Source organism: Sarcophilus harrisii, chromosome 5 (assembly GCF_902635505.1).
Source record: "Sarcophilus harrisii chromosome 5, mSarHar1.11, whole genome shotgun sequence".
Lineage (NCBI taxonomy): Eukaryota > Metazoa > Chordata > Mammalia > Dasyuromorphia > Dasyuridae > Sarcophilus > Sarcophilus harrisii.
Window position 1 is genome coordinate 231159878 of NC_045430.1, and position 288358 is coordinate 231448235.

The following is a 288358-nucleotide window of genomic DNA, read 5'->3' on the forward strand; positions in this document are numbered from 1 at the left end:
ATTCAAGTGAAATAAAGATCATCAAGGATTTCATTTTCCTTTTGGCAATTATAATTTGCTGATTGAAGAAATGAGGATCATGTATCCTTGAAAAGAGTACCCAGACATATCAATGGGAGTAAATTGACACACTTTAATAATTAGTTTGCCTTGATAGTGAAATATTTTGCAGCATGACCTCAATTTAAATTACTCAAATATGATGAGGCTTTGAAGACAGTATGAAAACAGGAATGAAATCTGATAGCTTCCTATCCACATCTGCCACAAGTAGACAAGTTCCACTTGCTTCTCTTATGCTAAACTGGAGGTGATTCTAAATAACTAGGAAATCCTCCATAGCTTATAATTGCTTCAGAAATCTGATTGCAAAGTTTGAAAATTGTGATGTTAATGTTAATCCTTCAGCTACATTCTTTTAAGAATGAAAAATGTTCTGATAGGAGTTTGGGAGAGCTTGAAGAGCAGTGAATGAATAAAATGTGGTAGCCTGGAGAACCTCTGGTCCCTCTCTTTTCCTATCCTGTTTTCTTCATGAAGATCAAGTCCAATATCTTCAATCCACTCTTGTGCTCTTCTGTTTCTCTCTCCTAGGAGTATTTGTCGATACAGCTGCATGCCTCGGGGACTATGCAATTACTTGTTTTTAACAGTAAAGTGCTGTTACAAAGTGCTTGGACTTGCAAGAGAGTTGTTTGTACTTTGGACCAAATCATGCTGAGTCAAATACATGATTATACATCCCATATGGCTCTCTCATTTGACTGCTTTTATGGTTACTCTTTTTTCTCTTTCACCAGTCTCAGCTGCACAGTAAGGTTCTCTCCTAACTCTAAATCATATGAAACAATGTACACAGTAAAAAAAAAAACCAACCCTCAAGCTTCAGAAGTGGTCACATGAATGATGTTGCTAAATTGTCCCCTCTTCTTGAAAGAAACCATAAAAAAAATATGTTCCTTTGAGAAGGCAATCCCAATTATCATATTCTTGTCATCAGAAAAAGAAAAAAAAAACATAGTTTTAAGAAATGACGGGGAAAACATTAAAAGACCTAGATAAGAAGTATGAAAAGATTCCTAGAAAGTTTGTTGTAATTTTCATGCGTTTGCCTAATGTCTGCTTTAGTAGAAGAAAGTGTCTCCAGATTGAGCAAAGAATAGCCAGTAATGATTCAGCCATTAATGTAAACAGTAATTAGAGAGATTTACTCTTCACTGATGAATGATGCTGGAACACATGGAATCAAGTTTAAGTTAGGAAGTAAAGATAAAGGTGAAGGAAGAAGGAAAGGATATAAGCAGATGCAAAGGAGGAAGACATGTTGACCAGGACTCCTCTGTCTTTGACTTTCAGACATTGAGGGTTCTCCTGCCCTCCTTTTACCTAATGCTAGAGACCCATCTGGAGCACAGTCAGAGCCAAGGAGCAGAGTGATGGTAGTTTTCACTTCTTTGTTACTGCTGGTGAAGTCATAGCCCAGAGTTAAATGATGCCCAGAGCATCATTTAAGCCATGAATCAAGCCTAGTGAATCTTGCTTCAAATTATAGGGAAATGGAAGACATTTTAAGTCAACTCCATGATTTCCTCTTCATCAACATACTAGAGATTAAATAGAGGGGCTGGACTTTCACCAGGATAAAGGCAATTGGGGTTTACTGTTGTTTCTATTACTTGCCTGCTGGTCTTGTTTTTACTAATTAAATTGCTTTATTTTTTCTTACTATGTGAGGTTAAAGTGTTTGGCTAACAATAGCTAATATGTAAGAGAAAGGCATGAATGTTGAATAGTTGGGAGTAAAGGCATGGTTGCCCATAAACCACACGGAATTGTTATATTTAAATTTTTTCTATGATAGAAATCTAGTTTAGATTTCCATATTTTAATGTCTTCAATGCTTCTGTGATCCTATCAATTTGGGTATTGGCTCTATTGGTAAAGATTGCAACTACCTGCTTTCTCATTCCATGTGCCCATGTTCAATTCTATTCAACCAACACCTAATAAGTCTCTCTCATTTGTATGGAATTGTATCAGATGCTGAAGATACAAAAAAATAAATCAAGAGCTCTTGCAATCAGGGGGTTTACATTCTACTGGGTAGGAGGGAGAGATATAACATATTCTCAGATAAATAAATACTTTGTCACTTGATATGGGAGATTGAAGTAATAGCTAGGTAGGAGAAGGTGGGACTTGTGAGAAGGTAAAGATTCTAAGAGGTGGAAATGAGGATGTAGTATGTATGCATTCTGAACGTTTTATAGTGCAAAGAAGTGTGAGATGGATTTTTCAATTAATCAAACAGCTAGTAGTCCATCTTAACTGGAGGGTAGAATGTCTGAAGATGATAGTAGTCAATTTTACTTCCATGCCCTTTTTTACATAATATGTCCCTTATTCTCTATCTAGAGAGTGACTGCCAAGACAAAGTCAGGAACTATATGAATGCAATTACAAAAGTTTTTTCTCACTTATAAAGTTAGATCTAAACAACTGGAAGAATATCAAGTGCTCATGCATAGACTGAGCTAATATAATAAAAATGAAATTTCTACCTGAATTAATCTGACCACCCCATTTCAGGCACTCATTATCTCTCACTTGGATTACTGCAGCAGTTTCCCAGCTTTTCTCCTTAAATTTAACCTCTTCCTTCCATCAATGCATCCTTCACAGAGCTGCCATATTGATATTCTTAAAGCACAGATCTAAACATTCAGCAGCTTTCTATTGACTCAAGGATAAAGTATAAATTGCTCTGTTTGGCATTGAGAACTCTACATAATGTAACTTCAGCCTATTTTTTTAGGCTGATAATAGACATTTGCCATCACTCACACACACTGTATTCCAAACAAATTGAATTCTTGTTGCTCCTCATGCACAACATTCCACTGTGTCTTTTTGCCTTTACTCAGAATTAAATGCCTTTTTTTTCTTCTACTTCATGTAATCTGTTCTTCCCTTTATTCTACTTCCTAAAAGAGACCTTTCTGATTCTGAACTCCATACCAAATCATTTTCGGATATATTTTGTTTTTTCTTTTTTGTTTATATATCATTTTACCTCCGCTCTTATTTCATTTTTAATAGTTCCTTTTTTGTCAAATAAGATAATGATTATAAAACACTTAGCACAGTAAGCATCATATAAATATTAGCTATTATTATATAGTATATCCTTAATAAATAAGTATTTAATGAAAGGGAATTGAGTAATATCTTTAAAAATTATCAATAGCTTTTTATTTTTCAAAATACATGCAAAAATTGTTTTCAACACTTACCCTTGCAAAATTCTGTGTTCCAAATTCCTCTTCCTCCCTTCTTCTCACCTCCCTCCCCTAGGCAGCAAGTAATCCAATATAGTGTAAAACACGTGCAGGAATTGAGTAATATCAATGAAACCTGGAAAGATACATCATCCATAGAATTTCTATTTTATCTGTTGGAGGCTTTCTTAAATTTGGTGCTAACCAGTGCAGTATTTGAGCTGTCAAACCATTAGGTCTTACTCTTGTCCCTTTGGACCCCTTTAGGATTAGTTGAACAGAGCTCCAGGTCTGCCTGTAAAAAGATGTACTCAAGATGATTAGGAGAATAAAAAAATCTCTATTCTCTTCTGGGATAATGAGAACAAGTAATAATGAAAATCTTGTTTTCCTGCTCCTGTCTTAAGCCAATAAATCAATCATCTAGTGAGCATTATAATAGAGAATTTAGAAGCAGTCCTTGCCTTCAAGGGGAGAATGATCTCTGGGGGATTGGAAGGGTGGTGATGATGTAACAAGGGGAAATAAATAATGACAACTGTCAATGTGTGAGTTAAATAAATGTCTCAATATCAATTAACTTTTGATGGTATGACCTGGCTTTAGTGGGAAATTCTGGGCATTTTACAAGTACTAAATCTAATGTAATTATAAATCATGGTGAAAATGTAAAATACATCCTGCCTTCTCTCATGTAATTGACTCACATCAGAATACTTTTCATTCATGTATTCCTGTGTGTGTGCGTATGTGTGTGTTTGTAACATTATGTCTCTTTCTGAGTTTTTCTTTCTCTCTTGTGACAGAGATGCCAAATTTATATGAAAAAATGAAAGAAAACAGTCACCAGGTAGATGTTCTTCACTACTTCAGCTTCCTGGCCTCTGGCTAATGAAGAGATCTGTCCTTTCTTCTGGACTCATTTTTTACCTTAGTCCTCAGCTAGATTTTTCAGATCTAAGAAATGCTTTTTGGTCTCTGTAGAAAATAGAAATAGAATTTTATAGCTATACCTATAACATGCCAATATAGTAACCAAGAACTAAAAGAAATCAGATGGCAGATATAAATGAAATTTAATGAAAATGGGTTCACTTTTCTTGCTTTTCCTTTGGGGTCTATTAGAAATTTGTATCAGTGGGTAAATAATGCATTTGGAGAAGGTGACCGTTATCAGGAGGGAAAGGGTTTTGCAGAGATAAATGCCAGGCAGAGATATTAAAGTTATTGTGAAAAGGGAAAATTTTTTTCTAAAATTTTTTAGAAGTTAAATTTTTTTTAACTAAACAGAACTGAAGTATGATTCAGGTAATAATAAGCTTGTGAATCAATTCTGTTCTTTCTTGATTCTGATGAAGCATCTTGGAGCATGCTGAGTTAGTTTCCTTTTTATTAACTTCTTAGTCAATATTATTGGCAAGTTTTATGCTGCATTTTGGCAAGACCCTTTATTGCTTTAGATGAGTAAGAAAAAACAGGTAAGGAAAGAGTCCTGATCTTTCCAGATCAAGAGTTCATTTTATTAGCCTGCATAATAATCTTCAAGGGAATAGAAAGTCAACCTACATTTTATTAAGCCTTTACTATATGCTAGACTATGTGATAAACATTGGGAGTACAAATGCAAATAAAAAGAAAGATAACCTCTGCCCTCTCTTCCTCTCTTCCCCCTTTCCCCTTCTTTCCTCATTTTTCCTCCAACTCTCTCTTCTCTCTCTCCCTCTCCTACTTCCTCTCTCTCTCCTCCGCTTCTCTCTCCCTCTCCTTCTTTTCCTTTTTTTCCCCTTCCTTCTTCTTCCTTCTTCCCTCTCCATTTCCCTCCTTCCCCTTTCCTTTCTCTCCCCCAAATCCCATTAGTTTGCTTACCATCTCTATTCTGTATTTATAGTAAACTTGTTGAAAATAGAACTCTTTTCCCCCTAAGACTATCCTCCCTTCAAACGTCCCTCTTTTTGTTGAGATTATCATCATCTTTCTAGTCATTACAATTTATAGCCTTGTAATCTTCTTTGACTCTTGTCCTTGAATTTGCAAATCTAATCAGTTGTTATATCTTGCAATCCACCTTCACAGAATCTTTTCTATTGATCTTCAGGTCCTTATTGCTTTTCATTTTAACTAAATTTCTTTCCCTGCTTCCATTCTCTCCCCTTTATAATCTTTCTCCCACATGACTGCCAAACTGATTGTTCTAAAATACAGATCTGACCATTCTACTCAAAAATTCTTTAGTGACTTCCTAAAGGATAAAATATCAAATCCTTATAGCAATTCAAAGATCTGATTCTAAATTAAGTTTATTATGAACACGACTCTTTCCAACAATGAGATGACTGATGCTAGCTCCAATGATGTGACGAAGAGAGAGAGCCATCTACAACCAGGACTGTGGGAACTGAGTGTGGATCACAACATAGCATTCTCACTCTTTTTGTTGTTGTTCGCTTGCATAACGACTGTCATAATTAAAGAAGTTATCTTATAAAGATATATAGATTCAAATAGAAGTAGTATATTATTGGTCATACTTACTAAATCATGTTGCTGATACTCAATTCCATGAACCAATTATGCAAAATTTTTGTTGAAATTCAGCTAGTAGATTTCCATTTCTCCTAATGTCAATTAGTTGTTCCTGCAAAGAAAAACAAACAAACAAAAATCAGGTATTTCATTTTTATGATTTAACAGATGAGTTCAAAGCCCATTGAATTTCTTCATTTGGAGATAAATATAGAAAATTATTTTTCCAAGTTCTTTAAAGTATAAAGGTATAAGGTTTTTTGTTTGTTTTTTAAAGGAAACACATTTTTGCCCCCAGCAAATTAGATATAAGAGAGTATTTCAGGAGTGAAAATGATCAACTGTTCCAGTGCTTTAGAGAAGTCAAGAAAGATGGCGATTGAAAAAAAAGATGGTAAGATATGGCAGTTAAGAGATCACTGGTCACTTTGAAGAAGGAAGCTTTGAGTTCAAGGATAACTGGGAATAATTGGGAAATGAGGCCGAAAACAGGGATACATTTATTTTTTGCATCCACAATGCATCTCATTCATATCCAATTTTCTCCTATCAAAATATGAAAATTTTTCTTGTAGAGTTCTTATTCAATGAACTCTGCCTCAGGCACTAAGCCCATCTGAGAATCATTGAAGCAACTGGAAGCTCTGTGATGATAGGGAGCAGACATGAGGTGCTGGAGGTGGGCCAGGCAAGAAATTTGCCTAAACAACTTCAGTACCTGAATCAAGTAAGGTAAGCTTATGATGGCCTACCAATACCAGGGAAGACCAGTGAGAGGAATAGCCTGTAATGGCTGATATGTGTCAGACGTGGGATTTTTAACTTACATCTTCCTAATCCCCAGCCTCCCAGGGGTCCTCAAACTTTTTAAATAGGGGGCCCGTTCACTGTCCCTCAGACCGTTGGAGGGCCAGACTATAGTAAAAACAAAAACTTTGTTTTGTGGGCCTTTAAATAAAGAAACTTCATAGCCCTGGGTGAGGGGGATAAACGTCCTCAGCTGCCGCATCTGGCCTGCGGGCTGTAGTTTGAGGACCCCTGCAGTCCCTACAAATACATCCTGTTCTTTGTCTGTACTTCGTATTTACTTATACATATATACATACAGCTTCTTCTAAATAAAATACAGGCTTCTGAAAAAATAGGATTTATTGATCTTTATCTTTGAATTCCCAGCAATTACTATTCTTCTTTACATTTAACAAATACTTTACAAAGATATATCCAATTTAACCAATAAGTGAATTGTAACAATTCACTTATAAAACGTCTATCAGGCTTAACAAAATTTTTCTAAAAGAAGGAATTAAAAAATCAAAGGGAGAACAGAGTCACACCTACTCTGATTTTTCAAAAGGAATAACCCCAAACAGAAAAACCCTAATAGACTATCATTTGATTTAGATGTCAGATATGTATGTACTTTGGAAGAATGTTTCAGCTGTTCCAGCTGGTATGATTAATGACTACTGAAAGTGTAGATTCCATTTGTTTACCAGCTGTTCTTGGGGGAAATGAAATGCGACTTTCTCAAGATAACCCAAAAATCTGATTCTCTACAGAGTGATGAGGACTGATTCCTATGAATTGGCTCATAGAACTTTATACTTTTACTTCATTTTTCAAATCCAGAATCAGTAACTACTATTGGATTTGAAGTTTCATTAATTGTTGGGTGGGATTAACAGCTTCTAGCTGGGGTTTGAACATTGTAATGCAAACATCCACCACCTCCTGTTTCTTGAAAAAAAAAAAAAAAACAAACTAGGCAAGCTTCAAAAAAAACATCATTTCTCCCCATTTCCAACCTTACCCTTATTACCCCAATAAATTCCTAAGTACTGGAGTTAGGTTCAACCAATAAAAAAATCAAATGTGCCCATTTTTCTTTATTAATAGTAACATAGGTACATATGGTTATACACACATTTACACTCTCTCTACATATATGAGTTATATAAATTATAATAAAAGTTAATAATGCAAGAAAAGCAAAAGGAACACTGAATAAATAGTAGTCTTAAACTACAAAACCATAATATTATATAGAAAGAAAGAGATTGAGAATAAGCTGTAATATGGCTGGAGAAAGTGGAATGAAAGTCAACAGTCTTTTAGAATTCTCTGGCCAGCTAGACTGGAACTATTTTGCATAGAACAGAGGGGTTCCTGGGGTTAAAAACAGTTTCTTTACCTTAGTGTCTCTTGATCCCCTTTCCCTTTCAGCAAATAGAACTTTAGGAAGATTACCTTATTCACGGGGTATAAGTCCTAAAAATTAAAATAGATTTCAGAATTTGAATTATGTGACAGTTGGATTGAGATGATGGTTCAGTTTAAAAGTTCAGTTCAGTTTAGATGAAAAGAAGCAGTTAGTAGGACAGTTCTAAAAAGTAGTCAAAGGGTGAGAGGGTTTTGCCCAAGCTTCCTGGGGCAGTCTGGTCAGCAAGGAACTTCCTTAGCTATTGGAGGCGAGAGTTGATTGGGAAATCTTTGGAAATCTTCATAGCTATTGGCCAAGAAACCTTGCTAGGACAGCCAGTTAAGAAGGTTGGAAGGAAACCTTCTAGAAAACAGCTGAGAAGTTTAACCATGATTGGCTAAAAAATAATTGTTAGCTTAACCTAGATAAAGGTTTACTAAACAGACAACTTCTAGGTCAGAGTTTCAAGTGGCACAGAAAATAGCAATTCTTTGGAGAACTTAGCTCAGACAGAGGAAAAAAATGGAAAGAACATTTGAGCCACTTGAAACATCCTTGGGCTGCCATCTACAGAGAGAGGCTTATTAGCCATAGCATTTCCCACTGGATAGTGAAGGTTAAAAGAACTAATACAAGTGTAGCCACAGCATCCCCAGTTTTTTTTTTTTCTCAGTGTGTGGATAAATGCTAAAGATAAATGGAGTCAACAAATAGCTAGATTAGAGGACAACACCTGATGACAAAGGAACATGGAGCAGTAGCTGGTGGTGATGAGGAGAAAGCAGGAGATATCTGGTGGAGGAAAACAAAGATCAATAAAAGGCATGAAATGCAGCTTTGCGGTGTCAGAGGTATGTGTTGTCTCTTCATGCATGTACCTTATAATGCTCCCTCTGTATGCATACCCTTATGTCTGGATCTCCATTTTTGGTTATTACATGTATAATATCTGTAAAGATACTTTTCTTATTGAGTATATGCATTCATAAGTGGTACAGTAGGTAGAGCTCTGGGCTTGGAGTCAGGAAAACCTGAGTTCATTCAAATCCAGCCTTAGACATTTACTAGCTGTGTGACCCTGGGTAAATTACTTAATCCTATTTGCCTCAATTTCTTCATCTGTAATGAGCTGGATAAGGAAATAGCAAATCATTCCAATGACTTTGCTAAGAAAACCTCATATTGGGGTCCCAAAGAGTTGGATATAACTCAAATGACAAAACAACAACAAATATATACATTCATAGAAAGGCCTCACATGTGAGAATATTCTTATATTACCTTCTTTACATTGCTATTTAAAATGCTTTTGTTATAAGCTAATAAATCTATTTTTAAAGACCATTGTCTTTGATGACTGGTTAAAAAAAAGTAAAACAAATTGTTGGGGACTTATGAAATTTTTTCAGGACAGGAGTCTAACCCATAAAATATCTATAATCTAGAGAAAAGAGCTATAACTAAAGAAGAAGAAAGCATCCACAGACTACATCCTAAAAATCCATTATGGATTTCCATTTTGGATGCTGTGTGCATTTCAGGATCTATTGGAGGAATTTTCATTTGGCACTTCCATTTTGGATGTCCTAGTTATATATGGCTCGATTGGAGAAAATTATTTTTTGGTTTTCAGGCTGGGATTAGATGGCTGGGTTTCCTGATATGTTTTTATAAGCCAGACAAACTATTTGCTTAACTCTCATATTGTTTCATACACAAATTCAATTGAAATATTTCTTATTTATATGGTAATCAAGTAGTGGATTAAAAACAAAACAACAAAAACCTCCAGATGGATATTAAGCTTCTGAAGTACTGATGTGTAGCAATCCATGTAGATACATCCAGAGAACTGTTAGAGTGTCTCATGGCTTAAGAGACAAGAATATTGAAAGTTCTGTGAGAGTGTGATAGATTCTTTAGGAAAATGAGAAGTACTTTCTAAACACTATAGAGACAGATCAGATTCCATTTGTTTTGGGGAAATTACCTAAGTAAACTATTTTCAAATTCTTGGTGAGCTAAAAATATTTGATTATACATGGAAACTGATCACTTGAGTCTGTCCTCTTGCCTAGAGAGCTTGAAGTCTTACTGAGGTAGTCTTTGACAAAAATAAGAACATGGGACTGAGCACAGAAATCACTCCATACCCTATGATTGACTTCATTATCAATCATGCATGGGTTTTTGACATCAATAAATATGAACTTTGCTGCACTGAAATAATCTTCCTTGCTTCTGTTGTCCTTGAATGCGTGGCAGTGGGGAAAAAGTAAAACAAAAACATAAAACCAAAAATGGTCTAGCTTCTTGTAAATAAAGATTCTTTTTTTTGGCGGGGGGGGGGGGAGAGGTATTTATTTTTTTATAGCTTTTCATTTACAAGATACATGCATGGGTAATTTTTCAGCATTGACAGTTGCACAACCTTTTGTTCCAGTTTTTCCTCTCCTTCCCCCCATCCCCACCCCAGATGGCAGGTAGACCAATACATGTTAAATATGTTAAAATATATGTTAAATACAATATATGTATACATGTCCACACAGTTATTTTGTTGCACAAGAAGAATTGGACTTTGAAATAATGTACAATTAACCTGTGAAGGAAATCAAAAATGCAAGTAGACAAAAACAAATTGGGATTGGGAATTTCTATGTAGTGATTCACACTCATCTCCCAGAGTTCTTTTGCTGGGTGTAACTGGTTCTATTCATTGTTGGACAAATGGAACTGATTTGGTTCATCTCATTGCTGGAGATGGCCACATTGATCAGGACTGATCATTATATGGTATTTTTGTTGAAGTATATAATGATCTCCTGGTCCTGCTCATTTCACTCAGCATCAGTTTATGCAAGTCTCTCTAAGCCTTTCTGAAATGATCAAGCTGGTCATTTCTTACAGAACAATAATATTCCATAATATTCATATACCGCAATTTATTCAGCCATTCTCCAATTGAGGGGCATCCACTCAGTTTCCAATTTCTGGCCACTACAAAGAGAGCTGCCACAAACATTCTTGCACATACAGGTTCCTTTCTCTTCTTTAAGATCTCTTTGGGATAGAAACCCATAGAAACACTGCTGGATCAAAGGGTATGCATAGTTTGATAACTTTTTGAGCATAGTTCCAAATCAATCTCCAGAATGGCTGGAAGTGTTCACAGTTCCACCAACAATGTATCAGTGTCCCAGTTTTCCCACATGGGGAGGGGGTATTTGTGACAGAGTCTATCACAGTAGCTGATACATAGTAGGTGCTTAATAAGTACTTGATTGATGATAGAGAATGAAGAAAGGTATAAAAGCTGAGAAACATGGACCTGATCCTAGGGTATTCAAGTTTTATTTTTGAGAAGGTCCTTTTCTGTTGAGAGAGCTTCAGAGATTAAAGATATATAATAAAATTACATATATATATATATATATATATATATATATATATATAGGACTATTACTAATCCCATATATTGGAAGAAGCTCAAGTTCATCATCAGCAAGAGAATAAAACTTTTTCCACTAAGAAATATTGGAATGCAAGAAAAGAGACTATTGAAAACTCTCCATGAAAATTTTTTTTTAAAGTTGGGAAACTTTCTGGTTGATAAAGTAGTCCCACAGGTTGGTTGCACTCCCACAAAGGTAGTACAGTGAAACTATTATCCATTAACATAAGATGATGTAGCCCCACAAAGAGTGCAACCCTTTTTCAAATACTTAATTTTTTCCCAATCAAAAGGAGTGTATCTTCTCCTTTTTTGACCTGAAGAGTCAAGCTCTTCAGACACAGGGTATGCATTTATTAAATCAGATACATCCTGTCCTTCATTTTTTGCCTTAACCAATGCTTTTGTAATCTTGTCAGAGGCTGCTTAATAGGTGGTTCTGTTTGTGTCACTGCCTCTCCCCCTCCTCCTCCCTCCACCCATGAAGGGTTAATTGAGGGAAATAGGTCAGGAGATGTGGAATGGCCTAATTTCTCCTGCTGTGAAGTATCACACCTAAAATTGTACTTAACTCCATTCTTATCTGATTCTTCATCCTTTTCACCTAATTTAGTTGGCTCTTCCTACTCCTGCTCTTTCATCTTTTTCTTTATTGTATAACTTATATAATTTCTTAAAGCCAGTTGTATTAAATTGCATGTATAAAGTGTATTTTTGGAAATTGAGTTTGGATTGGAATTGCAGTATTCACTTAGTTCCTCTCCAACTAATTTCCACTCTTCTGGATTCAATTCTTTTTCCTTAGAGAACCAAGGAGATGTGTACTGTACAGTTTCTAAAAGTTCAGTGATCTGCTCCCAAATTATAATCAAACCTTGGCTTTTCATAAGTCTGACAATGCTCTCTGCACATTTTCCTTGAATTGGAAAAGAAGGCTGTTTTATAAACATCTGTCCTATTTTAGCTGAACAACTAGTTTAGTCCTTTAACAAAGTTTCCTTGTCTGTTTTTGTACTCACCCTAATTTCTGGGTCAAGGAGACTTTTCCACTGAAATCAGGATCAGAGATTTTTCTACTGAAATGAATAGATTGTATCTGTCCCACATTCGGGCGCCAAAACGTAATATTCTTCTCTAAAATATAATGTTCTCTAGGAGCAGGTTTCTTGGGGAGCGTCTGGAGGTAGCCTTAGTTTCAGTTCAGAGTAATAATCACCTCAAATTCAGCCAGGAGTTAATGTCCAAATTCTTTATTGTATCCTCCAAAATCTTATCTCCTTCACTTGGGGCTCAGCTAGTGTTCTGGAGGCCTTCTGGATCTTGGTTTCAGTGTTCTCCACAGGACAGCCTGCCACCCCTTCTCTGTATTCCTTTGTTCTGCCTGACTGCTGTCTCTGGTTTGTGAATCATCTTGACTCAATCCTGGCTTGTGAATCTTCCAGAGTCAATCCTGGTTGAGGCTCCCAACTTATATATGCTCTCTTAAAGGTGTGAATCTTGTGGAACTGTAGTGAGGACTAAGTACATCTAGAGAACTGTTAAGCACCCTGATAAACAACCATTATCTCTATCAATTCCACTGACTTAGCACCTTGTAAGAATTCTAACACTAGGTAATCCTAGGTTCTAGGATTTTAGGGCAGTTTTCTTTAATAGTTTCTTGAAACATGGTGGCTAGGCTTTTTCTGTGATCGTGATTTTCAAGTAGTCTAATAATGCTTAAATTTTCTTTATCTTTTTTCCATTTTAGTTGATTTTTTTCTGATGAGATATTTCACATTTTATTTTTTCATTCTTTTGAGTTTTTGTATTGTTTCGTCAATCTTAGGGAGTTGTCCAATTCTCATTTTAAAGAAATTATTTTCTTTGGTAATATGTGTAATTGCTTTTCCATTTGACGTATTATAATTTTTAAGGAGTTCTTTTCTTCACTGAATTTTTGTGCCTCTTTTACTTTTAGTCTAGTCTTTTTTTTTTTTTTTTTCTGAGACAATTGGGGTTAAGTGACTTGCCCAGGGTCACACAGGAAGTGTTAAGTGTCTGAGACCAGATTTGAATTGAGTCCTCCTGACTTCAGGCCTGATGCTCTATCCACTGAGCCACCTAGCTGCCTCTCTAGTCAATTTTTTTTAAAAGATATTTTCTTCAGGATTTTTTGTGCCTCTTTTACTAAGCCTCATTCTCTTTTCATAAATTTCTTGCATGGCTCTCATTTCTTTTCTCATTTTTCCTCTGCCACTTTTATTCCTTTCTTTAACTCTTCCAGGAATTCTTGTTGAAGTTGTGTCCAATTAGTATTTTTCTTTGAGGCTATTTTGTAGATCTTTTCACATTACTGTCTTCTTTTGAGTTTCTTGATCTTCCCTGCCACTGTACGAGCTTTTTATGGTGAGTTCTTTTTATTGTTGTTTGTTTGTTTTCCTAAGTTCTTTTTATTGTTGTTTGTTTGTTTTCCTGTCTGTTTCTTGACTTTTAACTTTATGTTAAGTTAGGCTCTACTCATGTAGGGGTGGGAAGGCACACCCCAAACCTATTTTCCTTTTCATAATTTTATTATTATTATTATAACTTCTTATTTACAAGATATATACATGGGTAATTTTTCAGCATTGACAATTGCAAAACCTTTTGTTCCAATTTTTCCCCTCCTTTCCCTTACCCCCCTCCCCCAGATGACAGGTAGACCAATACATGTATGTTAAATATGTTAAAATGTATGTTAAATTCAATACATATATATAATATATGTGTGTATATGTGTATACACACACACATATCCATATAGTTATTTTGCTGCACAATTAAGAATCAGACTTTGAAATAATGTACAATTTACCTGTGAAGGAAATCAAAAATGCAAGCGGACAAAACCAGAGGGATTGGAAATGCTATGTAGTGGTTCACACTCATCTCCCAGAGTTCTTTCGTTGGGTGTAGCTGGTTCTATTCATTATTGCACAAATGGAACTGATTTGGTTCATCTCACTGTTGAAGAGGGCCACGGCCATCAGAATTGATCATCATCATAGTATTGTTGTTGAAGTATATAATGATCTCCTGGTCCTGCTCGTTTCACTCAGCATCAGTTCATATAAATCTCTCCAGGCCTTTCTGAAATCATCCTGCTGATCATTTCTTATAAAACGATAATATTCCATAATATTCACATACCACAATTTATTCAGCCATTCTCCAATTGATGGGCATCCACTCAGTTTCCAGTTTCTGACCACTACAAACAGGGCTGCCACAAATATTCGTGCACATACAGGTCCCTTTCTCTTCTTTAAGATCTCTTTGGGATATAAGCCCAGTAGTAACACTGCTGGATCAAAAGGTATGCACAGTTTGATAACTTTTTGAGCATAGTTCCAAATTGCTCTCCAGAATGGCTGGATGTATTCACAATTCCATCAACAATGTATCAGGGTCCCTGTTTTCCCACATCCCCTCCAACATGCTGCATTATCTTTCCCTGTCATTCTAGCCAGTCTGACAGGTATGTAGTGGTATCTCAGAGTTGTCTTAATTTGGTTTTCTCTGATTAATAATGACTTGGAGCATCTTTTCATATGGCTAGAAATAGTTTCAATTTCTTTGTCTGAGAATTGTCTGTCCATATCCTCAGTCATTGCCATTTTCCTAAAACAGAGTAGCTACTGGAGCAACATTAAAAGTTTCTTTGTAACATATCTCCATTCCTTTTCCTTTTAGGAAATCGAACCCCGAGATTTGTCTTACCCAGAGATATGTATTAAATCTGAAGAGTAGAAGAGATTTATGACCATTAGGTTACAGTTGAACTAAAAGATTGGTGGGCAGGAATAGTGGTGACATATTAGAGAACAGTTCAGTTAAAAAGAATTCAGTTCATTTCAGAGTTCAGAAGAACAGGGAAAAAGTGGGGAGGTATGGAAATAAAAATATTGTAAAAGTAAATGTTGAAAACTAAAAACAATTTTTTAAAAGAATGTTAAATAAATGAGGAATTGAGGGCCTCGGAAGTTGTGACTTCCTTCACGTCACCCAGTAGTAAGCAGCAAAATCTGGATCAGAACTCAGGTGTCCTAATTATAAACCTTTTTGAGGCAGACAGGAAGTGTAATCCAGATCCAACGTGTTCATCTAATTTCCTTGTTTTACAGATAAGTAAATCAAGGCAAATGAATGCTCTTTTTGGGTGTTTAAAGTTCTTCATTATCAGACCTATTCCTACTTTCCTAGCTGTCTTACATCTTATTCCCTTCTCCATATCTCCAGGGACCTTGGGCTTCTTACTACTCAGTCTCCTGATTCAACATTTTCACTTGCTGTTTCTCATGCCTGGAATTTCCTCCCTCTTCACCTCCATTTCCAGGTTTACTTAAAGCCCCAGAAAAAATTTCACTCTCTACAAGAGACCTTTCCCAGTCTTAACTTCAGTGCCTTCCTTCAATTTGTCATATATATATATATATATATATATATATATATATATATATATATCTTGAGTGTACATAGTTGTTTGTAGTTGCATATGTTGTTTTCCTTCTTAGACTATTATAAGCTTCTTGAAAGCATGAACTGTTTTGCTTTTCTTTGTATCCTCAGTTTGGCACAGAGTAGGATAGGAGCGTAATAAATGCTTGTTGACTTAACTAAAGGGTAGCTAGATGTCGATATAAAATGCATAAAGTGCTGGAGTTGTTAGGAGGATTGATCTTGAATTCAAATAAGGCCTCAGAGACTTTTTAGCTGTTGTGACTCTAGTCAAGTCACTTAACCCTGTTTGCCTCAGTTTGCTCATCTGGAAAAATGAGCTGGTTAAGGAAATGGCAAACTGCTCCAGTATCTTTGCCAATACCACCCCAAATGGGTGGTCAGAAAGAATTGTATCTAACTAACTGGAATGAATCAATAACATCAGCAAATGACTTAAATGACTTTTTCAGAGTTACATAGCTCACAAATAGTAGAATTGGAATTGCAAACCAGGTCTTCTAACTATACATTAAGTGCCCCAAATTTTCACTATATCCAGTCTATATTTAGATTTTTAAAATAAGGAACTTGGGTAATTTTTTTTCAAACATAGAAAAAAGTAGACTAGATGATAGACTAGGTGGATCCACATTTAATAGTGCTTTTCTAAAAACTGGTTGCCAGGACCCAAAGAGTAGTCATCGATGAATGGATCTGTATTGGCTAGGAAAACTCTAGTAGTGTGTTCTCATTCTTTTTAAAGTTTGTATTAATTACTTAGGTGAAATGTAGGTATAAACATATCATCCCCTATTGAATAAAAACTAGTAACTTCCTAACAAACACTTTCAGAATTTAACATGAAATCTTCACTTTGGAGTTGTTTAAACTTGGGCACTTTCTTAACCTTTCCAGTCTTTTAAAACCTTATTAACCCCCTCCCCAAATACACCAGTATCTAGTACTACAGATTTCCTTACTGCTCCTTACAGAAGACACTCCATCTCTAGACTTGGAACATTCTCGTTACTGCCCTTCTGTTCCATGCCACGTATTTTCTTTCTCACTGTCTCCACATCCTGATTTCTCCAATTTTAAAGGCTATGCTAAAATCTCACCTTCTGGAAGACTTTCCTGATTCCTTTAATTCTTGTGCCTTGTGAAATTGGCTCCATTTTTTCTTAGGGTATATCATTTGTATATGGTTGTTTGTATGACATCTCTCCCATGAGACTGGGAACTCCTTGGTACCAGGTCTGTTTTGTCTTTCTTTTCATCTCTAGAGCTCAGCACGGTGACATATAAAAGGTGCTGAATAATAAAAGTCCATGAAACTATGAGGAATTGTTAATGAACTTGTACTATGGAATCTGGAGCCAAAAATACCTAATGATTTTCTGAATCCAGTAAGGTAAAATGTGATAGGGATCTACAGTAGGCTTCAAAAACTCTTAAGTTCACAAGTAGAAGATGACATGAGGCTAGGTGGTAACAATTTAGATGAAACATAAATAAAACATGGGTTTATATTAATAAAAGTATCGTGTCTTAATGAAGGTAGGATGCACAATTACTTTGGGCCAAAATTTCAAGAACGACAATTCTGAAAAAGGATTTAGATTGGTCTCCAAGGCACAAAATTTGTTCACTTATTTTTTTGTTTGTTTTTGCTACATATCAATGTAAGATATGTATCCTGTATAACTATGCTTTGGTTTTTCATAGAACATGACAAAATGATAGTGGTTTGGTTTCTTTGGAAAAGAAAATTACAATTTGAGCCTTAATTTATGATATTAATTATCTAATCTACATCTACAGAAATAATTTTTTATTCTGAAACACTTATATCTTGGAGCTGGTCACATTGCTATTGAATATGTGGGATTACATTCTGACTAATCATTTAAAAAGTATAATTGCATCTTAATTTTCCATTTAAACTAACAATATACATTCTATTATATTCCTATTTCTCAATGAAAACTTAGAAATTTAGTAACTAAATATGTTTTTATCAGTGTTAAAATAAATCAGAAAATTGCTTTTGTGATCAAAGAAAATTTTATTTCTAAGCTAATACAGTTAAAACAACAAAAACTTATTTTCTAGAAACAAACAACAGTTGTAGTACCTTGAATAACTTTCAACCATGGTCATAGTAGGTAGCCTCTCAAAATGATTTTTTTTTCTTGAAAAGGAAACATCACAAAATATACCTACAAGATAAAACTATAGTGAAATTCTCAATGGTAGTGAGCCAAAGACTATTAAAAAACAACTAGACTGATTTAATCCAAAGTGTTTGTGAGGCATTCTGGGTATAAAATAGTAACAATATTAAGGATGCTTAATGAGGCATTATTATCACACTTGATACAATGGCTGAGATCATTTGGACTTGAATACAGAATGACAGATACTTTTCTGGGGGAGGGGGAATAAACCAGAGAACTAGCTTAAGTGATAACAAAATATGTAATTTAGAGGAGAAAAAAACATAAAACAACACAAAGTTTATGAACTTGTAACTAATGGTCTATAATCAGAAGTGCAAAATAAAAGTTGAATTAGGTTCCTTAACATTCTGAGACTAGAGAAAAATTCTGTTGCTTTAATGAAACAAAGGAAAACTATATGTTTCACAGGGAATATGTGTCAAACATTATGACAATTTGGATTAAAGAAATTTGTAGAACTCCGCCTCTTGACTTCTTGTCTTCAACAGAGCACCAGGCTCAAACATTAGATCAATAATAAATTCTTCAGGACGAGGTAGCAATCCAGTCACGCCTTTATATGATTCTTCAACTAATTTAACTTCGTTCCAAGCTCTGTTGTATTCTCCTCGGACTAAAGTGGCACCGATCCCAATTTTGTCAGCTAAAGCCTATGAAAGAAAACAGCCATAAAATAAGAGGATGTATTGGAGAGGGGGAGGTGGTAGAATTGGGAGCAGAGACCATTAGTTGTTTAAAAAACAACTCAGCATACTGAATTGATACTGGCAAACTAGTTTGTCCACGGCATTGGTGAAGGAGAAGAGCTAACTTGCCATAATGTAGGAACAAGTTAATTTTGATAATTTTTTGAAAATTTCTATATGACACAAATACCTTTGCTGGAATGTTTTTAAAAAATTAATTTCATAGAGAAGACTGGAAAGATGATGGAAAGGAGTGTGAGGATGCTTTAAATTCTAAAGCGAAGGTTTTAAATTTGATTCTGAAGGTTATAGGGAGTCAATGAATTTTATTAAAAGGTGTGACAGTGAGACTGTTTTAAGATGATTGATTCTTGGATAATTCTCTGATCAATATATATATATATAGATTAAGTCACATTGGTTATGAGTGTCATAAGGTTATATTTGAACTCAGGTCCTCCTGACTTCAGGGCTGGTAATCTATCCACTGCGCCACTTAGATGCCCCTAATTCTTTGATCTAAACATTCTGTGCCCTTGAACATCTTACTGAAGCTCCTGGGAAACTACCTCAAAATTATCCTCCTTTGGCTAATTCTGACCTAAGGAGTCTTGGAAGATCATTAACTCTAGAATGTTAAGGTTTTTTTTCCAAGCCCATATATTTCTCATATGTTTATATCTAGACTTGAACTGGAAAATTTAAGGCAGAGACGTTTCTAAACAGGAGTTCTAAGAAATAGAAATCGCTCCAAGTTTTAATGGCAATTTCTTTGATTCCTCACAACATTTAAAAAGTGGTAAATTATTGTTAATGTTTAGATACTATAATTTTTTGGATTTGCTAAAATTTTTAATGTCTCAAAAGTAGTTACATTTTCTGCTATTGGAATCTCAACAAATATTATTAGCAAAATAGTGGCTTAATACATATAGCATGAGAAAGATGGTAGATTTTTACCACCATGGTATAGTGAACATACCACTAGTTACTTAGCCAAGGAGGTCTGGGTTCAATTTTCCTCTCGACTCATATTGGTTTGGGATCCTGAGCAAGTCCTTGAATTCTAGGGAGTTCTATCTAGGCAATTCTTCAGAAAAGTTCCCTTTTATTAATGCAGCTACTGGAGTAGTCCCTATCCCTATCCTATATGAAGGCTCTATCATGTGTGTCTTCCTCATGTATTTTTCTCCCTTAAAGAATTTTGAGAAAAAAAATCAACAACAATTCTTCTACTACGGCTGTGTTCTTTAAAACCAATACTGTTAACAAAAATATCAATGAACACAATCTGCTTTCTCTTTGATAGGAAGAACAAAGTTAAAAACTGCTTTCCAAGACCAAGAGATTGGTAGTTCTGATTTGCTCCTGTCCAACTGCTTCTTTTCCTCCCTCTCTCCCTCTCTCATTCCTATAAGATTCAACCTTGGGAGATCATAGGATCATAGATCTCAAATTGGAAGGGCCCTTAAAATTTGTTTAGTCTCACTCTTTCATCTCATAAAAGAGAAACTGAGGTTATAAGTGATTTTCTTATGACATGGTTGTAAATGGCAGGGTCTCTGATTCCTGACCTACCCTTTCCCCTGAATCATGCTGCAACAATTCTTTCCTTTTGAGTGGAAAAACATGGTGGTTCTGGAGATTTGAGGCTGAATGTGTGATCATGGGCAAACCAAAGGACCTTATACCATTGTACCATCCAGGTGGATGGTAGGGTTTTCATAGGCAACTGGTGGTACAATAAATAAAGCACTAGGGCCAGAGTTAGAAAGACCTGAGTGCAGATTCAGCCTTTTGTCACTAGCTGTGTGACCCTGGGTAATTGTCTCTGCTTGCAACAGTAAAATGAGACTAACACTACCCTTGTCTCTTTGTAGGGCTATTGTGAGGATTAAATGAAATATTTGTTAAAAGCACCTGGTACACACACACATTGCAATAAGCATTGCCTACAGTTAAAGCCCAAGGTCACAGGGAGTAAGGATGATTCCAATAAGCTTTCAACTGAGACAGGCTTTCCAATTACTGCTTTGGTGGTGGTTCTGTGTGTTTGAGGACAACCAAAATAGCATCACTATGTTCAAGTCAAGTTCCAGTGTGCCCAACTGTGGCTAATCAGACCAGCTTGAGTTTGGGATGCTCTGCCACAGGTTGGACACGAGTATTGCATGCTTGGATGAACCACTTATTTTTTCCTTAGTTTCCTTCTCTGTAAAATAAGAAGGTTGGGCAAGATCATTTCTAGGACTCCTCCCAATTGTCAATCCTTATCTATAGATCCCTAAGCATGACCTTTCAATTACTTGCTGATCATCCCACCCCTCATCCCTTTCATTGTCTTTTTATCCCCCCCCCCCAGTATTTCAATTAAAAGCAGAAAGTAGAAATTGACAAAAGGGAGAAATTATAAGAAGCTTTATTAATTGCAGTAACTCTGGATAAAGTGCTGCTCTTCAATAAACAAGGAAGGTGCAGAGAGCAATTGGGGACCAGGATCCAGATGATCCCATAATTCCCCAATGCATCCATATGTTAGAGTGAAATGTCAAGAAGCAACATAAAGGCAACAACTAATGAGAGTAAACAAGATAATTAGATCCTTTCTTAGAAAAAGTGAGCTATGCTTTTTCATTTATCTTTTTAAGAAGGTATTAAACAAGTATACAGACATTCATCTTTAGCTTGGAAGAAAATGCCTTTTGTGAGTAAATTATTAATGCATATTTCCTTTTAAAAAATGAAATTGGGCTCCGAGATGACATGAATCAGTTTCAGAAATTTTCACCAAAAAAACTTTCCCCCCCCCCCCCCTCACATAGCAATTCTATAGCTACAGGTCCTCACAGCAACAATTACCAGGGCTGTTTTGAAGGGGAAAAAACCACCCTCTTTGTCTTAATTAACTTGCTAACTGAAGCAAAGGCTGATTTTACTGCCTGAATTATCCAGATAATTGCCAGACCCTTCACCTCAGTTTGTGCTGACTAGCTGAGACCATAAAATGAGTAAGATTAAATGACTTTGTTGGGGGAGAGGGGAAGCTAGAGAAAGTGCCAGGCTACCTCTGATGTAGTGGGAATGCTCTCTTTTTTCAGGGATTAAGGAGATAGAGGTTTGAGCCACAGATGGGGAACCACATGGAATGGCTTAAAGACAACCAAGAACTAACTACCCAGGTTGAAAGGAGATATCCAGGCCACTTGTGCAAAGGCCTGTAGTTCAGGCCACAAGCAACAGGAATGAAAGGAAGTATGTTTGCTTCCTGTTGTATGGTGTGAAAGATTTCAGCACCCAACATTATGATGTCATTTGGCTTGGCTTGGGTGACACAAATTACTACATGATGAATCCAAAGCAACTGTGCTCTAAAGTTTGCCATGACTTCATTCTTTTTTCTCAGTGATTCCAATGATATTTATGAGTTAGACATCTCAACAAACCTTGAAAAGCAGAGCTCGATGGTAGAAGGTTCCTTTCTTGATATATCCTATAGGTACAATATTGGATCTTAGTTGAAATTTTACTTCGCTTATGTGAAGTTCCCACTTGAATTCATGCAGCAACTTTTTTGAAATTGGACCACCCATTTTTTCGGCCACAAACCTTTCAAGTTGAGAGAAAATAAATCAGTTTTAGAGATCTTACTGATGATCTTTTATAGCATAATTATATGTATACAAATAGAAATGACATTTTACATAAAAAACTCCCTATGATTTTTAAAAATTGTTTAATGACTGATTTAATTTAACATTAAATCAATTAATTAATTAATGAATTAAGTAGAATTTTGCCATGTCTGAATGGTCTGCAAGGTCCATTGTTGTATTAATTAATTCATTAAATGTGAAAAAAGCATTTTGAAAATTAATGATAATTTCTCAATTGTTAGAAACCCAGACAAAAATCAGTTCCACATGATCACATATAAAATTCAAAATGAATTCAAGAACATGTAAAGATCTGTAAAATGATGATAATATTATGTTTGATATTATATTACATGATACAGTATGATAACATTAATTTTTAAAACATTTGAGTGATTTAAGCTGTAATCCTGCACCTAATTCATAGCTTGTTCTTTCAAGGAACTTGAGACAAGATAGAAGTATTTTTCTAGAAGTATCTATACACACACACACACACACACACACACACACAAACACACACACACACACACTGGCCCACATCTCTGAGCTCACATGGACAGGATTCAATTATGCAGAATTCTCAATAATGGCTTGTTTTTTACCCCCACCCAGGGAAAACGGGGAATATCTGAATTTGGTTCACAGCTATCTCTTTGGTATTAGGATCTTTCTTTTGGGGCCTTTCAAGTTCCCATTCCAGGAAAGTCAGGATTATAAGAATATTAAGTCAAACACAATTTGTTAAAAGGCACATGAAGGATGGAGGACTAATATTGAAGTCTGGTTAGCAAAAGAATAGTTATAGGCCAATTAGCACTGTCTTATTCACTGTTATTAGGGTTCAGGGAATGGTCCAGTGTCAACTGACTTCTTCCATTTTTCTATCATTTGTATGTTCACTCAGTTCACTCCCTTGCTCCAGTTCCAAAGTTCTGAGATGTTTCTCTAATTTTGTTTATATAGCAAAGGGGTTAATTATTTTTTGGATATATGATAGAAAAAATTAAAAGTCCATCTTTTTCCTGCCCCAAAATTAAAAGTCCATCTTTTTCCTGCTCAAAAATTACAAGTCCATCTTTTTCCTGCCCTTCCCCTTTTTCCTAGTTAGTTTATGGTTTGCTCAAACAAGAATTTATTAAATACAAACTATATTACTGGCACTAGCTGGGTACTAGGAAAACAAATTAAGCAGTAAGATAGGGAAACAAATTAAGCAGTAAGACAATCTCAATTCTCAAGGAACTTATATCATATCATATCATATCATATTATATTATATTATATGACCGAGTAGATTTTATTTCCTTTTATATATTTTATATTACTTATATTTTTATTTTCCCTTAATTTAATGTTAATGCTTTAAAGAGAAAAAAATTGGTAATACCAATATTTGGCATGTATTAGACAGCTAATAAGTCTTTGCATTGATTGGTTGTCATCAAGAATAACTGGTACAAATAGGATGCTACTAAATGATGGAGAAGGTTGGAGCCTTTCTTAGTAGCCACCAATAGTAGCCACCAAGAATTCAGGGACACCAGCTAGTCTGTTCATCCCATTTCTCAAATGAGGGCTCTACAGACCCTAAGTACAGCATACTGCTTGCTCTATGTACAATCCTAGTTACGGTTCTGCTGCATTCCACATCCCAAAAAGTATACCATCATATTGGGAAATGCTACCTCTTTTTGACCTATCATGTCTCTTTCATACAAAATATACCTTTGTAGAACCATGCTCTAGTTAGTGGTCTCAGCCTCAGTGACCCACAATTGCTCTTTTCTATAGAGAGTATTAATTTTATACAATTTCCAATTCAAATTTTTTAAACTCCCCATTAGTAGAATCAAATCAAGACTTCTAATGAAGTCATTGAAGTAGATTTAACTATGGTTAACAAAAATGCAAATCACTTTAAATAAGGAATAAATTAAGTTCACTTAGGTCCAAAGTTAAATAGGAGTTTCCTAGTGAGAAATACTTCTGTATGGGCAGAAATGATCCATGTAAGGGAATACATACAGTAAGCTTAACATATTTGTACAATTGTTTCTCCCAAACAATTGTACAAACATTAAAGTTTTTAAAAAACCACTTACTTTGCAAGTGTCTCAATCTGTGTCTTGAGATCAGTTATAGGCAGAATTGTTCTGGATATCTCAGTAATATAATTGCAAAACTCATTGTCACTAGGAGGACACCATTCTTTGTCAGTGCTGGATTCTACAATTTTGGCTAAAGCTGCCACTTCCTCTTCCTCCTTGTTTTTTTCTTCTTCTTTCTTTCCTTTTCCCTTTCTTTGGGGAAAAAATGAATTAAATTAAATTCAGCAAATACTCACTTAATGCTTATTATGCATGTGTGGCAGTGTGGATAAAATATAAGAAATTATTTGATCCCTGCCCACAGGAAACTTACAGGTTAGTAATAGAAGTAAAATAAAATCAGATCTCCCCAAAATTTAGAAGAAAAAAACCCAAATTCAAGAAACGGTACCGAGTAAAGCCTTAATAGTAAAATAAAATATTTCAAAGCTCAGCTCAGAATTATAAAAAAACTATAATCATGTATAATTGTATGTGTCTGCCTCTTTTTTGATAGTGCTTTTGAGCATCTAGACCAGTAACAAGTTAGATTAAATTACAAAAGGTGCAATTCCAGGTATGTATTAAAGAAGGTCAGGAAGACTTCTCCAACTCCTTCCAACACCTATGTGTCACAGATGCCAACACCTTTTGTAATTCACATAGTAATGCATGTTCCTCTGCTGAAATACAAACATCATGAGGGTAACACACAAAATCTTATTTATTGCTTTCATGTTAATGTAAATTAGTTTCTCAAATCCTTCCAGGTAGAATCTGGGCTAGTCAAGGATGCCTTGAGACATGATTTCAGTGAGGTGTTAAGAGGAATATTGGGAAGAAAGGAGGGAAAGACAGATGGAGAAAAATTTCAACTACTCTCTAGTTTTCACCGCAGCCAGAATTGATTCTTAGCTTTGAAAACTGTACCTTTGCTTACTTAGGCTTCTGACTATAATAATATAAGTATAAGAAAACATAAAAGATTAGATTAGTTAAATAATAACTAATGATAACAAGATACAAATATGTTCTTCAAAATTATTAATAAATATTTCCCCCATCAATAATTAACTTTGTAGTTGGGTCCTAGTCTTACTAGTTCATTGTGTGACCTTATTCCATCTTTCTCAGCTTCAGGTTTCTGTGGGTGCTAAATGATTTATAATGTATCTTTCCAGCTCTAAAATTCTATGATTCTTTGTCGACATTTTTTTAATTGAATCTCAAATAACAGTTCTTAATCCTTTGGCTTTAAGTAGATCTTTACCCCAAGTTCTCTGTCAGTCATTTTAATAATGGCTAAACAAGTGCAATCAAAGAGATCATATTTAAAGAAATCTGAAGTCAATAGTTTTGTAAAGCAAAAATAAGTTAAAAGTGCAAATTTAAATTATTTTACAAACTATATACAAATTAATTAATTTAAATTAATTAAATATAAGCTATGTTTTCTTTTGTATTTACATTTCTCTAAATATATGTATACATATTCATAAAATGAACTATAATATTTAAATTGCTTTTATTGTAGAGCAGAGGCTTGGAAAATCTTGTGAAGCCTATGGATGGATACCTTCTTAGGATAATGTTTTTTAGTTAGAGAAGTAAAAAAAAGATTTAATTTTTTCCCCTCTCAGTTCACAGACTACCCTGAAATTTATCCATAGGCCTCTTGGATATCCATGGACCCAGGGCTAAGAGCTTCCATTCTGGAGCAACAAAAAAAGTTAATGATTATCTTTAACTATGTGCCATAAAGATTAAGAAAATAGTTTTTGTTAGGCCTAGAGAGGCAGAGATTTTCTAAGATCTGGGTCTGCCTCACTTCTACATGGAATAAATTTGGGTATTTTTAGTTGATGAGCTAACTTAAAATGCCAAAAAATTCTCCAAATAATAAAGGTGACTGACATTCTATCCCTGTCTCCTTTTCTTACCTGCTCTCTTCTCAATTCCCTTAATGTAGATGTTACTCAAAAGTCATTCTTTGATGATCTTTTCTCTCATTACTCTTTCCTTTGGCAATCTCATTTATTCCTTTAATGTTAACCATCATGTCTATGAAAATGACTCTCAGATCTGTTTTTCAAATTCCAAACCTACCTTTCCATTTGTTTACAAGACATTTCCACCTGTTTATTTTATCGACATTACAGGCTCCACGTTTAGCATACTGATCTTTTTCACTAAAACTCTTCTTCATGAAGGTCATTTCTGCTGGTGGTACCAATATCTGCTCTACCTAACTCAATAATAATAATAGCATTTCTAGAGTGCTTTAAAGGTTTCCAAAGCACTTTTTTATGCATTAGCTCATTTGGATCTCAAATTCCTCATCTGTAACTGAGACTGGAAGAAGTGAAAAGTATCTGTGTGACACTGATTATTTAAACCCAGATGTTCCTGATTCCATGTATATGACTTTATCTACAAGATCACCTACCTACAAGATCACCTACCGTGGCTTTGTCTTTGACTCTTCTCTTTCTCATCACTTCTCCATATTCAATGAATTGAAAAATTCTGTTAATTCTTCTAAAATACCTTTTGGATTCATACTTTTCCCTCTTTATTTCCACTCCCAGACCCACATTACCATCTGCCTGTATTGCCACAACAGCTTCCTAATCTGACTTGTTACTTCCAATCTCTTTCCCTTCCAATCTACCTTTCATATAGTTCCCAGAATAAACACATATATACAAACACACAAAAACACGCTCACACAAGTGAATTTTTCATCTCCCTGCTCAAGAAGGCTCATTCGCTCCTGTCTCATTTAGATTATTTTGCCAACCATTAAAGCACAATCCAGGCTATCCCATCTTGCCAGCCTGAACTCCTGTTACTTTCTCAACATTTTACATGATCTACATTCCAGTCAAATACATTTACTCATTACCTGAATATGCTCTGTGTTCTCCTACTTGTGAGCCTTTGCTCCTGATGGTCTCTATGTTTGGAAATGAAAGGAAAACCACAAGTTAGGGCATCAGATGAGAAAGGTATGGGGAAACCCAATGTGTGTCTTTGCAAGACAGAGAAGAAAGGATCACGTGGTTCCTATCAGAAATATGCAGCCTTACTTTGGTCTTAGGGTGTTCTCAATTCTGGGGGTTAGTGATTTGAGTCTGATGCAGAACTGAGAATCAAATGTGGATTTATAGTCTTCCAAATACGATCATAATAATTTTTGTATTCTGTACATAGCTTTTCAAGCTATATGTGACCTTAGAGTTTAGCCAAAATTGCAAGTTCCTAGCCATATCTCTTGTTTTTCAAGTAAATTTAATCATTAGTTGGAGAAAAGAACAGTTAGAAAGGAGAAACTCATTGGTAGAAACTCTTGATGCTCAGTTTTATCATCCACGAGAAACCAATGTTTAATCTCACATTATCTCATTTACTGCTTCCCATTACAATTTCACACTCAACTATATGTGCCCAAACATGTTTCAATTATGAAAAAAAATCGTACTAGTTGCCAAACCCTTATTGAGGTTGGTGCAGTGCACGGAGCACTGGGCTTGGAATCAGGGAGACTCATCTTCCAGAGTTTAAATCTGGCCTCTGACACTTACTGGCTTATGAGCCTGGGCAAGGCACTTCATTCTGTCTCAGTTTCTTCATCTATAAAATGAGCTGGAGAAAGAAATGGCAAACTGCTCTAGCATCTTTGCCAAGAGAACAAGAGTAAGACATGACTGAACAACAATAGTAAGAAGGACTGAAGTGGTGTGATTGAGATGTTTTATTTTCTTTATTTTAGTATTTTATTTTCAACAGTTACATGTAAAAATAATCTTCCCTCATTGAGAAGGCAATTCAATTTATAGGTTCAATTTATAGGTTAAACATGTATAGTCATGCAAAACATTTTCATAATAATCATGTTGTGAAAGAAAACATAAGACCAAATGAAGAAAGTAAAAAACAAAGTATGTTTCAATATGCATTCAGACCTCATTAGTTTTTTTTTTCTCTAGGTATAGATAGCATTTTTTCGTATCAAAAAGTCCTTCAGAGTTATCTTGGATCCATTGTAGCTGTTCACAGTTAATTATGTTGCATTACTGTTGTTATTTTGTATCCAGTACATTTAGCTTTGGAATTACCTCATGGAAATCTTTCCAGGTTTTTCTGAGAGCATCTTCATCATTCTTATAGCACAATAGTATATTCCATCATAATTACATTCCCCACTTTATCCAGCCATTTCCAGTTGATGGATATCTTCACAATTTCCAATTCTTTGCCACCAGAAAAGAGCTGCTATAAACATTTTCTTTTTATTTATTTTTATCGCTAGATCAAATGGTATGATTTTTAAGCCCTTTGTGCTCTATAGAATGGTTAAATCAGTTAATAGCTTCATCAACAGTGCATTAATGTCTCATTAATTAATAAATCTCATTTTCCTTTTATGTTCTATTCGCCAGTCTAATAGGTATGTAGTAGTACTTCAGGATTGTTTTAATTTGTGTTTCTCCAATCAATATTAAATCAGAGTATTTTTCATATAGCTATAATTAGCTATGAATACTTCATTTGAAAACAATTCTTTTAATCATTTATAAATTGGGGAATGGCATTTGAGGAATGGTTCTTATTTTTATAAATTTGATTTGGAAGTTTCTCTGATTAAGGTTCAAAAATGAGACCTTAATCAGAGAAACTTCCTTCAAATTTTTTTGAAATACAAAACTGTATTTCCCCCCATTTATTTTATTCTCTCCTATCCTCCCCCAACATGCCCTCCCTTTTATCTCCTTCCCCTCCTACTATTCTATAGGACAAGATAAGATTTCTATACCCAATTCACTGATTCCATTTTTAAGCCAGTTCTGATGACAGTAAGGTTCACTCATTCTCCCTTACCTCCCTCTTTTACCCCTCCTCTATGAAAAGCCTTTTCTTGTATCTTATTTGAGATAATTTACTCCATTCTACTTCTTCCTTTTCTACCTTCCCCTCACCCCCGTTAGTACATTCTTCTTTTTTTTATATTATCCCCTCACATTCAACACACACCTGTGCCTTCTGACTATATATGAACAAGTTCTAATGAGGTACAAGTATCTTCTCAGATAGGAATGTTTAACCTTAAGTCCCTTGTGATTTTTTTTTTCTTTAATGCTTCTCTTCATTATTGTTTTTAAAATTTTTTTTAGCTTTGGTATTTTCATCATGAATGCTTGAAAGTTATATTATTTCACTGAATATCCATTTTCTCCCTGAAGGATTTTATTGAGTTTTGATGGGTAGGTGATTCTTAGTTGTGATTCTATCTTCTTTACCCTCCAGAATACATATCCCAAGCCCCTCTTTTAATGAAGTTTAGCAAGTTTAGCTAAGTTTAGCAAGAAACTGCTAAATCTTATATTATTCTGACTGTGACCCCACAATCTTTGAATTTTTTTTTCTGGCTACTTCCAAAATTTTCTTGTTAACCTGGTTAAGTTCTGTAATTTGGCTATAACATTACCGAGAATTTTCTCTTTCAGGTGGTGATTGATGGATTATTTTCAATTTCTATATTATCCTCTGATTCTAGAACACCAGGACAGTTTTCCTTGACAATTTCTTGAAAGATGTCACTTTTTTGTGGCTTTCAGGTGATAGATCCAGGAGAGATAATTTTAAAATTATCACCTAATCTATTTTCCAGGTCAGTTTTCTCTACTCTCACCCAAGAGCAACAAATCTTTCCAGCCATTCTCAGAGCTGTCCTCGGTGTCTATGCTGAGAAATGTGGAAATCATCTTTACTGCCACTGATTTAGTCACCCAGAGGTCCACTCTTGGATTCCTGGTGCCTGGTCTGTGCTGGCACAGCCCCACATGACTGGGATCTACTCTCATCCTGGTGACATAGGCCTTCCATGTTGTCCTGGGATAGAAATTTGTTTTACTCTTTCTGTGTAAAATTTGTTTAGAAATCATTGTTTAAAGGTATCTGGATGGGTTTGGGGAGGAGCTTGGATGACTCATTGCCTTTACCATCTTCGCTCTGCCCCCCCCCCCATTTACTCTTTTAGATTTCCTATGATCTGAGATGTCTCTCAATTAGAACAGATAATGGATTATTGAGGATGTCTATCAACATTGTTCAGAACTAATGGAACTCTTGTGCTATAGGGTAAAGGGCAATGGTTTAATACTCAGGAGACCTGGAGTCCAACTTTGAGGTCTTATTAAGTTTGTTCTTTTATCTTGACAGTTTCTTAATATCCTTCCCAATGCAAATAGCCTATAAATTTACAAGGGATATGAAATATCCTTGGGAGATGTGAGCCATAGTCTCCTTTGTCTTGATTTACCTCCAAAAAATCTTTTACTTCTAGGTGCCTGAACACTGTCATCTGGTAAAGCATCAATTATCCCTTATCTACCAGTGTGTACAAGTATATTTACACTAAGCTCTGAACCTGGGGGTTTTTTTGTCTATATTTTCTCCTAGATTCTATATTCAGCCTTTGTCTCCTGAGTTGTGATCCCATCATCAACTATCAATTAAGATATTTTACATTGGATGACTGGTAGGCATCAAACTTCACAATTCCAAAATAGAATTCATTTGTTTCTCATACATATTACTTCTTAGCTTCCTACTATTGCTTGGAACACCATGAGCCTTCTGGTCATCTAGGTGCACAGCCTCACAATGGTGTCATCTTAAAACTCTCACTCTTACTGTATCCAGTTTGTTGTCAAATTTTGATATTTCTATCTCCATAGCATCTCTCACACATGTCCCCTTTTGTTCTCTCATATAGTCAGCATAGGGCTGTTATATGTCTCACGTGGATTATTGCAATAGCCTCCTAAGTGGTTATTCTGGCTCAACTTTGTCCTCACTTCAATTTATCTCCCATAGAGATTTTCCTACCATGTAAGTCTGTGGCTATGTCACAGACCTCCTTCCTACTCCTCTCTCAGGATTAAATATAAAGTCATTTGCTTGACATTTAAAGACAACTTCATTACTTGATATCTTATTTTCCAGTCTTATACGGGTATCAGATACATGCCTACCAATCTCTCCCTCTACACTTTTGTCTCTTGGAATCTCTGAACTTGAAGGGATGTCCATCAATGGGGAATGGCTGAATAAATAGTGGTATATCATTATGGTACAATATTGTTGTTTTATAAAAAATGACAAGCAGGATACTATCAGAAAAACCTGGAAAGTCCTCCACAAGCTCAAGCAAAGTAAAATGTACTGTGTATATAACAATAGCAAAGTAATAGGATAATCAGCTGTGAATGACTTTGCTATTCTTAGCAATACAATGATCTAAGACTATTCTGAAGGACTTAAGATGAAAAATACTATCCATACCCAGAAAAAGAATTGATTATGTCTGAATACAGACATACCTTAAAAAAGGTACCTAAAGTATACCTTAAATTTTTTTTCTTGAGGTTTTTTTTATTGTTGTTGGAGATCTGTATTTTCTTTTGCAACATAAATTTTATGGCAATGTTTTGTAAAACTTCATATGTGCCTTCTTAATGGGAGGAAAGAAAAGAATCTGGAACTCAAAGTTTTAAAAACAAATGTAAAAACATTTATATGTAACTGGAGAAAACAAAAATATTAAAACATTAAAAAAAATAATCCCTGGCAGGACATCTTTGCCTTGTCCCCTCTCCCTACTGGTTCCTTTATCTTGTATTCATGTTGTATCCCCTGTTAGACTGTAAGATCCTTGAGGACAGGAACTGCTGCATTTAGCATAGGGCTGAGGCATAAATATTTAGTAAATGCTTGTGACTGGTTTTTGTTCTTGTACCTGCCACTGTCCATATATATTTGTTGTAAGTGTGTATATGTGTGCATGTATATTTGTATGTGTGAATGTGTTTGTTTATTACGATTTTTTTTATTATAGTAAAATGACCAGATAAAAAATGAAAAAAAATCTGTTGAAACTAGTTGTTTCATATTTCATTTTTTCCTGAATTCTTTTCAAAGCAGTTGGTGTATGTATGTTAGTCATCGTGCCAAGTTATGTCACATAAAAACTATTTGCCAGTGTGTAACAGAATGAAATAGGAAATCATGATTACACGATCTGTTGTTTATATTATTGGGAGGCTAGGCTAGTCTTGGCTGTGGCTTTCTAAAACAGTCTGCCCTCGGGAGCAGGACACGGGTTCAACTTATTCCCTTTGTGTCCTTGACCAAGGCACTTTCTGTCTATACACCTCATTGTGAATGGACCCTGCCTAAGTGCATTGTAAAGGGCAGATAATTCTCCGAGAGCCTCCACACCTGTGAATATCTGAAGGCGTTGCAAAGCAGTCTTTACTGACACAAGTGTTGCTTATGAACTGGGAAAATAAAGTGGAGGCAGAGGGAAGAGGAGAGATGTCAGACAACCCAATAGCCTCTCAGTGAGGAGGTCAGAGAACAGCAACTGCCTCTCAGTCTCCTTGAATAACTATCATCCTCTCACGAGAAGAGGTCTACCAAAGGTAAAGCAAAGTTACATATTGTGTTTCCAACAAGAACCATTCTTTCATGTTTTGCCCTTCCATGAAATCTTTGATTTCCTGGCTGGTAATGACTTTACACTTGGGTCTTAGCTTATTTGTCCTATTCCCAATGCACAAACTTTTCATGTAATATTAGGCATCATGGTTATATAACTTGCATATATCTTATCCACATACTAGATTATAATTACACAGATGCAAAGACTATATTGTCACTTAAACTTTATACTTTTCTCTTCATTTGATTTAGTCCTTTTCCATGCTTACTAATATTTATAGACAATAATTTCTTCTTGTCTTTCATGACATTTCCATGAATAGAGATAGCAAGATTTGGTGGAATATCTTTCTTGATATTCAAGACAAGTCTGTCTTGAGATAAACAGGAATGAAATCTATGACTCAATCCCCAACTATGTACAAAATAGACATTTAAATAAATATCAGCTGAATCAATCAAAATGAGTCCTGTATTGGGGATGAGGAAGTTTTATTTCACTGGAAGCCTGACCCACAAAAAAGTCAAGTCAAACGTTATATATAAGTCAACAATATTTTGAAAAAAAATTGAACTAGAAAAATATGGGTTATATCCCTCTTTTAAAAATAAAATAAATTATTTAATTTTAAAAGTTCAATTCTGCAAATCACATTATACAGCTTGTAAAGGGTTAGTATACCAAATTTCTAGGGTGACCAGATAGATAGCTTTTAAGGAAAATTAAAAAGGCTAATTTATATAATTGACTTATAGACACATATAACATAAGTGGGAACAAATCTCACTGAATTCATTGCATGTGGAAATAGAAAAGGATTATGAGGCTCAAAGATCTCTAGTTCAGAGAAATGTGAATCCTTTTGAGGCAATATTTTATTATCTCATGAAAAGAAAGATAATTTTTCATAATTCATAATTCATAAATTCATAAATTCATAAACTGTTTCCTACAGTTATAAATAAAATTATTACTATTGGGTTAGGTTCCAAAGCAAGCCATCCAATTATATTAATAATGACTTCAAAACTAAAAATAGCTATCACTTAAAATGTTTAAAATCTTATCTTTTAAATTAATTTCTCAGGAAGAAATCAATCTATGATTAAAGAACACTATCCCTTTGCCCGCCAGTAAAGATACCTGAGTATGTAAGGAAGATTTAAATTTAGAAATATAATGGCTCAAAGAAATTACTTTTCATTTATCAGGATCCAAACTATAATTATAACAATTTTGATCTATTGCTTTCTTTAATTAACAGCAGCCAATATTTACTGAGTGTCTACTATGGACAAGACACTATGGAGAACATAAAAATATATATCAAAACAAAAGGTAGCCACACAAGGAAGTATATGATATCAAAAGGGTGGTACTGGCAAGTGCTCTAAGAGTGTAGCTGAAGGGGAGATCATTTCTAATAAATCTTCTCAAAAAAAGATCAATTGAAGAGATGAGATCTGAAGTGAACCTCAGAGATAGTCATATGTAAATAGGCATATAGAAAAACCCAAGAACTATTATTTCAGGAGGACATTTGCTGGAATGGAGGGTGGATATACGACTATATATTAGGCATTAACTGAAAGGTAGGTTGGAAGGATTGAATGGCATTGAAAGCTATGTATAGTCCCAGGGTTCTAAACCTGGCCGTAATGGACTTAATTTTAAAAATAAATTACTGTTTTTCAGCATAATTGGTTTCCTTTGTAATTCTATGCATTTTATTTTATACACTTAAAATATCTAAATAGCTGCCAAAGGGAGGCATGCACAAAAAAAGAGGCAAGAATCCCTGCTTAAGTCAGTGAGAAATCTTTGAAGGTTTTGAGTAAGCAAGTGACATAATTTATATATTATATTTTATTTATAGTTTTTCAGTAAGATTAATTTGGCAGAGCAGATTGGTGGAAGCAGAGTGTTAGCTACACGTTGGGTCAGGGGCCTGCTTGCTACATGTCCGGTCAGGGGCCTGCTTAAATAATTTAGGCTTGAGGGTAAGAAGGGCTTGAGTGATGCCGGTAGCAGTGGGCACAGAAAGTATTGGGGGGATTCTGGAGATACTATAAAAGAAAAGTGTAAAGGAAAAGTATGAATGATCTGGTGGTTTGTCACCTATAAAAGGCAAGGGAGAAAGGAAGATTACATTTTGGGTAAGTGAATAGCATTAATAAAAAGAGGGAGGCCAGGAGGGAAAGTGGTTTTGTTTATTTCTGTTTCAGGTATGTTGAATTTGAGTCAGCTAAACAACAGGAAATGGCCACAAAGAAACATGGAGATGAAGCTTGTGAGAGAAGGCACTACTGGAGATAGAAAACTGGAGGTTTTCTAAGTAAAGATGGTAGATGAAATCATATTAGTAAAGATCCTTTATAGAGAATATGTACAAAAATACCAGCAAGGACAGAGTTTGACAAATCCACATTGCCTCCATTAGAAGAGAGGTATAAACTGCCAACAATAATTCAGAACTGTTATCAAGAGTAATCAGTGGCTTTCACCAGAAGCTAAAGAAAGAATGTGTAAACACTTAAAGCTGAAAAAAATTCAAACTGTTCTAGTGGCATTATGAATATGTGAATCAAGGTAAAAATAAATAGAGATTATGTTGTTATTTTGTTGTTGCTGTTCATTTGTTTCACTCTTGTCTCCATTTGGGGTTTTCTTGGCTCTTGCCCAGAGTCACACAGCTTTATTAAGTATTGAAGCTTGATTTGAACTCATAAAGAGAAAACTTCCTGATTCCAAGTCTAGTGCTCTATCCACTTGCACTATCCAGCTATTATGTTGTTACAGCAGAATATTAAATCTTCGCTATACTGATAGAAGGGCAGCTAGGGAAGACAGTAGACAGATCTGGAGTCCAGAAGACCTGAATTCAAATTTGGCCTCAGACACTTACTATCTGTAAGAACCTGAAGCCACTTACTTCTGTTTGTCTCAGTTCACTTTCCAAGAAAACCCCAAGTAGTATTATTTCGTGATTGAAATGACTGAACAACAAAAGGACTGAATAACAAAAGTGCTGGAAAAGGATATGGATAAAAATTTCTTAATGAAGGTCAAAAAGAAGACAGCAAGAACCAAAGCAAGATATAGTGACAAATTTACTATACTTAAACTATCTTACCATCTGCAACAGGGAAACCCCAATTTAAGAGGGAAACAGGCTATAGTGTATTAATAACAGTATTACAAAATTATATTGGTCAAGGCATCTTTATGTGGAGTAAGTTATGCTGAACTCTATGTAATGCTGAGTCATCTACATTAGAATTTTGCATATCGGTACATTCAGGTTCTTGCTGTCAAACCCAATAAATAATTAAATAGCGAAGAAACTGTATTTATTCATTTTTATCTTGTTTTCTCTTATCAATAGAACAAAAATCTATTTTATTTAATTAATCATGTAATTAAAACCAAAAATGTGAATATAGTCCAAAGCCTTAAATGGATATTTCATGTAATTCTCACATTTTCTGATATCTATTGTCATATAAAGTTGTGGGAGAAATATTTGAATTGTCAAAACAGTATTTTAGAATTGAGAGACTTTAAATATTAATTTGTTCAAAATACCTCTTCTCACATTTAAAGTAGCTGATGGCCCAGGGGGATAGCCCAAGGTCACAGAGCTAGTTAGCAGAAGAGCCAGGATTAGAACTCAAGAATTCTGGCTTTAGATCAGTGTTCCTTTTGCTAAATCATCCTGCCACTTCACTATGTGTTTTTAAAAATGTTTTATGACCTCTCAACAAGTATGTGATAGGAATGGAATTACCATGACAAACTTACAAAATCTCTCCTGGGTAGAAAATTGTATTTCTGGGTAGAAAATTGAATTATTCAGTGGCCTAGGTTAAGAGTGTATTTCATACTTCTTAGAATTGAAGGTTAAGACTTTCAAAGAAAAATAAGGCTATGGAACATTGATATATTTGCTTCCATAGTGGGTGAGGAAGAACAGAATTTGGTTTCTTAAAAGTAGTCATTCCTGGTTATAAATAGACTATTTCTCATGAGTGGAATCTATTTGGCTAGAGACTATTTCTCATGAGTGGACTCTATTTGGCTAGAGAATTGTCAATATAATCAAGAAAGACTTAAGCTCAAAAAATACACTTAAACAATATAACCAAATACTAAGGAAGGTACTAGATTGATAACATAAAAGGAGTAATAAGTAATTCACAGGAAAAAATAACCAGGAAGAGAATAAGGTATAATATTTATAGCATTAAAAACTATATAATAAATTAACAGAATATATTTATTACAAGATAATAACCTTGTGCTTTAAATATAATATATAAAATGCAAAGCACTTTATGGCTATTAGATACATTATCTAACAGATTAAAAAGTATAACTTCATAGATGTCACTGAGACTTTGTGATTAAATTATTCATGGCTATAGCAATGACAGGTATGTCATTATTCAAAATATCTTTTACAATACTAGTTGATAACATGGTGGAGATACTTAGCTGATGATAAAAAAAGAAATAAATTTGTGATATCTATAGACCACCTGAAAAGATGGAGGGTACAGATGATATTTTTCTTAGACAGATCATAAAGTTAGTGCAGATATAAGCTGTAGTAAATAATAGGGATATTTCAGTTATCTAAATCACATCTGAAAGGATTCTCAACCATCTAAAAGCGTATCAGCTATTTTTTTTTTTTTTTTTTTGGCTTCTCTTGTAGACAGTTCTCAGAAAGTAATGAATTACGTCACTACTCTGAACATAATACCCAACAATGGAAGATTTATGGGTGAAGTAGAATAAGACTTCAGGGAGAAAGGGACTATCATCCTATGACTCTTACCCAAGTGGGACAGACCTTTCCTACTGTGTCACCCTGTCCTTTTTTTGGTTATCCCCTTCCAAAGGCATTATTTCAAAGTTGTTTTGAGGGAATTTGGGAGAACTCAGGTGAGTCTTTGCTTTTACTCTGCCATCTTGGCTCCAATGTCTGTAAGTATTAACTAAAATGTTGAATGAATTAATTACAGAATCAAGCTCCTTAGGCTGAAACAACAGGTCTAATCTAATGAAGTTTCTTCCACAAAGTCCTCCTTTTTGTGGCCTGGAGGTGACCTTGTGTTCTGGAATGCTATACCCATGAAACATATACTCTGGCATGAGACCAATTCTGCTGTCTGAGGGATAGCCTAGTTGAATTAAATACAGCATCAGGAGATAAGCCACTAGGTGATGAATTATTTGGTCTCTTAATCTATAAAAGAGAAAAATAAAAATTGACCTTCAGTCCTATATAGGGCCTCCTTCTGATTTAGTAGTGTGATTTTGGTAAAAATGGCAGAAAAGAGGAAAAGATGTTAAACACTTAAAAATTTGAATTAATCTATAAAACTTGGTATTAGATGCTATATCCAAGCAAAGTACTAACGAAATGACAAACCAATAGAAGAATTAAACCACATCACTATTGTCTGAAGAACAGAAGACTTATGTGAGACACTATATATAGCTTTTTTTAGGTATTTGATAGCTTTCTTTAGGTATTTGAATGAAGTGAAAAAAGACTAGCTAGCTTCGTTTTGTATGGCCACAAAGGGAGGAACCAGAAGCAATGACTGGGAGTTATAAAGATATAAATTTAGGCTTCATATAAGGAAAAATTTCCAACAGTTAGAGCTATCCCAGAATATAATGAGCTGCTTTGGGAAGTCATGGTTTTTGGGTTTCCCCTCATTTTGGGATGTTGGAACAGAGGAAGGATGACTATTTATAGGGTATGTTGCAATGTGATCCTTTTCCTTGGATATGCATTGGACTTTAAACCTGTCACAATCTTACAATGTGTGAAGAAAAAAGACAAAAGGAAATTGCAAATAAATGAAAAGATGGTTCTAGGAGAATCAAACAAGGTGTCATGTTCTATTCCAAATGTCAATTTCATAAGACATTTAGTCATCTCAGTTGGAATTGTCCTACAACTCACACAATCAAAAAATCATAAAGTTATATCTTATGGACTAACAGCTGTTGCAAAGGATGAAAAGGTACAGAACTCTCCAGTCATGTAATCCAAACCAGAATATCAGGAGGCAGGGTGATATAGTGGAAGGAACACTGACTTTCACACCAGAAGATCTTGGTTCAAATTATGCTTCTGCTCCATACTACTTGCATCATCTTGGGTTAGTTAGTTAACCTTCTTAAAGCTTAGTCTCTTCATTTGTGAAGATCTTTGATCTATGATAATCCTTCAATCTCTAAATTTGGAATCTTATGCTATATCTGGACAATTTTATTGAGTGAGTGTAAGGAAGAATGAACAAGAATGTTGGAAAATATAGTTCAGGTTGGAAAATTAAATACACAATGTCTTTTTCCCTAAGGCAACTGGAAGATTCTGAATATTGTTAGTTCCAAACAAATTTATAAGAATCATTGTTAGTTCCAAACAAATTTATAAAAAGACAAAATGGATTGTATCTGAACAGAAACAATCTGGAATTTTTTTTGTTATTAATGTGGATGTTAAATAAGCATGAGTGATTTACATGACATTCAGAGTCAAACTCAAATTAGAGGAAAAAAAGAGAAGAAAATGACTAGAATAACTGTATAGCTCCAACATAACTTATTGAACAACTGATTCTGAAAATTGGGGAATGAAATAAAAAAGAAATCTATTGACCTTGATTATCAACAAAGCACTCTAGCAAATGTGTGATCTCCTTATCAAGTAGAGAAAGATGGCAAACAAGAGCAGACCTAAAGGTTTAGAATGTAAACTGATTTGCAAAGCACCGTGGAGAGGGAGGAGGTTACAAACACAGTATCACAGTGGAAGACAAAAGTAGTCTAAAACATGAAACCCAAATGAGCCACATCTTCCTTTCCAGGAGAATTTAATAGATAAAGTTGGTAGAAAACAATTAAATGTTAAGTAAAAGAAGGAAAATAATGAAAAGGAATATTCAGTCTTTCTCAAATGATTCTCTATAATGGACCACATCTTCATAAAACACAACTGATTGCAAAGAACAGGGAAATCAAGATCTGGTTGTAATTATGTTTGTTGATTGCACACAATGCACAAAAACTCCATTTGGTTTCTTAGAGTAAAATGTCTTAAAAAATTCTTTAAGACAACAACAAAAGGCACCAACACGATGTCTCTTATTTATAAGTTAAATACATAGAGATTCTTTCATAGAAGTAACCACAGAGATTGACAATAATGAAAGGATCATTGAATAGTTAAACAAGGAAAAAACAAAACTTGCCAACTGTGTTCATCCCTGTCATGGAGAGCATGGTGGACAAGGTTCAAATGAAAAGAGGGATCGCTAATAGGGAGGTCCTCTAGATGTTTCTGTTTGTAGATCATGATATTGTGCCAATTACACCAAGCTCTAGAATATTACAAGGCCTCTCTAGTGAGACTAGTGAGGTTGAAAAATGACTTCAGGGTTAATCATTTGACAGCTGGATGATCATCCATTACAACAAGCAGAACATAAACAACTAACACATAGTGTTTTTAAGGTTTGCAAAATTCTTTACAGATAATGTCTTTTTTGATTCTTATAATGACCACATGAAATAGATGTTATCCTAATTCCCATTTTACTAATAAGGAAACCAAGGCTGAGAGATGTTAAATGATTTGTTCAGGGGAAATATATAGTGTTTGAGATTTGTATTTGGGACTACTGACAATGCTTATCATACTATACCACGTTGTATATCAGGGATGGGAAACATCTGGCCCACAGTCTGTATAAGGCAGGTGAAATCATTTGCTAAGGCAACCACAGGTAGTGAAGGAGCTGCTGAAAATTAGGTGCAACAACCTCCCATTGCTTGAATTCTAAAAGCTGATAATTTTCTATGATTATTAATGATATTATAAATATCCAAATGGCCCTTTGCAGAAAAAAGATTCCCCACCTCTGTTGTATGGGACAGACCATGAGTAGGGACTCAGAAATGAAAAGAAGATGTAATACTTTACAAGGAAAGCAGATTGCATTAAGAAAAAAGTATATAGTACTTTCTTTTTCATCTTTGTCTTTAAAAACATTTTTTGGGTTACATTTTGAGTTCCAAGCTGTCCCCCATCCTTCCTCCCAAACCTGCACTCTAGAAAAGGGCATGATTTGACACATATCACATGTGAAACCCATATAATACAAACTTCTAAAAATGAGTTCCTTCTCTGGAGGTGGAGAGTATTTCTTCATAAATCCTTTGCAGTTGATTTAAATATTCTAGTTCAGTTCTTCACGGTTACTCTTGAAACAACATTGCTATCACTATATACAAAATTCTCTGCTGCTCATTTCTCTGTGTATTCTCATGCATGTCTTTCTAAATGTTTTTTCTAAAATCAACCTGCCCATAATCTCTAACAGTCTGCTAATGCAAGTTTGGAATTCAGTAGAAAAAATATTATTTATATATCAGTGATCTTCACTTGCCAGACTACATTTGGAAAGCTGTCATCATAAAAGGGAAATTGACAAACTGAAGCAAATTCACAACAAAATGACCAGGAAGGCACAAAGCCTTGAAATCATGATTGCTAAGGAATGGTAGAATGAGCTGTGGATATTTAATAGGGGTAAGACTTGAGGTTGGATGCTCTAGATCTTATTAAGATCTTATTAAATGTTGTTCAATGCTTGGCCTCAATTATCCATATGAGAAAACCTTTCAGACATCAAATTTCACCTAGACTTTTGATTTAAAATTTCCCTTTTCTTTATGAAAAATTTTATACTTGCAAACTATCTTCATTTTTCTTTTACCACAAATCATGGTTAAGGTAACAGTGTAAGGATACAAGCATCAGACTAAGAGATCTAAGTCTCATTTTAACTCAATTACTCATTAGCTCCACGGCCTTGGGTAAATGTCTTAATTTCTTTTGGCCTTAGTTTCTTTATTTAGAAAAATGAGAAATTCTAACCATACCCCAGACTCTCCCTACTTCACAGAGTTATTGTGAGACCAAACACATTTTCCTGGATATTTGGTATTTGGTGACCCTGTGGAAAAGGAATTGTCTGGCTACCAGTATTTTTAAAAGATCCAGCCTTTTGGTGTGGAAGTTAAGATGTGGAGATAGGAGGAACAAATAGTAACAAAAGCAAAGCATAGAAAATGTGTGCAGACAAGATCAAAAGCAGTTTGAGAAGCATCAAGGTCTACAAAAGCACAGTAGAAATACTGACAGATCTGATTAGTAGCAAACACAAAATCTGGAGACAAAAATTAGTGACAGACAGGAGGAAAAACGATTTGGCAATCTGGAAGCCAGAGCAGCAGCCACATAGATAAGAGTTCAGGAGCCTTAGGAGGCTCTTTGAGTATATAGGGAGTGTGCATGGTGATTACAAGAAGTAGAGGAGCCTTGGAAGGTACAATCTAGAATATATTTATATCAGTACATTGAATTTGCAGAGAAGACAAAAAAGCCCTTAAAGCTGTTGAATGACAAGATTGAATCCTTATTCCCAATGTCCTTGTCAAAAATGACCCATTTCCCCCAAATGCTTGATAAACATTTAGTATAATTTGATTAGGAAAGTAAGTATTATATATTCATATGGAAAGTAAGTATTATATATTCATACCTTGATGCTCTCTCTTTAAGGAAAGTTTTGCTACCAGTGGCAGTAGCTAAACCAGGAACATCTGCTTTTTCATCTGTAGGAGATCCTATCCCAGCACTAGAATGATAGATTTTTTTTTATTTATTTATAGAAAAGTACAGCCAGTTTTACTTCACATATACTTATTTCAATTCATATACATATACATAATTACATAAAACACATTTCAAATAATATATATTCATTGACATCAAACAAGGTGTTAATTAATATATACTCATTGACATCAAACAAGGTGTTAAAGAGGGAGATGTATGTTCATCAAAGATATTTGCCAGTGTCATGGAAGATGTCCTGCAACAAACTTGTGATAAACATACAGAAAAAAAGTTCAAAAGGGAGTACAGAAACAAGAAAATTGTTACCTTATTGAATTGGTGAGTGCATTAAGAAACAGATTATAAATAACAAAGATTTATGATTACATGCAGTGTTACATACAATCACATTTCCTCTTTGTTTTTCTTTATGTATTTGTTGATGGAAGATGAATAAATTTTCCTTTTAAGGAGATGTCTGTCATGAAATACACACAAAAAGATGATCTTTCTACTGATGGCAAAGTTCTCATTAAGTAAGATACTACACTACAAAATCCATGACAAAATAGAGAATGGTCAAACTATCCACTGGAAAAACAAAGTGGATGAAAAGCATATTATTTATGCTTTGAAATGCATTTGTTCTACCAGACTGCTGAATTAATCCTTGTCTATGTGTTATTATACACATATACGCATGCACATTTATATACAAATATATTTATGTATAAATCCATGTTATTTATATATAAATATATATACATATGTTTGTATTACATCATCTATCCATCCATCCATTCATTCATCCATCCATCATCTATCCATCCATCTGTCTATCTATCTTAGCTTGTAGAAACATTACCAATGGATGATGAGTAGGCCTGGAATGAATAAGAAAATGGATTAGACTTACTGCTTTAAAAAATTGATTGCAAAGGTGCATCTATTTAATACAAATAGTATTCATGGGGATAATAATAAAAAATTCCTGTGGTAATTTCCATGTAAGAAATGATACAAAAAATTATTGAGGAGACATATATGACTAGGAAAGGATATAGATCAGTCACATGAGAAGGAAAGACAGCAGACAAACAAGCTCATGCACAAACAGATGGCTACCCTATCACAAATTAACAAAGCAAAGTCTCCAAAACATAGGGTAGAAGTTTTGGGAAGGACTTCAGAGAAAACATGGAGGAGAAAAGCCCCAGGTATGAAAACACAGAGGGGTTGTGATAGTAGTTGGTGAAGGTAAATTGAAGTTGGTGAATTCATTTCCACAGATGCAATAATGGATGCCTTAAAGTATATATGGCAACTTTAGGATCAATCATCATGTGGAAGATTATCAAAATATGAGATTGTTTTTAATAAATTCTGTACTCCAGAATGTTGAAGGAAAGTGCTGGAACACAAAATACTTCTTCCTACCTGGTTCTCCCCCTTCTTTGTAAAGAAGAAGATCGTCCAGAAACAGAGTCTGAGAACTTCTCTTCTGTAGTATAAGTTGGATAACTGAAATTTCACACATTTAAAATTATATACAAGCAAGGTCATTGATTTTACAATATTGGCTTTGGTCTCACGAAACATACAAAAGTTTCTTCAAAGAGGAAAGAAAGCCCTGTTGTTTATCCTGAGTTTAACAGTGATGTGCTACAAACAATTTCATGAAGCTTTGTAAGACTAAGATGAAACACAACAACAAATGTGAAAGACCTTAGTACCTAGCCATATTGAAATTGTTTAGAAAATAATTTTTGCTAAAAATTATAGATGAAGTTACTTAAATTTTTTCTCAAGACTTCTAATTTTTTTAAATTAAATTTTAAAAATTAGATCTTAGTTGCATTTTAGCATATGATTTTGGAACTCTGTAGATATGATTATTGATGACTAAATAATCCAAGATTAATAAATTTAAAGCTAATAGAAATTAAAGGAGAAGATTCTCATAAAGGTGTTCTGGAATGTCGACATTGTGTTTTCTACAAATGTTGTTCTTGATATTATTCAAAATGCATATGCTTCTTGGTTATCTCTTTGTCGTTAAAGGAATTTAATCATTAAAGTAGTGATTCTAAGAAATAAAGATACATTAACCTCTTAAACCTATTTGTCATTCTCAAATTAGCATAATTATTATTTAATAATAATATATGAGTTATTATCAATATGACAATGCTCTAAGCCATGATGGCTAACAATTCTATAGTAAGTTTTAATGATCATGAGACCTACAGACATTTGCCCCAAGAATTTGAATTGACCAAACGTTGTCTTCTTTTAACCATTTATGTCTTGGTTTACTGCATAACTGTAGGATAAGAGAATATCAGCACTTATGAAAAAAACATTTAGAATTCATTGATAAAGACATTCTCATTAAAACTAACCAACAAAATTTGGAAAGGGAAATGTGCACAGTATTTCTTACATTCCCATTGTCTTATTTCCTCTAAGTCATGAATTTGATCCATATTCATTTTCTTAGGTGTGCTAACCAATGAACCTGGAAAATCTCTCCATCAGGAGTCAGAGTTACAAGTCAGGTACAGCAAAACTAACATTTTCCTGAGGGAGCTCTGGAAAAAATAAAAGTAGCACAAAAAGTTGGTTTCCCCCAATCAAGAGCTTAATTGAGAAATCACATTTATATATTCACAATGGATGAAAAACTAAACCAGAATAAACAATTCTTGAACTCTTAAGAGTGACTCACGCAGAATAAGGTTTACTATTAATTAAGATTATTGCACGCCGATCATTTGGTTCTTGTAAGGCCAATTCTTTCAGACTCAGAAGTTTTTTGCCGGGGTTTATCTGCAAAATAAGTCAAAGGTGAGAGACATATAGATCTCATTTTAAAAAAGCACAAATACCTAGAAGAAAAGATGTTTTTAAATAGAAATGTTTATGTTCAATAGTAAAATTCTTCAAAAACTATGGCTAAATAGAATGCTATAGTCATTTTTTTTATAATAAGTGTAATTAAGCATTTTATCAAACAGTGAAGGAAACTAGATAGCAGAGTTTGTTTTAAACAAACAGATAAGCATTCAAATTGGGCAGTTTAATCTTCCTGAAGGGATTGTCCTGAATCAAATGGTCTTCTAAGAGCCTTATCAAAGTTTAAATATGGTGGAATGTATTTCATTTTTTATTTACTTAATTATTTTTTAAATCCATTACTCACAAGTATCTGATCTACACAAAATATCAAACCTAAACTTCAGGAACAAGCTTATGTATTTTAAAGCCTTAATTTTTAATTGCCTCAAGTTTTCAATATGGAATACCATTATTAGAGGTTTTCCTATTATCTATCATACAGATTGCAGCATATACTTTCTGCCACCAAAATCTTTCCTATGTTACCCATAAATGGGGGAGGAAGAAGAGGAATTGGAATTGTTCAATGTCTCAGGAGACTTCTTTATTTTCTCTTGACATTATAAATATACCAGTGGAACACTTGGGTTGTCCAGCAGTGATTACTCATTCTCAGAAAATAACTAACCTATCATATATTTTTCCATACATTTTGTAATTCGGGTCCTAAAGTCCATTAATTTGGGTTGTTAGATGTTGGAATCTTTACAAACTGTTAAGCCATTGGAGTTGATTTGATCTTAGAAAGAGATATTTTGGGCCAGAACTTGAAACAAAGTACTAAATACAACTGATGGAAACAATTCTTGTGTTCATACCTTTAGAGAGCTCATAAGTATCTAAGTACTCAATGGAGTTCACACATTTGGGAGAATTCAGGGCTGGCTTAGTCTGAATTCACAAACCCGCTAATCTGATTTGAGTTTCTATTTCCTTTGGTATTTTCATCTCCCTTCCTGAGATGTCAGGGAAGGCGTGATCACCTTTTTGGAGTTCTCACCTCCTTAAGAAGTTAAGCCTATGTTCTGAATCAAAAGAAAAGGGGAGATGTTGAAATCTTTACAAACTGTTAAGTCATTGGAGTTGATTTGATCTTAGAAAGAGATATTTTGGGCCAGAACTTGAAACAAAGTACTAAGTACAACTGATGGAAACAATGCTTGTGTTCATACCATTAGAGAGCTCAGAAGTATCTAAGTACTCAATGGAGTTCACACATTTGGGAGAATTCAGATTCACAGTTAGAGATGAACATCTTAGGCCTTCATGAGGCACAGAAAAGAATTTATGAGAGGCTATGTTCCCCTTCAAGACCTTGTGGAGAACTTATTAAACCTTAATATTTTTTCTTGATTCTTCAAGCATTGAGTTACTTCAGACCCTCCTGTTTTCCATCTTTGAGAAGAAAAATGGAATAGATCAACCTCATTTCAGATGCTGAAGGAAAAGACCCTGAGAAGATGTGGGAGGAGCAAATAGACTCCATCATACCTCTATATTCACTCTGCTACTTTAGAGATTTCAGGAATTGTCCCCTTGGGTGAGATGAGGGACATTCTCCCTTTGTTGAGCTGAATTGAGAGAGGTCTCTTCATGGTGTATATTCTCCTTGTCATAGCTATTTAGATGTTCAGGTGATTCAAAGGACCTTATCATGCCAATTATGTCTATGTGGTTTTCTTGGCAAAGATACTGGATGATTCTTTTGATTTGCCTATTTATGGCAATTGATTTGATTGATTCAATTTTTCTATTTAAATATATGTTCATACATCTGTTCATATCCTATATTCTTGCATCATTTACTTGCTTTAAAAGGCCAGAATAGATGTTTTAGTTGCGAGCCCTATCTTTTCTAATGTGTTTATTTTTTTTTAATCAGATTAATTGGTAGTTTTGAATGTTTAAGAATGACTTTAGGTTTAGGAATGACTCACATCAGGAATACATAATTTCCTGTTCAATGAAATCAAATTTAATATTTTTATCAGGTTTATTCAATACTTGACATCTCCCATATCTTCTTATTCACTTCTCAAATAAAGCATTCCTTATGTTTAGCTGAATGGGTTTTGTATACTCTACAAGTTATGGGCCTCATTCCTTATTGTGGTTCAATATTTTCTGATATATTTCTCACTGTTCTTATCAAACACCCCCTTTTTCATGCCACAAGTTTCAAATTATGTGTATATAATTTGAAGGGTTCTACAGACTTCTATATAGAGCTTTTTAAGCTCTTCACATATAACAAATATCAGTGTATAAGCTAGAATAATTTTCATAATGTTCTTTCTGAAAATATTCCACAAAATGATGTTTCTTACTGCCTTCCAGTCCAAATAAAAAGGTACTCCATAAATTCAGTAATTTTCTTATCTCAGGAGAACCTGCGAGCCATTTTTTCTCTTAGCTGCAACTTTCTTCTGTCTTCTGTTTTAATTTATGTTGAGAATAACAAGACTAATGTGATTCAGGTTCCTCTAGTGGATAGTCACTGATCACTAGAAAATGATCTCATAGAGCATCATCAGCCAAGTTAAAGTTCTTAGTCTGAAAATCGATATGTTTCTTAGTATCCTCTGTTCCCTTTCCCACCATTGACACCCTCACTATAGAAGTAGAAATGGGCTGCACAAAACTACTCATTTCTAAATCAACAATGTATTAAGTATTATTACATATCCTATGGAAAATTTATTGAATTAAAAATGTTTTCTATTGTAGTTAACTTGCCTCTAAAAAATTTAGTACAACATCTCTTTTAAATTTGAAAATGATCACAAGTTCTAATTCTAATTCTTTTTCTAAAGTTGACACTAAATTCTACAATTATCCCCAGTTTTATCCTTAATCTGGTTTAGTCAAATAATCCAAGAATATGACAATAAGTGATCAAATTTACATTAAAATTATAAAAGATGGGCTATCATGGCCTGACAGAGTTAAAATGAGAAGCATTTTGTACAGGTTTGTAAAATGTAAAAAAAAGATTATCATCATTATGTAATTGCAGGATAATAGCATAATACCAACTTGCAGCATCATTATTTAAGAAAAAAGTAATAAAATTAATTTATGTTAAAAAATAGTACTGACACTTACCCGACCAGCATCATAGAATCCATCAGGAATCATATTACTAGATGATAAATAACCAGTCTGACAATACTTCAGGGAAAGATTGTTATTAAGCAATCTATTATAAGCTGCCTCACTGAAATTATTTTTTCGCCTCATCGATTGATTAATTTCTTCAAGGACGTCCAAAACCCTGTCAACAAAATAAAAAAAAAAAAAAGCTTTATTCATTCAACATAAATACTTCACCATTAAAGTCAATTATTTGTTTAATATCCTAAATGACAAATTTGGGGCAGAGGAGCAATAACAACCTCTTTCTTATTCATTGGGCCAGTAACTGGTGATAACAACTTTTCCAACCCTGGACTAGTTATTAAATTGGACTAGGCAGTTCGAGGTGAGAAACTTTCTCTAGGAATGCAAATCCATACTATCTCTGCAAGTTATATAGTCTTGCTTCTGATCACTACCTCCCTCAGTCTTCCTTCTCTTTTTTTCCAACCCTCCTCCTTTCTAGCCCTTTTCCCTTCTACTTCTGCCCTTCCTTCTATTAACTTTTCCCTTTCCTTCTCCCTTTCCCCTTTTACTTCCCTATGGGGTGAGATAAATTTCTATATCAAACTAAGAATGTATGTTATTCCCTCTTGAAGCCAAGTCTGATGAAATTAAGGTTCAAATAATGCTCGTTCTCTTTTCTTCTTTCCTTCAACTGTACTAGATCTTTTTGTTTGTTTGTTTCTTCAGGAGACATAATTTACCTCATTTTACCTCCCCTTTCCTCTTCTCCCAGGACAATCTCTTTTCCACCTCTAATTATTTTTTTATGTCTTCACATTAAAGTCAACTTATACTCTCTATGTATACTCCCTCTAACTACCTTGACAAAGATACAATTCTCAAAGCATCATCTTCCCATATGAGTATATAAACATTGTAATCTTTGAAAGACCATAGTTATTTTCCTTCTGTTTACCTTTTTTATGTTTTGGGTTTGGTTCTTGACTTGCACACAGGTTCCTTTTATGTAAGAACTCCTAGGTTCCTTAGGAGATAAGTAAGATGATCTGACAATCTCAACTAGGAGATAAGTAAGATGATCTGACAATCTCAACTCTTTGAGAACTTGCTACATCTATTGTAATCCATACAGTCAAAGGCTTAAGGTAGCTGATAAGGCAGAAGTAGAAGTTTTTTCCCCTGGAACACCCTTGCTCAATTTTCTGTAATTCAACCAATGTTGACAATTTGGTTCTAGTTTCTCTACCATTTTGAAAACCAGTCAGCATTTCTGGAAATTATCAGCTCATATAATGCTGAAGCCTAACTTACGGAATTTTAAGAATAACCTTACTGGCATATAAAATGAGCACAATTGTTCAATGATTTCAATATTCTTTTGGTTTGCCGTTTAGGATTGAGATGTAAATTGATCTTTTTTAACTCAGTGGCCACTGTTAAGTTTTCCAAATTTGCTAACAGCAGCATCTTTTAGAATTTTAAATAGCTCAGCTAGAATTCCATCATCTTCACTAGCCTTATGCTAGCAGTGCTTCCTAAAGTTCACTTGACTTCATTCTTCAAGATGTCTGGCTCTAGATCAGTAATCACACCATCACAGTTATTGGAAATATTAAGATCTTTCTTATATAGTTTTTCTACTATCATTTTTTCTCTTTTACTGTAATGTTCTAGTTAGCTTTCTGGAGGTCTTTGGACCAGGCTTCGTTTCAGCAGAATAATCACCATGAGAACAGCCAGAGATAAAGTCCAGAAGTCTTTATTGTCTCCTTCCCAGTCTGTCCCCTTGCCTGGGGCTTGGCTAACTTTCTGGAGGCCCTTCAGATGGGCCTTGGTCTCAATGTAGGAAATGCAGGAGGCTATGCCAGTCACCACAATGAGATGGAATGAATGTCTCACCGAGTCCGGTCCTTGTTGGCTCTTATCTACTCTATTATAATTAAATCATCGTAGGTGTCAATCTTGTCAAACTATATTCTAAGTACATGTACTGAAGTAGAGAACTATTAATCACCATACTAAACTAGCTAACCATTGTCTTACCAATTCCTCTGAGTTAACACCTTGTTTCAAGTATGCTTCTCCAGAGTTCTGGTCCTCTACATTTTACCACATACAGTTTTACATGATACTTCCCTTGATATAATTTTCTTGAAGATATTTTTTGTCTTTCCCATTATATTGAATTGCTCATTTAAGAAAACTCTATCTCTCCTTGTTATTTTCTGGAATTCTACTTTCAATATATCTTTCATTTTCTCCTTTATTTTTTACTTTCCTTCTTTCCTAAATTATTTGTAATAATTCATAAGCCATTTTGTTTCTTAATTTGTTTTATTCTTTAGAGTGTTTTTGATGCTGCTCTCTCCTATTTAATTTTGTGAACCTCTGTCTATATTCAGGCATTCTATGTGACAGATCTGATACCTAAAATCTGTGTCATTTCTATTTCATATTCATCAAGGATGTTATTATAGTCTGATGATTTTTACCTACTTTCTTCAATTTATATCTAAATATTGCAATAAGAACCTCATGATCTGATCCACAGTCAGCTCCATTTTGTTTTTAATTAACTACAGAGCTTCTCCATCTTTGTCTGCAAAATATATACTCAACCTGATTTCAGTACTGACTGTTGGGTGATCTCCTTGCGGAGAGTTGCCTTACGGGTTGTAGAAAAAAGAATGTTTATTCTGACCATTGAGTTATCTTTACAAAACCCTTATTAAATCTCTGACTTGCTTTATTTTGTACTTCAAGGCCAAATTTGCCTTTTATTCCAATTATCTTTTGACTTCCTACATTAGCCTTCCAATCCTCTATGATGAATGTGGCATCTTTTTTGTTTGTTTTAGTGTCATTTCTACAAGATGCTGTGTGTCTTCACAGAACTGATTAACATTAGTCTCTTTGGGAACTGTAGTTGGAGCTTGTCTAGGATTTGAACATATATCATTTGGTCATTTTTAGGTGCTTTTCTTACCCTTTTATGCTGATTATGAGGGGCTACTCCATTTCTTAGTAGTGATTTAAATTTACCCAGGACTATCTATTTAAGCTCAATGATACTCAAGCTTTTACAGGATAATCCTTCTACCTCCTGTTTGATCACATCCAGTTTACTTTAATTCACAGCTGTTATATTCCAATTTCCTGTGCAATATTGATCTTTATAGCATTGAACTTTGCTTTTGTCACCAGGCACATCACATCTCAGTTTCCTTTTGGCTTTGACGCTGCCATTTTATTAGTATTAGAACTACTTCAAATTATCTTCTGCTCTTCTCCAATAGCACATTGGACCTTTTGACCTAAGGGGCCCATCTCCCAAAATAATATTTTTTATTATTTTAATTCGGTCCATGGGCATTGTCATTGGATTGGCTTGTCATTTCCTTCTCCAGTGACTCACTTTTTTTCCCCAGGACTCTCTGATCTGTCCTATCTTTGGTAGCACTCCATGGCATAGCTCATAGTTTCATTGAGTTGCTCAAACCCCTCCACCATGACTAGGCAGTGGGAAAAGATACTATATTGGCTTGTCATTTCCTTCTTCTGTTTTTTCTCTAATCTAGGCCCTCCTACTCTATTGTAACAGCCTCCAAATTGGTCTTTTCCCTACTCTTTTTGCCCTTTCAATCTATTTTTTATTCTTTTCCCAAAATATCTTCTCCATATGGCAGTTTGATAATGTTATGCTCATAACTGTTTTTTAAAAAAACACTTTAGTAGTTCCCAAATATTTAATGAATAAAATAGAAAATTCCTTTGTCACTGCTAGCACTTTACCTCTCTCAACTTCAGTCATATTACTATTTTGTCCAAACTGGACTATTTATCACCCTTCTTCTTTATACTCTCTTTCCTCAACATTTGTTCATGTTCTTTCTTTTGATTGGAATGTCTCCCCCCCTCTTAATGTTATTCTCAAATCATATCTTTTACATTGGTAGCAAACATGTGGAAACAAATATGATATAGAAAAATTTCCCTCTCTAATATACCCAGGATTATTATGTTATTATTATGTATTTGTCATACATTAAACTCTTAGTCTATAAGTTCCATGAGGGAAAAGGGGGTAGCTAATTAAACTTTGCATATCTCCCAGTGTCTGTCTAGCATACCATTCTGCACATAACAGTGTTAAATAAATCAAGCCAGCAAGTAATTACCATTTATTAAGGAATTATACTATGTACCAAGCATTTTGCAATTCAAATGATTAAAAACAGAATTTGTGGAGAATTAGATAGAGATAAAAAGCAGAAAGCACATTTGGGATAAGCCTTAAAATTATTAGAAGCCTCTTAGAAAATTAGACAGGAGTTTGGTGTTTGGCAAAAGTAGCAGAAATTTTGTTTGTTATACTTTAAGATGTGTGTGTATGTGTGTGTGCCTACAAATATCAAAAGCATAAAGGAACGAGCCAGTGAAAAGTGAGTGGTCAAAGTTAACAGAGAGGCTGGCCAGGGAGGTAGTTATTGTTAGGTAACAAGTGGAAAAATCCCCAGCAAAGTTGGAGTAGTCAGTTTTTGAGAAAATGAGGGAAATATTTCCCTGTGAGTAAACTCTTAGGAACTGTTACTTCCTTACCAATAGAATATTGATGCTGCATAGATATTCTCCTATTTAAAGATAGAAACTTAAAGTATATGGAAGAGTGGTCCTTTTCCTTGGGGAGAGAGAATGAGTTTGTTTCTTAATATTTATCTTTAAAGTATTTGTTCCCATAAGTTTAAATTTATGCATCTTACCACTTATTTAAGTAAATTTCTATTCATACAAATTGTCACAAATGACCTAAACAATGCTATGCTTAGAAAAGCCCATGACTGTAAACCATTATACCTGTTTAATCTACTTTTTATTCATTTGGACAAATTTCATCTTGTTCTTCATCTACCATTTATGTCACTATGTAAACAGTGAAATCTTGAACCACTTTAGAAGTAAATACAATTTTTGAAGTTTTATAAATCTGTAATTTGAGAATAATATTCTTGACATTTGGGTAAGTACATAACTAAACATCTCTATTAAAATGACAAAAAAGAAACAACTCCTTACCCTATTTTGCATAATTCAATAGATGTTGCCTCATCACTTGCACAAACCATCACAGCCCAACTAGCATGTCTTCTGACTTCATCATTATTTGAGTGTAGCAATTCCACAAGTGGTTCAAGTCCACCTGCATGTCTTAACTAAAAATGGGGGATTAGGGAGAGAAGTCAAGTATTTATTAATCTTTTAAAATAATCCTGCTTTCTTCAAGAGACATCCAATAACTGAAAACAAATTGTAAAAAAAATTCACCAATAAAAAAATGAAACTATTTCAATATTTTCATACTTAAAGGAATCATGCTTGAATCAAAATATTAGCTCTAGTAAAATATATGAAATCTTTCCTTGCTTTAGTAGATTTATTATCTTTTCCCCAAAACTCTCCTCCTTTCTTCTAACTTTCTAACTCTATTGAGGGTATTATCATTCTTCTAATCAAAGATCCATATATCAAATCAATTGAAGCAGACAAAGCCTTCAGCAAAATGCAGTAGTCAATTTATGTTAAAAATAATAAAACTCATAGGAATAAAGTTACCTTTCCTTCCTTTTATCAGAACAATTTCTTTCAAATTAAGAACCAGCAAAATTTTAAATGGATATATACCAGAAACTACCTCAATAAAATCAAAAGTCTCCACTGATATCCCATATAATATTATAAATACTAGCTATAGAAATAATTCAAGAAAAAAGGAATCAAGTGATTAAGCATAAGTAAAAATATATTTACAAACATATAATATTTCTTAAATAATTAACAAGAAACAATACTTTTAGCAAAATAGAATACAAAACATGTCTTTAAAATATCAATTAGAGTCAGTGACTATTTTGGGGACTCAATTCCAGAGTTAGCTTGTTCCCTTCCTATTCAATTATGGTTCTAGTCTAATTTCTATCTTGTGAGAAAATTTTATTCAGTTGTGAGAAGTTGTGAGAAAACATTTTTGTATGTTTGAATCTAGCTCTTCATGGCTGAGAAACTGGAGCCACTTGAGCTGCTGTTAGGTTATGCTGACCCACTCACATCTGAAGATTGATAAGTAGTTTTCTCACAATTATGTATCTCAAGTACCTTATGTGTCTTATCTGAAAACTGACATCACACTCAGTTATTATTTCCATTTTCCTCTGATTGAATAGAGAAACTCTGAAGCATGGGATACCACTTTTTCTGATTTCAGGGAACTGTACCTGTTCATCCTTCCTCTCCCAACTTAGAAAGGACTTAATCTTTCCTCCAATTAGAAATCAGATTACCTATTTTTTCCCTAGTTGATTGTCTTCTTTTAATTAATTGATTATTTGATTGTTTTTAATGCATAAAAATTCATCTCCCCCTGAATTTGGGATCCTGGTGACAGTTTGTTATGTAATTGATATGTATTGCTTAATAAATCAATATTCAGGAAACTTGAACCTTTATTTCCTCAGTTGTTTCATCTTTCACTTGCCACATTAAAAATGTTCAAGAAAACAATGTGGAATTAAATAAGAAAAATAACTGATATTTTTATCCTGTGACATACAATCACCCCGTTACTATATTTTTGCCTTAGGGAAGTTAAGGAAAACAAGAAAAGGGCAGATATTTACGAGGGACAAATAATACAGGGAAAAAGCTGCAAACAAAATATTTGCCCAACAATTCAAGAATGGCTGGACAAACTGACAAAAAACAAATATGATGCAATAACATTAGACCATAATGAAATTATGAAAATTTCAGAGAAATATGGAAAGACTTGTATGAAGTAATCCAAGAATGCAGAGCCAAAAGAATCATATACACAGTAACTACAGCAACAAATTAAGTGAAGAAATAACAAAGGGCAACAAAACTCAGCTTAAGGAATAGCTGAGATTAATATAATAGAATGCTTTTAGGTTTTTAAGCATAGTTTTATATTTTCTTATTTAATTCACCTGACAACCAGGTGAAATGATCCTGCAGATAAGACTCACTTCCATTGTAGTGGTGAGGGAAATAAGCTACAAAGACAAAGTGATTTACCTCTGGAAGCACAACTAATATGTATCAGAAGCTCACAGGATTCGAACCCAGGTTCCTCCTGACTCCAAATCCAGTGTATCAGACAGTACTCCTCCCTCCCTCCAAAGTTACAAAGACAACGGGAACAAAAGCTGTGTGCTTTCATTGTGATAAACAAATGTTAAACTATAAAAGACAGTGTTGCTTACTCTTGTAGGCAATAGGGTGTAATGGGGAGAGTAGTGTATTCAGGGTTACAAAGATCAAGGTTCAAATCCTGAGTCAGAAACTTATGATCACATGCATGACCCTCAACATTCTCAGGCTCGATTTCCTTATCTCTAAGTTCTTTACAAGGTTTTTGTGAGGATCAAGTGAGATAATATACGTGAAGGTCTCTGCAAAACTTAAAAAGTGCTATATAAATGTCAGCTAATAGTGTAATTACTGCATAAAGTGTTTTTGCTCTGCAAAACTTAAAAAGTGCTATATAAATGTCAGCTAATAGTGTAATTACTGCATAAAGTGTTTTTGCTTAACTATATTGGGGGAAATTAATTTATGGTAGAAGTGTCTGGGATGAGGCAAAATATATTGATGCATCATAATAATTTCATAATAACTACTCACATGTACACAATGTTTTCCTTATATACTTTGAGGTAAGTAGAGCAAGTATTATTTCCCATATTTTATAGATGGTGGTGCAATTAGTATCACTTCTTGTAGAGATGTTTTCCATAGAAACGATGGCAGAAATGATGGAGAAATGATGGCTAGGTTCCCTCAAAAAAGTTCATTTAGCCAATAATATAGAGCAATACATAATACATTCATGAGAAAGAACAGAAATGCAAATTTATCAGTTAAATGAAGAAAGCAATATAATTGAGGGTTTTTTCAGTCTTGAAGTAAAATTTAAATAGTAAGAGCGATATTTTCCCAATCAAGAAAGAAGATGGATAAGGTGAAAGACAGTATATGCATGAGAATGTATATGTATTCTTATGCATATGCACAAAGAGAATGTGCGTTTACATATATATGAAAGGAAAGTATGATTGTATAAATATGCACGTGGCTGTAATGTTCATGTGTGTACAAACACTCGTACACACATATACAAACTAGGTGAAGTGAACTTAATTGGCCAGAGGAAAAGTAAAGCTCATGAAATGTGCATACTCCCATTAAAGGGAAAGAAAGGTGATGAAGATATACTGGTCCTGACAATTCATCCTTTCTCTCATTGTGGCTAAGTGGGAAAGGGAGAGAGAAGAGACAGAAGAGGAGAAGCTTGAGTGGTTGTTGTCAATGTTTTCAATTTGTCATTCTGGAATTTACGAAATACTTCTTTAAAATCTGCAAAACCCTTGCCTGAATGACCTCATTTTAGATCTGCTCATAACCAAAATATTCACAGCCCAAGTAGTGCCTGCATGTGAAATAGTGAAATCATTTAAAGTCTAAGAAGAATCCAATAAGATTTATTTAACAAGATGAAATCCCAAGGGTATTTAAGGAAAGGCTCCACAAACGTAGCAGCAAATATTAAAAAACAAGCAATAACAAAAACCAGACTGAAGAATGATCAAGAAGTCCAAGGAGAAACTACAATAAGTGCAATTTGCTAATTTAGTGCAAAGAAAGAGCCAAAAGTCTGTGGGCACAGGGAAAAGGTTCCAGCTAGAAAAGTATGGCCCGGGAGGAAGCCAGAGTGTTCCTGCCGCTCTCTTTGGGGTTGGGAGATGGGATTTGAGACCAAGTCCTACCAGGGGTCCTCAAACTTTTTAAATAGGGGGCCAGTTCACTGTCCCTCAGATTGTTGGAGGGCCGGACTATAGTAAAAACAAAAACTTTGCTTTGTGGGCCTTTAAATAAACTTCATAGCCCTGGGTGAGGGGGATAAGCATCCTCAGCTGCCGCATCTGGCCCGCGGCCGTAGTTTGAGCACTAGGATCTCCCATGTTGTACAATCAATTCTAAAACTCTGGGGGCAGCTAGGGGGTGTCACAGTGCATAGAGAGCTGGACCTGAAAGGAGGATGCTTCAACTTCTCAAGTTCAAATCCAGCCTCAGACACGTACCAGCTGTGTGACCCAAACAAATTACTTAACCTCTTAACCTGATTTACCTCAGTTTCTTCTTTTGTAAAATGAGCTGGAGAAGGAAATAGCACAGTCCTAGTATCTATACCAAGAAAACCCCAGATAAAGTCACAAAGGGTAGGACATGACTGACAATGACCGAACAACAAAAGTGGCCTTATCGGGGTATCGGGGAGATACGCTTGATCTTGCCATCATCACCTGTAAGTATTCTGCTTCTATGAACTCTGAAATTCCTTTATGTGATCTCAATCTAGGGTCGTTGATTAATCAGACACATGCATCTCACAGCAGTCCAGCTATCTCCCCTCTTCCAAACCAATCAATTCAATTCAATAAACATTTATTTAGTGTCTACCATGTGCCAGGTATTGGACTAAGCACCAGGCTACTAGAACAGGTGAAAATAGTCCCTGCCCTCCAAGAATTTACAAGCTAATAGAAAACATTCAAATAATATATATGAAGCAAGTTCTATACAGGGAATGAGGAATAAAATGGGAAATAAATAAAAGGGGGAAATACTGGAATTAAGAGGGGTTAGGGAAAGCGAGATTTCATTTGGGACTTAAAGGAAGCCAGTAGCTGGAGATGAGGAGAGACCATTTCAAGCAGGGAGGACAATCAGAGAAAATGTCTGGAGTTGAGATGATCTTGTTTGTGGACTAGCCAGTAGGCCAGTATCACTGGATTGAGGAAAGCATGTAGGGGAGTAAGAATTCAGGAAAGGTAATAGGTATTTAGGATATAAAGGATTTTGAATGACAAACAAAAATATTTTGTATTTGATCATGGAGACAGGGAGACATTGGAGTTTCTTGAGTAGGGAAATGACATGATTAGACTTTCATTTTAGGAAATTCATTTTAGCAACTGATCGATTGAGGTAGGCAGGCCGACCACCAGCAGCTCTTAAAGAGTATTCCAGTTGTGGGGATGGGCAACTAAAAATCAATAGCAACTTTGGAGAGAACTGTTTTGTTGGAATGATAAGGCTGGAATCTGAATTGTAATGGGATAAGAAGAGAGTAGGGAGAGAGAAAGCAGAGGCACCTATGGCAGACAGCCTTTTTGAGAAGGTTAACCACAAAAGGCAGAAAAAATATAGGGCAGAGTTAGTGAGGAGGAAGAATCAAATGAGAGATTTTTTTTTCACTTTAGGGGAAACATGGATATGTTTTTAGACAATAAGAAATGAGCCAACAGAGAAGGAAAGATTGAAAAGATGGAATGGGATCCTTCGAACAAGGAGAGGAGTTGTTAAGGAGCAAGATTTGTTAAGGAGCAAGAATACATGGAAGAGGGAGTGGAGGAGAAGGCTCTCTCCTGAGTGATACATGAGAAAGAGGGGAGAAGAGAGAATTCATGGAGAATGACTTCATTTTTTTTCCATAAAATATGAGAACAGGTTTGTGATTTTCAGCTGAGATTTTGAGGAGCAGACAGGAGACTATATAATGAAAATAGTAGATTTCTAATCAGAAGATATATGTGTTTGATTCCTGGCACTCCTATTTACAATCACAACTTATTTTCCTCCTAAGTACATTGTGGAAAATCTCTAAGGTCTCTGCCAGCTCTTAATTCTATGATTCTAGGTATTTTAAAAAGAATTATGTCAGTCTCTGAGTAGATACCGAACAGGTAAATTAAAATGAATAATACAAAAATTGTCACCTCAATTCTTGCTTCAGCATCACATGCAATGGCAGCCACAGTGAGAGCTGCTTTACTCTGGACAAGGGTGTTGGAAGAATTCAGAGGTTGGATGAGAGCCCGCATAATGTCGAAGCTCTGGATTGCCAAGCGCAGGGATTCCTGGGTAGCCATGTTGGTCAGCACCGTGGCAGCATTGGCAATGGCATTGTCTCTGTTACAGCTTAAGATATTTATCAAGGATTCAATAGCACCAGCTTCAGCAACAGCACTGGTAAATGCATAAAAAGAGACATCATGATGAAAATATCTTTAAAATGCCATACTGAATGGTTGTATCAATGAAGTGATCAATTTATTAACATCAAACACAGGCTAGAGTCATTGATAACAGGATCTTCAAGTTTTTCAGATACAAATTCATGGGAACATCAGTTCTCTTTTAGCTGCTTTTAACCATGGAAAATGAACCATGTGGATTTCTACTGTCCAGTATTACTATAAAGTGAGGAGGAAATTCTGTGAATGTTCTTTGGCATTAAGGAATAGCACCAACACTCCTCTTGAGGAAACAAAAGAAATTTAAACCTACATGGCAAAATAACTAATTATTATTCTCAAATTACTGACTAATCACAGACAGAAACAAACTCATTTCAAACCACCAAATCTTATCTTGCAAATAGGTTCTCTGATTTAGTTGAGTGTTTAATAGATTTAATCAATGACAAGTATTCAAATTAAATATTTTTATTTTTGTGATGTTGGTCCATACACAAGTGCCAAATTTTAGTGTTTCTTGTTTCTAATATAATAAACTGATTGATTGTATAGGAAATTATTAAACACAAAGACATTTTCTCACAGTGTTGAAAACTCAAAATCGTCTTTTAAGGAATTCAACTTCAGTAGTCTTTACTTTTATTACTTAAAATTCAGGAGTAAAATTAGGAGATAATTTAAAAAAATTTTAACCAGAGAAAGAAAAGTTTAACCTTAGTCTTTAAAACTGAGGATAATTTTTGCATTTTAAAATTATTTTTTTCAAATTATATGTAAAAAGAGTTATCAGCATTTGTTTTTTTGTAATATTTCAAGTTCCAACATTTTCACACTCTCATTTATCCCCCTTCCTAAGACAGCAAAAAATCTGACATAGGTTATACAAATTCAAACCTGTTAAATATTTATTCCAATATTAGTCATATTATGAAAGAACAGTCAGAATAAAAAGGAAAACCACAAGAAAAAAAAAGTGAAAATATTGTGCTTCAATCTGAATTCAGACTATCAATTCTTTATTTGAATATGGATAGCATTTTCCATTATGTCTTTTGGAATTAATTTTCTCAGATCATTGTATTGCTGAGAAGAGCTAAATCTATCTGTTGAACATTACACAATATTGATGTTACTATGTATATTGTTTATCTGGTTCTGCTCACTTCCTTCAGTATTAGTTCATATAAATCTTTCCAGAGTTACTCCACTGGCTCATCATTTCTTATAGAACAACAGTATTCCATTACATTCATATACCACAACTTGTCTAGCCATTTCCTAATTGATGGGCATTCCCTCAATTCCAATTCTTTGCCACCATAAGAAGAGTTACTATAAATATTTTTGTATATTTGGGTCCTTTTCCCTTTTTTTATGATCTCTTTGGGATACAGACCTGTAGCAGTATTGCTGGATCAAAGAATATACACAATTTTATAGATCTTTAAGTTCCAAATTGCTCTCCAGAGTGGATGGATCAGTTCACAACTCTACCAGCATTATTGTCCCAAATTTCCCCACATCTTCCCAATATTTGTCATTTTCTTTTTCTGTCATATTAGCCAACATGATAGGTATGAGGTGGTACTTTAGGGGTGTTTTAATTTGCATTTCTCAAATCAATGGTAATTTAGAGCATTTTTATGGAACTATAGATGGTTATCTATCTGAATTTTAATCTATCTGAAATTGCTCGTTCATGTCCTTTGAAATTTATCAATAGGGAATGACTTTATTTTTATAGATTTAACTCAGTTGTCTATTCATTTCAGAAATAAGGCCTTTATCAAAAATATTGGCTGTAAACATTGTTTCCCAGCTTTTCTATTCTATTCTATTCTATTACATAGAATAATTTAAAAAATATTCCATTCAATGATATTTAGAATATCTTACCTTTAATAAGAACAAAAGCCTATTTTAAAAAAATCAACATTCTGCCACTATGGCAAGAAGACAGTCTTTATCTCCAAAGAATTAAAATAAATATCATTTAGAAAGTAATAGTGAGACATATAGTATCTGAGAACCAGATGCATATATAACCAATAAGAAACTTCAAAGAAAAGGAGTAAAAGACATCAAGAAAATGTATGATAAGAAGTTAAGCTGGTCACATGGCAAAGGCAAGAGATGGAAAGCCAGGGTTTTCTATTGATACTTTTGTGATGTAAGAAGAATTCAAGAGACTATATTTTAGCCCACTAGGTGGGATTCCCTATGCTGACAGTAGGGCTTGGATTGGAATTTTATTAGATGGATAGGCACTGATGAATTAATTGCAGGCTGCCTCACTGAGAACAGCCAAATTGATGAGATTATAGATGTTTGATCTAAGTATATTGCCTTTTATAATAGTCAACATGAGGTCTAAAAGGGTGAGCTTTGTTCTTAAATTATGGGAGAGGTAAAGAGGGTCAAAAATTAAATATGACCTTTACTTTTATGAAAAAATGATATCAAAAATAAAGGAACTTTAGATGAACATTATATTGAACACACTGGATAACAAGTTCTTCTGGTTCTGTTTATCTTTGGCCACATTCATTATACACACACACACTCTCTCTCTCCTCTCTCTCTCTTTCTCTCTCTTTTGTCCCTTCTATATATATAGTCATTTTTTTCCATGTTCATTTGGACCATTTCATAATACTTCACTTTCTTCCTGTTTAAATGTTTAAATTGATTTAACTTGGATAAAAATATTGTGAAGGGAGAAAGCATATTCAAGTTCCAAAATTTTCACTCTCCCTTTCTTCCACCTTCCTAAGATAGCAAGAAATCTGATATAGGTTATACAAATTCAAACATTAGTCATATTATGAAAGAACAATCAGAATAAAAGGGAAAACCACATTACGTGTGGTTTCTATATCTCCCTTAGCTGTCTCCCCATCTAGAAGGTCTCTTGGGCAACATTTGACTTCCATTCTTAAAAATTGAAATTAACATTCTTATTTCTTTTTGCTTTTATTTAGGATAACATACAATATTTATTATATATCACATCAAATTGTATGGTAATCAGATATATTTTTAACTAAACATCATCTTATATGGTAATCAGATATATTTTTAAATAAAAAATATGCTATCTTCAATATATTGTCAATTAAAACAAATCAATATAATGTCAATTAAAACAAAAAGGACACTCTTTTTATGTACATTCTTCTGACTACAAAATAGATTTTTACACCAGCTCAAAAATCCTTTTTTTTCTTTGGAGCATATCTTGAAATATTTACTTGGCACAAGCAAAAATATGATTAGAGAAGACAATATTAAATAACTAAGTACATATAAGTTACTATACAGTGAAAAGAAAAGGTAAACTAAGAGAAGGTGACTCAAGTGACTGGAAGGACCAGAGATGTCTCCTACAGAAGATGATTTTTGAAATGGATCTTGAGAGAAGGGAGAGGTGAGAAAGTAGAGCCTTCCAAGCACGGAAGAAAATTAGTACAAATTTTACCCACCTCTGTGGTGGGCACAGTCGAAGCAGCCTGATATTGCCATGAAAGGGAGTCAAGTGTGAGAAGACTGGAAATCCAGGAAGAGGGACAGATGGTAAAGAGCCTTAAAAGCCAAATAAGACAATTTGCTTACTTCTTTGGTAAATTTATTATTGCTTCTGTAAAAAATTGTTTACTGAAATATTTGTTTTTATTAAGGTCACAATTTTTTAAAAAGGAAAAAAATTAGAAAATAAGATCTAGAAGAAAAATTTCCATTATTAGTTTCTCCAGTTTTTGAAGAATGTTATTGTATTCTCAAGTTAAGAAATTATTAATGATTTGGCTTTGTGTAGATAAAGAGTTGAAATACATTTGATCAAAATCCCTCATCACTACTATATAATACCTTTATGCAAATTTGGAATCTGGTTCCCAGACTCATCTATTCTTTCTTGTCCAGATGATATTGAACACCCTTGGATAACAAGTTCTTCTGAGTCTGTTTTGGCCATTTTATTAATATAAATACTACTTCCCTCCCCACCTCAAATACTTTTGCCTAGCTCATTTTTTAAAAAAATATGGTAAATTCTTTCAGACATGGGTCTCATACTAACAAATTTCTCTGCATTCTATGAAGTCATTTACTTCACTGAATTGAAATCTCTAATCTCCTTTGCTAGTTAACCCTAGCTTTTTTGTTCTGTAGTGCTTAAAGTTAAGGTATTAGATGCTAAGGATCACCACTTTTGTCAATCATCTTAGTTCATTTTTTTTAACAAGGTTAATATTTTGAGCAGTAAATTCATTGAACTGATCAGTTTTAAAGCATGGAACAACTAATCACCCATACTGTAATACCATATTTGCATAGATTAGCTTGGTATTTAGAATCTTAGAACAACCAAGATATAGAATACTGTCTGAATTATATACTCATACAAACTGTGGATCATGATTTCCTTTAATAGTATATGCAGGGAGGCAGGGTCAAGATGGTAAAGGTAGGGATTTGCCTAACCTCTCCCCAAACTGCTCCAAATTCCTTTTAATAGTGACTCTAACCCAATTTTAGAGCATCAGAACACCCCAAAAGATAAGAGTAGAACATTTTCCAGCTGAAGGCAACTTAGAAGTTTGCAGAAAGGATCTGTGACATCAGGATGGGAGACCAGTGTGATCCCGGTGGAATCTTTGCACATTTCTGGTCCTAGATCCCAACCCCAGCCCAACCTCTGAATGAGTGGCAGGACTGGTGGTTTCCAGACCTCTCAGCCCAGAGACATCAAAGAGAACATCAAAGGTCAGCAGAAAAGGTCTGTGGAACTAGGGTGGAAGCCCAGCACATAATTCCAGCCCAGGCCATGCCAGCACAGCCCTAGCTCCACCTCAGTAAGATGGGACCTCTCAATCTGAATCGGGAGCACTGCTTCTAGAGTTCTCACCCTAGAGACACCAGGGAAGAGTTTAAAGGTCTGAAGACAGGGTTTGTGGTGATGGGGTGAGAGTCTCATGGGCAGTCCCAATGCAGCTGCATTGGCACAGCCCTGGCCCCAGCATCAGCAAAACAGGACTCTGACTTTGGCATACTAGATTTTACAACTACAGAGGATTGGGGAAATTCTATAAATAGCTCCAGGACAGAAAAGAGGGCTTGTGTAAAGGTCCAAGAAGGATCTCTAAAACATCTGCACAAAACCTCTGAAGATTGGAAAAGTGCATTCATCTCCCTGGACACAAAGTCCTATTTTAAACAAAACAGTAAAAGAGTAATAGGCTAGGAAAATGAGCAAACAACAGAAAAAGTTTCTGACCATAGAAAGATGATATGGTGACAAAGAAGATCAAAACACACACTCAGAAGTTAATAAAGTCAAAGCTCTTACACCCAAAGCCTCCAAGAAAACTAATAATTGGGATCAGGCTATGGAAGATCTTAAAAGGGATTTTGAAAAATCAAGTAATAGAGACAGAGGAAAAATTAGGAAAAGAACAGAGTGGTACAAAAGGAAATGCAAAAAGCTAATGAGAAGTATGTCTTTTTTTTTTTGAGAAAATATGGGTTAAGTGACTTGCCCAGGGTCATCCAGCTAGGCAGTGTTAAGTATCTGAGACCAGATTTGTACTTAGGTTCTCCTGACTTCAGGGATGGTACTCTATCCACTGCACCACCTAGCTGCCCCAGAAGAATGTCTTTAAAAATTGGCCAATTTTGAAAGGAGGTACAAAAGTTCACTGTAAAAAAAAATTCCTTAAAAATCAGAATTGAACAAATGGAAACTAATGACTTTATGAGAAATCAAGATATAATAAAGCAAAATGAAAAATAGAAAAAATGTGAAATATCTCATTGGAAAAACAACTGACATAGAAAATAGATCTGAAGAGATAATTTAAAAATTATTGATCTGCCTGAAAGTCATGATCAAAAAAAGAACCTGGACATCATCGTTCAAGAAATTATCAAGGAAAACTGTTCTATATTCTAGAATCAAAGGGTAAAATAGAAATCGAAAGAATCCACTTCCTGAGAGAGATCCTAAAATGAAAACTCCCAGAAATATTGTAGCCAAATTTCAGAACTCCCAGGTTAAGGAGAAAATATTGCAAGTATCCAGAAAGAAACACTTCCAAGTATAGTGGAGCCACAGTCAGGATAACACAAGATTTAGCAGCTTCTACATTAAAGGACTAGAGAGCTTTGGAGCTAGGATTACAACCAAGAATCACGTACCCAGCAAAACTGAGTATAATCTTTCAGAGGAAAAGGTGGATCTTCAGTGAAATACAGGATTTTCAAACAATCATGATGAAAAGACCAGAGCTAAATGGAAAATTTAATTTTTAAATACAGGACTCAGGAGAAGCATAAGAAAGTAATCAGGAAAGTATTATCATGAGGGACTTAAAGTTTATCTGTTTACATTCCTACATGGGAGGATGATACTTGTAACTTATTTTTATTATAATAATTATATATAGTATTATATAATGTATGCATGATGATATAATTTATAATATAATATCTATAATTATATTTGTAATATATAATAACATTATTGTATAATTATATAATATTATAATAATTATATTAATAACAATAGATATAATATATATTAGAACTTTCTCATTATTATGGCAGTTTGAAGGAATATGTAATAGAGGGCACAGGTCGGAGTTGAATATGAAGGGGTGTTATCTTTAAAAAATGATGAAATTAAGAGGGAAGAAAAGTTTGTACTCTGAGAAAGGGAAAGGGAGTAATGGAATGGTTTTAGTTATTTGCCATAAAAAAGGAGGGAAGCAAAAGCTTTTATAGTGGAGGTGAAGAGGGAGAGAAGAAGGGGAGTGAGTGAACCTTACTCTCATCAGAATTTACTCAAAGAGAAAATAATATGTGTACTCAGTATGGATATAGAAATCTATCTTACCCTGCAGGAAAATAAGAAGGGAATGGGAAATGGTCAAAACTGACCCATGGGCAAGGTGAAAAGAGAAAATAGAATAAATGGGGGAAATACAGTTAGCGATAGTAATTCTAAAAAGAATTTTGAAATAAGTTTCTCTGATAAGGTTCTATTTCTCAAATATAGAGGGAATTCTCACATAGAGGGAACTCAGTCAAATTTATATAAAAAAATAGGAGCAATACTCCAATTGATATAATCAAAAAATATACTATCTTTTGACCTAACAATACCAGTATTAGGCATGAATACCAAAAGAGATTTTTTAAGGGGAAAAAAAGAAAAAGAATCCCTATGTACAAAAATATTTGTAGCACCTCTTCTCAGGGCAAAGAATTGGAAATTGAGGGGATACTCAATTGAGGAATAGCTGAATAAATTATGGTATATGATAGAGAAGAATATTCATGAGGAAAAAAAACCTGGAAAATCCTCCATGAACTCAAGAAAAGGGAAATGTACTGTATACAAAGTAATAGCAATGCTCTGGGATGACCAGCTGTAAATGAGTATGCTATCCTCAGCAGTAAGTACAATGATCCATGACTACTCTGAAGGACTTATAATGAAAAATGAGGTTTTTTTTTAATTAAGAAGGGAGATCTATGTCTTCTTTCACAACATGACATTTATGGAAATGTTTTACATAACTTCACATGTGGTTTCTTAATGGGGGTTGGGGTAGGGATTAAGGGAGAGAATTTGGAACTCAAACATTTAAAAATGTAAAAAGAATATTTTAAATGTAGTGAAAATAAATTAAATAAGATTTTTAAAGTATACTCAGACATTCACAATACAATTGCCATTACAACATAATACACAGATTGCAGACTTTCTTTTTAGGCATGTAAACCAATTAAATGGAACCACAAATGAGTTTGGAATTAGAGTTTGGAATTGAATTTCAAATCCTGCTTCTTTCACTACAATCCAGCTTCAGTTTTCATAATGACAAACACTGAGGTGAACAGGCCCTCTTCTCAAAAGCTAATCATTAAAACATTCAAAATTTTTTATCCCATTCTCAAAAGCTAATCATTAAAACATTCAAAAATTTTTATCCCATAACAAAACGAGACTAATAGAGAGAGGGAAGAGTAACAAATGTGTTTATACTCTAAAATTTTGAATTAGTATATATGGTATTAATGTTAGTTGGCCTTTAACAATTTCTTTAAGATGTCTTCCCCAGTGTTTGAGGGAGAGGGTATAGCTCTTAAAAAGGGGCAATGATAGCTTTCTATTGTTGTTACAATATAAATGTTAAGCTTGGGTTTCATTCAACATTGAAAATCATTGTTATTAAGATAGTCAATTGAAGCTGGAGAAAATAAATCCTTTCCTATGTATTAAAAAAAAAGGTCCTTGAATCTTCCTACATATTCTTGAGACTTGATAATATGATATTTTTCATCTGTGTTCCTCCAGTGCCTTGTACAGTGCCTTGTTTATATTGCAAATATAATTGCAAATGAAATAGAAATTCTTATTGATCTAAATATTCAAGTCTGATACAACTCTTAAACAACCTGAACTATCTAGAAGAAAATAAATTTTCCTTCATGTTAATTGGTTAACTGTCTCATCATAAAATAGAGAAAAGGCCAGTGTGTTAGAATATATAACAAATAACTTTTATGGTGTTTCTCCTTCACATATTTTTTTTGTATTTAATCAATATGAAATCAGTCTATTTTTCTAATATATTTTACATGAAAATTATCTCCATTTCATCAGTGGTACTATATGAAGGGCAAAGCAAGGGTATGCTATGTATATTTAATACTAAGATGTATTAAACCAGATATGTTATGTATATTTAATACTAAGATATATTAAACCAGATAAGAACAACAAACAGTGTTTTATCAGAAATCCAGATATTTATAGCTTCTTCATTCTTTATATTAAAAAAAAGACTGGAGTGTGAACAAAACACAATTACAAGAAGACTTCTTACTGATAACAATTGAGAACTAGGTGCCTTGTGATAAGAAATTCTAGATGGAGAATATTAATTTCTTCTTATGAAGCATCTGATTCTAATTAAGTCTCCAGAAAGTTAGCTTTTTGAAATCTATGCTTAATTATATAAGACTTAAGTTTGATCATGACATTAATGTTTTAAATTTGGTACATTGTTAAATCTATTTTGCCTTTTCTTTTAAGGCTTCTATATGACTTATCTGTACTATACTATATAGTAATTGATTATTTACTGTTAATTATCATTACATAATTCAGTTGAGTCCTGTTTTCCTTTGACTTATACACCCTTCAAGATTACTTAAAAATTCTTATGTTTTTCTTGTAGCCCTATATAGTACTGGTCAATAAATATTTGTCATTGTACTGTAAAGAACCTGGATATGTTTTATTCCATTTTAGGAATGAAGGCAATTTAGTTCTTTTTACCATTGGAATGTGTTAATAATTTTTGGAAATTTAGAATTGTATAGAATTACATTCTTATAATGATGAAGAGACGATTCTTATATCAACTGATCCAAACATTTCTTTAGGTAATAAATTTAGAAATGCCTTTCTACTCAAATCAGCCATAATTACTGTATCATCTGTGGATCCCTATAGTTTGCAACAACTGAACTTCTAACCCTGCCCCCAAATTTATAAAATTGAACCACTAAAACTATAGGGGGAATTAAATCTTACATTTATATGCAAAACTTAAGTGATTTATAACTTTAACTTACTGAAAAAGAAAAGACACTACTCTCTAGTGCCAAAATGAGGCAGAAAATTTTCAGAGTAAAATTTGTGTGAGAATAATTTTTTCCTCCACTATAGAAGATTGTTTTCATCCTTTATTTCAGGAAAAAAGGAGTCATCTTCTAAAGATTCACCCTATGGGATAACTACTTTAAAAAAAACAGTTTTAAGTTAGGACAAAATGAAGTCAAAGGGGTAAATGGCAAGAACATTTTCCTGAATTTTTCTCTCTATTTTCTGGTCTCTATGCCCCTAAAAGGAGCTGGGTAATTTTCTCAACTTGCATGGGGTATATCACACCACATCTCTCAGTGCTACAAAGGACAAGGTATTTTCCTTGTACTGAGTTGAAATCAACTTCCCTGTCTATACTCATTGACTCTCGCTTTGTTTTCCTTGGTTAAGCAGAATAAATGTAATTTCTCATGTACAGGAGAATCTCTTAATATTTTATGAGATTTTCCTGTTATAAGACTTTTCTTCTCTAGGCTAAACAATCCCATTTCCTAAAAATTTCTATTTACACATCATGGCTTTGACTTCCCTCCCTGGCAGATTAGGACACTGCAGGACTGTGAACAGTAGGAACAAATCCAGCAATTGACTAGGAAAGATTACCTTCACAATTCTTCCTGCTGCAAAGATTGCTGAGGAGGGAAGTAATTCATTGTATTTTTATGGGAGTATTTAGCAGAAATAGCAAGTCAATGTATGGCAAATGATGTATATGAAACTACTTTGGATGCACAATGACAGTGTATTGAGTATTGACTGAGTATTGAATGCAAGTGCCTCAATGATTCCCTTGTGTCTTCTCCACCTATCCTGCCATTATAGTATAATACCTATTAAAAACAATTAACATTTATATAACACTTATCATGTACCAGACACTGTGCTAAGCTCTTTACAAATGTTACTTCATTTGATTCTCAAAACAGCCCTGAAAAGTAGGTTCTGTTATTATCCCCAATTTACAGTGGAGGAGACTGAGGCAAACAGATTAAGTAATGCTTATTTTCAGGTGAATTAAAATAAAACCTTTGCCTTTCCGGACCAGTTTCAGTTCCAGTTAATTTCTAGAAAGCAGCCCATTTCCAACTGATCAGGAATAGGCAGTTAATGATTGGGAAATTGCCAGTCTGCATTTAACTAAATGGTTCTCTTGATAACAGAAAAGCCCAATGTTAGGAGACTATCAGTTCTCAGAACAGAGCTTTTTCTATTTTCACTTTGCCCTCTGATTCTAATTTTTAAAATCTGGAAAATTCTCATTCACGAATTCTTACAAAATAAGAAACCACATTTTTGTATATTTTGCTTTTCAGTTAGTGCAATAATTTGTAAATTATTTCTCTTTGACACTTTTCCCAAGTCACCTTTAAAATGAGATACCATATCTTTCAGTACTTCATATTATGTCAGTCATTTTTATTTAGTCCAATTTAATTTGACTAAAGTTTTACATCTTCTACACTAAAATTACTTATTCTCCTTCCATTTTTTCCTCTAGAACACTCACTTCCTTTCCCATTCTTTTATTTAGAACTCTCAATTTATTATTAGTCATTTAAAAACTCTTTCTTCTTTTATTCCAGGAATTTTATTAAAGCTAGTAGCAAATCTATGGGTTTTTTGTTTTGTTTTGTTTTGGTGGAAGCTTTGTAGATGATGTGATGTTATTTTTTCCCCTGAATTTGTGTATTACACAACTCTGGCCAATATTTCTTTCTCATTGGTGTTTTATTGTGTTTACTCATTTCCCAGCTTTACTTCTTGAGTGGAAATTTTTTATCAAGGACAGATTTTTTGCACTTCCAAAAAGAAATGAGACAGCTTTGTTTTTGGATATTGTGTGTGTGTGTGTGTGTGTGAAGGATGGTGGTGGGGATATGGATGTCTTATCTGGGGCCTAGCTACTGAGTGAAATGTCTTTTAAGTATTTTAGGAGCAGTTCAAGGCAACGGAGTTAGCATTTTTGGTCTGATAGGAAGATATTGTAAGAGTGGATTAGGTAAGGATGGGCTATACTGATGAAATCTGCCCCAAGTGGTCTTCACCAGGGTGGTTTGATACAAGGCACACAGAGATCATTCCTGTCTTAGTTCTCATCCTCAAGGATTTTTTTTTACCCTTTTGGGGAGTTAAAGCCAAAAAGCTTCAGGCTCTATGAGTCTGGTTAGATCCTTGTCTGGGTTCCAGAAAGCTAGTAACTGCATTTTCCTGTGTTCTCAGGTGGAGCTTTTCATGTAGAATCCCACTTTCTAGGGATTGGGTTTTTCTTTTCCCCAGCTTAGGGACCTTTGGATCCTTATGATCTTTCAAGTCAATAAATCAAGAAGTATTTATGTTTTCACAAGTCACTGACAATGGCTTAGCAAATACATTTGATATTTAATTTTTTTAATGCAAAGATATAGTAAATAAAATGATTATGCCTTTGAAACAATCAGTATTATTTCCTGGGATAGTATTGATCTTAAGAAAAAAATTTAAAAACTAGATTGATAACTAGGTTGTGTAATTGATCAAAGTTAACTACATTATAAGCCAGTGATAAGGTCAGAATTCTTGTTACTAATCTTGGGCAGAGAAATTTGTATGAATAGTTAACCAAAAAAAAAAATCCTTTCCATTATGCAGTCAACAAGATGTAAAATGTCTTCTGTTTCAGTGGAGAAGATGGTTAATTTGTCAATATATATGTTCAATCATTAATAATATATTTGAACTATATGATTACACAGTTCATTTGAAGTTGGGTTATGATTACATTGAATGTCTCAAGATCAGTTTGAGTGATAACATCCTTAAAATGAAAAATAAGAAGTTAAGAAAATCAGAAAATTTTGTTTATCAATCCTTCATATCATAATCCATAATATTTAAAATATTAATTTAGGCATATTGAAAAAATCTCAAATTAAATTAGCTTGCATTACATTAAAATACAAAGTAGCCTCCTCTAACCTCATTTTACCCCTCCCACGCAATTTTTACATAAATCTCCACTAGAGGTCAGTATTAAGACACACTTATTTCCATACTGCTGGTGAAATAAATTGCTTATGTCAGAAGCACAAATTATGGTATTAAAGAAACAATAATATAAAGATATTAACTATAAGACTTTTGTTAAACAATTTCATCTTAAAATATACCAGTTATAAAAGTCTTTTAACCATATTTGCGCATTTTTGTCATTAGATGCATATTAACCTTAGACATCTTTGTATATTAATCCTATAGTCAATGAATATAGATGTTAAGATTACTCAGCCTGGATGATCACCTTTCATCATCTATTAAAAAATGGCCCAAGAGAAAGAAGGCTTTAATGTTGGACTTCTGAAAAATCTACCAAGATTTCACTTGTCCTCTTGACAGGAAAATTCCTAATCTACTGTAAATAGCATCTGTCATTAATCCAATTTAAGATCTTGTTATAAAAAATAATGATCAAAATGGCCATTCTACTTCATCCCAGGTTGTAATCTGTAACCAAACAAGGATAGCTCCAAAGTTAAGGAATCATCTATAGAATAAAACAAATCACAAAACACCTATACAGCTAAGGCCACCTCCTTGTTTTTGCCATATAAAGTGGGGATTAGAGGAGGAAGAAAAAAAGTTTTATCTTACATTACAGTGAAATTGTGCCTTTCTGGAAGGAGAGGGATATATTCTACCCATCAGACTTTCTTTTATTTGCAGAATACTTTTCTATTGGTAAATAATCTTCTTGCCCCCATCAATATACCACTCTATGAATAGTTTAAGTACATACATAAATACGATGTGAATCTTTGGAATTAAAACAATTGGAAGTCAGTTCTCTAATTCTGTGCTTAATATAGAGAGATGTTAGCAATCCAATACAAAATGGCTACTCGCATATTGTCATTAAACCACCTCTAAACATTTGTATATCTAAATACAAAAACATAAGAACAGTTTTTGTCCTCTTGGACATTTCTTTTTTCTGCTTTAGCACTTCGTATACTGCATAAAGCAAGTACTTACTTAAATAAAAATGTGTTGAATTGAATTGATTTCTCTCTTTAAAAAATTTGACTATTTAGGGTATACACGGTATATCCATTTTGATCTTTCATCCGATGATCTTATCACTCAGCTCTTTGTAAGCCTAACCACAAATACTTTTGCCTTAGTAGCAACATATTCCCAAGGGAAGAGCTCTGTACCTGTGGTATTCTATAAAGCAGTGGCACAAAAGTAATCAATTAGCAAAAATTCACCAAATGCCCAATTGTATTTTGTATAAAATACATGGTACCGTTAAAAAAAAATCTGACTCACAGTGATTTTTCCTATCCTTCAGTGAGCTACTGAAAACCCAGTTAATCAGTCTGAGGTAATAGAATTGAGAAATAACAAGCTTTTTTTTTTTTTCCTTGTGGGATCATGTGTAAAGTCTAAAACTGAATTCTGATCAAATCCAACAGATGGCAGTGATGTTATAAATTAATAACAAAAAATTCTAAAGGTGATTTGGCCTAGTGACTTAATTTGAAACAAGGTCTACAATTTAGCTTTCCAAGAAATAACCTGGCCATTCCAAATTCCAAGAAAAAATTTCTCCAATAGGGTAATAAAGGAAATACAAAAGGATAAAGATAGCCATAGAAATTATTTGACTGACTACATCATTTTTTCTTCTAGGCAAAATCTCCTATTTTCTTTATCCTTCATTTTGTGGTGGCTGTTTCAATTTCAATATTCCTTTCTTTCTGTTCACATTGTTTCACTTCTTTGAGGATTCTTGCAGTATCTAGAAATAATTCTTGTAGCATTTTAGCAAGGCTACGGCTTGCTAAAATCAGCATAATGTCACTGGCAAATAGAACCAATTGGAAGACTTCTTCATCTATGTGAAGCTCTTTCCTTTTTAGGCTACATAGGACATTCTCCATGACTTTGGCAAGCATAAATCTACGTTTATAAATTTTTTTCTCAAGATAGGGAATCTCAGGGATTTCTATTAAGGAATTCCTGTTCATGTCCTTCCAGATGTTCACTACAAGGGGTCCAAACAGTATGCTGGAAGCTTTCCTTGCTTTCTCCACATGAAGTTAGCAGCATATCACACAGATTATCCACTTCCTTGCCCTCAACACATTATTAGTCCATCTTCTCTTCCTATTATACATTTCCCTAATTATTTCACAGGGAAGAAGACATTTAAAGAGAAACTTTAAGGTACTGTTCTGCATTAAATAAATGATTTTTTTCATCAAACAATAAGCAAAATAGAATCTTATATATTCATTGACCTCCTCTTTAGTTGTCTATTTCTATTGCCCTCTGTTTAATGTTCATTTTTAATTCTTTAGAGACTGAGGTGTTCTAAATTTTGCAGATATGCAAACACCACCAATAGAGTATTGTTATTCAAAAGATGGATCTTTGTTTCTGGGAGAAGCTTGGGATAATTAAATTTTAAGGTAAAAAGGTAGTCCAGTTGGTGCTCTTCCTCCTTTTAAATTCTGGATTCAGTTCATGGTATTTATCTTAAATATAGACAAGCCCAATAGGTTGTCTACTAATCTAGTAATTCGATATTCATCATTTGGTCTTTCTTATACTGGTGATCAGATCAAACTTTTTATTGATTTCTTCCAAGCGGTTTTGTAGTGTTTCAGAGCTTACCACAACTTGCATAATGTCATTCACAAACAGGAACATCTAGAGAACCTCAGTGCCTTACAGGAAATCGCTTTTCAATTCAGACTCTGCACTGACTAGTAGCAAACTCCTTTGGTAAGCATATATCTTCCTATATTATGTCTTATCTGATTTTTTTTTTAACTGAAGGATCAAGAAAGAGGACTATTTGTTGCATTTTTCAAAGAATTTTGAAAGATTTTGATATATGAAAGGGGGGGTGTGATACCTTGCTGAAAGATAGCTAGTGTTTTGTTATACAAAATCAGATGTATTTTCCCCATAATCATCAATTAGCAGAGTGACATTTTGTATTCTTTGCATCTTTCTATCAACTCAAAGGTGGTAAAGATGGGGTCCATTATAGAATATTGTTTGGGAAAACCTCCCCATTTGCTCATTAAAAAAGTCTTCAATTTATATAAATGGAGAAGTAAACTTAGTGGTTATTGGTGTTTTTCAGTTGCTTTTTTTTGGTATTAATAAGATCTGATATTTTCCTGACATCTTTAATAAGATATCTTTCCATCCTTAAAATACCTTGTGAATCAGTCCATATCTTCATAATTACACTGCCTCGAGCACAAATCTTCTTGTAAACTTGGTCCAATCTGGCTGCTTTTATCCTCTTTGCTCTCTTCAGGATAGTGAAGTTAGTTCAAGGGTGGTGGCTTGATAGTGAAAGAATCTTTGATAGTGAAAATGTAGGGTTAAATTGTTTCAGTCAAGTCCAACTCTTTGTGACTCTATTGGAAGCTTTCTTGGTAAATATACTGGAGTAGCTTGCCATTTTCTTCTCCAGCTCATTTTATAGATAAACCCTGTTTGCCTGTTTCCTTAAGTGTCTGGAGCCAGATTTGAATTCAGGAAGATAAAGCCTTCTTGACTTCAGGCAGCACTGTATTCAGTCCCATAATGACTGGCTGACCACATAATGAAAATAGTTTGCTAGAAAAATATTTTTTTGCAGATCTTTTCCATTGTCTTCTTTTTTTTTTTGTCTGTCTTCCCTTTTATTATTAAAAGCCCCAATGGAGACTTTGGTCAGTTGAATCTTTGGCCAGGCTTTTACCTTCTATTACTTCTATTAGATAATGTTGTGAATTATTCTTTGTAAGACTTTACAAATGAATTTATATTCTAAATTAATGTTGCCACTGTCTGCTCTCTCCCATTTGACAAGAAAGTCAAGTATCTACTGAATGAGGTACTTTTTATATTCTTTGATTCTTGTGTCATAGAAATTAATTTATATTGACTAAACTTCTACATGAAAGCATTAAAATTGGTGTAGATGCTGTGAATGCTGATATCTATTAAATATCAAATGTCATATCTTAGATCCATTTGTCCAGCTCTAACATCTCTCTCAGCCTCTACTTTTGTATTTCCAATTGGTATTGGACATTTTGAACTGAATGTCTTATAAACATCTAAAACTCAACATGCTCAAAACTGAACTCATTATTTCTTCCCCTAAACCCACATTCATGAAATCACAAATATTTTGCAAGTACTATTATTATCATATTGAATCTTCAATATATTCATTTTGCCCTTTCTTTAGTACCAGTTTTATTTCTTGAATTCAGAAAATTGGAAACAAGGCAGATTTAAAGGAAAGTGATTATGATTCTTCAGGGTTTTATGGTATTGCATGATTTGTAGTCATAAAGCTCCACCAAGTAGATCTTCAAATGCTTTTTAAATACATTGTTTTCTTAGAGATCTTTCCCCCTGCAAAATCTATCTCCCTGAAAAATTATACCAAATCACAGTCCATTTTGGTTTTTTTCCTACAAAAATACATCATGAAAATCTACCAATGTTTCTTGTATCTGATTAGTTAGAAACATATGATTTAAAAGCAAGACATTAAACTAAACATATGTTTAACATCAAAGTTAATGAGAAGGAAAATTCTCCCACAAGATTATATTACCTTCCCCCTTAGATTTCCACACCGTTGTGAAAATTTAAGTAGGAAGTGGCCAGGAAACATGTAAGTAAAGGGCATAAATATGGCAAGATAATGCATATAACCTGAAGAATAAGTGGTAGTAGCAGCAACTCTCACTTCTCATCCCAACTGGAAACTAACTCTTTTGCTTCAGATAGTCATTTGCATTATTGAATGGATGGTGCCATTGAGTTGCAAGATGCGGAGCCAGGTTGTTGTACTATGATGCTCTATTATCTGTAATCTGCTAGGCTATTTTTTGTTTCCAACTGCTGCTTTCTGCTGTCTTCTTCTGGTAGTCAGTGGAAGTGTGTGTGTGTGTGTGTGTGTGTGTGTGTGTGTGTTTTCTATTCCCATAAAGGTAAGAAATGTCAATTCTTGTACACAGATAACCTCAAAGGCAATTATTTGTAATTTAAATTAGAAAGCCACAGCCAACTTGTCAGTCATTCCTCAGGATTAGTTTAAATTTATATTTTTAAAAATAAATTTAATATTGGCTGAGCTTTCACTCCCTGGCCTTAGTCTACTAGTTGACTTAGAGAGGAAAAAAATTCTTTTCAAATCCTTTCTATACCCATGATACCAGTTGTGGTCTGTGAACCTCAGGAGCAAAAATATAAGGGGATGGATTGTTCTACTTTTCTGCCAGTAACAAGCTCAGTGCTCTTTCCATACAGTCACATGTCACCCAATAAAATGTAAGATCCTTAGGGGGCACGGATGGTTTTATTTTTGATTTCACATCTACAACCAGCCATAGGGCACATAGAAAGCACTTAATAAATGTTTGTTAAGTGGGCAATTGACCTTTTTCCATAATAAAAATTATTTTTTGTAACGTTCTTAACCAATTAGATTTTTGAGCCACTCCCAATTCCTTTTCCTTTTGTGTATTTTCTCTCTCACTGCCTGATAAAAAGGATCAGGAGAAGAAAAATTGGTAAATTCTCTTCTTTTCATACAACCATTACTCATATCAATGACAGTTCTCCTTTAAAAGTTCACTCCATCCTACTTCTACTATGATGCTGCTCCTTCCAACGTAAGGTCTCCTGTAAACTCCAATCCCTCCAAAAACCCTGGCTTAAATTTCTCAGTCTCACGTCCTGTAACTTCTATCTTTGTCTACTTTAACCATTCACTTATTCTGACATACTGAATTTTAACCAGGATGTCACTCCAAATCAAGGTGTCATTCTCTGAAAACTTCCCACCACCTCTGGACTCACACAAAAATTCTCCCAGGAATCAGGAGAACAACTTGCCTCCCATCACTCTGGATTGCTGGATTTATGCCTTCTGTTAACATCCAGGTGTGTTTCCCTTCCCATATCAGCACTTCCCATGGGTCTAGAAACTCCTCTAAAGAGCCACGTTGTCCCTTTGGCTGAGTCTCTATAGGCTTAAATGAAAAAAATTAATTATATTACCCAGAATTGTTTCCCTCTATTTTCAGAATAGTGGAATGGGACTGGTGGTGAATGGCAGTAAAGAGAACCAAGTCTTCCCCTGGCACCAAACTGAGAAGAGAAATTATTTCAGTCTTTTACTAGCTAAAGTATTTAAATTTCAGAATGGTTGCTACCATTATGACCCAGCATATATTTACAAAGGTCAAGAACCATTTAAATGGATTTTTATAGAGATTAAACAAATTGAAGCCACTGAGAATGGATTAGAAAAAGTGGTGGGGAGAGGAGGAAACAAGCATTTATTAATTATCTACTCTGTGAAAGGCACTGTAATAAGTATTTCACAAATATTTCATTTGAGGTAATATAGATTATGACACTTCTTTTTATTTCTAAGTTATTCGTATACATTCAGACTTGCTAACAATAAACTCACTAGATTCATTCAGACTAACTTGCAATTAACTCACATATCTTTTCCATTCATTTAACAAGCATGAATTCAGCATCCATTACAAGACAGACACTGTGCTGAGTGCTGAGAACACAAATTCAAAAACAAAAAATATCTGCCCTCAAGGAGCTTGAATTCTTCTGGGGGAATATAAAACATGCACACAAAAGTAAATAAAAATGTATCTAAAGTAAATACAAAGTTATCCCAGGAGGAAGAATTATTAGCCACAAGGGAGATATCAGGACAAACTGCATGTAGAGCTTCTAAGGGAGGCCAAGAGGTGATTTAGAGAGGATAGAATGCATAGCAAGCTTGAAGGATAAGCCTGTAGATAGGTAAATAGGAGAGGAAATGACCTAAGGAAAAGCAAGTAGTTTCATTTTGGCTGGAATACAGAGTGAGTGAAGAGGGGAGCAATTTGCAGTCATTCTGGACAGGTGGGCTGTAGCCAGAGAGTAAAGGACTTTTACTGACCCATGGCATTTGTATTTGATATTAGAAATGATAATCAACTGGGACTTCTTAAATGCTAGAGTACCATGGTAAGATCTGTGTGCTAGGAATATCAGTTTGTTAGATATGTGAAGGATTGCAAAATGGAAATATTCAACAAGAAAGTTGACTGGGAACCTAATACAATGGCAAAGAAAAGTGGTGATTAAAATTTGAATGGAGGTGGAGGTTTTGGATATAAACAAAAGGACAAATAGAGGCAAGCCATTGTGGAGAAAGATTTTATAAATGTTGGGGAGAGCAGGAAAAAGGGACAAATACAATTTTACAAACATAGATTCCTCAACAGAAATAGGAAGGATAGAAAGAAGAGAGGATTTTGGGAAAAAGATGAGCTCTCTTTTGGTCATGTTGAATTTGACATTAACTTGAAAATGTCCATCAAGTATGAATGTGGGACTGAATGTGGGACCGAAATTCAGGACACAAACTAGATTAGACGTGAGAGATATCTGCACAGAGGTAATCCCATGATTGCTGATGAAGGAGGAGAAAGACAGATTGACCCAGGAAGAACCTTGGAAAGGAGGGACATGAATGATGATCCAACCAACAAGAATGAGTGGCAGCCAGAAATAGAAGAGAAGAAACATAGCTCATTGTTATAAAACCTAGGGAAAAGAAAATATATAGGAGAAGACTGCTAAGTGGTGTCAAATGCTTCAAAAAGGTCAAGGGACAAAAGCTGAGAAAAAAGAGCCATTATCTGCCTTTTAAGAGATCACAGGTTACCTGGTAAAAAGCAATTTCAATTGAATCACATGTATGGAAGTCAGAATATAAGGTAATCAGAGAAGAAAGAGAAGAGAAAAAATGTTGATTAACTTAAAATTTTTTATGATGGGGAGAAAGGGATTAGGGATATAGAAAAATAGCATTAAGGAATGGTACAATGAACTAGAAGGGTTTTTTATTTTTTTTAAGGATGAGGAAGACTCATATCTTTGTAAGTAACAGAGAAAATGTCAACAGATGAGGGAATTTAAACTAAAGGGAAGGATGATTCTGGGAGCAAATTCTAGGAGCAAAACAGAGGAGATAGAAAGGAATGGGATCAAGGACATAAAGTAGAAGTATTGGTGATGACAAAGGCCACCTTTTCATCAGAATTTGGAACAAAGGAGGAGAGAATAGAAGGTGCTATTAAAGGGTTTTGATACAGAATAAAGACAAAGGCCTGTGTAGACTTACATGAACTCAATTTAAGTGAAGTAAGTAGAACCAAGAGAACTATTGTACATAACAACAACAAGATTATGTGATGATTAACTGTAATGCACTTGGCTCCTTTCAACACTGAGATGATTCAAGGAAATTCTGACAGACGGAGAGAGCCAAATACATCCAAAGAGAGGTCTGTGGGGACTGAATGTGAATCACCACATAGTATTTTCACTTTTGTTGTTGTTGTTCACTTGCTTATTCTTTAAAAAAATTTCTAGTTTTGATCTGATTTTCTTTGTGAAGTATGATAAGTGCGGAAATATATTTAATCTGTATTGGATTAAATACTGTCTAGGAGAAGGAGGAAGAAAGGAGGAGGGAGAAAAATTTGGAATACAGGGTTTTGCAAATTATCTTTGCATATATTTTGAAAAATAAAAAGCTATAAAAAGCTATTATTATATTTAAAAAATGAAGAGAAGCAGGAAACAAAGGCTTCTGTGCATCCTTAGTGGACACGGCAAACTCCATACTTTCATTTATAGGAAAAAAAAATTCTGTAGGTAGGCCTGCCCTCAGAACAGATTCAGTTTTACTTTATACATAATTCTTCTGAGTGGTCATTGGTTTCCCAAGCCTTAACAAATGAGAAGAGGAGAGTAGTTGCTACAGATAGTCCCTCTACCAGGATGGAGAAGTTATATCTAAGAGGGAGGAGAAAAAGCACAGAAACAGAAAAAGCCCAGGAGGCTCAGGCCATTGAAATTGAAAATGCTGTGTTACAGCATAGCTCAATAGTCAATGTTCCCAGGATGATGGCAGCAAGTCATGAAGAACAGGGTAAATTATGCTTCATATATTTAAGGTCAGAGATAATTATATTTCCATTCACAATAATTATAATGTAAAAAGGAAACAAACTTTGATGTTTAAGTTTATTTGGAAAACAAGGCAATTGAGAAAGAACTCAAGGCTCCAATAAGTCACTGTTCTATTCTATCAATGCTCTCTCTAAAATTAACTTCTATATAATACAGATTTTAAAAAAATCTATTAAAACCCTGTTCCAGATCTTATGGCAAGGTATAGAAACTGTACTCTGAGTACGATGGAATTTAATCCTTCTGAGTGGGATGGAATTTAATCTTTCAAAAAAATTGGAAAAATTTTAAAAATTAAAATAGCATTTCTTCTGTTTTTGATTATAATATTATTATTTATCATTTCAGTCATGTCTGTTTTGATTCTTCATGACTCCATTTGGTTTTCTTGGCAAAGGGACTAGAAGGGTTTCCCATTTTCTTCTCCAGCTCATTTGCAGATGAGGAAACTGAGTCAAACGGGGTGAAGTGACTTACCCAGGATCACAAAGCTAGTAACTGTCTGAGGCCAGATTTGAACTCAGGAAGATGAGTCTAACCACTATGCCAGTTACTCTTGTTGAATCTAGTCTTCTATTTTAGAATGTAAAATTTAGCAAAATTGTGGCTAAATTTAGTTTTCTCTTGATAAATTTTTAAAGCAATTCAAATTGTAGAGGTGTTAGAATTTTGACTAAGGTTAAATAGTTCAGCAAGTGAGGAGAAATAGCTACTATATAGTTAGCCCTTATTCATAACCCATCTCTTTTACTCAAAAGAGGAGGAGCACAGAGAATCAAAAAGAATAATGGATAATGAGTTAAAATGAATAGTAGCAATTAGGAATATGAAAGAACAAAGCATGATCCAACACATGAGAAATTTGTGTTATAGTACATTATCTTATTTATTTTAATAAGAATTTAAATATGAAAGAAAAGTTAAATAATATTTAGTCCTATTTTATATTTTATGCACAATGATTATAAAACTTTATAGAAAAGATCATATAAATGACAGAAAAGATAATATAAATGACAGCATCTTTAAACTGAGTAGTACTAATCTAAAGGAAAAAACTAAAAGGAAAAAACTAAAACTAAAATTCTTGTTATTTCAAGAATTAGCCATGGTCAGTTTCTATGAATTATTTTTATCACATCAGCATATTTATTCTAGCTTCCTTAGAAAAGATAAGTAACCTTTCAGTTATCCAATTACATCAGTGTGATCATCTTAAACTTTTAGTAAATTTGTTATTTTAAAATAATTATTTACTACGACATAGTATTCCGAAAATTTGCATGTCTATGTGAAATAATGATGAATATTAATTTAACAAAGGCCCAAACATGTCAAAGATTATTATTTTTATTATTTATTATTTTTCTTTGGTGGGATGTATTTTTGCCACATTACATTTTATTTTTCCATTTAGCTGAAAGAAAATATTTGTCTAGGAGAAATGGAAAGACCAAAATGCTGGGGAAAGGGAGGAAAAAAGTGAATAAAAAAAAGAGATATGTGTTTGTGAGGGACATTTTTTGTAAATTAAAAACATTAATTTTAGTAACACTATGACCTAAGAAATTTTTTTTTTAAAATGGCATTTCTGGTGTCAAATAGATAAATTATTATATTCAAGAATTTCCTCAAAATAAATGTTTTACAAAATAACTTTATATCAAGATATTGATTCCTAGGATAGACACTGCCATTTTTCTATAACAAATTTGGGTTATTTTTCTAGTTTTCATGATCATTTCATAAAGTATTTATCTTTATTTGCTATTTAATTGGCATTTACCACTTTGCCTAAATCAAATAGTTTTCACAAATTCAACAAATCAGAAAATAGGGACTTTTCATTGCCACCAGAAAGTTTTTTGGTTTTGTTTTTGCTGATTCATTAAATTTTTGTGAGTGCTTTGGGGAGACTCATCTGCAACAAAATACATGGAAAGATTAAGAAAATGAAAATATGGTCATTGGGACACCCTGTTGTGCTGAATGTTCAAGTTACAAATGATGGTACAAGATCTTTAGACTTACATTGCATTGGTTTGATTTGCTGTTGTCAGATTAGCCAGTGCAAGAGTGGCTCCTTCTTTTATATCATCATTTTCACTCTTCAGCAACTGGACTATCTGTGGGATACCTTTAAAAATATAAACAAAAAAATTGTGACTGAGTAAATTGTAGTACACCAGAGAATAATACGATGGAGAAGGAAATGGCCAACCACTACTCCAGTATCTTTGCCAAGAAAACCCCAAATGGTGTCACAAAAGAATTGGAAATAACAGAAAAAGACTAAACAACAAGTGTCAGCATATAATGTGATATTTCATGTTACCTTGAGTATTGAAAAACTCTTTGCTGGCCAAATTCTCTGACATTGCTGAAATCACCTCGGCAGCTGCAACTTTTGTTCCATCATTTTCAGCTCCCAAAAGGTTAATGAGACATTTCTCCACCCCTTGTTCATGCAGAATTTTTCTAGTTTCAGCTTTTTATAAAGAAAAATAAAATGATTTTTTAAAATGATACAAAGTAGAAAGGAGTAGGCTATTAGTGGGGAAATGAGCACAATCATCAAAATTAAGTTCTTCAAGGATGTGAGAATATTACTTTCAATTTAAAGTGACAGAGGTGAAAAAATAAAGACTCTTTAGCCTTTAAGCCAATGAATGTATTATTCACACTTCTTAGTGTTTGATAATATAATCTTTTGTAATGCTATAATTGTGGAAATTATTTTTTAATAAAGAAGCTGGAAGGCCACCAATTATAGACTGTTAATCAGAGGGATGTTGGTCAGTGTTCAAAACAAAACAAAACTGTCTCTCTGAAAAAGCTGTATGCATAACACAGTCATATTTAATCTGCCTCATTGATATTTCCTCCATTCCTTTCTTAAGTTTAAACAATTAACAAAAGAAGAAATCAAGCTCTGATTTGTGCCATGGGCCAATTTTCAAGGATGATTGTAAATGCTCATTCTGAAAATTTAACAATCCATTCTTTTGATCAGATGTAAGTTAACTCCAGCACACTTGATGGTTATTTAGTTAAAGGGTACTTGGAGTTAAGGGAAGGAGTCCAGATCTGTGGTTTCATCAATCTAGGAAATTCCTGATAAGGAAAATAGTCTCCTAATCCCCAGCTACAGATGAGAGTATGGCAACACTGTAAATAACATATGATGTTAGCAAATTGTCAGGGAATACCAAGAAGTTCTATGATTTGCTTAGAGTCCCACAGTATATATCAGAGGCAGAATTTTTGAATCCAGGTGTTCCTGATTTCAAGGCCAGTCCTATATTCATTGCACCATGCTAATTCTTTTTTTTTTATTAAAGCTTTTTAATTTTCAAAAGATATGCATGGATAATTTTCAACATTAATCCTTGCAAAACCTTGTGTTCCAATTCCCCCTTCCTCCATCCTCTCCCCTCGATAACAAATAATCCAATATATACAAAACAGGGCAAAAATATATGTTAAATCCAATATATAGCATACATATTTATACAATTATCTTACTACACAAGAAAAATCAAATCAAAAAGGAAAAAATGAGAAAGAAAATAACATGCAAGCAAATAACAAAAAAGTGAAAATGCCATGTTGTGATCCATACTCAGTTCCCATAGTCCTTTCTCTGGGTGTAGTTGACTCTCTTCATCACATGATCATTGGAACTGGTCTGAATCATCTCATTGGAAAAGAGTCACATCCATCAGAATTGATCATCTTATAGTCTCGTTGCTATATATAATGATCTTCTGGTTCTGCTTATCTCACTTAGCATCAGTTCATGGGGGTCTCTCCAGGCCACTCTGAAATCATCCTGCTGATCATTATTTATAGAACAATAATATTCCATAACATCCATATGTCACATAACTTATTCAACCATTCTCCAACTGATGGGCACAGTTTGATAACCCTTTGGGCTTAGTTCCAAACTGCTCTCCAGAATGGTTGGATCAATTCACAACTCCACCAACAATGTATCAGTGTTCCAGTTTTCCCACATCCCCTCCAAACATTCATCATTGTCTTTTCTGACATCTTAGCTAATCTGAAAGGTATATAGTGGTACCTCAACTTGTCTTCATCATGCTAATTTTTGATTAGAGAAAGAAGCAAAAGATCAGATCAAAGAAAGATTGTATTGAATGTTGAGTGTTTACATTAAACTTTAACATGACATAATTGGTCTTTTATTTTTATACATACAAGAGTTTGCATTTCAGAAATGATTTGTTCATTTTGGACACCCCCACAATTAATACATGCCTTAGTAGATTTAACTTGAATGATTGGGTTTCTTTGGATTTAGCTGGGTTGGTCCTCAAACCACTGATTTCATATATATATATATATATATATATATATATATATATATATATATATATATATATACATACATTCCATGTTCTAAGGCATTTTACAATTTGAGGAGCCTACCAGGTCTAACATTCTACAGGTATGACTTTGAAGATACCAGGGTCAAATTCAGAAATCAGGTGAGAATAGGAAGTTAGTGGAAGAAAGAGCTTGAAATTATTATTTATAATAATAAATGGGAATTAAAATAATGAAAGCATTTATAAACTATTGCTTTATTTGAATAAAAATAAATACCTGTACGTATATTAATATGTATAACAAGCATTTACTAAAGGCCCACTGTGTGCCATATATATGATGTTAGATGCCAGGGATACAAATGTAAAGAATAAAAACCTTTTTCCCCCCAAGAAGTAAATATACATAAACACATATACATATGGATATGTCATGACATTCTAGCCTAGTCACAGAAAACTAGAATGAATGAAAAACATCCCCTAAACATCAAATACTTAACTTTTTCTTTTTTATCCTGTGGATTTGACTGGATTTGTCACAAATAAAAATAAAATTAGTAAATAAACATGATAAAATAATTTCATCAACTAGAAATAATTTTCTATTATTAAATGTTGTAATAATAATTTTTGTCTTCTGAAGCTAATTCTAAGTAATTTAGTTCATATTCATTTCAAAAGCATGTGCTAGACAAAAAATTGCTGAATATATTACGTTTTAAATGCCCTAGAGAGGTACAGGAGACTGGTGTGACAAGTCACAGAATTCACAGTTGGTCTGTTCCTTACCAATTTAGTTAATTATTTTTTGCAAAGTTTGGTCATGGGTTTAGATTTTTCTTAAATTAATTTTTAATAAAATTAATTTATATCATAAGGCAAGGATTGCTAATTATGTTTTAATAATAAATTACTAGGTTAAAGACTGATTTTTCATATTCAAAAAATATAACAATTCGGGATAAAATTACATAAAGCAATATATTTAATTTTTAAAGTGTTCATTTTAGTTCTGAAGTCTTGAGTCTCTTTCCTGAAATTATTGGCAACTAAGTCTCTTTCCTGAAATTATTGGCAACTAAGTATTTTTAAAGTTACCATATACTTTCTTTCCTTTTATAGTGATTAGCTATTCATACAAAACAACAAATCATCTTTTTAACAGACAGTTACTATCTTTGATCCTTCACTCATCTGAGCATAATTGATCTAGAAAGAATAGACGTAATATGGTCAGCACAGCCTTTTTCTATTCCCGAACTTCAAGCCATTAATTAATGAAACATGGCTCATCATCCTATCCTTTTAATCTTTTAACCTCTTCATTTAAAATGTAACTCAAACTGTCCATAAATATAATTAGTTTAAAAATTATATTTAAATATTTGAATCTTTCATTTATTCACTTCCAATATATAGCATTAGGAAGATTCTAACCATAATATTTTAAAATGCCATAGTCAGTTTGATGCAAATAGTTTTATTCACAAATACTTCATGATATATCTTTATTCAGCTTTCTAAATAAACATCTATTTATGTCACTTAAAAAAAAAGGCATTAACATCCATTGCCAAAAGAACTAATTTAGGAAACTGGTTTTATAGTGGGTAACTGTTCCATCCCCAAAATAGGACATGTGTAATTATTGGAGAGGTGAAAAAAATCATTTAAATCAATATTACAGGTAATTAGTTTCCCAACCCTGCTGGGAATGTTCTAAAAATCCAGCTGTGTTCACCAAACCTCAAAAGTGCAGACTGCTGTGTAGTTATAACAGATTTTAAAGATGAAAAAAAAAACATTATCTCAGTACCTCATTGAATTCCTACACCAAGTGAAGCATTTACATTTTAATTACAGAAAATGAAGGTGCATATGTGATATGTTATTAATACAATATGAACTTTAAAACAATTGCTTTTTAAAAAGAAAAAAATGTTGCTGTCACAAAAACTCTTGTTTATATTAATTTTCTTTATTATTATTCTGACACCTTCATTCCTAATGCCAAGTTAATACTAGAAATTTATCTGGGAGCAGTATAATGAATTCTTTCATCCTCCTGGTGTCCAATCAAAGATCTTAGTAATCTTGGTTTTACACATGGTACAGATCTGTAACTTTTTCATTCACCTCAATTGAATTTCCTATCTTATAGATACAATTTTAAAAATGTTCCACATATTCTTCAGGGTCCTGGTAATCAGGGTAGGGAGCAGGAGTTGTGATTTCAAGGAAAGTCTTCCAGAGATTTGTTATTCACACTGTACTTTGTAGCAAATGCATGTAGGGCATTTAAATAGCGCTTTATGCCTTCCATTGCATTTGATTTTCACACTAACCTGTAATATTCTCTCTAAAGTGTAATGTTCTCTGTTGGGGATCTCTTGGGGTCTCTGGAGGCAGCCTTCATTTCAGTTCAGTAATCACCAGGAGAGTAGCCAGGGATTAAAGTCCACATTCTTTACTGTCTCCTTCAAAGTCCAATGTCCTTCACTCGGGGCCTGCTTAGCTTTCTTACTGGCCTATCCCTCTCCTTAGTTCTGAGAGCTTGAGCTTTTGCCTCCAGTCCTTTGCTTTCTCTGCCTCTGCCAACTTCTCTCCAAATCCAAGGCTTTTGTGCTTCAGCCTCCAGCCACAGCAAGGCTGTTACAGGCTTCCAGCTTTGCACATGACTAGGAGAAGATTACAAGAGTAGGACTAAAAACTCAGGGGGAGATTAGGAATCCTTCACAGTGTTTCCCAGAGGTTAAGAAAGGATAACAGGGTTATCCTCCCACTTCTTTGGAGTCTTGTGGGTATAGGCATTTAGATGTTGGAAGAAACATGCATTTCATGTGCTCATAAATACCACTAATTAGTCTGGCTCAATCAAAGGCAGTGCCATCCTCAGGCAGTCATAGCTGTGGATGCTAAGGGCAAATGTACCACCGACAGCTAGGTCATTACTAACTGGGCTGCACCAGCAAGAACCTACATCTGTCACTGAGATCCATTAAAAATGTCACTCATACAATTGAACAGCAGGCACTTGTAAGGGCCAGAAAAGGGAAAAAATCCTTCAGCATTGGCTTTGGTCTCCCTGATTTCCACCCCTTCGGTGAGAAGCTCCCAGAGATGTGTGCCCTTGAGCTCCTAAACGGCACCATTCCTTCCACAGTCACTATGGGGCCAATGGAATCACTCTCTGCAGGTCATTTGTCCTACTTCTCCAGTCCTGGTGACTCTCTGAGAACCAGCAGTCAGATCTATCTCATTTTCAGTGGGACTTTGGTGTTCAGGGGAGAGTGCCTTTGGCACTTTGAATTCAGCCCTATATTTCTTAAAGTAAGCAGGCTAATGTGGAAGACAGGCTACGTAGGTGTGTCTACATTAGATTGAGTGACAATTTTCTGTTTATGTCATTCCCTCTCAGGAAACTCCACTGGTACCCTATGAAGCATTTTCAGGATCAAACCGAAACTTCTGTTGGGCATTAACCTTCATGACCTCATCCCTCCTACCTTCCCAGAATTCTTGCACATTTTCCCCTGCACAGACTCCATACTGGTCTCCTTGCTGCTACGACTCCCACATGACATCTTAGCTCTCTGTGAAGGATTCATTCCATTCCTAAAATGTTCATCCTCCTTCAAGACTTAGCTTAAGCAGATCTGTCTGCTTGAGATAAACTGCTGCTGCTGCTTCTCCAAGGTTCCCTTGTATGTGCTTTATAGGTGTTTTCTCTAGGCCTGTTTTTGTATATGTTGTCTCACTCAATAGATTGTATGCTTCTAATAGGCAAGGACTCTTTCAATTCTGTATTCCAGGAAAGAAGGAGGGAAGAAAGGAGGGAAGGAGGGAGGGAGGGGAGGAAGGAGGGGAAAGGAAACATACATTTGTTAAGTTATTATAAAATGACAGGTACTATATTAAGTGCAAGAGACACAAATTCAAGTAAAAAGAAAAATGATTCCTGCCCTCATTGAGTGACGCAATTGTCACACAATCTAATGTAGACCCACCTACGTTGTCTGTCAACCACATAAGCCTGCTTAGTTTAAGAAATATAGGGCTGAATTCAAAGTGCCAAGGGCACTCTCCCTCAAAGACCAAAGTCCCACTGAAAATGAGGTAGAGAGTCTGATTGCTGGTTCTCAGAGTCTCACCAGAACTGGAGAAGACAAGAATGTACAAAGAGAACTGAAGAGGGAAGGGGGAGAACGATGGTATCTCCTATAGTGGCATGATTCTGAAATCCAGAAAGTCTGCACTGGGGCCAAGAGGCCCTGAAGGCACTGTCTGGGACCGCTTCACAAAGTGGAAGCTCCAAAAGGAAATCACCAGTGGGAGAAAGGAAAGTAGGCCCCATGAAGAAATAATCTATGGTGAAGGGGAGGCAGGGCTGGCTAGAGATTTCAGGGTGAGTAAGTCCCAGATGCTTTGGGACATTCAGAGTGGGGATGCACTACAGGCACAATTTGAATTGCACAATGTCAGGAACAGGATGGGAAGGGGGAAAATGCAATGTCTAGCATAGTACTTAAATATTTGCTTGCTTGCTTGGTGCCTTTGACTAAGGAGCACAGCTAGAATTTTGCGAGATATTTGACCATGATTCTCATATGACCGTGCAAGTTCCTATACCTATTTTACACCTTAGGCAGGAAAAAAATAGCCTCAACTGGAGGACCTGAATGTTCGGACTGTAAAGGCTATCTGGAGTTGGAAAAAAGCATTCTTAAAAGGGATTTCAAATCAGATATTAAATACTAATCTTCAAGATCATTTAATTAGACAGTCTGATCCTAAAAGAGAGACAGATAACCTGATTTATGTGATAGACATGGTCATTGAATCAGAAGACAATATTGTCAACAGGAAGGTCAAACCTATTACAGAGGACTGCAGGAGAGAAGGCCTCCAAGGACAGGCAGGCAATTGGGAGGCCCACGCTAAGGGCAGCAATCCTAGTGCTGGCAGTTGCTTCAGATAGGACATGGCCCATGGTTTGAGAGAGGTGATGGTGTAGGGGTGTAGAATGAGATTTGCATTCGTGGCCACTCTGTTTTGCTATATGGATTGATACATATATGATGTATATACATATATAAAGTAATGATAGATATGAAAAAAGCCTCAATGAAACATGTTTAAATAAAAAAAGTACAGAAAAAAATAGAACAATGCTGTAACTATATTTTTACAAGCAAAAATACAAATAAAACAATTTAACTACATTTTTATAGACAAACACAAATAGAACAATACTGTAACTAGATTTTAAACTTTAATGCAGTTACATAATTGTTTTTAAATTGTATTATGTGACAGTATTCTTGTTTATATTGAAATGTGTTTTAATAATTGTTAAATTCACAGTAAGACAAAAATTTAAAAGAGAAAAATGCAGCATCAGAAATGGCTCCCAGTGGTCAGATTAAAGCTTCAAATTCCCCCAACATGGGGTCATATTGCTAATGTGGAGATACAGGGACTTTTGGGCCAGTGTTGCCTTACCTTGATGAGAATTCTCTAGATCAGATTCAGAGAGGATAGGGTAAAGATGCCCTTTATGATTGATTCATAAATACTGGATTCGACTTCCGGGGGTGGAGCCAAGATGGCAGAGAGGACACATACTTCTTTCTACCTTCTCCCACAACATCAGACTAATTATCAAATCCAGCCTCTGAATTAGCTCTGGACTGGCAGAATCCACAAATGCTGGGAGTACAACAAATTACCAACAAAAGACAATTTTGAAGATCACCACAAAAGGTCTGTTTCAATTAGGCACAAAGGGAGGCAGGACAAGTGAAAGCAGCTAAGCATAGATGCCAGCACAGCCAGCACAGAGTCCTAGGCAGATGTGGCTCAGGGTGTGCTCTCCACAGGCTGGTACAGATTCCCTGTGGCAGAGAATTTATGGGGAGGGATCTATAGGAATCTACAGCAGTGTTGGCCACTTTGTTCTGGCTGCAAGTCAATACATCAGCAGAGAAGTTATAAAACATCCAACACAAACACAAAAGATCAATAGCGAACCCCAAAATGCCAGAATCTCAGGGGAACCTGACCACGCCCACCCAGCACCAGGAGTGAATCAGCACTACCCAGTGCAGCTGCAGCTGCTTGTAGAGAAAGTCACCGCTTGTAGAAACTCCCTTGCCCTAAAAACAGACCTTAACTTTAAAAAAAAAAAAAGTGAATAAAAAAGCAAAAAGAACTCTAACATAGATAATTTTAATGGTGAAAGAAAAGAACAGATTTCAAACCTTGAGGAGACGAAAAGCAGATTGTCTCCAGATGAAGCCCCCAAAGGTGGTATAAACTGGTCCCCATCACACAAGGCTCTCCTAGAAGAACTTAAAAAGGATCTTAAAAGAGAACTGGAAGAAAAATGGGGAAAGGAAGTGAAAACTTTGCAAAAGGGTTTGGAAAAAGCAACACAAAATAGACTTAGTGAAATGGAAAAAACATATAACTCATTAAAAGATAGAGTTGACAAAATGGAAAAAGAAAATAACTCCTTCAAAAACAGAAAAAACATATGGAAATGTTTTGTTAAATGCAAAAATATTCCATAGAACAAAACTCATTTAAAAATTCAATTGGACAAATACAAAAAAAGGGGGGGGGAAGTAAATGAAGAAAATAATTCACGAAAAATCAGAACTGAATAAATGGAAATGAATGACTCAATGAGACAACAAGAATCAATCAAGGAAAACCAAAAAAAAATGAAAAAAAAACAGAAAAAAATAATATTGGATCCTAATTATAAAGTCACTGGAGGAAGAGATCACTGGTGTACAAAATAAATTATTGGAATTAGGAAAAAAGCAGATCCATGCTTCTTAGCCCTGAGGAAGAGGGGACAAAGGAAGAATTACACTTGAAGGTAAAAAAGACTATCAAAATTTGGCAAAAATGAGGTTCAAGAAGTAGGGGAAGGGGTATATTAGGAAATACAGGTGACATAAAAACTAAATATATCAATAAAAACATACGTATTCCTTCATACACATTCCTTTTGTCTTATTTTTAAAGAGGGAGTGGGAAGCCTGTACAAAGACAAGATGCTAATCTTACTGAGAGACAACAAAATAAGAATAATATTGTGATCTGGATCCCAATACTCAAGTGATTACACCAGCAGAAGGACAGTGATGAATTTATCAAATTTATGACACACTGTCTCATTATGTTTGAATTATTGGGAATTTTCTGAACTATTCCAAGTGTTTGTGGAAGGTGATTCCTGTAGAGCTTTGGGGAAGGAGGTAAGTGGGGGGGGTCTTGTGTTTGACCTGGAATGCAGGGCACAAAAAACTAAGAATGATCAAGACATGAACCTGATGACTCCTACTCCAAACATAATGACCTTTCTCCTTTTCTGGGATGTTGGATGCTTTGTTGATAGTCAAAGGTTAATGGCTCAAGACAGGTTATCTGGCTTTTACAGAGCCCAATTTTAAGCTGAAGAAGAGTTATAGATGTGAAGGCCCTTCAGATGCTCTCTCTATGCATGGCTATGGTGATTGCATCAAGCCTTGACACTTGGTAGTGACTCTTACAAAAGATCCATAATCATTCAGGGTGCTCAGACCATCTACATGAAAGAAAACAAGTGTCTAACCTTCAGGATTCATCCACATGTATGCCATGTATGCCATGTGTATGCCATGGGGATGGATGTTCAGATGAACAGTGAGTTAGACCCAGAATTAGGACAAGAGTAGGCTGGATTCAGGAAATTCCAAGCCTCCTTTTATGAACTCAAAATTCTCCCAGAAACAAAGGCCCATATTGCTAATACTAACATTCTACCAGCATTCCAAATCATGGTACATGATAGTATAGGAAAAATTTAAAATAAGTGTCAAAAGGACAATGGAAGTTTACACAATAAATGGTAGCAGGATTACCACATAATAAGGAATTTTGATGAAATGGGAGAAAGGTGTCATGGCAAGAGCAAGAGACAATCCCTGGCAGTTTATTAGTTCCACTGATAAGTCTCAAAATGTGCAGCTAAATCAAAGGAAGGCTCTCAGCAATGACAAGTAGACCTCCTGTGATGAACTTATAGAAAGATATGGAAATGGGCAGAAATAATTGGGTCATGAACCCTGGAGGGAAAATCCAGCTGAACAAGATTAAGGATTCATTTGAGTTTGGTCTCCAAAGAAATTTCATTGAGTGTTATGACTGAAGGTAATAGGTATCTTTGAGGAGTTTCTTTATGGTTAACACATACTCCACTGGAGTTATAATCTATTTCCTTGCAGCCTGTATCTAAACACATTAAATACCTGAAGAAATTCCTTTTCTAAGAAGTTCAGATGTCATCTTGGTTGTTAATTCCACATTCAGAGGCTAGCAACGGTAGTTCTCAGAGATTGTGACCATAAGTGCTTTGGGCAATGTTGGGTACACAGCAGCAGCCATCACTTACTCTAGAATATTTAGAAAAGTCCTTGAAACTGCACTGTAGATATCTCTCCCATGAGACTTCAATAATAATAATAATAATCATAGACATGGATGTAGCATTTTAAAGTTTGGTGTGGCCCTCACAACAGGATAATGAGGTTTATGCAACTTACAGGTACTGGTATTTCCTGGTAATTAAATACTATCCATCTTAGAGAGAAATTGAGTGACTTGTTCACAATGAGAGCAAGGAAGAACAGAAGATTTAAACCCAGTTCTTCACAATACAAATCACTCACTCTATCCATTATGTCAAACTGGCTCCTTTTCCTCACCTAGGTTGGATTGTGCCATTTTGGGGAGCCTTGGAGGCAGGGATTAAATAGAACAAGCTATGACATAATGTTTGCGGTCCAGGTGCTTTCAGTACAAACAAGAAGTCCTTGGTATGATGTCGACCTGAATATGCTTTTACTGCTCATTGCCAAGATTGCTTCACTTTCCCTTCACTCCACATTGTTCCCTTTGCTCCACATTGTTCACTCGGACTCTGGGTCATCCCAATAGAGTTTTTCCTTACATATTCCTTATGTTAGCTGATGGATGTGTACTTGCACAGCCCATGGGGGCATAGTCAAGCCAAACAAGGTTGTGTTCAGGTAATCATTATCTAAGCAAAGGAGGAAAACAGTGATCAGAAGTCACATGGGTCACTCAAAAGAGTTTGCCTTGTTTTACTTTTTTACTTGTCTTACTTCAGACCTTTGGTGGTAAAGCCTTTTATGCTGGGAACAGAAGAGGCAGCACGAGGTTTTACCCAATGTGGGCTCAGAGAGATTAGAGACAATGGATTATCCATTTTATTTATTTTTAAAGAAAATAAAATTTAACTACTTCAGAGGATCATTACATGACAAGGGACAGAAGACAAACACCAACTGGACTGGTGATTTTAGGCAGATCAATTAACTTCTTCTGCTGTAAAATGGGCACACCTTCCAGATTTTGGGGAAGCTCCAAGGCAAATAAATAGAAAGTGTTTGTATTAATGTTGACAAGGATTTTTCTGACAATGACAGTTGCTTGACTTCTTTGAAGAGTTGTCACATATATGTATGTGCATGTGGATGGTGTATAGGAGCTACAGACTTGGTGACCATGAGCTTAGGGCAGCTGTTTTGTCAAATGCAGTGGAGATGGCTTCTGAAGGTGCTCATTTGCCTGGGAAATCGAGCTGTGCAGTAGGAAGGCAGCCGCTGTCCCAATGGCCCTTTCCCATGGAGGCAGTGTCTCCATGTGACCCAATACAACAATTCTTGTATCATATTTGTGGTGGTTTGGCTTTTCCGTTGTGTCCCACTCTTTGTGACCCCATGGACCACAGCACACCAGCATTAATGGTTTAAGGCAAACAGGGTTAAAGTGCCTGACTCCAGGCCCAGCACCTTATCCACCCAGCCCATCTCACATTTACATAACTACCTTCAGGTTCATAACTACTTTCCTCCAAGCATCTCCTGAGGTAGAGAATGTGAATACCTTCATCTTACAGACTCGGGTGTAGGGCCAATCTAGGTCATACACCCTGTTATCAAGGCCCTTCCTTGCATACAAGGCCTGCTGCCAAGCCACTGCCAAGGCAGCAATTTTTCCAGCCCACCGTGCTCAGTGTAAACTAAGGACAAACCATACAAAAATAACCTTACTTTGAGAAGCAGCATGCTGGACTCAAGAGAAGGCAGAAGACAAGGATTCTAATCCCACCGCAGACACTTATTGTCTGGATGTTCATGGATAAATTGCTTCACTTCTAAGCTGATACTTACCCTGACCTTACAAGGTTGTTAAGAGATGGAATACCAAGTGTGAAGAACAAAGAGAAGGTCGGTTTGTCTGAGAAGTACTTTGCAAACCTTAAAGCACCATACAAGTGATTTGTTGTTATTATTGTTAGTTATTATTGATTTCAAAATCTTTCTTTGGGTCTAGACTTCTCAGTATAATTCTTCATACCTTCTATAGGTATAATTTCTAACTGTCAGTGAAATTCTGCTTGTTGAACTAGGGCAAGAGTTACAAGGAAGGTCTCTAGTGTGAATTAAGAAGGAAATGTTTCCCTTATTTTATATATATATATATATATATATATATATATGTTCAGAATGTAACTCACTTAAAATAGTCAAGCTGTCATTCTTAGGAAATAGGAGTGATACAGAAGGGGAAAAAACTTAAATCACATATTGTGTTAAATAAAATACTCCCCAATAGATATAAATTAAAATTGTAATTTCATCTTTGGTTCTGTTGACACAAACAAACCACTCCAGTTTTGCAGATTTATGTTAGCAGAACTCATCACTGAAATGAAAACCTTATTATGTATAGTCATGAATACAGAATTTTTCATATCCTGTTACATGGCACTACTAGACTTAGATTACAGCTTGAAAAATTACTGTATAGATATCATTCCTAGCACAGACTTATTTAAACAATAGCTTTCATGATCACAAATAATGTACATATTCTGTATAATCCTGAAATCCACAGTAAATAAGAGAATATTTAAAAACCCTGTAGAGAATGAATAATTATAAAAAGACAAGACCATGACTATATTATTATTAATTTGTGGGCCATCCTATTGTCTTATGCCACTGACAAAGGGATGTCTATGCTATTTGGCTTGGCAGACCTTGCTCAGCCTTAAGTGAAAGGATTAACTAGTTGTACAATCATGATATTTGCCTTTAAAATTATACATACAATCATAAGCTGCTCTAGCAATTGCTTTAGTGGCATTCTTCTGGATATCAGGAAATGTGGTATTTTCTGCAAATGCCAGAAGTTTCTTAAGACCTCCTGCCTGCTGAAGTTGTTGCATGGTATCCACATCCTCAAGACAATTGGCTAGCACAGCAAGAGCTTCTATGTGGAGATCATTAAATTCCTAATAATAAAAATAAAAAAGATTTTAGTATTTTGTCCAATATTTTGTGTACAGGGTGACTAAAATTGTATACATTTATTGTGGCAGAGGCAGAAGGAAATTATGGAGTTCCAGTGACTTCTTTTTCCAGCTTGACTTCTTTTTCACCTTGCCTACTGCTCCTTCACTACAAGAATGATGGTAATAAACTTCTGAGAAATTGCGAATTGGCCATAAGGTGTTAGACCCAAATATTTACCAAAGCAGATTAGGAACTTTTCTAAAATTGGGGATTTTAGATCATTCCCTAGAGGCATTTGGAGAGTAACTGACTTGTTCTGGACAATAGAGCCAAAAATGTGTATTAATTGATACATTGTATGTATGAAATCACAAGATTTTAAAAATTCTTTTTGTTAGAGAAATTATTTGCAAGGTTTGTAAGATAAGATTGCCTGACATAGTGGGCAGAGAGCCATGAGCCTCCCACACACTGGCTGTGACCCTGAGCAAAGCATTTAATTTTTCAATGCCCAATGTAACATTTTAAGACTACCAATTGCAAAAGAGTTATCCATCTGTACCAGTATGAGGGGTTTTCTCATTTTGAATTGCTTGCATCAGTGAAAAACTATGTCAGAATCAAACAATAATTATAATTTCTTAACAAAATAAAAAATGTGTATTTCATATGTGTGCTTTGCTGAAACTTAGAAGCTTCAAGTAAAAGCATACTTGAAATAGAATAAAATTAGGCAATGAAATAGCTAAAGGAATATAGAAAAATTAATGTTTGGCATTTAAGATATGACATACAAAAATGATTTTGTATACCTCTATATAAGTATTCACACATAGTCTCAGACAAATGATGAGTAAGATGATTTAACCAATATTAAATGATATGTGAACTATACCGGCAAAATTATAATTACTGATTCTCTGTATTGTCTTCTAATCACTAGGTCATGCTGCATCTCCACTTAGAATTTAAAGCTAAATAAAGCATGGGAAATTTAAAACTTTGCAAATTATATTTAATAATACCAACAATTATATTTAATAAAACCAAAAGCATCAAAATGACAGTATAAATCTCATAAATGCATACCATACTTCATCACAAAAAGTATGCAATAGTATTATCAAACATAAAATGAAGATAAAAGAAAGACATTAGCTAGGCATCAATTATTAGCCCAAAGACAAATGTCACAATCCATGGAGATTCTTTTCTGAAAGGAGAACCCTCTTCTAAAATATGATCCTTTCTCCTGACAGTTTCTCCTTACAAAGTAAGAAATTTCTGACATCTCCTATTCCCTGAAAGATAATGCTTACTTTTGCTGTATAGTTGATTTTTGGTTGCAATCGAAGTTCCTTTGCCTTTCTGAACATCAGATTCTAGGCCCTTCGACTCTCTAAAGTGGAAGCTACTAGGTCCTGGGTAATCCTGATTGTGACTCCTCAATATTTGAATTGTTTGTTTCTAGCTACTTGCAATATTTTTTCCTTGATCTGATAATTCTGAAATTTAGCTACAATATTCCTTGAGATTTTCATCTTGGGGTCTCTTTCAGGAGGTGATTGGTGAATTCTTTCAATAACTACTTTACCTTCTGGGTTCTAGGGCATCAGGGAAGTTTTCCTTGATGATTTCCTGAAAGTTGATATCTAGGCTCTTTTTTCATCATGGTTTTTATTAAGTCCAATGATCCTTATATTGTCTATATTCACTTCCACTTGTTCAATTCTGATTTTTAGTCAATCATTTTCTTTTATCTCCTTTTGCATTTGGCCAAATGAATTTTTAAATGCATTGTTTTGGTTAATGGATTTTTTTCCCCATTTCACAAATTCTGTTTTTCAATGAGTTGTTTTCTTTTTTCTATTCTGTCAAATCTATTTTTAAGGAGTTATGTGCTTCTAACTCTCTTTTAAGATCCTTTTTGAATTCTTTCAAGAGAACCTTGTGAGGTGAGGACCAATTCATATCATCCTTTGGAGTGATCTGGAGATGATTTACACCTTTAGCCCTTTAGAGTTTGAGGTCTGTTCTTCTCTTTCTCCATAAAAGTTATCTATGGCCAGCGTTTTTAAAATATGTTTTTTTGTCCCAAGCTTCCTCTACAGGTGACAGTGACATTTTCTTCCTGTGCTGGGTGGGCATAGCCAAGTCCCTTGTTATTCTGAGATTCAGAGGCTCATTATTTGCCTTTTGTATTTGTGTTAGATGTCTCACAGCTAATAATCTGGTCCACTGGCTTCTGAACTTCTGAACTTCAAGACTGGGGACTAGTCAACACTGCTGTATTTTGGCTAACAGACTCCTGGTAGATCCCCTGGCCCATGGATCCCACACCCCCCAGGGAGCCTGCACTGCATCTGTTCTTGGCCACCTCCCCTCATGCCCAATTGAAACAGACCTTTTCTGAAGCTCTTCCAAAATATCTTCTGCTGAAAAATTGTAAAACTCCAAATATTTGTGGGTCCTATTATTCCAAAACCAGTTTAGAGGCTTGATCTGGTGTTGATATGAGACATGCCGAGGAGAGCTCAGATAAAGACCTGTCTACTCTCCACCATCTTGGCTCTGTTCCTCTAAGTAAATCTCAAAAGCAAAATTACCTATTTTCAATAATTTATATAATTTGTTTTAATTTACACCTTTGAAAGCATTGTACATAATTCAGAAGCAGCATTAATTTTTTCAAATAACCTTTCTTTTATTCTTTCCTTGATGGGTTCCCTATCCCACTTCCCACATAGACTGTTCCAAACCTCTTCCTCTTTTCTCAACTTCTGACACCACCTCCTCGACCTTGGCTCTCAACTCAGGGCCTTACCTTTTAATGGTTAAGAAAATTGATGCCATTCATTGTAATGAAATAGGCCCCCAAACCCTCACTGGACCCTACCATCAACTCAGACTACCATCCTATATCTCTTTTCCACTTTATAATTTTAAAGATGTCCAGGCTCCCTTCTGAAGGTACTCCTAAACAACTAATTGCTCATCTGATGGCCTTTTCTCAATTCTCAACCTTCTAGACCTTTTTGCAGCCTCTTGCTTTGAAGATCTGCCCTTCCTCATGGTTTCTCATTTTTGAGTCTTGGGAGTAAGATTTTTTTGGTTCTCCTATGATTTTCCTAAGCACTGCTCTGTATCATCGTTGTATCTCTGTGTCTGGTCCATCTTTCATGTCATGCCCCAATTGTGGGCATATCCCAAGACTTCATCCTTGACTCTCTTCTTCCTACATTCTCTTTCTCTCATCTTCTTAATTTTCATTAGTTTATTTACCACCTTCATGCAAGTGACTCCCACATTTATATATCCAGCCAAAGTCTCCCATCTGAGCTCCACTGGTACATTCTAAACTACTTATCAGCTATTTTAAACTGGATATCCCACAGGCAACATGTCCATAACAACTCATTGCTTTTTCCACCAAAGACACCACCATTCTTGCAGTCTCCCAAGCTTGCAGTCACAAGTCCTGACTGCTTCATGTCACGTACTTATGCAATTACTAACAAGAATTTTCACACCAGTCTCTTCTCTTTACTCATGGGATCAGCACCCAGTTCAGAACCTCATCATCTCTTTGTCTCTGGAACTACTACATTGGCCTTCTGGACTCATGCCTCTTCTTGCTCATGTCTCTTCCACACTTTCAGATATTTTATATTTTCTATGGTTATTTTCAATGGTTTTATCTCTTACTATCTCTTCTTGCAGAGCTTTGTTGGTGATATATAGAAATGCTGATGATTTATGTAGGTTTATTTTATATCCTGCTACTTTGCTAAAATAACTAATTGTTTGGTATATACACATAATACATACACAAAACACATAATAAATGCTAGTTCCCTCCAATTCTCTACATACTTCACAGAATTGTTATAAATAACAAGTTAAATTACATACATGAAGCTACTTTATAAATTCCAATTCAAAAAGGGAGTGAATTGCATTAGAAAAAAAGCACTGTATTTTAAATTGGGAGAGATCCGAGTTTTCATTATGCCTTTAGACATTATTTAACTTCTTCAAGTCTCAGTTTCCTCAGCTGCATAACCTGAGTTGTCACCCGACCAATTAGAGAGTGTAATGGGATCATGGATCCATTAAAGTGTTTTGTAGCACTTATTCAACAATCCACCCAGGGTTGTTGAGACAAAATGAAATAATATGGTAAAGTATTTTGCCAACCTTAAAAGTTCTATAAAAATATAATAATTATTATTAATAATAATAAAAGATAGAAAAGAAGGCAGGCAAGACTTTTCACTGAACAAAATCCAGAGCCAAGGTAATCTGACTTTGCTCCTGATGGATATACATAATTTACTGGGGAACATAGGCATTAGATGTACTTCCTCTGTTTACTTAATGCTGAGCTAGAGAGATGCTAAGCTTGGAAATAATAAGCCCTAAGTTAAGATAGAAAACTAAATTCTCTGTTACAAAAAACTGTCATATGAATTGAAAAGAAAAATTGAAAAAACTGCCTTGGCCAGAGACCTCAGTCTGGCTTTTGTTAGCTAACTGTGTTGATGAGTAGAGCTATTATTTGCCCTTATTTCTATCTGAAACTGACAGGGCCAGGGGATGCCTACAGAAAGATAAGTCCAGGAATTACTAACAAGGAACTACCAGCTTCTAGGAAATGGGTGGGACAGAGCCATGATTTGATAGAACAGAGTAAAGCCTGGAGCAATCCTACTGCAGTAGGGCTTTAAGATGTACACATGTTCTTTATGTTTGTTCCCCTTGTGCATGAGGAGATGTACACTCCCACTGTGGAGTATCGGATGTTTGTGGACAGAATGTTCTTTTATAGCTTTTCTTATGTTGTTTAATGGTGTCCTATGTCTGAGTAAAGACAAGTAAATACAGAATAGGAATTAATGACCTGTGATTGTGAGTGGATTTGAACCTATACTGGGGGCCCCACCTGTAAGGAAAGGTGCTAAAGACATTACATTAACTTAGGAGGGGTCTGGAACTATGACTTTTATCAGTTTTTATCAGGATTACAGATTAGCTTAAATGGCTTTCCCATGGTCATAGAACTAAAAATGGCTTTCCCATGGTCACAAAACTAATGAGAATGTATCAGAAGTTTAAAACATGTTTTCCTTATTTTAAGACCATTCTCTATTATGCCACATTGCATTAATCTATGTAGAAAATGTTATTTCTATAGGAACTTTTAGAATGCCTGGATAAAACAATTTCTTTTAACTTCATTTTTTCAGTCTACTTTAGTGACATTATAATAGAAATGACCACAGAACAGAATTATACTAAAATCTCATTAATGTAGACTTTACAAATTTCAAATATTTGGTCATTCAGCCAAACATATTTTTAAGTTGTAAGTCATTTTTTTCAGACTTTTCTTATAAATCAGGAAGTGCAAATCCAAAATGAGTAACTTTAAAAACCTAAGTATTCAAGAAATTAAGACATTGTTAATATGCCTTCAATGTCCTCTTTCCTCAATGAATATTGAGTTTTCATGTTGACTTAATACTAATACTTATATATACAGTAAATATAGTTTGATACTAATACTTGTTTGCAATTTCTGATTATTTACACAGAGTTTACCAGTGCTTAATAAATAGTGTGTTCATAAAAATATAAGTTAATAGTATGAGCAATAGAAGATGACAGAGAGCAAACACGTCTTTATCTGACCTCCTCCAACCTTTTCTCAAACCAATAGCAGATTGTGTCTCTGAACTGGTTTTGGAGTGATAGAACCTAAAAATATTTGGAGTACAAATGTCCAGAAGAAAATACTTTGGAAGAACTTCAGGAAAGGTCTGTGTCAATCAGGCAGAGGGAGAGGTCATCAAACTCAGGGAACCATGGGGTAGGGAGATGGGGTGGGAAGCCAGAGCATTTGTCTGCACACCTGGGAATCTACTGTGAGGCTCTTAGGCTACTGTGTCCTGATTGCAAGCTGGTAGTTTAGCAGATTTGCTGCAAGACAAACAAAAGAAAATACAAAAGACAAATTGTAAGCCACTGAGCCCTGGAAGAAGCGGGACCTGGCTGCAATTACAGCACACCAGAAGTCAGTCAGCAGAATTGCCCCAGGGCAAACTAAATCAGCTGGCTCCTTTGTCTTAAGGCTCCTCAATCTTAAAAAAAAATGAGCAAAAAAGCAAAAAGAACTCTGATCATAGACAACTTTTAAAGAGAAAGAGAGGAACAGACCTCAAACCTTAAAGATCCTAAAGGCAAATAACTCCAGATGAGGCCCCAAAAGGTAATATGAGTTGGTCCCCAATTTACAAGGCTCTCTTGGAAGAATTCAAAAAGAATCTTAAAAGTGTTCTTAGAAAAATGGGGAAAGGAAATGAAATCTTTGCAAGAGGGTAAACAGAATATCTGAAGAAAACTCCTTAAAAATAGATGTGATGAAATGGGAAAAGCATATAACTCCCTACAAAATATATTTGATGAAATGGAAAAGACAAATAACTCCTTACAAAACAGATATTAAAAAAACCAATTCACTGAAAAACAATTTGTTAAATTGAAAAAAAAGTGCAATGAGCAAAAAACTCATTTAAAAATTTAATTGTCCAAATACAAAAGGAGCTAAAAAAAGGTAACTGAAAAATAATACATTAAAAATTAGAATTGAACCAATGGAAGTGAATGATTCAAGAAGATTAAATGAATTAGTCAAGCAAAACAAAAAAAAAAAAAAAGAAAGAAAGAAAGAAAGAAATAGAAGAAATGTGAAATACCTCATTGGAAAAACAACTGACCTGAAAAATAGATCTAAGGAACATTGAACTTCCTGAAAACCATGATGAAAAAAGAGCCTAGATATCATCTTTCAAGAAATCATCAAGGAAAACTTCCCTGATGTCCTAGAACCAAAAGGTAAAATAGCCATTGAAAGAATTCACCAATCACTTCCTGAAAGAGACCCCCAAAATGAAAACTCCAAGAAATATTGTTGCTAAAATTTCTGAATTACCAGATCAAGGAAAAAATATTGCAAACAGCCAGGAAGAAACAATTCAAATATCGAGGAGCCACAATCAGAATTACCCAGGACATAGCAGCTTCCACCTTAAAGGATTGAAGGGCCTGGAATCTAATATTCCAAAAAGCAAAGGAACTTGGATTGCAACCAAAAATCAACTATTTAGCTAAATTGAGCATTATCTTTTAGGGAAGAAGATGGACATTCAATGAAACAGGTAAATTCCATTCAATTTCATTTATTTCTGATGAAAAGACCAGAGCTGAACAAAAAATTTGATCTCCAAATACAGAACTCAAGAAAAGCATAAAAAATTAAAAAGGAAAGAACTCTTGAGAACTATATCTCTATGGGTATACTTAGAGGGTATAATGTGATTTTATTGTGATAATATGAAAAAGAAACTAAAAGTGGAAAGGGGGTTGTACTGGGGAAAAAAAGAAAAATGGAGGTAAAATGAGGGAAATTACATCTCATAAAGAGGTAAAGAAGACCTATTATAATTAAGAGAAAGAAGGGAGGGGGATAAACATTGTGTGAATCTTATTCTCATCAGATTTGTCTCAAAGAGAGAATATTAGACATATTTGGTTTCATAGAAAAACTTGTTTCACCCTATAAGGAAGTAGAAAAGGAAAGGGGAAAGGAAAGAGGGAAGCTAATAGAAGGGAAAACAGAAGTAGTAGGGGAAATATTTAAGAAAGGGGGAGGGGCTGTAAAGGGGAAGCAGCTATGATGATGGTCAAAAGCAGGAAGAAGGAAAGGAAAGAGAATAGTATGAACAATATAATAAATATTTTAAAATATCAAGAGAACAAATTGTTTTCCAATTCTCACAAGTATTTCTGATGAACTATTTACATGTCAATTACAAATCATTTATATTTAGCTATTATAAAAGTCTGTCAAGGACTTCCACTAAGCAACACTTCATTAGCCAAATTGTTATTGTACATAATATAATTATTTCTTTAAAAAAATCCTTGGTAGCTCTTTTTTTCATAAATTTAAACTCATCTTATTCCCAAATAGATTGAATTAATACTCTATTTTAATTTTAAGATTGAATGAATAAAGAATTACTCTATTTTAATTTTAAAAAATAATATTACTGGATTTTTAGCTATCCTTTTTGATTTAGCAAATGACCTTTTCTCTTCTAGTTATTGCAAGTCATTGTGTTACACACAAATTTAAGGAATATTTAAATTTAAACAGTTAGTCACATTTTTAAAGTACCTTGGTTTCAAGAATTTTAAGAAGTTGTTCCAGTCCTTGGCTATCTCTCAGCATTACTCTGCTTTCTCTATCATTGGTAATAGTGCCTAAGGTCTTGAGAGCCAGAAGTTGAATAATTGGATATTCAGATTTTAAGAGATCTAATATAGGAGGGATTGCACTTAGATCCTGAATTGCCATTCGACAATGAAAGTCCTGTCATGGAATACAAAAAAAAAGTGACAAATAATGCAGCAACACAAGGCAATAGTGAAGAGATTGTTCTCTAACATGAAGCAACAAATAAACATTTTGAGACTTTTTAGCTTTCCTTCTAAAATTAGTTTTATAATTAAAAGATGCATTAAAACCTGCATGTTAGCTTGCCATGGATAGGAGAGACCATATATTCTATGATTATTTGATTTACTTGAAGCATCCTAATTATACAACAAATTCTTTTATAAATTTGGTTAAAATAATCTCTGTTTGTAAAAAACAAACAAAATAATCTTTTATTAACTTATTAACTTAGAGTTTGGAAGTTTGTTTTTTATAAACAAAGTTTGGGAGAAGTGCAAAGACAATATTTGATACACCTATTTTATATTCAGCAGATTTTCATCAATATCTATAATTCACAGATCATATACTGAAGTGTCAAAGGGAACTCAGAGATCCCTGAATCTAATGCCTTCATTTTATAGAGAAGAAACTGAGATCTCTTAAATATTTATTATTATTATAGCTTTTTATTTACAAGACATATGCCTGGGTAATTTTTCAGCATTGACCCTTCCAACTTTTCCCCTCCTTCCCCCAACCCTCTCCCCTAGATGGCAGGTAGACAAATACATGTTAAATATGTTAAAGTATATATTAAATGCAATATATGTATACATATCCATACAGTTATTTTGCTGCACAAGAAGAATCTGACTTTGAAATAATCTACAATTAACTTGTGAAGGAAATTTAAAATGCAGGTGGACAAAAATAGAGGGATTGGGAATTCTATGTAGTGGTTCACACTCATTTCCCAGAGGTCTTTCGCTGGGTGTAGCTGGTTCTCTTTATTACTGAACAACTGGAACTGATTTGGTTCATCTCATTGTTGAAGAAAGCCACATCCATCAGAATTAATCATTGTATACAATATTGCTGTTGAAGTATGTAATGTTCTCCTGGTTCTGCTCATTTCACTCAGCATCAATTCATGTAAGTCTCTCCAAGACTCTCTGTATTCATCCTGCTTATCATTTCTTACAGAACAATAATATTCCATAATATTCATATGCCACAACTTATTCAGCCATTCTCCAATTGACCATTCTCCAATTGATGGGCATCCATTCAATTTCCAGTTTCTTGCCACTACAAAAAGGGCTGCCACAAACATTTTTGCACATACAGGTCCCTTTCCCTTCTTTAAGATCTCTTTGGGATATGAGACCAGTAGTAACACTGCTAGATCAAAGTATATGCATAATTTGATAACTTTTTGAGCATAGTTTCAAATTGCTCTCCAGAATGGTTGGATGCATTTACAATTCCACCAACAATGCATCAGTATCCCAGTTTTCCCACATCCCCTCCAACATTCATCATTATCTTTTCCTGTCATCCTAGCTAATCTGAGAGGAGTGTAGTATATCTCAAGAGTTGTCTTAATTTGAATTTCTCTGATTAATAATGATTTGGAGCATCTTTTCATATGGCTAGAAATCATTTCAATTTCTTCATCTAAAAATCGAGACCTCTTAAAGATTAAGGAACTTCCCCATAGTTAACAGGGAGCAATGGACAGACCCAGGCCCTTTGACACCAAGTCTACTTTTTTCCCCATTGCAATGTGTTACCTCTCAACATAATAAAATTTGATCTGATGTTTAAAATGTAATTCAATTAAGAAACTACAGATTATGAACCCTTATGATCTTTTTTAGTTGAATTTTTTATTTCTCTAAATTGAAATAGATTAGTAAATCTACTTTGTTCAATTACATAATTTCATATCCTGTTCACCAAGACATCAATTTAAAACTTTAAAAAAATGCATAAAATTTGAATAAGATGACAAACAGCCACTTTTCTAGAAACTACATGGAGTTCATATAAAAAAATTTAAGATATTTTTATTTTTCTCCAGTTACACTTAAAACATTTTTTTAAATTTGCTTTGAAAACTCTTGAGTTACAAATTCTCTCTTATCCCCATCCCCAGCCCATAAAAAAGTCATGTTGTGAAAGAAAACATAAATCTCCCCCCCAACCCCTCCCCCCCCTCTGTCTCTCTGTCTCTCTCTCTCTCTCTATATATATATATATATATATATATATATATATATATATGTATATGTGTGTGTGTCTGTGTGTGTGTGTAAGAGGGGAAGTGAAGGAGGAAGAGAATGCTTCAATCTGTATTCAGACACAGTCAGTTCTTTTTCTGATTATGGACAGGATTTTTCATCAATAGTCCTTCACAGCAGACATTGAACTGCTGAGAATAGCAAAGGCATTTACATCTGTTCATCCCAGAACATTGCTATTACTCTGTATATACTACATTTCACTCTGCTTGAGTTCATGGAAGACTTACCACGTTTTTCTGAGAACATCCTGCTCATCATTTCCCATAGAACAATAATATTCCATCATAATCACATACCACAATTTATTCAACCATTCCCCAGTTGATGGAATCCTTATGATCTTAAAAATGAATCATAGTTTATATTTTCATAATCATGAGATTATAGAATCTCAGAGCTGGAAGAACCATATCTTCTTATTTTACAAATAAAGTAAAGCCAAGAGAAGTTAAATAACTTGCCCAAAGTGATACAAAAATTTTTCATTCTCTTGGTCTTAATGAAAAATATATTTGATGCTACAATTAGGAAATTGGTTGACAAATGAAGACATTATAAAAATTACCATAATGTCTATATCCAGGAGTTAACAACCCATTAAATATATTTCTTAATTGAAAAGAGACAACAAAAGAGAGACAGAGGGTAGTAAATGGAACGTTGGTATTATGAGACACTTAATCCTGCCTCAGATTATTTGTTAGCAGAACCATCATAGGCAAGAATTTAATTTCTCAGTGCCTCAATTTCCTTATTTAGAAAATGGGATTAATATTTGCACTAAGGGTTATTGTTGGGGAACCATTTTATAACCTAAAAGTATTATAAAAATGTGACTTTTTAATGACTAGTCCATCTACATGCTCAGTAGAGAACAGCTCAAAGTTTAACACAGAGATGTGCAATGTATACTATTACAGATTCATAATATAGACAAGTGAGTATTTTAATAAATTCTATCTCAAGATTGATTTTTTTTTGTTTAGTGAGAAGGGAAGCATGATGAGGAAGAGAGGGCTTCTATAAGTTTCAGGAGCTATCAGGTTATAAAGAGGGTATTCAACTGCTTCAGAATCTTAGAAGTTTTACCTTCTAAACCTAGATTTCCTCTCCATACTAAATGGGAGTCCATGTAAATTCGTTTTCTAGATTCAAATGGATTCCAAAAACATTTATTATGTATAGTATGAGAATAACGAGAAAATTTTATAGCTAAATCTAGATCTCATTTTGAATATACAACAAGGATCTGTCTGTAAAAGTGTCCTTGCTTATATTTATTATTTGATTCACTACTGGTGCTAAAAGACAACAACTTTAAGATATAGACATTATAGGATTCTGTATGTCAATTATGAAAATAATTTCTTTTAAAATTACTAGGTGAGGCTAATAGCTAGTAAACTAGTGGGACTGGGCTCTTTGGGGACTCTAAATGGGAAAAAGTTCTTTGAGAAGTGTCTAGGTCTGCCAGACATGATGGAATCTTAATAATAACTAGATAGGAATTGAGAAAGGGAAACTGAACAAATCTCCCTTTTCCTAAAAGTTTCTGCCAGGAAAAGAAGAAAAAGACTTTGGGAAAAGTCACTAGGGCATAACATAACTAGGGCAAGGTGATTAGAGTTTTGTCCCAGGACATCAAAATTTAGAGGGTACTGTCAGCACTTCTGCTCTTTAATGAGGTAGGAAAATCCAAAATTAGCACCCAGTTAGCAGAAATAATTACTTAAAAACTAGGAAGGTATGAGATGGCCCATTTTCTTCCCCATCCTACAAGCATAGCACAGGTGAGTTTCAAACAGCCTTAAGATGTCTAATGGTTTCCATCCATGAGAGAATGGGGGTTGCAGGATATTTCTCAGGGTTTCTATCTCTATACTCTCTACAAGATGATGTCCCAGGGTCTCTTTCCTCTATTGAATTTACTTTCCTCACTGCAACTATTATTCCCCTCCCCCCTTTCTCCTTTAACTGAATTTATCTAAAATGTTGATTTGATGGAACTTCCTGTACTTGTCCTAGAGGCAAATTGTGTGGCCCTTGCCCAAGTTGTCAGAATTGCTACTTATGGTTGTATGATAGTTGTCCAACTAAATTTGCTAGAGAAGAGAATATGAAATATGGGAATGTTTATTATTTCTAAGATGATTAGAAAAAACTTAATTTTTATTTTTATTTCCTTTCAAATCTTCTCTGCCTTTGTTCTTGTTGCCATTAAATAATTATCTATCTTTGTTAAGCTTCCATCACCCTGGAGCCAGTCAAAATGTGAAGAGCTCTCTTTTTGCCAATGAAAGCTCTCTCCTTCATCCTATCAAAATTATATCATAAAAGTTTATTTTAAATCAGGTGATCTAATTAAATCATGAATTGTATCCTAAAATTGATCCAAACACATGGATCATGTGTAGGAATCATGTATCCTAATTGATCCATACACATTGGTTACTGGTCAAAAAGCAAATCAAAAACACTGAGGGACGGGGGTAATTCCAGACTCAAGAGACTGGTATAAAGGTCAAAAGCCTAAAACTGATCTTGAAGTCAGTGAAGGACCAAGAAACAATATGACTCCAAAGAGCCATATTGTAGAGATAGAGATTCTAAATTCTGAATACATGAACATACTTTACTAGCAACAAATGTGAATACAAAAGTTTGGAGTTACACTTAAAATTTATAGCAGTCATTTTGATATATTTAATCACATACATAGCCATTATAGTGTTGCATAGTAATTAAGACAAATTAAAAGAAAGTCATCTAAATTAATGAATAATATTTCTTTTACATAGTCAAACCAGCCATTTCTGGAGGAAAGCATGTGGAGGACTTGGCAGGGCAGGGCATTGCTCTCAGAACTTTCTGAATACTTCCCTCATAGACACTCAGGTAAATCTGTTCTCCAACAAGGTGTACCCAGGTGTTCCTAGAATCCATGACTAGAAAATATTCTAATCTTCAGACAAGGAAAGCCATAACAGGGAGAACACTGAAGCCCAAGTCACTCATATCTTGAGTGGGCCTTCCCCTTCATGGAAGAAGGGAACTTTGACAATGTAACCTAAGCCTTAAGTTTCAGACAAGAGGGATGGGAGTACAGGGCTATGCATTATGCCATCTGGGCACTCAGGGGCCAAAAAATCTGCTCTCTTCCCTTAGGTTCATCGTTATATAAGACTATACTGGATAGTGTGACTTAAATAAGAGCCCTTCCCCAAAAGTTCCCTCCCTAAATTTCACTAAGTAGTAGTTTGATTGGCTTAGTAAGTAAATATTTGTGGAAGAGAAAAGGGTGAGGGATAAGCACTATGCTGAGGGGCTGGGAGCTTTGATTGGAAAGAGGAAGGGTAGATAAGAGAGTTACCTGGAGCACAGGACAGAGATAGAAGGGCTGCAGCTGGACTCTTGGAGCCACTACGGAGGCTTGCAGGACAAGGCGCCATATGCTTGAGAAGCTGAGATAAGTGTAACCATTGGGTCAGAAAGGGAAATGATTCCAAAATGTAACAATCAAGGAAACTTTTAAAAGTAGTAAAAGGAAGGAGAAGGAAAAAGGAAGATAGGAAAAACATTCTAAAGGGAAGAAAAGAGTTCAGAAGGAGGAGTGGGAAAGGGAAGGAAAGGAGGAAGGTAGCAATGAAGAAGAGAATAGAGAGGTCTGAAATGGATGGGCTGAGGATGGAGATGAACAGGTTCATACAGGGATATTTTATCATGTCTGTCACAGTGCAAGAAAGAACCTTTGAAGAAAAAGAATAAGAAGCATGCAAGGGACAAAAGGAAAAGGATCTGTCCTTATAAAAAACAGCCAGCCAGGCCCTACAGAGCCCAGTTTCTTAAACTGTGGGTTGACTTCCCATAAGGAGTGTCATAACTGAATGTGAGGGGTCAAAATTGGGATTTATAAATGTTTGATTAGTAGATTGTTTTATATACTTATATGTCCAAGTGTACAAATTTGTACACAACCCTCAGTTCCTGCTCTTAAGAACTCTCCCGATGATGGGGAGACAACATGCAAATGTATGTAACGGGATGAATTGGGGCTGAGTCAGAAGGAAGTCTTCCTGCAGAAGACTTCAGCTGCAACTTTAAGAAAATTAGCAAAACTCTGAGAAGGGATGAGGAGGGAGAGCATTCCAAGTGAGGTTTCAGGAAGGAGGCCAATTTAATGAAACAGAAGAACCTGGGGGGGGAGAAAAGGAGGCACAAGGAGACTGGAAAGATAGGGACCCTGTGGAGGCGAGCTGGAGCCACTTGTTAAATTTTCAGGGTCAACATTTGTACTTCAGAAATTCACAAATGCTACAAAATCAGGGCTTGATTTGTTGCTTTGCTGATTGTCTCGATTTGAAAAAGTGATAGAGAGAAATGTTAATAATAAAGATTTAAAATGTATCATGGATACGTTCCCCATAACTGCCCCCAAAGCTGATTGTTAAGCATTTATTAATAATAAAAGATTTAGGGTGTGTCATGGATATATTTCCCATAACTTCTCCCATAGCTGGAAAAAATGTTAAACATTTACCAGCATGTTGGTGGAGCTAGATTATGAAGGACTTTAAATGTCCAAAGAATTTTATATTTGATCTTAGAGGTGAGAGGGAGTCACTGGAGTTTACTAAATGGAGATAAGAGTTGGATATGGACATATCTTCATTTGAGGAAAATCAATTTGACAGCTGAACAGAAGACTTGAGGTGAGGGGAAACAAGATTCTCACAATAGCTGAGGCATGAGGTGCCAAGGACTTACGCCACAGAGGAAGTGTCAGAAGTGCAAAGGGGGCATTCTAGAAGAGATGTTTCCAAGGAGAAATCAGCAGCACTTGGCAACCTACTGAAAATGGGAGGTAAGGGAGAGAATGAGGAGTCCAGGATGACTGGGAAAATGACAGTTCCCTAACATTTGAAGTTTTGGCCATGTTGAGTTTATACAAGACATCCAGTTAGGCAGCTGGAGATGAACAACATTAAGACTGGACAAGTAGATCTGAGAATAATCTGCATAGAGATGATTTTAAAAGCATGGGAGTTGATAAGATCAGTAAGGAAAAAAAGATGGAATGCTTCATCTTGGCACTAGAAGCAGATTTCCCATTCCATGTGCTCAGTCCATAAGTATGTTCCTGACTGTAGATATCCTGATCAACTATTCATGCAGTGAACAAAGTACTGCTCATGCTCAGTCTATGGTATTAGGGACTATGTGTTACTGGCCATTTATCTAATAGTTCAGCATACATACCCTAATCAGTTAGTTATAGAAATACAGAATTGTAAACCTGAGAGGGTTTCCCTCATTTTATAGAGCTTTAGATTTCTAAATTCAGAAGAGATAAAATTTTATCAAAGACAAATACTTTAATTTATACTACTATCCTTTTAAATATAAGTACATTTTAAAAATAAACCTAGACTGGAAATATATTGACATAAAATATGAAAACAAAGAATTTTTGAAATAAATATCAGTTAATCTGCTTTGATAAATGGATACATAGGAACAGTATCCTAAAATAATCTAAAATATATCATTTAAATTTCTTTTTATAAATTCATATAATAATTTTTATTAGAATATATTTGAAAAGCATATTACCTGTACCAGGTTGTAAATACATTCAATAGAGTTCTTCTTAACATCAGGGTCTGGGCTCCCAAGTAGTCTGATGAGTGGTTCCAGGCCACCATACTCAAATATTTGCACTTTACTGGTATATTCCACAGACATATTTGCGAGGCAAAGGCTGGCAAATTCATGGATCACTACTTCTTCTGTTTATCAAAAACAAATAGTGAAAATGTGATACGTGTTCATTTGTTCAACAAGATAGTTGAAAAGGCAAACCACCACAAATCTTAAGTTCATATTGCTTAGATCAAATCCTGCCTTACACTATTTAGACAATATAGAATGACTTCTTTCAGGTCTTTGTTTTTGTTTTTTTAACAACAGGAGGATTTCCTTTTACTCATGTCAATTATTGATGTATTTGACATTTGTCCCCAAAACGCTAAGTCTAAAGTTGTTATTGTTTGTAAAGGACTAGATCGGGGCAGCTTAAAGGGCACAGTGCATGGAGCACGAACCCTGATGTCAGGAGGACTTGAGTTCAAATCTGGCCTCAGACACTTAATACTTCCTAGCTGTGTGACCCTGGGCAAGTCAATTAACCCCAGTTGCCTAAGGGGGAAAAAAAAAAAAACCACACACACACACACACACACACACACACATACACACACAAAACGCAAAAGGAATAGATCCAGCAACTATTAAATAAAGAAAAGAGGCACCCCCTTTCCTTTATTTAAGTGTAAAATTGAACTTTGATTAGATTTAAAAATTTTTGTTATCAATTTTTAATAAATTGTTTTTCCCACTGGGTGGCAATAGTTTCATTTTTTTATAAATGCCAAATAATGTTACCTTCTGGTGCCAGCTGAGCAATAATTGCATTCAGGATATCTAATTCCCTCAACGACTTTTTAACATCATCTACAAAGAGAAAATGAAAATTCATATTTTGTTATTAAAGAAAAATAAACAGAAAAGTGTAAGGAGAATGCCAAACTTTATGCAATACAATGAAAATGCTATGGTTTTATTTAATACAGAAATATTTCTATGGCATAGGGTTACAAACATTTTTATAGAAAACATTTTATATAAAAATATATTGGGTCAGCAATTAAGTTTTATTTCATGCCCAAATTATTCTTTAGCATTTTATACATTCTAAACCTGTATAAGAGCCTGACATGAGAAAATAGAAATACCATATACATTATTTATTAAAAATTAAAAAGAAGAAAAGGAGAGGCAGATAGATGGTATAATGGATAGAGTTACCAGCCCTGAAGTCAGGAGGACCTGATTTCAAATCTGGCCTCAGACACTTAACACTTCCTAGCTGTGTGATCCTAGGCAAGTCATTTAACCCCAATTGTCTCAGGAAAAAAAAAGACAAAGAAGAAGAAAAGGAAATCTACAAATCAAATATTTATAAATGTTATAATACTCAAATACACTGTTATAATACTCAAAGGAAATTTGCTTTATTTTATTTCTGTGTTTCTTAAAAATTGCATTTATTTTTAAATCCCTAAAGGGATTATTTAAATATTACTTTGAGAAAAATATAAATTAAGGAGAGAATCATTGCCTATACTTCTTCCAGTGATAGGTCACATAGAATATATATATATATATATATATATATATATATATTTCCACTCCCTGAGGCAATTAGGGTTAAGTGACTTGCTCAGAGTCATACAGCTAGGAAGTGTTAAGTATCTGAGACCAGATTTGAATTCAGGACCTCCTGACTTCAGGGCTGGTGCTCTATCTGCTGCACCACCTAGCTGCCCTTAGGTCACATGGAATATTAAAAATGAAAGGCAAAGGGAATATAGGAAACTGGAAGCACCAAAGGTGGCTCCCGGCAGGTGTGAGGGAATTGGCAAAGTCTGAGACAAAGGATATTTGAGGCCTGAGTTGAAAGCAAACCTGACCGTCTGAGATGAGGCAGTCAAACTGTAGAAGAAACTTTCAGATGAGGCTTTTCTATAGATCTATACTTCCTCTGGACATCAAGGAGTGTCAGGGGATAGTGTATGGGGCCCAAGTCAGAGCTGACTTCAAATCTGGTTGTGAGACTCTGGGCAAGTCACTTAATCCTGTCTACCCCAGTTTCCTCATCTGTAAAATGATTTAGAGAAAGGAATGGCAAACCATAGCAGTATCTTTACCCTTACCAAAAAAAGCTACAAAATGTTAGACATGATTGAATAACAACAATGCTTAGCTTGGATTTCAGGGTGAAGAATGAGTGGGAAGGAACAAAATCTCATATTGTACTGTGATTTTTATGTTAAATCCAGTCAGACACAAAAATGTAGCACATGATTGCCACTGATAATTTGTTTTCCAATTACAAGTTGTTTAAATATGTATGCTGATGTAATTCTAGGGTTTAAGAGGGGATTAATTTCTGCTCTGTGGGAAACTAATGAATAATGGACAAAAAGGATCATTCTCAAACACAGAGATGCCTCAAACTATCTTTGAACAACAACCAAAGACAGTGGCTCTAGTCAGAACCATAACAGAAGGATAATGACCATTAGCACACCAGAATTGAACTTTGCCATCCAATCAGGGAATTCCTAGTCTGTTGGTAATCTCAAGCCCCCTTGATAGAAGACCTTCCTGAAGTCAACTTGGAAGGTATTACTGATAACTCTATTTATGTGACAATTTACCGAGGTAGCCTCATGTCTACAAGTAGTGGGGGCTTTCAGAGATCACCCAATTTTAGATGGAAATAACTGCTGACTCAGGCTGGGATTTTATCAAGGGGCCCCACAGAATAGGAACTATGAGTCTGTGGTTAATACAAGCCCTTTTACTGAAATCCTTAACCATTTACGTGAATCTTCTCATTTTGGAAGTAGCTACAGGGAACAGGATACTCTGGGTCCTCTACTCTGACCAGATCATTTTCTAAAGTCCTTCAAAATTGTGTCTAAATCCAATTTAATATATTCAAGGAGCTTACTATATGTGCTGCATCCCTTGATCATATAAATATTGGTTGCTCAGTAATTTGAGGCATGTCTGATTCTTCATGACCCCATTTGGGATTTTCTTGGCCAAGATCCAGAAGTGGTTTGCCATTTCCTTCTGCAGCTCATTTTACAGATTATGCAACTGAGACAAACAGGGTGAAGGGACTTTTCCAGGATCACATAATAAGTGTCTGAGGCCAGATTTGAACACAGGAAGGCATTTTCCTGATTTCAGAACTCTAAGCACTATGGTGCCCAATAGTGTTAATAATAATCTTCTAAATTTTTTGTTTTATGAATTTGTTTTATGAATTGGAATAGGTATATATTGAACTTTTTGAATGTATGATACAGCTTATAGTACAATAAGTAGAAAGCTAGCCTCAAAGTCGGGAAAACCTGAGTGCAAGGCCCACCTCTGACACTGGGTGACTGATGAAGTCACTTAAAGCCTATCAATGTTTGACGCAACTCATCAAGATGGTAAATTGCAGAGAATGGGCTAATCTACATTAGTAGAGTTTACTCTGCTAGGGAAATCACTCATAGGTGTATAGTCCATCTCCCTATCTAACAATGTATCCATCAATAATTCCCTATAAAAATGCAAAACAAAAATATTGACATCTATTTGGTGCTTGGTTTGTGAGTTGTTTTTTATAGGTCAACAACCTTCAACAGAGCAAAAAAAAAAGTCAAAATAGTCAGGTATATACAGCATTAAAATTCAAGATTGTGATTTTTTTTTCTTTAGCTCAGGAAATTGAAAACAGAATGAAAAAATGTTTCTCCTGTCAGTACCAGGAGAGATTACCATAGCTATAAGTACATGTTACATCTATATAGTGATGATTTGGCTGTCATGTAAGCCTTAAAGACTTTTTGAAGGAAGCTTGTTTAAAATAAAAATAAAATTAGAATGCATTACATAGTACTTAACATAGTTGAAAAATAGATCCTTACTATTAGATGCCAGGATTCCAAATACCATGGTGGCGTTTCTTCTGACAATTTTGTCTTCATGTGTAAGCAATTTTGTTAAAGGTTCCACAGCTCCAAGTTCAAGAAGAGTTGTTTTATTTTCCTCACCTAAGATGTACATAAATAAGACTTATAGAATTTGCATTTTATCTTTAGTCTTCTTCACTTTCCTTTGCTCCCTTTCAAATGTCACATCAATTTAGAGTTTTCCCCTCTTATTCTTCCCCCCTCTTTTTCCATTTTTCTGGGTCCATCATCATTTGCTTTCACATATATTTCAACATATTTCAGAGACTTTCTATACTATTAACAGTGTAAAGGATGGAGACACAACAAAACAAAGTTCAACCAAAACAAGCATCCTCCTGCTTTAGAGAAAAGCTGAACAATAATCACTAGATGGGTTTTCCTACATAGAAGGCAATGTGATATTCTAAGAAAAGCACCGTCTTCGAAGTTAACGGTTTCTAGTCCAGATTTTGCTACTGACTCATGATCTTAAGAAAGTCACTTAAACTACTATGTGTTTTACTTTCTTCTGAAAAACAGGAATAACACATCTGACTTCATGGGCTTTTTGAAGAGTTAAGGCAATTTATGGATGTGAAAGCAAACCAAAAGCATTCAATTCTATATAAAATAGAAACTTCTGTGGACGAATCTTTTAGCAAATCCTAGTAAGGAGATCATCAGATAAATAATAAAATTTCTAATGTTAGAAAGTTACAATCTGATCAGTTTGTACCCTGTGTTGTCCTAATAGAATTACTCATTGTAATATCTAAATTGCTTAAACTGTTCAGTTTATACAGTAAATTTTCGACAAGTTTTTAAGATAAATGGTAATTTAAAATTCCCTCATTTTTGTTTGCTTTATCCTTTGCTATTCTTAAGTATTTTTTCCCTTTATTTATCTTTCCCTAGTTACTTCATTCTCAATCACTCAAGACAGTGAAAGAGTTAATTTGTAGATCTCCCAGAGTACTTTCTTAGCTTCTCTCTTCCACACATCATCTCTAAATTTACTGTTGTGAGCAGCATCATATCCTGACCTCTTCCCTTTAGCCACCTACCTCCTAAACAAAAGAAATATTAAGAGAAAGTGACATCTTTTTTTTCCTAACTCCATTTTATTCAATTCTTATTTACTGAAAAGAAAATGAAGTTTTTTCCCCTACTGTAGTCATTTTCTTCATTTAGCTGAAGAAGGAGCTTAATAGAGGAAAACCATATTTTTATTATTGGCTAGTTATCCTCTCTAGAATGCAATTACTAGTCAGAAGGGACTATGGGGTATCCTAACGATGTATTTATTTATGTCACCTATGTAGAGGGTACAGAGGAGGATATTTCAACAGCTCTACTCAATTATAAATAAGATTGTGCAAAAACTTTACTTCTCACCCTCTCCTAAATTGTGTTCCTACTTATGGCATCTCTATGGTTTCTGGGTATTCCTACTTAAGGTTATCTCTATGGCTTCAGTTGATTTCATCAAGGGTCTGGTAGTTTGGAATGGGGACCAGAGCTCTGTTGTTATTTTGATCTTAGATGTTCATAAATAAAAGTGGGATTTCATTGACCAGAAAGACCTAAATAAAGGTAGTTCAAATGATCACCAGTGGTTACCATTATACCTCCAGAATTCCCTTAGTTGCTAAAATGTAATTTTCTTCAAAGCAGAAAAATGCTTTTGAAATGATTATATAGGTCTCTAATGTGATAAAAAAAAAGAACTTAAAAAGAAAAAAAATCACAGAAATACATTTAAAATAACTTACGTGATTTAGATTGTTGCACAAAACCTCTTATTAGGAAAGATAAACTCATATAGCATGTTTGATTATAAATTCAAAACCAGTATTCAAAGGCTCAGTGCATAGAAATAGGAACAAATCATATCTGCTGAGAGTAAGCCTAGCTAAGTTAGGAAAGGCTTATCAACAGAAAGTTAAATATTCAATCACTATAGGTGGTAGTTATAGCAGAGCAGTAAAAAAAAGAAAAAAGACAAAATGACCCTCAGTCCTTTGTGTAAAAAGAGATTTGAGATAGATTTTATGCAGATTTTAGATAACCTATAAACATCAAGTAAGTTGCTCGTGCTCTGAATCAGTGGTCTCCAAACTGTTTTGATTACATAGCCCCCTTATTTAAAAAAAAGAAAACTTGAGACTATGTTCTCTCTATAATATGTATATAAATTAAATATAAATACTATGGTATAATTATATTGATCGTAAAAGTTAAAAAATAACTTTTTAAAAGGATGAGCTAAAAATGAAACAATTGTTTAAACTGCAGTTAGTAAGGAACTACTGGGAATTCCCAATTAGGTGAATGACATGATCAGAACTCTACCTAAGGACTATTAATTTGGCATCTTGTGGAAGACAGATTGAATTGGGGAAAGCTTGAAAGAAGGGAGACCATTGGGAGGGTATAATAGTCCAGGGAGAGATTATGAGAGTCTAAACAAAAGTAGTTGCTATGTGAGAGGAAGAAGAAAAAAGGATGGATATGAGAGAAACCAGCAAGGCTTTACAAATGATTGGATGTGTAGGCTTGAGGGAAGAATAAGGAGTCAACCTAAAAGATTGAAAGGGTAGTGGAAAGAAAAGGGATTGGGGAGTGTTGGATAGTACTGGGTGAGAGGGAGTTTGTGTTGAAGTATGATTAATTATTAAGGAGAGGAGGGGCACAACCCATCTTCTTGGATTTGTTGTTCAATTATCAAATCATGTCAGACTCTTCACAAACCCTTCAAAGTCTGTCCAGCTTCATTGCTTCCATGAAGCTATCTTTCTCATTCACTATTGACTCCTTTTCCTCTTGCCCTCAATCTTTCCAGGGTCTTTTTCAGTGAGTCTCATCTTCTCATTATGTAACCAAAGTTTTTAAGCTTCAGCTTCAGTATTTGACCTCCTAGTGAATAGCCTGAATTAATTTCTTTAAGGATTAATTGATTTGATCTTCTTGCTCTCAAAGGAGTTCTTGAAAGTCTTCACCACCATTTTTCAAAAATGTTGATTCTGTGGTACTCGGCTTTCCTTTTAGTCTAGCTCTCAAAATTAAGCATTACTACTTGAAAACCCCATGTTTTCATTATATGGAACTTTGTCAACAAGGTCATGGCTCTGATTTTTTTTAGCATGCTGTCAAGATTTGATATAGCTTTCCTTCCAAGGAGCAAGTGCTTTTTAATTTCATGATTGTGGTAGCCATTTGAAGTGGTCTTTGAATCCAATAACATGAAATCTAACACCTTCTATTCTCCATATGTTTGCCAGAAGCAATGGGACCAGTTGCCATGATCTTAGTTTTTTTTTTTTTTTATGTTAAGCTTCAACAAAGTTTTTATACTCTCTTCTTTCACCCTCATTATGAGGCTTCTTAATTCTTCACTTTCTGCCATCAAACTGATATCATCTGCATATCCTATATTGTTGATATGTTCTACCAGGAATCTTAATTCTTTTTTTTCCCATCTAGCTTGGCATTTTGTACTCTTCATACAAGTTAAATAAGGCAACAATATATAGCTTTTCCATACTCCTTTCCCAATCTTAAACCAAGTTGTTCAGGTTCAGTTGTCATTATCGCTTCTTGACCCACATATAGGTTCCTTAGGAAACAATTTGGTAATCCCATCTCTTTGGGGACTTGTTACCTTTTTTAGTGATCCATGTAGTTAAAGGTTTAATGTGGTCAGTGAAGCAAAAGTAGATGTTTTTCTGTAATGCCCTTGCTTTTTCCATAATCTATCTAATGTTGGCAATTTAATCTCTAGTTCCTCTGCCTTTTTGAAAATTGGCCTGCTCCTCTGGTAATTCTCAGCTAACATATTGCTGAAGCCTCACTTGCAGAATTTTAAACACATCCTTGCTAGCATATAAAATGAACATGATTGTTCAGTAATTTTTAACATTTTTTCTTTAGGATTGAGATCTAAATTGCTATTTTTCAATCTAGTATCCTCTATTGATTTTCTAAATTTGCTAGCATACTGGGTGCAGCAGCATCTTTTAGAAGGGATTCCAATTAGGTCCATTAGCCTTATTGTTAACAATAGTTCTTAAAGATTAATTGACATAATTCTCCAGGATGTTTAGTTCTAGAGAGTAATCATAGCATCACAATTACTATTTTTCTTCTATAGTTCTATATATTCTAGCCATCTCTTCATAATCTTTTCTACTTCTGGTAGTCCCTACTATTTATATATTTATTTCATCATGCCCATTTTTCCATGAAACACTCATGATATCTCCATTTCTTGATGAATTTTTATCTTTCCAATTATATTGTTTTATTCTATTTCTTTGCATTGCTCATTTAAGAAAATGTCTTATATCTTGTTGATATTCTCTAGAATCCTGTATTTATCCAGGTATTATCTTTCATTTTCTCCTTTACTTTTATCTTTCTTTGCTCATCAGACAGTCATTTTGCTTTTTTTATTCTTCCTTCTCCTTGGAAAGTTTTTTGTTGCTACCTCCCATGGATGTAGTCAAAAAGGAGATGGAAAGATTAAATATTGACTTCTTGGGTGTCAGTGAACTCTTTTATTGACTGAGGGTTACTTCATTTCTTCCAAAGGATTCTCGCCCACAGTAGTTTATGTAGTGATAACTTGAATTAAATTTACCTGTTCTCATCTATTTAAGTTTACTGACACCCAAGAAGTCAATATTTAATTTTTTCATCACTCATCTGACCACATCCAGCTTATCTTGATTAAAAAATCTTACATTCCAGGTTCCTAGACTATAGTGATCTTTATAGCATTAGACTTTCCTTTCATCACCAGACATATTTGCAGCTCAGCTTCCTCTTAGTTTGGGCCCAGGCACTTTATTATTATTTTATTAATACTGTTCTCCACTCTTTGCTACCACTAGTGTGTTAGATCTTTTGACTGGAGAGGTTCATCTTCTGATGTCATCTCTTTTATTATTATTATTTTCTTAGCAAAAATACCAGAATAGTTTGCCATTTCCTTCTCCAACGTCCTTTTGTCTAATATTCTCCTCCACCTTTTGTCAGAACTGCCTGTGGTGGCCTGTTCATCTTAAGATAATCCATGCCTCACCATTTCATTGAGTGATGCAGGCCCCTCCACCATGACTAATGATCCCAAAAGAGTTTTCTTAGATAGTTTACCCCTATCATAGTAATGCATATATTGACACAACACCTACTTTGAAGGCAATTGCCCTAAATGAGAAACTGTGGGAGGAATTAAATGACAGCAGAATATGTAAATTATAACTATGTGGAAGGATGGCTCACAGATTCTCCTTGGAGATAAAAAGGCAATAAAGTTCATTTGTGGTGTATCCAAAGGCATAAGCAACATCATTTCATGGGATATGGGACAATCTCAGATTGCTTAAAAGCAAAGGTTCTCCACAACAATTGAGTTCTATTATTTTTAAGTCTTTTGTTTGGAGTATTTACACCAACTCTTTTTGGAAGTTATGCTCCTTGATAGTGGGTTCCTAGTTCCCTCATAAAGTTCTGTTTTGGGTTCTCTTATTTTCTCTATATTTTTTGACTTGGTGATCTCAGCATCTCCTGTGAATTTAACTATCATCTTTATCCATCACGTTTATAAGTAGGAGAATAATTTATAAATAAACAAGGCAATATATTGGAATAAATTGCCTAAAAGATTTATGGATAAGAGAAGGATTTATGAATAAAGAGAGCACCATGGATATAAAATGGATAATTTTGATTATATTAAATTAAAAAGGAATTGTACAAATAAAACCAACTGTAGCCAAGATTAGAAGAAAGTATAAAATTGAGGGAACAATTTTATAGACAGAGTTTCTCAGACAAAGGCGATCATAGCCGACACTAATACACTGTTAGTGGAACTGTGAACCAATCCAACTATTTTGGAAGTAACAACCAAAGAGTTATAAAACTATATCTTTTGACTCATCACTACCACTATTAGGTCTGTTTCCCATTGTGATCCGGGAAAAAGAAAAAAAAAAACTTTATGTTCTAAAATTTATAGCAGCTTTCTTTGTAGTAGCAAAAAATTACAAACTGGAGAAATGCCCATCAATTGGAGAATGGCTAAATAAGTTGTGGAGTATAATTATGATGGAATACTTCTGGGTGTAAGAAATGCTGAGCAGATTGACTTTTTAAAAGCATGGAAAGACTTGCATGAAATAACGCAGAGTGAAACAAGTAACCAAAAGAACAGTGTATTTAGACACCAAAATTGCTTGAAAAATAACAAGGAAGACTAAGCTATTCTGAATAATATGAATATTCAAGTCATCTACAAAGGAAAATGCTAACCACTTTCACAGAAAAAAACTGATATATGGAAGTATGCCTTGCATAGTTTCCTGCATATACACAGACATATGAGTGTTAAAATTTTGGGAGTACATGTGTGAAAATTTTGACCTTCTCTTATGTGATATTGGGATGAAGAAAGGAAAGCAGCTCAGAACTCAAAATGAAAGAAAAAATACATTTTCAAAAAGAAAATTAGATGGATCTGTGCACTCATCAATGTGAGAATTCCCTGCAGTGAGACAAAGCACAACATCATTCTTGCCTGCTCAAGTGGAGCAATTCTTATCCATGTCCTCCTTCAGTTTTATAAGCATCACAATCACACTAAGAAATTGGTTTGTCTGTTTCCCAACATCTGCTCCTAATTAAGTTAGGCTTTCTTTCTTTAAAAAATATTGAGATCATACTTGAATCTTGCTTTTCTCGGTACATTAAAGCTTCAAGCTGCTGACACAGATTCCTAGTTGTTTAAATTCAAAGCAACCACAAGGAACTCTCTGATGGGTGGCTGGTGAATCGTGATGAGCAATCAGAGAGCTTCCCTCAAGTGGACCAACTCATGGTATCCAGAATGCCTATGCTGGTTGAATAACCTTCTGTTGTGATTAGCAAATCTTTTTAAACTTTTGGATGACCTTTGAGTTTCTCATTACGTTCCAAAACTTGAACCAAAATGCACCTGAGTTAGGTTCATTTCTTTTTCTTATCATATGATTAGTCTCATGAATTTTTAGTGATGTTCCTTAAGCTACTTTTCATGATTCCGGTTTGTAATGCATTGAAATCTGCTCCTCCATGCCATGTGCCTCTTCAGTGTCTTTTGGATGACCCACAGTTTCAATTCTTTGGAGTAGTGTTATATAACTTGAAATCATTCAACAATACTGCAAGAATGTTGGTATTAAAAAGATGGACCTTTGATCCAGGGAGTAGTTTGGGGTCATTAAAAGAACCTTCAATTTCCCAAAAACAATCCAGTCTGCTTTTCTCTTCTTGAATTTTGGACCCAGTGATTGCTAATTTACAAAATATAAAAACTGATGGACAAGCTAATAGATTGTTTATTCAACTAGATATCATAGTTTGGACAATAATTGCTCTTTATGTTTTTGTTTTTTCTTTCACAGATCTACCTAAAGAAATTATGGATCTCATTTAGGAGGCTCCACAATATTTTGAGAATAGATGCAATTAAAACAATGTTATACATGTAATTTGGAGCATCTGGAAGGCCTTGCCATCTACAAAGAATCTTCCTCTGATTCAAGCTCTGCTGAAGTTCTTCCATGACACTGGCACACAGGCAGTAATGTTTCATTTTGTGTCTAAATCTTATCTTTAATATTATTTAATTATCTTTTAATATTATTTTTATATTGCATGAATATTGTATAATTTTGATAATAAACACTTGAGAGATGTCTTGTTAGAGAGAAAATTTAAAGTGACATTTTGCTGAGCTGAATCAAATGCTTTTAAAACAGCCAGCAAAGGTTAGCATAGTGGGAAATTATTCCTTTCAGTCAGTTGTGTGATCATAAAAATGTGGTCCACTCTTCCCTATTCAAACCTTTATGCTCTCATGTTATGTGCATTATTCCCATAAAGATTTTGTAGAAATGGATAAGTAGACATATGGACTAAAAGGCATTGATTTCTTAACTTTTTAAAAGAGTAAAGCCTAATATATTTTCTAATCATTTGATATCTTCACTCTTAGATATTCTTACTAATATCATACATTATAATGAATATTACTATATTGAACATTTAAATATTGTTGACATTTAATTCAAAACTTGAAGGACACATTATCCTTAGTGTAAGTATTCCACACATACTTCAATAGATATTCATCATTGTTAGAATGTAGATGATTGTAGATCTCAGTAGAATTAGTACAGTAGAAAAAGTATAGTAGAAAAAGAATTTGCCAACTGGTCTTTCTGGCCAAAAGCCTTCACAGCTATAACTTGCCTGATATTCATGAGACTGACTTGCCATCTGTTATTGAGCCTATATTCAAAATTTTTTACTACTTTGATCTTCCAGCACCTGTGTTCCCTTAGAATAGTCTTCCAAAATTCAGGGTAACCTCTGTCTCAATTTGTTTTAAGATCCTGAGTGAGATCTGTTACAGTGATAGTAATAGTGATATGTATATCTGTTAACAAAGAACAGCTAGCTACTTCAGAAAGTCAGTGACTTCTCAGAGAAGGAGGGGATCCTCTTTAATGATACACAACAAAGAAAAGGTCTTGGTAGGTACAGAGAAAAGATGATAGGTTATAGGGTTGAGGCAGGGATTTATCTGACTACAAACAGAATTGATGTCTCTTTAGAAGAGATAAAAATTCCTTTACACAAAGACAAGAATATTTAGACAATTATGATTCAAAATATCTCTTCAGGATAATAATTTTGTAGGGCTAAACAAATAAATATTTTAGGGGACAAAGGCATGAGAAATAACAACCTTTCCTTTAAACTAATTTGTTTTTTTTTATTAAAGCTTTTTATTTTCAAAACATATCAATAATTTTGAACATTTACCCTCATAAAATCTTGTGTTCCAATTTTTTCCCTCCCTTCCTTCAACTCCCTCCCCTAGACAGCAAGTAATCCAATATATGTTAAACATGTAAAATTCTTCTATACAAATGAGAAAGAAAACAAATTGCAAGCAAACAACAATAAAAAGAGTGAAAATCATATATTTTGATCCACACTCAATCCACATAGTCCCCTCTCTGAGTGCAAGTGGCTCTTTCCATTCAAGACTGTCCTGAATCACCTCATTATTAAAGAGAGCCATGTTCATCAGAAATGATCATCACATAATCTTCTTGCTGCTGTGTACTGTTTTCTTGATTCTACTCACTTCACTTAGCATCAGTTCATTAAGTCTCTCCAGGCCTCACTGAAATCATCCTGCTGATCATTTCTTATAGACCAATAATATTCCATAACATTCATGGTATAATAAGTTATACCATAATCTGTTCAGCCATTCCTCAACTGATAGGCTTCCCCAATTTTTTGCCACTACAAAAAGGGCTGCTATAAACAGTTTTACACACACAGATTCTTTTCCCTTATTTATGATCTATTTAGGATACAGGCTCAGTAGAAACACTGCTAGATCAGAGTATGCAGAGTTTGATAGCCCTTTGGGCATAGTTCCATATTGCTCTCCAGAATGGTTGGATCAATTCACAACTCCACCAATAATATATCAGTGTCTCAGTTTTCCCACATCCCCTCCAACAATCATCATTATTTTCTCCTGTCATTTTAGTCAATCTGAGAGGTGTGTAGTGGTATCTCGGAGTTGTCTTAATTTGTATTTCTCTGGTCAATAGTGATTTAGAGTACCTTTTCAAACTTATCTTGGTATAGGGTGCTAGGTGTGGGTCAATGCCTAGTTTCAAACTAATTTCCAATTTTCCCAACATTTTTTGTCAAATAGTGAGGTTTATCAAACATTAGAATACTATAGTCATTGACTATTGTGTCTTGTGAACCTAATCTATTCCACTGATCAACTATTCTATTTCTTAACCAGTACCAAATGATTTTGATGACCACTGCTTTATAATATAGTTTGGCAATGGTTCTAGTTTATCCCCATTACATATGATGCTTGCTAATGGTTTTAAATAGATGCTACTGATAGTGTTATGGAAAACTGCATTTATTGCTATACTCTTTAGTGTTTTAAATAGGAATGCTTTTCTGCATGCATTGAGATAATCATATGTTTTTTGTTTGTTTGGTTATTGATGTAATCAATTTTGATAATAGTTGTCCTAATATTGAACCAGTCTTGAATTTCTGGTATAAATCCTACTTAGTCATGATGTATTATCCTGAGGATCACTTCTTGTAATCACTTTGCTAATAATTTATTTAATATTTCTGCAACAATATTCATGAGGGAAATTGGCCTATAATTTTCTTTCTTTGTTTTGAGCCTATCTGGTTTAGTTATCAGCATCATATCTGTGTCATAAAAGGAATTTGGTAGAACTCCTTTTCTTTCCAAATAGTTTGCACAGTATTGTAATTAATTGTTCTTTAAATGCTTGTAAGAGTTCACATGTAAATTCATCTGGCCCTGGAGATTTTTTCTTAGGGAGTTGATTAATACCTTGTTCATTTTTTTTTTCTAAAATGGGACTATTTAATTTATCTCCTCCTCAATTAATCTGGGTAATCTATATTTTTGTAAATATTCATCAATTTCATTTAGATTATAAAATTTTATTGGCCTGGAGTTGGGCAAAGTAGCTCCTAATTGTTGCTTTAATTTTCTCTTCATTGATGGAAAATTCACCTTTTTCATTTTGATATTAACAATTTTTTTCAATCAAATTAATTAAAAGCTTTTCTAGTTTGTTTTTTTCTCCACAAAACTATTTTTATTTTTCTTGCTTTCTAAATTAATCTTAACTAATCTCCCCTTTTATTTTCAGAATTTTGAATTTGATATTTAATTGGGGGGTTTTAATTTTTTCTTTTTCTAGCTTTTTAAATTTTCAATTCATTGACCTTCTCCTTCCTCTATTTTATGCAAGTAAGCAACTAGAAATATAAAACTTTCTCTAAGAACTGCTTTGGCTGCATCCCATAAATTTTGGCATGGGCATATTATTGTCTCATTATTGTCATTCTCTTGGATGAAATTATCAATTGCGTCTAAGATTTGTTATTTCACCCACTCATTATTTGTGATTAGATTGTCCAGTTTTGGTCTATTTTTCCATGGCCCTTTATTACATATAATTTTTATCACATCATAATGAATTTCTGTATTTGATTTGGTTTTTATTCCCTAATACATAGCAATTTTTGTGTAGATTCCATGTGCCACCGAGAAAAAAGGGGTATTCCTTTCTATCGCCATTCAATTTTCTATAAAGGTCTATCATACCTAAATTTTCTAAAATTCTATTTACCTCCTTAATTTCTTATTTATTTTGTGGTTTGATTTACCTAGTTTTCAGAGAGCATCATTGAGAATCCCCCCCACTAGCATAGTTTTGCTATCTAATTCTTCTTTCAACTCTCTTAACTTCTCTTTGGATACTATACCACTTGGTGTATATGTAATTTAGTATTGATATGTATTGTACCCTCTAGCAAAATGAAGTTTCCTTCCTTAGCTCTTTTAATTAGATTTATTTTTGGTTTTGCTTGATCTGAGATCAGGATTTCTTTCTTTTTTTTTTTATTTCAGCTGAAGCATAATAGATTCTTCTTCATCCTTTTACCTTTACTCTGTATGTTTCACTTTGCTTTAAATGTGTTTCTTGGAAGCAACATGTTGTAGAACTATGGCTTTTAATTCAATCAGCTTTGTTTTATGGTAGAATTTGTCCCATTCACATTTACAGTTAAAATTACTATTTCCCAACATTTTATTTTCCCCTAAATTATATTTTTCTCTTTTCTTTCCTCTTTTCCCCCATCCCCAGTGTTTTGCATCTGAACACCACCTCCCTCCCTTGTATAGCCTTTCCTCCCTTCTTATCCCTTTCTTCTACTTCTGTTCCCCTTTATATTAGCCTCCCTCTTTAATTTCCCCTTTCCTCTCTTACTTCCTTATAGGGTGAGACAAGTTTCTCTGTGAAGCCAAATATGTTTGATATTCTCTCTTTGAGCCAAATCCAATGAGAGTAAGGTTCACACAATATTTACTCTTCCTTCTCTTTCTCAATTGCAATAGGACTTTTTTGCCTCTGCATGAGATGTAATTTACCCTTTTACTCTTCTTTCAGTACAATCCCCTTTCCTCCTCTAGCTCCTTTTTCATATCATCACAATAAAATCAAATGATATCTACAACTTCTATGTGTGCCCATAACATACAGTTCTCAAGAGTTAAATATATTATCTTCCCATATAGGGATAAAAAGTTTTTAACTTTTACAAGAAAGTTATATTTTTCTTTCCTTTTTATCTTTTTTTAAGCTTCTCTTGAGTTCTATATTTGAAGATCAAATTTTCTGTTCAGCTCTAGTCTTTTCACCAGAAATTAATGAAATTCACCTTTTTCATTGAATGTCCATCTTTTCTCCTGAAAAGATAATGCTTAATTTTGCTGGACAGTTGGTTCTCAACTGCAATCCAAGTTCCTTTGCTTTCAAAATATAGTATTTCAAGCTTTTTTGATTCTTTAAAATAGAAGCTGCTAGGCCCTAAGTAATCCTGATTGTTGCTCTTCAATATATGAATTGTTTCTTTCTGGCTGCCGGCAATATTTTCTCCTTGATCTGATAATTCTGAAATTTAGCTATGATATTCCTTGAAGTTTTCATTTTGGGGTCTCTTTTAGGAGGTTATTGGTGAATTCTTTTGATGGCTATTTTATCCTCTGGTTCTAACACATCAGGATAGTTTTCTTAGATGATTTCCTGAAAGATATTGTCTAGGCTCTTTTTTTTTTTTTTATCATGGTTTTCAGGAAGTCCAGTAATTCTTAAGTTTGACACTGCTAGATCTATTTTCTAGGTCAATTGTTTTTCCCACTGATAGGTTATTTTACATTTTTTTCTATTTTTTTTGTTTTGTTTGACTCATTCTTGATATCTTATTGAGTCAATCACTTCAATTCTAAGTTTTAGCAAATTATTTTCTTTAGTTAGCTCTCTTATCTATTTTATAATTGAACTTTTAAATGAGTTCTGTTGTTTATTGGACTTCTTTCCATTTCATAAATTCTGTTTTTCAATGAATTGGTTCCTTTTTCCATTTCATCAAATCTATTTTGTAAGGAGTTACTTGTTTTGTAAGTCCATTTCTCTAAATCTATTTTAAGGAGTTTTCTTAAGAATATTTCAGTGTTTCCTTTTCCAAACTCTCCTGTAAATTTCTCATTTTCTTTCCCCATTTTTCTTTTAACTCTTTTAAGATCCTTGTGAGATGAAGATCAACTCTTTGGGGTTTCATCTGGAGTTGATTTGCCTTCAATGTTCTCAGGATTTGAGATCTGTTCTTCTATTTCTCCATAAAAGCTATCTATGGTCAGAGCTTTTTTTTTTTTTTTTTTTTTTTTTCCTTTTTCTCATTTTTAAAAGGTAGAGGTCTGCTCTTAAGGCAAAGGGGAGATTGTCCCAGACCAAAATAGTCAATGCTATTAATGCTGTTGTATTTTGACTAAGAGCTTCCTGGTAGATTCCCCAGTGTGCTGACACCATACCATCCATGGTCTCTGTGCTATGCACGTGTTTAGCTGCCTCCCCACATGCCCAATTGAAACAGACCTTTTCTTAAGTTCTTCTTAAATATATTCTTCTGAAAATTTGTTACACTCCAAATATTTGTGTGTTCTGTCACTCCAAAACCAGTTCAGAGGCTTAATTTTGTGTTGATCTTTTAAAGGGAAGTCGGGAAGAGCTCAAAGACCTGTCTACTCTCCACCATCTTGGCTCCATCCCTTAAACTAACTTTAAGTTAATTCAGAGGAAGGACTGAATTCCTGAGCCCAGCTCAAGTATCTAGCAATGTGGCTTAAGCAGTCATACAAAGTAATACCAAACAGGATAAATTTGGGTTCACATTTACTAAGATTAATAGTAGTTCAGACAATGCTTCAAAATGTCAAAACAAGACCATGTAATTCAATCCAATACATATTTATTAAGAACTACTCTGAGCAAGGAATTGTGGTCAGGGTGAGGGAAACACTCTGTCCTCAAGGAACTTACATTTTCCTAGGGTTATGCAACATGGAAACAGATTAGTCAACTCAAAATATGTACAAAGTAATAAAAAGTAATTTTATAGGAAGACAGCACTAACCACTAGAAGATCAGGAAAGCTCTCTTGTAATAAGTGGTATTTGAGCTGTGTTTTGGAGATAGGAATTCTATCTTGCAGGAATGAGGAAGAAATCTATTCCTTTGTGCAAAGACAGAGATAAGCAGTGAAATTCCAGGTGTGAAAAATAGCTATGAGGTCTGAGGAGGGGAATAAGACAAAGATTTAAAAGGTTAGTGGGAGCTATATTGAAGTGTACTTTTAAATTTTCAGGCATAGCTGTTTTGTTTCTTATCCCAAAGAAACAGGGAACTATTCAAGATTTTTCTTAGGGGAGTAATATATGCTTTAAGAGAATCAATTTAGCAGCTGGCTATAGGAGAGAAACCAGGGAAGCAGAGAAGCAAATAGGAAATTCTCTTAATAGTCTAAATGAAAGATTATGAGGCTCCAGTTTAGGGTAGCGATTATGTAACTAGAGCACATGGATAGATGGAGATAAAACTGGCTAAAATTGGCAAGTAATGGAATTTGGGGATTAAGAGAAATGGGACAATCAAAGAAGAATTTAAGGGTGAGAACCTAGTTGACTGGAAAGATTCTTGTGTCCTCTGTCAAACAGGGTGATTAGGATATGCTTTCATCCAAGAGATGAAGATGGCAAAGTAACAATTTTTTTGTTATCATATGTTAAATGTAAAGTATTTTTAAGGTAAATAGAATTCTGAATGCATTAATTTTCACACAAAAAAATCTGTATGCTATAATGAAAAGTCAGGGCTTTTTATTCAATATTGAAATTATACCAACTGTTTATATGATTCATATAGACCTAATAATTTTCTCATGTGAAATAATAAAGAATTAGATCAGAAGCTGTAAATTGTTAATTAATTCTCTGAAGGACTATGTTAAATGAAACCTGATTCTCCTAAAAGAATTTGATAAGGAATAAGTTAATCATGGCATAAAAATGGAGCTTATCATATTATAAATATTCTAAAAGTAACTAACCTATAAAGAAAGACAAAGGGAAAAACAAACCTTTTAAGGCAAATTTATAAATGGCTTCACATGCTTTAGCCAAAATTTCTTCTTCTGTAGAATTAAGCATTAACACCACTGTTGCTGCCTTTTTACTTTCAATTGTCAATGGATCAAACTGAAATAAAAATAGTAATATTTCACTAACAAATAATCTTTAGAATGTATCACATAAACAAAATTAAAGATTTCTAGAAATACTTAATTGAATGTGGCAAAATTGTTGGCTATCTGAGGAACCACAGCAGCTGACAGACAAGCTTGGGAAGTAGAAATCCAGAACCTGAGGGCTTTTGCTATGCAAAGATTATGGCCCATCTAATGAATTTTCAAAAAATTTCTAGAAATAGGGAATAGATTATAAGCTTCAGAAGATATAGTCAGTGGCCACTTTGAGTGAATTTAATTTGTTTAAAAATTAATAATTTTCTTGTTTTACATCATCATTATTTATATATATATATACATATATATAGTGTGTGTCTGTGTCTGTGTGTATAATGTATATATGCATATATATGTGTAAACATATTTCTCCCTAGAATTAAATCCTTCCTTGTAACAGAGAAAAACAAACATTAATAATGAACATGAAATTATTTGATATCATGGAGCATTCTGTCCCTTGGTTTTCTTGTCTCTCTAGCAAGAGGGGGGTGGTATGTTTCATTTTTTTGTTCTTCAAGACCAAGTTTGGTTATTACAGCTTTCTAGAAGTCAGTGGATTTTTATGCACATTATTATTAACAATTGTGTTTGTTATTTCATGCAACAGAACATACAAAATCTTTCTACCTTTCTCCGATTTCCTCATATTTGTCATTATTTATAGCTCAATGATATTCCATTTCATTTCCATACCACAGTTTGTACAGCCGTTTCCCAGTCAGTGGGCACCCACTTTCAGAATATCATAGCATTTGAGAGTGAGAAAGGATCTCAGTGGATATCTAGTTTAACCTTACACAAAAGCAATCTCTACTACAATGTGCCCCAAAATCAGTCATTCAAGCAAATCTTTAAAGACCCCCCAGAGACAGAACACCCACTATTTTGATCCATTTTACTTTTAGTAGAGCTATAATTGTTAGGGAGCTTTTTTTTTTTTTTTTTACAGCAACCCTGTGCAACTATTCCATGGTTCCTGACTCTTCCCTCTTCTAGGTGATAACCCTTTAAATACTCAAAAATAGGCATCATAAAGGCCTCATTTGTAAAATATATAGAGAATTGACTCAAATTTATAATAATATAAGCCATTCTCCAACTGATAAATGGTCAAAGGATATAAACAGACAGTTTTTAGATGAAGTTAAAATCATTTCTAGTCATGTGAAAAAAATGTTTTAAATCACTATTGATCAAAGAAATGCAAATTAAGACAACTCTGAGGTACTACTTCACACCTCTCAGATTGGCTAAGATGACAGGAAAAGATAATGATGAATGATGGAGGGAATGTGGGAAAACTGGGGCATTGATACATTGTGAGTAGACTTGTGAAGTGATCCAACCATTCTGGAGATCAATACAGAACTATGCCCAAAGGTCTATCAAACTGTACATAACCTTTGATTTGGCAGTTTTTCTACTGAGCCTGCATCCTAAAGAGATCATAAAAAAGCAAAAGGACCCACATGTGCAAAAATGTTTGTGGCAGCCCTTTTTGTAGTGCCAAGGCCCCAGAAATTGAGTAGATGCCCATCAGTTGGAGAATGGCTGAATAAATTATGTTATATGAATGTGATAGAATATTATTGCTCTATGAAAAATGATCAGGATTTCAGAGGAGTCTGGAAGACTTACATGAACTGAAGTGAAGTGAGTAGAACCAAGATAGTATTGTACACAGCAACAACAGTATTATCCAATGAACAATTCTGTTAGCCATGGCTCTTTTCCACAGTAAGATAGTTCAGGCCAATTCTAATAGAACTGTGATAGAGAAAGCTATCTGCATCCAGGAGGACGACCATGGGGTCTGAGTGTGGATCACAACACAGTATTTTCACTTATTTGTTGTTTGATTGCATGTAGTTTTCTGTCTCATCTATTTTTCTTCTATAGCATGGTAAATATGGACATATGTATAGAAGAATTGCACATATTTAACATGTATTTGATTACTTGAGTCTAGGTGAGGGGTTGGGGGAAGGGAGGAAGATAAAAATTTGGAATACAAGGTTTTGTAAGGGTGAATTTTGAAAACTGCATATATTTTGAAAATAAAAAGCTTTAAAAATAGTTTTCATGTCTGTTCTTTAGTCTATGTGTTTGCTAAATTACTTAGTATTATCATTTTTATGCAGTGTTTCAAGGTTTGCAAAATGCTTTACAATTATTTCTATTTTATCCTCATAACACTCTTAGGAATGGAGATCATACTATCTTCATTTTTACTTAGGAGAAAAATGAGGTGGAAAGAGTTTAAATGACGGGCCAGGTCACACAATAATAAATATGGATTCTCCATCATGAGTTTCCTCTCTACTGTATAAAACAACTCTATGTGCTACTATACACCATAGATATCTGCATGTGATCCAAACAACCATAAATAATAATAATATTAATAATATTATATGTGTATATATAAATGTATATTAGGTATAATCTGATAGATGTTATATAATATATGCTCATAAACTGACTGTACTGTATTTATACAGTCAATGTAGTTTTCAAGAATAGCAAACTCTTAAATGGGGAAGAGGGGAAAGGGAAGTAGATGTAGACTATTACAGGCATAAATGATGACTTTTCTCTTTTCCTGTTCTTTGGGGTTACAGGAAGGACGCTGCGGGGAAGAGTAAAAGCTTCATTTTTTAGAGTGTTATACACTAGAAGTATGGGGAAGAATATACAAATCATTAGCTCTAAATTATAAGAGATAAAAACTGGGAGCTGGGAGCAGGTGAGTCACTTGTATGCAGCTGGGCTGGAGAAGAGCAATGCCAAGTGATGGCAGCAGGTAAAGCTTTGGCTGTCTGATCAATTCCTAAGGACTTCTGCCTGACCTAAGGCCCCGTATTTGGGGGTCATGACAACCTCATGTGACTCTGCAGATGAGCAAGGGTGGCAATCATAATTTAAGAAGCCAAAGGCAGGAAAGACCAAGATTGAGAGAGGATGTTAAAGAAGTCTTCACTGAAGAAGTTCTAACTCTTCAACTATGTTGCAGAAATTCCAATACTGATGCTTTTAATTTGGTTCCTTTCTACTGGACTTGGATTTAGATTCCGCTTATATCCTTCTTTATATTATAATAGATGTTTATGTTCAAAATACTAATTGGATACTTGGGTCACCACCAGATGAGCTGGCTCAAATATGGAATCATTCAATTATGGATATTCTCAGGGAGGAAATTTTCTGGATTTCTATAAACCCTAATTTAATCCAAGACTGAATCTAGTCCATCTGACCTCAGTTGGCAAAAAGGGATAATTACAAAAGTACAGGCTAGTAGAGATAGTTGATAGAAACCAAGGTAATAAATATTTCTCCAAATTTTAGTTATGTCTGACTCTTAATAAACTCTGTGGACCATATTGTCCATGGGATTATCTTGGCAAAGATACTGGAGTAGTTTGTTATTTCTTTCACCTACAAATTGAGGCAAACAGAGGTTAAATGACTGACCAAGATTCACACATTTACTAAGAATCTGAAGTTGAATTTGAACTCAGGTTATTCCTGATTCCAGTTCCAGTACTTCATCTACTGTGCTATCTACCTGCCCTTCACTATTTTAAATTGGTTTAAAATAGGATACATATGAGCAAAATAATTTTTCAGTGATTTGTACTTAGGCTACATACTCATTCAAAAGAATAATTTTAAAGGTTGAGAAACGGGAGGTATAAGACCATAGGGTCTCATTTTATTTAAAGAATAAGAGCGAAAAATAAGGATATGAAAATTGCAGTATTAAAAAACTGTTAAAGGTGAAGAAATATTGCACTTTGGTAAGGGTCAGCATAGAGTTGTGGGCAGAGGAAGTCAGCATGAAATCTGCTACTCCCAGAGATTCTATCATATTATAGTAATTTTTATCTTAAGTAAATTGAAAGTAAAATGATAGATATAATAGAATGATACATTACTAAACAAATAATATGGAACTGTAATTACTGATTCCTTCTGCTTTCACATGAGGAAGCCATAGTCATCAAAAACCATGTGGTGAGATTATAATTTCAGTACACTATGTACTAAATAAATGATGAAGTGAAATTACTAACAGGGCTCCAAAAAAAAAAAAAGAGGTATTCTAGCTAGGCTCAGAATTTTTTAAGAACTATGATAATTAGAGAAGCTATCAATTTACATATTTCAAATATAGACGTAAATATTTTAATTTTTGTTAATATTCAAATATACCCCTCTTTCTCTATTCTTTCTATAGGGAGCCATCTCTTGTAATCAAGAATAACCTAATTTATATGTTAAATATAAAAATGTTATCAGTAATGGAAATAAAATTTCCTCATAGGACACAAGTTTAAAGTTAGCTTAAGGAAAGTTAATGAGTTCCATAGTATTTAACATATCAAGAGGTATATAAAATAGATTTTGGTGACTTGAGGCTCTAATTATTTCAAAAGGGAGAGGCAGTTTAATGCAGGAGAAAAATAGATAAAAAATTATCTAATATGAATGTGTGTAGAGCACATATTTAGAGATCAGTAGAAATTTATTGTAAAAATTGATTAGTTTAGGTAAAGTCTAAATAATGGATAAAATTACCTTTAATGTCTAAATCCACCAGTGCCTTCTCACTCTGATTTGTTCATGTTCTCCCATAAGTCCACAGGGCAGATCTATCCAAAGAGTGGGCCTTGTTCTAAGAGTAGTTAGTGGTATGGAGTTGAACTCTCTTACCAATGTATCAAGACTAATGTATCATGTTAAAAAGAGTGTAGCTAGGGGCAATTAGATGGTGTAGTGAATAAAGCAATGGCCCTGAAGTCAGAAGGACCTGAATTGGGATCTGGACTCAGATTGTTGACTGGTACTAGCTGTGTGATCTTGGGCAAGTCATTTAAGCTAATTGCCTGGGCGAGGGGAAAGAACATAAATGGTAGTTTGTGTGCTAGGATAATACTGAGGGACTGGGGATAGCAGCAAAAACAAAGGATAGTTTTAGATGAAAAGACAAAAAATTATGATCAAATAATGGAGGTTCATCTTTCTTGAATATGGAAGGGAGAACACTTATTGATAATATCAAGAATCATTTCTGTGCATATAGGTCTCACTTTTCCCCCAATTTTCCTTCTACCATTTTTTTTTTGATTTTTAATTTTTTTTAAATGTTCTGCCAGGAATTCTTGCTGGGCTTACATCCAACTCAATCAAGGCTTTGCTTGTAGATGTTTTAATATCATTGTTTTCTTCTGAGTTTCTGTCTTGATCTTCCCTGTCACCATAATAACTTTTTACGGTCAAGTTCTTTTTGTCAGTGGCTCATTTTCCAAGCCTATTTCTTAGAATTTTATGTTAAAATTGGGCTCTGTTCCCAGGGTGGGGGAGAGGTGCTGTCCCAAGTTTCAGGTGTTCTTTTCAGAGCTAATTCTAGGGGTTTGGAAGGGGAGGTGAAGTTTTCAGTGCTTCCAAGGTAGTGTGATTTGGGAGGAGATACAATCACTTCTCTCCTGGTCTACACTGGCCCTTACACCAGGAAGTACCTCTGATTCCTTGTAGCTATAAGTGATCCTGCTCCTCAGGGAGGATCTCTTGTGACTGCAAAGAACACTGCTCCTCAGAGCACCTCCTCCTTTGTGACTACAAGCACCTTCCTCTGCCCTGAAACTGTGGCTCAGAAGTGGTTATAGGCAATGGAGTTACCTAGGAGTCCCTTTTATCTTTTTCTGACCAGATACCTTACTATCTCTGCTGTGAAAGCTTCCTCCTTGGCCCACAAATGAACCTCCAACCCTGGCTCTAGGCCAGCTCCCACCTCTGGGACACAGACCTTTCTTTCCAAAGCTTTCTTGAACTGGAATATGACTCACCCTGAACTTTCTATTGCTTCTGCTGCCCCTAAATTCAATTTCAGACATTATTTAAAATAAGGCATTTCAAGGGGAATTTGGGGAGAGTTTGACTGTTGCTTCTACTCAGCAACCTTGACTCCATCCACCTCTTCAAGGTTTTTGATTTCTGGGTTCTTTTTTCTTCCAGGTAAAACAGTGTGTGGAAGGAGAAATGCTTCAACTGCCATGAGGAAGCATATGTAGAACTATTGTTTGCACCCTATAGATTCACTGTGATATTATTAAAATATGAGATGGAGATGAAGTTAATTGGTTAGCATTATTGTTAAGGACTGCTGAGTGATGGTGGATATAGCGCTTGGGCTGGAGTCGGGAAGATCAGTTCAAATCCTTCAAGTATTTACTCTGTGACCATTTTTGCTGTTCAGTTTTCAGTTGTGTCTGACTTTTCATGACCCCATTTGGGGTTTTCTTGGCAGAAATACATGTCTTTTGCCATTTCCTTTTCCAAATTCACTTTACAGATGGAAAAAAAAAAAAACAGTAACAACAACAACAACAACAACAAAAAAAAAAAAAAAAAAAAAAAAAAAAAAAAAAAAAAAAAAAAACGAGGCAAACTGCTAAGTGATTTTCCCAGGATCACTCAGCCAGTAAATGCCAGAGGCTAGATTTGAACTCAGGAAAATGAGTCTTCCCAACTTTATGCCAGGCCTAGCACTCTGTGCACTATGGTTCCACCTAGCAGTGACCTAGACAAGTCTCAACTATAAACAGGGATAGTAAGGTACCGACTCTACAGGGTTGTCGTGGAGCATCAAAGGCAGTGACATTTGTAAAGTGACCAACATAATGGCTTGTATACAGTAGGCATTTACTGAATGTTATTGCATTCCTCTCCCTCATCAGAGGGAGCATGATACCTCTGGTTCTATGTTAATGAAATGATTAGTATCAGGGTGTGCAGAGATCCTCGTTTAAATCGGGGGGGGGGGGGTGAAGTAGGATCGATACTAGAATGTTTCCTTAACCATGGTAACATGTGAAGAATATTTTTAAACAGACTTATGGCTTTTACGAGGGAATATCACCATCCTCATGACAATGGATGGCTTCTCAAGAATATGAACACAAGTTCATGTTGTACTTTTCCCACACAAGTCCCGAAAGGTAGGTAGAGAAACAATCATCCTTACTTTAGAGAAGAAGAAAGAGAATCATTTGATGATATAGCCAGAAAGTGTCTGAGGCTGAGAACAGAACCTAGGACTCCTGACTCTTAAATCCAGGGCTTTCTCTATGTCATGCTATCCATCATGTGCCATTTTATTCAGTGTCCCAATTTGCCGACTAATCCATAGACACTGCTCTTTTCACAGAGTCTGTGAATTCTCCCCATGTGCAATCTTTACTAAAAACTCAGTAAATGCCAGTCTTGATAATCTAGCAACATTCACTACCCATAGGAGGGAATCCAAAACACTCCACAAATTTTAGAGAAGGCAAAAAAGGTTCCATGAAGAACAAAGTCTGTTACTGGAACTAAGGAATGAGATTATATCACATTTATCTCCCTGTATACAGAGCTTTCTGAGTTTTAAATAATAGTTACATTGACTCATTCCCTATTTTCCAGTGACTAAACTGTATTCATTAGTGTTACCACAAATATGGAAGATTTGTCCAATTTTCCATGCCTCAGACCTCTTTATTGGTATATTACTGTGAATTTCCTTAGCAATCATGGGAACAATTTGCTTCTGTACAAGGGGGGGGGGGAATCTAGAGGAGGACCTGAAATGCATTTTGTTTTAAATAAATGTGTGTGGTTCTACTACCTGGACAATTGTAAAGATTATGAGCAAGAGAACTATATATGGGAGTTAATAAAGAAAATGTTCATGTCCCTTCCAGGAACCCCAGAAAGAAGATGGAGGGGAATGAAGAGGAATAACTACATTGTTACCACAATGGATGCAGTGCAACCAGAAGTTGAGACCTGTGCAACTAATTATTATATTACTGCTGTTCAGTGACATCCTTTACTACTATGTAAGGTATAAGGAATTTCCCTGAGCTCAATAAAATTTAATTTTAAGGCAAATACATCTATCTTATTCAGGTACTGGTTCAACTATTTGATTTCTAGGGTTCCTTCCAATTTTAAATTCTAATTCTGTGAAAAAATATATCAAATGCAAGGTACACCTCTAGGACTTTGTGGTTGCAGTTTAGTTTTTTAGTCTTGTCTATCTTTGTGACATCATGGACCACAGCACTTCCCTGCTCTATTCTCAGCCTTGGACACTCCTAGCTAGGATTCTAGCCATGTCATTAAATGATTCAGTTTCCTCATCTCTAAAATAAGAATTGTTTTTATCAGCTTCACAGGATCACATATATTAATAAACATTTTTAAAACGTTTGGAGTTCTCTTGGCAAAAAATACTGGAGCGGTTTGCTCTTTCCTTATCCAGTGGGGAACTTGAAAAGATATACTGTATTGCCTTAGCCTTCTCAATAGCTTCTCTTACATGGAAATTGCCCTGGACATTTCTGTAGTAGAATGATAAATAAGGAGATGGCAAGAGGAACAAATATTTATGCCTCTTTTTTTTTACCTCAGATATTCTGTGCATTTCAGGCATATTTGATATATTTTTGGGGTATTTCACCAATAATATTAAGTATGTAATAATAATGCTAATAAGATATAGTACGGGATGCTTTCTGGTATGGTTACTATTCTAAGACTTTGCCTCATCATAATATGGGGAAGTATAAAAATTCTAGATGTAATATTTTATTCCAGTCACAAAATTGCTCATTATGTCACTGCACATAATGTTCTAAGATGTCTAATTATAAAGGACTGTGATATGCAGATCTTAATTCCAAGCATAGTCTAATGTCAGATTGAATGTCTAAACCTCAGCTTGTCTAACCTCAGACTGAATAAGTTCTTCCTAAAGAATTCTGATTAAAAAATTAGGCTACTGTCTTCCAGGAAGCTATTCAGTATAAGTGAATGGTATGATATGGCCTCTAACAAAACTAATGCAATGTCAGCTTATATAAATGGAAATATAATATATAAAGGATACAATAGTCCCATTTTATCCTGTACTGGTCAGACCATATCTAGAGCTCTAGGGCCATGATCAGGGAAGATTGAAGCATTATGATAGTGAAGAGGCAACAAATTGTCTAATATAAGGAATGGAGTTATTAAACCTTAAAAAGAGATGAATTAAGGGGATACATGATAGCCACTTTAAAAATGTTTATTAATATATTTTACATTGCTTACATTTTCTAAAGTTTCTTCTCTCTTACTAAGAAAACCATCCTTTATTACAAACAAAAATTAAGAAAAACAGTTCAGCAAAATTAGTCTATGTATCATTAAAGTCTGAAAGTATATCCTCTATTCCACTTTCATAGTGCCTTATACCTCCAAATAAGAGGTAGAATATATTCCTTCTTTGGGGTCAGGCTGAATCATAATAATTGAACTCAACAATATTCAGTTTCAATGTCTGATACTATTCTTTACATTTATCTTGTCATTGTGTATATTGTTTCTTCATCCTTCTTACTTTATACCAGTTCATACATATCTTATCAAATTCTTCATATTCACCATTTCCAATAGCACAGCTATATTTCTTTTCTGGGTGATAATTTGTTTAACCATTCTCTGATAGATGGATATCTATTTTGTTTCTAATTCTTTGCTATTATGAATAGTACTGCTATACATAGTTTAGTATACACAAGAAATTTCATATGGCAGTAGGGGTCAAAGAATATTAATGTTTTGTTCATTTTCTTAGAATTAGTTCCAGATTTCTTTTCATGTTTGGACCAATCCATAGTTCCATGAATAGTGTGTTAGTGTGCATGTCTTCCTACATCCTCACCATTATTTCCATCTTTTGTCATCTTTGCCAATTTATTGAATCTGAAGTGAAACTTTAAAGCTTTTTTTGGATGTATATTGCTTTATTATTAGTGATTTGGAACGGCCTTTTACATGGCTGATAATGGTTTGTAATTCTTCTTTTTCTTCTTCTCTTTTTTCCCCTGAGGCAACTGGGGTTAAATGACTTGTGCAGGGTCACACAGATAGGAAGTGTTAAAGTGTCTGAGGTCACATTTGAACTCAGGTCTTCCTGACTTCAGGAATGATGCTCTATCCACTGCACCACCTAGCTGCCCCCAGCTTGTAATTCTTTTGAAAACAGTTTATATCCTTTTAACACTTTCATTGTTTATGTGTTTTGATATTATATATATATATATATATATATATATATATATATATATATATAAATTCTACATATGTACCTATATATAGGTACATATTTTAGATATCAGACTTTTATCAAAGTTATCTGATACAAAAGATTTTTTCTTCATTTTCCTCTTCTCTTAACTGTGAACTCAGCAACCCAGTTATTTAATAATTCCAGCAACATAAATCAATTAATTTGCATCTATTAAATACCTACTATGTGTCAGGCATAAGCACTGAAGATACAAAAAGAAGTAAAATGAAACACTCCCTGCTCTCAAGGAACTCACAGCCTAATGGGGAATAAAATTTTTTTGCAGGAAATGCTGGAAAACCTGAAGAGTTGGTAGAAATTATGTTTAGATTCACATTTTATACTACATGACACAATAAGCTCAACATAAACAAATGATTTGAATGTTTTTAAAAATCTCAGAATAAAAAAATAAAAGAAAACCAAATCAAGTATTTTTCACAACTTTGGAAACAAGTGATGAAAGTGATTACAAAGGATAAAGCAGGTCATTTCAATTACATGAAACGGACAGCTTTATGCATAAGAAACTTTGGAGTCAGTCAGAAAACCTATGTTCCAATTCTTCCTGTGTGATTTTGGAAGATCACTTCCCCTTCTCAGGGTTTCAGATCAAATGAAAGATGTTGGACCAAATAGTCTTCTAAAATTCTTTTCAGTAACTTAATCTATCCTATGATGGCCATTTTAAAATAGTTCATTATTTTTCTCCTAACTCCAGAGGGAACAAAAAGAACCAAGGAGTTCTCCATCACTTGTATTCTTCATGATTGCTTATGTTAAAAAAAATTCCTAAAATGAATGGGAGATTGGGTTAGATGATCACTATGAGTTTTTCCAGCTCTAACATTATACTAATTATGGCCTACAATCCTGTTTCTTTCAAAAGAAGAAAATCTTATTTATGGCTGTTTCACAAAGTTTTTTATTTCATGTTTTATTTATATTTGCCTCTTTACAGGTGTCAAATTTGAAACTTTAACAGCCCAGGGCATTCCCTCTAGCTTTGAAAAAAGACAAATCTTTCAGTTGTTTGCAATCTTAAAAAAAGAAAACATTTTTTTTGAAAGAAAGAGACATCAGTGGATATATGTCCTGTGTAGTAGAAAATGGCCAAATGATAGAGTAGTGGTGAAGCATTTATACACATCAGAATCTAAGTATATAATGTAATATGATATCCAGATAACTGAACTAATTTTAGACAGCTTTCTTCACATAAAATAATTATAGTTCAAATTCTGGCTAAATAACTAAAAAGGGTCACTCATTAATCTGATATATCATTCATATCCTTGAAATGAAAATAATTGTGGGTCTCTAATCTTGTAATTAAATGATCACAATATTTCAATTTTTTGTTCCAAGATATATTATATTAGAACTGGATAATTTAGACATTAGCCAGATTTTGGACTTAAATAATCATGTATCTCCCTGTATTTAACAATATAGTTTATAAACCCTCCAAAGTCCCCTTTTCAGTAAGAGTTGTCAAAAAATCAATAGTCCAAGTACTATCAAATTAATTTTCTTATAATATATTGCAAACTAGAAAACTTACCACATCCTTAGGAGGAGGTTCTACTTCCTTTTTTATTTTTTTACCCATTCTAAAAGGATAGACAAAAACAAATTACTCTATTTTCTCTCTATCACTTACTATTCCTATTATACAGTTTATATTTTCATGAGTTTATTAAGAATGATGTTGAAAAGCCCTGACTTTGCTTGTGAAATGTAGGCAGTAATGATGCTTAAAAAAAAACCAATGACTGATTCTCTGACAAAGGATGACTAAATAACAGCAGAATTAAATCTTTTATGGCACTAATCCAGTATTCATCTTCTATCTCTTTCTCTGTCTTCTGCCTTTCTGTGTCTCTATCTCTGTCTCTATCTCTGTGTATGTATGTATGTCTTTCATTTTAAAGATTGATCAAAATTACTTTGTGGGAATTGCTGTCATGAAATGTAGAAGTTAATTCTGAAATCTTTTGAAACCATAACCTGCCCTTTTTTTTTTCTATTCTACATAATCATATATGGTACTGACAAAACAAAGTTGTTCATTTTGTTAAATAAAAACTATGTGTCAAGAACTTGTAATTTTATTGCTGTAGGTACTCTCAATCAGCAGAGATCACAAGCTCTTTATAGTATAATTTTAAATATATATATATATATATATATATATATATATATATATATAATTGTCATGGTTTAAAAATTCATCACTTCATAGACCTAATAGGTTCTATTAAGTGAAAAAGATTTTGAGTATAGACAGCATATCTTTTCATATGAGGACCATCCTCAGTTTGGCAAGGTTGGAGGATAAGTTGGGCTTTATATTCTGTTTCATGTATTAATTAGATGTGTAATCATTAACAAATCATTTAATAAGAGCTTTAGGTTCTCATACATAAAATAAAGATAACAGCACTTGTACTACTATCCTCACAGGGTGGTTGTGTTAAAGCCTCCATAAACAGGAATTATATATATATATATATATATATATATATATATATATATATATATATTCTATTATACTATTTTATTCAATCAATCAAAATGTAACATTTATTATTACCTACTATGTGCCAGGGATTATGGTATATGTTTAGGATGTAGATGCAAAAAAATTAAATAATCTGTACTGACAAGAAATTTACATTCTAACAAAGAAAGCAAGAAGTATATCTATAAATATATTAAATGAATACAAAATACAAAAACCCCACAAAAATACAAAATAGAAAATACATTAAATAAAATATAAATACAAAATAAATACTTTTTAAGAAGCTGGATTGAGAGGGAAGGTACTAGGAATTGGGGGGATAAGGAAAAGTTTAGTGTAGAAGGTGAAGAAGGAAGAAAGGTTCTGTGAGGGGGAGATGATGAGACTGTACATTCCAGACCTGGCTATGATAGATGAAAGATTAGAAGTTAGAAAGAAAGGATAAATCAGGCTGAATCCAGAGTGCCAGAGAGAAACAATAGATAATAAAATTAGAAAAACTGAGCAATCTGGTACTTTTAAAAACTAAAAGAAAGGGGTTTGTATTTTGTTCTCCAGGCAATAGGGAATACCAGAATTAAGAAAGAAAGCAAGGTGGTCAGATCCATATTCCACAAAAATGCCTTTAGCTGTATTGGATTTATTGGATGTGTATTGGATGGATTAGAGTGGGGAAAGACTTGAGGAAAGAAGACCACATAAGAGGCTGTGGGAATAATCGAGAGAAAAGCAGTAAGGTCCTGAACTAAGCTGGTAGCAGTGTGTCAGATGGGAATCAGTCAAGTAGAATTTAAGTGCCCACCATGTGCTAGACACTGAACACTCTACTGACTGCTCCTTGGGACAAGACCTTAACAAGCCATTTAGGCCCCAGCTTCTGATGCCATATGGAGTCTCATAACTGAATGTGGTCATTGTGAAATTATGATTATCAGGAAATGTTTAATTTGTATACAATTTTATATACCTATATACTTGGGGTCACATATAAAAGGGTCATGAGTTGGGAAAAGTTTAAGAAGCCCTGATATAGGTCACAACAAAATCTTTAGGAAAAGTTCTACTTAACAATCAAACACAATTGTTTCTATTTGCAAAACACAAGAAATAGGAGTGTATATGATACTATAATTTTTTGTTATACAATTTTATAGATATAAATAAAATTTAATGAGCTAATGAAAATTGCTGTCTCCTATAAATCCAGTGATCCTAATAAAATTTTCTTTATGAACAACACTGGAGAAGCAATTCTGCAAATAGTTGTGCTACCTGGTTTCCAATGATTTTCCATCACAGCACAGTTACTGGCACAGATTCCTAATCAATGATGTTGACTGATTGAAGGCAAAAAAAAAAAAAAAATCCTCAAAAGCCTGAGGCTCCCTCCAGCTCCCTCCCATTATTAGTCCTTTGGAGCACATGTCCCCCTCCCTCATTCCACACCCCACCCCCAGGGCCTTAAGCTCAGAGGGGCACTGACAGGGTAAATTAAACCCTGGCCTCTAGCAAATCCTTAGACCTAGTTCTTCCCCAGAGCTCTAGGACAGAATTTGACTGGGCTCTCAGCCAGGTCCTCCCTCTTTCCTAGACTCTCTTCTGGCAAAGTGCATTGGATTTGGAATCGGAGAACTGAAGGCAATAGACATATATCTTTGGAAGCTTCTAATGCTAACTCTTAGCACCCATTTTTCTTATTTCAGCATTAACGGTTCGTAGTAGTAAATAAAGAAGTTCCACAAAAAATGGAGTAACAACTTTGGGAGTTCTACAATCATATTCTGTTTTGGATATGAATTGGGACTCATGATTTCACTGTTATAGAGAAATTGTGAAGACAAACCTTGTACTAACCAATGAATCAAGCATTAAGTGCCTAGTATATTATGCCAGACATTATTCTCAGGGCTAGGGATACAAATGCAAAGAATGAAAGAATCACTCCATATTTATGCTTCAGTGGAGAAGAAAGTACTTATAAAATGTGTGCAATACAAATATAAGATGAATAAATGCAAATTATATGTATTACATAAGGATGTATATTGTGTGCATACACACACACACACACACACACACACACACTCACATGCACCTATATAGTATTTAAATAGATTAGCTGGCAAAAGGAGGGTACTAGGAGTTGAGAAGGATCAGAATGGTTTAATGCAGGTGTTGCCTGAGGTACTTCATGAAAAGAAGAATTCTGTGACAGAGTAAGAAGAGTATATTCCAGGCAAAAGGAAAGCCAGTACAAGGCCACAGAGAAAGAAAATGGAATGTTATATGTAAGGATTAGACAAAATGTCTCTTTGTCTGGATTTGCAGGGGGTGGGAGAGGGAATAGCATCCAATAAGGCCATTGATAGGTTGGGCCTGGTTATATAGGGCTTTAAAAGCTAAATAGAGGGATTTAGACTGGATCCTTGAGAAAACAGGAAAGTACTGGAAGTTAACGAAGAAGGGGAGTCACAGAGTCAGATCTTCTGACTTCAGGGGAAAATTATTTTGGTAGCAGTATGTAAGATAAACCAGGGGTGAAACATTGGAGGCACAGAGGATGTGATAGTAATCTAGGTGAGAGGTCTTGAAGGTCAGAATTAAGGCAGCAGGTATCGGTGTCCTGAAGGGATCAGATGCAAGATGGCAGAAATAACATTTAATTGGATATGTGGACTGAGGGAGAATGAGAGTCCAAGATAATTCTGAGGTAGTAAGTCACAGGAGGAAATTTGGAAAGGAGGGAAGATGTGTATGGAACATCTAGCAAACTCAATTAAAGCAATGGGAGCTTTGGGGAAGTAGGGGATGGGGAGAGAGACATGAAGAGACTGAGACAAACAGAAACAGAAAATAATGGAAACAGGAAAGAAGAAATATAGAAGAGAAAGAATGAAGAGGGAGAAGACAAGACAGATTTAGGATGGAATCTTAAACCCACGGGGAAACATACATGATTACAGTGTAGGTTAGTATTTTCTCTAAGTTATAGTTTTAAAGAGTTGCCTCCCTGAACACCTGAGAGATTAACTGGCCAGGGTCTTATAATTACTTTGTGTCAATGGGGCTGGAGGCCAGTCTTCCTGATTCTGAGATTGGTTTTCTATTCTTTACTCATAATGTGCCTCTATTCTGATTTGGACCTAGGTAACTGTTTAAAACAACTTCTATTTGAAGCTTCTAACTCCCTTTTATGGTCATGCTTTCTTCTCCCTTCCCTTCTTGGTTTATTCTTTCTAAAGCTTATTAAAGCTGGGAGGAATTCGATCATCACTTTTTCTTTCTTTTTCTTTTTTTTTAAGAGAAGGGGTGGGGAAAAGGATCAGTTCTAGACTTGTAGAGGTGTCATAAATGGAAATTCCTGAAGTGTATCTAGAAAACTTCCCACCAGTCAGTACCTTATCGGCTTGGAGAGTTGCCTGAGGGCATTTGAGATTTTAAAGGATTTGCCTTCTAAGTCTGATAGTTAATATATGAACTCAGGCTGGTCACTATAGGGTTAGAAGAAGGAAGACAGGGATGAAGGGAGTAGAAGAGGAAGAAGAAAAGGAAAAGGGAGACAGAAAGACAAATACCAGGAAAGAGAAGGGTAAGAAAGAAAGAGGGTAAAGAAGAGGTGAAGGGAGAAGAGGGAAGGGGAAATGAAAGAAGAAACAATAAAAAAGGGAAGAAGAATAGAAAGAAAGAAAAAGGAATTAAGAGAAGGGAAAAGGGAAAAAAAGTGGTGAAAGAAGAGGCACTGAAAAAAGGAAAGAGGGAGGGGGGTTGTTAGCGGGAAAAAGAAGGGAGGTAAAGAAAAGGCGTTGGGAAAGGAAAGAATGGGGAAGGAGGAGGAAAGAGGACAATGAGAGGGAGTGAGAAGGGGAAAAGAAGAAGGAGAGGAAAGCGTTAGAAAAGGAAGGGAGAAGGAAAAAAGAGGTGAAGAGATAAAGAAAAATACAAAAACCAATACCCTAGCCAGGCAGGGCTCTGAAATAGGTGAGCACTGAGTAAGTGGAGGTAGGAGCAAGGGGTCCCTTCATAACACCATGTCTGGCTCTGAACGTTTCCTCCAAGCCTGCCCCATCAACCCGGGTTCTAGGGAGTCTACCTGCCCCCAGGCCCTCTATGCTGCCTTCAAGCTCCCTCTTCCTGTCCAGCCTTGGCCCTTACCTGTTTTGCGAACCGTGATCAACCGCCCCACAATCAAGCTCCCTCCCACTCCCTCCCTCACTCCTCCAGGATTGAGCTTCGGGTTGTTTTCAGTTGCTAGGAGACTGGGGTGGGGAAGGAAAGAGAGCGGAGAATTCAACGCATGCGTCTCCCCTCAATAGGTCTAGGTCCCGCCCCCTGTCCCGCCTTGCAGAGAGAGAGCATCCATCCCATTGCCTCCTATGGCATCGCATCCCTTGGAGCTTGGACCAGCTCCTGGCTTGGCGGAGGGAGCTAATGCCCGCTGCTCTTCTCTCATTTTTCAAAGATTGAATAAACCCTGGCTTGTTTTTAGTAAGAATGATAGGTTCAGATGGCCGTCCTTTTCACATCGCATTTTAACAACCGGCTCCAGTGGGTGAACAATTTTAAATACAACAGCCCCACGGCCAATCTGACTTCCACTGCGCTTTATAAAACGCTTTGCGTCCCCTGGTAGTCCTTGACTATTGTCAGGGCTCTGTCCCCTCCTATATCTCAATTTCTCCTAAGAGTCATCCCCATCCTATCTTAGTATACACACTGAAACCCTCGGAAAACGAGCGGTTAATTTGTGCTAAGTAATGCACCTCCCGGTGATAGTTCTTTGTACAATTTTGCAATAATAGCGGTTGTTTATGACCTCCTCGCTGATACTCAACAGCCCCTTTATTCCTCTCTTGTTTACTCGCCATCGTGTTCTCCAAAAGAGGCACCACCTTGCGCCTATGTCCCCTGTCCTTCAAAACAAAACAAAACAAAACAAAATCTCAGAGTCAGTGTAGCCGGGGTCTTGCGGCTCCTCCCTTCGATGTCAAACTGATAGAAAGAGTAGCTTACATTCTGCCAAAAACAGGCAGAACAAAGACGGAGAGAAAGCAGCCGGAATCAACGGAGTGTGCACAGAGGAAATCCTTGCTGTCGGTTATGAGAGTGAGCCAAAAGGGAATACTCAGAAATCAGATTTTATTAATCCTGAAAAAAAAGATGATTCAGAAAATCAGAAACTACCAACCTATATAGACACCTTTCCAACTGTTGTTGTGGCTTAGTCTATTTTCAAGTCATCACTCCTTTGGGGATTTTCTTGGCAAAACTACTGGAGTGATCTACCATTTCCTTTTCCAGCTCATTTTACAGATGAGAAAATTGAGGCAAATAGAATTTAGTTGACTCTCCCAGGGTTAGATTTGCAGTAATATCTTTGTGATTAGTCCAAGGATTCTATCATTGCATCAATTCCATTCTACACGGACAAAATGGGCATGAGTACAGAACAGGTGCACTTTCTTTTTTATTTTATTAAAGCTTTTTATTGACAAAACATAGGCACCGGTAATTTTTCAACATTGACCCTTGCAACACTTTCTGTTCCAAATTTTTCCCTCCTTTCCCCTCCCCCCTCCCCTAGATGACAAGTATTCCAATATATGTTAAATATGTTAAAATATATGTTAAATCCAATATATGTATACATATTTATACAGTTATCTTGTTGCACAAGAAAAATTGGATCAAGAAGGAAAAAAAAACCTGAGAAAGAAAACAAAATGCAAGCAAACATCAACAGAAAGAGTGAAAATGCTATGTTGTGGTCCATACTCTATTCCCACAATCCTCTCTTTGGGTGTAAATGGCTTTCTTCATCACTGAACAATTTGAACTAGTTTGAGTCATCTCATTGTTGAAGAGAACCACATCCATCAGAATTGATCATCATATAGTCTTATTGTTGCCGTGTATAATGATCTCCTGGTTCTGCTCATTTCACTTAGCATCAGTTCATGTAAGTCTCTCCAGGACTCTCTGAAATCAACAGGTAAACATTCAAAAATAATACTATACAATAAGTCACATCAGACAATTGACTGAGAGATATAAGATCCCATCATGCTTTCTGTTTGTTTTCTTAATGATTAGAAAAAATGACCTTCTCTTCCAACAGAGAATTCCCTTCTCTTCCCAATTATTTGGAATAATTCTGATGCATTCTGAAGACATTGTTCCAACACATTGTCTTCAGAATGCATCAGAATTATTCCGAATTCTTTGAAAGACATTTGTCTTTAATATCAGACAAAACATAAAACAGAGAGACATTCTCACTAAAGGTGTTTCACATGATCATGAGGGAGATTCAGAACAGAAAATGGATTCCTTAGAGATGGTGAGATTGTCCAGATTCTACTGCTTGCTCATGATATTGTGCTAGTTCCATAAAAGCTGAGGACACTGTAGAATCTCTTGGATGAGATCTCTTTGGTCTAAATCATATAAAGAAAAACCACTTTAGGACTACTTCTTGGATTATGATATGCTTGGTAAATGGAAAATCTGTAACTCTTGTACAATAGTATGTATACCTGTGTATATGGGTGGTAAGTGAATAAGTGTGAATGTGTACTCTCTGGTACAGAGTACAGATCAACAACAAATCAGATTCAGGATTAAAAAGAAGGAAAGCAGGCTGAAAATTGCAAGTCATCCTTAATGACCAAAAACTTCTCCCAGAAACAAAAGGCTAATTTACTACTATTGTGTGTCCATTGATCATGGGAGGCAGCATTGTTCATTGGAAAGAGTAGAGCTTTAGAAATCTTAAATCCCCTCATACACTTGAAGTGTTAAGTGTGACTAGCTATGTGACCCTGGGCAAGTCACTTAACCACAACTGCCTCAGCAAAAAACAACAAAAAAAGGTTAAATCCTATTTTTGATGCTTACTATTTGTGACCTTGGATAAATTACCATAGAAGTCAATTTCCTCATCTATAAATTAGGGAACAGAGATGGTCTCCAAGGCATCTTACAGCTCTCAGTCTATGATTTTATAACAATATGACTGTAATGGGCTGAAGCTCGAATTAATGTACTGAGGTTCCAGGCACGTGAGGCTAAATAGTAATTGGACCATATACTATTAATATATATGCTTAGAGAAAGAATAGCCCCCACCCACTCTTTGTGCAAGTCCTGATGTGTTGTATAGGAAATGACAATTTGGGTGGGTGGAGGCAGAGGGGCAGGAAGAGAGGGAGGGAGACACTGCTGTCTGGCTTCTTAAAGCAGCTGCACACATTGCTCTCATGATCCTCCCTTCACCTTCGATCCCCCTTCACCTCCAATCCTTCTTCACCTCTATTGAGAATAAAGATTGAAGATTTTCCCTTAACCTGAATTCCTGGCTCCGGATGATTTTAAAATATGCCCTCATCACATATGACAGTCTCTACAGAATTAAAAATGACCATCACTCATGTAGTACACATCACTTCACACCTGTAAATTAGAAAGAAGATGGCTATATTAGCAGAGGCAGTATTCTTAATTGTCCTACATCAATGAAACAACAGATCTAGAGTATGTATATTTGTGTGTGTGTGTGTGTATTCACAACTTTAGTATTACCAAAACTTTTTCTATTTAGAAACACCTAATTCACAGTATACATTGGAAAGGATGCCCAATTTTTCATCATTTTATCTATGTTTGAATCCTAGCTCTGACTCTAGCTATCTGCATGAATTTAAGCAAGTCACTCAAACTCTCTGGGACTTAGCAGCTTCATGTATAAAGTGAGGGAATTGGTCTAGATCAGAAATTACTAACATAGTGTTATTCAACTTTTTTTTCAATCTTTTTTTACAATCTTTTTTCAATTTTTAAAAAAATGTATTTTATTTGAAAAAACAAAGAAAAACAGAAAAAGAATACAAAACAAAATAAGGATCAAATTGCCAGATCGAGAAAGTATATATATTATTAAAAGAAATTATATTCATAAGTGTATTTTTCCTTTACTTTCTTGTAAATTGTTCTTTGCTTCTCTGCTGAGCATCTTATTAACTTTATTCTTTTTCCCCCTTATGTTCCCCCCACCACTCCCAAGCAGGCTATAGTTAAGAAAAGTTATATTTATGTATACATATAGTTATATTCATACATACACACAATCACACACACACATACCCCATATACACACATCATTCCTATCTTTGTTGACACTTTAATTAAATTTTGCTCCATAATTTGCCTTGATATTATTTAAGTTCCCCCTACCCAGGGATCCTTCCCTTGTTTTCTATCCTCACCTTTTGCTTCTCCACTTGTGCATCCTTTCCCCCTTATTTCTTTATAGATTTTGAAGAATGCTATATCCTTTAAGATATATAGGTAGTGTTGCCTATTAAACACATTCCCGATGTGAGTAGGTTTTTAGAACTATGAGCCCTCCTCCCACCCTCCAATGTCTCTGTGTCTATTCTTCCTCTGAACCTTACTTGTAGAATGATTCCTGTTTTTATATTGACTCTACTAATATTTCTTTTGAGATACCCTGTGGTGGATGTGAATCTTAAACATATAATATACATTTCCCATGTTAAAAAACATAAACAATGTCCATGTTTAAACAATTTATCCATGTTGAGTTCATTAAAATTGATCTTTGATATGGGCTTTTATATGTTAAATTTTCTATTAAATTTGGGTTTGGCTGATAGAAAGTCCTGAAAAATCTTCAAGTTCAGTGAAGTCCATTTTTTCTCATTCAAAATTTTAGATAATTTTGCTGGATGTGATAGGCCTATTTCTTTTGATTGTTGGTCGATATGATTCCAGGGCCTGCAGTCTTTTATTGTAGCTGCTGATAAGTCTTGTACAATTCTAATTGTAACTCCAATGTATTTGAATTGGTTTTTCCTTGTTTCTTGCAAAATTTTCTGTTTTATCTGGAGTTTTCTAAATTTGGCAATAATATTCCTGTGTGTTTTCCACAAAGGATCTCTTTGAGGTGGTCATCAATGAATTTTTTTTCTATTTCTACTTTTACTTCATGTTCTATCACTCCAGGACAATTTTCTTGGATTATTTCCTGCATTATTCTGTCAAGATTCCCTTTTTGGTCATAGCTTTCTGGCAGTCTAATTATTCTTATATTTTCTCATCTTGATCTGTTCTCCAAATCTTTCATTTTTTCTTCTAAGATGTTTCACATTCTATTCTATTTTCTCATTCTTTATAATCTGTTTTGTTATTTCTTAGTCTTTCATAGCTTCATTGCTTTACCCTTGCCCAATTCTAATTTTCAAAGAATTATTTTCATCTTTGAGACTCTATTCTAGTCTCTAGACTCTAGTCTAATTAACTTCTAGTTAGTTAACTTTTTCCATTATCTTCTTGTTTTACCTGGATGGTTTTTATTTTTATTTTTTAGTTTTTCCTCAATGTCTCCCATTTGATTTTTAAATTCTTTTTTGAGTTCTATAAATTCACTCTGAGCAAGGAGCCATTTCACATTATTCTTTGGGGTAGAAGCTTTTTTAGTAAAGTATCCTCCTTTAAAGATGAACCTAGGTGTTCCCTGTTTCCATAATATGCTTCAATAGTGGAGTTCATTCTTCTTTGACAATTCATTATTTTTTAAATGAGTTATTAGTATAAGCACCACAAATGGGAGGATGGTGCCTCAAGTTTCTCTTCAGCTCTCCACTCTGACCAGGAATCCCAAATCAAGAGCTCTACTCTTCAGCAAGTGCCCACAGCCTGCAGCATCCCTGTCCTACTGCCCCTGTACTATTTGGTGGGTACAACAGGCACAGTTGTGTTGCTGAGACATGACCCTGGGTGAGAAGGAACCACTTGGGCCTGGTGTTCCCAAACAGCTGAGGTTCTCCGTCTTCCAGGACTCAAATTCCTATTGAACAAACAGTCCAGGAGGTGAACATTTCTGTGGTTCCTGCTGAGACTCCAGCCAAACCCAGCTAGCCCAAGGAGTTCCCACTGAATTTTCTGCAGAGTTAGCCCAGAGGTGTTAGCACTTCAGACAGGTTAATCCCAGCACAGGGCCTTCAGATCTTGTGAAGTTGTATGAGGAGGATGCCCTGTTCTGTCCCAAGTCATCTTGATTTTTGTGGAGGAAATCAGAAGAGATTGAAATATACCATTCTATTCTGTCATATCCCAGAATCTTCCCCTTTTCCAGTATTTTAAAAATATATATATTATTTTAGTTTTAATTTTCAACATACACTTTTATAAGATTTTAATTTCCATTTTTCTCTCTTCAGTATAGCAAGCAATCCGATATATACGCGATGCTCTCTCTCTCTCTCTCTCTCTCTCTCTCTCTCAACATATATATATATATACACACACACACACATATATATATATATATATACACACACACACATACACACACACACACACACACACAATCATACTTAACATATTTACATGTTGTTGCTTGCCCTTCATTCTCAAAGAGAACCATGACACCAGGGAAGTGATACCATGAAAATGCAAGTAAACTGGAGAGGAAAACCATGAGAAAGAAAAAAAGTACAGTGAAAATAGTACTTTTAATACAACTAGGTTCCTTCACCATCTTTTGTATTAGAAACATTCTTCTGATAAGAAGTTCATAACTGCTACCAAAGGGGGACCATAATATTAAAAAAAAATTTAGAACTCATGATCTAGATAAACTCATAAGATTCCTTACAGAGCTAAACTAAAATAATTTAACAAAGTTTAATCAAAAGAAGGTAAAGTAAATCTAAATCATAGAAAGATCATTCATAATGAGTAGAACCAAGAGAACATTGTACACAGCAACAAGATTATGTAATGATCAATTCTGATGGATGTGGCTCTTTCCAACAATGAGGTTATTCAGTTCCAATAGACTTGTGATGGAGAGAACCGTCTGCATCCAGAGGACTATGGGGACTGAAATGGATCACAACAGAATATTTTTAACTTTTTGTTGTTTGCTTATTTTTTTTTCCTTTCTCATTTTTTTCTTTTTGATCTGATTATTCTTGTGCAGCATAATACATGTAGAAATATGTATGGAAGAATTGCACATGTGTAACACATATTGGATTGTTTGCTATCTAGGGGAGAGCGTGGGAGGAACAGAGGGAGAAAATTTTGAAATGCAAGGTTTTGTAAAGGTGAATGTTGAAAACTATCTTTGTGTATATTTTGGAAAATAAAAAGCTATTTCATAAAAAAAGAATTCATTCATTAGTCACTAAGGTTTTTTATAAATCTCACATTATATACATCCCCTAACTTATATGGGTTAGGTCCAAATTAGTGCAAAATGGTTGCATATTTGAATTCATATTGCATATTGTTATTGAACTGGAACCAGTTACTATATTTTACATAATTATAACTTTGAGTAGTGCAAATTCAAATACATATGACCACCTCAGTCCACCACTTTCCTTTTTCTAAAGCAATTAGGGTTAAGACTTTCCAAAGTACTTTTAGATTTAAATTCAAGTTTGTCTCATATCATTACTGTCCCTCCTATTTTTTGTGGTTTTTGCAGTGCATGATAAAATTTAGATGAACTTTTTGACCTACTTATTTTTGATATTTCTAAATTAAATAAGTTTATGTAAACATTGTAATATTAGATTCTGTTTTTAAAGTCAGTCTTTAAGTCTTTAGTCCATTTATATTTAATAGTATTGATAATTATTACATTTATGATTTCTTTACTCATTCTATTTAGCCAGGTAATCAAAAAAACATTTATTAAACACTCAGTGCGTACCAGGTACTTTTCTATGCTCTGTGGATTCAAAGAAAAAGGAAAAAAAAAATCCCTGCCTCAAAGACCTTATATTCTAAGGGGGAAGAAAATGTATATGTTTATGTGTAAATAAATATGTAAATAGATCTATACAAAATGCATGCAGGATAAATACAAGAAAGCAATACATTTCCTCTTAATTTCCCCCCAAAATGATAACCATTCTAATAAAATACTTCTTTATTCTAATATGCAACTGCAAAGATTTATTTTGGGATTATTTCCCCATCCATTTTTGCATCCCTCCTCCTTCCCCTTTTTCTCTGAAACACCTTTTGGAAACCTTTTGAAATTTAGCCAATAAATTGTTCCAAGGATTCTTACATTTTGTTAACAACTGTTTTATTTTGGCTGTTTTAAATTCTTTCTGGCTGGGAGTATTGTCCAATGTTTACAGATTTCCTTGAAGTAGATGCATTTCTCAATAAAATTTTGAAAACCTGTTTATTTCTCAAATATCTATCTCTGGTCTTCATAATGCATCATAAATCACTAAGTAGAGACTTCTTAGGTGATATCCTATGAGTATTACTTTTCAAAATAATGTATTCCATTTTCTGTAATGATCACTTGTTTTCCTTAAAAAGTCTTCTGTGATCCATTTTCCCTCCCATTAGACAAATGGCGTATTCATCTGAAATACTTTTTTCTCATGGAGTTGTGGGAGTTAACACTCATATCTACATAGACTATGTCTTGGAGGTTTTTTTATGGGCTATCACAGATTCTTCTTTGCATGTCACCAATTGTGACAATTTTTCTTGGATGATATTTAAAGTTATAATGATCAGATTTTTTTTCCTGAGCCCTCTGGGATAATGATAATCTCTTTTGCTAAATCATGCTCTATATTCTAGGTCTGTTGCTTGAATCTACATTATACATAACACATCTATATATATACATCTATATATAATATACATTTACATTATAATAGTTTGAAGGAATCAGTGATTTTTTTGAATGTATTTCTAACTACTTTGCATTGTCTGTGATAATATTAACTGCTGTTAAGTCTATTGTTTCTAGGGAATTTTTGAGATTTTCTATTGTGTTTTTCATATTAGTAATTTTCTACACTAATTACTCTTGTTCTTTTGCACATTTTTTAATTAATTTCCTCATAATTTTAAAGTTCAAACTTTTATTAATTTTTGTAATTTTTCTTAGCATTTTAATTTTTTTTAATTTTAAATGCATTTATCTATCTAAAGATTTCTTTTTTCCCCATCACTGTTAAATCTAGCACTTTCCGTGACTTATTTGTTCTAATGTATATTCAAATTTTATTGTCTTTTTTTTTTTGCTTTGTTTATTTAACATTTTTTAGTTGGTTTTTATGCGTGTGTATGGGAGGTGGGGAATGAGTTAAATCATTCCTCTGTAGTTTTTTTATTGAGGCAAGAAAATAGAAAGGGAATGAGAAATCTTGCTCCTTTTGATCTACTCACTACAACACCTTGAATTACTCTGAAGTTCTATTGTTTTTGAAACACCTTGAATGAAATTCTAGTAACTACTAAAATGTACCTGTTGTTCAAGACTTATTACCTTGTTTGACTACTAAGTGATAAATTTCTTGGTCATAGCAATGCATGAATCAAGGAAAAAAAAAATGTTCCATAGTCTTTTGTAACTGTCTTCTTTCCCAACTATGATGGTGGAGTGATGGAAAAAAGAAACATTGAATATTTGGTATCACATTATTTTTAGACCGTCACAGGCATTGTCTTCAATCTTAGTATTTGAGATTTTGCTCAAGAGAGATATGAGTTGATTTCTCTCTTTCTCCTTCTTTCTCCCTCTCCTCTCTCTCTCTCTCTCTCTCTTTCTCTCTCTCTCTTTTCTCTTTCTCTGTCTCTCTTCTTTTTTTCTTTCTCTACCCCCCTCTCTCTCCCTCTCCCTTTTTCTTTCCATTTCCCTCTCCTGATCTTGCTCCTTCTCCCTCTCCTGCTTCCTTTCCCTCTCCCTTACTGCCCCCCCTTTCTGTATGTCAAATGTCGAAAACTATCTTTGCACATATTTGGAAAAGTAAAATACTGACGAAAAAGAAAAATTTTTTATTGTTCCTGTGATTTGTTCTTTGATTCACCCCTTCTTTAGGAACAGAATATTTACTTTTCAATTAATTTTTAATCTGTCTCCACAATCCTTTATTAAATATATTTCTTGTTGCATTATGATCTGTAGAAGGATGCATTTAATATTTCTGCCTTTCTGTATTTGGTTGTGATGTTTTTATGCCCTAATACATGGCCATTTTTGTGTAGGGGCCCAGTTCTGAGAAAAAGGTATATTCATTTCTATTTCCATTCAATTTTCTCTAGAAGTCTGTCATATTTAACTTTTCCAGAATTTTACTTTTCCCCTTAATTTATTTTTTATTTCTCTTATTGTTAAATTTACCTAGTTCTGAAAAGAGGCAAGTTGAAATCCTCTACTAGTATGGGTTTACTGCTTATTTATTCTTAATAACTCATTTAATATTTCCTTTAAATAATTGTATGCTATGCCATTTGATGTATAAATATTTAATATTTGTTGTCTCTGGTACCTTTTAGCAAAATATAGTTTCCCTGCTTATATCTTTAATCAGATCTATTTTTGCTTTTGCTTTGTCTGAGATCATGATTGCTACCCCTACTTTTTTTTTTTTTTTTACTGCAGCTGAAGCATAATATAGCTCTTTACCTTTACTATGTGTGTGTGTTTCTGCTTCAAATATGTTTTTTGTAACTAACATATTGCAGAATTTTTATTTTTAATCCACTCTATTATCTTCTTCCTTTTTATGAGTGAATAAATCTCATTTGTATTCATAGTTATGATTACTGATTATTTCCCTCTATTCTACTTGTTCACCTAGCCCTCTCTATTTTAACCCTGTCTCTCCTTAAAACTGTTTTGCTTCTGATCATTGCTTCTGCCAATCCACCTCCCCATCTATTAGTCCCCCTTCCCCTCCTACTTTTCTGTAGGTTAAGATTTCTATGTTCAACTTAGTGGTGTGCTAGTGCCTCTTCAAGTCAATTCTGATTAATGCAAGGTTCAAATGTTGTCCACGACCCCATTATGTTCCCCTCTACTGTAAAAGTTCTTTTGTACTTGTCTTATGTGAGATAATTTACTTCATTTTTCCTCTCACTTTCAACTTCTCCCTGTGCATTCATCTTTCCCCCTCCTTAATTTTGAATTTTAGATAAAAATCCTACAAAATTTAACTTAGATACATACTTTCTGTTTATACTTCTAACTGCTCTGATAATGAGATATTTCTTAGAAGTTAAAAGTATTATTTTACCACATAGAAATGTAAATAGTTTAGCCTTTTTGATTCCTTTATGGTTTTTCCTTCCTATTTATCTTGTCTTTTATTCTTTTGAGTCTTGTATTTGAAAATCAAATTTTCTATTCAGCTTTGGTCTTTTCATCACAAATATTTGAAAGTCCCCATTTTCATTAAATGTTCATTTCCCACCCAATCCTCCAAGGGCTATACTCAGCTTTGCTGGGTAAGTGATTCTTGGTTGTAATCCTTGCCCCTTAGCCCTTCCAGTTCTTTAAAGTAGAAGCTGCTAGATCCTGTGTTATCTCACATATGCCTCTATGATATTTGAATTGCTTCTGGCTGCTTGCAGCATTTTCTCCTTTACCTGTGAGCTTTCAGATTTGGCTATAATATTCCTGGGGGTTTTCATTTTTGAACCTCTTTTAGGAGGTGATCAGTGGATTCTGCAGATTTTTATTTTATTCTCTGTAAGGACAGGACAATTTTCCTTGATAATTTCTTGAAATATGGTGTTCTGGCTCTTTTTTTGATCATGGCTTTCAAGTGAGCCAATAATTTTAAAATAACTTCTCCTTAATCAATTTTCCAGCTCAGCTGTTTTTCCAAAATATCTCATATTTTCTCTTTTTTATTCTTTGGATTTTGTTTTATTGTTTTTTGATTTCTCATTGGTTCATTAGGTTCCAATTTCCCAATTCTAGTTTTTAAGAAATTATTTTCTTCAATAAACTTTTGTACTTCCTTTTCCATTTGACCAATTCTAAGTTTTAAGTTATTTTTTAAAAATTAATTTTGTATCTTTTTTCTAGTTTTTCAAGTTGAAATCCTCTACTAGTATGGGTTTACTGCTTATTTACTCTTATAACTCATTTAATGTTTCCTTTAAGTAATTGCATGCTATGCTATTAGATCTATAGATGTTTAATATTGATATAACTTTTTTCTGTTTTTCTAGGTCCTGTTTTCTTTAATATTTTGTGTCTCTTTTACTAAAGCTGTTGACTCTTTCTTGAATCATTTTCATTTCTTTCCCCCATTTGTCTCTTCTTCTTGTTTGATTTTTAAAATCTTTTTGAAGATCTTCCAGGAATTCTTTTTTTAGTCATGAGACTAATTCACATTTTTCTTTGCAGGTAGATGCTTTGATGTCATTGTCTTCCTCTGAGTTTGTCTTTTGATCTTCTCTGTCACCATAGTAAATTCCTATGATGAGGTTCTTTTTCAATTTTTGCTCATTCTTTCAGCTGATTTCTTGACTTTTAACTTTATGTGATTCTGATGCAGCAAAGAACTGCTGCTAATTTCAGGGTGGTAATCTGAACTGAAATGTGCTGCACTCTCACCTAAGTAATAGAGACCTTTTTTGTTAACGTTTTACTTATCTTAGGATGGAAAATTGTTTCCTCTTATCCCTTTGTTAGTTCTGTGCTCAAGAATTAACTTTGAGGCATTGTTTTATTATTGTTTGGAGGGGAATTTAGGAAAGCTCAGATGAGTGCCTACCTTAACTTCACCATCATAGGAGCTCAACTTTTTAAAGAAGAATGTTAAAACATTTTGTTTACATGTAATAGAGGGAAAATTATTTTTTAAAAATGTATCTGCATCAAAATCTGTTTACAACACAAATTATTTCTATGTAATATTATATGAAGTTTGTTGATGAGAGGCAGTATGGTATGGATGGATTGCTGTGATAATAAGAGTTAGAATAATCTGCATTTGTGAGTCCTGGGCCCTCCAGTCATAAGCAGTGTGAACGGCAAGTTAATCAAACTCTGAGCTTTAGTTTCTTCATCTATAAAATAAGTTTTCAAATAAAGATGAAGAATTATAAAAATCACAGGGTTTATAGTTGTGAGGGACTTTTTAGATCTTCTAATTTATCAAATTATAATTATCTAATACTACTGTATAGCTCAGAATGACCTCTTCTGTCTTTGTAATCCTCCTTTAGATGTGCTATATATAGTTTATTCACATATAGAATACTTGCAAACTATTTGTTCTAGAACTAGATTTCCACAAGGCAATTTTCTCCATTGCAGCACTATTCAAAAATTATTTGAGTTGGGGATGGGGAGGAAGGGAGATTGGCTTCTGTTCAAGGGAGTTCTCTGCTTATAAATCCTCCTCATCTCCCATGCCATAGTTTATACAGAGCTTTGGGACCGTTTCAGAGTATTTGTCTTGTACCATGGGAAAAAAAATCTGTTCACCAGAGACACTGACTTTTTGAATTGTACATGGACCTCAAACAGTGGAAAGTCCTATTTACTATTCAGAAGATCATTCCTGCTATGCATCCTATGTGTGAAAGTTCTCTCTCCATAGTGTTAGACTTATTAAAGAGTTAAATGTGTGGCTTAAAAGCAAATAGTGCCAAGTTATCTACTAGTCACTCTGTCCTTACAATCAATGTGATTTTCCCCTCCTTTCCACTCCCATAGCCCCTGTTCATCTTCAGTCCTCTAACCTCTAAATCCAGACTTGACCTCTTAATTGGTTTTCCTGCCTCAAGAGTAAACTCAAACTTCTTTAACTTATTCTTCACATAGCTATCAAGTTGAGATTCCTAAAACCTAAATCTGACCTTATAAGCACCACTCCCTCCCTCAAAAAGCATACAATTTTCAGGTTGGCATTTAAAATCCTCCCTGATATGTCTCTTCACTTTCTGCCCACTATTATTTTTATATTGTTCTCTTTCTCCGTTCTGGTCTGACCCACTAACTGTTCCTCTGCACAACTCTTTATGTTCTTTCACAAGAGTGATCCTCATGTCTAAAAATGTTCTTTTCTCCTCATTATGTCATAGATTCCCTGGCTTCCTCCCAGACCCAACTCAGCTCTTTTTGATCCTTGCATTTATCGACACTATCTCACTTTGTGTCACTTTGAATATATTTGTATTTGTTTACTTGGGTAAGGCTGAACTCAAAAGCTCTTTAAATTTTGGCTGTCTATATGTACCAGTGAAAGACAAGGAATATGGCTAGTTAGGTTGGAGAAATGATGCCTTTGCCTGTTGTGCTTATCCTTTTCTCTGGGATTTTGCCCCTCTCACTCATCTACATGGGACAGTAAAAGGATTTAGGAGCTGGGAAGCTTGGAAACTTGAACTCCAAAGTTGTTTGACATATACTAGGAAAATAGCCTCAACAGAAGTGCAGTTACAGTTTTCAGAAATAGTTCCAAGTGTAGTATAGTTTTCAAAGATGAAAATCAAAAGGTTTTTTTGAAGTGCTTATGTTAAACAAGAGCAAAGTCACCCACAGAGACCCCAAGCACCATAGACAAAAAGTATGATCCAAAGAAAAGATTAAGTTTAAGACCATTAGCTAGCGGAAAGGACCTTGCCCTGGATCCTGGAGAGCTTAGAACTTGAAGAAAAGAATTTCACAGGAGTGATCCTCATGTATGAAAGATGCTCTTTTCTCCCTCTTACCTCACAGACTCCCTGGCTTCCTCCCAGACCTAAATCAGGTCATACCTCTTGTCTTTGGTCTGGTCTCCCATTGAGGAAGAGAGAACTCCTTAAACAAAGATTTCTGCTGAATTCAGGAGCTAGAAGCAAGGAGAAGCTTGCTAAGCATGTGCCTAGTGGCCTTTGCCTGGCATCCAGCAGAGCAGTACCCATTTGGGCAGCAGTTGCCAAAGGAATTTCTGGTGAAGACTGTGTCCAGCAGAGCAGTACCCCGAGCAGTATGTGGAAAAAACTATACATATAGCCAAACCCCGGAGGGGAACACGTCCTATGGGAGCAACCTAATCAATCAGTTAATCAATGAGCATTTGTTAAGAAGGCTTACATTTGTGATTTTAAGCATTTTCTATGAGCTGAAGAGGTTTGCACTGGAGATAGAAAGGTCAAAAAGAAAATCCCTGTCCTTGAGAAATTATAATCTAGTGAGGAAAGTATATGTACCTATCTGGCATGTACATGAAAAAAAGAATGATAGAATAGAAAACAATCAGCCTTGGCAACGGGAAGACCCACCTCTGACACATACTGGCTGTGTCACCTTAGTCAGATCACCTATATTTTTAGTGCTCTAGACCATGGTATGAAAATCAAATTGAAAGTGATCTATGTGGGCCATATATTGACATAGAAAACATCAAATTAACATAAGAATAACAAATTAACATAATTATATTTTAATTTATTTTGTTAAACATTTCCTGATTGCTTTAATCAGGTTCAGGCTTCTCTCAGGAGTTTTGCTAGCCCTTTTTGAATATAACTTCAGTCCAAAAGCCCACTTATACTGGGTTGACTCTCTCCTTATTGTTAGAGATCAATGCCCTAAGCCTATATGAGGGGCCCACCAGAATTGGTAAAAGCAGGAGAGAAATTTTCAATCTCTTCAAATCTCTGGACATGTTTTGAATCTTCATAAACAACTTTAGTCTCCTCAGGCGTCTGATGTTTCTGACTTCTGCTTAGGCAGAGGCTTGGGGTATATACTCATAGTTAGGGGTAAGATATGGATAATGAATCAACAAAGATGATGAAGAAGGAGTAGTTGATCACAGTTAGGAAGAGAACTGAAAGTCATGAAAATCAAGATGTAAGGAATTGCGTAGGAGGATTTAGAGCTAGGGTTAGAGTTAAAATGTTAAACCCTAAATTTATGTTGAATCCTATAGAGAAGTCAAAAAAGATGACAATTGAGAAAAATCATCAGATTTGGCAATTAAGAGATCAACAACTTTGAAAAGAGCCATTTCTGAAGTCTATAACCAAATTGAAAGTGGTTAAGAAGAGAATAAAAGAACAAGTGTGTAAAATTTTGTGTGATTGAAGTAGGGAGGTGTAATATTGTATGAAAGCTTCAGGGAAGTATAGGTTTTAGTGATGGCCTTTTTTAAATATTGTGTAGATTTGGGTGCATGTGTAGACATAAGGAAAGGAACAAGTAAATGGGGAGAAAGTAAAGATAAGAGTAAGAATGATCTAGGGCACATTTTGCTAATGAAAAGAAGGGCTGGGATCAAAAGTACATGTAGAGGTGTTCTTGACAAGATAGGAAAAACCTATATCTTTGCCAGAGATTCAAATAAAGGAAATAGGGGAATGATCTCATGGAGATACATAGAGATACATAGAGAAATGGAGAAAAGGTTTCAGTGCAAATATTCTGGATTTTCATGAATAGAAGATAAGATTTAAAAAAAAAAGACAGTTTAGAAGACAAGAGGAGAAAACTTGGAGAAGTCTTATTACATTTTTATAGGGAATTTAATAGAAAATCAATGAGGAAGGGATGAAAAGACTACCTTGCTGCAGTAAGAGCCCATTTGAGATTTAAGTTATGAGATTAAATTGAACAAAAGGAACTATTCCATGGAGCATGCTGAAAATTGTTATTCTTGGTAATGATTAACCAGGTGGAAACATTGGTATCTGTTTCTGAGAAAATGTGACTCTAGGCTAACAGGCTTGTACTTTGAGATCATGAGCAATTCTACTATTGGCTACAGAACCAAGAGAACTGATGACTTAGAGTATTATATAAAGGAGAGAGAACATTCACTTAGAGTTTCTCTTGTTTATGGATATGAATTGGCACTTTGTAGATCTTTTCCTTAAAAGATAGGTAACGGTGGATGGGGAGGGATAACTTGCTGTAACTGATTTTTCCTCCCCTAGGTTTCCATGTGGCCATAAATTTAAGGCATCTAAAGAATATATTCTGCCTGGGAAAAGCTAAACCTGGATTTGGGCTGCTGCTTTTGTGTTTTTCCTGTTCTTGGGCAAATGAATACATATTGTGAGACACATAAGTCCATCCTTGATGGCAGCATTGTGAATTTGAGAGATCTTTAGGGCTCATTTGTTAGGAACTGAATAGGGTCAGAGAAGGAATCGCAGACTATTTCAGTGTTCTTGTAGAGAACAATCATTGACAATTACCTGAGGATTAGTCCAAACGAGAAATTTGTAGCAGTTATTTGGACAGTGAAGAATTGAGGTGAAATGAAAAATGCCTAATCAGTACTTTAAGAAACTGCTTTATGTTCTATTGTTTAAATATCAGTCTCCTGGTAAATTGCAACAGTAATTAAGTTTAGCTCCATTCTGTGTAGTAACAAATTGCATATCCCATATCTGATTCATATTGTATACTATCTTTTTACTCCCGGGGAAACTCTAGATATTATTCATACACTAAGCTAAGGTTTTAGGGTCTAACCAATCAAAGAATGTGAGAAAAAGCATTATAGCTCCTCATTAGAAAATCAGGCTTTGTCTTCCAGCAACAGTTGCTTGAGATTAAACATAAACTTGTAATGAACTCAATAGGCACAATTGTATGACTTTCTCCAATTCTGTTCACCAATGCATGAGAGAGGAGGAAAAATGGAAGGAAAAATCTAGAGTTTAGGTTTGGAAAGACATTAGTCACGCTAAGACAAGGGACTACAAGATCAATAGTAGAAGAAAGTATAACATTGAACTGGTTAATTAAATCAGTGACATTGCTAGGAGATGTCAGCAGTTGAGTAGCATCAGAAGGATGTTACACCTTCTCGTGTGTCCCCTGACCACAGATGTTCCCTATAAGTGTGTCCCTCAGTATATTTAAGAGGACTGCGGGTATTGGGGAGCTCTGAGAAAAGTACATTGAGGCAACTGCAGATATTGGGGAACTCTGAGAAAACTATATTGAGGAACTATATTGAGGCAAAGATACTTACAGCAGCGTGTTAACTCAGTGTGACTAATGAGATAATGGTTCTCTAGTTCTTAGTACTTAGTATGGTGATGTAATGGTTCTCTGGTTCACACATATTTAGTGTTAATATTAATGATGTAATCATACTGAGGTATTTAAGGGCTGAGAGGACTGGAAATGAGACATTTCATCTTTGACCATCCTCCTGATGGCTCTCCTGCCTACTTCACTCCTCCACTAAGACCAATACTGGTCCCAAGATCTTCCAGAGAAAGCTAGCCCGGTATGTATATGTTCCCCATTTTTGGCCTCTTCAGTTCTACATCCTGACTCATATATTCCCTCTCCCTGTGCTTTTCCATGCATGTACCTGGTCAAGTATGTTACTTACACTCCTCTATAAGTATTCTTTATGTCTGAGCATCCACTTTGTATGATGCTGAAGAAGATCAAAATGGGACCTTGCCTTTGAGGAACTTGCAAACTAGCAGGAGTTATGAGACATAGACAAATGCTACCATGTAAATTAGAATATAAGCCCATGGTGGTAGTACAAGTAGGACTAATAATCTTCAACCAGAGGGTGTATTCTTATCCAATTCATCCAGGTACCATATGACTTTTGCCCTCACTTCCTACATTATATTTTGGGGCATTATATTTTGTGAGCAGAAAAAATACAATCATAACCCACTTAAATCCCATCTTAGAAAATGTATAAATAAAATTAAGAAGCAGCTGAATTGGTTGAATAATATATAGTACCCCACTGCATGTAAACATGTCCCAGAGCTTTATTTCCACTGCTACCGAAAACCCCTTTAAATACAATTTGTGGCTCATTGAAGGCAGGTCAGATTACCTCCTGGAGCAGTTTCTCTTGTTAATATTGCTATCTCTTAGGAAATTTACCATTTCCTAGAAGTCACTGCAGCTTTTGTGTCAAAATGTCTAAATAAAACAGTGGCTCAACCTTTGTGCCCATAAATGGAGGTGCTGGTGGAGTCACCAAAGAGAAGAGCAGCTCAGTGCTCTCTTAAAATCAGGGATAGTTTAGGAATGCATTAATGGGAACTCCTAAGCTTCTTACATTGATGGAATTGGCGTCACCAGCTGATCTGTGGGACTAATTGACATTAGGCAGTATTAGATGGCTTAGCCAATCAGCTATTATTTATTCAGTGTCTTAGTTTTACTTGACAAAGAAGATGTTCTGTAACTTAAATCTTGGTTAATCATAATTAGAATTTATGATCTTTGGAGATCATCAATTTGAAACTCAAGGTTCTATCTTGAAGATTATCTTGTCCAACTCCTTCATTTTATAGATGGGAAAAGGAGCCCAAATTCTCTGTCTCCAAATCCATTATTCTTTCGCTATTGACCATAGGGGATCTAGGGCAAAAAGAATATGCTTGGATCTGGGCCAGCTCATCATCCCTACTAACAAAGCAGCTCAAAGCCATGGACAGCTCCTTCTAGTGGAAGGTTATCAGGATTATCTTTGTGTAAATATGCGTTCAGAGTCCCACATGTAGAGAGGGCTGTAATAAGAGTTGTTGTGTATCTCAAAGGGAGACATAATAGACATCTCTAGACCTCTTCTTCCCCACTCTTTTCCAATAGAGATTTTTGTTCCTTCTAGGAGGGGAAGCAGTAATTTGAGGAGTGGTGTCCACACTGATTTCTCCAGAGAGGACACTGGGCTAAAATTTATATCTATCTTCTCCCTTAAATATTACTCATCTGAGGAGATGATCACATCCACTCTGATTTCTGATCATTTTTTTTCTCATTATTGTAGAAAAGGGGGGATCCCAGGTCTATATTCAAAGTTTGACTCTTTTCCCACAATGCCAATTCCACAATCAACACACAAAGGGAATAGCAGAAAAACTATTTATCTCCATCAATGGCAAAACAAATCAGAGAAAGTATTCATCGGAGGATATCAGGCAACACAAAATGAAGGAACTCTCAATGGGAGCAAAGAAGCACAGTTCAACCAAGAAAGAACCCTTGATCTCATCCAATGGGTGGTAACCCAAAGTCTCTAGAGTAGCAAGCTGAATATAGGGACCTTATGGAGATTGCCAATTCCACTCATCTTCCCAATCTTTTCCTTCAGCATCCTGAAGTGGGATTGGCCCCTTTCACCTTCTCTCTCAAAGGTGGAAAGTGAGAAGTACCAAAATGGGGCAGCCAGGTGACACAGTGGCTGAAGCATTGCCCTCCCCCCCCCACACATATGAAGTCAAATTCAAGCTCAGACACTTGACACTTACTAGTTGTGTGACCCTGGGCAAGTCACTTAATCCTGACTGCCTCACCAAAAAAAGAAAAAGTGCCTAAAAGCTTAAAGAGTTCCAATGGGGACTCCCCTTTAAAGAATGTTGAAGCCTGAAGCTCTCTCCCCTTTCTATCCAATGCTATCCTGACCCTTTCAGGGCAGGATATTCATCTCTATTCATAAGGAGACAGTACCATATCAATGAAATTTGAGATAGGAGTTACATATGTACAAGAGAGATTATTAGATTATTATGAGAGAGAAATTCCTCCATGTAAAAGAAAGGCTACAAAAGACCTTACATAGATCTGACTCATGGGGAGAGTGTCTTGAGTTATACTATAGGCAGTATTTATATTCTGTGACTTGTAAGTAGTCTTTTATCAGAAAGAAAATTTATTATTATTTAAATATGTGATTTAAAAATTAAAGGAATAATTTGAAGTTTTAAGGCACAGGGCAACAAACATTTATTAAATGCTTACTATATGCTGGGCATTGTGCCAAACAGCAAGAATACAAATACTACTCTCCCTCCAAAAAAATCCCCACCAAACTCTTTTCAAGGAGTTTACATCCTAATGGGGGAAGACCATATGCAAAAGGGAATTAAAAAGGTAGGGAAGAAAAAGCACCCCCTGCACTGGAGCCAGGAGGGCAATGTTTATGAGCAATGTAAATACTTTGTCATTTGTAAATGACTAACTTTGGATTCATGGATACAGTATTACACACATCCCCATACTTGCACGTACAAACACACACTACACCCCCATGAGTGTACTCTCATAGCTACAAATAAATGAAGTATATTCAAATTCCCGAAAGTATTAAGGTATTCCCATAATATCATTTCACTTTATCTCCTTCAGAAAAATCTGTTATTTCATTGATGTGCTTTCTCTTTCTAGTGACACAGATTACAATCCTCCTTTGTTTTAGGAAATGTTCTTTATGGATCACTGCAGCCAAGAAAGTTCATCAGCTGGCATCCAACCTTCTAGTAATGGCTCTTTGCTAACTAAGCCACAGACAATTGAAATGTTGCCCACTTCCGAGCCTTTACCAGAAACTTTTTCAACTCAGTAGATATAACCAGCTCTACAATGACAGAGCATTTAAGACCTGGGGTCACCTGCTAGCCATGATATGGGATCATAATAGGTCTTTAATTGCTAAGGGTATTAGGGGAGAAACATTATTTCAATAGTAATGAATAGTAAGATAAGTTGGTTTTTATTGGTCTTGAACTATAATTTTAGTTTCATTTTAAAGAGTCACTTAATTTACTCATAATTTATGTGGTTTGCCCACTCCTCCATGATGCCTCTCAAGATAATAAGTAGTAAGTAGTAAATTAACCAGTAAAACCAGGTTACCTGTTACATTCTAACTGCGTGATCTCAGGCAAATTGCTCATTTTATCAGTGTCCAAAAGCAATTCCTTAAAGCTAAAATACAGAACAGATACCTATTTTACTGGGGAGGAGATATTTTCTCACCAGAACTTCTTCATATCAATAAAATCACAAACCTAGTCAAAAAAAGAGTGAAATTTTAAAAGCACAAATATTCTAATTTGTACCTTTGTAATATTATTGATTTTATAGTAAACTTATTTTGTAAATTATTAAGTCACAAGTGGATACTGATAAACAAAATTAAGAAAATCAGTGAAAAGATTAATATTTATAATAGCCTTATATTTCATAATAATTTAGAATAAACATATAAGTTCCTTTAAAAACAAGAATGATTTCCTTGATTCCAAAGTTGAAAGCACATATTTAATTCCCTGAGTCCTTGCAATGAATAAACTACTGATTCTGAATGTGATTTCTGTTATTAACAATGTTATAAAATTCATAGAGGAATGAACTGTTCTGAATGTTTTACTCAAACTGAATAAGATTCACATATATACTCAATTATCACCAATCATGGATTTGGTAGAGTTGAATTAATGAAGGACTTAGGGTATTAATTATTTCTTGACACATATAAAAATTTAGGATTATTGTCCCATTTATTCAAATGAGTAAATAAACTTCCAGTACAGTTAGCTCACCTTCCCAAGGACACAGAAGGTGGGCTAGAAATATAAGTCATACATACACAAACTGATGCTGAGTGAAATGAGCAGGACCAGGAGATCATTATATACTTCAACAACAATACTATATGATGACCAGTTCTGATGGACCAGGCCATCCTCAGCAACGAGATCAACCAAATCATTTCTAATGGAGCAGTAATGAACTGAACTAGCTATGCCCAGAAAAAGAACTCTGGGAGATGACTAAAAACCATTACATTGAATTCCCAATCCCTATATTTATGCACACCTGCATTTTTTATTTCCTTCACAAGCTAATTGTACAATATTTCAGAGTCTGATTCTTTTTGTACAGCAAAATAACGTTTTGGTCATGTATACTTATTGTGTATCTAATTTATATTTTAATATATTTAACATCTACTGGTCATCCTGCCATCTAGGGGAGGGAGTGAGGGGGGGTAAGAGGTGAAAAATTGGAACAAGAGGTTTGGCAATTGTTAATGATGTAAAGTTACCCATGTATATATATCCTGTAAATAAAAGGCTATTAAATAAAAAATTTAAAAAAAGAGAGAATTTACAAAAAAAAAGAGAAAAAACAAAAGAAATATAAGTCATAGACCTAAATCTCAGACCCATGTCAAGATTATAAATGATACTTCCATTCTAAATTCATAAATACTGACTTCTACCATGAGTGCTCTTTGATTGACAAGACAAATGCAACAAAGAATATTGCATTGCCTTTTCCAGTTACTAATTTCCATTAAAAATTCCATCATAAATAGATATGAGTTTTACTGGTTCATTGGAAACAAAATCATACTTGCAAAACCTATTCCCCCTTTTCTGAACACTTATGTTTCATGTAGACATATAAATAAAAAGAAGATAAGTCATTATTTAGAGGCTTGTCAAAACAACTGGGTCTATGGATTTTATCACTCTCCTCTATATTCTATAATCACTTTTTCTCTCCCCACCCCACCCCTGCCTTTGACATGGAAGTGTCCTTTTTGTTTTAGTAACGCAGCAGATAAAAATTTGCTTCCACATCCATTCCACTTATTAAGTTCTAAGTAAGTGATTTGTCTTCATTTCTGTCACTACATGATTAGTTGGTCTTCTTTGCATACGAGAGAGCCAAAGCCAGCTGTAGATTTGGATGATTAACCTATCCTTTTTCACTCAACTTTTGACATTCAAACTAAATGAAAATGACTCACATTTTCTAAGGCTTTGCGGGGAAAGCACTATAACAAATCAAAGTCATGACACCAGTCAGGTTCAAGAATAATGGGAAATTATTCTAAGCTTCATATAACTAATTTTAGCCCTTTTGAATTGATTGAAAGTTAACCCAATATAGATTCAATATCCAATTCATGAGAATTTCATTAGCAAACAGTATTCTTTCCATGATGAAAAATACTTTTCTCTAATTTTATGCAATTTTTTTATCTTTTGGGGTTGTTTGAGATCTCAATTTTCAAGGGGGTAGTTATTTTAGGAGACTACAGGAGTTATAATAGAAATAGGAAGACTCCCTATTCTCATACTTCTTGGTATTGAAATTTAATCCTTTTCCCCCTATGACATGATTCAATTCATTTTAGTTTCCTATTATGTATCAGGTACTGTGCTATGTATAGAGGTTACAAAGACAAAAAAAAAATAGAAATTGCGTGCTTCCAGGGGAAAAACATACATAGATAAGCAAATACCAAATATATACATAGAGAGACAGTGAGATTTTGTGCTGACTAAACTACAGCTCTTGAGTGACTATTGTGCACTGATTAGATAGATAGTCACAGTAACGATGGGAATGTCAGCTAGGTAGTTTGAGAACAATTATATTGCCTTCTTAATTTTTATTTGGGTTCAAATTTAATTTCATACTAAAACCATAGAGAATCCTAGTAATATCTAATCCTGTTGGATTGTTGTCTGCAGAGGACAGTACTCTGCTTCAGACATTGAGGTCAAGAAGAACAAATTTAATTTTAGCTTGGTGATATTTTGCCTGAGTCCTGTTAGCTGAATGTGGTCCAGTTATGATTAAGTGCTGTCAGCCTATTCTCGTCAGGAAGAGGCTTCAAAGTACCACGCCCAAGTAAGTGAGCTGAAATGGCTGGCAGGTGGTGTCCTGAAGAGATAGGGGCTAGAAGATGGTTCCAAAGATCATATCCCAGAAGGGAGCATGACACCAATGGAGTGACATGCTCAGAAAAGAGCAGAGGATTCCAGGAGATATTGAGAGGTAAAGAGTAACAAATGTTCACAACCTAGTGAAGTAGCATCAGAAAAATAACAGACTTGTACAGTCCCAGAGAAAGCAGCAAAAAGACATACCTAGAGGATATCACTGCTGTACAAATCAGTGCTGTTCATCCACACGTTTGTCATTCCCATGTATGTTCCTTACACATGTGACCTTCCTTGTCTGTTTCTGACACTCATGTTTTATATGATAGTGTGCATATTTGTGGGACACTGTTCCATAAATTTATTGGAAGTAATATTCTGTTGCTATATTTCTTACAATATTATTTCATTATATGCCTTTTCCCTCTGACTAAATAATAATAATAACAATTACCTTGAATAATAAACACAGAAGCTAGAGTATTGTGTAGACATGAATCCAATCCACCAAGTATATTGAACATTAAGTAACTGGCCCATTTTGAGGGACAGATGCCCTAAATGCTCTGTTAGGTAAAATAAATAAAAAAGGTTAGTTTAAGGAGGTGAATGAAGAAAACCCTCTTATAGGAGGTAGTCCTGATTTTAGAAAGGCTGTAAAGATGTACATGAGCTTATGCTAAGTGAAGTGAGCAGAACCAAGAAAACATTGTACACAGCTGTAACATGATTATGTGATGATCAGTGGTGATGGACTTGGTTCTTTCCAATAATGTGGTGATTCAAGATAATTCCAATTGAATTGGGATGGAAAGTACCATCTTCATCTAGAGTTACGGAAACTGAATGTGGATCAAAGCATAGTATTTTCACGTTTTGTTGTTGGGGGTTTGCTTGGTTTTTCTTTCTCATGGTTATTTTCCCTTTTGATCTGATTTTTCTTGCTCAGAATGATGAATATGGAAATATGCTTAGAAGAATTGCACATGTTTAACTTATATTGGATTGCTTGCTGTCTTAGGGAGGAGATAAAGGAGACGGAGGGAGAGAAGTGTGGAGAATGAGGTTTTGCAAAAGTGAATGTTGAAAACTATCTTTGCATGTATTGGGAAAAATAAAATATGATTAAAGATTTTATAAATAGGCTTTTAATGGAGGTGGCAAACAGAATTTATATCCCAAAGCCATATAATTTGCCTTCACTGGAGTCTTTCCTTGATGCCTCTAGCCAAGTACAAATTCAGATAGGAGGAAAATTAATCTGGAAAATTTGTTTATTGATGAATTGATTGACAATACTTTAAACATGGTCTAAGGTTAAATTCTAACTCTATTATTTGAGAAGTAGCCTGAGTAATTTCAGATTATTCTCTGTACTTGTTGACTAAAGATAAAAAATAATATTCTAAAGAATGACTGCTTTCTCATGAAGCAAAATATCCTAGAAAATGCCTGAAATTTCATAGAGGAAAAATATGAATTTTTTTCATATGAAATAGTTCTAAAAAAGATAATGCTACATGGACTAACCTTGGACTCATTTTGAAAGGACATTTGAAAGGACAGTTTGGCTATGAGATCTTCCCACCCTCTTTTCTGCACCTGTATGCTCATGCTACCCTATAGCCATAGTTGTATTTGCCACTGTATCCCTGAATTGTATTCATTTTGTATCTATCTTATTACATTTATATTTTGCTTTGTATTACATTCCTTTGGCAATGTTTCTTATCTTTCCTATTGGATTAAAGACTTCTTAAAAGCGATGACAGACTGGAACTATTCCCATCTTTCTCCCTCAACTCCTATTATAGTATCTCACATGTAATAAGTATTTAATAAATGTTATTGATTTAAATTGAAATTCTTATTACTTAATAGTTTGTTTTAGTTGAACTTAAAAAATGTATAGTTTTATCAAGCACCAGAAGATCAAATGAAACAATAATGATAATAGTTAGCTCTTACATAGTCCTGTTAGCTTTACAAAGAACTTCACAAATACTAGCTCATTTTATACTCATAATATCTCAGGGAAGTAGAGGCTATTATTATCTCCATTTTACAGATGAGGAAACTGAGGCCAACAGAGATTCAGTGTCTTGTCTAGGATCACAGAGCTAGTGAGTGTCTGAGATCAGATTTCAATTCAAGTCTTCCTGATTCTATGTCCAATACTCTCTCAACTATACTACCAAGCTTTCTTACTAGGATGGATGTAATACATGTAAAGAACTTTGCAAAGTTGTTCTATGAGTTGTTATTAAAGTTAATACAGAAAAGCTTTGGAAAAGACATTTTTTTTAAAAAAAATGCTACTTCCCAGAAAATGTTTGACAGTGTGGAAGCAAAATGGAATTAATGGGACACCAAGTTAAAGGTTTCACAGAAACATTCAATATTTTTTTATGGAGGTGATAAAATAGGACAGTCAGGTAACACTGTGGATAGAGTGCCAGGTCTAGAACCAGGAAGACAAGTCTTCCAAATGAAGCCTCAGATAATTTACTATCTGGATAACCCTGAGCAAGTCACTTAACCCTGTTTGCTCAGTTTCTTCTATCAAACAAGCTAGAGAAGGAAATGGAAAATCACTTCAATATTTTTGCCAAGAAAATCCAAAAGGGGTCACAAAAAGTGACTATAACTGAAAATAACTAAACAACAGTGACATGATAAGGTCTATTAGAAATTCCCTTTGTAGTTTTTTAAATATATTAACTCTTATGTATAATATATTCAATCATGTATATTAAGTGTTTTGCCAAGTTTAAAACACTTTATTATAAAATGTTCACTATTATTGTTATCATTCTTGTTCTAATTTTATATTCAGTAGAATTCATGTAGAAATAACCCTGGGACATTTTACTATTTTTCTTTTATGTTGAATGTTCAGTAGATTCTTGTATAGGAAAGGATCAGTCAAATAATTACTTTTTAAATTTTTTTTTAATTTTGGGATACGAGGCGATTTTCACATGTTCTGGACAATTCCAATAGCAGAGAGGATGATAAGGATGATAGTGGTCTTCATTTCCACATTAAAATTTTTCTTCTGCAGCCAAATATCTATAACTTGGATATTTTTCATTCTCTATAGATAGGAGGTTAAGGATTTTTGATATGGTGACTTTTATTTAAGATATTGCTGCTGAATTTGTGGGAGTCATTGTTATGTTGAATGACTATTGGCACAATGGATTTATTTGAGATGAAGTTCCCAATTCCAACACAGTTAATTTAATGAGCTTCAATTTTAGAGAATTTTATTTGTAGAATGGGATTTGTTATCTGTTATTTTATGTAGGATATCAAACTTCTGTCATGTAATTCTGTATATTAGGTCAATGTAAATAGCAATTGTTATTCTTTGGACCAGAAACTCTAAAGGTTTCCCCTCCCAATTTGACTTTTTTTTAAAAAAACTACATTTATTGCCTCATTTCTTGCCTGTCCTTAATTCCTGATTGAGCATTGTCTCAGTCAAACTGAAACCTGTTAAAGATCTTAGCTTAGAAAGACCAAGGTCTCCCATTACATCCAAGATCATCTCCAGTCATCCTGCTCATATCTTGCCACTAGCTCCAGATGGCTCTGGAGAAAAAAGTGAGGTAGTGACTTTTCCCAGTCCTGCCTCTCAAATCCAATCATGACATGCTCAGCATCAAAGAAGATGCCAAATTTGTGTAACCTAATAGTTTTGCCATTACATTGCAAAATCCCCATTGATCAATACATCTGTGCTTCTAATGGGTGATCTTCCTTATATTTCTTTAATAATGATCTGGTTTTGTAGTACAATCATAAATTCTTCCATGTCTATAAATAAATCTGCATGACATCCATATGTTTGACATTTCTTTGTTGGTTGAGTTCATGTGATTATTGCCTGTGAAGGGCTGGACTTTTGGTGGTCAATCTGATATATTTCATTGCCTCCATCCAGAAGCAAACCAATATTGATTATATTTTATATATCCAGTGGTGTCATTAACATACTGTCAGTCTTTATTATTTTTCTGTAAAGATGGTGTCCATATGCTACAGAAGTATTGCTGGACATTTTGTACCTGTTCATCTTGTAATTTGAGAACATTTACCAATGCTCTTCCTTCTTTTTGCTAATTTTTGTATAGCTGCCATGGAGTGATGGACCCCATGTTTCATTAGTCTGGTATGAGTTTTATTTGGATACTTTTAATCTTAAATTCCAAAAGTATATGTGTAAGTACTAGTAGGATAATGGTATACATGCTCTAATTGTATTCTTCCCATTCAATTTTGACTTAAGAATCCTAGGAAGTTTCTTAGCATATACAATTATATGGTTTTCCATGATCAGTTTATAATCAGTTTGTCTTGCCTGGGAAAAGCAAGGTTATTTGTAAGTACCAACTTCATCCATTGATTACATTTTACCTTTTTTATAACATCATCCTCATTGTCATGTCTATGGATATTTGAAATAATTTTTGCTGAAATAATTCTGGCTCATTTAAAAAACTAAAGAAAATATAATTAAATCAGTGCAGTTATGAAAATTCGGATTAATTTCATTCTTAATACAATTGAACAAATCTACCATCAACTTTCATTCCTCATCCTCCTTTTATGTAAGCATGTGTTTATTCATTTCTCATTAATATCTTTTTCAAAGAGAGGAGAAAGAGGAAAACAAAAACTCAACTCAGTCTATTTCACTACTGTAATTATTTTAGGTCTTATTAATTAAATTCTTGTTGAATGGAAAGGAAATTGAAATGAATATTATGTCTACTCAAGAAAAAATCCATACTGTGTCACTTTCTCATCAAAGAAAATACAGCAAATTACTGGCTATATCTTTTGCTAAACATATATCTAACTTTATAACAATTCTCTTAATATTTTCTGTGCCTCAGATTTTATTGTATATTTGTTGTCTCCTAAAGGGACCAGACTATGTAAAGTTCATTTCTTGCCTTTTCCCCTTCTTTCTGAATAACTTTCTAATTTGGCACTCATTGAGCATGCTTTGAAAGGAGAGAATGGGAGTGAGTAAAGAAGTAACTTCCCCTCCAGGCTTTCATCTCAGAGAAAACACTGAGAGGATTTTTCTTACTATTGATTGTGAACATATTTTTCTTGTCTTTCCTATCATAGGAAATTTTTCCATGTTAGTACAAAAGAATGATAAACATGAAGAGGAGAGAGATGAGTGAGGAACTTGCATGGAAACTTGGACAAAAGGGGACTGGAGACCTTAGAATTTGGAAATCACCTGGGGAAATAGACAGTCTTAGAAATAGAACTAGCACTTCATCCCCAGAACCATCCAGAAGTATATTCCATTTACACAGAGAGACTGGCCTTTCACTTCCAGAGTGATAAGTTTTGAAGAGTTTGAACCTCAAAACTTTTTCTTCCCTTTTTCTCACTCTTAGATGTCCCTGTATTTATTCTCCTCTTCTTCTATCTTCTATCCTCTCTCATTTTCATCTTCTGTAGCTTTTGATTAGTTTTCTTTCATATCTGTCTTGATCCTCCATCAGGAAAAAAAATCATTTTGTATTTGGCATTCCTTAACAATACATTTCAAGGGTCTTCCCTTGAAATTCTGACGATTATAGCTATTTAAACAATGCTACACACAATTCTTTCTTTTAATGTTAATATTAGCTGCAATCATTTCACGGTTGAGAATATCAAGTTAATGTCACATTAATGATTAATTAATTAATCATTGAAAGAACGGTGTTGCAAGGGGGAACCGTGTTAAAAAGTGGTGATAAGAATTTTGGTAAGTAGTGGAATACAGTTACCTGGCAGAAGTTAAGGAGAGCACCCTCTTTCTCAAACTTCTGTGCAGACTATCTTTCCATTGTCATTGCTTAGGAAAAAATAGCAACTTTCTCAAACCTAGGTGGACAATTTTAAATATATGCAATTTTAGTGCTATTTGTGAGCAATTTATTGTCTTCCTGGATATCATAAAAATTATATATGGCCAAATAATTAAGAGACCTTTTATTAGTGGATGGATGCTTTTTGTTCCTAGATTAACAGCAGTTTCTGTGTGATTCTCTGGTCCTTGTGAATGTGGTGGATATTGTTGATGATTCTAGTAAGAGGAACTCCCCATATTCTTTCATTTATGAGAGGATTAAAAAATAAAGGCTTTGCTTCTTTTTGGTTTTTCTCTAGTAAGGAGATCTTTCTCTTCCCTTATATCCACTTCTTCTACTTCCAGCAAAATGTTCTCATTGTCATATGTTTCTCTTTTCTCTTCTCTTCTTTCCTTCTCTTCCTTCTTTTCCCTCCCTCCCTTCCTCCCTCCCTCCTCTTTTTTCCTTCCCTCCCTCCCTCCCTTTCTCCTTCCTTTTCTTCCTTCTTTCCCTTCTTCCCACTCTTCTTTCTTCCCTCCCTCCCTCCCTCCCTCTCTCCTTTCTTTCCTGCCTTCCTTCCTTCTTCCCTCCCTTCCTCTCTTCCTCCTTTCTTTCCTATAGTCATTATTGCTAACGGGTCCCACCACCACTACCTTGTGGAACATCTAAAGTAGAAAACAGCAGAGCAATTCTCCTTTCTCCTCTTGTAGAGGTGATAGAATGCCCTGACTTAATCAACAGTCATCTTCAACAGAATCTACCCAATCATGTGAAACCGGAGACCAATCAGAATCTTGCTCTGTAATTCTAGCAAAGCAAATGACATCCACCTTAACAAAAGACACCAGATCACCCCTGGTATACATAGGATTGTAGATTTAAGGAAACAATCTTAGATCTATTTTTGGATCATTTTCTAAATGATGGAACAGGCCAAGAGAAATGGTCAGTCATTAATTAAACAGATAGTAACTGGCCACATCAGGATTCAAATGCAAATTCTCTGACTCCAAATTCAGTTTTCTTTCTATTACACCATACTGTCTATATTTAGATTTGACCAGTTTCAGGATTTTCAGATAATATGCATAAATGCTTTTCAGATTTATATTAATATATTAATATTCAAATCCATTATTGGCTACCATATTGCAAATTTAAAGACACTAACTATCAGTATCAATGATCCCAAGATTAACGTTTCTATCTTGGTCGATATAATACTGCCTGAATGATGCCTAATGCCATCCACTTTCAGTTTCCTAGCCTTCTTTCAGCCCTATTGGATCCAATCTGTTAGTCAGATGGTATATTTTATTGTCCATCCTCTTTGCAATATGAGGCCTCCAACCCCAGCATCTTTTTGCATGGTAGACTGACTCCAATCAATACATCTGCCACTGTGACCTTTTATGGAGGTCTTCATTTGACCTGGGGTCTCAAAGACAGATTTGGCCCAGTACTTATTCCATTTTATGCCCTTAAGATCACAATTTTCTGCTGCCACTTAAATCCTACATATCACAATATTGTTCCATGAAAAATACAGATAGTAAAATATTTATAGATGTGCTTACAGCTTTTTTAAAGCAATGAGATATCAAAACAAATAATTGGCAACTGAAATTGCTAAAAAGTAAGACATTTATTTGATAAAGTACCATGCATATATTGAATGAATGTAACAGAATATAATAGCTTAAGGATATGCTTCATTCTGAGTGTTTAAATTCACACTGTGGCAAGTCAGTTCATCTTCTCAGCTGCTGACCACTTAACAAATCCAGAGTGAATTTTAAAAAATGCTAACCCTGCTGCCTGAGGACCTTGCTCTTGTGCCTAATTCTGCCTCACAGCTTGAATATCAATCCTGAAAAAGTATCCAACAGAAAGCAGAAATATTAGACAAAGGGGAAGATGGTAAGTCCAAGGAAGGACAGGCTATTTCCCTTAGCTACAGTGTTTCTGGAATGTAACTAATAAATATCTGAATTGTAACCTTTCACTTTTGTCAGTCTGAGAGACAACATTCTTACTAATTTTGCCATTCATAAAGAAAGAATTTTTGAAATTATTGTATTACCAATCCAATCTGTCATCACTTCTAGGCAACCCATTCTAGTAAGGGTGACTAGAGATTCTATATAGGATTGCCATTAATTTCTTAGTCACTACATGCATAAAATAACTAATACTGTCAATAACATCGGGAATTTACTCTCAGTAGCAGAATCAAGAGATGAACCCATTTCTTCTAACTCCAAATGTAGCACTCTCTTTCCATATTGTAATGCCTCTCAGATATGTTGACAAATATAATATCTACATATTAAAAGAAACAGAGGATGGATCAACAGTATGGTAGACGTTACAGTAGAGAAGCAAAATGAGGAAATATTAAACCAGAAACAAAATCCCATATCCCTAATCTTTCTTTTAAATAGCTTCCATTCAGTAGCATAACCTGTCTATATGGAACACTTCTCAATGAGTATCCAGGCTTACCAGAAGCAGAAATCAGAATGTCTTCTCCAGATGGTAGAATACATTGTTCCTACTTTGAACATGATGGAAAATATTACAGATTCTTTGGCTCACTGTCCCTTCCAGCTGTTCATACTATCCTGTAGACATTTAGGGTCTTTTTTTATTTTTTGATGAGGAGGGGAAATTACTTCAGCAATTTTCAAAAGACTGACAAAAGAAAGTCATATCCAAGACAACTTTGGTATATAGTTATTTATTTAATTAAAGATGTTAAATGACATTTGGTCAGTTAAAATCCAAGCCTTTTGATAAAGTTTAACCCAAAGATCTTCTAAGTATACAATAGAATCACTTTACAACATTGGTATTGAGGAAAGTGTTAACCTTAGCATGGATTTCTTTAATGCATTTATGTTACAGTAGATGTAATAAAGAGACATGGAGCTCTATAATAGTTTGCCTCAGGGTTCAGCAGTGGAATTGGTTGGTTGTGTTCCTGGAGAGTAACCCAATATCACTTGCTCTCCTTGCCAGGCACCCAAATGCTGACTTTGCAACATATAGCAATTATTAGAGAAGAGACTAGTTTGAAAATCCAAGATGGATACTGTTCTGTAAGAAATGACCAACAGGATGATTTCAGAAAGGCCTGGAGAGACTTACACGAACTGATGCTGAGTGAAATGAGCAGGACCAGGAGATCATTATATACTTCAACAACAATACTAGATGATGACCAGTTATGGTGGATCAGGCCATCCTCAGCAACGAGATCAACCAAATCATTTCTAATGGAGCAGTAATGAACTGAACTAGCTATACCCAGAAAAAGAACTCTGGGAGATGACTAAAAACCATTACATTAAATTCCCAATCCCTATATTTATGCGCACCTGCATTTTTGATTTCCTTCACAAGCTAATTGTACAATAATTCAGAGTCTGATTCTTTTTGTACAGCAAAATAATGTTTTGGTCATGTATACTTATTGTGTATCTAAGTTATATTTTAATATATTTAACATCTACTGGTCATCCTGCCATCTAGGGGAGGGGGTAGGGTGGGGGTAAGAGGTGAAAAATTGGAACAAGAGGTTTGGCAATTGTTAATGCTGTAAAGTTACCCATGTATATATCCTGTAAATAAAAGGCTATTAAATAAAAAAAAAAAAAAGAAAATCCAAGATGGAAACTCTTTGCCTTTTTGAGAATGGGTATTAGATGTTCAGCCATGAAATATATAGATAACCTTGGTTTTTCTAGGTACCACATATTTGGAAATAAAGTCTGACTTATTTTTTAAAAATGAATCAAAAAACATTTCCCTGAATTGTAAAAACCTTACTTATTCTGCTAAATTACCTTCACATTAGTTTGGATGGGACTGAACTGAGCACTAACAAGCCTTTGAATACTTATCAAATTGCATTAAAGTTAAGAGTCTTTGTATCAGGAAAAATAAAAAAAAGTTTACCAATGAAAATTCAAGATTTTGGTTCTTCATAATTTTCTCAGTGATTTTTCTCCTCATTGCTTCAGATATCAACCCATTCTTATCCTTTCCTGTGTTAATCTGGTCAGTGTTTTTCATACTTTGTGAAGTATCTCCCCAAGGCACTAGAATCCTTCTTTTAATTGTTTTTAACATCTAACATTTCATGGCTAATAGTAAAAGATTCAAGTTTTCCACCCTTTGTCTCCTCTTACTATATAATCTCCACATTTCCTTTTCTAATCTTATGTTTTCTGGATAACATCAATTACAATACTTTTTGCTTACAAGTAATTATTACTAATATGCTACATCCTACTTACATCATTCATCTTCCCATTGCCCTTTGGATCACCCAAAGTTCTGATTTTGGGGAGATTGTGGTATTGCAATTTATCACTTTACATAACATTGCTAAAAAATTTTTTTGGCATTAAAACTGTGGGGTTTTATATCAGAGAGCAGCTTGGGATCCTTGAAAGACTTACATTACTCAAATACTATCTTTCCTATCTTCATTCTCTGACTCCATTGGACTCCATTGATTATCCATCTGCAGTGCCAAAGAGCTATAAAATGATGAACCCCCTACTGCATGTACAACTGAGGTTCATCATAGGTATATTTAATTCAAATGTCATTACTTATAAACACATCCCTACTCCTAACTTTCCTATTTTCCAAGAGAATTATACCATTTTTTTCTTGGCCACTTAGTTTCTTAATCCTGATTCACCTTTAACTCTGTTCACTCTCTCTCACTTTCCACATCTGATCATTGTTGTCTTATCAATTCAATCCCTATAACATCTCATATCCACCTCCTTCTCTCCAGTCACATGGTTGCTACTCTGACTCATCAGCCCTTGTTTGAACTATCTCGATAGACTCCCCCAATCCAGTCTTTCCTTTTCCAGTCTCCCTTCAACACAGTTGTCAACTTGCTATTGCTAAAGCATAGGTTCCACTATGTCACTTCTTTGATCGAGAAACTTCTATGGCTTTCAGTTGCTTCAAGGATTAAGCAGAAATGTTTTTGCATTGCATTTAAATTCCTTCACAATCTGTATTCAATATATCTTCTCAAACTGATTTGACATTATTTATTCTCACACACTCTTTAATCCAACTTGATTTTATTACTGTTATGTGTGCATAATCTTCTATTTCCTCCCTCTCTGCTTTTACACATGTTTCCCCCAATTATTTTGGATCTTAAAAACCTTAGGTCTCTTTTGCAAAAGTTGAGCCTTCATTATTCTCAGTGTTTCACACCCCTTCCCAGCCAAAATTAATATGCAATTATTTTATATTTATTTCTCTGTATACATGTTTTTCCTCCTAACAGACTAACATAAGAAGAACTCTTTCAGTTTTGTCTTTAAATCCTCAAGCTCTAGTACAATGTCTTACATATGGTTAATGCTTAATCATTGGCATTGAATTGAAATAAATAATTCAATATCTGAACTTTACATGTTAAAGTCAGGACAACACGAATTTTTTCATCCATGTGGATTAGTAGACTAAACTCTTGTGAGAAAACTTAAGTCCAATGCATATAAAAGTGTTTATTGAATTGAATTAAACCTTTAAAATGTCTTTTACAAACAGGAGCATCTAGAAGACTTCATTATCCATAATTAATTACACTAAAAATTGATATGTCATTAAAGGTTTTTAAAAAGCAATAGAAATAATTGTGCACAAGGAACATTCACCCTACTAAAACAAGTTAACATGGTTCAAGGACTTTTGAAGTTGTCTAGTCATGTCTCTTTATGAGATGTATTTAAATCAACTCATTAGCACACATATAATCTATATGAATATTCTCCCTACCCCCGACCTTTCTTTCCTCTCTCCTCCCTCTTTTTTTCTCTCTCTCTCTCCTTCTGTCTCGCTCTCTTTTCTCTTTGTCTCTCTCTGCCTTTTTGCCTCTGTGTCTCACTGTCTTTGTCTCTGTCTCTGTCTCTCTTTCTCTTTCTCTCTCTCACACACGGACACACATAGACACACGTGTACATTGCATGAAGTTTTTGTAAGATCAAAAATAAAGGAAAGAGAAAAAATTTCAAGAAAAAACTTTTTTTAAGAAAATCCATAATTCAGTGAATACACAATGAGAAAGAGACATTGGTAATATGGCGGAATACCAAAAAAAGGACAAAATTCTAAAAAAGAAGGGAGATAATAATGTGACTACATCTATAAATATGATAATGGAATAAACCCCCCAAAATGGCCCATAGTAGATTTTATTGTTATTAAGTCATTTTAATTTTGTCTGACCCTTCATGACCCTTTATGTGGTTTTCTTGGCAAAGATACTGGAGTGGTTTGCCATTTCCTTCTCCAGCTCATTTTACAGATGAGGAAACTGAGGCAAACAGAGTGAAGTGTCTTGCCAGTCAATTCGTATTTGTCCAAGGTCAGATGTTAATTCAGGAAGATGAGTCTTCCTCTCTTCAGATCCAGCACTCTATTTACTGTGCCATCTAGCTACCCCCATAGTAGTTTAGACTACTATAAACAATAAAACAATAAAAAATAAAGTTTGACCAGAGTCATAGTTATAGCAAGGGATCTAATACTTTGATAACTGCTAAGTAGGGATTCCTGTCTCTGTTCTTCATTACTCATTCCATTGACTCATGCTGAAGGATGGAAAGTGAACTCCTAGAGAGGCTTAGAGAGTAAGTCATGGGCCAATAAATATCAGGAGATAGAGGAATGGAGAGGGGATGCTTTTCTACCCTATAAAAAACATTGATACCAATACCAAGACAACCATTCTGTCTTAACCACACTACCTTAATTGTGTTTACCTTGTGGAAAAATGTAATCATATCCCTCCTCTCCTGTTAGAATTTCCTAAGAATGCTCAGGAATTTCTTTTACAATAAATGACAAATTCCTTAACTGAGCATTTAAAATCATTCATATTGAGTTTCCTGTCTACTATATATATTTCATATTATTCTTTTTCATGCATTTTCAACTCCAATCGGTTGTCACTTGCTTCTCTTTCAATGTAGCATTTGACCTCTTGCTTCTGAGTCTTTGTACACTCCTCTATGCTTGAAATACACTTCATCCATTGAATCTTTATCTTGATCTAAGAAAGGCAAAGAAGTGCATATACCATGAAAAGAATGATTATAAAATCAATATTTACATTCTGCAAGGATTCAGAGGCAAGAGAGTTGTCTTTTCAAAATTCTTTTCTCTGAGAATCATCCAGAGAACAGGACAAGAGATTGAGGAGATGAAAGGAATGAGGAAAAATAAGTAATGGAGCCCTACAAATGGAGGTCATCAAAACAAAGAGATAGGAAGTTCAGGGTGGATTGTACAACTAGAAGTTGAGGAGTGGGTACCTCAAATCATACTCATCTTGCTTGGAAAAAGGAAAGGACAAAGGTACTGCCTTTGTGAGTCTCATTAGTCTGAAGATCAGAAAGAGAAAAGAAAGAGTATTCATGTCTAGTGAGAACAGATAGATTTATCTTTTTTTTTTCCCCAAAGAAACTGGGCTTAAGTGACTTGCCCAGGGTTACACACCTACACAGTATTAAGTATCTGAGGCCAGATTTGAACTCAGGTCCTCCTGACTTCAGGGTTGGGGCTCTATTCACTGTACCATCTAGCTGCCCAAGATAGACTTCTCTTAAAGGAGGGAAGGAAAGTGGAGAGAGAAGAAGAAACTAAAAGAAAGATTAGATAAAATGACTCATTTTTCATATGGAGAGATTGAAGTCAACATGGGTAAGGTAACTCGCTCAGCATCATGCCACTGGTGTGTAGAAAGACTTAAAGTTGAACCTGATTTGCTAACTTCAGACCCAATGTTTCCTTACTATATTATGTTTCCAATTAATGAATTAATATTTCTTTCAATGGGACAATGCAGATGAAAATCATTGAAATAAATTAGGGAGGTTAGGATGGGAAAGATTCTGAAATATATTCTCATTCAGATTCAGCAATCAAAGAAACACAGTTTTCCTTTTAGAAACCTCACTGTATTGAGAAATAAGAAAACAAAACCAGAATACTTATGGGCAAACTGCATAAAGGGAAATCAGATGTAAATATTCTAAATGAGAGAAATTAAGGGAGAATGTGAATTTGTTGAAATGAGAAGTAGGAGATGGAGGGATAAGTAGAGACAATCTTTACTTGCTTTACTTATTTAAGCCTATTAAGAAAGTGTAAAAATAAAAAAATTACAATAAAAGAGAAATCAGGTGATTAATATATGAACTCTCCAAGTACTAGAAATAGATAAATCAATTCTATGAAACATTTGTAGATGAATTCCCTATTCTATGTAATTTGTTTTCAAAAACAGCAAAAGAAGGCTCTGTACCAAGCTTGTTCTTTGGGATATAGTCTAGATCCACAATCTAGGGAGACATAATGCAAAAAAAAGAGAAGTATAGACATATAAATAATTACCATTGATGTAAAAAATGAAAACAGAATATTAATGACAGGGCGTTAAAATATTTTTTCAAATACTTTTTAAAAGATATGAGAAAGTTGAATTTATGTCACAAGACGCACAAGGGTTTGGGGTTTTGGATTGCCCCATTTTTCATTAGGAAAAACATTTAGCAGAATACTGATGACAAAAATAATAAAAGTCACATGATGATGATAAAGCCTTAATAAATAAAAAGACAGTGCTCATTTGTAGAATTAGTATTGAGGGACAGGAATAATACTAGCTTCTCGTTTTACTTATGTCATCAAATATATGTAGTTGTGGTTATTATGTTTCTGAAGAAATGCTTTGACTCATGATATATCCAAATTCATACAATAATGGTGAATAATATACAGATATATATATTCTATATTATGAAGGGCATCTTTGGGATTTTCATTTGTATTATCAAAATACAAATTAATCTTCTGGTTTCTATGGTCTTCTCTGAAATAAAAGCACTGAAAGCTCTGCTGGAAATAACTGAGGTATTATTCCCTCAGAACAATGTAACACTAAAAAAGATAAGCTTCCTAGGTAAAGCCAGGTACAACTTTCATTGTCATTCCAATAAACTATAGCTTCTCATACTCAATTCTTTCCCCAGTTTCTGCTTCTGTATTTCATATACTTTATTCTTCAAACCATAACTTTTGCTTTTTCCATGATTACTTCACACTCCCAAACAAAGGACTTTGATTTACTTCTGTCTCTGGCTCATTTTCCATGTCAATTTCAAATACACAAGTTTAAAAAATTAGTAAGATTTTGACTCAGTTTCTTTCATTGTTCTTTTTGACCAAAATTTTTTCAAAAGAAGAAAAGAAAACTAACTGAAAGTTCTCCATTGTTTTAACTTTGTCCCCAAATTTAGTTCAAATACTTACTCTGATAAGCATAGATGACCTGACAATAAATTATTCCATAACCAAGTAAAGTCATTTCAAAATGCATTTATTAAATATTTGCTATGTTCCAGATACTTGATGAGTCTTGGTAATAAAATATAAACAAATAACAAAAACAATTCTTTTCCTTAAACTTACATTCTAGTCAGACAAGTCAACACATAAAAGAACCTCAATACAATTATAAGACATAAATAAATGGGTATTTGTATTTTTATAAATAATCTTACTAAACTCTCTTAGGGCTTAATCTTCATTGAATTAAACTGAAATTATTGAAATTGTTTAACTAGAAATGTCTTTACTACTAGTGGATTATATTTCTTCTCCTATTTCTCCTCGTCTCTATTATTCTTTGTTCTATTTCCCTTTTTCATTTATCTTTCTATTAGCTTTGTTCAGTCCTGAAAGAAAGTATTAAAGCCTCCTATAATTTAATTGCTCTACTACTATGTATGGGATTTTGTAAGCCAACCAACATTAATAAACATCTATTACATTCAAGGCATTGCAATACATCCCAGGAGTTCAATTAATTTTTCCTTTGTGAAAATAGATGAATTGCATTTGATGTAGTATTGGCAGTGATTCATTGTAGTTCTTTAAAATATAGTTTCCCTATTTCTCTTGTTATTGTGAATTTTTATTTTTGCTTTATCTAAAAGAATAACTACAATTCCTGCTCTTTATTAATTTAATGTATAGCAAACATTTTTCAAGGCTCTCAATTTTATTCTACATTTATATTTATTTTTCACATGGATTTTATGTTTATGCCTTTCCACTGACCTTTGTGTGATATTCATTTTCAATTCTTTGGAGACTTTTGTGATCCATGATTTACAGACAGAAAACAACAGAAATAGTTGGTGGGTATGATAAGGTAGCAACATGTATGTAATCAATGAGAAATGTGGAGAAAGAATAAGAATAATAGATATTTTTATGGAAATATATGATAAGAAAAAAGGTGGACTTCTTACATAATAAGTTGCTGGTATATTTGAATTTCGTGTAAATGGAAGCAAATTGTTATATTTTGTTTTCTTATCCTTTGAATGAGATTGTTTAAGACATCTATACTTAGTGCTTTAATTATTAAAACTGTACTTCCTTCCATATTTTTGGATTTATTTTTATTCCTTACTTCTTTTAAATCAGGACTTTGTAATTAGGGGCAGTTAGATGGTAAAGTGGATAGAGTGCCAGGCGTGAAGTAAGGAAGACTCTTCTTCCCAAATTCAAATCTGGATTCAGAAAATTACTAGCTGTGTGGTCTTGGATAAATCAATTAATACTGTGTACCTCAGTAAATGAGCTATGTGAGTAAACAGTAAAATGAACTGGAGAAGGAAATTGGCAAATCACTCCAGTATCTTTGCCAAGAAAATCCTTAAATGCAGTTGTGAAGACATGGACGTGACTGAAACAACTGAACAAACTACTTTGTCATTGCAATTAGTTTTGTTTTTATCTATCCCAAGCAACTCTAAGACCATAAGTTGATCATTTGCAATAAATCAGGGTGTTTTTAAATAGGAAGTTTCTTACCCTGATGAACTCAGAGATCCACAAAAAGAAAAACTTCTTTGATTCTGTTCTCCTCTCCTACCCTTCCCTTATGCCTGTTTGCCAGCTTTATCTAAAGTTCTTTGAATTTGCATACATTGTCAATTTTTCTAAATTTCTTTGTAATTATGTATTTCTTCCCTGCCTTTTTTACATTCCTCTTTATTTGCCCAGTTAAACAAGTAGTTCAAAATCTTTTCAAACTCTTATTTTAACAGTTGTTGATTTGTTTTGGGTTTGGGGTTTTGGATTGCCCCATTTTTCAAGATGTCTTCAAGACTTGTCTTCCTTATTAGGCCTCTTCCCTCTCAATCTGTGCAGGATTTTGTTTTTTGATTCATTAGCTATATACCATTATTTGTTCCTTCTCTATTCTATCTTGGTAAATTCCTAATTTGCGAATTCCTTCCCTGATATCATACTTAATTTTTTCTATTCTCCCACACGTTTCTATTATTGGGAAAGTAGATTGAGAAACTAGAGATAAGGAATTATCCCCTCTCTGTCTTTACTGCTCATTTACAATATAACAGAGATGCATCATCCACATCCCTTTGTCTTTTGCCTTTCTTCTTCCCATTTATATATTCTACTAATCCCCAATAAGAATACCCATCCCTTTATTTTGCAGGACAAGACATTTGTTCATGAAGTATTAATTCAACTCTTTTATCTTCCCTTCTCCTGATCCCTTATATTGCCCTTAAATTGTAGCCCCCTAAGAGACTACTCTTGCATCTTTTTTATCACTTGTTGATCCTACTGTTTATTTTTTTTTCTTCATAGATGATCCTCTCTCTTAAAAAAACATTAATAGACTCCTCAAGGGCTGAGATTATTTCCCTTTTGTGTATGTGTGTGTGTGTGTGTGTGTGTGTGTGTGTGTGTGTATTTCCAGAAGTTACAACAGAAGTTTGCTCACCATAGGCACTGGATTAATGCTTGTTGAATAGTGATAAAGATTTTTCTCAAACTAATGATCACAACTTGCTCTGGTAAATATGTTCACATATGAAACTAAATGAAAACTTTAGTAAGCAAATTCATCTCACACATCTTACTATAATGAATGTGAAAACAGAAGGATTTTCTAATCCTGACTCTACTGATATCAGAGGAGTATTTATAATACCAAAACATAATTCTTTTAACATACATTTTATAATATAAATTGTCTACATTCACAGCATGATCAACATAGAAAAAATAAAAGGAGATTTATCTACAAAAGCCACACAAGGCTACTCTACATCCTTAAAATAGCCCTCTATGTGTAAAACAACATTCTTCTATTGAAGGAGCTTTTCTCTCTGATTTTTATTATCGTTTTGAAAATGTGAACCCACAAAACTTTTTGCTGAGACAAGTCAGAGAAGGGACAGATTCCTTTTTTAATAAGAAATCTAAATCAGACAATCATTTCTTGGCAGTATATTCAAATCAAGACATCATATGTGCAAAGTAAAATACTATCATTCTCTCTATCAAGTCAATCAGAACTCACATTAAATGAGTATACTCAAGATAATGTTCCTCTGTCATGTTAGTATCACTTTTCCTCTAGAGTTATGCTTGGATGGCAAATTACAGTGAGATGGGATGTAGAATCTCAAATGCTCTGACAAAAGATAAGGACACAATTTTTATATGAAGAAATGAAAGCCATCTATAGTCATATTAAAAAATCTCTAAATCACTATTGATTAGGGAAATGCAAATTAAAACAACTCTGAGATACCATCTCACACCTCTCAGATTAGCTAAAGTGACAGTGGTTTAGAGACTCAAGGCAATCCCAATAAACTATGGATAAGAAATTGTTGTGTCCTGACTAGCTCTCTGGAGGATTTCGGTATTAACCCGAGTCCTTGGTCTTAGAAGAGGAGTGAAAAGGCAGGACTCATGTGGATTGTCAACATGGAGTTCATTTATTCCAAATTCTCTTAGCCTTATATACCGTAATACCCTTATATAACCAAAGCAACACTGCACATGTGCTAACAATATTCTGGCATGCAGGACCACATAAACAATTTGTTATTATATGTAGATAACTCTTTGCCACTCGGTAACACTCTGTTTCAATTCCAACACAGGTTGTTACCGTCCCCTGACTTCTCAGAAAGGCTGAGAGCCCTTAGGGGAGATGGGGAGCCGAATCAGACATTGTCAGCAGGTTCCCTCTGGGCTGAAGGGTCTTATACTTCACCTAGAGTTCCCCCACTATCTGTGGCTCTCTACAAAAAAAATTCCATCTGCCTCCAAAAAGGGAATTGTGGAGATTTAATGTCAACCAACACATGCTATGGGTACTTTTTTTCAGTTTTTTTTTCCTCTCCTAGTTTTTCCCTTTTGTTCTCTCCCAACATGATTCATAAAGAAATGTATTGTATTGGAAAAGTGAATATACATCTATAACCATAAAAATAAAACAATTAATAAAAAATAAATATTTTTTAAAATGACTTTCACAATAAAAAACAAATCCTGACCTATCTTGCCAGAAAGTCAATCAGGCAACAGCATGCATATAATAAGTGACCACTCTATTACGCCAGGAAAAATAGGCTCGGCCAAGACAAAAATAAAAATGGAAAGTCCCTGACTTATGTTCTGCTAGGAATAGGATTGTCTACATAAGTTCAGAAAGGCTCATCCCTAGGAGAGCTGATGATAGATAGGCATTTTAGTCACTAGAAAGGTTGAAGGCACCATATATTTTAAAATTATTTTTAATAGTTTTTTATCTTTCCATACCAAATCTATTGGAATTACCTCGAATCACCTTATTGTTGAAAAGAGTAGGGCACCTTATATTATACTATAGTGGGGTTGCCGTCTGTGTTGATGGAGGTCACATCCATTCCTACAAAATTATAAATTCCTTTTGGAGGCAATTGGGGTCAATTCACTCACTCAGGGTCACACAGCTCATAAGTGTCTGAAGTTAGATTTGAACTCAGGTCCTTATTCCAGGAGTAGTGCTTTATCCACTGCACCACCCAGATGCTCCCAAATTATAGGTTCTTTAAAGATTATTGAATAGAACACTAGCACAACTAGAGGACCTGATTATTTATTAGCCCTATTATTTACTAGCTGTGTGACACTGGGCAAGTCCCATAAACTTTTTTTTTGGCTTCAATTTCTTTATCTGTAAAAAAGTAACAGGGAAGTGACCTTTCAGCTGCAAAAGCAATGATCTAATATGTCTAATTTTAATACCTGCTTTTTAAGCTTCTTTGATTCTGAAAATTTGTTAAATTTTCAGCCAAGTGACATCTTACTATGTCAGAATTTTTTTTAAAATGGTTCTAGTTGTTTAATCTCCTGGTGAAAGGAAATTAGAAGGACATAAGGGAAAGTGCCTACTATGTTCCAGGCAATGTGCTAAATGCTTTACAGATATTTTCTCTTTTGATTCTGATTTTGATTTTTGAGAAAGAAATGTTTTTAAAAGAAAAGTAAAAGAGAATTGTGAAAATTATTCTAATTCCCAAGGGAGCAAAGCATGAGATAGAACCTGGATTCAAATAAAACCTTTTCTATTTCTTGTATAACTTTGGACACGTCAACCTCTGTGAACCTCATTTTCCTCATTTGAAAAATGACAAAGTTAGACCAGATAAATTCTGAGATCCCTTTTTTGTAAGCATGTAAAATATATTCCAAGAGTTCCTGAAATTACAAATGGTTGGGAACTTGGGAGCTTTGTGCTCTTTGAATGTGGATCTTATCAGGCTATGCAAAGTGAAAGTTCAATGTTCCTAACCTCACTTTATGAACTGATTCCCAAATTGCAAAAGAAGTAAAAATGATCCTCATTTTGAAAAAAGTTTGTGTAGCTTCTTATATACAAACATACATATGCCCTATGGGAAAGCTTATTAAACCCTATCTTCTAGCAGTGCCCCCTGAACAAAGAAATTATTGTATTTATTTCTCAATTTCTTATTTCCCTTTCTTGTCTTACTTTTCTCCTCTCTTGTCTTGTTTTTTTCCTAACACAAAAATCTGTTTTCTTTTGCTTTAGTTCTACTTTTCACCGCTCTCTCCCAAATTCTTGGTTCTAGGACTATAATAATACTGTTCCTGCTCCTGGAAAGTATGTGTCAATCTACACCCCCATAGCTACACTCACCATCTCTTAAAACTTCTATTTTTCTAAGTTTCCAAACCAAAATAACCTTCCAGGAATCTCAATCTTTCTCCTTTTCCCTCTCCTTGCTCTCTGCCTTTCCTTCTTTCTCTGCCTTTCCCTCTCTCTCTTTCTGCCTTCCCCTCTCCTTCTCCCTCTCCTTCTCCTTCTCCCTCTCTCTCTGTTTCTCCCTTTCTCTCTGTTTCTCCCTCCGGCTCTGTCTTTTCCTTTGTTTCTCTCTCCCTCTTCTTCTCCCTCTCCTTTTTCTTCTTTCTCCCTCCCTCTCTGTCTCTCCATCTCTCTGTCTGTCTCTTTCCTCCTTTATCTCTCCCTCTCTCCTTCTATTTCTCCTTCCCTCTGTCTCTTTTCCCTCACTCTTTCTCTATTGTCCTCAGTATATATGTGTATATATATACATACACAAACATAAAACGCACATAATGATCTTACTCATTAGAATCTAAGCTTCCTAAGGCCAAGGATTTTTTCTCCTTTTGTATTCACATCCCCAGCATTTAGTATAGTTCTTGGCACATGATGTTGTTTAATTATTTTTAATCATGTCCAATTCTTTGGGATCCCCCTTGGGATTTTCTTGGCAAAGATATTAAAATAGTTTTCTCTAGCTCATTTACAGATGAGGCAAACTGGGTTAAGTGACTTGCTCAGGGTCACACTGCTAGTATCTAAGGCCAGATTTGAATTCTGATCTTCTTGGCTACAGCCCCAGCACTACTGCCCCTCCCAGCTGCCCCACCTTATCTGCTTGGCATATAGTAAACCCTTAGTAAGGATTTTCTCATTCACTGATAAAAATTAGCTACATATCCATTGTTGGGGCCATAAAGTTCATTCAAAATAATCTAATCATATTAAAAGGCTGAGGTTTGATGGCTGAGTCATTATATTTAATGTTTCTGTCCTTCACAGGGTTACCTTGGAAATCGTTTTTGCTAAGCTTTTATAAAATTACCTTAGCACAGTGTGATATGAATGGATAGAAAATATGTGCTAATAATAATCTTTAATAGTATTCTTAATAATTACAGCACAAAAATTCCAATTTAACTTTCCAATTTAAAATTGTAATTTGATTTGTTGACGAAATTGTCTTGTTCATTTTTTTAAAATGTGTACTCTGCTAAGAAATACTTGCTTACAAGTGATTTTTGCTGTTGGTCATCAAATTTAGAATGGAATAATAGAATTTTAGCATAAAACACTTTATCATTTGCTATTATTGGAGGCTGTTTCAGTCAGCTGAATGGCTGAATTTACCAAACAACTATATCAGAACCAGAGAGGTGCAAGGTAGTTACATTTACAACTATTTTTTCAAAAGTTAAATTATTTTTTACAAGTTCATATACATTTCCCATTCTGTGCCTAGGTATTTGTCATTTCTAGGGCATTAAATGAGTTTTTGAATCCTCTTATCATTTATAATGAGAAAAGGAAATAATTTGATTAAAAATAACATGACTTTACTGGTAACTTTGGCAGAAGCTCATAAAGTATTTTTTTGCTTGAGAAACTTACTTTCTTTAAATGAAATCTACCATTTAATGTCTCCTATTAGTATTTAGGAGAAAGGATCCAACAATCTATGTTCCTTTATTAGTGTAGTGATTATTTCTAGCCCTTGTCCTAAAAAATTATATAGAGACTGTTTACGATTCACCCTACTTTTCTATTATTTTATATTTTCCTTTCTCTTTTGCTTCCTTGATCATTTTTCCTTTTCACTCCTAAGGAGTCTAGAGCCCTTATCCCCCAGCCTCTATTAAATAACTTTTATAAACGGGTCAAACATTCACAGAAGTAAATGACAATGAGACTTATTCATTACCCCTTTCCAAAGAGATTTTTATTTTAACTAGAGACAAAGCCTTTAAGCCAGAGAATGAATCTTGAATGCAAGAATTTCAGGGATCAATTAATTAGAGAAAATGAATTATGAAAGGATAAGGTGCTTTTCCAAATCCCCCTGAAATCAACCATGTAGACTACCAATTATGCCACATAAGAGTAGTGCTTCTTGTACATATTGAATTAAAAGCATCACAATGAAAAGAAAAACAGCTTAAAACACTAGATCAATTGTCTTATTGATTAATTTGCATTACAACACTATTGCTGCAATTAATTGGGCTATTTAAGATACCTTAAAAGTCAATTGAAAAAGAGTTTATTTAGTGGTGCTATGGTGGTGATTTTGCCAGGTAAATGTCTAGAAAGAAAAGATAGGCTGGTCATTTGGAAAGCAGGGAAGGGGAAAACAAAGAAGGCCTCCACTATATTGAGTGAGCCTAATCTGGTGAACTTTGTGGAAATTATGGACAAAAGATGGCCAAAAAGAGCAAGTATGGATAGAGTATGATTTGCAAATTGTAAGAAACATTCAAATCAGTGAGATCTAATCCATTTGAAAATTTAAATGGAAAACACAGGCAGTTGCGCATTGTTGATGGACACAATTGTGATCATTTTTAAAGCCATAAGGATGGGATGATCAAGGCGCTAGAAGGAGAGGAAAATACCAATCCAGGAGGTATAGTGGATAAAGTGCTGGCCAGGGAATCAGAAAAATCTGATTTATAATCTGGCCCCAAACATTGTATAACCCTGAGCAAATCAATCAGTTTCTGTCTCAGTTTCCTCAATTATAAAATGGGAATAATAATAGTACCTATCTCCCTGGGTTCTTGTGAGGCACAAATTAAATAAAATTTAAAAAGTATTTAGCACAGTGCTTGATACATAGAAGGCAATATGTAAATGTTGGTTATTGTTATTGTTGTTATATCAAAGGCACAGAAAAACATCTCAGACCTCCTAAAAGGTGGGAGGAGATAAGAGTTTGAGAGAACATCAGTAAATGCTTTTCTACATGCTTACTTTATCATTCAAATGAAATTTTCATGAGAAATAATGTACACAAACATCAAGAGTGAAAAAGAAACATGTATTTTGCAAAGGACATGTTGTTATCAACAGGCACGTGATGGGCTGCTTCTACCAGAATGCATCGGTAAATACACTCAGAGACAACTCCAATCACTTTCCCTTTTTGGTTTTATTTTTAAATTGCTATCTAGTTTGTTATTAGAGCAGACTTGGATCTGTTTGCAGAATGAAAACCACAAAATTAAAAAGTTGTTGATCTGATGTAGTAGGTACTAAATGGAAGTTTTTGCTAAGTACTAATAAAAGGTAATTATTAACCAATAATTTGCATATATGACCTCTATTTTGTTCAATTACTATTAATTTGTTGCATTTTGTTAGTTTCTAATTCACATCATCTAATCATTAGAGAGTAAAGTAGATTTGACATCCATAAGATGTATTCAAATCCCACCTCTGACACCAAGTTCACTTGCTCTGAACCTAAGTTTTCTTTTCTGTGAAATGGGAATAATAATAATAGTAACCATTTTACAGAGTTGATATGAGAATCAAATATTTTGTTTCTTAAAATTCAATATAAATGCATGTCATCGTGTTTTATTCATATTCTTATTTTCCTCTTCTTTAATCTGTGGTTCTTTATAATGTACATCACTCAAAATAGACAATATAGGAAAAATAAAGTTTACCATATGAGTAAGTCAAATATAAATTGCTTTGCAAAAGACTTTCCAGTATAATATTTCTTTCATATTATGTTCGGTACTAAATGAATGATCTTATAGAAGCACAATACAATATAGACTTTTTTTTAAGTTGAATTAAAAGTTTCTGTATGATTTTTTCATTATTGCTTTCATCTTTCTTCTCCCCTTTCCTTTTTTCATGCTTCTTAATCCTTTTTTCTTTCTGTACTTACAACCATCTTCTTTTTTCTCATATTTTCCACTTTCTCTAATGCCTCTTTCTTTTCTCTATTTACTTTCTTAACTCTTTTCTCTTCCTTTCTTTTCTGTCTTTTCTAATTTCTTCTCATTTCACTTTCTTTTTCTTCTTCAGCTTCCCTTTCCTCTATTTTCCTTCTTCCCATTTCTCATTCCTTTTTTCCCTTTGCTTCTTTTTCTTAAGACTTTTTCTGGATACCATTTGGAAAGAATATATATTTCCAACATTCACTGAAGTTATCTTAAACATATAACTTTTACTCTTCTAGACCAGAAAGCCAAAGTGTTAATTGTTCTACTGGGTTTTTTAATCAACAAAAATATTATGTTGTTCTATTATTTTTTTGTTATACCGTATCTTTTAGTACAGAGGAGGAAAAATGAGCAAGTGAGTTCCTTTGGTTGGTTAATGTCTTTTGAATGCACCCCAGTTCTATCTCACAAGCTAATCATAAGTCAATCTCTTCACTGCATGGTTAGTGAAGCAGAACCAGGTACATTTTCTGTGTATGGTCTCAAAACTGGGGGCATGAATCTTCTATTATGTGTAATCATCACACCTTTCCAGAAGTAAACTCCCTAGTTTCTTCTCCATAGACTTAAAGGCACAGACAGGGCACACAAGGAATATTCTGAGAATGGAGCTTCCACTGGGCAGGCCCCCATTACATATTTAACCTCAAATCCTCATGATGCAGCATTAAAATTTTTCCACTGTCCTCAGTAGAAAGGGAGAGAGCAGCTGACCACTATCTCCATATATTACTCTTTATATAATTAAAGATCATGATTTCATTACTTTCAAGCCTTCTCTTCTCCACATTATTTTTCAACTTGCATTTAAGACTCAAAGAAATATTCTATTATGCTTTCCACTGATTGTTCATTTCAATTTTCCCCCCATCTTCTAGCACAGAGGGGGAATCAGAGCAGCTGGAAACAATTGGTGCTTAAGAGACCCATAGACAAAGAGAGGTCATGTCCCCAGCAGTGACAGGGAAGAAACTCAAATTATATTAGTCACTCTCCAAATTAGAAGAGCAGGGAAGGGCCCTAGCATCTTGTGGGATAAGATCAGAATTTAAAATAACCTTTGCTAAATTGGAGTAGTGGTCAGAAATAAAAAGAACTTTCATTAAGGACAAATGCAGGGGAGGTCCTCAAAAAACAGCAGTACCACATGAGAACTGAGTGACTATCTTCAGGACTGCTGGAAAGGGACCTTGGCATGAAAACTGATGACAAGTTGACCAAGCGTCAGTAATTATATCGAAGTTCTAAAAAGAAGCATCTTAGCAGGACACATAAATAAGTGTCACATGAAGTGATCATCCTAGTATGTTGGACAAACTTTTATTGGAGCACTATGTTCTGTGCCGGGTTCCCCAAATGAACAAGGACATTTTGATCTTGGTCAGGATCTAAGGTAAGACCACAGTGTGACATCATGGAACGAGCCTCGGACTTGCAGTCAAAAGACCCGAGCTTGGATCCAAGCTAGGTGATGATAAACAAAGCACTAACCTCGCTGAGTCTCAGCCTTCTTATCTGCAAAACGGGAAGAAGAAGAATACTTCCAACATACAGATCTATCTTGAGGAAAGAACTTTGTAAAACATAAAACACTGCATAAATATGAGCTATTATTAACTTCTAATCCAAGGTTTGGAAAACAAGTTAAGGGAGCCAGGATATCTAATCTGGGTGGGAGAGACATATTGTAAATCTGTGCATGGGAAGAAGACTGGGACCTCCCCACTTAGGGCCACTAGATAGCCTGTGAAGATCAGTCTCCTCTCTTGGAATCAGAAAGACCTGAATTCAAATCTGACCTGAGATGCCAGATGTGTGATCCTGGGCAAGTCCTTCCTGCCTCAGTTTCCCCAGCTGCAAATTGGGAATCAGAATAGCATCTAACTCCCAGAGTTGTTGTGAGGATCAAATGGGATACTTATAAAGCACTAACTCAGCACAATGACATAGGAGATGTTTAATAATTAATTATTTCTTTCTTTCCTTCTTTATTATGTGCCTAGCTGTAGGGATACAAAGAAAGGAAGAGAAACAAATCCGTACTCTCAAGGAGCTCATATTCTAATGGGAGAGATAATGGTAAATAAGTATATATGTGCAAGACACTTATAAAATACATAGCAAGTAACCTGGGAAAGAAAGGTTCTAGCATCTGGGGGGACCAGGAGAGACTTTCTACTAAAGGTGAGCTTTGAGCTGAAACATAAAGTCAGGGAAACCAGGAGGCAGAGGTAAGGGAATATAAGATCCCTGGGGAACAGCTGATATAAAATGGGAGATGATCTGCCATATCTGAGGAACTACAAGAAGACTAGTATTGCTACTGCTAAAGTGCATGGAGGTGGGGAGTCAAGTGTAAGAAAAATGGATAGTTAAAAAGGGATTAGGTTATAAAGGGCTTGAAAATCCATACAGAGGAGTTCATATTTGATCCTGGAGGCAATAAAGAAAGACTTATGGAGCTTATTAGCAGGGGGCAATGGCATAGTCAGATCTGCGTTCTGGAAAAATCACTTTGGCAACTGAGTGGAGCATGAATTCGAAAGGGAAAAGTGGAGGGAGACTTGAGGCAGGTAGATAAATGAGAAAGATATTGCAATCATCCTAATGGGAAATAATGAGGGCTTGAACTAGTGTTATGGTTGTGTGAGTAGAAAAAAAGAGGACACATGTGGAGACGTTGTTGGATATGTAGGATGAGTGAGAGCAAGGTTCTGAAGAAGAGGACAAGTGTGCCAGCCTGTGTGACTGCGAACATGGGGATGTCCTCTATATTAACAGGAAAGTTGGAGAGAGTTTGAGGGGAAAGATAATGAGCTCTGTTTTGAATATGTTGTGTTTCACATCTTCAAAAGGCTGGATATTTAATCTGGGAATCATCTGCAGAGAGAAGATAATTGAACCCATGGGAGCTGATGAGATCACCATATGAGACAGTATAAAGTGAAGGAAGAAAGGGGTCCAGGACAGTACTCCGGGGGATACCCACAGTTAATAAGCATCACATGAATGAAGTACCTACAAAAGGGACAGGGACTCAGTGGTCAGACAGCCTAGAAGGGAACCATGAGGAGCAGCCTTACAAATAAATAGAGAAGAAATGGTATGTGGTCAGAGGAAGTGATCTACAATATCAGACTGCAAAGAGATGGAGAAAGATGGGAACAATAAAAAATGTCATTAGATTTATTGGTTACAAGATAATTTGGTAACTTCAGAGAGAGCACTCTCAGTTCAATGATGGGGTCCGAGACCAGACTCTAAAGATGTGGGCTTGGAAGCAGGAGGACTAAATTAAAGTCTTGTCTCTCATCTTATTAAGTATGGGCATAGCATTTAGATTCTCTGAGCCCCTATTTTTTTTCCATAAAGTGGGACTGATTATCTACATCACTGTATTGCCTATAATAGTAGAAAAATGTGATTAAAATTAAATTTAAAAATTAAAATTAAAATGAGATAAAACATGTAAAGCATGTATATATAACTATATATCATCAATTTTTTCTCTACCTAGAGACATACTATTGTTTTGATTTTCCTTGTTTTTATTTTTTTTAATTCCTTTTCTTTTTATTTTTTAAAATTAGCCTGTGTGCAAACATCACTTTGATCCTGTCCTCTCCCTCAAATTTTATACTCTTGGTTCTTTTATTGAGCTTTTCATCCTATGAAGGATCCCCCTTGTCTGTCTGAGTTCTGTCCCTTTAGCTACTGACCCACACAGTCGTTGTATTGTATATTTTGGCACCTGTCATTGTCCGTACCCACAGATAGTGCTAGCCTCCAGCTTCTGGTACATGCTGTTCTTTCTGGCATTTCTCTGATTAGTTGTTTTCCTATTCTAAACTTGTCTTTGCATTCTCAGTTATTTCCTTTTTTAACATCAGGCCCATCCCTTGCCTGGGACTGTCAAGAAGCTTTTGAAAGAGTTTTCATGGAAGCAGAATGTATCAGACAGTACAGTGCTAAAAAAAGGATTTTAGCCTTTTTGCTTTCCTTCCTTTCCTAATGGGATAAGAGATGAAGATGAAATAAAAGATAATATTAATAATTCTAAATTAAGATTAAATACTAAATTAAGAGATAAGAAGTTGTGCTTTTTAAAAAAATATGTTACAGGGTCAGCTCTAGGAAAATAATATCAAACAATATCAAACATGTCTTTGAACATATTTCCATCTTTTAAGGTCCAATTTGGACTTTGATGATGACTCCTACCCTCTGATACCCATTTCCAACTTCTTAACTCCTCCATATGTGACTCTGAACTCTCTCTCCGTAAATATTCCATTTCTCTATGCTTAGAGTTCTTTGCACTCATTGAACTTGCTTTCACATCATAAGTCTTTGTTTGCCTTCCCCATGACCCCTGATATTGGGCTTTGTACAGTACCTCACAATAAGGAACACATAATAAATATATGTTAAATTAATGAGTACCATCCCTGACTTACACCATCCCCTTTCCAAGTCTAACTTCTCTAGATAGGGAAGATCCAATAGAGTGTTCCCTGCCCATCTAGAGTTTATCGCTGCTGAGCTTTTATCTCTTCCTTTCCTAATAATAGCTAACTTTTTCAAATGCTTTGGCATTTGCAGAGTGACTTACATTTATTTTCTCATTTGATACTCACAACGAGCTTTGAAATTATTATTATGTCCATTTTCCAGATGAGGAAACTGAAACCAGGAATGATTACGCAGCTAATATCTGGAAAAGAATTAAAACCAATCATAAGTTTTCTGCCTTATCCCCTATAATTCCTAACTCCAATGAGGCTTTATTCCTTTGGTTAAGACTCCTAGCATCTCCATGTTGATAGGGAGGTAATCTAATAAACTATACTCATGGAAGAAATCCTCCATCTCTTTTTAGATAATATGGAATATAACAGTGTACTTCTGAAGACAGTTGTGTTGTTAACTCAAAGACTGAACTGATAAAATCTCACAAAGGTGGGAAGGTAGATAAGTCTCATGGGAAGAATTGGGGATGCTACTTTTGAACTTTTTTTACTTTTTTTTTTTTTTTTTGATGCTTTGCATCACCTTTCAAAATACAATGTGTAGGTGGCTATTCATCAGACATGGACTATAATAAGGCTCCAAAAGGCGGGGAATGAGAAACACAATAACTTAACCTTCTTTTAGTGGCTTGCTTGTAAAGTATTCTCCATTACTCTGAGGAAGGTTGAACAAGGAGTACATAATATTAAGAACTATCTTCTGAATTGCACACATTTAGCCTATGTTGTATTGTTTGCTGTCTTGGAGAGGGAGGAGGTAAGGGAAGAAGGAGGAATAATGTGGAATACAAAGTTTTAAAAAAATAAATGTTGAAAACTACCTATAAATGTATTTGGAAAAATAAAATACCATTAAAAATTCTCTTCTGAGTGATACAAAGATACTTTTTCTAGAGCTATTGCACTATTCCTATAATACATAATAAGTAAAAAAAAAAATTACACATATATACACACGCAAAAAAATTCTTACCTGAATTATTTCACTCTCTTTGTAAATTCATTGATTTTAATTTTTCTGAATTAATACAAAAAATGTTGATTCCTTTTTATTGATTTAAATAATAATAAATACATAAGTAATAATCATTGAGAATGCAGAATTTAGGAGACGAGATCTTGATTCAAATGTGACTTTTAATAAGAGTGATGTGACTTCTGGGAAGTCTCTAAATTTTACTCAATTCCATAAGACATCTCCCAAGTTAAAAAATAGTTTGAATTTGCTTTGGTGAACAGGATTTCCCACACCAACAAAAATCAGTACTCCTCTTAATTTCTATGTAGATTTAAAATTGCTAGCATTGACAAAAATTTGGGATATGAAAAAGAAAACTGTCAAAAAGATGATAGTAAACTTAATATGCTTGGAGTATCAGATTTGTATTGGAACAAATTGATTCTGAAGTCCTAACTGTAAAATTCTGTAATTCTAACATATTATAAATAATGGTGTTATCTCTAAAATGTCAATATTAAAAACTAAGTCCTTATTAACTTGATGGAGTCTGAACACTGACCCCTTTTTTAAAAAAAATATGCTTGCTATTGAAATCCTAGAAATTAAGATCTTTATTAATAAGCTTCACTTGGAAAAAAAAAAGTCATTCCAAAAGCAAGGATACAAAGGAACATTTGATATTTTAAGATTTTTTAAAAAGATAATTAATTTTCTCTTTAGAAATTCTGAATCACTATATAACAAAGTGAATGTCCTAACATGGAGTTATATAATTATTCTAATAGTTGATTATAATAGAGATTTTCCCCTGACACTGTCTTAATGCAACTTGGAACAAGTATTTTGTGAGAGACAGCATGACATATTACACCAAAAATAGGTTAACATTAGTTTAAATAATGAATGGCATATTATACTTGACTGATGCATCCCAAGTTAAAGTTTATAATAACCATGCAGTTAATGATACCTTAAAAATTAACCAAATGGACAGAACTTATAGACATTAAATACTGCTGGGCTAAAGGAAGGTAGGAACAATGTTTATTCTTGTTCTCATTTTGCTTTGCTCTTGATAACATTCCTTGTTTTGAATGATGTTGAAATTTTTCAGTTGTTTTCAGTCACGTCCAGCTCTTTGTGAGCCCCATTTGAGGTTTTCTTGGCAAAAACACTGGAGTGGTTTGTCATTTTCTTCTCCAACTCATTTTATAAATGAGGAAACTGAGGCAAACAGTGTTAAGTGATATGACCAGGGTCACACAGCTAATGACTGTCTGAGGCCAGATTTCAGCTCCAGTTTTCCTAATTCTAAGTCCAGCAATTGTTATCCCCATTTCACAAATAAAGAAGCACGGAAGACCTAGTTAAGCTCTGGACTTAGACCAGGAAGACCTGAGTTTAAATTCATACTTAGCTGTATGATCATAGGTAGTCATTTAACATTCTGCCTCATTTTGCTCAACTGTAAAATGGGAATAACAGTAGTCCTGAACTCTTTAGATTGTTTTGAGGATCAAATAGTGTCTGGCATGCAATGTACACTATGTCAGTGCTATCTATTATAATATGTAGGAGCCTATAATTGTCCCCTCTGTCTAAGCCTCCATAAGTCTGGATTCCTACAAAGCTTGCAGAGTTCCAGCCTCTCCAAGGCAAACCAAGAAAAGATTATAATAGACAAGAGTGCCTCTTTTAAAAAGAGCAATTTTACCATATAATTTGTAGAATTTGCCTCCTTCATTTTCAATTGTGCCACAGAAGTGTGTGCATGAATATGTGAGGATCGACTAGGTCCATAAACTCGTTAATATGAATATTCACTTCTCCGGTGCTTCTCATAATCCATTCAAGCTTTATATGGTAAAAGCCTTACTCAAAGTTTTTATATATTTTGATGGCATATCTTGCCATATGATGGACCCACCTCCTTTTCCCATAAGGCATTTCCTTAAGATATCCCCCATATACCACTTAACATATGTAAGCTGTCATTGGAAATACGCCATGGCTTGCTTATGTCCACCATGCATTCTTCCTTTGATCCTTTGATTCTTTGGAAACTGTAGTTCCTAATATTTTCAGCCATTCAATATCTCCAAGAGATCATTTTTAGAAAACAACAACAACAACATGGGTTCTCACACAGGGGAGCAGCTTGACATCATTTAAAGCATGGCACAATTTCCCAAATTCATTCCAGCCCGTTCTCTTCTTCCTGTTCAATTCCCAGCTCAATTTACTGTCCATCTGTAGTAGCTATCCACAGATATTGGTACTGATATACTAACTCAACGGCCGAGCCAACCAACTGCATGTTGTGAACAATAGCCTATCACAATGGGCATTTTTCATTCATTTAATTTTTCCTGTGTGACTTGCCAGGGAGATCTCTTGAGTAATACTGGCATTCAGTAAAAGTTACTATAGTACTCTAAGGTTTGATGTAATCACATTGTCTCTTTAAAAGGGGAGCATCTGGAAGATGGCAACATCTCAAGGGAGTTCCCCTTCCATTTGGACCTTTGTAGGGCATCATCATTTATTAGCACATCTATTGGCACATAAAGGCAGGACAATCTAGGGGATGGAGTGCTGAATGTAGAGCCAGGGAGTTAAGGATTCAAATTCTATCTCTGACACTTCCTCACTATTTAATTCTGAGTATACCACTCCCTAGATAGGCTGGGATTTAGCAGAATGGGGAGAGTTTCCATTCTGGGCATTCCTCACTGTGACAAAATCATGGATGCTAACTCTTTATACAATGCAGATTTTGGTAGTTGTCGTGATGATGGTGGTGATTTAGACTTAAGATTGCATCAGTGTAAGTAACTCCCAGTTGGGATATTCTCTCCACTAATGCAAATCAACAAGTCATATTCTAAGAGAGTTTGCTTGGGAGCATTTAGAAGCTAAGAGATATGTTACAGGAAGGACTTTTTGACTCTCCATCATGCTACATTGTGTGTATAGATGTGTGTCTAGGTCATGATTATTTTATAGCATCTTCCAGGCATCTTCCCCTGGAGTCAAGTTTCTACCTGGTTTCTTCCAAGCGGAAGAAGGAACTAAAATACACATTGGAGCTTGCCCTAATCCTCTATGGACATTTGTTCTTCAAATGAGCATTTGTCCTTTTTGTTTTTGAACCGTGTTATATTTTAACCAGGTCTGGTTTTGCCAAGTACCAACTGTTTGCCTCCTCATTTACAGATGTGCAAAGGATGACTGATGCTAAAGTACCTTCCCATGAGAGAGTAAATTTGAAGGACTAGTTGATGTTGAAGCTTTTAACTAAGCAAATTGGCCACAGTTCCAATTCACCTCCCTGTGAGACTCCAAATAGAAAGTGGAGACAGAATGCAGCCTTTCATGATCAGATTTATAAATGTCATTTGCTTTAGTGAACAGATGTGGTTTTTGAGTGTTTTGGCCATGGAGAAACCAAAGGAGGTAGGAGAGATTCCAATCACTAGAACAATTCACATCAAAGCAACATCTGATACCCTTTTACACTTCCTTCTGATGACCCCAAAATTAAGCATGTTATACTTAAAAGCATTTATACTCTATTTCAATTGATTATATAAATTGTAAAGGTTTTCCTCTAAGGTGATTGATCTACTGGTCTTGTGCTTAACATGAAATTCCTTTGAATAATTTATAGATTTTGTCTCTTTCAAAAGGAAAAGCCTTTTCCCATCCTGTGTAGAGCCTTGGGAAGTAGTAGTGGCTCTGAATCAGGAAGGCCTGAGTTTTTATCCAATCTCAGAAACTTACTAGGTATGTGATTCTGAACAAGTCACTTAGCCCTAAGTGCCTGACACAAACAATAACAACAACAACAAAAAAAAGTTCTAGACCTACGACCTTAGCCTCTGCCCTGTATAGCCATGGTCAACTAACCAAACCTCTCTGAGCTTAGGTTTCTTCATGGGCTAAAAGGAATGATAGATAATAAGGACACTTGCCATATCTGATGGATGGAGTTTTGGGAAGATCAAATAATATAAAATGTAATAATCTTTTTGCAAGCCATTAACTTCCACATGAATGTCAGCTCTTTTTATTGGAACAAACAAACCAAATCTGCCCTTGGTTCTCACATTTTTAGGAATTAAAATTGCCTAGGGAGAAAAACGTTTTAAAACATTATTTGGAACTCTCCTCTGGTGCCTGGAGGTGGTGACATTCTTTGGGGTGGGAGAGATCTACAGGTCAGTGGTACATGATACTAGATCTTGGTGATCAGGGCCTGTCAGAGGGAATCAAGCACTTCTAAACGGTGGCCAATTACATTTGCCATTGATCTGTTGAGTAGTTTCTGGAGAGTTAACCTTCATGTGTAAAGCAGAAGAAAGAATATTGACCACAGGGGACTCATAAAAATTAATCGCTCTGTTCTGAGCTAGGAAATCCACCGATGTCAGTTTTATAGAGAAACGAAATGCTGTAGCTATTATATGAATACATTTGTGCCATTTATTTCTCATAAAACTTACCATCAAATATTCATCAGTGGTCAGAGTAGAATGTTCTCTTTTAACCTAAGAAATGAAATCTTGGAATTCAGCCTTTGTAAGTGAGCATGAAATCCAACTAACAGGGCTACATGTTTTAACAGTGAGGTCTTTGAGATGATGAAGGATGTTCCCCTGGGAAATGGATGTTGTAAACAAGTCATTCATAGGAGTCAATACTGCGCCAAGAAACTACAACACATTCCCTCAGTGAAAGAGCTGTTTTTCCCCCTTTTGTCCTCTGAAAATAGAGTCTATATAATGTAGCTTTGGGATCATGCGCTAAGGTGAATCACCTTGTGGATCTGAGGACTAGGAGGACATCAACTATTTGAATCTGGAAAATGGTAAATTCATTTTAAATTTGTCCTCTTTGATCAGTTTGACCATTAATAATACCCTACTATCAAAGGAATTTTTACTCATATTAACAGAATTTCATGAAGTTTGAAGAATAGAAGAAATATTTTGCTGTCAATAAAGATTCTCCTTTCTCTATTGACCAAAGTCAGATCAAACATGAGGACTTCAGACAAGTTGTTGACAAGTCATTGCTTTTTATTTAGGTATTCAGCTTTTAAGCTTTTATCATTTTCAGAGAATCACAGGGTTTCAGAGTTGGAAGAGACTTCCGTAACCATCTACTCTGACTGAAAAAGAATCCTACATGTAACACAATCAGAAAGAATCATCCAGCCTTGGTCTTCAAAAATACAGAATTTTTAAAAATATTAATATATTATGTTATTATATTAAATATATTAAAAAATTATCAAATTTTATTCATATTTTATATTTAAAATTTTTTATTATTAATTTTTAAAAATCTAGAGCATTCTGGATAACTTCAATCATTGGGAATTTCCCCCCTTAAATCAAGCCTAGGACAGGGTATTGAGGTACAGTGGGAAAAGCTCTGACTTGGAGTACTGGAATTGAGTTCAAGTCTTGACTCAGCCACTTAACTAACTTGTCTGATTGTGGGAATGTCATAACCACTGTTGACCTCAATCCCCTCATCTGTACAGTGAGGAGCAGTCAACCTGGTGACCTCTAAAGTCCCTTCCACCTTAAGATCAATGTCTCTTTATTATTCCTTCTATTATTTTTCTGCCTCTGAAACCAAGCAGAATAAGAATGGCCCCGGGGATATATTGGAGCTGATTGTTTAATTTTCAGTGTAAATATTTATGCTTCAGAAATTGGCAAATGCTATAAGCCTAGATGAAACAATGGATAGAGTACCAGCCCTGGAATCAGGAAATCCTCAATTAAAATTCTACCTTAGAAACTTACTTGTTTTATGACCTTAACCAAGTCCCTTAATTTCTGTAATTTATCTGTGAAATGGAGATAATGGCACCTACCTCTCAGGGTTGTTGTGAAGATCAAATGAGGTATTTGTAAAAAACATTTAATAGTGCTTGGCACAGCATAAGCTCTACATAAATGTAAATAATAATTATTAAGTTAGGGCTTGATTTTAATTGTCTAGACTTAAGAAAGTGATGGAAGATGGCTAACTGGTGCAAATGAAACTTAACTATGCCACACGGACATTTTTTTTGGAAGGTCATTATCACCTCTCGTTTGGGACATTGAGAGGGACTTCCAGCTTCCAGGTTCTTCCCTCCTTGCTAATCCATTCTTCATGCAACTGTGGAATTAACCTTCCAAATATAATAAGCCTGATCAACCTCTTAGCAATTTCCCAATTTAAAACTTCCAATGACTTCCAATTTTCTAAACTGTCACTTCTTATTCTGGATTCCTGACTCATAGGCCAACTCTTATTATACAATATAGTTCAGAGTAATCCATTTAAGATAAGGAATTGTGTAATGTCTCTATTAAGATTTCCATTAGATGATTAAAATTATGTTTTGGGGCTTAAAGGTGTAAGTTTTTGTAAGTTTTTATTATTTGTGGTCATATGGAATATATCTTCTCATAATGGGATGAAATGATATCTTGCCTCTATACTTAAAGGAAACAAGGTAAAAGAGAAAGAAAAATTCTCAGGGTCTTGGCTTAAAGGGGGAGAAAAATGAGAAGGAGGAAACCTTTTATACATACATATAAAAATTTTATCTTAGCAGCCTCCTTCATTTCCACAGGGTAGGCATGTAGTTGGAGGTAATTCAGCACATAGTGTTAGAATGGTTCTGGGAAACAATTATGAAATCTGTGAGAAGTCACTAAAACTATTTGTGCTTTTAACCAGCAATTCCATTGCACCAGGGCATATATCCAAAGGATGTCAAAGATAAAAAGGGGGGAAAGGATCTTACAAATATGAAAATATTCAGAAAATCACTTTTTCCAGTGGGAGAAAGACACTGGAAAAAATTGTGAGTGTCCATTGATTAAGGAGTGGCTGAACATACTGTTGTTTATGAATATATAAGAATAAGGCTACATTCTGAGAAATGATAAAAATAAGGGATTTAGAGAAGGATGGGAAGATTTATAGGAGCTGATGCAGGGTGAAATAAATGGAACCAAAAAGTAATACAACAATAATAATGTGAATAAAAGCCAAATTGGAAAGTAATGATTAATCTTTCTCAGAACAGATGATGAAACACATCTTCTTCTCTGTAAAGGATGAGCTGGGGTGAGAATGTGGGTACAGCAGATTCCATATGCTGTTAGATGTTGTTGCTATGTCATTTGGTTTGTTTAGCTGTTTGTTTTTTGTTACAAAGTCTGGTTTCCTGTTGCAGGGAGGGCATATTGGGAAATTACTGGAATAACAAGAGACAGAAGTAAAACTTTCTGTCTAAAAAAAGAAAAATCATTTTCTACTTCCCACACATTTGGGAAGTGAGCATTTTTCTTTATCTCTATAAAACCTAAAATTTGAGCTATTTCCTTTTCCTAGGATAGTTACTGCTTTCAGTAGAAAGTAAACTCCCTGAATACAGTGACTTTCCCATTTGTGTCGCCATGTACCCAGAAAGCACAAAGTACATTGCCAGGCACAGAATAGGTACTTAAGAAATACTTGTTGAATTAAATCATGTTTTTACCAGATCCATTCCTAACTCTGCTTCCTGCCAAACACAATCAATAATCTTTTGTAGTCTTTGTTCTCTATTCAGTGGATCTCTGGGAATCCTAAAAAATATTCAAGGAAAACACTGTAACTGACATGATTGATAATGAGCAAATTGCAGATGATCGTGAAAAATACAGCTGACACTATTCTCTGGCAACAGGATATAAACTGCTTGCTATTTGACACCCATTTATAACCAACTCCAAGACTGTATAAAAGAATGCTCCAGTATTGGAAAAGTTCCTGAATCAAAGCTAAGCCTTGACTCCTATAAAGTATTTATTATAAATTAAAGCACATGATATACTACTAATTACACATGAGAAACTAAGTCAATTCATTATTAGTAAATCCCTCTTAAAACAGATTTGAATAGATTTTATTTTAATAAGCCTCATTTTAAAGGTTTTCTTTTCAAACAATCTCAAAACATAGTCTAAACTTTTGTCACAGTTTTAGCATATGAAGAAATTTCTGTTAGGAAACTGGCCATTTGTGATGGACCCAGAGACTGTAAGGATTGTTGCCCAGACACACTAGACTATCATTCAGAAGGTCTTTGTTTCTGTTTACTTGGAGTTACTGTCTTCTGGGACTTTTCCCACAGTTAAAAGTTATCACTTTCATTTTGGAAGCTACAAAAAACATGAAAGCCCCAGGGCCAGAGTTTATGAGTTCTGCTGATGCATTAGTTCTGCAGAAATTTGATTAAAATTTCTCGTAGATAGATCATTTTCACAAAACATGTTACATTTTAATGCTTGTCATTAGAAAATGTGCTTACTTGTAATCTGGGCTTTTAAAACATATTTTTTATTTTAATTTTATTTTATCAGTTAATTCAGATTTATTTGCTCTTCTCAATTCTTCTTCCCACCAATAGAAGGAAAAAGAAAACAAGACCTTTGTAGCTCATATGCATAGTCTAGATAAAGAAAATTCCCAAAATGTATTTCCTGTTCTGTACCTTGCATCTACCATCTCTGAGTCAAAAGGTAGATAGCACTCTTCATCAGTGATCCTCTGAAAATGTGGGTGATCTTTGTGGTGATCACAATTCCTAAATGTTTCCAAATTATTTGTATTTACAATGTTGTTGATATCATCTGTGATGTGGAGTCTGTCACCAAACAGGCACCAAAAGGTTGGGTTTGGTCATGTGAAGAATTCACAGCGGCCATTCTCTTTGGTAAAAAGGTAGGTTTATTTAGGAAAAAGGATACAGAAAAAATGAAAGGATGCAATAGGCACTGGGAATGGTAAATATGGTATATGCTAATGGTAAATATGGAATAGTAAATATGAAATAGAGTGAGAGAGCATATGAAAGACAAGTTTCCCAGTGGAACTCACAGTTACAAGTACAAAGGGAGTACCCCATGAGACTGGGACATGCCCTTAGCTGGCAGGCTCAATCTTAAAAGGGACTTAGCACTATAAAAGAGTTAGCTGTAAGAAGGAGAAGTGGAGTTGAGGAATAATGAAATTATGGGAGATATCCATGTAGCATGAGGAAAAAGGAAATACAAAAGGATTTCTGAAAGATCATGGCAAGGTGAGACTGCTCCAAACCTCTACAGAGAGTCTCAGGATTTCAGACTGGACCACCTTCCCAGAGGGCAGAACCATGGAGCTAAACTGATCTCTATCAGAACCTCTTGTCTCCTTGCCTCAGGGATCTATTCTTTTGTTTCTCTTGGTTTAGAGCAATATTTGGGATTTCATCAGTTGCTATTATGTAAATTATTCTCCCAGTTCAATTTACTCTGAATCAGTTCATATTAGTGGATTCTATAAAACAATCCCTTTCACCTTTTATTAAAACTCAATGGCATTGCGTCACATTTTCACATACCGTGATTTGTTCAGTCATGTTGACTTCTTTTTAACTAGTGGAGGGCACGTTCCTATGAGTAATTATATTTAACAAATATTTAAGAAAAACACCTATTACTGCCAGGCTCTGCAGTAGATGCTGGGAACACAATGAAGAATGCTACAATCCACACGTTCAATAAAGGAACTTAGTTTCTGTTGGGGAGCACAAGCTTTTAGAGATTTCCCTGTGAGTTGGTATTGTCCATTAAAAACACTTTGTTCAGTCAGCTATGAGTCTAATTAATCATGATTTCCTGTAAGTCAGGGATTATCTTTTGCTTTTCCTTGTATCCCCAGCACTTAGTGCAACAACTAGCACATAGTAGGCTCTTCATAATGCTTATTGAAAAAAGGAAAGTTCTACCTAAATTAATTTACTTGTTCAGTGCTATATTAGTCAAAGTGGCAAGAAATAACTTTATAGAGCTAAAAAAAATAACAAAATTCATCTGGAAGAACAAAAAGCTAAGATTTTCAAGAGAATTAATGAAAAAAAAATGCAAAGGAAGATGGCCTAGCTGTATCAGACTAAAACTATATTATAAAGCAGCAGTCCTCAAAACCATTTAGTACAGTCTAAGAAATAGAGTAGTTTCTACTAAGAAGTAGAGTTAGTTTCATAAGATACAGAGTCACTGACTAAAGTAATCTAGTCTTTGATAAAACCAAAGATATCAGCTTCTGGGATAAGAATTCATTATTTGACAAAAATTACTGGGAAAACTGGAAAATAATATGGAAAAAACTAGGCATTGACCAACACCTAACACCTTATATACCAAGACAAAGTTAAAATGAGTTCATGGTTTAGATTAAAATGGTAATACTATAAGTAAATTAAGAGAACCTGGGATATTCTACCTCTCAAATCTGTGGAAAAGGGAGAAATTTATAGCCAAAGAAGAATTGGAGAACATTATGAAATGCAAAATGGATAATTTTGATTACATTAACTTTAAAAGTATTTGTACAAACCAATGTAATTGAAATTAGAAAAGAACCAGGAAATGGGGGGGGGGGGATTTTGCATCCAGTATTTTTAATAAAGGCCTCATTTCTAAAATTATATATAGAGAAATGACTCAAATTTATAATAATACAAACCAATTACAAAAGATATGATATATGATATATGATATGATATGATATATATGACAAGATATGATATATGATATATATGACAAGAAATTAAAGCTATTTTAGTCATATTTTAAAAAACAATTTTAAAGCACTATTGATTAGAGAAAAGCAGATTAAGACAACTCTGAAGTATCATTTCACACTTCTCAGATTAGCTAAAATTACAGAACAAGATGACAAAAATTGGAGGAGATATTGGAAAATTGGGACACTAATGCATTATTGGTGGAATTGTGAGATCCAACCATTCTGGAGAGCAATTTGGAATTATGCCCAAAGGGCTATAAATATGTGCATACCCTTTGATCTAGCAGGCTCTACTGGGTCTGTATCGGAAAGAGATCATAAAAAAGGAAAAGGACCCATATGTACAAAAATGTTAGTGGTGGCCGTTTTCATAGGGACAAAAAACTAGAAACTGAATGGATGCCCATCAATTGGGGAATGTTATGGTATATGAATTTAATGAAATATTATTATTCTATAAGAAATTATAAGCAATCTAATTTCAGAAAAGCTTAGAAACATTTATGTGAACTGATGCTAAGCAAAGTGAGTAGAACTAAGAGAATATTGTACACAGCAACAAAATTATGTGAAGATCAACTGTGATGGACTTGACTCTTTTCAACCATGAGATGACTCAAAACAATGTTTTGTTTTGTTTTTAAATTCCAATAGACTTGTGATGGAAAGATCTACATACAGAGAACTATGGAGACTGAATGTGGATAAAAACATAGTGTTTTCACCTTTTGTTGTTATTATTATTTCTTGCTTGATTTTTTCCTCATGTTTTTTCTCCTTTTGATCTGTTTTTCCCCTACAGCACAACAAATGTGGAAATATGTTTAAAAGAATTATATATATATATATATATATATATATATATATAATATCATATATATTACATATATATATAAAACATATATAATTATATATGTTTAGCATATACTAGATTACTTACTGTCTGGAGAAGAGGGGCGGGAGAAAGAGTAGGAGAAAAATTTGGAACACAAGGTTTTGCAAGGATAAATGTTGAAAATTATCTTTGCATATATTTTGAAAAATTAAAGCTATCATTATTTAAATAAATAAATGCTTATTGACTAGTATTATTTGGTCCATGTTTCTCCACTTTGTCCAAAAAGATATTGTGAAAGTTTTATTGAAATCTATGTATCATGAATAGAGATACTATTAGTAGTCTAAAAATTTTCCCCTAAAAGAAGATCATCTTAGTTTGGTATAATCAAATCCATATTAATTCTTAGTGATGATCCTCTTCCAAATGTACATAATAATCTGTGAATTTTTACTGAAGAGTAATGTCAAACTGGAGAACAAACTCAAGATCATCAGTATATAGTTTCTATAACTTGCCTTTTGAATTTGCCCATCTGCTGCCTTTTTGCCCCTCTTCTACTCCTTCCTCACAATGATTAATTAAATCTGTAGCTAGGTGGCACAGTGGATAGACTACTGGGTTTGGAATCAAGACATTCATCTTCATGAGTTTAAACCTAGTCTGTGATACTTACCAATTGTGTGATTCTGGGCAAATCATTTTGCCTCAATTTCCTTTTCTGTAAAATGAACTAGAGAAGGAAATGGCAAGCCATTCCAGTATTTTTGCCAAGAAAATCCCAAACGGGGTCATATAGAATCAGATGTGAGTAAAATGACACAAAAACAAAGTTTTGTCTACAGATGTTCATCGATGGTGAGAATTTTCCCACCATCTCCTACACACTATAAAATGAAATTGCAAACTTGTACTAATACCTTTATCTTAAAAAAAAAAAGTTATAGAGTGAGGTGATAGATAGGCTTCTCCCCCCTTCAGAACATACGTAAAATTAACAAAGACATTCTAGAAATTGTAGAAGGATGAGATATTTTTGTGACATAGATGGTTGAAATATGTCTTCATTGTTATTTCATTATATATTTCTTTATTGCTAAGATATTTCATTTCTTTGGGTAATTTTTTACTACACACTTGGAAAGACGAGTATTCTTTTAAAACACATTTTAATATATTGTAATAATCTTGGGCATTAAGGCATTATTCCCTTTTTATACAAAACAGATGGTGCAGTTCTTATAGTGTGCATGGAAATCTTTATCTAGGACAGCCTTGATTGATATCTGGAGCATGAGCAGAACTTGTGTCCTTTTCTTCTCTAATTCCATGACAGCTACAATCATAAGACCAAATGGAGGCGAGTCATATGAGAATCTCCATCTCTTCTGTTCTTTTAGTCCTCTTTGGGCAGATAAATTTTAAACCAATCCTTTCCCCTGAATATTGAATAAAGCCTATGGAGATTTATGACTGTGGTGTCAGATGAATTAAAGCTTCCCTTGTTATCTCTTATTCTGGGTTTAAGCAACATCAGAAGGGACATTATGTTAGGATGCTGGACTGCACATTCAGAGAAGTTGTAATCACACAGTCAGAACTGATATCCAAATACAGTAAAAATAAACATGCATGCATTATTTTTCCCAGAAGTAGTCCAGTGGTCTTGAAAGCAGATAAAGCCAGCTTTGTAATAGATATCAAGTTATTTTAATCCTCTTATGTCACCCCTGTCTTCCAGATCGCCTTGGTCAAATGGCTTACGATTTGTTAATGATGCATTCTTCATATGCTCTTTTATTTGATGCCTCCTATGAAATTCATAAATTCTGCATAAAAAGTGAGAAGGCCTGGAACACATATGTCCTCATTTCAAAGGTATGCTCTCAAGTTTTTTTCTATAATCCACAGTATAAAATGATGTATTTAATCATCTCATTCTTGAGAAACTGCCTTTTTCTTTTTATGTTGTAAATATAATAAATATCCTAACCATTTCTCTCTGCTTATTCAAATAGAGAAGTTTATAACATGGAGTTACAGAAAAGAAAAAATCTCCCCTCTGGCAATGTGAAAAAAGAAGTGAAACAGTCATCTATATAAATTTGTAACATAGAGAGTAAAAGATTTGCCTTAATATTGGGAGAAAGTGATGTTTTAGGCTCAGAATTATGCATTCATTATGGAAATAGAAAATGTTTCTATGTGAGAAGTTAAAGGAGAGAAACAAAAGGCAATTGACAAAATATATTTGTTAAATTCTACCAAATGTCCAACCTATTTTTTTGTTCCTTGGTCCAAAAAACTTGTCAACCAAAAAGTTATGTGTCCTACCTGGAGGCCTATTGAGTTTGAATCTTAAGATCATAAGAATGCAATTTTTCTGTTTACATGCAGTACATTATTCCTCCAGAGACAGGAGGTGGGGAGATAAAAATGAAGCTTCTTTCAGCCCAGGAGGTCAGCAATTCAGCTGCATCCTGAAGGCAAAGGCCTTTTGGAAATAATCATTACATTGTCCTTTTAACATTAAGAAACTACAATACTCTCATTTGTTTTTATGGTGTCAGAGATTTATCCAACAATAATCGCTGCAGGCAGAGGGAAAGAAATACACCAATGTAAATCTGGCTTTGAAAGCTTTCCCACAGGGAAATGCAAAAATGGAGAGCATATGCTCAAAATCACGAATTAGTATGGAAATTATTTAGATCATACTTGAGAAAATGAGAATTAAATAAAATAGGTCTCTTTCCTCAAGAATTTAAGATCCCATGTTGCTAAAATGTTCTTAATCTACATTTCAGGTACCCATAGCTAGTATTCCTAGTCCTGTCTCTGGGACACCCCAGATTCACCTGTATTCCCAAAGTTGTTGTTGTTGTTCTTTGTCCTTCATTTTCAAAACAGACCAATGATATCATGAGAGTGATGTCTTGACTTGTGACTGGATAGATTTAAGTGAGGCAGAACTGCACAAAGTTGTCAGACTGATTCTCTCTTCCAGAGTCACTGGAATTTGGGAACAAAAGAAAAGTCAAGATGATTGGTGATGACCCAGGATGTAGGGGGATCATCTTAATATCTTTGATATCTTGGAAAGTTATAAAAATGCTATGGGTTTAAACCCCATGAAATTAAATCACAATGTAAGCCCCTCAATCACTTTACATTCCTTGTCAGTTCTTTTTGTCCCATTCCCTAACTCCTCAAAAATCAGGATAAAAAGAATTTTAGTCCTCTTGATTTACTAGTCATTTTTCAATGATTCAGATATTGCAACAATGACCACAAGAAAAACCCCTACATTCTTTACCATAGTCATTTCTAATTTCCACCAAGGTCAATTGTTTCTGTACTGAATTCTGCCATTTTTTGGTAACCTCAGTGCATGTATATTGATCAAATAAATGGCCATTCTAATTAACTGATAAAAATGGGCACCAGATCAGCCCCCCCTTCTTTGACCCAATCTTATCTGAGCTCTGAAAAATAACTAAATATTGGTTTCTCTGAAACTCATTGCTAGCATTATGTTCCTTTCCCCAACATCTATTCTAGTCCCAGGCACATAGTAGGGACTTAAAAGTTTGTGGTCTATTGTCAATCCCAAATAACACTGGTTTTTTTTTTTAGTTTTCTGAACCTTAGAATTATTTTAGCAGGTAATTCTAGCATCCTGATCAAATGATGAGAGAGTAGATGTGAGTCAAGACCAGCATGGCATGTGGAAATTGATGGTCATGGCAGTGGTGATCATGGCAAAGAGCTACCTGGTCCATCTCACTTCTACTCACCAGAATTGGACTTAGGTACCAATTACAATAATGAACTTAGATTCACAAAATCATAAGATCACAGAGTTAGAAGGGAGTAATAGGCTATCTAATCCAATTTATAGTTGACCAAAAATGTCTTCTACAACATGGTACAATGGAATTAGTGACTCATATCCTTACACTGCCATTTACTACTTGTGTGGCCCCAAAGCATATTGTTTTATTTCTCTAACCTTTGATCTTCTTGTCAAATTATTTGGTTGAACTAGATGACCTTTTAGCACTAAATCTAAATCTATGTTCCAATCATGATCCAACATTCCAGCAAGTAGTCATCTGGTCTCTGTTTGAAAATCTCCAAAGTGGGAAAAGATTCTATTCATTTGGTTTTCAGTTGGACAGCCTAGGAATTTATAGATCTCTTTGGGGCCCAGATTTACCTTCATAGTTTATGCTTATAGTCAAACTCAAAACTCAGCATTGGAGTTGTTGCTAAGTATGCATTGGCTTTAGGACTTAATGACATTTCACAATTTCTGTTTCTGAAAAGTAATGTGATAGTGCAAGGCAAAAAATTTAAAACATGGAGTCTGGTCTTAATTCTTAAGGGTATACAGGGTCAGATAGAGCCTTTCAAAGGGTTTAAGGGCACTTTTTTATGTTAGGTGCTGTGATTGAATTATTGATATTTCTTCTTCTCATTTGTCTAACTTCTCATAAACACCAAGAAAAGTTTGGGTAACTGCTAGGTGTGACATTGCTAGACTTGGAGGAAGAAAGATCTGCATTTGAAATCTTTTCTCAGACATTTATAAATGTGTGACTCTGGGCAAATCATTTACTCTCTCTCAGCCTATGTTTTCTTGTCTGTAAAATAGAGATCATAATAGTACCAACCTAATGGGTTTATGTTGAGGATCAAATAAGCTTTTAGATATGTAAACACACACAGACATGTGTGTGTATGTAAACACACATATATGCAACAGCTCATCTAAGTAAATATGTGTAGGCAATATGTGTAATTACATGTATGTATAAACATATACAATATCATGTTGAAATATAGGTGTATAAATACATGTTGTAAAATATATGTGTGTAAACACATGTGTATAACTGTCTTTGTGGACTTTGAAATGCCATGTAAATAATAGCTTTTATTATTAGAAGTTTATATATAATAAATCTAATATTTTCCATTGTAAATTTGTATATTTTGAGCCTGGAATTTTCTTACTACTCAGACAAACATGTCAGGAATACATAGTCGTAGGTAGAGATTTTTTTCCTATTATTGTACAACATATCATGTGAAATAATTGTTAGATATAATTAGCAATTGCTGTCCTCTTCAGCTGACAGGTGGAAAAATGGAGTCATCTCAAGAGACAAGTAATGTTTGCTTGAGATAAAAAATGCCAACCACATTGTAATATTTAGGTCAAAATATTTTTTGTCTGTTCTGTTTAACTTATTTTCACAGAATACAATGAAACACGAAGGGGACAAATAATCGACATACTTGGCTTTCTCTTATAATCTCATCAATTTACTAATTCATACAGATTATATGCTAGGCCTGTGTTTACTTTGCTTCATTCTAAACCAAATGCAAATTGGAGATCTATTGTTAGATAAATTACAGTGAATCTTTTCCGTAGATCATGCACCCAAATGGAAGTTACTCTCTCTTACTACCACCCAGTTTGGAAAGTGTTACTGTATGTCTCCTTTAATAAGATTTATAATAAGTGTTGGATGAAACAGTACGTAATAGTCTATATAAAGTCCCCATGGTTTGGAGATCTGACTTCTGAAAAAAAAAATCAGTTTGACGATAGACCCATCTCTCCTTTGGAGGGACAGCTAAACTCAGTACATATATCCACTATTGGACTTTAAGACCATACTTGAAGAACCCAATAATAGACTACTCTTCTAAACTCATGCAGCTATTTGTCTATCCTTCCACTTATCCAGTACAAATGACCATTGACAACTTCCAATAACTTTGCTCACAAGAAAGTGAAGCTTGCTTATGTATAACAACTGTTACATCAGTTATAAAGCATTCACCAGGACAAGAAAAGACACCTGGGCTAAAAAAAAAATTTGTTCCTCCTCCCCTCTCAAATTTTTGGTCAGATACCACTCCTCTCACTCTTCAGTATGACAAACAAGAATATTTTTTTCAGACAATAATATTTAAAGACAAATATATTGCATGGTTGATTTGACTCGTCTATTCAACTCAGTTCGTGCTTATATTTCCTCTAGTTTACTTTTTGAGATTGGGTAAAGCAGTGGGGATGGAGCAGTGTTAATGTGTAATTGTGTAGAGCTTGTGATTTATTGAACATCATATACAAAATGAGTGATGGAGCTAAGAATAAAACAACTGACTCTTCTGATTCCAGATGAGTATTTCATCCATTAGATTTTCTCACAAAAGTGAAGTGAGAGAGAGAAAATTGTTGACTTGCTAAAGAAGTCCAGCTGTTACAAGTTTTATATTTATTTGATACATATGCATTGAGGACACAAAGAAAAAGTCCCTTCCCTCAAGGATTTTACGTCATAGATGGGGAAACAATATATATGCATATGATTAGATATTTAGTAAGACAACAGTAGCAATATTTGCAGTAACATTTGACTTTTGTAACAGGGCAACAACTGTCTCTCACACACACATACATACACACACACACACACATATAAAGATATATATATACTTACATATACCCAACCAACATGATTCCTGGACAAAACATAAATCCTCTGAGGGCAGGGGCAATTTTGCTTTTGTCTTCATATCCCCGGTACACTATTATGGAGTAAAGGAAGTAAAGGACTTGACATATCCCAGATGTTTAATAAATGTTTGTTGACTGCTTGATCTTCATACTTTATATTATTGGGTTTCTTTTTCTCATACATCCTCCCTTCTAAATCTATTACTCCACAGGAATACCTTAGTATAGACTCATTTAGAACCTCTCAAATATTGATCGCAAAACTTAAAAACTGCGTGGCTTCCCAGCCTCGGGGCTCTCAAAGAGATCAGATGAGTAAGTGTGCAGGAAAACCATCTCAAGCCGGATAGAAAATTCCCCAAAGAGGTAAAGTGTAAAATTATTGATCCAGAAATAGATGAATTACTAATGCCCAGTGTAGGACTTTGACTATAAGCTTCCTTCTTCCAGATTCTATCCACTGTTAAATTGAACTTTGATGTTAAGTAGAACAACTATACAATCTACTGTTTTGTTACCAAAGAGTTTCCAATAAAATAAATGTATTCTTAACCAAAAAAAGGTTTAGGGTTCAACTAGAGGAAAATGTTAGAGATAAATATTTACCTTCTAAAAAATTAAGCAGAAAGTTCAACTTTTGCCTAAATGTTGGTGATTTTCCTAACTGTGGTTTAGGATTAATTGTGACTGAACTCATAATTCTTGGTTAAAATATGTTCCCTAAAACCAAATACAAAAGAACCATGTGGATTTGGGGAGTCAACATATTGTTTCCCAGGCTTAAAATGAGTTGGTTATTGAAACAGTGTGTTATTGTTGAGTTATTCTAATTGTGTCTAACTCTCCATGACCCCATTAGGGATTTTCTTGGTAAAAATAGTGGAATGGTTTGTATTTCCTTCTCCAGATCATTCTTACAGATGAGAAAACTGAGGCAAATGGGCTTAAATATTTTGCTCAGAATGACATAGCTAATAACTGTCTGAAGCCAGATTTGAACTCAGAATATGGCTCTTTCTAACTCAAACCCAATACTCTACCTACTGTAGCACTTCGTGGTCCTAAGAAGGTGTTGCAAATCAAAACATCATCCTCATGATGTTGTTGGTTCTCTTTGAGAATGAAGGACAAACAATAATAACAATATCCAATGAGATCAGAACTAAAAATATGACCATCCCATTTTATAAGTAAAAAAAAAAAAAAAAAAAAAAAAATGGAGGTTAGAATGATTAGGTCATTTGCTCATGGTCACATAACTAGAAATTACCTGAGGCACAATTCACACCCAAATCTCCATAATTCTCAGCCCAGCACTCTATACATTTTGTATTGCTATTCTGAACAAAAGTAAAGCATCTTTTCCTACTATTAAGCTCTTTTCCAATTTACATGTTTCTCTTAATGATGCCACAATTCTTTCAATGCCCCAAGTTTGAAACTTCAGGGTTAAGTTTGGCTCTTTCCTCTTTGACACACCCCACATCCAGTCAATTGTTAATTATTATTGACGTGCCTCCTCGGTTTCTTTTGTGATGGTGGTAGTTGTTAGTCTTTTTCAGTCAAGTCTGACTCTTTGTGATTCCATTTGGGGTTTTCTTAGCAAAGATATTGGAGTAATTTGCCATCTCCTTCTCCAGATTATTTTACAAATGAGAAAATTGAGGCAAAGGGGTTAAGTGAGTTGCCTGGGGCCACATAACTAATAAATATCTAAGATCATATTTGAACTCAGGAAGATGTCTTCCTGACTCCAGGTCCAGCACTCCGTCCTCTTAGCTATCTAGCTGTTTTTTAGTATCTTTTGTAAATTTCCAAAAAGAGAATGTGTGTGTGTGTGTGTGTGTGTGTGTGTGTGTGTGTGTTGGAGGAAGAGAGAATTTAGCTGCAAATATCTTGACAATTGAGATATTAGTAACTAGGGGAATTAGATTATCCTTTTCCTTTCCTTTCCTTCCTTTTTTTCTCTTTCCCTCCCTCCTTCCCTTTTTTCTCCCTCCCTCCCTCCCTCTCTCCTTGCTTCTCCTCCTCCTCCTCCTTCTCTTCTTCCTTCTCCTTCTTCTTCTTTCTAATTTCTCCTTCATTTTAATTTCTTCCTCAGTACTGTACTTAAGTTTCAAAATAATCTTTGGAATGAGGAAGATTTTTTAAAAGTCTAAGGAAAAAGATAGAAGTGTTAGATTACTTGAAATAAATTAGGAAATTCTTGAAATAAATTAGGAAATTCTTAATCCTTTCCTAATTTATTCCAAGTAATTTAACACTTCTATCTTTTTCCTTAGACTTTTGTCTAATGTAAGGGTAGGGTTATTCTTAGTTGCATAGGGTATGGACAAAAAATGCTTTTATGATCCAAATATGATGATTTGTTGTATGTTTATTATAGTCAGGAGGAAACTGAAGTAAGTGACGAAAAGGAAACCCTATTTTATTCTGACATTTCATTGTGATTACCATTTATTCAACTATCTTGAATTTTGTGGCAAACTAACAATTTTTTCTCTCCAAATTTATCCAGGCATTTTGTGCAAGATCAAAAAGGCTGAAGATTTAAAATTCTGATTCCAGACTTTTGGGCTGATGGCATCTTCTAAAAAGAGAGAGACTTGTACTTGCATTCATTTAAGTGAAAGGCATTAAGAAGTAAATCATAGGAAGACTGAAATGGAAACTTCTAAAATCAAAAATTAAATTTGTCCCTGTTTTAAAATATTTCATGCTGTGGATTTGATCATCATAGAATAACACTATAATTAATCAATAGGAATGTAAGCTCCTTAAGGACAGGGAACACCTTCTTGTCCATATCTGAAGCAGCTAGCATCTGCTTTACACAGAATACAGACTTAACACATACCTATTTAATTGGATTGAAGGAAGGAATAATTATTGGAGAAGTTACCCTTTTCATTTATTGATTAAAATACATTAAATATGAAGTGATAAAGCACAGTTACTGAACATACTGGGAATCAAAAATATATAAATTGTAATTTTTGGTTTGAAGTAAACTTAGATCTTTTGAAATACTATTTCAAATCCTATTTTCTTATTTTTTGAAATCTCAGTATCTTCTGATACTTATCTGCCCTTCTCAAAATCAACTATTGAAGTACAGACTAAATGTATCAGATGAACATTGACTGAGAATTTCTTCACTACAGAAGTACCAATGTCTGGTATACTTTTAATTATTCAAACAGATTGGATTTTCTTTCAGATCATGAATATGACTACAAATTTGGATACCCAATCAAAAAATTTCATAATGAATTCCCTTGAGCGTTGCTGAGTGAAAAATAAGATGATTTGTCTGTGTTAGGATCATGTATTTGCTAATGTGTTCCTTTGATGCCTTATCATGGCATGGCCAGGAGTCTAGGTCCTTTAAGGCTAATGCAGTGGAATTCAAACTCTGACTAGCTGGACTCAGATTAGAAAAGTTTGACAAACAATTTGGCATATCTGCTCCCTTAGAATCAGCTTAAATAAGTTCAGAAAGGTTCCTCACTAGATTCGCTTCCTACACACACACACACACACACACACACACACACACCATAAAAATATGTACTCCAAGAAAGTCGTTGATTTAAAAAAAAAAAGAAGACATTCTATGTAAAGTAAAATTTATAACCAGTTTGTGTGATGGCAAAGAACTGGAAACAAAGTAAATTTCCATTGATAGGAAATTTGATTGAGATTCAATTGAACAATTTAAGGTATAAATATAATGGAATATTTCTGTGCCATGAGAAACTTATTACAAATGGTTGTGTTTTTTTCCAGCTGAAGAAGTATGGAATGTGAGAATATTCATAATTTCATTTTCTCCCTATCTAGAAGTCAGATTTCCCACAAATTTTAACCATATAAAATAGAGTCATGACCTAGAGCAAGCAGAAAAGAGGTAAATATCACAAAATCTACATACTTTATAGGAAACATAAAGGCATTGCCAAGTCCAGACAATTATGTATAAAATAAGACAGTACATTAGAAATGGAAAAGTGATAGCTTGGAGGAAAGAACAGAACTACTAATATAAAATATTGGGGGGCAGTTATTGTGAGGACAAATAACAAGTAGTACTTGTTATTACTACTTCAGTAGCCCCACAGAACATCAAAGTTTATCCCAGTAATGGATCTAAAATGATGGCCCTTTTTTACAAAGAAAAAGATTGAACAACGTTTGGTATTAGTTGTTTAAGAAGGTAGCAAAAGATGACACACATTTAAGAAAGATTCTATCAAAATGAAAAAAATTTCAGTATTAATAATGCTAAATTTAGTTATTCAGAAAATTACTACAAGAAAAACTTTATTCACCAATAAGGCTGAAAAAAACAAGGCACTGCTGTCTTTCATCGTTGGTATAATAAGTGAGATTTGTTTTCATAGCTCACCTTTTGTTCAAAAACTTCATTATCTTGCAAGACATCACCTAATACACTAGTAAAGAAAGTAAATAATAAGCATTATTATCTCTCTCTTATTGACAGATAATTCTCTGACTACTTGAGTTTAATGTCTTAAACTAAATCCCATCAAATCTTTTAAGACAATTACATAAATGTCAATGACATACTAAGGAATTTGAAACTCATACATGTACCACTTTGAATTTTTCATTTTAGCTTAAAATGACTTACTTGAAAATTGGGGGCAGTGAGAATCATCATTATGACCCTGACTATGTAATTTTTTCACCTCAATTAAGTTGAGACCATCACATTTCAAAATTCTGTACATGAATTTGCATGATATCTAAAGGTTATAGAAAATTTCCCTTGCTAATAGAAGTGGGTAGCTTTCTTAAAGGAAAAAGTATCCTTCTTTTAAAGTATGAATAAAGGTCAGTTGAGTAATTTATGCATCTATAGTGTCTATTTTCTACCTTTTCTGTGGGCATCAAAGTACTTTTTTTCTTAGAGTATTACCTGACAGTATAGATTCTTAAATTCTTCCAAATGTCATTTCTACAGAGTTTATTATTTTTGTTTTTAGTTTGATCTCTCAGTTTTAGACTTTACCAAAATTTCCCAAAATTTGAGACAAGTTAAGGAAGAAAAACTAGTATTACATTTCATAAGAATTTGGAAAAGTGACAAAATAAATTTAAGTGAAAGTGAAATTCTCTGTCTTAAAAGCTGTAGATTTTTTTAAAATGAGTTCCTGCAAACCCAGAAATTATACAATTAGAACACAGGGTTAGCCTAGGAAATTAATCATGATGTGGACAACATTTAGAAGACTCTTCTTTATTGGGTTAATGTCTTCATTCCAATAGTGACTTATGTCAAATAGGATTTAGTTATCAGAGAAGTTCTCAAGGAACTGAGCCCAACATGAAAACAAACTACTAAGATATTCAGCATCACTTAAAAAGTTTGAGATTGCCCTGCAAGCCCTGGGAAAGGAATTCATTAATTTTGACTAGACAATCTTCTTGCACTTTGGATGGCTGCCACCAGGGGATGCCTATTTTCAGATACATACATCTGTGATTAGGTCATCCATCCTTAAAACATAGAAAACCAAAAGATGCAAAAGTGTAGCTTCAAATTCACTCAATGAATTATCTACAAATGATAATTATTAAACTATTATGGACACATCTTTTGATTTGAACTCTAATGTCTAGATTGTCATAATATACAATTTAGAGCAAAGTTCAAAATAATATAAAAATCTAAGTATAATTTAAACAATATGTTTAAATGTTACTGTTCAACTTTCACCTTTATCCAATTTTATTTAAATGTTTTTTCTCACCTATTGGACTGTCCCATAGCTCATTCACATCCATCTTTCTTCCTCCTGGTTGCTCCTCAGAATACAGATGTTAATTGTCTCCTAAAGGTTTTCTCTTAACAGTAAGTAGCTCTTACTCTATTGCCTCCTTGTCAGGAACAGATTACTTTTTTTTCCTTTTCTGACAAAGAATTTGAATTTCACTTTTTCTCTTCTTTCTTGTCTAGTAATTCACTCCAAGCAATTCCCTAAGGGGGAACCATTTTGTATCTTTGCATCAAAGTCATGATTTCCTATTATGATCAACAGTTCTCTTTGCATTTTATGACCTGTGCCTGTGAATCTTCTTTAGCTAATTAACAGAAATCTGGGACAAATAATTGAGAAGTGGAAAAAAATTGAGAGGCTATTGAGTGAGAAGATATATATTTGGAACTGAAAGTTAGAAGAGTAGAATGCTGAATCAGTGAACATTTATTGAGCATCTACTATGTGCCAGACACTATGCTAAGTGTTGAGGCTACAAAGAAAAGCATTTGACAATTTTTGTCCTCAAAGAGCTATCAAATTAGGGAAGAAAATACATTAAAAAGAAGCATATCCAATACTGTACAAACTATTTGAAAAAACAGGGAAAGGACTCCTACCAAATTTCTTTAATAACACAGATATGGTACTGATACCTAAACCAGGTAGGATGAAAACAGAGAAAGAAAATTATACTTTCCCTAATGAATATTGATTCAAAATCTTAAATAAATTATTAACAAAAAGATTACAGAAAGTCATCTCCAGGATAATCCACCATGACCAAATAGGATTTATATCAGGAATGCAGGGCTGGTTCAATATTAGGAAAACTATTAGCATATTTGATTATATCAATAACCAAGTTAACAAAAAAAGCATATGATTATCTCAATAGATTCAGAAAAGGCATTTGATAAAATTCAACATCCATTCCTATCAAAAAACACTAGAGAGTATAGGAATAAATGGACTTTTCCTTAAAATAATCAGTAGTATCTATTTAAAACCATCAGCAAGAATCATATGCAGTGGGGATAAATTAGAACCATTCCCAATAAGATCAGAAGTGAAACAAGGTTGCCCACTATCACCATTACTATTCAGTATTGTATTAGAAAAGCTGGCTTTGGCAATAAGAGAAGAAAAAGATATTTAAGGAATTAGAGTAGGTAATGAGGAAACCAAATTATCACTCTTTGCAGATGATATGATGGTATTTGTAAAGAACCCTAGAGAATCAAATAAAAAACTATTAGAAATAATCCAAAACTTTAGCAAAGTTGCAGGATACAAAATAAACCCCCATAAATCATCAGCACTTGTATATATCACCAACAAAGTTCACAGTAAGGCATACAAAAGGAAATTCCATTTAAAATAACTGTTGATAGTATAAAATATTTGGGAATCTATCTGCCAGGTTAAGCTCTCTCTACTCCTACCAATCAAAGGAAGGAGGGATCCCAGAGACATAGCATGCTGATGAAGTTGATTTCATTTTGCAGAATACTGAGTTTCTCAAAATTAGGAAATTTTAGATAGGTTATGCCACAGAATCATAAAACTTCAGAATGAGAAGGGACCTCAGAATCTACCTAGCTCAGAGAATACCTGAATTAATGTTTCCTCTATATAGATCAACAATTGATTGTACAGCCTTTATTATATGCACTCTAGCAGAGGGCAGAGATGAAGTGGAGAATTCTGCTATTTTGTATTTTTGTGAAGCTCTAAAAGTTAAGAAAATTTTCCTTATATCAATACAAAATCTGCTTCTGCACTTCAAATTAATTTTATATAGAAATCAGAATTCATCATCTTCTAGTCTCCACCAAACCAAATCATCTCCTCTTTTTGATCTGCTGTTTCTGATAGTAATACAACCATCATTTTGAAATTTTGTAATTATATTTGAAATACAATATTCCAAGAAAATTTATGTTTCCATAAGAAAATATACAGAATTCTTACTCTTGAGATATTTGTCAAAAATTAATACATAACCATATAAATTTGCCATAAGAATCATAAAGACTGCTAATTTTTCAGGAATTCTTTCTTTATGAGTTTTTTCAGATAGCCTCTTTAAAGAGTCATCTCACAGTATGAGGAACAAAATTTTCTAGTTCGAGAAAGGGCAGTACGGGAGAAAAAACTCAAGTTTCACTGTTATATTATTTTGAACTTAATATTAACAGATATATGTATATACATATAAATTTTAAGGTTTGCAAAATGTTTTACATGCATTATTTCATTTTAAATTTATATCAATATTATGAGTTAGAAATTACAGATATTATTAGACACTTACAGAGACGGAACTGAAGCATGGTGAGGTTAGTAACTTGCCCAAAATCATGCTGCCATTGGAGATTGCATTAAAAACCTATCTCAACTGATAGAACCATAGATTTAATACTAGAAGGCAAGTCACACACTAAGATCAAGTGATTTGCCCAAGGTTGCACAGATAGAAACTGAGGCAGGATTTCTTCTTAATGCACATTTTCTTGAATCCAAGTCTATGCTACCTTTCTAGCACTTGATTCATTATGCCATCCCATTACATGGGAAAGTGAGGAAAGCAGGTGCACAATTTCCTCCATAGGAAAACTGAGAAAATTAATTACAAATTCAATTATTTTTTAGCTCGGAATTAATTTAGAGGTGCAGTTTTATTTAGTAGATGGAATTCTTTTCCTTACAATTTCTATTTTTTTTTGTACTTACACCTTTGGGTCAGTCTTATATAGAACACTTTTGGTGTTCCTCTAAAGTCAAAGTATGACTCATCTGTCAGTCAATAATCATTCTTGCAACTATTGAATTTTCCAGATTTTTCTACTTTTATATTTATGATGGTCTGTGATTTCTTCAATGTGGATACTCTCTCTGAATTCAGATGGTAAGCTATCTATGCCTTTGCATTCTGAACAACTTTTGTCCATATCCTCCTAATAAATCCTTTATAAGCATATAAACAATTTACTAAGAGTATTTTTATTGATTTCTTGATATTTCATATATGTGTAAAGCCTCAATTAATCAATAACCATTCATTAAGTGTTTGCTATGTGTTAGACACTGTAGATATAATACTTCCTATCCCTCCCACACACACAAATTCTCCCTCCTCTCAAGGACTTGAAATGTGGGCTGTTTGTCAATTATCACTCCAGTTATTCCTCTATTCTATCCTGTTTTCCACTTAAGCCTATCTGTGTCAATTAGATGTTAATCATTAAAATGCTACTGTGGGTTTTCTTATCAGCCTTAGGTGTTCACATTGAGATAATGACTAGTTAATCAAAGTTATAAAGATTTTGTCACTTAACTTGCTGATTTAATGTTGGCCTGGTGCTATTCATTTTGGATATCAAAAGCTACCTAAAGGTTTATTCTATCTTCCACAAATTGTCCAAACTCCCTCAAAAGACTACCTTTTTATTTCAGAAAGAACCCTGAGTTTTACAGTAAAATAGACTTTAAAATGAAGTCCTATGTCTTTTAATATTGAGTACACCATGTTCTAGCGTCTTAAAAATAAAAAAAAAAATCAATATGCAATTTGAATTTATGTATCTTTCAAAATTACCTGTTTTTTGTTTTGACTGCTTAAAATAACCAATTATTTAACATTGAAGTTTTGAAGATAAACAAAAATGTGTAGATGAGTTGAATTTGGGATCCATTTCTCTTGACCTGATCATGTCTCCTTTATCTTGTCCTCATGAAATTAATTTATTAAAATCCAAATATAAAGTTTTACTCTCTTTTCCTCTTAAAACTTCATATTCTGGGGCAGCTAGGTGGTGCAGTGGACAGATCATCAGCCCTGAAGTCAGGAGGACCTGAGCTCAAATCTGACCTCAGACGGATAACACTTCCTAGGTGTATAATTCTGGGCAAATCACTTAATCCCAATTGCCTTAGGAAAAACAAAAAAACTTCATATTCTATCTTATTAAATTTAGCCCAGGATTTTAGTCTGTCAAACGATCTTGAAATCTCAATTCCTTATTTTCCTTCAATGTTGCTCTCTTTACTTTATTATTATTTAATAAATCTTTAGCTTCTTTCCTAAGAGCCTGCAAAGTCCAAAAAGAATAGAGATTAAGGGAAAAGAAATCCCTATTAACAACAAAATATAACACAAATGATAGTAATTTGATACTACTAATTTGCTTTTCTACTTTTTAAAAAAAATTAACTAATGGCTTATTTATTATTTGCTTTCTCCCTCCCCCTTAAGACTGACCATAAAAAGCTACTACAGTGACAAAGAAGATCAAGATATAGATTCAGAAGAAGATAATGAAGTCAGAATATTTACAAGAAAGGCCTGAAAATAAATGTGAATTGGACAAAAGCACACCAAGAAATCCTGGAAGAGCTAAAAGATTATTTTCAAAATCAAATAAGAACAGTAGGTGAAAATTAGGTAAAGAAATGAAAACAAAGGAAGAAAATTATGAAAGTACAACAGTGTGGTAAAAGAGGCATGAAAAATTTCAGAAAATGACACCTTAAAAATATAACTCTTTAAAAAGCAGAATTGGCCAGATGTAAAATGAGGTACAAAAGCTCAATGAAGAAAATAATTCCTTAAAAATTAGAACTGAGCAAGTGGAAACTAATGACTCAATGAAACATTAAAATAAATAAATAAATAAATTAAAACAAAATCAAAACAATGAGAGAAAAAAGAAAAAAATGTGAAATATCACATACAAAAAAAGCAATTAACCTGGAAAATATATGGAAAAGAGATAATATAAGAATTATTAGATTACCTGAAAGCCAGAATCAAAGAAAGAGCCTAAAAACTATATTTCATATAAATATAAAAAAAACCCTGCCACAACATTTTAGAACTGGGGGTAAAATAAAAATTGAAAAAATACACCAATTGCCTCCTGAAATAGATCCTAAAATGAAAACTCCCAGGAATACTGTAGCCAAATTCCAGAATTCCCAGATTAAAGATGCAATACTTCAAGAAAGAAACCATTCAGCTACTGAAGAGTCACAGTTGGGATCACACCATTATTTAGTAGCTAGTAGCTACCATTTTAAAGGAGCAGAAAGCTTAGACTATGATATTCTGGAAAGCAAAAAAAACTGAGATTAAAACCATGAATAATCTCCCCAGCAAAACTGAGTTGAATTTTCAAATGGGAAAAAGAATATTTAATGAAATGGAAGACTTTCAAGAATTCCTGATGAAAAGATCAGTGCTGATAGAAAATTCAACTTATGAGGAGGAGGAAAATTCAACTTACAATGGAGGGAAAAAATTATGAGGATGGGGGTAGGAAAGTCAGTACTTGAACTTGACATCTAATTAGGTTCAAAGACAGAAAAAATACACACACACATACACATACATATTTAATTAGTTATAGAAATCTATCTTAATCAACAGGAAAACAGGTAGGAGAGGGTTAAGAAAAAGGTGGGGAAGGTTATAAAAGGGAGGGCAGATTAAAAAAAGGCAATGGTCAAAAGCAAAACAGACTTCAAAGGAGGGATAGGATAAGAAGAAAGAGGAATAAACAAAAGAAAATGGAACAGAAGGAAATGCACAGAGCTATCATAATTGTGAACATAAATAGGATGAATTCACCCACAAAACAGAAATGGACAGCAGAATGGATTAGAATCCAAAACTGAACAGCACATTTACAAGAAGCACATTAAAAACAGAGAGAATCAAAATAAGAGAAGCTGGAGAAGAATCTATTATGTTTAAACTGAAGTAAAAAAGACAGGGATAGAAACCATGATCTCAGATAAAGCAAAAACAAAAGTGGACCCAAGTTAAAGGGATAAGAAAATATCTTGCTAAAAGGAATAATAGATAACAATGTAATATCAGTACTAAACATATATGCACCAAATAGCATATTATCAAAATTCTAAAGAAAAAGTTAAATGGATTACATCAGGAAATAGTCAATAAAACCATACTAGTGAGAGACATCAACTTTCCCCTCTCAGACTTAGATAAGTCTAACCACTTAGACAATAAGTTGTTATAAATATACAACAAAATAAACAAGAAAGAAGTGAAGGAAATGAGCAGAACATTAGAAAAGTTGGATATAATAAACCTCTTGGGAAAACTGAATGGAAATTGTAAACCTTTTTTTCTCAGCTGTACATGGCACTTTTACAAAAACTAACAATGCAAATGATATGAACAGACAATTTTCAGATGAAGAAATTAAAACCACTTGATCATATGAAAAGGTGCTCTAAATCACTATTGATCAGAGAAATGTAAATTAAGATAACTCTGAGACACCACTATAGACCTCTCAGATTGGCTAAGATGACAGGAAAAAATAATGACAAATGTTGCAGGGGTGAGAAAACTGGGGCACTGATATATTGTTGGTGGAACTGTGAACAAATCCAGCCATTCTGGAGAGCAATTTAGAACCATGCTCAAAAAGTTATCAAACTGTGCATGCCCTTTAATCCAGCAGTGTTCCTACTGAGCCTGTATCCCAAAGAGATCTTAAAAGAGGGAAAGGGACCCACATGTGCAAAAAAGTTTGTATCATTTATTTTCATAGTGTCAAGAAACTGGAAACTGAGTGGAAGCCCATCAGGTGGAGAATGGCTGAATTAAGTTATGTTGTATTGATGTTATGGAATATTATTGTTCCTCAGGAGAATGGTTTTAGAGAGGCCTGGAGAGATTTACATGAACTGATGCTGAATGAAATGAGCAGAAGCAGAAGATTCTTGTACACAGCAACATTGATATTATATGACAATCTATTCTGATAAATGTGACTCTTTCCAACAATGAGATGATTGATGCCAGTTGCAATGATCTTGTGATGAAGAGAACCATCAAAACCCAGAGAGAGGACTGTGGAAACTGAATGTGGATCACAACATAACATTCTCACTCTTTTTATTGTTGTTCACTTGCATTTTGTTTTCTTATCCATTTTCTTACCTTTTGATCTGATTTTTCTTGTGCAGCAAGATAATTGTACAAATGTTTACATATATTAGATTTAACATATATTTTAAAATTTATAACAGATTGGATTGCTTGACATCTAGGAGAGGGAGAGGGGGAAACAGAAAAATCTGAAACACAAGGCTATGCAAGGATCAACATAGAACAGTTATCTGTGCATATGTTTTGAAAATAAAAAGCTTTTAATAAATAAACTGACAATGTATTAGGGCATAAAGACTTCACAGTCACATTCAGAAAATTAGAGATATTAAACAGACCCTATTCAGATCATAATTCATAGAATCAAAGCAAATTGAACACTAAATAATCTAATGCTAAAGAATGAAAAGGTTTTTCAAAGAACAAATCATAGAAACAATAATTTCACGAAAGAGAATGACAATAAGACCACATTCCAAAATTTGTGGGATGTAGCCAAAGCAAAAATTAGGGGAAATTTTATATCTCTAAATGTGTACAACAATAATAAAGAGTAGATCAATAAATTAAGCATGCAATTAAAAAAGAAAAATTTGAAATACCCAATTAAACACCAAAATGAAAATCAAAGGAGAGATTAACAAAATTGAAGGTAAAAAGACTTTTGAACTAATAATTAAAACTAGGAGCTTTTTAAAAATAAAAAATAAAAACCAAAAAAAATAGATGTCATTGATAATTTGATTTTTTAAAGAATTTCCAGTTTTATTACAAAATTTAAAATTACCAAATTATTACAATCAAAAACAAAAAATGGAAAATGTACCATCTATAAAGATGAAATTATAGCAATTGTTAGGGGAATTAGATAGCAGTAAAACTATATGAAATAAGTAAATATTTACAAAAATATAAATGGCCCAGATTAAGCAAAGAGAAAATAGACATGTAAATAACTCTATCTTTAAAAAGGAAATTTATAAATGAGCTTCCTAAGAAAAAATCACCAGGATCAGATAGATTCACAAATTCTACCAAATATTTAAGGAATAATTAATTCCAATACTGTAGAGGGCTAAAACTCTGAATCAGACAAGAGAGCACTTAAGGCTACCTATCTGATGTGAGACAATGGCTCTATTAGAATATATTTGAATAATGGCTCTCCTCACCATTGGTACTTGCTGAATGTTTGGTAGTCAGGCAATTATCGGCAAGGATTGGAGGGCGGAGGGAGAGAGTCAGAAGCACTTGGCGGCAGGATGAGGAAGAGAGAGGCTGGAGATTCCGGACTCCAGAATCCAAGAGAGATCTTTGACAAGCCTTGTGGCAGCTTGCCTGCCTCCTTCACTTTTCTCCCTAAAGACCAACGATTTTAATTTGTCTTGACCCTGGATGACCCTGAAAACCTCCTCATACTCTACACAATACTCTATACATTCTTTGATGAAAAAAAAGCAGGTAAAGAATCTTACCAAAATCCTTTTATGACATAAATATGGTTTTAATACTTAAAGCAGGAAAACAAAAAAACAGAGAAACAAAATATAGATCAACATTCTTGATGAATATTGATGCAAAAAGTTTTAAATAAAACAATAACAAGGAAAATATAGAAATATGTCACAAAGATCATAAACCATGACTGTGGAATTTATACCAGGAATTCAGAGCTAGTTCAATATGAGGAAAACTATCAGCATAATTGACCATAATATTAATAATAACAACAAAAATCACATGAGTTATATTAATAGATGCATAAAAAGCCTTGCAAAATACTAAACATGTCTATTAAAAATGCTAGAAAGCATAGGAACTAGTGAAGCCTCTTGTAAAATGATAAGTATGAGTTATCTAAAACCAATAACAAGCATTATCTATTACAGGAATAAACTATAAGCCTTCCCACAAAGATCAGAAGTGCAGCAAGAATGTTTAATATCATTTCTATTATTGACTATTGTGCTAAAAATGTTAGCTATAGCAATAAGACAAGAAGTTGAAGGAATAAAAATAGACAACAAAAAATCAAAACTATAACTCTTTGTAGATGATAATGATATACTTAAAGAACCCTAGAGAATCAACTAAAAGACTAGTTAAAGCAATAAACAATTTCAGCAAAGTTATAATAAATACACACAAATCACCAGATTTCTATACACTACAGCAAAACCCAACAAGAAAAGATAGAGAAATACCATTTAAAATAATTACAGATGGCACAAAGCACTTGGGAGTTTACCTGCTAAGACAGAGATTATATGAACACAAGTATAAAACACTTTTCACCCAAAGGTTCACCAAAGGTGAACCATTGGAGAAATATTAATTGTATATGGGTAGGTTGAAACAATATAATAAAAATTACTATTCTACCTAAAGTAATTTACTTATTCAGTACCCTAACAAACAAACTGGGCAGCTAGATGGCATAGTAGAGAGTTAGAAGAACCTGAGTTCAAAAATTACCTCAAACAATTATAAAACATGTTTGCCTCAGTTTCCTCCTCTGTAAAATGAATTAGATCAGGAAATGTCAAACCAATCCAGTATCTTTGTCAAAATAGATTCACAAGAGTTGGAAACAACTGAACAGCAGTAACAAAAACAATAATACTACCAAAGAATTCTTTTATAGAACTAGAAAAATCAATAACAGAATTCATCTGGAAGAACAAAAGGTCAAGAATATCAATCAAATCAAGGGAATAAAAAGATGTTAAGAAAGTTGACCTATTAGTTTCAGATTTCAAACTATATTACAATAAGGTAATTACCAAAAACAAGTTGGTATTGGCTCTGAATCACTATTGATTAGAGAAATGAAAATTAAAATAACTCTGACATGCTACCTAATATCTATCAGAAAATGGCAAATGCTGAAAGGAATGTGGAAAGTGTAAAAATTGGGACATTACTATTATTGGTAGAGTGGTCAACTAGTCCAACAATTCTGCAGAACAATTTTGAATCAGGCCCAAAGGGCTATAAAAATTGTATTTACCTTTTGACCCAGAAATACCACTACTAGGTCTGTATGCTAAAGAGCTTTAAGATTAAAAAGGACTTGTATGTACTTATAGGAGTTCTTTTTGCAGTGGCAAAGAACTGGAAATGAAGGAGATGCCTATCACTTGAGGAATGGCTGATCAAGTCGTGATATAGGATTGTGATGAAATATCATTATGCTAGAAAAAAAGGATGAGCACAATGGTTTCAGAAAACGTGAATTTGTGCAAAATTAACTGAGCAGAATGAGAAGAAAATTGTACACAGTAATAGCAATATAGTAAGGATGATCATCTGCAAAAGAGTTAATATCTCTCATCAAGATAATGATCCAAGACAATTTCAAAGGAAAATACTTTCCACCCCCAAAGAGAAAACTGATGAACTCTGAATGCATATTGAAACATAACAATTTTATTTTATTTTGCAACATAGCTAATATGAAAATGTTTTGTATAACTTTATCTGTATAATCAATATTAAAGTGCTGCCTCCTCAAGAAGGGAGGAGGCGCTTGAGGAAAGGACAGAATTTGGAACTCAATTTTTTAAAAGAATTGTTAAAATTTTTATACATAATTGGGAAATAGTAACTGAAATTAATAAAAATAATTAAAGTTTTCTAAAAGCACTTGTTACCAGCCAATTCTTGCCCTCAAGGCAGGAGTTTATAATCTAATGGGGGAAGACACTTAAGGGAAATTCAAAAGTTAGCAGAGGAAAGAAGAAGGTGTCTTGTATGAAAGAATGATGATCATGCAACCAAATCTAAAGAATGTAGTTGGTGGGAAATCATGAGTTGCCTGAGCTTCTGAGCTCTCTTTAAATGGAGGCTTTGGGAACAGTTTTTTTTTTCTTCAATCAAAGGGGCAAAGGCAACTCAGATACTAATGAACTTTGAGTACTTAAATAATGTATTATATGTAGGTGGATTTTGGCCATTCATTTATTCCTTTGGTAACAGGAGCTGCATTTATGAACTTGCCAATATTTGTAATTTCTGTCCATGTCTCTTCTCTTCACTATGGGGAAAGAGATCTATTCTTTCATGAATCTATATAGTCAGTAAAGCAACCTATACTTCAAATTATGTATATATATATATATATATATATATATATATATATATATATTATCTGAAATCTAACTGGTAATATTAATTTTCTACTTATATTTTCACATTAGCTCTTTGGGCAACAGGAATTATTTATCTATTCCCACAATTGTGAGGAGTGGAGGCATCCTGAAGTACATACTAGTGTTTTTATGCAATTATATATTAGATCAAAGCACTTAGCGAATACTCACTGCTGCCATAAAAAAAGAAAAATGAAAAAAGAGACTGAGCTTTGAGAGGCAAATGTCTTTAGACAATTATTAGCTCATCTTTCTATTGCTATACATTCTTATCTCCTTACAGACTTCCCTTGCTTGAAAGTACTTCTCTAGAGTTTCTTGCTTCCTGCTTCTATAGGACTTCTTTAAATTTAACAGATCTAAGAAACTGGGGGCTGACATTTTCTAGTTTTTCATTTGTGCTCATGTTTATGAATCCCTTCCATTCTTTCCCAGAAGCTTCTCCCTCAATCTTGGTGATCGCCCTAATCCAATATCAGCCACCCCCCATCATAGAGAAATCCAACCTCCCCAGAGAAGTGCTGATGAAGGCAAAATTAAGTAATATTATGAAAACATGAACTATAATATTACATAAATAAAGTTAATACATATAGGTGATATTTATGTCTGTATATGTGTATGTGTATACACTTATCAGTATATATACTGATCAGCACTTATCAGCAAGAATATAAGGAAGATCAGGAATTCAAGTTGAGAAAATGAGGTTGAAGGAACTTGGAGTCATTGGGGGAAAGTTTCAGAAGTCAAGGTAAGCAAAAAGTCTTAAACCTAGATAAGCAAGCAAAGTCAGGTAAAAGCAGCAGAACTGTAAGTATCATGACCTGAACTTGATTTTGAGAAAAAGTTTGTCTCATCAAAGAATTCCCTATATAGAAAAGCACTCTTAAATTCATTGGAGAGTTGCCCTATATAGCAGTACTCTTTGTCTTCCTGTTTCTACTACATAATAAATAAAACTATAAGTAGAAATAGTGAAGAGCCAAATGTCTTTCCTTTAATAAATTCCAGAAAATACATTCTGAAGGAGGCATTTCCTGTTACCCTTTAGCTGCTAGAACCCCCCCCCCAATATTTAATGTATATATTTTGTATTTATGTATATATGTATATGTCATTTCCCTTAATAGGTTGTTCCTCGCTCCTTGATAATATATTCATTTTTGTTTTTGTATATCCTGTGGTTGTCATTTAGGAGAAATTAGTTCCTAGGTACATCAGACCTATTATAAGGAATATGTGAGATTAAGTCCAGCCTGCAACACTACTAGCATGGGAAAGTCACTTATTTGCTATCTGCCTCAGTTTCCTTAACTATAAAATAGAGATAACAATAGCAACTTATGAATAACAAATGAGATAATATTTGTAAAGTGTTTAACATAATATCTGATACAAAGTAGGCGTTTAATATATGCTTATTCACACCCCCTACAGGCCTGAGTTCAAAGGTGCAAATGAAGATGTGGCTGCATTTAACCAATGAGGGTGTATAAGAAGGGAATTTTCTCACAATTATAAGACAATTGTAAGTGCTTACAATTATCTATTAAAATATAGGTGAAATCAGATAATATTAGAAAAGTTAGATATAGATATAAAAATATGATATATACACATATAAGTATATACATATATGTATGCATTCACATATATATGATTATATATATGAAATATTAAGAAAAGATTCCAATCAGAATACCCTGATTGACTTATTTTTCCTCAGTCCAATTGACAAAATCACTTCTTGCAAAGGGTTGAAACTCTGAATAGGTGCACTTGAATCAGACAACCAAGCACTTAAGGCTAATTGCCTATTGCACAATATATCTATTAGCCTGTTTGGAATTTCTCTTCTCACAGTTAATGCTAGCTCAATGCTTGGGGTTAAGAGATTGTAAAGAGGGGTTAGGAGGTGGAGTGAGACAAGCCAAAGTCACTTTGGAGGAGAACAACAAGAAGGAAGGTTGGTAGAGAGTCTGTGGCATCTTTGTCCATCTCCTTCACTTCTCCCCATAAAGACCAAGGACTTTTGCTTATCTTGACTCTGGCTGATTCTGAGGCCTCCAGGGGGCTAACTCAGACCTCACAACTTCTCAGATTCTATGGGGTAATTTGCAAACCATAATATTGTTGCAAAGAAGAGCTTTAATGAAAAAAATCATAATGAAAACTGTCTAGGAAGGGAATAAAAGAAAGAAATCTAAAAGTAAGAAATCCAGATCAGGAGCCAAAGATGAATTACTTAATTACTTCTTGACTGAAGTCTGTGCCCCGTTAGTGCTGACTCTACTATTCTTGAAATAGCTCCAGCACTATTCACTTTGCTCCCTACTCAACTCTCCCAGTTGCTCCGCTCCATCCCAACTGCCTAAACCCCATTTGGGTAACTCGCCCCCAGACTTTTCCAGCTCTCCTTTATGTTTCTTCTTCTATTAAAATGTAAACTCCTTGAATGTAAGGATTGTCGATTTCCAGGAGTGGAGTTAAGTAGTAAAGGTGATGCAGTAAAGTCAGGAAGCTGCTTGAGCTCTCCCAGCTTCCCTCAAAAAAACACCTGAAATCAAGCCTCTGAACAGCGTCTGGTGGAATGAAAGCACTAATCCCTCTTTAGCTCAAGGTAGACTGAAAAAACTTCAAGAAATGGCAGTCTCACTGGGGTAAAAAGGATGTTCAGCCCAGCTTAGATAGACTCTGGGAAAGATGGTAAGAGGGTCTTAATCACAGCAACTAATACCTTCAATCCTGGTTCAGTAGTGGAGCAGATCAGTGGGGCAGCTTCCAGTCCCAGCTCAGAAGACAAACTCTGCAAAACCAGGTTTTTTCCTGAAAAAAGCGGGCAAGCTACCCCCTGCAAACACAAGAGGCCTTTGTGCTCAAAACCAAGGCTCAGAGCTACACAAGAAGCTTGGGACAGTTCCCCTTTTATCCCAGGAGCAGAGATCAACCATAAAAGTAAAAAAAAAAAAAAGGGGGGGGGGAAGGATACCAAAAGAAAATGAACAAGAAACAGACAAGAACCTTGACCATAGAAATCTACTATGATGACAGGTTAGACCAAAACACAAACTCAGATGAGGACAGAATGTCCACAGAAGAAATTTCAAAGAGTGATATGAATTAGTCTCAAGCCCAAAGAAACTTCTCAGAAATGCTCATAAAAGACTTTAAAAGGCAGATAAGAGAGGTAGAAGAACAAAACGAGAAAGGAAATGAAAGATATGTATGAGAGAGTCAACAACTTGGAAAAGAAAGGGAAAAAATTGTCTGAAGAAAACTCCTTTAAAAAAGGAGAATTAACCAAATGGGAAAAGAGAAACAAAAGCTAATTGAAGAAAATCACACATTAAGAACTAGAACAAGACAAATGGAAGCTAATGACTCCGTGAATCATTAAGAATCAGTAAGAATCAGTCAAACATACTAAAAGGATGAAAAAAGAAAATGTGAAATACTTCACTGAAAAAACAGCCAACCTAGAAAACAGATCCAGAAGAGATGATTTAAAAACTATTGACCTACCTAAAGGCCATGATCAAAAAGAGAGCCTGGATAGCATTCTACAAGAGATAGAATTTTTTCTGAGGCAACGGGGGTTAAGTGACTTGCCCAGGGTCACACAGCTAGGAAGTGTTAAGTGTCTGAGGCCACATTTGAACTCAGGTCCTCCTGACTTCAGCACTGGACTCTATCCACTGCCCTTTCTATAAGAGATCATTAAGGAAAACTGTCCCAATAGTCTAGAAACAGAGGGGGAAATACTAATTGAAAGAATCCATTGATCACCTTCAGAAAGAGATCTCACAAAGAAAATCCCAAGGAACACTATTGCAAAACTCCAGAACTACAATCTCAAGGAAAAAACTGCAAGCTGCCTAACAAAAACAATTCAAATATTAAGGAGAAACAAGCTTACCCGGGATCTGGCAGCTTATACAATAAAGGATCAGAGGGCTTGGAATACCATATTCCAAAAGATAAAGGACCAAGGATTACAATCTAGAATTAACTACTCAGTGAGACTCACCATCATCTTTCAAGGGAGGCAATGGAGCTTGAATGAAGTAAGAGACTTTCAGTCATTTCTATTGAAAAAAACAGAACTAAATAGAAAATTTAATTTACAAACATAGGACTCAAGAGAAGCATAGAAAGATAAGCAGGAGGAAAATAGATATTATTTAAAGGTTAAATTGCTTACATCCCTAGATGGGAAAACAATATCTGTAACTCTTGAAAACTGTATCTGTCATTGGGGCAGATAGAGGGGGTGGGCATTACGTGAAGTGAAGGTGTGATTATGAATGGATTCTGATATGATAACATCAAAGAAAAGGACATTAAGGAGTGAGAAAAGGTCTGTATTGGAAAAGAGAAAGAAGAGGCATAATGGAATAATTAAGTTACATGAAGAGGTACAAAAGACAATCAAGGGAAAGAAGGGAGGGAAATGAGCATTATCTGAAGATTGATATCAGTTTTGGCTCAAAGAAGGAACAACAATTATTCAGTTGGATATAGAAATTTATCTAACCCTATAAAGAAGTATAAGGAGAAAGAGGAAAGAAAAGGTAGAGACAAGACTAAAGAGAAGGGAAAAGGGTAAGATAAAGGAGAATGGGATGTTGAAGATAAGATAGTGGATGGGGTGGGTAAATAAAACATTACTAAGGACAGGTTGGAAAGAGAGAACAAAAGTATATACATAGAAGAAAATAGGATGAAGGGAAACAGAGCTGGTACTCATAACTGTGATTTTGAATGGGATGAACTCTCCCATAAAACAGAAGTGAATAGAATGAATCTTTAAAAAAGAATCATACAATATGTTGTTTACAAGAAACACATTTGACACACACATACAGAATAAAGTTAAAAGACTGGGAACAGAATTTATTATGCTTCAGGTGAAGTAAAAAAAAATCAGGGGTAGCAATTCTTATCTCAGATAAAGCAAAAGTAAAAATAGATCTTATAAAAAGAGATAAGGAAGGAAAGTACATCTTGATGAAACAATGAAGTAGTAACAATACTAAATGTGTATGAACCAAGTGGTAGAACTGGCAAATTCCTAGAGAAAATTTTAAGCCAGTTGTAGAAAGAAATAGACAGCAAAACTCTTCTAGTAGGGGACATCAACTTTCCCTTCCCAGAATCAGACAAATCTAACCATACAATAAACAAGAAAGAAACTAAGGAAATTAACAGGATCCTAGAAAACACAGATATGCTAGACCCCTGGAGAAAATTGAATAGAGACTGAAAAAATAGACACCTTTTTTTCAGCAATACATGACACCTTCACAAAAATTGACCAAATATTAGGGCATAAAAACCTCACAATCAAATGCAGAAAGCACAAATAGCAAATTCTTCCTTTTCAGACTACAATGCAATAAAAATTATATTCAATAAAGTGTCAAGGAAAAATAGACCAAAAACCAACTGAAAATTAAATGATCTAATTCTAAAGAATGAAAGTGTCAAACAAAACATCATAGAAACAATCCATAATTTTATCCAAGTAAATGACAATAATAAAACAACATACCAAAACCTATGGGAGGCAGCCAAAACAGTTCTTTGGGGAAATTTTATTTCTCTAAATAGCTACATGAATAAAATAAAGAAAGAGGAAATCGATGAATTAGGTGTGCAATTAAAAAAAAAAAAAACTAAAACAGACCAAATTTTAAAACCCCAATTAAATATCAAATTAGAAATTCTGAAAATCAAAGGAGAGAATAATAAAACAGAAACTAAGAAAACTACTGAACTAATAAATAAAAATAAAAGTTGGTTTTATGAGAAAATCAACAAAATAGATAAACCTTTGGTTAATTTTATCAGAAAAAGGAAAGAAAAAACATAACAACTAGCATGAAAAATGAAAATGGTGAATTTACTAACAATGAAAAAGAAATTAAAGCAATAAGAGCTATTTTGCCCAATTGTATGGCAGCAAGTCTGACAATGTAATCAAAATGGATGAATAGTTACAAAAATATAAATGGCCAGATTAACAGAAGAGGAACTAAATTAAACACTCCCATTTTAGAAAAAGAAATTGAACAAGTCATTAATGAACTCCTTAAGAAAAAATCTCTAGGGCCAGATAGATTTACAAGTGAATTCTACCAAACATTTAAAGAACAATTAATTCCAATACTATGTAAACTATTTGGAAAAATAGGTAAAGAAGGAGTACTGCCAAATTCCTATGACAAAAATATGGCAGTGATATCTAAAGCAGGAAGAGCCAAAATAGAAAAAGAAAATTGTGGAACAATTATCTTAATGAATATTGATTCAAAAATTTTGAATAAACTATTAGCAAAGAGATTACAGCAACTTATCACTAAGATAATACACTATGACTAAGTGGGATTTATACCAGGAATACAGGGGTGGTTAAATATCAAGAAAACTATTACTGTAATCAACCATATCAATAACAAAACCAACAGAAATCATTTGATAATTTCAATAGATGCAGAAAAAGTTTTTGACAAAATACAGCATCTATTCCTATAAAAAACACTACAGAGCATAGGGATAAAGGAAGTTTTCCTTAAAATAATAAGCAGTCACTATCTATAACTTCTAGCAAGTATTATTTGTAATGGAGAGATGGATGCAATCCCAACAAAATCAGAGGTGAAACAAGGATGCCCATTATCACTACTATTGTTCAACATTGCACTAGAAATGTTGGCTTTAGCAATAAGAAAAGGAAAAAGGAATTAAAATAGGCAATAAGGAAATAAAACTATCACCATGCAGATGATATGATGATATGCTTAGAGAATCCTAGGAAATCGTCCAAAAACCTACTGGAAACAAAAACAACTTTATCGGAGTTGCAGTATATAAAACAAACTCATACAAATCATCACCTTTCTATATATTATTGACAAAGCCCAGTAGCAAAAGATAGAAAGAAAAATTCCATTTAAAATTATTGTAGAAAAAATAAAATGCTTGGCAATATACCTGTCATGAAAAATCCAAGAACTATATGAACACAATTACAAAACACTTTTCACACAAATAAAGTCAGATCTAAACAATTGGAAAAATATCAATTGCTCATGGCTAGGTTGAGCTAATATAATAAAAATGACAATTCTGCTTAATTGGTCTTATTGTTCAGTGCTATACCAATCAAAGTGGCAAAACATTATTTTATAGAACTAGAAAAAATTAATAAAATTCATCTGGAAGAACAAAAAGTCAAGAATATCAAGGGAGTTAAGGGGAAAAAATATACAGGATAGTGGCTTAGTAGTATCAAATTTAAAACTATATTATAAAGCAGCAATCATTAAAACCATTTAATACTGGCTAAGAAATAAGAGTGGTGGATCAATGGAACAGATTAGATACACATGTCACAATAAGCAAGGCCTATAGCAATCTAGTATTTGATAATCCCCCAAATTCCAGTTTCTGGAATAAGAACTCAATATTTGATTTTTAAAAATTTCTAGAAAACTGGAAAATAATATGTCAGAAACTCAGCATAGACCTATATCTCACACCCCATACCAAAATAAAGTCAAAATAGGCATATTTTTTGTACCCATTGGTACAAAATGGACATAAAGGATGCCCATCCTTTATGGGAATAAAGGATGATACCATAAACAAATTAGGAGAACAAGGGATAATTTATCTATCAGATTTATAGAGAAGGGGGGAATTTATGATCAAAGAAGAACTAGAAAACATTATAAAAGGCAAAATGGACAACTCTGTTTACATCAAATTAAGAAGTTTTTGCACAAACAAAAACAACAGAGACAAGAATAAAAGGGAAATACAAAGCTGAAAAAAAATCTTTACAGTCAGTGTTTCTGATAAAGGTCTCATTTCTAAAATCTATAGAATTGTGTCGAATTTGTAAGAATACAAGTCATTCCCCAACCGATAAATTGTAAAAAGATATGAACAAATTTTCAGATGATGAAATTAAAGCCATTATGGTTATATGAAAAAATTCTCTAAATCATTATTGATTAGTATTATTAAATTAAAACAAATTAAAGCAATTTCACATCTGTCATATTGGTTAAAATGACAGGAAAAGATAATGATAAATGTTGGAAGGAATGGGGGAAAACTGGGATACTAATGCATTGTTGGTGGAGCTGTGAAAAGATCCAACCATTCTGAAAGGCAATTTGGAACTTTGCCCAAAGGGCTATAAAACTATGCCTACTCTTTGACTCAGTAGTGCCATTATTGGGTCTATATCCCAAGTAAGTCATAAAGTCATAATGCACATGTGCAAAAATGTTTGTAGCAGTTCTTTTGTGGTAGCAAAGAATTGGAAAATGAATAGATGCTCATCATTTGGGGAATGGCTGAATAAACTGTAGTTTGGGAAGGTAATGGAATATTATTGCTCTGTTAAAATGATGAACAAGCTGATTTTAGAAAGGTCTAGAAAGATTTACATGAACTGGTGCTGAGCAAAACAAGCAGAACCAGGGATGCGTTGTATACAATAACAGCAAGAATGTGTGATGATCAACTATGAAAGGCTTGGTTCTTTTCAGTAGTTGAGTGATCCAAAGCAATCCCAACAGACTTTGGACAGAAAAAACCATCTGCATACAGAAAAAGAACTAAGGATATTGAATGTAAATCAACACATGTTATGTTCACTTCTTTTTTTTTGTTTTGTTTTTTTTTCATCTCTCCCATGGATTTTCCTTTTTTGCTCTGATTTTTCTCTCCCAACATGATTCATAAAGCAATGTGTATTAAAATAAATAAATTTATTAGAAAAAATGAAATTAAATGAAAAAACAAAGAAAATAAAGATTGTCTATGAAGATCCTCCTCCCCATCTGTGCCACTGACTAGCACATTTGTCACAACTCAGTCATTTCAGTGGTATCCAGCTTTACTTCACACAGTCATCATAAAGTCAAAGGATCATCAATTTAGATGTGAAAGGAACCTCTGAAGCCATACAGTCTCAAGGCTCTAAGACATGAAAGGACTTATTCAACGTCACCCAGTTAATAAGTGTGGGCAGAATTTGAATGTTAAGACCCCTTACTCCAAAGCTAGTGCTGAGCTTTGTGAGCTTTGTAAATTTTGCAAACTATGTATCACTTAAGTGTCAAGGTCTTTTTTATGATTAAGTATTCTTAATAACATTTGGTGCTTTCCTTGAATTATCTTTCAACATACTATGAAATTAAAGATAATTGTACTACATTTATAAATCATATCTGCTCTATAGTTCCCCTAATAATGCTGATCCCCACCTATCTCCGGTCACTTATCCACAGCCTTCTTTTGTCACAGGTGGTTCATATACACAATTTTCAGAAAAATACTATACCACAACAGATGTGGGCAAAGTTTAGGTTAAAATCCTTTCTCCTCACTCTTATTATCTATGTGACTCTGAGCAAGTCCTTTAAACTCTGAGCGATTTGGAACTCAAAATTTGAAAAGAAAAAAAGTTAAAATTATCTTTATATGTAATTGAAGGGAAATAAGATACTAAATTAAACTTTTTCAGCTTCATTTTCTAATCAGCAAAATGAAGGGGTTTGATGGTCAAATTTCAACTTTAAATCTATCAAAACTTTGGGAATAGAAGGTGCAACACAGCACCTCAGACAATCTTGAAGGCAGCTGGAATCTCTAACTAGACCTCCAGAGCTAAGCAGGAAGGTATAAGAAGCTAATCCTCTCAGAGGGTGATCAGAAAAGAAGGTGTGATAGATATGCTTAACATGAGCACTAGCATCCATGGAGCTACTGAGAGAATACTAGCAATGAAGGGGCTTTAGTTTTGGAAGATGTCCTGGGATTGCTGCTGAAAGGAAGAAAAACAGTCCTTATCTCAGGAAGTGAAAGACTGACATACTGCTTTGGCTTCCTTCCCAGGACATATGAAGAATCTGGCCTGGATTTTCTGGGCTTGTCTGTTAAAGTAGGAATTCTATGTGTGCTGAAAGTGTGTTCTTCCTCTGGGCCTGAGGTGACAGACAGACATATCACATGCCATCTCCCTTTTTTCTATCTTGGTTCCAAGCTGGCAACAAACAAAATCATCACCCAGTCTGTCTGAGCCATGTGGTTTCCTTAGCCAGCTGAACAAAATATTTTCAGAATGTGGAATGTAAACAAGGTTCCTACTGTTAGCAATCCCATGCAATTTACTTGTGGTTTATTTTATTTTACTTTAAGTCCAATTTAAATCCAAAAGATTGCCAGTCTGCATGTTGCATGTAAACAAATCAGAAATATAGATTAGAATTTGCAAGTGATTAGTTAGCTGTGAAAGCTTCTGTGTAAAAGCAAGGAAGGAAACCTATTATGCTTCTGGGTTATTGCTTCTCCCCAGGAAATTCAATTGTGAAGGTGGCTTGAGAGCAATAGCTTTAGTCATTTCGTGTTTTGACACCCTGGTTACAATAAATGCCCAAATAGAATACTTGGGTAGGTCCTCTGTTGCTGCAGAAGTGATAGTGTCTCACAAAGAGACCCACTACATGGTGAAAAATTCTGGGAGGGAAAAAAAACCCTCAAAGAGACATTAAACTGTAATCACCAATTTATAGGTCTGAAGGCATTGTAAAAATACCACCACAGTTTCCCAATTCCATTCCTTGCTGTTACTTGAAAACATATACACATAGTGTACGGTTCTGGGTGATCACAGATGCATGGATACCTACGGTGCTCAACCAAAACTACATTACTGATCAAATTAGGACCCGACTTCCTTTCTCTGTCATTCTAGGGAGGGACAGAACATTAGGCTCCCCGACATTGACACTACATTAAATGAGGTATGACAATTCTCTTATTTCCCAAAAGCCTAGTATTGCTACTAGTACTGGCATAATGATAGGATATTAATATTTCCTAAATTGTAATAGATCTTTAATTATTCCATTCCCACCTTTCTGTATTGATTGGAAAATGAGCACATTTCTTTTCTCAATCTTTCTGTGTTTCTCTCTGTCTCTCTCTCTCCTCCTTCCTCTCTCTCTTTCACTCTCTTTTCTGATATGTTGTCAATAAGCAGTTGCTGGTGTTAGAAACCAGACAAGCAGAGGCAGATGTACACCTGTTAGCTGGATGCATTCTGCCTAGAGTTGCTACTTCCTCCTTCACTCAAGAGTAATTGGGTGCCAGATCAGCCAATTAGTCTCATCACACATTCTGAAGTGATACCAGCTGTATCTTAATTCAAGCAGGAGTCTTCCTTAATAGAAACCCTATGGAATAATGCTCTGTACCCTGCTGGATTAGACACCTGGAGGATGGGATGAACAATCATCTTGAACCACAAATCATTGGTGATTTGGCAAAGAAAAAGCAACTTCTTCAACCTGATGTAATTTGAAAAAAAAATAGTAATAAAAGTGGAGGGGAAACTATCTGAAAAAGAAGAAATAGATATCCTAGGGAAAAAATGTTTAAGTCCAACAGGGGTGGGGGAGGGAGGATAATCCATGCTTTGAATTCAATTGAGTTTTATGTTTATTCTACACTTATAAGCTTTGGACAAAGAATAATGAAATCTCATACCTAAAAATGTTAAGCCTTTAAAATAGACATAATACAACAACTGTATATGTAGGTGGAAGCTGGCATCTTCCAATACCTTTGCCTGTCATTTTATAATGAATAATTATAAAATATCCATTGAAATTCTTTGAGAAAAAGCTGGTTGTTAATAAAGTTTTTTTTTTTTTTATGTTTCTCTTTGCTTTTTCTATAGAAAGTCAAGCATCTGGTTTTTCCACCCCTGTTTTAGTCTACATAACAAAGAAGGAAAAGTGCTGGATAGATAGAGGACTGACCCTGGAGTCAGGAAGAACTGGATTCCAATCCTTCCCCTGGCATATAATGGCAATGTTTCCAATGCTGTGTCATTGCACAATTCGAATATTTTCCCAAGAGATATGTTCAGTATGAGCAGTTACCCCTTGGAAATCAGCAAATGTTGTGAATCAAGGTGTAATATGTTGTTTTATTGACTGCCTAAACTAAAGACTATGATGCAAAAATGTGTTAATAGAAGATTTAAATTTAAATTTCTTTTGGTAATTTATTTTAATATCTAAATACATGTAATGTAAGTCTACTGGCTTTACATCAAAAGAATTTTTCCTTGTTCTATTTTAGGGGAAGATTTTATCTTCATACTGTCCCTATGTGTAATTCAAAGCTATTTGCTTTCCCCAAGACAAACAATGTCAATGACTTCAACATTTATTTCCCTTGGACCTTATTTTCTGACGCTTAAGTTTCAGCAACTTATCTCTAAGCTATCTGTAATTTCTAAACTGTTTGGATTTCAGTATTAGACATTGCAGTCTATAAAGATCTCATCAATATATAATAATTATTTGTGTTATTACATGATTAATAATTTCCTTTTTATTACATTTAAAAGACTATTTAGTGTTACAAAATTCTCTCTCCTATTTCCATCAGCTCACTGTACAGTAACCCGCCTGTATATTCTGTCATCTATTTTTCACACATTGTCTGGTGTAGCCAAGCTGCATAGTAGCAAACATGACTTTAAAGTCAACATACTGAGGGCATTTCAGTATCCTAATTATCCCTTTGTGTTATTTATTGTTATAAGTATGTCTCACAGGTCATAGTACTGAAAATATTGAAGAAACCATATTTGCTGTGATTTTTGGCAAGTCAAAGTCTCAAAACCCTATCATTGCTATAGGTTTCTCATTCAATTTCAGCCAATATGCGTCAGGATGTCATGCTGACATCATACTTTGCCACTTCCTGAAAGAGATGCTAGCTTCTGAAATTTGATTTTTGACTTCTTTTGCCTATTGACCATAAGAAAGTGTGTCATTCCAGGGCAAGTGGAAGAAATAAACTAAAGTAGTTGTGTGAAAAACTCTTTTTAAATATAAAAGTGAAATGTTTACAGTGGCACAAGTAAAATGTTACTCATTTTGTGTTTTTTCCTTTGGGAAAGAGAGAGGGAGAAAAATACTCTACTCATCAAATTTTAAAATTTAAATTATGAAACAAAATGTAATCAATAATAGAACAAGTAGTTTTCCTTGAAAAAGATGCTTGGGGAAAGAGAAATAAGGAAGGAGGAAAAGAATGTAATAAAAAAAAAAGAAGGAGGGAATGAAGGATGACACAGAGAACCAGAGGAAGCCAAATAGTCATAAAAATCTCCATCCTATGTTCATCTAAAACTTGTCTTTAAAGTCATGTTGTATTTTTGCAACTACAGACATAAATGGAAATTTGCCATTTCTGATTTCTACACAAAGAACTTCTCATTGCCCTCTGAAAATTATTTTTAATTCTTCAGAGATTGTTCTAGGACAGATAGAAACTAACTGATAAGTGGATAACTGATGTTAAAATGAGTCATTGTTTCAGGGAAAAGCTTAAGATGATTAAAGAGCTTTGCAATTTCCTTAAGGTAATGCAGGCCCCTATTCTCTTCCTGTTTAGTTTTGGACCTAGATTATTATTGCTATATGTTTTTTGTCCCAGGTATTTGTACTGGTAGATAGATTCTATATCTTCTTCATCCAACAGCTTATTACAGTCTGGACAATAAGCATTCTTTATCCACTTATTTTCCTCTTTATAGCCAAGGCAAACCTGAGTAATGCTGGATCTGATTTGAGAAGCTCTATAACATTCCAGGGTTTGATAGGATGAACACAATGTAGTCCACAAACAGGCACATTAGAGGATGCTGGACCTCCTGTGATACAGTGGCAAATACTTTGATGAATCTCTGTCTTCCTGTTGTTTGCCTTTCCTGATAACAGCAACCAGAAGATGTCAAGAATTGTTACATCTGTCAAGATCTTTTATGATAACTTATTTCTGACATACAAGATTTCTCTTGTTATGAGATGCCTTATGGGAATAGATATCCTAAGGTGGCATTTTGCTACAGCATATTTGAATTATATTTTAGACAACAAACAGAAAATATGAGGGGATCTTTGTTCTCTATATCTTTCAGTTTCCTGTCTAATTCCAAAAAAAAAAATTGCTTTCTACTATGGAATTAAAATTTGCAAGAAGATCTGCCATGAAAAACAAAACAAAATGTAGAGTATGAAACCTCCTTCACCAGCAAAGATATTCAGGGGAGCATTCAGCAGAAATAAGCACATGCTTTTAACAATAAAAATTAACTTAGATATCTTTTTTGAAAAATTACATATCCAACAGTTGCATTATATAGATAAGAAAACTGAGGCACAGAGCAATTATGTCATTTACCCAGGTTAAAAAATTTTTTTTAATGTGATAGAACTGGGATTCAAATCCAATTCATTTGATCCTAAATCCAAAAGTCTTTTTACTTTCCTATTGCTTCTTGATTTATTTGCATTATGTGTGTGTACCCATGTGTACTAGTAGGAATGGATGGGGCTCCCACAGATAGATTCCTGACAAAAGAGATCCTAGACCAGGTCACATATTGGGCAAAGTCAGAAGAAGGGAAACCTCTTTCCATTTTTCCATTCCTACTCCAAAGGTTCTCCTCTAGATGGGGATATCTGTCCTTTGGGAAACCAGATTCCTTCTTAAGTATGCTATAAGAAACCATATATTTTTCCAATTTATTTTGACCTGAATGAGCCTTATGATGTGTAGGTGAAACCAAAGTCTTACTATACAGAGAAAAAGTTGAATCTGCCTCAGTAAGAGAGTGGACTCCATGGACATGAAAAAAACACCTTAGAAGCTTGTTATCAGGTAATCTGACAATGCAGTTCACTCTGGGCCACCTCCTAGCCAGTGAAGTGCCCCCTAAATGCAAGGGAATTATAGAGACTCCTTAGGAGAATTGAGTTTGTTTCTTGCTGCTTCCTCTGCTCCTGTCTAAGGGAGAGGTACATATCTCAAAGGGCCCTTGGTTCTTTCCAAAGCTGCAACTGTCAGCACAAGTAAAGCAGCTCATAGGGTAGCAGAGCTGGGAGATACAGTCACATATACATATATATATATATATATATATATATATATATATATATATCTTCTAAAATTGAAAGACCAGATTTCATTTTCCTTTTTTCCTCTTGTTTTTACACATCTCTCTCCACCTCTCAGTGCTATGCCTTGTCTCCTAGAAGTGGTAGTGTTTCATTTTACAAAATTGATTTTTCTTAGAATATATTAGTTTTAGAACTACCTTGAAATGGCATTGCATATACAAAATCCAGCTCCAGGACTGAAGGACCACTGTGACAAGAGATTTTAGATCTAGAAGGAAAGATTAAGACATTCTCTAAGCCAGTGCAGTCATTTCACAGATAAGGAAAGTAGGACCCCCCCCAAAGATGTTCAAGGTCATACCAGGAGTAAGAAGCAGATCCAGGATTCTAATCTCAGTCCCCTGAATGAAGATCCAGTGTTCTGTATATTACAGCAGAAGTTTCTTCTGTCATACTTACACAGTGCCTGCCTGTTTTCCCATTCCTTCTCCAACTCACAAGTTAACAATTATTCAGCTTAGGAAACTAGCCCAGATTCTCAGGACAAAGGCCTAAAAGAGATAATACTGTGGGCAAGTAATTTTTTAAAAAAAATGAAATTTAGACATAATCTTAATAAAACCTCCTTGGTTTTGGTTAGCTCCTGATGCTTGCTGATATGATTTATATCACTTAGAAGACAGAGATAAATGGGGGAAACACTGAACAGGTGAACATTTTGAAGAACAACACATTTTGACAGGGCAGAAGACTTTCAAAAACTCTGTCAAGTTTCATTCAGTTTAACCAACAGTTTTTTTTATTTTTATTTTTTATTATATCTTTTTATTTACAAAACATATGCATGAGCAATTTTTTCAACATTGACCCTTACAAAACCTTGTGTTCCACATTTTCACCTTCTTCATCACCCCACCTTCTCCCCTAGATGGCAGGTAGTCCAATACATGTTAAATATGCTAAATTATATGTTAAATCCAATATATGTATACATATTTATACAGTTAGCTTGCTGCACAAGAAAAATTGGATCAAGAAGTAAAAAAAAAACCTGAGAAGGAAAACAAAAATGCAAGCAAACAATAACAGAAAGAGTAGAAATGCTTTTTAACTAACACTTTAAATCATCTTCTACCTGTTTTAGGCACTGTTTTAGATGTTGAGGAAACATACAACAGAAATGGCACCATCATTGTTCCCTCCAGTTCCCTTCCATTGTTCTATCAAGGGACAATGGAATGGAGGAATTAAAGGGCACTTATTAAATACTGTGTTTCAGACTGGAGATACAAATACAAAGAGACAATGTTTGACCTCAAGGAGCCTACAGTTAAACAAGGAGGAACAACACATATAGGGAAGGGAGAGATGGTCAGGGAAGTGTATTTGGGTCTGGAAAGTCACAGGAGGACATGGAACTCTATGTCATACTCATCATGTGGTATATACACTTCCCAGAAGCAAACTACTGTTGGTTTGATTACACTCCCCAGAGCAAAAGAAAAAAATAAAAGCATTGTGGAAGGAAGTGGTGGTGGTTATGAGTGAAATAACATGATAGGAAGATGTTTATGGAGTATGATTGAGTGACTGGGACACCCAAAACATGGGGAACTCTCACTAATCAAGGAGAATGATGTCAGAGGAGGCTCTAGAAGGCTGTTGGGGGGGAGATGAAATAGGTTCAGCAGTAGCATTGCTCTAATTTATTAAACTATTTGGAGTTTAATAGTATTTCTAGAAAGGTAAATAAATGCTTATTTCTATTGGAGAAACTGAGGAAAATCAATAAGAAGAATTTTTTGAAAATGCTTTCTAGTGAATTAAAATTAAGTCACCAATATTTGTGATGCTGGAGTTTGGGAATTTGAATGTTTATCTGAAACGTTTCTCCTATTTATTTAATTATTTAAATCTTTTCCCTCCTTCAGGGAGTATTGCTTCCTCTGTGATTCTTTCCCTAATTTTTCCATCCCTTTACCCACACTAAAAGTAATCTTTCTGTCATTAAATTTCTGTTTGACCTCTTCTATGCTTTAGTAATATTTTATCATGTATTATATTTTTAACATTTGAAAGTGTATTAATAAATGTTTAACAACTGGTTCTCCCTCCAGGAAAAGAAATAATAATACATGGTGTATTTTAAAATTTGATCTGCTTGATTAATATTTTCTCTGTTTCTTAAATCTAGACAATCAGCAGAATAATAAATCAAACCTTGATTTGGAGCATTTGGCAAATTCTTAAGTGCAAATTGTCACACTGAAAATTTAACAATCTGCTCTTGAGTCATTTGGAACTGGCTCCAGCACACTCCTGTCTGCATGCATGCATCTCTTTACTGTCTAATAAATGATCAGCTCTTTGAGAATAGATGATTTCACTTTTCATCTTATGTCTCCCCCAGTATCTAGTACAACTAAGTCCTAATACTGTGAGTCCTTAATAAGTGTTGTCATTAATTCTAATATTCAGAAGAAATTTCTGAAAGTGTCAGAACTGCAGCTTCTGGTCCCAGAAATACATTACAAAATAATGCTTGAAGAGAAACTGATAATATAGCTAAATGTGCCAAGTATGGGAGATTTCCTTGATCCTCGTAAAAATTTCTAATTTAATCAATCAATCAAATAAGAGAATTTCATTATTACAGCTGGGCTTTCAAGCAACTTTTGGGTTTGGTGGCCCCAAAGCTAATACAGGATCCCAGAAAATAATCTCTAAGTCTAATGATGACTAGTATGACATTTACTGTCCAATCTACAAATTCAATTAATATGATAATATTAGCAGTACCATGTAAGCAGAAGCAAAGTTTGTATGTGAATATATAGGTATGTGCATGTATATATATATATATATATATATATATTAATATATATTTATTGGAAGAATAAAAAGTTCTATATATATATACAAGTTATATATATATATATATATATATATATATATGTATATATATTAGTATTTCCTAATACTAAACAACACACAATCGGAATATGTGTTCAGATTGTGTGTTGTTTAGTATTAGGAAATGTTTTTTATTAGATAAATTATTTGGAATAAAAGTATATCAGATTTGAAAAAGGAAATAAATTGTCATATTCACTTTTGATATGAATTTATATATAAGCAATCTACATAGATCATGTGGACATGAGAAAGGAATAGCTCTAACAAAACTGAAATTAGCTTTCAATGTCTGTAATCTCACGTACTTTGAAGCTATTTCTTTCCCCCCCACTCCCCACCCCCGAAAGTAGTCTGTTGCTATTCCTTCAATATGCTATAATAATTGTTTATATTTCACTGTATCACTATTTCAAAATAATTTGATTAAGTGAGTCAATACAACAAATATTAAATAAATCTATTATGTGGAAAGCACCTTACACTGAAAGAAAAACTACTTGCTAATGAGCACAGAAAGAGAACGAACTGATGTCCACAGAAAAAGAACAGTAAATAAACTCACTGTTTAAAGTTTCTGTTTATACTACTAAGGCCAAGGCTAATTTTTTGTTATGTTCTTCTGCCCTTATTAATCTCTGAACATGATTTTTGCTAAGCCTAACTCCTTGGCATCAACTTTAAAACAAGACACTCAAATGCATTTCTTTAATGGAAATCATTCCTTTCTTTTTTATATATACAAAACACCAGGCCTAACTTAAGCAGTTAGCTGTGGCAATAAAAAGCTAACTAGAAACACAATTCATGATACTTCTGATTTTTTGCATCATCAATAAAGATATTGGCTGATATTACATCTTTTTCACAGGCATAGATGTGATGTTTTTGAAGCAGTATAAAGGAAACATTGAACAGCATTCTAGAACTTTACAGATTAGCATAGAAATTCTAAAGTAGACATTTTAAGAGAAAACTGACAGAATAAAATAATCTGAATTCATTCTTGATTTTGGGAGGCTAAAATGAAATGAGATTTATGAATTTTAAAAAATGAGAATATGAATTGAGCATTCTTCCAACTCTGTAAAGATAGCCAGTATTCAACCATTAGATATGATCTATGTAAAATGAATAACTTAAGAATAAACAAACAAATGTCTCTTTTCCTCATATTCTGTAAAGCAGAATTTCTAACTTGCAGGGGCCATATGAAGCCCACAAAGGTCCATACTATGAAATGAAACAGATTAAAATATAAGTGGGAACTGTTTTTCAAAATAAATTAAAATACAATAAAACATATATAATGTTAATCTGTGGTTTTTTAAGTCAATGTGTAGTACACAGGAATCCATTGCTGTTTGACTTTGACCCCATTGAAATAAAGCATATATACATAAACATCTCTAAATGCACATATACATGTCCATATTAGGTACTGTCTTATAAATGCATATGCATGAGTATTGTATATATACACATATGCATATGAAATATATAGTATATGATCCATCTCTACCCTTCCCTCTTTTGTAGCTTCATCTCCATTATTTTCTTTATTAGATTTTTCCCTCTTCTTTGATAGGTTTTCCTTATCTTTCTAAATCTTTCTTAATCTTTCATAAGATAGCTGGGATTTATGTATTTTAAAATAATAATTGGTAACTTATTGACCCTTTCTTTAGATTCATTATTCCCTATCCTACATTATTATAACATAGATTTTTTTCAGCAATTCCCCCAATTGATAGGCACCCACTTTTTTCCTAATTCCTTACTAAAGTATGCTGGTCTGAGTACCTATTATATACTGAGCCTTTGTTTCCTTCCTTGAACTCTTCAGAGCATAAGCCCAGTAGTGTGATTTCTTGGTCTACAGGGCATCATGTTTCTTTTTTAATTCCAAATCAATATTCTGAAGAGTTGAACCAATTCACAACTTTCCCAACAGTGGTGTTGTAGACTTGTCGTCCTATAGTGATCTCCAACATTGATTGTCCTTGGTTTTTGCCATCTTTGCTATTTTTTAAGACATGATGTGAAATTTCAAAGTCATTTTATTTTCTCTTTGTCTTAAGTTTTGTGCTTTAGATCATGTTTTTATATGACTAGTACTTATTTATAATCCTTCTTTTGAAAATAATTTGTTCATTCTGTCCCTTATTTTATTTATGTTCTCAGAATCTAAAACAATATTTGGTACATAGTAGGTGTTTGTTCATTGGTTGATTCTGATTTATATCCAGGTTATCTTTATATTAATATATATTTAGATATATATATATGTACATACACAACCATACACACATATACATATACATATAAAAATAGAACCATATGGGTAAAATATAATGTAAAATATTATGTCTGGGTGTTAGTTCCTTATATTTCTTAATTATCACATTAATTTTATGCAAATATTTTGTCTTTTCACCAAAGTATTTTCTTTTATCTTCATTAATTTTATTCTTTCAAAATATTTTAAATTTTATTTTATCAAAATTATATATTCCATACTTTCTAATCTCATCTAATCTCCATTTCATTAAAGATTTTACATCTAGCCAAAGTTATAAAAGGTCTCTTGTTTTCTTTTAATTGTTTTTATAAAATAACAATCTATAACTGGACTCTATATGCATTTTGATTATATTATAGTATTTGTATACTATAAAAGATATTGTATTAAGATACTAGTATAAACATAATTTATGCTAAAGTGACTTCCAGTTTTCCTAGCAGTTAATGTCAAAATAAGAGACTTTAATAAGTTATGTTCCTGGGTTTTAAAAGTATTAGGGCATATTTTTTTCTTTATTCACTGTCTTTCAATTTCTATCCAATACAAGAAAATTTTTACAATTATTTCTTTGTAAAATGGCTTGAGGCCTAATAATTCTATATGTCCTCCATTCACACTTTTTTTTTATTATTTTCACTAAGATTCTAGAACTTTTTATTCTTCCAAGTAAATGTTGTTGTTTTGCCAACTTCTATTGGGTCAAGTCAAAGTTTAAAGGATTCTTAACCTTTTCTATGTCGTGAACCTTTTGAAACTCTGATGAAGCCAATGGATCCCTTCTTAGAATATTTTAAATGCATAAAATATAAAGGATTAAGAAAAAATCCATTTTATTGAAATTCCACTATGAAAATATTTTTTAAATAAGCTCATGGAACTCTGGGTAAGAACTTCTGTGAGGATTAAATCTGTAAGTTAATTTGAAGTGCACTGTGATATTTTTAAAATTATATGTGACCAACCTAATGTTTTAATTCATTTTTAAGATGCTCATTAGAATTCTTGTAGGGATATTCAGCTTAAAAAAATTTAACTTTCACTAAAATTTCCATTCTCTTTCTCTGTGAGATTATAAAAGCAACATTACCTTCCTTTACACCCATCTGGAATCTATGCTGAATCATGCAGGCTATGGTGGGGTTAGAGAAATTTTCCAATGCTGAAAAGAGGGGGGGAAGAAATGGCAAAGGAAATTCTGATAAAGAATGGGAAAAGCCTAATGAGAATCTACAAAACTCAGAATGAAAGCTAGATAATGTGTCTCAAGTTTATAAGAGTGGTGGTGAAAATTAGCTTCATTAAGAAAAATGGAAACTAGAAAGCAAAGAGATATTATTGGAAGAAATTTTTGAACATCTGGAGAATAGTATTCACTAAAGTACTTCAACAGATCTATGATCTCATCAATGTGGCTACTTCTTCCACTGGTGCAGATCCCAAATGATCCACGCCTTCACATTCCATGTGATTTCTGTCCCATTTTCTTATAGATCCTTCGTGAAACATCCCATCCATCTGTTCTACTCCATACCTCCTCCCCATCAACACACAAAACATGCTATGAGACTAATGAAATACTCTGGCTATCCATCTCTTGCCCTTCACCCTCATACAAGACTAGAATATCAGCTTCTATAATCATATGTTTCCTTAAAGACATTGTTTCTGCCATATCTTACATCAATGGAAATGTGTTGTGGTCTACTTTTTCTTACCAAAACAACAACAAAAAACCTAAACAAACACCAGAAATGGCAAAAAGAATAAATAATAATTTCATTGCTCCCATGAAGATACCAGGAAAATAAACATGAAAAATAAAAGTCCTTTATGGTTTTCTGATTATCATTCCATGCACACTTCTGTTGTAACTTCCCTAGACTCTGAACTTCTTAGTGATGAGTGGTCACCAATCTAAGCATCTTCTGACCCACTACAATCCACTTCAATCATCTTAGTGTAATGCTGCCCTATAAACATCCCCCAGCCCTTTCCACCTCCTCTTCTGAGAATAGTAATCTACTCAACAAAAACATACCTGAGAAGCGCATGTGAATCAAATGCCCTTTCACTCCATTCACCACCTCTGGAACTTACTCAAGCCAAATCATTGGTCCTGAGCAACCTCTCCTACATATGCTTCATTTTTGGTTAAAATGTAAGCTCCTTGAATTGTTATTATGGGGGAAAGCAATAAAATAGGCAACCAAATGATTTTTTATAAAAAAAAAAAAAAGGAAGAAAGAAGAAAACCAAATTATCAGACTAAAAAATGAGAGGGATGAATTCCCTACCAATGAAAATGAAATTAAAGCAACATTAGGAACTATTTTGCCCAATTATATACCAATAAATCTGACAATCTAAATGAAATGGATGCATATTTATAAAAATACAAATCATCTAGATTAACAAAAGAGAAAATAGAATATTTAAATAACTATTTTAGAAAAAAGAAATTAAAGTCATCAGATGAGTTCCCTAAGAAAAAATCCCAGGATCAGTTAGATTCACAGATGAATTCTATGATATATTTAAAGAACAATTAATTCCAATACTTTTGGAATTTGGACAAAATAGGCAAAGCAAGAATTGTTTTAAAACACAAATATGGTATTGATACCTAACTAAGGGAGAACAAAACCAGAAAAAACTATAAGCCAATTTCCCTAATGAATATTGATGCAAACATTTTAAATAAAATATTAGCAAGGACCTTATAGAAACAGATAGCAAAGGTCATGCACTTTGACCAAGTAAGATTTATACCAGGAATGCAGGGCTGATTTAATATTAGGAAAACTATCGTTATGACTGATCATGTCAATAACAAAACTATTTCAATAGATACAGAAAAAAACTTTTGACCAAGTATAACATCCATTCCCATTAAAAACACTAGAGAGTATGGAAATAAGTGGTGAGAGCATAGGAATAAATGGAGTTTTCCTTAAAATTAAAATGATTATCTACCTAAAACTAAGGTATGACACCCCAAAATGACAATTCTCCCTAAATCAATTTACTTATTCAATGGCATGCAAATCAAACTTTTTAAAAAGAGCTAGGAAAAAAAATCATTAGGAAGGCCAAGTGTATAGAGGGAATTAATTGGGGTGGGAGAAGAAGTGAAGGAATCTGGCTTAGTCATACCATTTCTCAAATTGTATCATAAAGTGGTAATCATCAAAACAGTTTGGCATTGGCTAAGAAAAAGAGTGGTAGATTAATGGAACAGATTAGATACACAATATAGGAGCAACTGACCATTGTAATGTAGTGTTTGATAAACCCCCAAACCTCAGCTTTTGGAACAAGATCTCCACTATTTGACAAAAACTGCTGGGAAAACTGGAAACAGTTTGGCAGAAACTACGTATAAACCAACATCTTATACTGTATATCAAGATAAGGTCAAAGATATAGAGCAATATAAAATGTAAAATGAATAATTTTGATTATATTAACTTAAAACTTAGTATGATCCCAAACAAAACCAATGCAGCCATGATTGGAAGGAAAGCAGAAAACAGGAGGAAAGGAGAAATTTATAGCAAGTATCTCTGATAAAGGCCTCATTTTTCAAATATATAGGGAATTGAGTCATGTTTATATAAAAAAGCCATTCCCCGGTTGATAAATGGTCAAAAGGTATGAAAAGACAACTTGGGGATGAAAAAAAAAAATCAAAGCTATCTATAATCATGTGAAAAAATGCTCTAAATCATTATGTTTTAGAGAAATACAAATTTAAGAAAACCTATGAGGTGCCACCTAACACCTATCAGAATAGTTAATATATGAGATAAGGAAAATAACATGTTGAAGGTAATGTGGAAAAAAATGGGACACTGATGCACTGATGGTAGAACTGTGAAAAACAATCATTGTCTTTTTAACAAATCTTCTTTGGAAATGGATAAATCTAGCAGAAATCTTCTAAAGAAAAAAATAAAGAACTAAACAAACTATTGCATAATTTGCTGGTAATAATTGCATAATAAGCTGGTAACCTGATATAAAACGTTGACAGTGAACAAAAGCTACACTCAGATTATCAGTGTCACAACAAAGATAATGACACTTCTGGCACAGTCACTAATCCTCATCATGGATCATGTTCATCTATACCTAGTTAAATTAAGGGACATTTCTCTCTTTCTTGCAGCCTGTTCCTATGCTAGGGTCAATACCCAGATTTTCCACATACCCCAAATCATTATTTGGTGTTTCTTGGCCCATACTGTGTGTATTGCTTTCTTGGCTCTATTTACTTCACTTTCAATCAGTTTATATAAATCTTTCCTTCCTTCTATATATTCATTACACTCATCATTTCTTTTTTCTCAATAATATTTTATTTTTCCAAATACATGTAAAGTATTTTTCAACATTGATTTTTATAAGATTTTGTGTTCCAAATTTTTTCTCTTTCCTTCCCTTTATCTCCCCCCTCTTCAAGACAGCAAGTAATCTGATACAGGTTAAACATGTACAATTCTTTTAAACAAATTCTCTTATTTGTCATGTTGTACAAGAAAAATTAGATGAAAAGGAAAAATATCACAAGAAAGAAAAAACAAACAAACAAAATGAAAATACTATGCTTTGATCTACATTCAGTCTCCATAGTTCTCTCTCTAGATGTGCATGGCATCCCAAATTTACTGAAATTGTTTTGCACTCCAATCATTCTTGAGAGCAATTTGGGACTACTAGAAATACCAGATCTTTATCCCAAAAAGAATTGTTTGTATCCCAAGCGTTTTAATGTAGTTTGAAACTATTTAATTTTTTATATTTTTGTATATATGTATATTATATAATATAACATAACCTTATAGTATAGCATATAATGTTTTGTTATACAATATATATTATGTATATTACATATTGTTATATTGTATTATGTTATACTATATTATATTATACAAATACACAGATTATTGTTCATCCTTTGTTCTTGAAAAGAACGATGACAGCAATAGGGTGATGTCTTGACTTGCAAGTGAATTGGATATAAAGGAAGCAGAGCTGTGCAAATCCATCAGCCTACTCTCTCCTCTAGAGTCATCCGAGTCAGGTGGCAAGACATAACTCAGGATGACTAGCTATGGCCCGAGATGCATTGAGAGACCTTGACTTTTTAAGCTAAGGTCTTTCCCAGGTCTCACTTTGTCTGAAACAACATACATTCAGTGAATAAAGGCCAGGCAAGAATTGAGCAAAAGTTGGCCTAATTTTGCTTTCATAAAAGAATCAATCAGAGAAAAGATCCTCAGAGTTTCTGGCCAGAACAGAAATAATTGCTATTTTCAATCACTCTGAGCCACCAAAATCCAAACAATGAGAAAATGAGGCTTGGGCTAGGAACTATCATTGGCTAGTAAGTGAGAACCAGAGTGATTGGGTTTAAAGGTATATTCAAATAGTTCCATTTGAATCCCAATGGACTTTATCAAAGCTGGGTTTTCCAGAGTTACATACATAGATAATGCATTTGTGTAGATATATGTGCACACACACATATACATTTTTATGGGCAATTCATGTATATATCTACTATATATTCATTGATCTATATGTATATATGCACATATGACATGTCTACAAATATTTATATATATTCTCATGTATAATAAATCTCTAAAACAAAAAAAAAGAATTTTTTAAAACAATGACTTATATGTACAAAAATATTTATAGCAGCTCTTTTTGTGGTGGCAAAGAATTTGAAATTAAGTGGATAGGTAACCAGCTATTGGGGAATGGTTGAACAAGTTGAGTTATATAATTGTAATGAAATACCATTAGAAATGATGATACCATTAGATGATACCATTAGAAATACCATAAGAAATGATGAATAGGATACTTTCAGAAAAATCTGGAAAGATTTGCATGAGCTGATGTAGTATGAAATGAGCATGACCAGGAGAACAATGTGCATCATCACAGCAATAGTGTACAGTGGTTACCTGTGAATGACTTGGCTATTCTCAGAAACACAATGAGCCAAGATAATTCTAAAGACTCATGATGAAAAATACTATCCACTTCCAGATAAAGAACTGATGGATTCTAAGCATACTGTTTTTCACTTTATTTTTTGTGGGTTCTTTTTTGGTCTGTGGTTTCTTTCATATCATGACCAATATGGGAATATGTTTTGTATAACTGCATATTATTTACCCATATTAGGAAGAGGAGAAAAGAGGGAGAGAATTTGGAACACAATTTTTATTGTCAAAATTGTTTTTTCCTCTAATTAAAAAATTATTCAAAAATAATGTAATTATAAAGAATAATAAAATAGAACTAACCCAATTGATAAGTGGTCAAAAGCTATAGTTATATGAAGAAAGGAAAAATCCATGTATACTCATTTGAAAAAATACTCTACATCACTGTTGATTAAAGAATTGCAAATTAAAACAACTCTAAGTATACCACTTCATCATATACCTATCAGATTGACTAACATAACAGAAAAAGATAAAGATAAATGTTGGAGGGGATGTGGGAAAATTGGAACTGTAATGGATGGTTGAAGGAGCTGTGAACTTATCCAGCCATTATGGAGAGCAATGGGAGAACTATGTCCAAAAGTCTATAAAACTCTGTTTAGCCTTTCTCCAACAATGCCATCACTAGGTCTCTATCCCAAAGATATCATACAAACTGGAAAAGGACCCACATGTACAAAAATTGTACATGGTCTCTTTGGGATGGCAAAGAATTGGAAATCAAGGCAATGTCCATCAATTGGGGAATGGCTGAACAAACTGTGTATATGAATGTAATAGAATGATGAGAAGGCAGATTTCAGAAAAACCTGGAAAGACTTCCATTTATGGATGCTGAGAGAAATGAACATAACCAGGAGAACATCATATTCCATAACAGCAACATTGTGCCAGTCATCAACTTTGATAGACTGTGCTCTTCTCAGCAATATAATGGTCCAGGACAATTCCAAAAGACTCATGATGGAAAATCATCTGCATCCAAAGAAAAATCTGTGGAGTCTGAATGCAAATCAAGGAAAACTATTTTTACTTTTTTTGTTATTTTTTCTTTCTTGTCATTTTTTTCTTTTGCTCTGATACTTCTTTCACAACTGACAAATATGGAAATATGCTTAACACGATTGTGTATGTATAACCTATATCAGATTGCTTTCTGTCTTGGGGAAGGGGAAAGAGAAGGAAGAGAGGGAGAAAAAATGAAAATCAAAATATTGTAAAAGTAAATGTTGAAAACTAATTAATATTTTTTTAAAAAAACATGAAACTGAATTAATGAAAAAATAAATTAATTTAAACATAGTTATAAAACAAGTTTTGTTGTTTGCTGATGTCTAAGGCTCCTTTTTAAAAAATTAATTATTAAAAACCTAAGTGTTCTATGGATAGCTTACAAGCATCAAGTTTTCAAGAAGTTTCAAAAACAGTCATTTAGAAAGATTTCAGAGTTTAGGTGCCATTATACTAGACCTTGAAGAAAAGATAAAACTTTACATTAAGTAGAAAGAAAAGAGGGTATTTCAGACAAAGAGGGTAGTATGAGGAAAAGATATGTAAGAATGAATACTCTCCAGTAGAGTAGTAGATGTTACTCTGATCCAAGTTTTCAGAAGTCCAGTAGATTAGGGGCCTTACTCTAAATATCTCAACATCATGTTCATATTATTATAGTATAATGGCTGTTCCTTACTCATCTCATGATATCATTATCTAATCAGCCTTCCTCCTGTTCTAAGTCTCTCCTGTCTCCCAGTCTAATGCTCATCAACTTCAAATGAATGAGCACAACATGGCAGGTAATGTGCCTGATTCTTAAGCAGAAAAGCTTCTTTGTACCTTTCTAAAGTATGAATTAATCTATTCAATTTTGAGCAGACATTTCAGATAAATATTGGGTTAAACTGAAATTGAGATGTACTAGTAATTCTTTTAGTGCCATACTCAAATTTGTAGTCATCTACAACAAAGTCTAAAAAGGCTTTGCATAGTTACGTTCCTTAATTTGGTGAGATGTCAACTGCCTGGGCCCTAAATTGAACATGACATCTCATGGAAAAAGGATTTCAAAAATTTAAAATGTATTGTGCCCTAAGCTTGTCTTGAATGTTCTTGAAGGACATTTCTCCATCAATGCTGACTTCAAAAAGGAATCAAAATAATGAAATTTGCTGCCTTCTGCTCCTTAGCTTCTCCTGCAAAGTATGGGGTCCAACCACACAATTTCAGAACTATATAGAAAATGTTTTACTATTTAACACAGTAACTGAAATTGTTTCAGCAGTAAAAATGTGCTTCCTCTGAACGATGCAAATTTTGGCAACTGATCCTTTAACTTGTCTTAAAAGGGCAGCTTTGCAGTAAGAGAAAAGGAAGTGGAGGTGGCAACCTTTTATCTGTAGCAACATAGAAATATACTGAGTGTATGCTTAAAATTGGAATGGGGAGGTGCAGTATGGTTATTATTTTAAGTTATATCTTTGTTATTTGCTCTAAGAACTCAACCAAATTTGTGTATTTATAAATTAACTTCCTTGCATATATATATACTAAGATGTTACAGCTGCAGACACTTTATGACACATAAGAGGGGAATTTTCTGGTACCTAAATATGTTCTCTATGTAAATTTTATACTTCTCCCTAATCTTCACATTGATTGTAAGCTTTGTAAGTAACTTGGAATGTGACAACTAAAATGTGTACTTCATTGAAATAACATGTAAGCATTACATAAATGAGTCCCAAATATTCATGAGCTATTTTCAGGGATGATATTTATGAGACTATTAACAATAACTCATTACTTTAGCAATTCCTCATTACTTTAGCAATTCCTCTCATAAGTTGACAATTAAGCAGAAGACTAGCGACAGTAATAATTTTAGTTTAGAAAACACTTGCATTTAAAATATATCAAGCAATAAATAAATAAATATTAACAAATAAATGATGAAATAAAATAAAATATATCAAGTAACTATCATTACATTAATAATTTTTAAAAGTATACCATATTTCTATAATATCTATGATTAGATCTATTTCTATTAAAGAGCCATATAATGATGGACCATTATTAGTGGGGGGGTTTTTTCCATGATTACTTATGTGTTTAAAATGCTGTGCTTTAAAGAGACAAATATAATACTTGTAAGAATTCTCTTTTTTATAGAGACAACATATGTTCTAAGAACACAGTACGGATTCAAGCATGGGCTCTGTCATTGAATACACATGGAACCCCATCCAAGTCATTTCATCTATCTGAAAGTTTTCCTCATTTACTTATTCTATAAAACTGGAGTAATAAAACCTAATGTTTCAACTTTAGAGTGTTATTATGATAAAATTGTTTTATAAACTGGAAAGTCTTATAGAAATGAGAATTGTCATATAATAATATATTATTAAGTTATTATTGATTAAGATATTATTGATAACTATAAGGTCTAGTCAGACTGGGAAGAAAAAGGGTGCAGAATTAAATCTAGTTTGGCAGTTCTTTAGTCTATATGAAACCTAGAGACCTGCCCTATCTAGTCTATCACTCCCTCATTACAGATGAGACTAATTGGAAAAATTAATGCATATATTTCAGACAGACTTCTCTGGGCTATAAACCTATTGAGATTCTTCTCAATTGTCTAAGCAATAGTAATTCATTAAAAGGTCTTTATCCATGCTGCTCCTACATTTTTCAAGGTGGGAGCTGGTAGCATAGTGGATAGAATACTGGGTCTGGAGTCAAGAAGATCTGAATTCAAATCAGCTTCAGATTTGGTCCTCATACCTCATGCTGTACCACCCCCCCCCATTAACTTCATCCTTTTATTTGAGGGATAGAAGATGGAGAAAAACAAACAAACGTTCTCCCAATGCCTCCCTTTAAAGAAAGCCCAGAGACTCGGCCAACTGATTTCCCACAGCTGAAATACTTGGTTCCATCTCCACTATCACTATGCTCTCACCGGATAAACTCATCAGCAGAAAATACATCACCATAGAGTTTGCTTCCCTGTAATCTCAGTGGTTTCTGTCCCTCTAATTGAAGGGCTGGAGGGTGGAGCAAAAACTGTTTCCAAAGCCTTTCTTTATAGAGGACTCAGAAGTTCAGCCAACTTTTCATTCCCTATCAGCTTCACTGCCAAGTTTAAACTCTACTATAACAGGGGATTGAGAGGGGGGAGAGGGGATAATGGGGAATCTTTCTTCCCTCACTACACTCCCCATGTTCTTTTCAACTTTTTGTGTACTGCTTTGCCTCATCAAATTGCAAGCTCCTCAAGGGCAGAGAAAATCTCTAGCAGTTCTACACAGTGCCTGGCACATAGCAGACTCCTATTGAGTGTTTATTATATTATATTTTATTCAAATACAGCTTCAGATATTTATTAGCTGTATGACCTTAAGTAAATCTTTTCATCTCTCTTTGCTTTGGTATCCTCCTCTGTAAAATGATACCCCCACCTCTCAGGTTTGTTTTGAGATCAAATGAGATAATAATATTTGCTAACAGTACAGCACAGTGCCTAGTATAGAGCAGGCATTATATAGGTGCTTGGTCTTTTCCCTTCCTCTTTCTCTTCTAGAAGTCTTTCCTAATCCCATTAATGCTAGTGCTTTCTCTCTGAAATTATCTTCCATCTTCCTTGATACCTTTATGATTGTAGTTTTCTGGATGTTCTCTACTTCATCAATTTCTTGACAGCAAAAGCTATTTTTGCCTTCCTTTGTATCCCCAGAGCTTTGCGTGTTGCCAGACATGACTGACTGAATGATTGTTTTCTATCAATGATTTGAAATGATGACCAATTAATTTGCTTTTGTTCTTCAAAAATTCTTGGTTAATCCACTAAAGATGGTACTAATAACTCATCTGCACCCATTTACACCTCTATGCATTCCCACTACCTTTAGTGAACAATGGCACACATTTGTAAAAAGCAATGACAGAAGCCAGTACTGAGCACAGAATATTAGCACAACTCACGCTGTCAGCTATTAGATTAAAAAACAACCTCAAAAACAACAAATGGAACTTCTATTATCATCGAAATCCAGCAAAGTATAAATGACTTCTTGATGCAGAGGAAACAAAAGGAATTTTAAAGCTTTTAGAAAACACATCTCCTAGCTCTGCTTCTCATTTTGATACCTAATTTCCTGTGCTACAGTAAATCATTCCCATAAGATCTTATAATTTTTCTCAGGGCTAAGTGCTTCTGTAATTCCAGAATGATGACAAGATTGTACATTAGCTATCTAGGCAACTGCAAAAATACAAAACTTTAGCACTTTCCATGAAAAACAAAAATCTACAGAACAGGCATCATGGCATTGTGCTCAAAGCCCTGGACTTATAAGCAGGGGACCTAGCTTGGCATCCCAGCTTCAATCTTTTTGGCTATGTCGCTCCATAGACCAGCCACTTAATGACTCTCTGCCTCAGTTTCCTTATGTGTTAAATGAAGATTAAAAATACTCCCACTAGCTACTTCCAAATCTTGTTGTTAGGAGCAGCTGATGGCACAATAGATAAGAATGTCAAACCTGGAGTCAGAAAGACATGATTTCAGACCCTTATTAGCTGTGTGATCCTGGGCAAATCACTTAAAGTAATTTTCCTCAAGTGTAAAATGAGGGCTATAATAGCATATATTTTGCAGGGTTATTACAAAGATCAAGTGAGATAATATTTGCTAAAATTACTTTGCATAGTGCCTGACTTGTAGTAAGCCCTGTCTAAATGCTTAACCCTTTTGCTTATTTCACTTTGTTTTGAAAAAAATGCTCTCTAATCTTTGTCAGAAAAAGACAAAAAAAAGCAAGCAAACAAGAACAAAAAAGGTGAAAATACTATATTGTGATTCACCCTCAGTCCCCACAGTCCTCCTTCTGGATGCAGATGGTTCTCATCATAACAAATCTATTGGACCTGGCTTGAATGATTTTTGAAAAAAGCCACGTTCATCAGAATTGATCATCACATAATCTTGTTTCTGTGTACAATGTTCTCTTGGTTCTACTTACTTCACTTACCATCAGTGCATGCTAGTCTCTCCAGGCCTTTCTGAAATCATCCAGCTGATTGTTTCTTATAGAATAATAATATTCTTTTATATTCATATACTATAACTTATTCAGCCATTCCCCAAATGATAGGTATCTACTCACTTTCTAGTCACAGGACAATATTGTATATAGAAACAGCAACATCGGGCAATGATCGACTATGATTGATTAGTTCTTCTCAGAAATACAACTATCCAAGACAATTCCAAAAGATTCAAGATAGAAAATGCTAACCTTGTCCAGAAGGGGGAAAAAAACTATGGAATCTGAATGCAGATAGAAGCATACTATTTTCACTTTTTTGTTGTGTTTTCTTTTGTATCTTTTTTCTGTATCAGAAACCTGAGAAGCTTTGTATGAACTGATACAAAATAAAGTAAGCATAACCAGAAAAATTAATACAATAACAATAATAATGGGGCAGATAGGTGGTAGAGTGGATAAAGCACTGGCCCTGCAGTCAGGAGGACCCGAATTCAAATCTGGCTTCAAACACTGACTAGCTATGGGACCCTAGATAAGTCATTTAACCCTGATTGCTTCCAAAACAAAAACAAATAAATGAACAAAACAAAAAACAAAAACAAAACGCTAATACAATAATATTATAAGGGCAAGTTTTGGTTGACTTTTTGAAATTGGGGTTGATTTTTTCTTTGTCAATGGATATAGATAGAAGGAAAATATAAGTAATGTCCACTGACCAAAACAATAAAATTTCACGTAAAACTAAGCATTATTACTGTCCCTCCAACTAAAAGCAACAAGTTTTAGAGGGAGTTCTGTTCTACATTGACAGAAGGACTTTCCTCACCAGAAATTATATACATAAATGAGATCTTGGGTTCATTGCATAATAAATTATATACTAGATATATATATATCTAGGTATATATATATATATATATATATATACCTAGATAAGTCATAAATATATAGGCATATATATATATACCTATATATTTATATAGGTATATAGCTATACCTAATTCATTGAAGTGTGTAGAGCGCTGAACTTGAAGTCCAGAAGACTGGAGTTCAAATTCTACCTCAAATATTAGCTGTGTCATCCTGAATAAGTAGTTTATTGTGTCTCAGCCTCAATTTTCTAATCTGCTCAATGTAGATAATAAATAGTACAGGGTTATTGTGAAGATTAAATTAAGAAAGCATATGTAAAGCACTGTGCAATTTTGTGACTTAAAAAAAATACAAATGCTAGCTATCATTATCATAAGTATTCAATATACATTTTTTAAAAAAATATACCATTAAGTACTTCTACAAATATTAGGTGATTTGACAACTAATAGTTGGCAGTTCAATATCTAATCCTCTTTTTCTATTTGTATATTCAAATGCAAGTTTGTTGATGTTCACAAGAAAAAAATTAAAAATTCAAATGGAAGTTTTAACTATTTACCCAGCCCCAGGGAAAGATTCATCTTCCTGAGTTCAGATCCAGTCCCAAACATGTACTAGCTGTGTGACACAGCGGCAAATCAACTAATGCTATTTGCCTCAGTTTCCTCATCTGTAAAATGAGCTAGAGAAGGAAATGGCAAATTATATTTGCCAAGAAAACCCCAAAAGGAGTTCAAAAAAGCTGAACACTTCTGAAATGACTCAACAACAACTACATCTAAGATATCATGTTGGTTTCCAATATGTCTCCCATAGATTGCTGCAACATCTTCCTAAATGATTTCTTGCTAGTCCCTCTGCTCCTACCCCAACCCCCTACATCATAGAGACCTCTGTCCTTCAATGTCTCCTGTGTACAGCTGCCAGAGCAACTATCTTAAAGCACAGCTGTGCTCAGGTTATTTCTGTCATCCTTGTGTCAAAGGCTCTCATGTAACTCGGAGATACTTTGGGAGAACTTCCCATCCCAGTGACTATTCACAGCCATCACCCAGAAAACTTGGGAGTCTCCCTATATATCCCTATGCCCCTTGCAAAAACTCAGTTCACAAAATTCAAATGAGAAAAGCTTCATCTTAGCATGGTGTCTGGCACAAAATAAACACTTAATAAGTACTTGTTTCCTGCCTTCCTTTCTATTTATAGATCAAAGAAAAAACAAATAAAACTCAATATAGAACCTGGGGGAAAGGACACCTGCTGATGAAAGTGTGTTCTCCCTATACTTGTTAGACTTCAATTACTTGCAACTCTGGGTTAGGTAAAGGGTCCCAACTGGGGTTCCTTTCACAAATGCTCAGGGGATGTCTCCTTCTTGCATTTCTAGGTGGCTTTCAGTGGCTATTGATGGTATTACTTTCCTAGATTCTTCCCCCAGATATTTTTTTGCCTCGGATATTTCAAACCTCTTGAATTAGAAGAAAATCTGCTGTGCTGGATCTGGTTCTGGCATTACATAGGAAAGCAGTCCCATTTTCCCAGCCTCCATAGGAGATCTCACTTCTCTCAACTTGAATCCAGGGCTACATAAGAGATTCATAGTCTGGATTGGTTCCCTCCTAATACAGTTCTTGCCAAGCTCTGGTCTCATTAAAGCCTACTCAAGCACTAAGACAATACCACCCCTCTCAGCTGCTGTCATGGTTAGTAGGTACAGACATGGAGTCTCCTGACCTGATGTCCTCTCTCCCTCCAGCATTTATGCTATAAGCTCTCCTTCTCACACTCCAATGAACACTCCCCAAGAAGCCTAAAAGAGCTTCCCAGTTATCTCTAAGATCCCTATGAATTCCCCTGGTAGGAGTTGGGAAGAGTTATCACCTCAGATGCTGATGGGGATATCATTCCCCCCACCCATTAGCTCACACTGGAAACTGGAATAGTATAGAGTGGAAAAGACCAGTCTATACACCTTTGATCAGAAATCTTCAAAGGCATTCATTGACTGTCTTTCCCAAAAATGCAGATTAAGATAGTATTTTGTCCTCCACATTCTGGCACCAGCTTCTCACTGCAGTCTTATATGTCAGTCTATATCCTTTTTGTGGTTGTTGTTTAGTCATTTTAATCCTGTCTGACTCTTTGTAACCCTATTTAGGGGTTTTTTTGCAAGAATACTGGAATGGTCTGCCATTTCCATCTCTAGTTCATTTTACAGATGTGAAAACTGAAGCAAACAGGGTTAAGTGACTTGCCCAGGATCACAAAGCTAGTAAGGAAGGTCAAAGGTCTTCCTGACTCCAGGCTTGGTATTCCATCTATATCATTATCCCCCTACCTCACCTGCAAAGCCTAAACAACCCGAAATATTTACCTATACTTAAATGTGCTTTCCTACTTCCTTCACTTAAGTTTTCCCTCCCTTTGGCTTAAAATTCTTTTCTTCTCCATTTCTGCCTTTTAATATTCTACCTGTTCTTTAGTTCTCAGTTAAATTGTACCTTCTGCATGAAGCCTTCTTGATGCCCTCACTCAGTGAGAGGAGCTATTTTCCTCTTATCATGCTCCCTGGAATGGCTCCTTGTTTGTACCTTTACTATATTTGGGTTGTCTTATTTATTTAAGTATTTTTGCCCCTCTGTTAGACTGTATGGTCTCTGAAATTTTTATTTCTCTTCAAAAATAACTAACACTTACGTAGTCCTTAAAAGATTTTAAGGCATTTTACATCTCCCTTCTCATTTGAGCCTCAGCACCATCACAAGATGGGGACTACAAATGCTATTATCCCCATTTTATAGATGGGATCAACAAATCTCAGAGTCCTTCTGACTGAGAGAAGCTAGAAGTAGGATCCAACACCAGTTTTTCTCTAACCCAAAGCTCAGCAATCTTTTCAAGAATTCTTATCCCTTTTACCTCAGTGCCTAACATGTTGCCTTCCACATAGTGGTTGACAAATAAATGTTGGCTGAATTGAATAATTATAAAACATAGTTAAATTGTTTACAGAGTTGTCCCTTTAAGGAAAAAAGTCATATCTCTCTAAAGCAGAGGAATTAAATAGCTAACAGGAAGTGACTTGCCCAGCATTGCACAGCTTACTAGTTGTGTATCTGAGGCTGGATTTAAACTCAGAAAAACTCCAGAAAAATAGCACTCTCTCCACCAAGTCACCTAGATGCCCAGTTTTGCTCTTAAGCTGGCATTAGCATTAAGAAAAATTACCCACATCATATTTTTCTACCCCTTCCCTTGTTGTCAAATGATGTCTTCTTCCCACTTAGAATATCATTAAGCCCATAAAACACAATCATCTGCCCCAGATCAGATAAAAATGAAGTTCCCCCTACTAATACAGTGAATTCTCATGAAAAGTAAGTAAAAAGAAAAAAAAATTCTCTATTTCTCATTCAGTGGTCTGATTGCTCATAGTATTATATGTGAATTTTCATGGTTATTTCATGGTATTAATGAACAGCAAGTGCTGCTTCATAAAGTGTCTAAATCCTATCACAGGAAGCTTTATAAGTAGGAGATCTAAGCTCTAGATTTCATTAACTTTCTTTAAGAACCATTTACATACCAAGGAGAAGAGTTTGCCAGAGAGAAATCAGCAAAGTCCAGTTTCTGACATGTGAAGCCTGTGAGCAAGTAATTTCCCATGTTGTAGGCAAATCTAAGACTATTAACTTGCACACTTCTGTGGGTTAACAAAATTTCTTCTATATCCACCAATGAAATCACAGATCAGGTCCCTATCCCCGTTATATATCGAAACTCAAGATTTATGATAATCTCATCCTTACTCATACTAGAATTTTATTTATTTATTTTTATTTATTTCCTTATTTAAAAACTCAGACATATTAGTGTATAGTGTATAAGATATTATGTGTATTATTAATGTTTCTTAGTGTATAAGATCTCAAAATTGAAACAATGCCTTCTTTCTTAAATGAAAGAAGTCTGATAAGATGATAAAGATACATTGGGAAAAAATATGCTACTGTGCCTGTTTTTCTGTTTTCAAAAGAAGTGTTTAAGATAACAAATCTATTATTTTATTACTTAAAGAAATGTAAAAATAAAGGCACAAAAACTCTAATGGGAATTCTTGACTTAGTCTCCAATAAATCTGTAATTTGTATACTAAGTTTCTGTTTTGTCTTCCCATGAATTCCCAATATTTTCCCTCATTAAAGATGTTTTTAATACTTCCTGTCTTCATTAAGTCTTTATCTACAACCATAAGTTTTTATATACCTTCACACACTTTTACAAATATTTACTGGGCACCTATTATGTACAAGACAAGGTAACATTGTGGAAGTAAAATCAGCAAGATTCGACAGTTTATTAAAGATGAACAGAGACAGAGAATGGCAGAAAAACAGAGACAGGAATAAAGAGTAACTATAACTCAAGAAAATAGCAATTTCAGTACAAAGAAAAAAAAATGCATATTTTGGATGAAGTCCATGGTTGAGATATTAAAGATGAGCAAAATAAGAGAGATGACCGATTGTGAAGGGTTCTGGAAGGGGTGAAACAGGATGAGATTAAGAGCAGGGGTTATCCCTGAAATGAAAATAGAGACTTCTAATTAAGATGGAATGGAAGGCAAACTACCCAGATACATAAACTAGGAGGGCATCATGGACTTTTGAGGGCAGAATAGAGAGCAGTTTATAGCAAAAGCTGTTCCTTGTTTAGTGGAATAGAGCACTTTTAAGCATTTCTAATGAAAAATAGGAATTTTGAAATGCAAACATAAGAATTCAGGAACACTTGGAAAAGTCAATGTATTTGTACAATTTGAAGGAGCTATATAATAACATGCATTCTCATAAGAGAAGAAGAAATAAGTACTCCACCCAAAGGGTATGAAAAGAGTTAAATTAAGAAAAACAGAGAACTTGGAGATGAATTAATTCTGTACAGATTTTAAGAGGTGAAAGAAAAGGGAGGATAAAAGGAAGGTGAAAGGATAGAACTTAATATTCTCATAAATGAGCTAAAGCATGTTATCTTCTTCCTGACAGAGAGTTGGTGGATATGAAGTGTAGAAGGGGACATAAATACTTGGACATATGCACTCTGTAGAATCATTTTGTGTGAATTTATTCCAGATTTTTTTCCTTCAATTTTAAATGGAAGATTTTTTCAGAGGTGAGAGTTTAGCGATGGTGCTGCCAATAAAATGAGGGCCATTGAAACATTTTTTTTAAAAATATACAGAAGAGAATAGGAGGAAGTTCAAAAGGAAACACAGATAAGCAGGATATTTTTGAAAGCTATATATGGAATTTGTGATATACTTTTTTAAAAAGTAAGTGGTGTGAAATGGAAATTCATGGTCTTTGTATTCTGCTGTAGATATGGAAATGCTTCATTAAGTAAAATTAAATAAGAAAGGAGAAAGAACATGAGAGAGCAAGAAAGAAGTAATGAAGATACTGTCACATTTTGAGATAGAAAGGAGTGAAGTTGAGGGAGGTTTTATAGATGATCAATATATATATATATATTTTAAATTAAAGTAGGAGGTTATTCCACTCTTCTTTGCAAAGATGGGGGCATTATGGATGCAGAACACCACATAATGTTGTACTTTGTTGATGTGCTGCTAGCTTTATTGAATTTTTTTCCTATTTTAAATTCTTTGTTATAAGGAAGAAATGTAGGGGGAGGGAAGATGTACACTAGAAAATATATATGATGTAAAAACAGAATATATCACTACTTTTAAAATAATTTAAATATAAAGAAAGGGATAAAAAATTGTGAATATTTGCTTCAAGGAATATAAGAGTTAATGAGACATGAATTATGGTTAAAACTATTGAAAATGATTGCTATTATAATACTTTTAAAATTGCTAATTTTCAGTTACAATACTAATTCTCAAAATGTGTTACAAATGATACAAAATATACAGGTTTCCTTTATGCTTTGATACTATAGCTTAAAAGTCTAACAACAACAACAACAACAAAACTATGTATACTGAACAAAATACACCATCTTAAAAAAGTCACTTATCTTTATCAAATACTTCCTGCAATATTCTGAAGCAGGATAAGGTGTATTGATTCACTGTAAATGCTTCTCCTTTTACAGCATCAAGGTCAACCACTTCAACGCCATGCTTATAGAAGCATCCGGAAGATCCCACAATCAGTCTGTCAGTTGATATTATTGGGACAAAAGAAATGTTGCCAAATAATTGAATTTTTGAGGCATAATTCAGGCTTCAAAGTTCTACTTTCTTATATTATTTCATTAATATTTTATAGGTACTTATCTTGAAATTTATTGCAATTTCCTAAAATATTACAAATGTCTTCATACTATTAAACAATTTTTGACATTACTGCTTTTTTTAACTTTGTAGAATTCCTGATCATAATTGCTTTAGGAATTTCTTTAAAATATGATGATGAAAATTTCAAAATGTTCCATAAATGAACCTGAAAATGGCTAACAGTATTAAGTATGTGTATATAGAATGCACACAAAGATATACACATATCTTTGAATATGTTTATTTACATATTATTTTATAGAGATTTTTTCCAGCTTTACTTTTTTTGAAGTATTGAGATTTTTCAAGTGATTTATCAATCAACAAATTAAATACCTTCTACGTGACAAGCATGATGGTAAGTATTGGAAGCAGAAAGACAGTAAGGGACTAGTCCCTGTACTCAAGAAGGTTACATTTTTATTGAGGGACACAATATGTACACATATAAATGCATCAATATATAAAATATGGACAAATTTCTCATTGAAAGTATTTTTTCAGGCTTTGGAAACCAATGCAAAAGACAGCATAGTGTGTGTAAATAGAATATTGTATTTGTGATCAGAAGACTGAGAAAAACCAAGGCTCACAATTTCTCTGAGCCTCTGTAAATCTGTAAAATGAGAGGATTATCTGATTTAGACCTTCCAATTCTTTATCTATGACACTATGAATTCAGAGAGCTGGCTACAGAGAGAATTGAGGGGGTGGAAATAACATTTGTTTGATCCAGATTAATAAGATTCTCTTCCCTGTTTATGTCTCACTTTCTCATTAATATTTACTGAGTATTCACATTGAACACATAACTACAGTAACTATTTAACTTTAGTGGTACAAAAATATGTATCATTCTACCACAAAGAAACTAATCTCTTGAATAGAAACAAAGAGTTGACCATTTTCACAAAAATAACCATTTGCTTGGATTCTTTTGAATGATGGTACAACAATTTATGAGGTTAAATCTGATCAAAATTAACCTATCAGGAAGTTGATGAAGGAAACCTGATGTTTTGTGGCGTTAGAGAAAAACTGCCTAATAGTCTATCTCCAGGAGGTGATTTCCTGCTTGGCCAGTCATTTGGGCTAAGGTTCAAATCATAGTGCCTCAACTGTGCTTATGCTCTCTTTTTATGACATTGGATTTTTTTGGAGAGGAAAAATCATCATTTGACTGAGTGCCTTGTTGAGTGTCCCTTAATTGCTAAATCTAGTGTCCTTTTCTCAGTCCTTGTTTTTCTTGACCTCTTTTCAGTATTTGATCCTATTGATCACTTGATTCTCTTGAATACGCCATCCTCTCTGGATTTTTGTGAGCCTGTGGTTCCTGATTTCTCCTCTTTGTTTGACCGCTCCTTCTAATGCTGCTTTCCTAGATTTTCATCCATATCACATTAACCAATCATGGGTCTCTCCCTAGGGTCCCTTCTCTTTTCCTTCAATACCAGGGATTCTTAACTCCTTTGTGTTTTCTGAACCCTGTGGGTCAATTCTCAGAATAATGCTTTTAAAAACAGAAAATACATAGAATTACAATGGAAATAAATTATATTGAAAGAAATTCATCAAAAATTTTTAAAAATCAACTTCTTCACACCCATGCTAAGAACCTCTGCTCTATACTATATCACTTGGTGATCTCATCAGCTCCCATGGGTATAATAATCATCTTTAGGCAGATGATTCCCAGAGCTACATATCTAGCTCTAGTCTATCTCCAGAAATACAGTTCCATATCACCAACTGCCTTTCGTATATCTCAAAGTGAATTAAACTTACCCAAAATAGAGCTCATTTCTCATCATCATCAGTTCCCATCCTCACCTCCCCTCTCCCCCCAAACCCTTCCTTTCTCCCTTCTCTTCTTTCTAATTAATTATGGTCAAAGGTACTGTCATCTTCCTAGTAACAAAGGCTCTAAATGTCAATGTTACCCTCAACTCTTCACTCGCATTCACCCTTCATATTCTTCATATTCATATTTTGTCATAAATCTCATAATCCTGACATTTCTTTGACATCATCTCCCATACTAAACTGCTTCTCTTGACTCACATGACTGCCAAACTGATGCAGACCCTCATCTCTTCACAGATGGACTATTTCAAGAGCCCTCTGAAGTTTCCCTACCTGAGACCCCTCTACCCACCAACATATCCTCCACTCAGTTATTTAAAGGCTGAAAAAAAGCCAGTCTCCCACTTCATTCGGGGCCATCTCCATTTGTCCTGATCTATATCTTGTCACTGGACCCAGATGGCTGCAGAAGAGAAAATGAAGCTGGTGACTTTGCACAATCTTCCCTCACTTAAATTCAGTTCATTTTTAGTCATGGTATTACCTTTCTGATGTCATAGTCTTCTTCAAGAATGAAGGACAAATAACCTGTGAGTGTAGTACTTGCTGCCCCATTGGGGACTAAACTGGAGTTCCCCTTCCCTACACTCCCTCTCCTTTTCCCTCTTTTATCTCCCTCTGTTCACATAGGATATACCTACCATACTCTGACCAGAAGAATGTAAATTTTGAGCCTGGCTATTTCCCATGATATCGTGGGATTTACCAGTTATGTTTCTTTCTCAAGAACCAAACTTTTTTTTTATAACTTTTTATTGACAGAACCCATGCCAGGTTAATTTTTTACAACATTATCCCTTGCACTCTCTTCTGTGATTTTTCCCCTCCCTCCCTCCACCCCCTGCCCTAGATGGCAAGCAGTCCTATACATGTTAAATAGGTTACAGTAGATCTTGGATACAATCTATGTGTGCAGAACCAAACAGTTCTCTTGTTGCTCAGGCAGAATTGGATTTAGAAAGTATAAATAACCTGGGAAGAAGAACAAAAATGCAAGCAGTTTATAGTCATTTCCCAGTGTTCTTTCTTTGGGTGTAGCTGCTTCTGTCCATCCTTGATCAATTGAAACTGAGTTAGATTTTCTCTTTGTCGAAGAAATCCACTTCCATCAGGATACATCCTCATACAGTATCGTTCTTGAGGTATATAATGATCTCCTGGTTCTTCTCATTTCACTCAGCATCAGTTCATATAAGTCTCGCTAATCCTCTCTGTATTCATCGTGCTGAAGAACCAAACTTTAAACCTAAATCACTCTGTCTCTCATTGAAAGTCCAAGTCCAGGGATCATTCATTGTTTGAGGCCTGATCACTCAGAGAGAAGGTAAATAGCACTTATTTCTCTTTGGACAGAAACCCCAAGCAAACTGCCCTCCCAGATTGATTTTCTTTTTTGATTAGGTAAAAGAGTCCATTGTCTGCCACATTTCTTATTTAACCTTAATCACTGAATGGATACTGCCTCAGTCAAAATGAGACCAGTTAAAGACCTCAGCTTAAAAAGGCCAAAGTCTCCCATAGCATCCAGAGCCATCTCCAGTGGTCCTAATCTATATCTGGCCACTGGACCCAGAAGGCTCTGGAGGAAAAAAGTGAAGTAAGTGACTTTTCATAGACCTTCCTCACTTAAATCCACTTCATTTGTATGTCACCTTCCTGTCCTCTTCAAAAATGAAGGAGGAACAAGAACAACAAATTTAACTACCAGAGTGATTTTATTAAATTGTGGGTCAATTTCCACCCACTCTCCAATTCACAAATAAATCTATATTCAGGAGTGCTGATTGTTCATCCTTCATTATCAAAGAGGGCCAGTGACAGCAAGAACATGTCTTAAGTTGGCTCCAAGGTGGATTTGAGTAAGGCACCTGAGTAAGGACTTGAGTAAGGATTATTGAGCCAAGTTGACAGTTTCCTGAGCCCATATTCAGGAATGTAGCCTGGAAAAGAATGAAGACATCCCTCACCTGGGTGTCTGCCTTAAAACAGAGATTCTGGGAGGAGTCAGTTAATCAGAGGAAGAGGCTGAAGAGACAGAGGGTACTTCCAATATAAAAATTCTGGGGTGGAGTGAGCATCTAGGACAAAGAGCTTTCTGTTACGTTCTTTACTGCCTCTTCATTGCTTAGATTAGTGTCTGGTACACAGTAGGCAGTTATTATATGTTTATTGATTGATTGATGGGTAGAGAAAGCCCATGAAGAGTGAGCATTATAGCGTCTAGAGGAATGAAGGAAAGAATATTTAGGTTAGTAGCTACATGTTAGTTCCAAGATGAAATATAAACTCCCATGTTTGGCATTTAAAATTTTTCAAAATGCCACCTGCCCATTTTATAAACTCCAGTGGCTCCCTGCTGCCACCAGGACAAATATAAAATCTTCTGGCTTTTTAAGTCCTTTATAATTTGGCCCCTTTCTGTCTTTTCAGTTTTCTCAAACTTTTCCATCCTTTTAAGCATTCTGCAATCTAGTGACCTTGTCTTGCTAATAGTTTCTCATACTGGACATCTTCTCTGCCAACTCTGAATGTCCTTATACCTATAATGTTTTTCTCCCTACCTCTACCTCCCTTCAAGTATCAGATAAAGTCTAATTTTTCTCAAAAGGCCTCTGCTGGTCTTCCTAAGACTAGTGCCTTCTCTCTAAGACCATCTCCGATTTATCCTACCTAGATCTCATTAGTATGTAGTTATTTACATGTTGTTTCCCTTAATTACTTTGAGCCCCAAGAAGAAAGGAACTGGTTTTGCCCTTTTTTTGCAACCTAGAACTAAACACAGTGCCCACTGCCTCACAGGTGCTTAATAAATGCTTGCTGAAGACTTCAAAACTTAACTCATTCATATCTTTTCATTCTTTCTATACTTTACTAGATGCATTGTACCACCCAATCCTCCCGGCTTATTTACTGCTCACCTAAAACAAAGCTTCTTAAACTGTGGGTTGTGACCCCATATGGGGTCTTATAACTAAATGTGGGGGTTACAAAATTGTGATCTGTTATCAATAAATGTTTGATTTGTATAACTATTTTACATACTTGTATATCTGAGGTTGCATAAAAATTTCTCTAGCAAAAAGATGTAGCAATTGGAAAAATTTTAAGAAGTCCAGCTCTAACATAACACTTAATCTTGGGTCTCTGTTTCCTTGCTTGGCCCTCAGCCCAGTGAGGCTTGCACTTCACTCCTGCCTCTTAAGTTCCTTCACTACTTTCAAGATTCTGCTGGCTTTCCTTCTTCAACAGGGGGACGCTCCTGGTCCCCCTCTCCATTGTTAGTGCCTTTCCTTTGAGACCACCTCCCACCCAAGCTGCATCTGTCTTGTATGTATCTAATTATGAACATGTTGTCACCCTGATCAGATTGTGAGCTCCTTGAGGACAAGGGCTGTTTTTGTCTGTCTGTGTATCCCCAATGCTAGCATATTGTGAATATTTCCTAAATGCTTGTTGATTGATGGGCTGAAAAGGGAGTTTTCCTGGGAAATGCAGCATAGCATGGGCAGCCATGGGGAGGTTTCAATCTACATCAATGACAGGAATAGCCACATCAAAAAGATCACTGCTCTGCTGGAGTGACTGATATGTGACCCATGACTCAAGTTCATTCTGCATGAGCTCTCACTGTTGAAAAATGCTCTGTGCCTGGGTGAGGGGCAGAATGAAGGAGAGTTTGGGAGGGAATAGACCCTAGTCCTTTGATTTTAAGAAAAGGCAGAGAGAGAGAGAGAGAGAGAGAGAGAGAGAGAGAGAGAGAGAGAGAGAGTGTTTGTGTGTGTGTGTGTGTGTCCTAGGCTCTCTTCAGGGTAAGACTCTGGAAAGAAGCCACCATGGAGAAGAACTGGTATACAGATACACACCTGCCCAATGGAAAAGATAGCAGAGGACAAAAGTGTTAGGTAGCATGAGGGAGCAGACAATATAAATTAGAGATTACATGGCCGACAGAAGTTGAAGACGTCTATGGAGGCAGCAAAGGAAACATCAAATAATAATTAACTTAACTTGATAAGAAAAGCTTTTGCTAGTACCTTAGATGTATGGAAGGTATGGAAGAAGAAGAAGGACAAGAGGAGATTCTTTTTGAACCTGAAATTAAGAAATAATCATTATGTAAGATTGACAATTATATATGTAAATATATCTTTGCTTAGGAGTAACCCCATCATGTAATAATATTCATAACTTTTATCAAACTCTATTTAAAAAAAAAAAAACCAAAATACTTATTTAAAAACAACCTTGAGGAAAAGGTAGTAAAAGTATTAAAATCCCCAATTACCAGATGTGAAAACTGAAACCTAGAGGTTAAATGACTTGTTAATGGTCACAGAACTCCAATAGAATTGCAAAAGCTGCTTCACAAAACTGGCCAAAGAAGGCCCCTTGCTTAGCTGTGGTTAACGAACACCATGTAAACCAAGATTTTGTCATCTTTTTTGTGTGTTATAAACTCTTTTGGAAGCCTGAGGAAGCTTAGACTACTTCTCAGTAAAATATTCTTAAATGTTTTGCACATAGGTTTACAAAGGAAACCAATTATTTTGAAATAGTTATCAAAAAGATTAAAAACAAAACAAGTTCATTAGGTGACACAATGAATAGGGCACTGGCCCTGAAGTCAGTACAATCTGAATTCAAATTGGGCTTCAGATACTTATTAGCTATGTGACTGGGCAAATCACTTAACTCCAATTGTCACCAAGAAAAAAAAAAACTCCACAGATTTCAGGTTGCAAATCCCTATAGGAACCTAGGTAAGAGAATATTCATGCAGACTGGAACATCTGACAAAGCCAGACATCATCCGATAAACGGGGGGGAAAAACTGATCCAATTTGGTAGAGACAGAAATTAGCTACTTGGTTCCATATGGTAAATATAGATAGATAGATAGATAGATAGATAGATACATTAAATTTTTAGATGTCTTCAAATATTCTGGAAACACATGAACTTGAGTTTAAGAGTTAGTGACTGATTAGGTTTGGGGTAGAGAGGTCAGTTTTTAAAGGTCCATTCATAAATCTTCCAATATGAAAGAAAAAAGGGTTGAGAGGCAAGTCACATAAGAAAAGGATATCAGTGACATCTGAACATAATAAAAGCTTCTGAAAGAATTGCTTAGGCTCTTGTGGCTCTAGAGCAATTCTCCATTGGGAATCTGTTTACAAATTTTGCTGGGTCCAACAGGCTAATTCCATTTTCACCACATTTTAAGGCTAATTATAACCTGATGATTTTATTTCAATTTTCACATGTTAAAGCAGGCTGTACAGCAGCCTCCAAGTCCCACAGTCACTTATCAAGAGCAGACACAGTCTCTTACATAGAGGAAGGAAACTTGACAAGAGGATAAGACCCTCCCAGAATGGGGGAAGCAGAAAGATTCAAGAGAACAGGGAAGTGGTAAATTGAGACAAAATTCTCACAAAAGGACCAGAAAATAAAGGCATATAAATGAGTACCAGAAAAAGACAAAAAAAAATATTTGGATTAAAAGAATTTTTTTTAAATGAAGATAATACAGTATTTAAAAAGACAATAAAAAATACAGAACTAAATTAGCTAGTTTGCCCATGCTTACCACCTGTTAACTTTTACATTTAAAAATCAAAATTTTAAATGCTGCTACTAATAATAACAGTCACTGGGATATTCACACAGTACTTCACTTCAGGTAAATACAAAAAACAAAGTGTTTACCTAGAATGATATGGCAGAAAATCATTGGATTGTGATTCAAAAGGCCTAAGCCCTCGGCTTATCACTGCTCTCAACTGTGTGACTGTGGCAACATCAGAGAATTTCTGTGGTTCTCAGTTTCCTCATCAGTAAATGAAGGGTTTCAACGCCATGATCTCTATTGTCCCTTTGAGCTTCAGCCTTCTATGATCTTTTGAAAGAATCCAGATATGAGTATGGTTTACATTCCACTGATGTAAGTAGGAAATGGGAAAGTTGTCACCATTGATTCTGCACTATTAAAGCAGGAGACATTTTGGCCTGTGTTTGAATTAAGAGGGTAATAGAACATTTATTTATTTGGAGTATGCCCGGAAAAGTATGTGCTAGACTTTTTTTTCTGCTTCTTTACTTTTTCTTTTTCTATCTCTTAACTCTCTAAAATCTTTGTGAGAAATAACCTTTAAATATGGCAATATTTTTAAAACAATCTATTCTCCCAGATTTGAGATCAATGAGTACTCTCTAAAATTCAAAATTTGTTTGAGGAAATCAAGATAAGAAACATGGTGGTTAGATCAAACTAACTTTTATTTCTTTCCTGCTGGTCCTGAAAAAGACAAAGAAGAAATAATGAAGAGAGCTTCCTGTGACTTGCTTGGTTGAGGATGGATTGTGAATGCAAAAGATGAACTCTGGTGAATTGTGGGAAGGTCCACAAGCTGCAGCTGTGGGGAAGGGCTCTCGTTTGTTTATTTTGTAAATGGGCCTCTGTGTCATCCTGACCTTTCTGCAGAAAGGGTTTATAGGTCATGAAAACAGGATCTGCAACTTTCCAGACCTAAGTAAATCATTTGAAGTAGATTGGACTCCAGGTCTATGTCCTGGATTACTTAATTTATATCTACTTTTATGTTCTTGTAGAATATAATTGTGATCAAAATCTGATCTATTATATCTATTTCACATCTACCTACAAATGTACAGGTCATCTTGTCTGATAAAATATAATCTCCTTGAGGGCAGAAATCATTTCAGGTCTATTTCAGTGTCCCTGGTGTCCAGTATAATGTTCAGTACATGGCAAGTGCTTAATAAGTGTTTGTTGATTCATTGCCTTGATTTTGATTTTCATATGGAATTCCTTACAAGATGAAAATGAAATGCATAGAAGAAAGCAGTCAATCTCCAATGAAGTTTGGAAACAGAAAGCATTGAGGCAAAATTGAGTTATCTTCTAAACTTGAGACAAATACTCAGCCTGGATAGATATTTTCACAGGAACACAGAGACCAATTACTGCCAAAATCACACCCTTGAAAGAATAAAAATTATAACTTTGAAAGTAAATCCTACAATGCTATTGACACCAAATTCAAAAATCATTACCTAAATGATTGTCAACAAAAAGTAAAAAGTATAAATTACTCTGTCTCATGATCTAAATTGAGATCCCTCATTTAGCAAAACAAAACAACATTCACCCTAAGGTTTAACTAAGATTATCTTATCAAAATACCCTCACAAATAGCAAATGTGTATGTCACCATCTAAAGCCCCAAGGGCTAAGGCTGAATTCTACAGGAGTTAAAATGCAAGTAATAACTTCATTTAAAAGTGTAAAGCTTATCTTTATAGTGATTCTATAGAACGGAAGCTCTCTCAGCGTAGGGCTTGCTTTGTAACTTCAGGTGATATTATGTATCTGTGAACCCGAGGATACCAGGATCACAAAGAAATCAAAATTGTCAGTCATCCAAAGGGCAACATGCCATGGGTGTGAACCCATAGCATGCACCCAATGAAGAAGCACAAGTAGACAAATGCACAGAAAATATCTCCACAGAGATGGATGGTTGGAAAAGGAAGGCAAGTCATGTAGCAAGAGTGAGTGATAACAGATTATCAAGATGTATCCTGTTGCTGAGGTAAAGTCGAAGTCTGGGGAAAGATTTCTAGCATGGACCACCCAGGGGAAATTTATGAGAAGGGACAGACTAGATAACACAGCTAATGTATATTTATTGTTACTAAAATGCTTTTTCTGGACCACTCCTCCAAGTCATCCAGCTACTGGTAGGCTACACTGGTAGGATGGGTAGCCGCCTACAAAGTGATTATTACTGTGAGTTCTGTGCTGTCCTTCCGGTACAAACTCCTAACTCTGCATATTCTAAGCACTTAGCATTGAACTTCCTCTTAATAGTCAACCAGTGGACAGCAAAGGCTGTTACTAATAAGGCACAAAAGAGCAATAGTTATAAAACATAAGCCTGAGATGCACTTTCCTACAAATACATATAGTGTGGGAAAAGTGGCTACAAGGTTAGAGTATGGAAGCATA

The 288358-nt window shown here is 34.4% G+C and overlaps 1 protein-coding gene and 3 long non-coding RNA genes across 8 annotated transcripts; 2 read left to right on the top strand and 2 right to left on the bottom strand.

The window, feature by feature from the left end:
- Positions 1 to 3304: 3304 nt before the first annotated feature.
- On the bottom strand, positions 3305 to 8066 carry LOC116419466. The gene is made up of 4 exons (XR_004229793.1): positions 7996 to 8066; positions 5811 to 5913; positions 4126 to 4256; positions 3305 to 3414 (listed from the first exon to the last, which is right to left on the bottom strand). It is a non-coding gene; the product is annotated as an uncharacterized LOC116419466 (long non-coding RNA).
- Positions 7968 to 140767, top strand: LOC116419465. Of its 2 annotated transcripts, XR_004229791.1 has the most exons (6): positions 7968 to 8855; positions 110772 to 110868; positions 124994 to 125172; positions 135461 to 135585; positions 139734 to 139840; positions 140585 to 140767. It is a non-coding gene; the product is annotated as an uncharacterized LOC116419465 (long non-coding RNA). The 2 variants fall into 2 exon arrangements; XR_004229792.1 differs by lacking the exon at positions 110772 to 110868.
- On the bottom strand, positions 17965 to 149786 carry ARMC3 (armadillo repeat containing 3). 4 transcript variants are annotated; one of them, XM_012551246.2, is made up of 20 exons: positions 149681 to 149786; positions 144566 to 144614; positions 132672 to 132789; positions 117522 to 117647; positions 114415 to 114483; positions 113584 to 113759; positions 105623 to 105817; positions 97199 to 97382; positions 83986 to 84138; positions 83682 to 83787; positions 59654 to 59903; positions 53874 to 54010; positions 48804 to 48972; positions 45529 to 45629; positions 44238 to 44321; positions 42724 to 42819; positions 27494 to 27544; positions 24604 to 24801; positions 22289 to 22451; positions 17965 to 18809 (listed from the first exon to the last, which is right to left on the bottom strand). In XM_012551246.2, the coding sequence occupies exons 2-20, from the start codon at positions 144611 to 144613 to the stop codon at positions 18600 to 18602; spliced, it is 2634 nt and encodes an 877-aa protein (XP_012406700.1). In that variant the 5' UTR covers position 144614; positions 149681 to 149786; the 3' UTR covers positions 17965 to 18599. The 4 variants fall into 4 exon arrangements, with proteins under 4 accessions (XP_012406700.1, XP_031795729.1, XP_031795728.1 ...); XM_031939869.1 differs by lacking the exon at positions 105623 to 105817; XM_031939868.1 differs by lacking the exon at positions 27494 to 27544.
- Positions 149787 to 151770: 1984 nt separating this feature from the next.
- LOC116419290 lies at positions 151771 to 224809 on the top strand. The gene is made up of 3 exons (XR_004229558.1): positions 151771 to 151865; positions 217317 to 217453; positions 224632 to 224809. It is a non-coding gene; the product is annotated as an uncharacterized LOC116419290 (long non-coding RNA).
- Positions 224810 to 288358: the final 63549 nt, after the last annotated feature.

Excerpts from the sequence above, each read along its gene's own strand:
- ARMC3 (XM_012551246.2), bottom strand. The coding sequence starts at position 144,613 with ATGGGTAAAAAAATAAAAAAGGAAGTAGAACCTCCTCCTAAGGATGTG. Across the intron at positions 42,820-44,237 it reads CAAAGAAGGGGGAGAACCAG|TGCTGGGATAGGATCTCCTA; the intron begins GTAGGAAGAAGT and ends CTATCATTCTAG. Across the intron at positions 18,810-22,288 it reads ATCGAGCTCTGCTTTTCAAG|GCTTTAGCTGACAAAATTGG; the intron begins GTTTGTTGAGAT and ends TTTCTTTCATAG.